The sequence below is a fragment of the Leucopleurus acutus genome (genome assembly GCF_964270905.1).
Source record: "Leucopleurus acutus genome assembly, chromosome: 2".
NCBI classification, from domain to species: Eukaryota; Metazoa; Chordata; class Mammalia; order Artiodactyla; family Delphinidae; genus Leucopleurus; species Leucopleurus acutus.
Window position 1 is genome coordinate 170608208 of NC_139143.1, and position 243793 is coordinate 170852000.

General features: G+C 48.9%; 3 protein-coding genes across 6 annotated transcripts; 2 read left to right on the top strand and 1 right to left on the bottom strand.

The window, feature by feature from the left end:
• Nucleotides 1-80620: 80620 nt before the first annotated feature.
• On the bottom strand, nucleotides 80621-162809 carry PTPRU (protein tyrosine phosphatase receptor type U). Of its 2 annotated transcripts, XM_082863758.1 has the most exons (30): nucleotides 162655-162809; nucleotides 144751-144882; nucleotides 142937-143208; nucleotides 142351-142432; nucleotides 142131-142246; nucleotides 141548-141722; nucleotides 140654-140947; nucleotides 129629-129937; nucleotides 124784-124893; nucleotides 124234-124435; nucleotides 123777-123879; nucleotides 120978-121251; nucleotides 120158-120194; nucleotides 119227-119365; nucleotides 112012-112169; nucleotides 101528-101718; nucleotides 100750-100825; nucleotides 100195-100271; nucleotides 94478-94514; nucleotides 93787-93884; nucleotides 93589-93705; nucleotides 92631-92785; nucleotides 91080-91215; nucleotides 90415-90564; nucleotides 88648-88821; nucleotides 85910-86050; nucleotides 83660-83785; nucleotides 83369-83526; nucleotides 82100-82235; nucleotides 80621-81846 (listed from the first exon to the last, which is right to left on the bottom strand). In XM_082863758.1, exons 1-30 carry the CDS (start codon nucleotides 162725-162727, stop codon nucleotides 81784-81786), a joined length of 4311 nt encoding a protein of 1436 aa, XP_082719884.1. In that variant the 5' UTR covers nucleotides 162728-162809; the 3' UTR covers nucleotides 80621-81783. The 2 variants fall into 2 exon arrangements, with proteins under 2 accessions (XP_082719884.1, XP_082719883.1); XM_082863757.1 differs by having other exon boundaries at nucleotides 93589-93884.
• On the top strand, nucleotides 160608-198905 carry MECR (mitochondrial trans-2-enoyl-CoA reductase). Of its 2 annotated transcripts, none has more exons than XM_082864157.1 (10): nucleotides 160608-160862; nucleotides 182457-182554; nucleotides 183010-183141; nucleotides 189613-189756; nucleotides 192407-192509; nucleotides 193550-193652; nucleotides 194633-194706; nucleotides 196778-196838; nucleotides 197003-197075; nucleotides 198520-198905. In XM_082864157.1, the coding sequence occupies exons 2-10, from the start codon at nucleotides 182509-182511 to the stop codon at nucleotides 198675-198677; spliced, it is 894 nt and encodes a 297-aa protein (XP_082720283.1). In that variant the 5' UTR covers nucleotides 160608-160862; nucleotides 182457-182508; the 3' UTR covers nucleotides 198678-198905. The 2 variants fall into 2 exon arrangements, with proteins under 2 accessions (XP_082720283.1, XP_082720282.1); XM_082864156.1 differs by lacking the exon at nucleotides 160608-160862 and adding an exon at nucleotides 168343-168871.
• Nucleotides 198906-205760: 6855 nt separating this feature from the next.
• On the top strand, nucleotides 205761-231361 carry SRSF4 (serine and arginine rich splicing factor 4). Of its 2 annotated transcripts, XM_082833698.1 has the most exons (6): nucleotides 205761-205970; nucleotides 221485-221627; nucleotides 222522-222634; nucleotides 225584-225798; nucleotides 229562-229651; nucleotides 229912-231361. In XM_082833698.1, exons 1-6 carry the CDS (start codon nucleotides 205864-205866, stop codon nucleotides 230717-230719), a joined length of 1476 nt encoding a protein of 491 aa, XP_082689824.1. In that variant the 5' UTR covers nucleotides 205761-205863; the 3' UTR covers nucleotides 230720-231361. The 2 variants fall into 2 exon arrangements, with proteins under 2 accessions (XP_082689824.1, XP_082689825.1); XM_082833699.1 differs by lacking the exons at nucleotides 205761-205970; nucleotides 221485-221627 and adding an exon at nucleotides 221754-222101.
• The last annotated feature ends 12432 nt before the right edge of the window (nucleotides 231362-243793 follow it).

Sequence of the window (243793 nt, forward strand, 5' to 3'; positions counted from 1 at the left end):
CTGAGTAGCCCTCTGTCTATTAAGAAATTAAATTTATAGTTAGAAAACCTTCCAAAAAAGAAAATTCAAAGCACAGATGGTCTCACTGTCAAATTCTATCAACATCTAAGGGACATAATAATACCAACTCTACACAATCTCTTCCAGAACGTAGAAAAGGAGGGAACACTTCCCAACACACTTTATGAGGTCAGGATTACCATGATAACAAAACCAGACAAAGACCATATAGGAAAAGAAAACTAAAGATTAATATTCCTTTGTGAATATAGATGCAAAAATCCTCGATAAAATATTAGCATGTCAAATCCAAGAATATATAATAAGAATAATACATCATGGCCAATTTTGTTTATTCCAGGAATGAAGATGATTGAAATTTAAGAATCGATCCATGTTATCCACCATGTCAACAGACTACAGAAGAAAAAATATACATACACGTATATATATATACACATATACATATATATATGATCATATTAACAGATGCAGAAGACATTTTGACATTTGACAAAATTCAATATACGCTCATGATTTTTTAAAAATCTCTCAACAAACAAGGAATAAAAATGAATTTCCCTAACCTGGTAAAGGGCATCTACAGAAAATTTACAGCTAACATCATACTTCTTTTTAAATTTTTTTTAATTGAGGTACAGTTGATTTACAATGTCACGTTAGTTTCAGGTGTACAGCACAGTGATTCCGATATGTATATATATATATATATATTCTTTTTCAGATTCTTTTCCCTTATACGTTATTACAAAATATTGCATATAGTTCCCTGTGCTGTACAATAGGTCCTTGTTGGTTATCTATTTTATATATAGTAGTATGTATATGTTAATCCCAACCTCCTAATTTATCCCTGCCCCCTCCTTTCCCCTTTGGTAACCAGAAGTTTGTTTTCTATATCTGTGGGTTAAATGTTTTGATGTCATTAAAATTATTAAAGTAAGAAAACTGGAAAAATACTTATGCATCTCTATTTACATTTGGGGGGAAATGTAAATATTTAGGGGGAAAACATGGAAGAATAGACTAGAGCAATGGCTGGCAAAGGATGTCCTGAAGGCTAAATCTGGCCCGCCATGTGTCTTTATATGAGCCACAAGCTGTGAATGGTTTTTATATTTTTAAATAGTAAGGGTAAATCAAAAGAAGGATAATATTTCATAATATATAAAATTATATGAAATTCAAATTTCAGTGTTGATAAATAAAGTTTTATTGGAACCCAGCTATGCCCATTTATTATGTATTGTCCACGTCGGCTTTCGCACTATAATGGCAAGGTAGAGCAGTTAACATCATACCTGATAGTGAAACATGGAAGGCATTTCTGCTAAAATAGGGAACAAGACAAGAATGTCAGCTCTCACTATTCTTATTCATCTTTGTACTAAAAGCCCTAGGCAGTTGAATAAGGGGAAAAAGACACACAGATTGAATGATTTCACAATATATGTATACATATATCAAAACTTCAAGTAGCCCACTTTAAAATACACACATTTTGTCAGTTATACCTCAATAAAGCTGAAAAAAATAAGTAAAACTGTCCCTATTCACAGGTGACACGACTGTCCATGTAGAAAACCCCAAGGAATCTATTGAAAAAGATTTCCTAGAACTGAGAAGTTCTAGCAAGGCCATAGTATACAAAGTTAACATATGAAAATCTCTATGTACTACAATGAACAGCTAGAAATCAAAAATTTTAAAACAATACCATTTACAATTGCTCCAAAAAATTAGAAATACTTAGGTATAAATGTAACAAAATATATACAGGATCTATATGCTGAAAACTACAAAAAAAAAAAAAACTGATGAAAGAAACCAAAGACCTAAATAAATGGAGAGACATATCACATTCATGGATTGGAAGACTCACTACTGTTAATATGTCAATTCTCCCCAAATTATTCTATAGATTTTACATAACCACAATCAGAATTTTAACAACATATTTTGTCAGATATAGACAAGCTAATTCCAAAATTTATATGAAAATACAAAGGAACTGAGTCCAAACAATTTTGTAAAATAAGAACAAAATTCTTAAGACTCAACTGTCCCAACTTTAAGACTTACTGTAAAGTTATAGTAATTAAGACAGTGTGATATCAGTGAGAGGATAAACATATAGATGAGCGGAATGGAACAGAGACCCCAAAAATGACCCACAAGAATATGGCCAATTGATGTTTGGCAAAGGTGCAGAGGCAATTCAATAGATAAGGGATCATCCTTTTTTTTTTTTTTTCAGAGGGATCATCTTTTCAACAAGTGATGGTGGAATCTGTGTGCAAAAAAACTGAACCTCAAAACATACTTCACACTTTACACAAAAATTAATTCAAAATGGATCATAGACTTAAATATAAAGTGTAAACCTATAAACTGTAGAAGAAAACATAGGAGAAAATCCTTGTGAACTTGAGTTAGGCAGAACTCTCAGATGTGACATCAAAAATATGATCCATCGGGCTTCCCTGGTGGTGCAGTTGTTGAGAGTCTGCCTGCTAATGAAGGGGACATGGGTTCGAGACCTGGACTGGGAAGATCCCACACGCCACGGAGCAACTAGGCCCGTGAGCCACAACTATTGAGCCTGCGCGTCTGGAGCCTGTGCTCTGCAACAAGAGAGGCGGCAATTGTGAGAGGCCCGCGCACCGCCATGAAGAGTGACCCCCACTTGCCACAACTAGAGGAAGCCCTCACACAGAAACGAAGACCCAACACAGCCAAAAATAAATAAATAAATAAATAAATAAATAAATAAATTACATCTTCCCTCCATATTAAAATATATATATGATCCATCAAAGAAAAAATGGATAAATTGGACTTCATCAAAATTAAAAACTTACTCTGTGAAAGACACTGGTAATAGAAAGAAAAGACAAGGGACAGATTAGAGGAAAATATTACAAATCACATATCCAGCAAAGAACTTGTGTTCAGAATCTATAAAGAACTCTCAAAACACAATATAAAAATGAACAACCCATTGAAAAAACAGACAAGAGATTTGAAGACAAAAGATTTTTCACCAAAGAAGGCATTTGAATGGAAAATAAGCACATGAAAAGACATTCACCATCACTAGCCATTCGGGAAACATGAAATAAAACTATAATAAGATACCACCACACATCTACTAGAATGGCTATTAATTTATTTCAAATTGGCAATACTTAGTGCTGATAAGGATGTCAGCACTTCTCAATGCAGTGCTGGTCAGCATGCAAAATGGTACAGTCCTTCTGGGAAACAGTTTTGCAGTTTCTTATGTTGTTGAGCATGCACTTACCACATGACCCAGCCATACCGTTACTATGTATTTGCACTAGAGAAATAAAAACTTACCTTCACACAAAAGCCTGTATATGAATGTTTAGAGCAGCGTTATTTACCATCGCCCCAAACTGAGAACAACCCAAATGTTCTTCAACAGGTCAATGAATGAAAACCCCGGTAGAGTTAGCCCTCCAGATAGATCCCCGGACTCCACATCCATGGACTCAACACAGATCAAAAATATTAGGGGGCTTCCCTGGTGGCACAGTGGTTGAGAGTCCGCCTGCCGATGCAGGGGACACGGGTTCATGCCCCGGTCCGGGAAGATCCCACATGCCGTGGAGCGGCTAGGCCCGTGAGCCATGGCCGCTGAGCCTGTGCGTCCAGAGCCTGTGCTCCGCAACAGGAGAGGCCATAACAGTGAGAAGTCCACGTACCGCAAAAAAAAAAAAAAAAAAAAAAAATTATATTTTTATATATATATATATATATATATATATATATATATATATATATATATATTAGGAAAAAATTTTTCTAGGACGTTCCAATAAGCAAAACTTGAATTTGCTGCACACCAGCAAGTTTTTACATAGCATTTACGCTGTATTAGGTATTATAAGTAATCTAGAGATGAAAAAGTATATGGGAGGATGTACATAGGTTCCAGGAAAATACTATACCATTTTATGTAAGGGACTTGAGCATCCTCAGATTTTGGTATCCACAGGGATCCTGGACCAATCCTCCTCAGATACCAAGGGAAGCCTTTACGTCCATTCAGTGGAACACTACTCGGCAGTAAAGAGGGCCGAACAACTGACACACACAACATGGATAGATGTCAAAATAATTATGCCAAGTGGAAGAAGCCAGACTCAAAAGGCTACATGCTATGTGTTTCCATTTGTATGACATTCTGGAAAAGGCATAACTATAGGCATGAGGAACAGACCAGGGGTTACCAGGCTTAGAGGTGGGGAAATAGTGTGACCACAAGGGAATTTGGAGGTGATGGACTGTTCTGTGTCCTGATAGTGGTGGTTGTGACACTAATCCACGCATGTGTTAAAACTCAGAGACCTGTACACCACCAAAGGGTGGATTTTACTGTTTGTAAATTTTTTTTAATGTTTAAGACAGAATATTTGAAAAAGAGTCGAATGTTCCTGCTCACCCCTCCTTTGCTCTCTTCGTTCGTCACTGAAAAGCCTGCCCAGGGGAGCTGCTGGCTCACGAAGGACCTGAGGACAGACCGGAGCCCACCTACGCCCTGAAGAAGAGCTTCTCACCTGCCGTGAGCAAGAAAATACGTTTGCTATTGTAACCCACTGAGATTTCCAGATGACTAATTACGTAGCAAAAAACTGGCTAATACAGTTATACAAACTGATCTGAGCATAGAAAACACCTGCTGGCATCTCTCAGCACTCTGTGTCCCTCCGAACCTGCTGCTCTGGGAAAGGTAGACTATTCTTGTAATCAGAATGTCTCGGAGCAAGAAATAAAGGGGCCACCTTAACATCAGACAACTGCCCTGCACCTACCCGAGGACCATAGAACCTCACTTGCCTCTTGGATCTCCCGTTAGCTCTGAGCATCCACGGTGGGCGGGGACACATGCTTAGGGCTCCGATCACACTCATCGTCCCCTCTGCCCTCCTCCTGGACTGCTGACCCCTGCAAGCCGTCAGCGGGGCCTCCCACCTCTGCCACCAGTGCTGGTGTCTCTGGGAGCCTGCGCCTCTGCTGAGGGCTGAGGTCTCTCCCGGCTCCAACAAGCAGTGACCCCAGAAGGCCCAGGAGGTGCTGGGCGGGTGGCCTGCTCTGGGGAGAATGCCCCATCTATTCTCTCTGGATGTTACCTGGTCCCTGAGCCGCACTGCTCAGAAGCTGAGGCTCACACAACGTGTCATGAATACAGCCATGCTCTGGCCTTTACCTGTCTCCCCATGGAATTGGAGAACTGTCCCTGTGGCCAGAAAGAGAAAGAGCACAATGCAGGCAGCTGTTTCTCCCCTCCCCACCCCCACCAACCATCGCTTCCCTCTTTACCCACAGGCACCTGCCTCCAGAAATAAATTCTTCTCTTCTCCTTTAATCTAATGTATTTGAATAATGAAGAAAATATATTTATGGAAGGGATGATGCCTAAGTCTACCTGCCAGGAGAACATGGGCCCCAGTTCCGATTCATCCAAAGCATCTCTGCCCATTTAACAGATGAAGAAACTGAGGCCCAGGGAGGCAACACAAGTTGCCCAAGGTTGCACAGCTGCTAAGGGGTAACGATGGGGATAAGCCCACAGCCCTGTGCTTCCAAAGATCTTTTCCATGTAGAAGGTTCAGGGGGTAAGGTTGGGGGTTGGGGGGTCAGAGGCGAATGAGTCGGGGGCGAGTGGAAAGTCCTTTGAACTCATGTTTATCTGTAAAATTCATGTGACTCCAGATAGATGTATCTATCTTGGTTTTAATAAAAAGTGTTTCATGTTTGCCCTGGAGGGTAGTATAGGGTTTTATCTCTTTATTAAGGTCCCTCTGTCATGGAGCAGATCCCCAGGGCTGAGCCTGCCCTGGGTTGAGAATTCCAGAAGTACACACCCAGCTGTCTCTGGGGATGGGGGGAGAATGTGCCAGGGGTGGGGGTGAGCCTGATTGACCTGCTATTAGAGGCTCAGGAGAATTAGGCTAAGGGGGAAGGAGGAGTGTCTGGGTGTCATCTGCCAGCACCAGGGCCAGAAACCAGGGACTTCAACCTGGAAAACTGATGAACAGTCCTGGACACTGATGTCTCCATTTTAGAGATGGGGAAATTGAGGCCCAGCGAGGGAAGGCGACCTGCACAAAATCACCCAGAGAAGTGGGAGCTGAATCCGGGCCAGAATCGGGTCTCCTCAAGCCCACTCCGTGGAGTCCAGAGTATGGGGGCCGCCCTCCCGCGTGCCCCAGGCCCTGCAGTGGTCCCTGGTGGCCTCACTGGTGTTGGTGCTGACCGGAGGTGGGAGGTTATGGGCTCTGTCCTCCAGGAGGTCACAGGTCAGGGGTAGGAGGGAGGGGAGTAGGCCACCTCCCCAGGTCCTGCACAAGCACCTCCCAGCTGTGTGACCTTGGGCAGTGACAGCCTCTCTGAGCCTGGGTCTCCTCAGCTCTGAAACAGGGAAGTGATGGCTGTGTACCGAGTGACGTGAGATAAGGGGCGCTGACGAGGGCCCGGCAGAGTGACCGCTCTGCACAGATCACCTGTTATTTTCCTTATGATTTTGACAGTTGTCATCACGGTCACTCCTACAGGCAGATTCAGGCTGAGGGAGGGTCTGGACGGCGCTTCAGAGCCAGACCAGGCTTTGTCTGGTTGGGGTCCGGGAGGGTTTTAAGGAGACTGCCTCTGAGCCAGGCAGGGAGCACATTGGGTAGGGAATGACATCTTAGTGCCGAGGGCAGAAGAGCCCAGCAGGCAGGGAAAGCCCTGCTTTGAGCTTGGAAGCGGTGGGAGGGGACACATCCGGGGAACAGATGAAGATACCAGCGTGACCTGATGTGGGTTCAGGGCTTGTCACATGCAAACCACGATCTCCACTGCTCAGAGCAGCCGCATGGGGCAAATGTCACGTCGGGGCTCAGGGCAGGCCACCCCCAAATATGCTGAAGTGGCATATTCATTAGTGTGAATTAAAGCTCCTTGAGGAGCAGGCAGTGCAAGAAGAACACTCTGAACCTCCTCTTTGTCTCCTGAAGGCAGAAAATAAACCTCCCGTGTGAAGGGTGCCCTCCCCGTGCCAGGAGGTAGAGAGGCATCCTTATCGCCAGAGATCGGGAATTTGGGGCTGAGAAGGCTGTGTAAACAAACTGTGCTTAGATAATCCACTAATTAGTACCCAAGCCCAAGTTTCTTTGTCTTGTCTGTTCTTCACAAATATATTGTTTCTATGTCTAAAAGGTATAAAGCTGCCTGCTTTGGTCATTGCTATGAGTCTCACATTTCTATAAACTCCCGTACGCACAAAATTAAAATTTGATTTTCTCCTGTGAATCTGTCTCATGTCAATCTAACGACTAGACCAGCCAGAAGAACCTAGAAGGCTAGAGGAACATTTTTTCCTCCCCAACATTTGGTGTAGTCAGCAGGATAAATTTTCCTGGCTAGATGCTGAGAGATCCTGGGACCTCTGACAAGTATGGGCAGAAGGTTAGAACTCTTACCACGTCAGCCTCCTGGATCTCTCTGCCTACAGGGTCTGTTGCACGCAGGAGTGGTGAGAGTCCTTTTCTTTTTCTAAATTTTGATTATCAGGAGAAAATATTTGTGGAACTAGTTCCTTGTGACATAGCGACTTGGTAACAAGGACTCTTGATTTCTCTTGATCCTTTCCTTCCCAGAGATGGTTACTGGTTTTCTTTGTCTTTGTTGTGTCATTTGTCATCAGGAGGAAAAACCACAGAGCAGAACACAGGCATAGACCCTACAAGCTACTCACAGACTGGTAAGCTCCCAATTCTCATCAGACCAGAGTTTGTTTAGACAAACTTTTCTGTGTTTCTAAAACATCCCCGATGTAAAAACTGGATGAGGTTTTTCCTTTCTTCTTGTTTCATTTCCTGAGAACTTGCTCTGTGGCCAATGAGAATATTTTCTCTGGTCTCTGCCATCCGAATAGACTGAGATTTCAAGACAGGAAGTCACAAGCAGCCCTCCATTTGTCCAGCTGTTCCAGCTGGCAGGGGGGTTTTTCATGAGGGGTCCCAGTCCCCCCAGGAGCCTTTGTCATCTCAATTTTCATTACTTTGTTAGTGCTGGAAAAATCGCATTCCAGTAGCACTTGCCTGGTGTCACAGATTAGCAAGTTTGTAACTGGAGGTGTCTCATGCGCCCATGAGAGACAAGAGACACCATTTTCACTACACCATCTTCACGCCTGTGCAATGAGGACCTTTGATTTCTTAGACTATCTTTGAGAGTGAACTTTCTGGATCTTTTGAGGGCTGCACTCTCTTATGGGACACCCTTTGCATCCTTCCTTAACCTAAAAAGGCTTGTTGGTTTGAGTCGCTAACAAGATTCTATTGGTCAATGGCCAGACGATGAATCCTTTAAATTGAAATTTTAAATTGAAAAAAAAAAAAATTTAGACAATTGTCTTATCTGTATCTATGGAAAGACAAAATTAAAAAGTATAATGACTAAAATATATACATAGTGGCTAGCCTTAAGGACTCCCTAACAAGATGAAAGAAGAGGAATTAAATTAAAACAAAACTAAAGTCCACATCCAACATAAATTCCCCTTCTCAAACTCCAGCCCCATCTCCTTAGCCCTTAACTCCCAAAACTCCACCTTCCCCAGAAAATCCCTTCAACACCCAGCTGTTTGTTTTAACTTCCCTTTCCCTACAAGATTTACAAAGAGCACTCCAGCCAACTCTCTAGGCCTAGAGTATACAGGTTACCCATGTAAATGCTAAAATCCAAGAAAAAAATTTAACAGAAGCATCTAGAACAGACCAAAATGTTTGTTTTGTTGGTCTCTGTAATCAGGCTTTGCCAGTTTCAGACTTTCTTTCCTATGCAATGTTCTTTGCAGGTATAATCCTAGAACCCCACCCAAAAAATTCATGTCCCCTGGGCCACAGAATTTAGAAATCCTTTTATTTCCATCTAAGTGGAAATTTTCTCCCCATATAAAAAGGAAAATTCAAATAGTGTGGTGGAATGGGCAAACCAACTTCTAAGCATTATAACGGAAATGGCTACCCAATTCTTTGAAGATAACCTAAATGAATGCAAATGAAAATAGAGTTAAAAATCAACAATTTTTAATTTACAACTTGACTCTAGAAAAACAAAAGTATAACTCTGAAAACAACTCAAAATCCACTCAGACCTTTTCCTGTTTGCCTTCAGACATTTGCAGATATGGTGAAAATCAGGAGATTGAAAGTACAATTGTCCTGCACCTAAGGAAAAAAAAGGAAATTTTTAATAATAATTACCTTAGGCTAATAATAATAGGCAAATATACTCCAAAACTCCTAGGGAAAAAAACTTGCATTCTTTCTCTGTCCCTTGAAGTTATACATCTTATCCTGTCTTTGAAATGTGAACACAGCCCACAATTGCCTGAGACTAAAGGGAAGAAAAATAAAAGAGAAAGAAATCTTTTTAAAATACAAACTGCAAAAAAGCTCTCTTGCCAAACTCTAGACCACAGCCTCCTTAAGATTACTTCCAGAGACAAATACAATTCTTAAAAGTCTTCTCCACAAATAGTAAAAGCCTTTAGCCATCTGAGCAAGTAAACTTAATTTATTCCAACTTGTTGACTGAAAAAGAATGCGCAACCTAAAAACTGAGAGTTATGTTTTATTCGCGGACAAAACTGAGGACTTAAGCCTGGGACACAACATCTCAGATAACTCAGAGGCTGCTCTGAAGAGGCAAGTGGGGAGAGCCAGGATATATAGGAGTTTTTGCAACAAAGACCAGGTAGTGGGAACATCAAAAGATTACGGTTAATTAAAGAAAACCAGTTGTCTCAAGTTAAGGAACTTAGCATTTTTCTATGTATGGGAAGATGCAAAGTCTGGGCTCATTGAAATCATTCCTTTGATCTGCACCTCAGCTGTCTGGGGCTGGTATCTGGTGCTTTCCCATCCTGAGTACCCTCAGAGTGCACCACTGTGTGTGGCTGCAGCGGCTGACTGCTAGATGGGGGGCAAATCCTGCCTCCACCCTGAGATCCTTCAGGGCTCACCATTGGGCAGCCGTAATGTGATGGCTTGATGGCTGCAACTCCTTTGTTTACTAATATGGCAGGTGGCATTTTTAGTTTACAAAACTGTTATTTATAAACTAGTGAGTTTTATATTGTTTTAGAACAGAAGCTATAAGATCTCTGTTCGTATGTATGTATATACATCATAAATATGGTATTTTTCTACCTTTAGATGGAATTGCCAACATTAATTTGTAAAAGAGCTCTACTGAACTGACTTAAAAATAAGCACTCATATAAATTCAGTATTTGTAAACTGTCAGAAATATAGACACTAACCCACATGCTTTCAAGTTCACGTGATCTGAGAAAAATCTTTGGTAAATAAAAACTTGTTTAAATGTGTTGGTTTAATTAATACAGGCATGTTTTTAGAGTTATCAACATTAAATACTCTTATTCTACCTAGATTTACTAAAAGTCAAATAAGCTTATGTTATCTGTTACAAAATTTGTCATCAGGAAAAATAGTTCAGAATAATGGTTGACGTTGTCTAATGTCTCATGACGTTTTCATGAGTAGTCTAAACATAAATTCTAGGAGCAAATAATATATAGAATGATATATATAATTATATACATATATATATCTAATGTAGATGGGATAAGAGTTTATAGTTGAACTTTTTAATGATAATTTTGTGTTATGGTATGTATATATCTTCCAAAATATTTTTGGTAGCTTAAAACTTTAAAGCTTTGCTGAATTAAATGACAGGATTTCACTGAGTGTCTAGATCATTTCCAAATAAGATAAAATACTGAAACATTAATTGCTAAACAAGTTTAAGTTTACCTACTTTTGACACCTTATTACAGAGACTATAGACGTTTGGGGTCTATTAATAAACATTAATAAACATGTTTTGTGCCACATTGAAAAAATGTGCTATGAGGAAATATATCTTTCTAGAAATTATTAAATGAATTCATGAATTTGCCAATCTAAAAAATGCTGATGTAACAGTTCACAATTGATTACTTCTTAGTCTTCAATAGAAACTAAAATCTCTAAGGGTTAGGAATTCTAGTTAATATACGTAATTAAAGCTACTAAAGTAATAAGGGTAAAAGGAAATGACTGTATATGAAAAGTAAGATGTATATTTTCAGTAAAAGAAGGTATGCAGAAAGGAAATACGTTTTTACTGAGGAAAATGAATGTAATTTTGTCCTAAAGTAAAATGATTGTTCCAGAACAGAAAAAAAGAAGAAGGTAAGGGCTTCCCTGGTGGCGCAGTGGTTGAGAGTCTGCCTGCCGATGCAGGGGACACGGGATCGTGCCCCAGTCCGGGAGGATCCCACATGCCGCGGAGCGGCTGGGCCCATGAGCCATGGCCGCTGAGCCTGCGCGTCCAGAGCCTGTGCTCCGCAACGGGAGAGGCCACAGCAGTGAGAGGCCCGCATACTGCAAAAAAAAAAAAAAAAAGAACACCTGGATAATCTCCATCATCCCCCACAAGCCTCCTTAAATAAAAGTATTGCCTAGGGTGAATGCAGCTTTAAGGCGAGAGCTCTGCCCACCCCCCAGAGCCCCGTTCCATGTCAGAATCCTGGAGCAGGGGTACCATCTCAGGGGTGCTCCAAAGCCCAGGTGCTCCCTCCTCTCCAGAAGGTTTTCAGATTCAACCTTCACAGGCAGAGCCCCAGAACCTGGCCATCCAGGGCTCACTCCTGCTTAGATGAGGCTGGGGAGAGCGGAGGGGACAGCTGGCTGGTCGGTAAGCCTACAGTGTGTCTCCAGCCATGGCCTCTCTGAGTTGTTCCCTCTTTGTGCTTCCAAAGACGCTCTTGGGGGAAAGAAGGCAGCACACCTCAGTCATCTCTCTTGTTTCCATCCTGGAGAGCAGAGCTGGGGTCCTGGCACTTGCAGTGAACTCTATCTCCACCCCCTCTCCACGGCCTGTGATCAGGGAACATGGGAGCACAGACCACCAGACTCCCAGTCTTCAGGGCTGGGGTCAGGCCGAGGGGAGGTGTGGAGCAGAGGGGATGGGTTTCCGCCTTCACTTCACCATGGGACACAGGTTGAAAATGAGACCGAGTGCAGCTCACTCAGGTGCTGGGCCACCGTGATCAAATCAGAGGTGCTCTTTCTGTTCAGCTGTGGTTTCTGCCCTGCCTGCACCTGGATGGGTCTTCAGCTCCCCACCCTGCTCTGACTTGGGAGAAAGGAGAGACAAGATCCCATCCTGACTCAATCGAAGCCTCTGCAGAAACTCTAGAGTGAGAGTTGCCTGTGGGTCTTGGCTGTTCCTGGAGATTTTAGAAACTAGGGCAGATAAAATGCATAATAATTTCTATGTATGGAGGGCCGGGGGATTTATCTTACCTGCACTCTTGTACCTGCTGTCTCATTAAACCTCATCATAACTAGGGTGGAGAAGGGATTATTATCTCACTATCTCCCCTTTAAGGATGAGGAACGGAGGCTCAGAAGGGACAGAACCGTGTCAGGTCACATCAACAGCAGCAGAGCCGGCATTAGACCAGGGTCAGAGTGACTCTAGTGCCTGCCTTGTTACCAAAGGCCATCTGCAGTCACTGTCACCTTCATGCTCTCATGTGTTGCAAGAGGTGGGCAGCGTGGGGACCAGGATCCCCATTATACAGAAAGGAAAACTGAGATAAGACCGCATGGGTGACCTGGGCAAGGTCCTGCAGTTTGTTTGCTGCTGGGCTTATTCCAGGGCCCAGAACTGCAGCTCTTCAGATGAAGATGCTTGCAATGAAGATGGAATCGACAGTATTCACTCATCGTCCCTGGCTCTCAGTCTTCAGACTGCTGAAGAACCACCGAGGGGTGGGTGTGTCTGTTAAAATGCACGATCCCAGGCCTGACCCAAAGACTCTGACTTAGTCGAGATGGAGATGGAGCCAGGAAATCTGTATTTTATACACAGCATACCCCCTCACCCAGGTGCTTCTAGCAGGTCAAGTGCATGCAGACCACCCTTGGAGAAACACTGGTTTAGGGTGTTCCAGACCCCATGCTTAGTTCTAGATGGACATTTTATAGCCTAGTGTTTAAGATCTAAGATTCTAGATTCATCCAATTTGGACTCAAGGACCAGCTCTTCCACTCACCAGCTTGAACCCAGGGAAAGTCATCTAACTGCTCTATGTCCAGTGTCCCTACCTGAAAGTGGGGATAGTAATAGTACCTCCCTCATAAGGTCCTTGCAAGGAAGGCTGAGCACTTAGAACAGTGCCTGCTCAGAGCGAAGCTTGATGATGGTAATCCTCAAACGGCCCTGCAGTGTAGATATCCTAGGCCCACTCTACAGACGAGGAGCTATGGGCACAGAGATGAAGTAAGTTGTATAAGGGCACACAGCCAGTGAGTGACAGAACTGGGACTCAAGGAACACAGTGCTCCTAACTGCTATGTGACCCTGCCCTGATAGCACAAACTCCCTGACCCTGCCCTTTGCACCCGCACCCACAGGGCACTGACACACAAGAGGGAGTCAGGAGAGGCCCCCCCAGTGCTAGGCAGGGATTTGCTACAAAGGGCTAGGGATCTGCACTGTGATTCTCCAATTGGTGCTGTCCAGAGCCTCCAAATTGCATTTCTTTTTGCCACAGATACTTTAAATATTACTGGATCTGTTGTATCATAAGGCCAAAGGGATAGAGCAACATGCACTGTAGCCTAGAATTACTGCAGAGACTTCTCTTCCTAGGTTCCCACTCAAAAGTGGCAGCTTTATAGATGATCTTGCTGTTAGATAGAAATGAATCCGTGTGATGCTTTGTGGAATGTCAAGACAGCCAAAACTACATTATGAGCCACAGTAGACTTGCCATACCCCTTAGGCAATATTCTGACAGTATACTGTTGGCCCAGCCAGGTCAAAGAAAACTGCTTCTGGTGGACCTTACAAAACTGGTATAGAGAAAAAGCCATCAGCAAAGCCAATAGTTGTATTCTAATTGCCAGGGGCCATGTCGATTTGCTGTAGCAAAAATAATACATCTGGGAAAACAGCTGCAATTGGAAAAACTACCTGAGTACGTTTACAATAATCCACAGTCATTTTCCAGGATCCATCTAACTTCTGAACAAGTTGATCAGATTAGTTAACACGCCTATTTAAAAGCACCCCTGTTTCTTTCAAGTTTTTTTAAAGTTCTTGTGAGAAGAGTTTTGGGGGTTTGTTTGTTTGTTTGCTTGTTTATTTTTTATACAATTTTGAAAAGTTACTTTCCGTTTAGTTATTACAAAATATTGGCTATATTTCCCGTGTTGCACGATACATCCTTGAGCCTATCTTGCACCCGATAGTTTGTACCTCCCACTCCCCCACCCCATATTGCCCCTCCCCCCACTGGTAACCACTAGTTTGTTCTCTGTCTATGAGCCTGCTTCTTTCTTTGTTATGTTCACTAGTTTGTTGTATTTTTTGATTCCACATATAAGTGATATCATACAGTATTTGTCTTTCTCTGTCGGACTTATTTCACTTAGCATAATGCCCTCCAAGTCCATCCATGTTGCTGTAGATGGCAAAACTTCATTCTCTTTTGAGGCTGACTAGTATTCCGTTGTATATATAGTATATACTGCAACTTCTTTACCCCTTCATCTGTTGATGGGTACTCAGGCTGTTTACCTATCTTGGCAATTGTAAATAATGCTTCTATGAATGTTGGGGTTCATGTGTCTTTTTGAATTAGTGTTTTGTTTTTGATGGTGGCATTAATCTGCAATCTGCACCACCACCGCCTCCTACAGGAAACATTATTGCTTTGGGTTTACTACCTTTCTAGGGAGGGAAAGTTCCAGAACTTCTTCTTAACCCGTCCTGGGCCAGAGAACCAAAGTGGGAATTCTACCAGTTGTTATGTATGTCTATTCCAATTATACTTTTGGAAACTAGGGAAATAACAGACTTGGCCCACTGTGAGATGAACTTGAAATAAGACCCCATCTATCACCTGGAGGTTGTAAATCCCCACTTTGACTGGTGGAGCACAGTGACATGTTGGGTCCCCAGGATTTAGCATCAATTCATAGCCAGTATCTGAAATTCCTAAAAGGCCTGAGTCTTTCCTTTTCTCCAGTGGACAGTCACTCTAGTACAGGGATTGGCAAGCCATGTCCTGTGTGTCAAGTCTGGCCCATGGCCTATCTTTGTATGGCCCATGAGCTAAAAATAGTTTTACATTTGTAAAGGGTTGTTTAAAAAAATAGCATCTTTGCTGGTCCATATCCTGAGACCTGTTCCAGTACCGATTCTATATCAATCAGGACCTAGACAGAAAATAGGATCACAGAATTTTATCAGGAAAATTTAATGTAAAGAATGAATGGCTAGTAATGGGATGAACTGCTAAGAAGTGAAGAGAACTCTAACAGAAATAGCTGATCTATGGAGTTGAGGCAGGGTACTCAAGGAGTAAACTAATTTGAAAGAACCACTCCTCCTGCACCCCCCAGTGCTGTGGTTCAGACTTCATTGGAGAGGGTGTGGCTGGAGCCACTGAAGTTTGGTGAAGAGTTTGCTGAGGCCCCACAGGCTGAGGCTGGCAGAAAACAGCCCACAGCAGGACCAAACCAAGTCGCCAGGCATCTGCTCCCTGCGGCACCAGTGAACCTCGCTGGGAAACCCACACCCTCTGCAAGATGGAGACAATGATGGTGCCAGACACCGTTGTTGTGAGGATTCAGCAATTCAAAACATGTGAAAGGCTTAGAACGAATGGTGTTTCTCTCAGTGTGGGTAAGCCCTCCGTAAATGTTTGCTATCACTATTTTTGTCATCACCCTTATTACCACTCTCCCCAGGGGGAGGAAACTCAGCCTGCTGAAGGCCACGGCAGGACACTGGACTCCAAGCCCCAGCCCATCTGGTGTCAAAGACCATGTTCTTTTCACTTGCACCAAGTAAGAAGCTCCTGGTCCAGTCTCAGTATTATATAGATAAACGGGGAATCTGAGGTCCAGAGAGTGGAAGGCACATGCCTGAAGTCACAGAGCGAGAGGGGCCCGATCCGGCCCAGGCCCCCCTCTCAGCCATCTCTGGGCAGAATCCTGGAGACAACAGCAATCCCAGTCACCTGTGTGAATGTGACCCCACGCTGCTAACTTCCCCTCCCCCTCCTCATCTAATATTGATTTAACCTGTGGTTTTATGGTTAATCAGCTCGTAGTAAATCTCTGCTTTAATCTCCCACCGGGCCAGCCAGGCTGTCTTTTTATTAGGAAATAAATAGTGCAGGTACTTTGTGCCACACCGCAGCCAATACAGGGAGCTTGCTGGTGGGAGGAGAGGCCGTGGAGCCTGGAGGAGCCTTGAGGCCCTGTAGACAAAAATAGGTGTGAGAATAATTCCAAGACGATGGGTGTGTGGGCATGGTTTATGCAAGACACAAAAGCTGAGATAAAATTGGCTTCTGCTCCAAAGCTCTAGGTAAGATTTTAAATGAAAGGATCAGCTGAGGGATAAGTTCCCACACTGCTGCTTCCATGCTGTGCCTTCTGAGGCCAGCCTGGCCCTCTCTGGGCCCCCGGGAACCCGAGGAGGGGGTTTGGGAACTGTCACTCAGGGGTAATCCACCCACTCGGCGTGGTGAGAGTGAGCCGACAAGGGCCAGCTCAGAAGGGAGCTCCCCCCACAGACCTCTGAGGAGCCCTGGGGTCAGCCCTGCCCCACCCAGCTTCCTGTTTCTCTGATGCTCTGAACAGAAAGAGCACTGGACAGGAAGTCGGAAGCCTGAGACCTGGTAACCAAAAAAAGCAGGAGGCTGCAAGTAAGAAAAGAGCTTAGGAATTCCCTGGTGGTGCAGTGGTTAAGAATCTGTCTGCCAAGGCAGGCGAGCCACAACTACTGAAGCCCGTGCGCCACAACTACTGAAGCCCACGTGCCTAGAGCCCGTGCTCCGCAACAAGAGAAGCCACCGCGATGAGACGCCCGTGCTCCGCAACGAAGGGTAGCCCCTGCTTGCTGCAACTAGAGAAAGCCCACGCGCAGCAACGAAGACCCAACGCAGCTAATAATTAATTAATTAATTTATATATATATATATATATATATATTAACCATCTAAAAAAAAAAAGAAAAGAAAAGAGTTTATTTAGGGTCTTAAGAACTGCAAATTGGGAGGCAGAGATTGAGTTAAAACCGAAAGAATGTTCTGGGGAAGAGAGAGAGTCAAGGGCTTATTAAGGAAAATGCCACAAGGCTGTACTCTGACACAAGAAAAGAAATATTTGTCCTTAAGTGAGGGCTGTCACGAGTTGTTTTAGGGTAAGGGTCCCCTAATTTTCTTGAGTTTCTGGATGCCTTCGTTAGGAGGATAAGTGGTCAAAAGGTCAGATTCCCTCCAGACTGAGCCGTGCATAGGTCACACTTCCTCAATGGTCTCCTGGCTTCATTTTAGAGAATTCTCTTAGCAATACTAACTCCATTTTTATTTTTCTTTCACAGGTCTCAGCCCAGCCTGTATGACGATTTGCTGTGAAACCTCGGACAAGGGTCTTCCTCTTTGGAGCCTGAGATACTGTGATTTATAAGAAATATATATTTAGCCTTCATGCACTGTTTCTGGCACAGAGCTCCTAAAACTCTTGGAATTTCCTAAGCTTTGAGATCAATAAAGGTGCCTTTTGTTGTATGAAGGAGGTGACTTTTGGAAAGCACCTAGGTTAACCTCAGAATGAGGACTGGTTGCCAGGGGAACCAACCAGGCGATTGGAGGGTTAGAATTTTCAGTCCCTCCCCTCCCCCAGCCCCCACCAACCTCTAGGGAGGGGAAAGGGGCTAGACTTTCAGTTCAATCACCAATGGCCAATGATGTAATCCACCGTTCCTATGTAATGAAGTCTCTTCCCACGCACCTTGCCCTGTGTATCTCTTCTATCTGGCCATTCCTGAGTTGTATCTGTTTACAATAATCGGGTAATCTAGTGAATAAAATGTTTCTCTGGGTCCTGTGAGCTGCTCTAACAAATTAATTAAATCTGAGGTGGGGGTCTTGGCTCCCATCTATAGGCGGTTGGTCAGAAGCACAGGTGACAACCTGGACTTGCAATTGGCATCTGAAGTGAGGTGGGCAGGGAGTCGTAAGCACGAACCCTTCACCTGTGGGATCTGATGCTATTTCCAAGGAGATAGTGTCGGAACTGAGTTAATTGCTTGGTGGTGTGGAAAAAAGCACTCACATCGGATATCTCGTCTGTAAAACGAGGGACATGCTGGACCCCAGTGTTCTTTCCAGTGACCCAGCCACTGGAAAGCCGCTGGGAGCCGCTGCAGGCTGGTCCACTCGATGGGAGGAAGGTGTGTGGACTGGACGGGGCCCCTCTGCCCGGCTACCTGCCGCCTCTTCTCTGTGCCCCTCCGCCTCCCTCCCTCATCCCTGGGGGCCCCATCTGGCACCATCCTCATCCCTGCTCCCCAGATGCAATGGGAACATTTCAGCAAGGCTCAGTAGGATGCAGAGAACTGAGTCTGTCCCTCCAGATGGTGATGTCCTCTCCTGCTCCAAGCCCTAAACTTAGACGTGTTAGAGATGAAAACCAGAAGCTCTAGCTGCTTCTTCCTGTAGCTGTCATCCCACAACCTGTGCTTCAGAAAGCGGTGCCACAGAAGAATTAGAAGCAGGGTCTGGAAGAGCTCTCTGCACTCCCACGGCAGCTTTACACACAACAGCCCAAACGCAGCCCGACTGGCCACTGGCCGGCGAATGGATGAGCAAAACGTGGTCTATCCCTACGGTGGAATATCATTCAGCCTTAAAAAGGAAGGAAAACCTGACACATGCTACAACACGGATGAAACTTGAGGACATTATGCTGAGAAAGATAAGCCAGTCGCAGAAAGACAAACACTGTATGATTCCACTTAGATGAGATACTTCAAGTAGTCAAATCATAGAGACAGAAAGTAGAATGGGGTCACCAGCGGCTGCGGGGAGGGAGGAATGGGGAGATGTCGTTTAATGGGGATGGAGTTTCAGTTTTACAAGATAGAGTTGTGGGGATGGATGGTGGTAAGGGGTGCACAACATTAAGAATGCATTTAATACCACTGAACTATACACTTAAAATGATTAATACGGTAAATTCTACATTATGTGTATTTTGCAACAATAAAAAATTTCAAAGATAAAAAAACAGTGCCAAATAATAATAACAACAACTGTTGATTAGTGGGCATTTACCACCTAAGTACCGGGCACTGCTTTAAGTAATTCACAAGCAGGAATTTATATACTGCTCCCAACAAGCCTGTGAAAAAGAAACCACTACCCCCATTTTACAGATGAGGAAACTGAGGCAGAAAGAAACTAGGTAACTTGTCCAAGGTCATAGGGCTAGTAATGGCCAAGCCAGACCTGGACCAGACACTCTGGCTCTCGACTCCTCATGGTGACACATGTGATAGCCCTTATTAGCCCTGATCTGGGTTTTCTGTGCATTTGCCCGGTCAGACCCTAGAAGGAGGCTCAGGGGAAGCTGGGGGGAATCAGCTGTGGATTCCACAGGAGGACGAGGACTGTCCCCCATCAGCCACTTCCCCACAGTCCCCAGAGCCACCCAGAGCATCCCTATGGAGAGTGAACCACACTCAGCCCGGCCTCTGGAGCCCCCAGTCCTGCGGCATGTGGAGCAGCAAGCACCTGGCACTGGGGAGTCTGATGACTGCTGGCTCATGCATGGGTGGGGAAGCAGGTTCTGCATCAGGCGGTGCTGTACCAGGAGCAGCTTGAAGACTCCATGAGCCTGAGAAGGAAAGTCACTGAGGGATTCAGAGATTTCCTGCTCTTAGTAAAGGGAGTGAGCAGGGCTTTCTGGATAAGAGAAAGTTCCAGAGTTTGGTCACCTTCCAGGAGGCTGGAGGCAGCTCTGGCTGAGCCCAGGGAAGTCAGATGTCAATGCTTCATCTTGCCTCTTGTCCTCAGGAAGGTTATCAGCCCCGGAGCTGGTCACCATTGCCTTCAGGAAGTAACCACAGCAGGGACCGGCTTCCTTCCATGTGCTGGCCAGTACCTCCCTGCTTCCCACCCAGACCTTCCCAACGCGCTTTGCAGATTATCACCGTCTTAAAAAATCAAAAAGACAGAGTTTATTTCAGAGCTGTCACGGGACAGAAGGGAAAGAGGAAGGCCTGGGGTCAGGCAAGTCTAGGTCACTTTCTAGTGGAATGAACCTGTGAACTCAAACAATTCACATCCCACCTCTGAGCCTTCTTTTCTTTGGCTGCAAATGGGAACAAGGACCCGACCTCACTGGCCACGTGAGGATGAAACGCGATCACTGCCAGTGGGGGTTGATACACTCTTCCATCACCTCTTTGCTCTTGACGGAATGTCTTTTCATGACCTGGGAAGGGAGGAGGTACCAGCCAGTGGAAAGGAAGAAGAAAACATTTAAAATTAAAACATTCAGCATGCCTAATCTTTGAAAACCAAACCTTTCCGCCAGGTTCAGGCGGGGACCCTCCTGCTGGGTCCTGGCTCTCTGCCCCCTTCTCCCCACACTCAGGGGTTCCAGCTTTGCTTCTGTGCCTGGACCGGAGCCAGATACCGGAGCACTACCAGCCACTGAGCCGCTGCGCAGAGAAGGGCCAGGCGCCCAGGCAGCGGGAAGGAGCCGGGAGAGAGGCCAGAAGCCAGCGGGGAAGAGTGTGAGTGCGTGAGACAGAGACAGAAAGATGAAAGAGAGAGTGAGAGAGAAGACAGCACACAGAGACGGAGACAGAATGAGAAAGAGACAAAGAAGGAAAATTAACTGTGAATCCCTGTCTTTGCCTGGCGCCCTCCCTCCTCCCCGACCCATTTTCTGCCCCATCGTCACTCCACCACCACCCTAACCGCCCCCCAGCTCTGGTAACTCAGCCCCCCTTCTGTAAGTAGGGGTGATCACAGCACCGCCCCTGCGGTCCCGTGAACCATCGCACAATGGGTGTTCAGTAAACGTGGCTCTTACAATGCCCCTCGTTCAGGGAAAGGTTTATCGGTTAGAATCTGGGCTGTGCTTCCAAGGGAAGCATCCAGAGGAAGCAGGACCCTTCGAATGCAGCCATCGCCTCATCCAGAAAGCCAGGGCTGCTTTCAATTGTTTACTTCCTGTAAACGTGTTGATGTTTCATTCATGAAATATGGTTTTCCTGAGGCCTCTTGAAATACAGAGGCTGGAGTGAAGAATTTAATGAGAACTCGGGGCTGTGCTCCCTGAACAGCACTAAGGACACCACTCCCAGGGAGCTGTGTCTGCTCTCAGAGCACGAGTCCTCATCCTAATTCTGCAGATTAAGTGGGGGGAAGGCTGGGGGACAACCTTCAGCTACAGGATGGAGCAGGGGTCATGGACCCATTGCACAGGGAGGCAAAGTGGAGTCACCTCAGCATACATAAACACACACAGTAGCTGGAATGGGGATGATAGTTCAGACTTTTCAAAGCACATAGTAGGTGCACAACGAAGATTGACGGAATGAATGAAGGACATCCCATTCGCAGGTTTGACTTGGGTCCCAGAATGCCCCTGCGGATGGGGGAGGGCAACTGCCATTATCTCATCTTTCTTGACAAAGAAGCAAAGGGTCAGAAAGGTCAAGCTGCCTGCCCAGGGGCACACAGCAGCAGCTGGTCCTCTTGGCTCCTGGGGAGGACTGAATCCACCTCTCCTTTGACAGACAGGGGAGCTCAGGCTGAAAGAGTGACAGTGGTGAGTGCAAGGGCAGCAGCAAGGGGAGTGCCAGGGCTGGTCAGGACTCATACCCAGAATTTCTCTGACCCAGCTCCCACCCAGAGGCTGCGATGGCCCTCGGCCCCGCCCCTCCCCGACCTCAGCCTTGGGAGCCAAATGTCTGGCGCTCACCAGGCCACTGGAGCTATGCACCCCATTCAGCTCTCTACAGCCTCCAGGGAGATGTTCCCCTGTGTCCTCCCTACCAGAAGGTCAGGGGAAAGGGGACCTCCCCATAGATGTTCTGCATCATCCCGGGAAGTGGGCTGTGGTTGCCAAGTCCGGTACTGAAATACCTCTCAGGGCACTGCCACCCGGCCTCACGACCGGGCCTTGCTTACACACCTCCTGTGATGGGACACTCACGCTCCTAAGTCACCCACCACAGGGAGGCAGCCCTGACTGTTAGAAAGCCTTTCCCTAGACTAACCTGAAAGCTGTCCCTGTAGCCTTACTCCTCCATCCCAGGCACAACTGCTGGGCCACCCGGCCTGAATCCCCTTTTCCCATGGCAGCGCTCTAAATATTTGAAGGAATGATCATGGCGGTTCCTTCATTCATGAAATATTTACTGGAAGATAGCCATGGTGGCTTTTATCACCCATCCACTCATTCATTCATCCTACCCTGGGCTGGCTTCCAAGGGTGCAGCTGTGACACAGCCACGGTCTCTGCCCCCAGCATAGTGGGCGAGGCAGGTGAATGGACCAGCAGTGACACAAAATGTCTAAGTGCTATGATGGGGGGCGGTGAGGCAAATGGCTGTGGAGCCCAGAGAAGGCGCCTTTGGGGAGGGAGGTGGAGGTGAAGGGAGCAGGAAGTTCCGAAGTGGAGAGAGACTCCACAGCACGCCGGGGACTGAAAAAGAGAAGGGAGAAGGCCGGGGGCAAGGCAGGGGCGGGGCGACCAGCACAGCACCAAAACCACGCTGCCCACAGCACCCTGCACCCCTGCTCCCTACCTCAGTTACCCCCATGTCCTGGATGGCCCAAGAGGCCAGAGTCCACCTCACCTTGGTGCTCAGGTAAACATGAAACTCAAGGAGCCAGGAGCAAAGTAGAGAAAAGGCCACGAGGGTCTCCCTAGCCTGGGCCCAGGGTAGGGACCCAGGCCAGGCAAGAGGACAGAGTGACCCACTTTGTTACCCCGGAGTAAGAGCCAGGCCCTGGCCAGGTTCCCCACGTGCAGCATGGGATCTGGACCTCACTACAGTCCAGCAGAGCGGAATCACTAACCCACCTGCCGAGGAGTTCGGTGAGACACGTTCATTCACATCCCACAATCCCATGGGGAGGGGCTTACTGGCCCTGCATGGGGGCTCCGTGACTCGTCCAGGCTCACACAGGTCTCTGGCCCCAGTGCTCAGCCTGTGCCCAGCCCCCTCTGGGGCGGTAAAAAGGAGGCCAAGATGGGAGCGACAGGACAGCCCCGTCCAGGTAAAGGTCCCTGTGGTCAGACAGGAGGCAGCCTTGGCTCTGCCCTGGTCTCAGGCTCAGGCCCAGGCCCTGGTCAGGCCTGCCCAAGGCTTGATCTCTGGGGGCTGGGGTCACTGGGGTTAAGGTCTCTGCCCAGGGTCAGACAGACCCAGGTTAGAGTCCTGCCCCAGGGACTCAATGGCTGATCCTCTACTGCCTGTGGTCTCCAGGGTGCTGGGAGTTTGGGGGGGGGGGGGGCGGGGGGTGGTGCTTGCTGTGGGATGGTTGCTCCCTGGAGGCCTAGAGGGGTAGACGGGCTCTGGAGTCAGATGCACCGGTTCACAACTTGGCTCTGACCCTGAGCAGCCATGTCCTGGGCAAGCCACGTAACCTCTTGAGCCTCAGTGTCCTCACCTGTAAAATGGGGAGATAACGGTACCCCTCATAGGCTGGTTGTGAGGGGTCAGTTACCCACGGGACGGGCATTCAGCAGAGTCAGAGCCCCATCGATGTCAGATGTGATTCCCTGGCAGCCGTGAGGATGTCATCAACAGAGAAAGCCCTGGGGTGACAAATCTGGGAGTGAAGCTCTGACATTCACTCCCTTCCACACTATGTGATCCTCCCCATGGCTTTGACCCTTTATATGTAAAAGGAAGATTGTGACGCCCATTTCATAGGACTGTGGTGGGGATGAAATGGCAGTGTGAGAGCCCCTCCCCCACCCCAATGCCTGGCACCAGGGAGGGCCCAGGGAATGAGGTTGCCCCCCCTGCCCATGGAACTTGCCCCAGGCATTGCTGCTTGAGGGGCCTGGAGCTAGGCCAGTTTGGAAGGTATCTGGTGGGTTGGCTGGTTGATAATCCTATAAGCTGACACCCAGCTCACTACCTGTACCAGGTAGAGAGCAAAGTGCTTCGCACAGCTATTATCCCCCTGAACCCTCCTGATACAACTGCTGATGCCCCCATTTTACAGATGAGCAGGTCAGAGGTGAGCAGTGACTTGTCCAAGGCCCCACAGTTGGCAAATTGTGGAGCCCAATTAGAACCCAGCCAGCCTCCCCGAAGAGCCTGTTCTCTCAGCCACCCACCCTCCCCACCAGCAGTAGCAGAGATGAACAACCAGAAGGTGACAGTCCTGTCTGTGATGATGGTGCCTGAGGGGGCAGAACCCTCTGCTTTCCCTGCAGGAGACCCCATGACTCAGCAGGAGGGGGCTCGCCATCTGGCCCCGCACACGGATTCACTGTCTAGGGCAGATCTGCCCGGGACACCGTCTCCCACTGTTTTATTTTAGCTATTGAGCTGAGCAGGCCTGCAGAACAGAAGGTGGGCACAGCATTGCTAGCATCCCTACGAGACGGGGATGGAGGAGGGACGGAGGAGGGACGCGCTCCGCAGTCAGCGCTGGATGTTGAGGACGCCCACCTGGTATCAACTGAAGAAAACATACAACGTGAGAGCTGTTAGCTTCAGTTTTATTCAGGGATCTTACTGGGGACTACAGCCTGGGAGACGGCCTCTCAGAGAGCTCTGAGGAACCGCCCCAAAGAAGCAGGGGGAGAGGCCAGTATATATGTGATTTTAGCTAAGGAGTAAGTGCAATCCAGCATACATCTCGGTAGAAGGTCACTGCTAGTCATGAGGAACAGATATCTCAGCTAAGGATTTTAGTGCTTTTCTTAGTATGGGAAGATGCAAGAATCTGGGTTCATAAAAAATGCTTCCTGAAATGTGTCTATCTAAGGGCCTGTCTTGACTATTTTTCCAAAACACAGAGCACCTCATCCTGTTCTTTGTCTTGAATTCCCTTCAGGGTGTCCTGTTGAGTTGAGCCTTGTAGAACTGGGTGGCGGGTAATTTTGTTTTACACCAGGCCCCCTCCTTTGGTGACTTCCCCCGCCCCTTGGCAGCTCAGTGACCTTGTTCCTTCTCCCACTCATGCTCTGCACCCAGGAACAAATCCACTCTCAGTGTGAATGTGGACAGAGGGGAGATGACCATTATTAGGGCTCACAGAGAGTTCTCCCACTTCATGGGAAGGGGCTTGTGGTGACAAAGAGACAAGCTTTGGGGGATATTGGTCTCAAGTCACTTAACCATCTGGGATCAGTGTTCTTGTCTATAAAATGGGATGATATGTATTGATAATTCTTGAAGCTAATTGAGGGATTCATGGGGATTTATTCCACTACTCCTTCCACTTTGTGTATGTTTGAAATTTTCCATAATAAAAAAGTATTTTAAAAATGGGATGTTAAATCACACCTTTGCAAGAGGAAGTAGGATAATACCACATGCAGAGAGCTCAGTGCTGGGCAAGCCTATAGCAAATGCTCAGTGAGTACCAGCTGCTACTGTTATCATTAAAATAAAAACCATCCAGTCCAAGCCCCTGTAACTGTATGGAGAGAGAAACTGAGGCCCAGAGAAAACAAGAGATGGGCTCCAGGTTCCAAAGTTGTGAACGGGGGCAGCCAGAAGGAAGACCCAGGTCCTCAAGGCCTGCATCCCTCACCCTGATAAGTCTCAGCTCTGCTGGGGATTTCTGGGTGTCCTCAGAGAAGCCAGCAAACCTCCGGCTTCAAAGGGTAATTTTCAAAGAGAGGAAACACTCCCTGTCTCTGATATTAAACATAGAACCAGGTCAGTGCCCTAAAGGGGCCCCTGGATTGGGAAGAGGCTTTTGGGGAGGGAGCTCAGACACCCATTGAGCACCTACTGCATGCCAGGCATGGTGCCAGGCACTTAAGTCAGACAAGGCTGTGCTCAGATCCCAGCTCTGCTGCTGATTTGCTATGGCCTTGAGCAATTCCTTTACCACTCTGAGCCTCAGTTTTCTCATCTGTGATATGGGAAAATAAGAGCCACTCTCTGGGAGGGTGAGAGGAATAAATGTAATAATTTACATGGGGCACCTGGCACACAGTGGGAGCTCACACACTCTAGCTCTCTTCCCCTCAGCACTGACTAGACTGGTGACCTGGTTGACCCCTGCCCCCCTGGCTCCACCCCCTCCTCTGCTGGAAACAGCCTCAGAGCTTTACACTCCTCCCCTGCACAGCAGCCCAGGGTCCAGAACACCACGTTTTCTCTGTCTGCTCCTTACAGACCAACAAAGGCTCATCCTGAGGGCCAGGCTAGGGGCACAGTGGGTGCGGAGGCAGGAAGGGGGAGGGGGGGTTGCTCTTTGAGAAACAGTCAGAGGAGGGGCCAGTAAGCATGACGGGGAACAAAGAAAATCTACCCTTCACTGATTCAAGACCGGATGATGGTGGTGAGGATGATGGTGATGGTGGTGAGGATGATGGTGAGGATGGTGAGGATGATGATGGTGGTGGTGAGGATGGTGATGGTAGTGGTGATGGTGGTTGTGGTGAGGGTGATGGTGATGATGATGGTAGTGGTGGTGGTGAGGATGCTGATGGTGATGGTAGTGGTGATGGTGGTTGTGGTGAGGGTGATGGTGATGATGGTAGTGGTGATGGTGGTGAGATGATGATGGTGATGGTGGTGAGGATGATGGCAGTGGTGAGGTGATGATGGTGATGGTGGTTGTGGTGAGGGTGATGGTGATGATGCGGGTAGTGGTGGTGGTGAGGATGCTGATGGTGATGGTAGTGGTGAGGGTGGTTGTGGTGAGGATGGTGGTGATGATGGTAGTGGTGGTGGTGGTGGTGAGGATGTTGATGGTGATGGTAGTGGTGATGGTGGTTGTGGTGAGGGTGATGGTGAGGATGGTGAGGTGCTGATGGTGATGGTAGTGGTGATGGTGGTTGTGGTGAAGGTGATGGTGATGCGGGTAGTGGTGGTGGTGGTGCTGAGGTGGTGATGGTGATGGTGGTGAGGATGATGGCGGTGGTGAGGTGCTGATGGTGATGGTAGTGGTGATGGTGGTTGTGGTGAGGGTGATGGTGAGGATGGTGGTGGTGGTGGTGCTGAGGTGATGATGGTGATTCTTACAGTGCAGATAATAGTGAGGATGTGACTGTATCAGGCAGTTATATGGCACCACTATGTGCCAGGCAGTGTTTCAAGTATTTTACATATATTAATGCATTTACTCTTTCCAACAACTCTAAAAAGTTGATATCAATATTATCCCCATTTTGTAGGTGAGAAAACTGAGGCATAGAGAGGTTAAGTAACTTGCCCAAGGTCATGTAGTTGGTAAGTGACAGTATTGGGATTCAAACCAATCTGGCTCCAGAGCCTACATTTTTAACCACAGTGCTATGATAATAATGACAGTAAAACTATGGACACAAATAAAAAGAGCAACCAAGCATCATTAAATGTTGATGACATGCCAGGAGCTGTTCCAAGCACTTTATATTATCTCATTTAATTTTCACTATATTCCTTTGAAGAAGGTAATAATTCCCCTCATTTTACTGATGGGAAACTGAGACTCAGAGTAATTGGTCCAATGGCTCTGTGATGAAGCTAGGATTTGAACTTGGCTCTGTCACACTCCAGAGCCTGTTCTCTTCACAGCTTTAGATGGTACAGGATGCAGTCTGGAGTCTGGAAACTCAGGATCAGGCTTGGCTCAGTTCCTCACTCACTGTGTGACCTTCGGCAAGCTGCTCACCCTCTCTGGTCCCTTCTAGTCCTCAGAGTGCATTCCACCCCATCCAATGTGGCAGCTGCTGCCCTCCCCCGACAGCACCTGCCACCTGTGCCCCGCAGCCTGTCTCGGCACTGCCTTCAGGAAGCCTCCACGGCTCCTTCATAACCACCAGCGGCTCCTCCATCCAGCGTACACCTGTGGGCCTTAGGCCACGCCCGGGCAGCCTTTGAGTCCTGACTCCTCCTCTATTTGTTGTGCCCCTCAGGCACATTTTACTAATGAGGGAACCGAGGATCAGAGAGGCTGAGCGACTTGCCCAAGGTCACACAGGAAGTGGAAGAGGCAGGACTTGAGCTCTGATTCTCTGGCCCTGAGTCCAGTGCGTTTTCCACCGCATCTGGACAAGGTGACTCAGGAGCCCCCTGGGATTTGCAACATGTTCCTTCCCCAAGGATCAGCCGAGAGCTGCCGCTGCCGAAAACTGATTTCTGCTGCCTCAGAACTTGAGGCCCTCAGGTCTCCATGTTAATATTAGCAGCAAATATGAGGTGGAAGGAGCGAGCAAGTCAGACAGAGAGAGAGAAATTAAATGGCTCATTGAGAAACAGAGACAGAAATATCGAGCAGCCTTTATGAAACACAGACACCAGGTTCACAAACACATAAACACACACACATTCACACATAAACACATTCACATGGAAGGAAGGAGAGAAACACACACACAAGGTGAGAGATGGGATGTGTGGAAATGAGATAATAAAGAGAAAGAGGAGGGAGAGAAAGAGGAAAAAGCAGACTCAGACAAGGAAGGAAAAACAAAGAATAAGAAGTAGCCACAAGAAGATCAAGATAGAAATATACAGAAACGGGTTGAAAGGTACAAAAGCCCACAACACATTTACAAAGGCACAGTTACAGACACCCTCACATGAAGAGAGAATGTGAAACCCAGAAAGAAACAGAGGCTGGGCGCGAGAGAGACTTAGAGATGCACAGCCAGGCAGAGATGGACAGTCAGACAGACAGCCATATGGAGAGACAGAGGCGAGTTACAATAGACACAGGCAGAGGGAAAGAGGACCGGGTCAGGGAGATAGAAAAGGCCGTAGTGAGTGAGAAAGAAGAGAGAATGAGAAGAGGATAATAGAGAGAGAGAGTGATGGGGAGAGGTCATGAGAGAAGCTGGCGGGGAGGGAGCTGGAAGGAGGCAGGAGCCAGCAGCGCCCAGAGCATCAGATGCTCAGAGCTCACGCCTCTCCTCCACTGCCTGCAGCCCTCTTTCTTCCACCACCTCCTGACTCAGCTCACAGGAGCCTGAACTGTCAGCGGAGTGGAGACAGTCACCCTCCCAGATCCAGCCCTCCCAGACACGTTTGGCCTCCATCCAGGTGCTCTGGGCGCATCTGCATTGAGCAAGGCTTTCTCCTCCAGTCTTCACCCTTTTTTTTTTTTTTTTTTTTTGACTGCGCCACACGGCATGTGAAATCCTAACTCCCTGACCAGGGATCAAACCAGTGTCCCTGCAATGGAAGCTCAGAGTCTTAACCACTGGACCGCCAAGGAAGTCCCTCCTGTCTTCACCTTGAACCAGACTCCCTGATAGAAGGACAGAGACCTGCCCAGCATTTGCACCCCAAGCCCTGGCCTCAGAGCTGCTTGGTTCTACTGCTGGTTTCTGAGTCACAAGGACTAGGGGTGGGTACAACCCGCATCCCCTCAGCAAACCTCTGCGGGCACCCACCATGGGCAAGACACAGCCCCTGCCCCAGGGACCCCCAAGTGGGAGGCAGGCAGCCCCCCTCACTGCTGCATGACGATGGTGTCACCTGACCTCTCAAAGCCTCAACCTCCACCTCTGTGAAATGGGGATAATGGGGCTTCCCTCTCAGGTTGATGAGAAAATCAGAAGTGGACGCTGATGAAGCGCCTGACACAAAATCTGGCACAGAGCAGGTGCTCACTAAGCACTAACTTTCTCTCATTAAGAAAGTCTGAAAAATACAGCAATAAAGGCAGAAAGTGAAACATGGCCAATAAGAGTGAGGGGGTCCTGGGAAGGGAGAGGTAGGTCATTCTAACTGGGTCAGGAGAGGCACTGGTGACATTTGAACCAGACCTTGGAGTATTTAAAAGTGAGAGACAGGGGTTTCCCTGGTGGCGCAGTGGTTGAGAGTCTGCCTGCCGATGCAGGGGACACGAGTTCGTGCCCCGGTCCGGGAGGATCCCACATGCCGCGGAGCGGCTGGGCCCGTGAGCCATGGCCACTGAGCCTGCGCGTCCGGAGCCTGTGCTCCGCAACGGGAGAGGCCACAACAGTGAGAGGCCCGCGTACCGCAAAAAAAAAAAAAAGTGAGAGACAGAGATGGGGGGATGGTGAGCACTCACCTTCTCAGGAGGGTAGATGCTGATAAGATTCACTCTCCTGGCCACTTGGATAAGTTTGAACCCACATAAGTCGGGTAGGAGCAGAGAGCTGGATGGCTCTGCATGAGTAAGAGAGAAGAGCTTGGAGTTCCCAAAGGCCATCAGTTAAGCGGGGTGGGAAAAGGAGCAGTGAAAGGAGGGGAATGCCACCATTGTCACAAGTCAGGTCAGAGTATGAAATTGTCAGGGACTTGAGCCAATTATTCCTAGAGCTGAAGAAGACAAAGGGACCCCAAGAAGCTAGCTTAGACTTTATGACTATATATAAATGCATATTTTCCTAGAGAAAAGATCCATAGTTTCTATCAGGTTCTCAAAGGGGTCTGTGTTAGTCAGGACAGGCCAGAATTATGCTTAGTAACAAACAGCCCCAAAGCTCCCTGACTAGGAGTTTATCTCTTTGTCTGTCATGAACTACACTGTGGGGCAGGTGACTCTCCAGGGTCCCACATGGGTTGACTCAGCAATCCAGGCTGCTCTGAGCTTATACCTCAACTGTCTCAACATGCTGCCTCCATGATCTCCAACAAAGAAGAAAGAGCTGGCCCACCTCCCAGGGGCCTCTTTCTGCTGCAGCCCACATGACACACATCACTTCCACTCACTATTCCTTAGTCACAACTAGTCGCATGGTGCACCTCACTGCAAGGGAAACTGGGAAGACTTCCATGTGCCCAGGAAGGGGAGGAGAGCTGGGTATTGATGAGCACCAGTTATGTCAGGGACCCCCCCCCCAAAAGTTAGGAGCACTAGCGTTAGAGGAGTGAGTCCCAAACTCTGATTTATAGACCACCTGACTCAGACAGTATCCTGAAAGCTTTGGGGAAATGCAGATCCCAGGCTATGATCTTAGAGAGTTATGTGCTAAGGTCCAGGAATCTGTATTTTTAACAAGTTCACAGGCGAATGTACAGAAATGGTTTGGCAACCCCTGGAGTGGAAGGTCCTTTGATCACAGCTAGGGGTTGCCTCAGAGGTCATCCCAGGTTAGAATCTTAAACTGCCTCCAAACTGGCTTGCTCTCCACTCTCTGTATCTTCATGCTGCTGGGGTGAAATTACAAAGCCCTCTGTCAAGGCTGATGCCTGCCATCACCCAGAATTCCAGAACCCAGGCCTGTGCTTCTCATGCCAACGCTAAGATTGGGCCCATTTTGCTGATGTGATACCCCTTCCCCAGTAGATACTGTTCTCTGGTATTTTCCAGGACAAGTGGGCCTTTAAGACACAGGGTGCTCAAAAGTGCTCAAACACCTGCATTATGGTCAGTTCTCTCTTGGCCTCTGTTGTTTGATTCCTCCCAGAGAACAAGATTGCAAAGACAGTGCTAATTTAATTTGTCAGAATGAATAAAGATAAGATAGTAACCCAGGGTGATAAAGTGCTGGGAGCACATAATTCACATCCACAAAAGCTGGGCTCCTCCCATCACGACAGCCTTCCCGCACTGGAGCTGATTAAGCTGGAATGATGACAGTTAATTATCTTCCTCTGCGGCTGAGGAAGGCCGGCTTCCCCCAGCCAGGCCGTGGGCGTGAGAGGGTTTACAAACGGGCAAATGAGATCAAGGGGAGGAAGGAAGGAGCAGAGGCTTGTGGACCCCTCTGGGGTCAGCATTATTGTGGGCGAGGAGGGCACTTGGAGAAGGTGTTCATTAGTTAGCGGTCCACCAATCAGCCCCCCGGGCTTGGAGTCCGGTGCTCCTGGAAGCTGTTTCCGGGGCTACCTGAAAGCAGGTTCATCACTGAGCCTAACGACCTGCTGGATCCAGAACATGGGCAGCGACACCCGTTGTGTTCACAGAGAGCATCACTAGTGCTCACGGGACATTCACCTCCCTGTGCACAAGGAGGCTTTTCATCGGTGCACACGGGGATGTTGCCCATCAGCGAAGGAACAAGTATTTTCCTGGTACACGTTGAGGTGTGCATTGGTGTAAGGGCACGTGGGGATTCCAGGGGGCTGGTTCAGCACTGCCCACATGGTGTGATGTAGAAGCGCCCATATTCAGACAGCCCTGGGGATAATTCCCTGCCCAACTGCTAACTAGTTGCGTGACCTTGGCAAAGATTTTTCTCTAAGCCTCAGTGTCTTCATCTGAGGAATGGGGACAGTCGTAGCACTCACTTTATAGAGTTCCAGGGAGGACCAAGAGATGGTGCCTGGAAAAAACCTGGCTCGGCCCCCAGCCCACAGGAAGGACTCCATGATCACGAGTTACCATGTGTCATTACCGTGAGGATCACATGGCTCCTTTCCGGGTGAACATGGGGCACATGTTTATCTGTGAACATGGGGGGAGGGGGCCTGATGCGCTGATTCATGGACCTCGTGGGCAGAGACATTTATGGCCACAGGGAGAGACCTTTCTTTCACCTCCAAGGTGCCATGCCACCCTTCCTCTGTGGTTCAGACAGTGAGGACTCAGTGCCCAGCCGGAAGGGAGGGAAAGCAGGTGGAAAGCCATCCCTGCAAAGTGCGAGACCTACTTTGCTGGAACTGGAAACAATTTGCGGCAACACAAAAGGGGGCATTAGAGAGAGAGGCAGGAGCTGCAAAGAAAGGGAAGAACTGATTGTGGGAGAGCAATTGAACTGCAACCACAGCCTGGAATGAAGGGGTCCGCATGCAGGTGCCCTGCCCTGATGGGGGGAGGGGAGGAGCAAACCCCACACTATTGCAGAGATTCCGTGGCCAAGCTTTAGTCTCCTTTTGTGTGGAGCCTAAAATGAAGACAGCTGATCTTGGGGCCTGGGATGGGGAGACCCTTGCACCTGGGTCAGATAAGGCTGGAATTATGGGGGCGGTGAGGGAAAGGGCAGAGTCACAGTCAAAGATGAAAGGGATTTGGAGCTGAGAAGGCTGTACCAGGCACGGGTTCAAGGAGTGACCCTGGCTGTGAGGGGGTGTTCAGGGAGCAGGACCAGGTGGGACTGAGCGGAGCCGGGAGGCTCAGAGGGAAAGGCTCAGATAAGACTGTGAACAGGGGGACGGCAGGAGGCGGTGCCAGGTGTGTGGGGAGCCCAAGGGCTGAGCGAAACAGCAGCCTGGCTCTTAGACCCGCACCCGAGCCCCAGCTCACGACGACGGGGCTCTGCGACCCCTTGGGAGATTGGGCGGCCTGGACTGAGGAAATGTAACAAACCCCACTCTTGTGGGGTGTCAACCAAGAAGACGCAGAAGGCTACAAATAAGAAAAAGCTTATCTGTGGGTCTTAGGAGCCGCAGTTCGGGAGACACACATTCAGGTAAAACCTGAAGTGTTCCCGGGGAAGAGAAAGAGTCAGGGGCTTACAGAGGCAATGCCACGAGGTTAAGTTGTCTGGAAAGAATTATGATCGACCCTGACACAAGAAAGGAAATACTTGTCCTCAAGGGATCAGCTGTCATGAGTTATTTTAGGGTAAGTGTCCGATAAGTATCCTGAGTTTCTGGAACCTTGGGCGGATGTTCTGGGTGCCTTCGATAAGACAATAAGTGGTCAAAAGGTCAGATTCCATCCGAACTGGGACGTCCATAAGTCTCACTCCCTCCATGGCCTCCTGGCTCTATTTAGAGAGCTCTCTTAGCAATGCCAGCTCCATTTAGATTTTCCTTTCACAGAGAATTGGGGATAGAAAAGCTTGTGGACATAACCCAACTCCATAACTAGACAGAAGGGAGTCCCAGGTCTAGGGGTGGGGAGTGATTGTTCAAAGTGTCTGCAGCCGTTTGGATCTTTTCAGCAAATAGTCACGGCCTTCTGCCCTACTGGTGCAGAGCTTGGCCCTGTGACCTGTTTGGGCCGAGAGAGTGTCAGTGGATGTGACAGGTGGCAATTCTGAGCCAAGTCCTTAAGGAACATCCCGTGTTTCTACTCAGCCTCTTGTGTCTGTGCCATTTTCCATGAGCAGAGCACGCCGTCAGGAGCCACTGACCCACAGGGGTTTGTCCCAGGGCCCAGCAGGAAGGGCACGTGACAATCACAGGACTGGAGATACACAACACAGTAGCCAATATTCTATTCATGAATCACTCGGTTTACTGCACACAATTAGCACGCAACATGGGTGAATCAAAGTAGGGATAAAAGGGGTAACAAACCACTTCCAGGAGAAGTCCTGGATGAAGGTATTTCAGCACGAGCAGCGATCTCCAGTCCAGCAATGGGTCTCGCAACAAGTGGGAGTGGGAAGCCTCCTTCTGCTCCGACAGGGCCTCTGGCAGCATCAGTCTGGCAGCATCTCTCAGCAGCGTGGAGTCAGGTCCTCCCGCGAAGAGCCTTCCAGTCACTCAGCTTAGCGGTCTCTTTTTAAGGAGGGACGGTCACCCCAGGAGAGGTCTTGATTCTATCAGCTTCTCCTTCTGTTTGAGTGATGTACGTGATCCATCAAACGTCTTGTCTAAAGCAATACTCTTAGCTCATCACTCGAAGACACTCGCAGTCCCACAGGGAGCATTTAAGACGTCCAATATGGCGTTCACGTTGGCCACGGTGACTCCATTTTGAACTACTTATCGTACCTTAAGTCCTATAAGTTTCACACAAGATGAGTAGGAGTCAAAACAACAGAGGACGAGAGGCTCATGGAGCAAGCCAAAACCCAGCCCGAGGTCTGCAGCCAAGTGCATCCAACTCAGAACCCAGGACAGGCTGCCCAGCCAGTCCACAGACCCATGAACAAGAAGAGCAGGCGCCCAGTGCTGGAACCTACACCCTTCAGGGGGTGTTTCACACAGCATTATGATGACAGTGTCTGTGTGATACTGTGATTTATAATGATAAATACCTATTTGGTCTTCATCCCCATTCCTGGCACAGAGCTCCTAAAACCTTTGGAATTTTGTAAGTGATGAGAGTAATAAGGGTGTCTTTATTATGCTAATGAGGCAACTTTTGGACCCCACCTAAACATGGGTGCTGGTTGCCAGGAGAACCAGCCATGTAATTAGAGGGTTAGAGTCCCATCCAGCCTCCCTGGAGGGGAGAAGGGCTGGAAATTGAATCAATCAACAGTGGTCAGTGATTTAATCAATCATGCCTACATAATGAGGCCTCCATAAAAACCCGAAAGGACAGGGTTCAGAGAGTTTCCAGGTTGGTGAACGCGTGGACGTGCAGGAAGGGTGGTGCGCCTGGAGAGGGCATGGAAGCTCTGTGCCCCTTCCTACCTACCTTGTCCTATGCACCTCATCCATCTGGCTGTTCCTGAGTTATATCCTTTTACAATAAACGAGTAATCTAGTGAGTAAACTGGTTTCTGAGTTCTGTGAACCGCTTTAGCAAATTAATCAAACCCAAGGAGGATGCTGTGGAGACCTCTGATTTATAGCCAGTAGGTCAGAAGCACAGGAGACAGCCTAGACTTTCCACTGAAGTCTGAAGTGTGTGCGGGGTGGCCGGCAAAGGGGACCCAGCCTCGTGGGACTGAGCCTTTACTCTGTAGGATCTGAGACTATCTCTAGGTAGATAGTGTCAGAACCGAGTTGAATTGTAGGACGCTGAGCTAGTGCTGGGAAATTGCTTGATGTGGGAAAAACTACACCCACGTAGGAATCGGGAGCAGAAGTACAGGCTGACAGAGCGCCACACAGCAAGTCAGGGGCTGAGCTGGACCAAATCCCACAGAGAATAAAGGACTCTTTCTCTACCACCTCTGTACCCACTAGGTCATCACGCCTCTGACATGCTAGCTAAGGTCTCACTCTTAAGAGGCTGTGTTTGGACACTCCCCCGGGTATGCCGTTTCCCGGGAGACCCCTGTGAAGGCTCAGGCTGCCTGGAAGGGATGTGCCAGTCCCCCTCCCTCTCCCCACAGCAGGGTCCCTCTCAGACCAGGCAGCGACACTGCGGTGACGTGGCGGGGTCAGCAGGCGGCTGTGAGGCAGAGCAAGCCCGGGAGGAGGGCTGGGCAGCAGCAGAGGAGGTGGTACCCAGGGCTGGGGGGGTCACAGGAGGGAGGATGTGCAGGGCGCCGGGTGGGCGCTGCACCCGGGGGACCACTCTCCCGCCAGGATGAGCTCTTGTGTGCAGAGCAGACTGCACACAGGAACGGGCCCTGCTCCACACGCGCTTCTCTGTGACCCTGGGCCACTGGCCTCGCTGCTCTGAGCAGGGCAATGGGGATAATAACACCCCCCAGGACTGCGGCTCAGAGTAATAGACCCTGAAATATGCAACAGGCCCAGCCCAGAGCCTGGCAGGTGGACGGTCCCTGCCAGAGCAGGCTCCCTCCCCACCCAAACCTGTCCAGGACGCCCCAGTCAGGGACATGGCTCCTGGGACTTGTGTCCTGCTCCCCTGCCTCTTGGCTGTGAGACACTGGGCAAGCCCCGCCCCTTCCCTGAGTCTCAGTTTCCTCATCTGCAAAATGGAGATAATGATAGCATCTCCCTGCAAGTCGAGCTGAGGACTCAGTGAGACAATCCTCGTAAAGTGCTGGCACAGGGTCTGCACAGAAGGCACCCTCCATCAAAGGCAGCTGGCGTCACCCCGAACTGCGGGCTCCGCAGGGGCCTCTTATGAAGCCCTGGACCCACAGGAGGGTTGTTCCCAAAGTTATCATTCACTCCCGGTGTCCCTTCCAGAATCCCACGTGGGAGGTTTGTGGCTGTCCCTCTCCTGCCCCTGACACCTCCTCTCTCCATCCCCATCCAGCTTTGACGAAGTGGGTCTGGCTCTATGTGGAGAAGGATTCCCGGTTCACATGAAAATTTCACAGAAAACAACAATATCTTCTACCCGACCGATGACAAGAGCAAAAACATACCAGCATCCTTGCATTTTGCCTTTATGAACAAACAAGCTTTCCCCACGTGTGAGGGACTCGGTAAAAACTATTCAGGGACACATGGCTCCTCCTTTCAAGCCACAGTATGTTAAAAGCAGTTTCCTCAAAAAAAAAAAAAAGCAGTTTCCTCTCCACTACACGTTACCTTTTCTCCTTTTTCTTTTCTTTTATATGCAGGTAACCCTTGTTCATTACTATGGACTTAATTAACTCCTGCCCAAAATTCGTGTGTTGATGCCCTGACCCCCAGTGTGCTGGTATTAGGAGATGGGGCCTTTGGGAGGTGATTAGGGTCAGATGAGGTCATGAAGACGGGGCGCCCAGGATGGGATTAGTGTCCCTTTAAGAAGAGACCTCAGATTGCTTGGTCACACTCTCTCTTTCCCCACATCCTGTGAGGACACAGCAAGAAGGCAGGTTTCTACAAGTGCCGTCACCAGAACCCAACCATGCTAGCACCCCCATCTCAGACCTCCAGCCTCCAGAACTGTGAGAAATAAATTACTGTTGTTTAAGCCCCCTTTTGTTATAGCAGGGGAGCTAAGACGTTCATTCTTTTTTTTTTTTTTTTTTTGCGGTACGCGGGCCTCTCACTGTTGTGGACTCTCCCGTTGCAGAGCACAGGCTCCGGATGCACAGGCTCAGCAGCCATGGCTCACGGGCCCAGCCGCTCCACAGCATGTGGGATCTTCCCAGACTGGGGCACGAACCCATGTCCCCTGCATCGGCAGGCAGACTCTCAACCACTGCGCCACCAGGGAAGCCCCAAGATGTTCATTCTTATGAATGATCTGTTAAGGGAGATGAATCTAGGAAATTCATATACTGTTAGAAAGATATAGCTCTTTAAAAAAGCATTCATTTATGGTGTAAAATACAGCTGAGTGAGAGTGTCTAAACCCAGGCAAGGTCGATGGGCCATTACGGTGCAGGTTGAATAGCTTTGCTGTAGAGCTGTCTGTAATTACCTGTTCCTAACTGGTGCTCAGGGCTTCTGTTTCTGTTCATGACCTGCAGGGAAATGGTAGAGGTCTGGCGGGGTCTGTCACCACCTTAAGGCCCCAGCTGCACCCTCAAACCTGTACAGCTCCATAGAGCCCAGGTCCTTTCTCTGGTTGACTCCATCCTTGGGGCTCCAGGCCCAAATGGTCCTGTCTCTGGACCTCTGTCCGTGGCCTTGGCATGGAGTCTGTGAGTTTCCCTCTCCCTAATGACTTGGTCCAGCCTCTTGGTTCCTTCCCACTGTAGAACCAGGCAGACAGTCTGGCAGGTGGAGCAGGACTTGATTTCATACCATCCTCAGACCGGGGGCAAGACAGGCCCCTACCCTGAACCCCAGACATTAAAGGACCCTGCTCTGTCCCTCCTCTAGCCATGCCTCTTCTCACAGGATGACACACATGTGTAGCCAAAAGGATGTGCTCATTGGAGACTAGCCCCTGATTTAGACAACAGTTTGGATACCTAGGACCCCAGAAATCCCCATCCAAGTGGCCTGCAGCCCACTTCCTGACCCAGGTGGGCCTCTTCCCTGGGCCTGTGCTGCTGAAGGTGGACACACTGGGCTGGGGGTTGAGCACTCCAGGCCTGAAGGGCGCCAAGGGGCAGCTGCTCGTGGGGGTCGTGAAAGGAGTTTGAACACGTGCGCTGGGGAATCCACACCCTTGTGCTGTGGGGCGGACCTGGGGAGAGGAAGAGAAGAGGATGGGCCCAGGGGGGCCAAGGCAGGTTCTCCCTGCACCTCCACATCTGGGCTGGAACCCCAAGAACTTCAAATCAAACCTGGTCTCCCAGGTTGTTATAGAGTTGTCTTTGTCAAGGTAGCAAATAGAATATATACTATTTCCACTTCACTGATTTGATTTATCATTTTAAATATTTAGGAACGAGGGCCTCCATGAGGTGTGGTTTCCGTCCCTCTAATATCAGGGGCAACCTGGAGCACCTACAGCACACAAACAATATGCTAGGCCCTGGGGTCGGCGGGGAAGAAGCCCACCTCCCGCAGGTAATGCCGGCCACCTCGCCCTTAAGTGTAGGAGTCTGATCTGACTGAGGGGCAGACCGGGCCCTCACCGGGTCGCATGCTCCCGCTGTGGGCCCTGTGCGCGGCTCAGCCATCCATGGGGATGGTTTTATGGCGCTGTGTGAGGAGTCACACTCTGCTTCAGGGCGCCTTCAGTGCTGTTCCAGAGAATAGCAGGGCCCTGTAACAGGAGGAGAGGCTGAACAAGGTGGCAGCGGCCCCGTAGCTGGGCTTATGGCCCCATCCTCTTCCCGCTCTGTCTAATTATTCCTCACAACCAGACCGCAAGGGGGTACGATCACCTTCCCATCTGCAGGTGAAGTCACCTGTCCCCAGTGGCGTGCTCAGCGTAAGCACCCCCATCCTCTGACTGTCAGACCAGGGCCCCTTCAGGGGTCAGCTGAGTGTCAAGAGCAAAGCGCCCAGAGCAGGGTCAGGGGCTGCAGTGGGCAGAAGCTGGGAGCAGCTGAGAGAGGCCCCAGCCACTCCTGTTTCCCCCCCAGGGCCTTTAGTGCCCAGCCCGGTCGTGGCACAGAGACAACATGCCCTGAGACACGTGGCTGGTGAAGGGACGACAGCTGTGGGACCCAGGCGGGAAGGCTCCCCCAGACACCCTCAGCCAGGTCTCTCCTGTTTCCCCAGCCTCCTTCTATGTCTGGCTTCCCCACTCTGTTCCCTCTGCCCTCCAGCATTAAGGGCCTCCGCTCAGTCTCCCAGAATACACCAGCTCCCGCCCACCACAGGGCCTTTACAGGTGCCCTTCTCTCTGCCTAGATCACCCTCCTGGTCCCGGTGGCTCTTCCTCCCCTTCCCTGCGCAGGGCAGGTCAAGTCCATATTATCACGTCTCTTTCAGAGCATCAAAGCCCTCTGCTCAGGGCTTCCCTAGTGGTGCAGTGGTTGAGAGTCCGCCTGCCGATGCAGGGGACACGGGTTCGTGCCCCGGTCCGGGAGGATCCCACGTGCCGCGGAGCGGCTGGACACGTGAGCCGTGGCCGCTGAGCCTGCGCGTCTGGAGCCTGTGCTCCGCAGCGGGAGAGGCCACAGCAGTGAGAGGCCCGCGCACCCACACACACACAAAAAAAGCCCTCTGCTGTCTGGCAGTTGCCCCACGTGTGATGAATTAAAGATGTGGGCAGTGATCCATCCAGTGCAACTCTCCTCCGCTGGCTGCAAACTCCACGAGAGCAGCCACTGGGTCCTGGTCCCCTGTCTCTCCAGCATCATAGTTCATGCACGAGAAATACAGAATGGATGATTGAGGGAATGAGATCTGAGCTGAGCCTGTGACTGCAGCCTAGAACCTCCCCCAGCCCCACCCATCAACCTCTCCCATCCCCAGACCCAACCTGACGTCCTCCTCTGGGTTCCCGTCCCAAGTTCATGCCTCTGGAGTCCTTATCATTCTAGGTGGTCTGTGTAGATGGTCTGTGTCTCCGCCTGCCTCCCCATCCAGACCGGAGACTGTGAAGGTGGGATTCCCTCTAGGGCCCCAGTGTCCACCCCAGGGCAGGACCGGGGTGGACAGTAAGCGTGTGTTGAATGAATAAAAGAGGGGCTTTTGAGAGAAGGGAGGCATCTGGCTCTACTCAGAGGCAATGGCTCTGGCCCTTTGCTCTGCAGGCTGAGCTGTGGTGCCTATTCTCCCCAACACACACACACACACACACACACACACACACACACACACACACACGTCTATGGCACAGATTTGGCTGCAGCCTTCAGAGGTCCTGGGGGAAGATACAGGAAACAAGGTGGCACCTGGGAGCTGAGGAGCTGGGAGTAGGGCTGTCAGGGTAAGAGCATCAGTGAACTGGGTCCTCCTCTCTCCTCTGAGAAGGAGCAGGCAGTGGCACACCTGAGACTGCTGTCTGGTGGTCTGACTTCTATCGTGGCTGTGGAGTTGGTAGTATCTTAGAGGCACTGGTGGAGTGATGGCTTCTAACTCATCCCCACCTCCTTGAGGTCTGACATCTTAAAACTCATGGAACCACAGCACCTCGGGGAGGCAGGGGCTCTCCTAGGCACTTACTGATAACCTGCTGTGGCAGGAACAGGGTTTATTATTGTGTACATACTTATTTGCAACCATTTACACACATACACACACACACACACACACACACACACACACACACACACACACGAGAATTTTATCTTTACCCACCCAGCTTCCCCCCTTCCCTGTCCTCTAAACGAGAATGTATCTCTGCAAGATGGTTTCTGATGTGCCTGTGAGCCGCTTACAAAGCAGAGCCAGGAGAACTGACAACAGGGAGAAAACCAATGGTGAAACCGAGACTGAGGGGATGGTTCTACACGATGCAAGCGGGGAAGCGGGGGAAAGGAGACAGAACAGCTCTGCAAGCTGCGGGCTGGAGAGATCTGCAAGCTTCAGCTTGTGAGAGGCTCTGCCATTCCCCGAAAGTGAGGCATGGGGCCTTGAGAAATTGTGGGAGCACAAACCACCTCCCCGGAGTCTTCTTCAGGAAATGGGAGTAAAATAGGAATTCCTTTTTAAATGACTGTTGGTCACCAGACTGTTTCTTTGGGTACAACACTGAATGGAGACTGGGCCCCATGGAACTCCAGTTACAATCAGGTCACGGCGTCATGAAGGATGCAGATGTTTCTCAAGGGCAGAGGTGGGGCTCTGGGTGTCATCCCCGGGGCCCAGGACCTGGCCTGTGCAGGGGAGACACTTCATAAATAAATGCTGAACCAAAGAAGAGTCTTTACTTGTAGGAGTTCATTTTATCGTCAGAGAGATTGCAGAACAAAAGTAATGAACAAAGACTATCTTATTTTTTTTAAGGTTTTCACATTTTTTTAAAATTTTTATTGGAGTATAGTTGCTTTACAACGTTGTGTGAGTTTCTACTGTACAGCAAAGTGAATCAGCTATACGTATACATATATCCCCTCTTTTTTGGATTTCCTTCCCATATAGGTCACCACAGAGCACTGAGCAGAGTTCCCTGTTCTATACAGTAGGTTCTCAGCAGTTATCTATTTCATACATAGTATCAGTAGTGTATATATGTCAGTCCCGATCTCCCAATTCATCCCACTCTGCCCTTACCCCCTTGGTATCCATACATTTGTTCTCTACGTCTGTGTCTCTATTTCTGCTTTGTAAGTAAGCATCTGTACCAATTTTTTCAGATTCCACACATATGGATTACTATACAATATTTTTTTTTCTCTTTCTGACTTACTTCACTCTGTATGACAGTCTCTAGGTCCATCCACGTCTCTACAAATGACCCAATTTCATTCCTTTTTGTGGCTGAGTAATATTCCATTGTATATATACACCACATCTTCTTTATCCATTCCTCTGTTGCTGGACATTTAGGTTGTTTCCACGTCCTGGCTATTGTAAATAGTGCTGCAATGAACATTGGGGTTCATGGAGAGATATACCATGTTCTTGGATTGGAAGAATTAATATTGTGAAAATGACTATACTACTCAAAGCAATCTACAGATTCAATGCAATCCCTACCAAATTACCAATGGGGTTTTTCACAGAACTAGAACAAAAAAATTTACAATTTGTATGGAAACACAAAAGACCTCGAATAGCAAAAAAATCTTGAGGGGGAAAAAAAAAAACGGAGCTGGAGGAATCAGCCTCCCTGACTTCAGACTATACTACAAAGCTACAGTAATCAAGACAGTATGGCACTGGCACAAAAACAGAAATATAGATCAATGGGACAGGATAGAAAGCCCAGAGATAAACCCACCCACCTATGGTCACCTAGTCTATGACAAAGGAAACCAGAATATACAATGGAGCAAAGACAGCCTCTTCAATAAGTGGTGCTGGGAAAACTGGACAGCTACATGTAGAAGAATGAAATTAGAATGCTCCCCAACACCATACACAAAAATAAGCTCAAAATGGATTAAAGACCTAAATGGAAGGCCAGACACTATAAAACTCTTAGAGGAAAACATAGGCAGAACACTCTTTGACATAAATTGCAGGAAGATCTTTTTTGACCCACCTCCTAGAGTAATGAGAATAAAAACAAAAATAAACAAATGGGAACTAATGAAACTTAAACTTTCCTTGCACAACAAAGGAAACCATAAACAAGACGAAACGACAACCCTCAGAATGGGAGAAAATATTTGCAAATGAAGCAACTGACAAAGGATTAATCTCCAGAATATACAAGCAGCTCATGCAGCTCAATATCAAAAAAACAAACAACCCAATCAAAAAATGGGCAGAAGACCTAAATAGACATTTCTCCAAAGAAGACATACAGGTGGACAACAAAAACATGAAAAAATGCTCAACATCACTAATTATTGGAGAAATACAAATCAAAACTACAATGAGATATCACCTCACACCGGTCAGATGGGCCATCATCAAAAAATCTACAAACAACAAATGCTGGAGAGGGTGTGGAGAAAAGGGAACCCTCTTGCACTGTTGGTGGGAATGTAAATTGATACAGCCACTATGGAGAACAGTATGGAACTAAAAATAGAATTACCATATGACCCAGCAATTCCACGCCTGGACATTTATCCAGAGAAAACCATAATTCAAAAAGACTATCTTAAGGAGAGTGATCAAGTTAGCATTTATTGGGTGCCTCACCGAGAGTCAGGCAACAGTCTGGTCAGTGGGCGTCACCTCCCCCATCCCACAGAGGAGGAAATAGACTCAGAGAGGGGAAGAGACTCACCCAAGTTCACACATCTGGGCAGTGAGGAGCTGGGTGCAAACCCCACCTGCCTGGCTCCCCCTGCATGCTCTTTCCACTCACCCCCCTGAGCAGAGGAGAGGGAGGCAATGTGCAGCTATGGGGGACCTGGGCAAGAGTCGGGGCGGGGCAGGGGGAGGTCACATGTGAGCTGGAGTTTGAAGGAGGCTAAGCATTCCGACGGACAGAGGGGACAGGACACTGGTGTAGGCGAGGGAGTGATGTTCCAGGTGAAAGAAGCAGCATTAGGAACAACCAGGAAGTGGGGAAGCCCAGAGCATCTTTGGAGCATAGAGAAAATGGGGGTTTGGTAGGATCAGTAAGGGGAGATAGAACAGGAAGGGCAGGGTGGTCCTTGGCCAGAAAGTGCCTCCAAGGTCACAGCTTTGCACAAACCTTCCAGCCCCCTGGAGTCAACTGCGTGAACTCAGTTTGGACGTGAATGCTTAGGCCTGTTTTTTTCAGCCCTTCTGACGGGTTATTTCCCTGCCCTATCACTAGCCATCCGCCAGCCCTCCCTTGGGGCCCTGACCTCTCCCATAGGCCCAGCTCTGCGCATCCAGGTTCAGCAGGCCCTGCAGACTCCATCTGCCCGCGCTGAGCCCGTCACCCAGCCTCCTCAGGCTGCGCCCCATGGACGGCTCTGAGCCGAGTCACGGCTGGGGTCAGTGACGAGAGGGGCTATTTGAAGTACCCACCCCTCCTGCCTATTGTCCAGATTAAAGCCACATCTCCCCAAAGCACCAGCAGAACAAGTCACTCCCCTGCTACAGCCCACCAATGGCTTGCCATCCCGACGTCCATGGCCTTTAAAGCCACGCGTGCTCCCCCGCCTCCCAACATTGCCACTTCAACCCTGTTATTCTCACCGTGGGAGGAAATCAGTTTTCGGGCTGTGCAGCTGTTGGTTTAGCGCTCACTCCTAAGCCACCCACCAGCCATCGGGCACGGGCCAAGGCTGAAACACTGCTTCCACCTGACCACACCCCAAGGCTCCCCATCATCTATTGCCCCCCAGACACATCCCCAGTGTCCCTGTGTTTGTCTGTGGCCTGGGCTCTCTCCTAGGAGTCAGGCCTTGTGCTTTCCTTTAGAGCATCTGCCAGGCATAGCCGTCTCTCTCTCTCTGGGAACCCAGCCCAGGGCTCTCCGTCTCTGTCTGCCAATTGGGGAGAGTGTCACCATCAGCTCAGGGGCCACACTCAGCATCTCTGTGAGGGGGAAGGTTTCTGGCTGGCTGGTAGCCACCACCTGCCAGACGCCTGGGTCTCTACCATGAGCGTGGGGAACCATGGGGGAAGCATTGCTGCTGCCAGAGAAGCCCTTCTGAAATGCAGATTCCCCGTGAAAGGAAGCACATAACACACTCAGCATTCTCCGGCCTCCCTCCCAATCACCTGGATGCTGAGTCCTGGAGTCAGGACTTGTCACTGGGGTCAGGTGCTCATGTCACCGACAGCACAGGCTCTGGATTCAGCCGGGCCTGAGCTCGAGTCCTGTCTCTACCTCTTGCGCCCTGGGTGACCTGGAACATGTCCCTTGATCGCTCTGGACCTCAGCCTCCCATCTGTTCTTGGGGCAAAAGATGCGAAGGAAAAGATGGGGTGAAAATGGCCACCTTGGAGGGTGGAGGAGAGGATTGGATGAGATGAGTCTTTAAGTGCTTGGCCCCGTGCCTGTGTGTAGGAGATCTCGGCACGTAGCTGTCACTGTCATAGAAGCAGCAGGGCAGGGTGGTGACAGGCTCGGTGCCAGGAGTCAGCCTGGCTGGGTGTGAATCTGGGCTCTGCCCCTCCCCGGTGTGTGACTGGGAAAGCTTCTTAACTGTGCTGGGCCTCAGTTTCTGCATCTGTAAGATGGGGAGGCTGGGGGTGCCTTCCTCGTAGGGTTGCTGTGAGGATTCAGTGAGTTCCTGTGGGTAAAGCACTTGCTCACAGTGCCTCCATGTGAGCCCTTCCCACCGTGTTCACAGTGGCTGCTTCTGGGTCTGTCAGTTCACCCCACCCAAGCTCACCAAAGGCAGGGTCAGTGTCTCCATTCGGATGACCAGCTCATCCCGTTTTACCTGGGACTGTCCCAGTTTCAGCACTGAAAGTTCTGCATCTCAGGAAGCCCTCAGGACCCAGCAAACCAGGACAGTTGGCCACCGTAGTCTCCACCTGTGCATCCCCTGACCCCCAGCTTTGTCCATCGATTTCAGCTCACCTTCACCTCCTCAGAGAGGCTGGGCCTGACCCCAGACATATGTCCCCCACCTGGTCCCTCTGTCACTTGTCACATTAATGTCTCCATTTTTTCCCCAACCTCCCCCCGAGCCTCCGGAGGGGAAGTTCTCTGGAACCAGGGGTCCTGTTCTCCCTCCTCCACAGGATCCCCAGCACCCAGTTAAGGTCTGGCATGTAACTGGTACTCAATACGTAAGTAAACGTCATTCATTTATTAAGCGCCTGCTGTATGCTAGGCCCTGTCCTAGGCACTGGGGACACTCCTCTGAGCAGGACAGATTCAACGCCCTGGGAAGGGGGCATGGGCAGTGGGCAGAGCAGGGCAGACAGTCCAGTGTGGGTGCATCAGGGGCCCTCCCAGAGGAAGTGGTGTCTCCGCTGGGGTCAGGAGGACGAGCAGGGGTACGCGGGCCACAGGACGGGGAGAGGCTCCTGGCAGAGCCACGGGCGGAGCAAAGGCTGGGAGGACAGAGGAAGTAAAAGGGCCCAGCAGTCAGTGTCCCTGAAAATCCAGAAACAGAGCCGCCCAGAGGCCGCGCACGGCCAGAGCCATCTCACCAGGAGGGAGCCAGGCCTGGAGAGGGCGACGGGCCTGCCCGGGTCAGCCAGGGGTCAGCGATAGCATCGCTGGTCTGGGAGCCCACTGCCCCGGACCCTGGCCGGCCTCCTCAGCCCTGGGGCTTTCTCTGCATCCCGGTCCACCCAGCCGCTGTCACGCTGATCTTTTTCCTCTTCTCCAGCAATTCCTCTTTCACCTTCCACTTGGTGACTGAGACAATTTCTCAATATCCAGCCAAAGGGATAATACTTATTGGATTTGATTTAAGTAATAAAACACTTGCTGGCCCAGCCATTCGGGTGGGAGAGCTGCTGGGAACACTGGGGCCGGCTGCAGACACACGCATCAGTCTTGCTGCTGTCCCAGCATGAGACCCCAGAGGTGCTGACTGGGGGCTTGGGGCCAGCGGCCCTGCGGGTGGACCCTCTACTTCCAGGCTGTGTGAGCCTGGGGACGTCTCTTCACCCTGGGAGCCTCAGCTTGTTTCCGTGTAAAGTGGGGTACCACCATGTACCCCGCAGGGGTTGTTGTGAGGGCTGGAGATGCTGAGAAGCCTGAGAATGGTGTGTGAATTGTCATCTTCCCAGAGCCCCTGGGGTTCCGAGGCCTGACAGGCAGGGGCACTGTGGCCGCAGCTGTCTTGGTCCTGCCCCCTTCACAGACAGGGCCCTCACCACCTCCCGAGCCAAACAGCACACCTCAGGGTGGTTCTGTGTGGAAAGAAATGGATCAACACACCCATCCAAGTTCTCCAGGCCCCAGGACAGGCCCTGCCCATCCTCTGAGCCCCTGCCCTGCTTGTCGGGCACTGGGCGGAGACCGAGCTTCGAAGTCCTGGCCATGCATCCCCGTCCCACCCCCCAGAGCTGCTTCCCCCTCAGGTCTCACCCTCCTCATTGTACAGTGGGTCATTGCCCCTGCATCTCGGGCTTGTTGGGGGACTCAGACATAAAGGATGCCCGCTGTGCTGCCCCATATTCTGCGATTGCCGTCATCCTTGTTAGCTTTTTCCCCACTCCTCCTCTGCAGGTTCTCTCGGAGCTGGGAGCTCATCCTTAGGGAGCAGGTCCCTGTTCTTATCTTCCTCCCGTCTGGACTCTGAGTCCCCCTCAACAGGGTTTAATCCCCTTTTCCAGCCTGAGGTTCGTTCTTGTCTGTTATGCAATCTAGAGCACTACCGTAGAGATCATCTGGTCCCATTCCATCATTGGCAGGTGGGGAAACAGAGTCCTAGCAGGTCACTCAGAGACTCCGAGCTGAGATTAGAGCCAGGGAAACCCAGCTGAGCCCAGGGCTGTCCACCTCTCCAGGCGACCCGCTTTGGATGCGCCCTCCTCTGAGACCCACCACTGGGGACTCCACACGCAGCCTCTCCCAGTTCAGGAGAGGACAGGTCCGCTCTGCAGCCTCCGGGTTTCTCCATCTGTGAATCCGTCACAATAATCCCTGCCTCTCAGAGGTGCTGGGAGGGGAGCCTTGCTTGGAATTGTCCCAGTCAAGGAACACTGCCTGGCTAGATACGGAAAATTCAGGAATGGGTTGAGGGGTCAGGCGTGGTGTCTTCGAGGGAGCTAATGAATAAATCACAAGTCATTCAGAGGTGTCTGAAGCTCATCCACCTTCACTGGACTGACCTTCCTCTCTCATGCTCTCCATCCCTCCAGCAGAGTGCAGGTGAGGAATAAATAACAGCAGCTTCCCCACGCCACCACCCGACACACACATCAGCTTCCGTGCAGACCTCACTCACCGGGCTGGCAGGGCCAGAAGCGGGAACCCCAGCCAGCCTCCCCTCTGGGACTGACCACAATCCTAATACCAACAGCTACTGCTTACTGAGCACCTACTATGTTCCGTGCATCATCTTGTTTCTGTCTCACAAGAAGAAGTGAGTTAAGCACTGTAATTAGCCTCAATTTACAGAATTGTAAGAGGTCCAGACAGTGGCACAGAGGAGCAAAGACAGACTCTGAGTCAAACTGGCATGAGTTTGAATTCCAGCTCTAGCCCTTGACCATTGTGAGGCCTTGAGCAAGTTATTTTAGCCTCAGTTTCCCCATCTCTAAGACGGGGAGTAACAGTCTCACCGGGCTCTTTTGAGGATCCCATGAACAAGTGGGTCAGGGTCTGGCGTGTAGTAATTATTCAGCACATGGTGGCCTTGTTTATTCATATTATCGTTGTTGCATTACTCCTGTGTTCTTTCTTTCCCCTGTGCCACCCTGGCTGCCTGTGCTGGGAGAACTGGGAAGCTGAAACCAACCAGAAAAAGAGCATGAACTTCAAGTGGCTACAGAGAGTTAAGACTTCCCTGCTGGGGGTCAACACACACAAACACACACACACGCACGCGCGCACACGCGCACGCGCACATGCACACCTGCGCTATTCCTCCAGCAAGAAAAGGTAGGGTGAGGACTCCTTCCTGGTGGCAGCTCCTGGGCACTCTGCAGTTCCCAATGGTTGCAGGCTCCTGGTGTGTTGCCCTGTCTGGGCGGGGTCCCTATTTGCTGGCACTAAGCAGAAGGTAGATGAACCCTGGGCAGGCAGGAGGCTTGAGCGAGGCTCTTCCTCTTGAGATTCTGATTCCACTCCTGCTTTAAGAATCTATTCTCGACCTGCAGAATTGTCTCAGCGCCCAGCACAGAGCCTGGCACAAAGGGGACATTCAGAAAATATTTATTAAATAAGTGAACAAATTCTAAGATTCTACAGTCCTAGGTACCTGAGACCCTGCTTCTAACACTCTGTTGTTCTGTGGTTCAAGAATCTTAAACTGCCAGTACTTTTCACCAAGGATCCCAGGCTCAAATGCCAAGAAGAGGCAGGCAGAGAATGTGTGTGAGTGAAACGGGCCAGATATGAGTGCCAACACACACACTGTGTGAGGGGCAGCCTGGGAGGGTCTGGGGAGCCCAGTCCCATCATAGCTAGGACCAGTATGAGCCCAGTGTGGCCAGATCTTCTGATTTTTCAGGGCAAGGCAGACAGCTGGATTTTTTTGCCTTTTCTCTTTCTACCTTTTTGTTGCTGTTGTTGTTGAATAGTCTCATTTTTTTTAACTGCCATGTTGTTAAAGATAATAATAGGAGAAACCGTGTGTGGGGTTTATGGGAACTCTCTGGACCATCTTTGCAACTTTTCTGCAAATCTAAATCTGTTCTAAAAGAAAAAATTTTATTAAAGAGAACAAAAACACCACGAGGGCCAAAAGAAATAGAACTGTGAGCTGAATCAGCCCCCCGGGCAACTGTTTGCAAACTCTGTGCTCGACAGCAGTGAAACTAGGCACTAAGCTTGACGTCAAGGCCCAGGGTCTGAACAGCTTACACACTTCCACCTCCTGGCCAGGCCAGGGAGGCAAAGCCCACACCTAGAGACAGAGGCTGGAGAAGTGGGGGGAGAGGCAGAGAAGAGCAGGTGAGGGGCAGCATGGGGCTGGAGCGGGGGATTCTGGGTAGATACATTAAGTTGAGAGGCCTGGAGGATGTGGAGAAAAGGGGACCCTTGTGTACTGTTACTGGGAATGTCAACTAGTACAGCCATTATAGAAAACGGTATGGCACTTCCTCAGAAAGTTGAAAATAGAGCTACCGTATGATCCAGCAATCCTACTTCTGGGCGTGGATCCCGGTCCAAATCCGGACTCTGCTCCCTACTCGCTGAGTGGCCTCAGGAAAGTCACTTCGCCTCTTCAGGCCTCAATTTCCTGATCTGTAATGTGGAGATAATGATTGCTTGGCCTCAGCTCATGACCCCAGAAGCTACCTGGTCCACCACGTCAGGGCAGAAGGCACAGTTCCTCAGGCCCAGTGCAGCAGGGCTCCCACAGGCAGGCCTGGCCGGCGCCGCAGCCTGGCACGGCCGAGCCTCTGCGTCCAGCCCTGCTGACAGCTGGCCACTCTCACTGGTGACACGGCCCATCGTTCCTGGCATCTCAGCCCTGAGGCTTCTCTCCTTCTCTCTTCTGGGCCTTGCTTCCCTTTCAGAGTCGGGTTCTGCTCCTTGATTACAGCTTGTTTTAGGCAGAAACTTTTGTTGCAAGGGGCAGAGCACGACGAGTTAAAGCAACAGGTATAGGACTTGTTGGCCCACAGAACTGGAACACACAGTGCGCGGAACTGGTTTCACAGGGTCGGCTGGAGGCCAAAGCTTTACCTGCTTCCTCCCTTCTCTTCGCTCTGCTTCCCTCTGTGTCGACGTCCTTCTCAGACAGGCCTTCTCCCCACTGAGGGGAAAATGGCCACCAGCGATTCCAGGCTTAGATGGTCCTTACAGCTTGTGACCCCAGAGGAAGAGGGCCCATCTCCCTCCCAGAGTCCATATCAGAGGATCCTGTTAATAAGAGAGAAGGGAAGGGTCTGGACAAACCCCTCAGAGCTCCTCGCCATGAGCTGATGCACCCTTCACTTCACAGGACCCGGGGAGAATGAGGGTCTGTCTCCCTGATAGGACTGTAGCCCCCACTCCCCAGCCCAAGAAGGTGAACTGTGAGGTCCATGGGGTCAGCAGAGGCGGGGTGGGCTAGATCAAAGGGCTCAGAAGACAGCAGAACGTTTAGAAAGGTAGAATCTGCTCCCAGGCTCTCTGATCAAAAACTGGAAGCAGGGCTTCCCTGGTGGCGCAGTAGTTGAGAGTCCGCCTGCCAATGCAGGGGACACGGGTTCGTGCCCTGGTCCGGGAAGATCCCACATGCCGCGGAGCGGCTGGGCCCATGAGCCGTGGCCGCTAAGCCTGCGCGTCTGGAGCCTGTGCTCCGCAACGGGAGAGGCCACAGCAGTGAGAGGCCCGCATACCGCAAAAAAAAAAAAAAAAAAACTGGAAGCAAGGGCATGACTGGAGGGACTGGAGGACTCAACCTCCCATCACAGTCCTCAGGGCCCCTGGAAGAGGTAATGTCCCTGGCCTTCTCCTGGGCTCTGGGCCTGGCCAAGCTGCCTTCTGCATCTGGGGGTGAATGAGTAAACAACAGGAAGGCGGATGCCTTAGAATAACCCAGGATTTGGGGAAGAAAACATCAGCAAGCAAATCACAAGAGGAGCCAATCAGCAGGGACCTCCAGTCAGCTGGACCAATGAATTCACCCAGTCAGATGAATTCATTTGTTCGGCCAATCACGTGTTGAGTTCTGCCATGAGCTACTATTAAGACACAGTTGGGTTGGCATTGGTGCTGCTTCCAGATTCCCAATGACCGTGGGCCTCTAGGAGTCTCCCCACGTCCCCCACCAGGGGGCACATCCTTCCCAATACGCAAAGGACAAAACGGCCTTGCATTGGATGGGAGCCTTTCAAGGTGTGCAGGGAGCAGGGGACCACGCCTGACATGTCAGTGGTGCATTGAGACACTCGTGTCTCCAGGCCCCTGATGATGTCAAAATGTTATGACTTCCCTGGAAGAAATGATGAGTGGAACTGAGTGGAATTAAATATCGACCTGACTGGAGAGGCTGCTGCTGAGTGTGTAGCCATGGTGACAGCATCCCTGCTGACTCCCCACTCACCAAAGGGGACAGGGGCAGCCGGGAGAGAAGGAGCCTGTTGGACCCTCCTGGGGACACCCCTGAATTTCTGTCTCATTCAGGTTACTGAGGACCCAACTTTGTTCACTCGTTCCCTCACTCATTCCATATATTTCCCTACCATCTATTTTGTTCTGAACACCACGACGTGTTCCCTGTCCTCAGAGACCCTATCGTCTAGCTGAGGAAGGAGACGTAAATAGATAAACAAATGCATGTAGTCAGAAACTGGTATGCTTATTATGAAGTGAGAGGATAAAACAACATGACGGAGAAGAAAATGGCGGCTTAATCTAGGGGGTCCAGGGAGGGCCTCCCTGAGGGAATATTTGAACTGAGACCAGAAGGGTCAGGAGTCAGACAAAAAGGGAAGAGGAAGAGCTTTCCTGGTGGCAGGAACTGCCAAGTGAAGGCCCTGAGGCAGGAAGGAGCGTGGGGCTTCCCAGGAACACGTGCTGCTAGTGTGGTTAGAATGAGGCTGGAAACGGACAATGACAGGCCAGGAGGGCCTACATGTTCCAGCAGTGGCTTATCCCAGGGCGGTAGGGGCCGTGGGAGAGCTTCAAGCTGGTGATGCCACCAGGCCGGTGTTTTTACAGCTCTTTTGTCTGCACTGTGGAGCGTGGACTAGGGGAGGAGAGGGAAGGGAGAAGAGCGTTCCACGAAGAGGGAGCAGCGCGCAGGCAGGTCAGGCCTGAAGCAGCAGGACGTGTTCCAGGAACTGCCGGAGCCAGTGGGAGCATGGAGGGAGGGGAGGTGCTTGAGCTGAGGGTGGGGTTGGGTGGGGCCCTGCCACAGAGGGCTTCACAGGTGTCTGTTCAAAGTATGGCTTTTAAATGGGGGGAAGTGACATGATTCAATTTTTTTAAGTTCCCCTTAAACTCAGCCTTACTATGTCCAACAGCCACTGCTGCCCAAGGTTTTAGGAGGCTGAGCTCCTGTTGGATGGGAAGGGGGCGTGGCGGGAATCCTCAGAAAGAGAGGGGTGTTAGGGCCCTGGCTCTGTCCTTCTCAGCTGTGTGACCTTGGGTGAGCTCCTGAACCTCTCTGAGCCTCATATCCCTCCTCAGGAAACAGGGTTGAGACCCCTCACCCCCCAGGGCTTCCCTGAGGGCCTGACGAGCTCCTGTGTGTGGCTCAGTCCTCAGCGCTGTCACCCGTGGCATCATGAAGCCATCTCCTCCCTGGTGAAGGGGCATCACAATATCGCTGGGAGGAGAAGGGCCAGGGGTGTCTCTTCCATTTTTGAGATGAGAAAAACGAGGTCCAGGGATAGGAAATGACTTGCCCAAGGGTGGCGAGTGGCACGCAGCGCCCAGGAGACAGAGGCTGAGGATGGTGGGCGGTTAGAGTTGGCGCCCTCTGGAGCCCCATGGGCGTGGGTTCAAATCCCGTCTCCTAGTCACCAGCTCAGTGCCTTGATCAGGTAGCCCAACCCCTCTGGGTCTCAGTCACGTCATCCCCAGCCTGTCAGAGGCTCAGAGTGACTGAGGTCACCCCATGTGTGGAGGCTGGCACAGGGAAGAAGCTGCTTAAACTGACAAAAAGGAAGAGCATCAGGGCGAGACGGAGACACTGCCTGGGAGAATCACTCTCCCCTCCTAGGGAGCAGGTGCCCCAAATCCCCCCACTTCTCTTCACCCACTTGGCTCCTGGCAGGATCCACTGTCATTTCTACACAGAGGTAACAGTAACAATAATTATACTGATCCCAATTCGCAGACCCTCCCTCCCAGCGGTGCTTTGCCAGCACCGGTTGCACTCCACCCACCTCCCCAGAAAGAGGGGCACTAAAGGCAGTCTTAGGGCAGGACATCCAACACCAACATGCTATGTGACCCTGAGCAGGGTCTTTCTCATCCTGGGCCTCAGTTTCCCCATCTGCACAAAGCAGGTATGGAAATAGATACCTTAGAGAGGTAAGAAGTGTCAGTCATACTGGGCCACTAACCTCTGAGGCTGTTCAGAGGATGTGTGTGTGTGTGTTGGCCCCTCTGACCTTATCCCTCTCCCTCTCCCCAGGTCACAAAGCGACAGCCTCCATGACCTCCTGCCATTCCTCAAACAGGCTTTGCCTCTTCCAGCCTCAGGGCCTTTGCACTTGCTGTTTCTTCTGCTTCTGCTTCCCTCAGGTGTCACCAGGTTTGTCCCTTCATTTCATTCAGGTCTCAACTCAGACATCCCTTAGAGTATCACCCACCCCAGCCTATCACTCCTTGACCCCCTGAATTTGTCCCCCACAAACTCCATGTGTTCAAATCCTAACCCCCAGTACCATAGTATGTGACTGTACTTAGAGATAGCACCTCTAAAGAGGTGATTCAGTTAAAATGAAGCCCTTAGGCGGGGCCCTAATCCAATCCAAGAAGAGATTAGGACACACAGAGAGACACCAGGGATGTGTGTACACAGAGGAAGACACAGCAAGAAGGTGGCTGTCTGCAAGCCAAGGAGAGAGGCCTCGAAGAAACTAGATCTGCCAACACCCTGATTTTAGACTTCTAGCCTCTATAACTGTAAGAAAACAGATTTCTGTTGCTTAAGCCACCCAGTCTGTGGTATTTTGCAAACTAATACAGCCCTCAACCCAATTTTATTTTTCTGTGTAGCACTTATCAGGTCTGACATTATTTATATATACATATTTCTTTATTGTTTGTCCCCTCCTCACCCCATACAATAGGAACTCCACGAGGTCAGACACTTGGCTGGTTCTGTTTCCAGGAATCGTAGGCACATAGTAGGTCCTCAGTAAATGAAGAAGTTGGAGCCGGACACCCCTGAGTTCCAGCTCTAGCCCCGTCACTCCCTTACACTGTAACCTTGGACTGGATCCTTGACCTCTCCTCCTTTACAGAGGAGCCCAAGGTGTCTCCTCTGTAAAATGGACCTAATAATCGTGCCAGACTCAGAAGCGGGTGTGACACTATGGAGGACTGATGCAGGCAAGTTGCCTAGTGCAGCGCCTGGTGCGTAATATATGCTCCAGAAATAAGAGATAAGTTGTTGCTGTTCTCTTAACAGTAGCAAGTCCATTCACTCATTCATTCATTCCATAAACACATACTGACACTTTTTCTGCTGCCAGATGCTGGGGACATGGAAAATCAGGCTTGGCTTCTGACTTAGAGGTGCTCCCAGGTTAGTGGGGGAGACAGACCGGGGGATCGGTAATGAGGGTCCATGAGCAGAGACAGAAATAGGCTCCTCAGGGAAGGTTCACAGAGAAGAGGGTGCTGGGATTGGGTCTTGAGGAGTGAGTAAGAGCTCGCCAGGCCAATAGGGAGGAGAAGGGCATCCAGGCAGAAGAAAGGGCAGGGCCAGGTCCTTGCCTGGTGTGTACCTGTGCCTCTGCGTGCCTGGTGCAGGGCCAAGGAGTTTGGAACGTGATCCAAGGACACCATGGAGCCTGGGAAGGATTGATAGCAGGAGGGAACCAGTCAATTTTGTGCTGTGGAGGATCATTGCAGGGCAGAGTAGAGGGCAGGCTGGAGTGGAGGTACTGGAGGGCAGAGAAGGTGTCAGTGCATAGAGCTGGAGCATGGCGGTGGGGGGTGGGGGCAGTCAGCCAGAAGACCAGAGAGGAGCCCAGTGGTGAAGATGGGCCCCAGGTCAGCTCTGGAGAAGCACCCAGGCCAAGGGGCTTGATGTGGAAGTGCCTGAGCTGCAGGATGGGTCTCCCGGCTAAGCAGAGCTGGACTGACAGGTAGGGCTCCATGGCTTTGGGGTCAGAGAGCTGAGGTGGGTCAATCAGGATGTCACCTTCATAGTTCACAGGGAGTCAGGAAGGAACATTCTGTCAACCAGAACAGGAAACTTGACAGGACTAGAGAAGTTTCTTTCCACAAGAAAGCCAAAGGGAAATTTGTTTCCATGACACATGTTTTCAGGAGCCCATGTGATTGTTTTTGCACTGGAAAGCCATGAATGGAAAATTCCACCTGCTGAGACAGCCACTTCCTCCTCCAGGCACTAAACAATGGAGGAAGCTTCTGTCCTGAGTTTACTGGTGCCTGAAACCCTACCATTTGAGCTTCATTCCTAAGGCTCGAGGCTTTGTCCTTTGTTAAAACGCAAACAACTTCACAGAAGTCGTGTCTTCCACACAGACTTATTTTCATTAATTCAACAAATATTTATTGACTTCTTGCTCTTAACCAGGCAGTACCTAGAGGCTGGGAACAAAGAGATTAGTTAAGACTTGTCCAGGTCCATACCTTTGTTTTTAAATGATTTAAGAAGACAATGTAGGTGATACAAACAAACTTTAACACTTCATGAAGCAGGAAGTCTTCGTTCCCAAGGGTCCAGAGAACTGCAAAATTGGGCAGAAGGCAGGAGGCATTTATAAGATAAAGAAAAAGGAACAAGGAAGAGAAAACCAGAAAATGAATATAGAACAAGGACGAGAAAAGGAGAAAATAAATAAGGAACAAGGAAAAAGCATAAAGCCCAAAGCTGGCTTGGCCTCTGAGGATTGGCGTACTAGGTATACTGCATTTCTGGTCAAGTGAAGCATTTATAGGGACACAAAAGTTATCTGGGTTTCGTTATGCTGATGTGGCACCTTGGGCAGGAGCGGCTCCATCTTGGGCCTAGAGACTTATTTCAGCACCTTCAAGGAACTGGCAAGCTCTGTGTGTAGGGGGTGGGCAGGGGACAATAGAAAACTTGATCACAATGGTGCAGCAAATGGTGGTGGGAGCACCCAGCAGAGGTGACTCATTTCGTAGTTGCAAAAGGTGAAGCTTGAGCTGCAATCTAAAGGGTGAAGGGGGGTGGAGTGGGGATAGAGAATCCCAGCTCGGGGCACAGCCAGGGAGATGGATGGAGTCATGAGCCACGATGGTGGGGACGCCATGCCTCTCAGCAGCCTTGGACATGAGGCAGGACATTGGAGATGGGGCTGGAGCAGCAAAGAAGACTTCTCATTGATTGGATGTTATTACCCATCTCAGGTGGTGGCATCTGTCACAACCTTTGCTGGCCCCCACCCCCCAACTTCCATCTCACCTCTGTCCAACAAGCCCACCACACTCTCCTTGAGGGAGCTGCCTCTTCCCACCCTCCGTCATGTGGTATGAATGACTCGCCCTCAGCTCCCGAGGTGGGATCTGATTGGCTTAAGCCATCAGCCTACGTCATCCTGCTGGTACATGATTGGTTCAGGGCAGGGCACATGACCCAGCTCAGGCCAATGAGAGGCAAGATGTTTGCTGGAGTTTCTGGGGAAAGGATCGCTCGCTCTCCTCTGGGGGAACTCCCAGAAGGGACCCGCGCTTTTCTTCTGGCTCCAGGGAGTGAGGGGCACGAGGGGCCAGGGGTGAAGGCAACACTGGAGGAGAGAATGTCAGAGAGGTGGAGCCTGGCTGGACCTACCTTTGCTGGTTCACTGAGCCAGCAAATGCCCACATTTGTTTAACCCGTTTATTGTTACCTTCAAGTGAAAAGTTCCTAACTGGGGCAGGGCATTTCGGAAGACAGAATTGGATAGAGCTTGAAAAGAAGCAGGCAGGGGTGCTCCGACCAGGGGTGGGGTGGGGGTGGTCTAATCCCCTTTCTTTTTTATTCCATCTCCATGTACAGTACTTATGAGTCAAGATCTTTCCCCAGAAAATATTCCCTGACCCCTATCACTGCCCTAGCTCCTCGTTGGAAAGCCAAGGTGTCAGGAATCCTAGGTTCTATCCTAACCCAGCCAGTTGCCTGACTGTAGGGCTCAGGGTGACTCATACCCCCTCTCTGGTCCTCCATTTGTGATTCGCCCACCAGCCCCCAGACTGAGCTCTAGGGCAATGTCCAAGCAGCCCCAGAGCCCAGGACAGGCCTGGCACAGAGCAGATGTCAGTTGGGTTGTTGACCAATTAATGTGCGAGCTGTACCTTCCTGCTCTAACCTCCTATGTCAGGGACCAGCTGCTGCTCCTCTGTTCACCCAGAATGCCTCCTGGAGACCAGCCCCATGTTAGAGCAGCAGGAAGAGATTTAGCATGCAACCTGCATGGTTCAGCTCACACAGAACCTCTAGTGCTGTTGAAGGCTCACTGAACCACAATTGGAGGAAGAAAAAATTCACCAAAACCTCAACCCTTTAGTTTCCATTTGCAGCTGACCTGGGCAGTCAAGCTCTAAGACTCTCTCCTCAGTCTGCTCATTGCAAGCAATGATGAAGAGCCCATGCCTGGCGACAAGATTCAAAGACTGAAATAAATCAATGGGGGTCAGCCTAGGTTTATTCCTTTAAAACAGCAGAGCCACAGCTCTGCTTTGCTGGGTGGCATGGATTGCATCTCAGAGTGCAGGACATGTGTCTGTATTCACAGGCAGGATCAGAGAAGGAAGGAGTGGAGGGACCCACCTTCTTCCATGAGAAAGGATACAACCCCAAGGGCACTGAAGGGTGAGTCAGGGGTTCAATGGGACCCTATATATGTGTGACATGTGTGTGTGTGGTATGTAGCTCTTGTGTGAGATGGGAGGGTGCGGCATCAGTGAAAGTGGTAGAGGAAAAGGAGGAAGTAGCAGAAGATGATGTGAATTCCAAGGTAAGTATCTTGAACTTCATCCTGTGAGCACTGTACCCCACCACACACACACACACACACACACACACACGCACACGTGCGCGCGCGCACACACACACACACACACACACACACACACGCCAGAGGAATTTTTAAGGTGTGCCCGGCAGTACAAAAAGACATTACTTAGGCATAGGACATCCTCCCTCTGTTCCAGTTTTACTCTAATACACGGAAATATCCATTGCTTTGTATTTTATATTAAAACAATCATGGGTATAATATAGAAAGCAAAATGTGCATATTTTTGAAATATTAAATTGGAGAGTTCAAAGAACGTGTGAGCTTGTGGTTAGGGGTCTAGATGAAGCACTGTCTACATTCAGACCTTTTGGTAATCTGGGTGTTCCCATCTCATGACGCCATTAGCAAGAAACCCCCAGTTTCTCCTCCGGGGTGGGGGGTGGGGGTGGGGGGGGAGGGGGGACGCGGCGGGTGGGGCTCTGTCCGCGGTGCTGAAGCAGGATTAAATCATTCCAACGGGTGAGTTCAGACCTTAAAGCTTCTGGTCTATTTCTATCTCTTGGAAGGGGATGAAGGGGGAAGGCTCAGAGAAGACTCTCAAGAAGTTGAGCAACCCTGAAGGCTAGGGAGTGAATATTCCTTACTACTTACCCTTCAGTTCAGGGGACAGAATCCTCAGAGCAAGGTAGAGATGGAGGTTAATGAGGAAAGCTGGAGGAACAAGATTAGAGCAATTGTGTGTAGCATTCACAGACTTCACGGAAAATATTTTCTTGAGTTTGGAGACTTTTTTTCACTTCTTAAGAACGATCCAGTGTTCTTGAAGAAGGAAAGATCCCCAATGACCTTCTCTTTGTGTGTGTGTGTGTGTGTGTACACATGGGTATGTATCTGACTGACTGCATGTAATAGATTCTCTGTGCGATGATACATCTCTCATATTAAACAATCGGCATCTCACAATTCAGTTACTCAAAAGGGAGAATCTAGGACAAATCTTTAGCTTGCATTTTATCCTAGTTCAAAAATGTGTGCATTCGGGCTTCCCTGGTGGTGCAGCGGTTGAGAGTCCGCCTGCCGATGCAGGGGACACGGGTTCGTGCCCCGGTCCGGGAGGATCCCACATGCCGCGGAGCGGCTAGGCCCGTGAGCCATGGCCGCTGAGCCTGCGCGTCCGGAGTCTGTGTTCCGCAACGGGAGAGGCCACAGCAGTGAGAGGCCCGCGTACCGCAAAAAAAAAAAAAAGTGTGCATTCCATGATCATTTTGAAATATATAGAAATATCGAATCACTATGCTTATAACAGGAACTAATATAGTGATATAGTGTTGTAGGTCAATTATACTTCAAAAACAAACAAACAAACAAACAAACTCATAGCAAAAGAGATCAGGTTTGTGTTACCAGAGGCAGCGGGTGGGGTGAGGGGAAATTGGATGAAGTCAGTCAAAAGGTAGAAACTTCCAGTTACAAGATGCATAAGTACTAGGGATGTAATGTACAACATGATAAATATAATTAACACGGCTGTATGTTATATACTAAAGTTATTAAGAGAGTAAATCCTAAGTTCTCATCACAAGGAAACTTTTTTTTTCTATTTCTTTAATTCTGTATCATATGAGATGATCAATGTTCACTAAACTTATTGTGATAATCATTTCATGATGTATATAAGTCAAGTCATTATGCTGTACACCTTAAACTTATACACTGCTGTATGTCAATTATATCTCAATAAAATTGGAAGAAAAAAATTAATAAAAAATAAAAATTAATCAATTTTTAAATGTGTGCCTCCTAGGTTTTTTCAACTCCACCCATAGTTTTGTGGTCATAGCAACCACGTAGATCTGCTAAGAAGAGCAAGCTCTGGCATCCCTGAGGGAAGAGTTCCCCTCTTGGTGGGTGCTGAAGGGAAAGCCTAAAAGGATTTCATAATCCCAGGGAGCTGGAAAGCCCACAGCTCAGTTCATCCATCCTTCTGGCAGACAGGGTCCCTGGTTATACTTCATGACCAGCCCATCAAGACTGTAGGGAAGGTCCCCTCACCCCAGCCCCTCAGTCCTCAACTGCTCTGTCCCCCAATCTTGCTGGGCCTGCGAGGCCTGGGAAACTCCAGCCTGAAGATGATGTGGCGCTGGCCAACTCTGATGGGTGGTCAGAGCCTCGGCTTCAGGCATCTGGGTTGGAATCTGGGCTCCACTCACCCACGGTGGGATTTGGGGAGTGTTGCTTCATTTGATGTCGTTGCTGATCCCGGTGAGTGCCCCATCACCCCCTCTCCCATCTCTCTAACATCATACCTATTGTTTATACATGTGACAGTCATTTGATCATGGCTGGCATTGGCATTTCTTCCTGATGGATGGAATGACTTTAAATTTGCCTTCTTGTTATTTTAATCTGTTTAGCTACCATTAGCACATGTATTGCTGTACTCACTAATAGAATTGCTGTTAGCCAAATAAGAATAATTCCTGCTATAGTCAACACAACAAAAATGTGTTATCTATATTTCTTTGCATGTGTTATCTGGGTTTCTGTGCTTCTTCAGGTTTCTGTCAACTTGGACAAACCCACCTGCTCCTCTACTTGAACAAGCTCTCTTGTCTTCCTGTAGCCACAGTCACTGGGATGGATCCTACATCCCCTCCTGAAGAACACACTAATTGGTAGATTTACAGCTACTTATTCTGTTTATGTGGCCACTCTAGTTACTGTGTATTGAGAACTTACTCTGGGCCAGACATGGCACTAAGCACTTTGCCAAGATTATCCCTGAGACAAAGGCACCATTCTTATCCCCATTTAACTGATGTGGAAACAGGTTTACAATGGTTGAATGATTAGCCCAAAGGCCCCCATATGATGAATAGATAAGCTGGCCTTTGATCTTGGGTCTTTCTGATTCTAGAGCCCACACTTCCTGCTTGCATTTTACACCATTGAACAGAGATGTCATCCCCCTCCAGATGTTCCTTCTCTCTTTGCCCTCCTCTTCCCCTCACCCCCTATTCTTCCTCCCCACCCCTTTATAAATCACCACTTTCTCCCTTTCCCTTCCTTCAGCTCTTGCCCACAGCCAGCACTGCCAAGGTCCCTTTGGGCAGGCACCCTGAGATTTGACGTTCCATGTCACTTGCTGGGACAGCAAGAGGGAAATGGCTTCAGAGACAACCTCACCTTATGGGGAGAAAATCCAGATATAAACCCACCCTGAAACCCCTTTGCTGCTCCAGGGCCTCTTGTCTAGGAGATGATACATTGGTTTCCCTTCACTCCTTCTAGCAGCTCAGATGTGGAACTAGCTCTACCCTCAGCATCACCTTGCTGCAGATGTGTGCGTGATGATGACACTGTCCCTGAGGTTACTTTCACACAATTGTGTCAAGGAACTTCTTATGGACATCACGTGATTCTCACATCACCCTAGGAAGTAGAGCATTATACCCCTTAAGTGGGGAAACTGAGGCTCGAAGTGATTTTTTTTTTTTTTTTTTTGGAAGCTGAAGAATTCTAGAGGTCATTAGTCTTCTAGTTCACAGATAAAGAAACTGAAACCCAGAGAGGGGTCTCCAGCAAGAGAGGCAGAACAAGCATCTGATCCCAGGGTCTCTCATTTTCAGGCCAGTGTCTGTAACAAAATGGCAGGTACAACCTGTGAGTCAGTCCAGGGTGTTGGTTGTTTTTTGTTTGGGTTTGGTTTTAGTTTCAGTATGACTCCCATTTTGCCTGGTCTTCTGAGAAGTTGGGGACTGTTGGGGGCAGACCTGTTTGGATTTAGACTTGAGTCGCAGGTTTGCCACTGACTCACTGTGCATGACCTTGGGCAGCCTCTCCTCAGCCTCTACACACCTCAGTTTTCTTATGTGTATAGCGATCTTTCACAGGACCAGGTCGCTGAGTTTGAGTTCCCCATCATTCTGGATGTACTCAGAGTGCCCCATTCCCCCCAAGTGTTTCAAAACTGGACATGGTCTCCATGACCTCTTGGCTTGGGAACATCTGCTCCACTTCCCCAGCAATGATTTTATTTCCTCCTGCTGGAAACTCTGCTCCATGTACTTGGGCTGAATAAGTTGATTTCTAGAAATTACCGTTTCATGGGGCTGCTCACATCAGAAGCAGGTAGTTGTTCTGAGTGCTTCTGCACGAGCCCCAGAGTCCATCTGGGACAAATCCAGCCCTCCAAAGCAACATCTGCTGGCTGGTGGCATTGCATTATGTCACACTATAATAGCATCTCCCTGGGCTCCTGTAACCTTTATTTAACTGAAGTTGGAATCTCCCACCAAGAGACCCACTTCCCTGTCTGGGGACTTTTCCTGGCAGGAGGCATCCTGGGAGCCAACTGCGATGGTGTTATAGAGGGCAGAACAGGTATCGATGGCAGAGGGAGGTACCTCAGGACCTGGCAGGGGGGTCAGGAATAGGCCCCCCGATAGGAGAGGAGGAGGCAGGGGTTCAGAGGGCCACACAGATGGGATAATTCAGTTCACAGGGTCTGTCACCCAACGTAGGTGCCCTGGAGATTCATGTCATCATTTACCCATTTACTTTCTCACTCCCTCACTCAGCAAACACTTCTTGGCCGGTGATGGGCTGGGTAATGTGCCAGGTGAAGGGGACACAGGGGTGATGAAGAGCTTGCCTTTACCCTTGAGGGGCTCACCGTCTGGAACAGGAGACAGAGGCTCTGCCTCAAGAAGTGCAAGAAGAGACACCAGGAGCAGGTGGAGGGAGCGCGGAACTGCCTCAGGGGCAGGTGGGGCGGGCATGGGCCTTAGGGTGGGGCCCCCAAAGCGGACCCTGAGACAAGGGCTCTGGTGCCGGTAGTTCATCTGGGGGCTGAGCCCAGGGAGCACGAGTGAGGACATGGAGAGACTGAGCAGGGCAGGGAGGAGAGCCAGCGAAGCCTGGGCTCATGAGTGGGTTACAGCGGTGGGCACTGGGGCTCAGTCCTGCTGGGGACGCTCTGAGGAAAGAATAAAATAAATGCAGGCACTTGAGGTGGGAAGATGTCAGTACGCCCAGAACTTTCTGTGGCTGCAGGAGAACTCAGAAAGTCGAGGGGGGATGAGGTGGGGGATCAACAGCACCTGCTATGGCGTCTTAGAGAAGCTGACATTTGAGCTGGGTTTGAAGCGTGACTCGGAGTTTTGCAGCTGGAGCAGGCGTGGGGAGCAGCTCATCCAGGCAGCATGAAGAGTATATGGATGGGAGGGGAAGAAATAAAAGTGGCTCAGAGGAGTTCAAGAAAATAACATTTTTTTTTTTTTTTTTTGCAGTATGCGGGCCTCTCACTGCTGTGGCCTCTCCCGTTGCGGAGCACAGGCTCCGCATGCACAGGCTCAGCGGCCATGGCTCACGGGCCCAGCCGCCCCGCGGCATGTGGGATCCTCCCGGACCGGGGCACGAACCTGTGTCCCCTGCATCGGCAGGCAGACTCTCAACCACTGCACCGCCAGGGAAGCCCTAAGAAAATAACTTATTTTAAAATTAATCATGGAGGAGATTTAAACAGTCTTTTTGCAGGGAAACCTTAGGTAGTGGAGTTGGGGGAGTTGACAAATGAGAGAGAGAGACAGAGACAGACAGAGACAGGGAGAGAATACTCAGTAGGGATAGACTTTGGCAAAGTTAGAAAGGAATAGATCCAGAGGACAGAAGAGTTGTCTTCCACCAGAAGAGAAATTTTCTCTTCCTGAGCTGGCTGAGAACAGGCTTAGCCGTAGGAGAGAAGGGAGCATTCGGGAAAGTCAGTTACCTGTTGGGAGTGAAGGAGTTGATGGGTGGGATGGGAGAGGGCTTGTGAAGGTGGAGGGCTTGAATAGCCCTTGAAGGCAGGTAGGGGAGTGGAGCAAATTACAGGAAGGCCGGAAGGATGGGCGGTGCTGGTGCCAGCTTACGTTGGCACTGACTCCCTGGCGGTGTACTCATTGAGGACAGTTTTCCTGATGGCTTCCTGGCAGCTCAGAACAGGAGTTGAGAAAGCAGATGGTTGCATTGGAAAATGGCTGGGGGTTGGCACGGCAGGGTGGCAAGAGGAGAATGCCAGTCCCCTGCAGGCACAGGATTCATGAGGGTAGGCCTTACTGGCTTCCCATCTCCTCTATCCTTGCCCCAGGAAGAAGAATGGGTGATAGTGAGGCCCTGGACTGTCATTCAAGTTCTGCTGCCCACTTTCTGTGTGACCCTAGGCAAGTCATTTCCCCTCTCTGGACCTCCATTTCTATATGTTAACTCAGGACTTCTCAACCTCAGCACCGTCGGCATTTGGGGCCAGATTATTCCTTACTGTGGAGAGCTGTCCTGTGCATTATAGGATGTTTAGCAGCATCCCAGGCCTCTGTCCACTAGGTGCCAGTAGCACAAACACACACCCTGGTTACAACCAAACGTCTTCTAAGAAGCAAAACTGCCGCAATTGAGAACCACTGTACTAATTGGAATAAGAAGAGGAAGACCTATCCAGCCAGACCATGTGAAAATGGTTCTTATGTGGAACACATAAAATAATGGGAACTGAGACTGGGAGAAAATCTTTGACAGTGATTAGAGAAGTATGAGTAGTTATTTATCACAACTTCTGCTCCATTTCCCACCTGTAAAATACATGGTTCAGAGGCTGAGCTGGGTCTAAAATCCAGGCACCCTGTTTCCAAGGTCCAGGCTTTTTCCATACTACCAGTTTTGTGAAATTCCACCTTTTCCCAAGGCACCCTTGGAGGATGCCACATCCTTGTCTTTGCACCGTGACAAGAGGGACCTGAAATAGGCAGAGGTGAGGAGAAAGGCAAAGATGGTAAGAACAAAAGAGAGCCCAAGTCTTCCAAGGGTTGACATGGAGATAGCAAAGGAAACCAGGGTGGAGAGTATTTGAGTCAGGGTCCGTTCAGGAGGCAGAGAAGCACATCAGTAATCCGAACATGGAAAATTTACTGTAAACAAGTGTTAATTAGGAAAAGAGGGTTAAGGACTAAAAGGAGTAAAAAGGATACTAAAGAAGAGATGAATGGCAAATGTAGGGAAATTTTACTACCTCTAGGAATGACTGAGGGCGTGGCTGGAGCTGGTCCCTCCAGGGCCCCCTATTGACAGATATTAGCATTGCACCAGCTGGCCGAGAAGAAATGTTCACGGGGTCCAGCTCCAGTATCACAAAGCAGGGCAAAGAAGGGTAGACTTGGAGCTGAGAGAAAATAAAGTGACAACAGCCACAATCCTTACCTTGGGCTAATCAGCTTCCACATCACCCTCCATGCACTTTGGAACTTCATTCACAACACAGCAACTCCGTTTCCACCTAACAGGGCACAGTTATCTTTTGTACAAATAAAGAAGTTCTCACACTTGCCTCAAAATAAGGAGATGCGCAGTTGAACATCTTTTTATCCATTGCTGGCTGTATGAATGACTCCTCAAATTCAGTACAGCCACCCTGAATATTCTGTTCCCTAAAGACTAAATTCTAAAGTTAACTTCCAAGAACTTATAGAGAGATAATAATGGGAAGAAGGAGAGAGGAGAAGAAAATGGTTAGCATACAGATATAAGTTTATAAACATAACAAGCAAAGCTACTACAGTCCTCATTTCTGTAATTGGTCAAAGTCATAATTTATATTTATTGCTTCCTTCTTCCACTACCTGTTTCGCATTTCCCCCACCCTCAACCAGAACCTCAGCTGGTTGGAATTTTTTACCAGGAAGCGTGAACCAAAACTTCATTCCTGAATGGCATGAATCCTCAATTATTCTGTTTTTGGGGGTTGCTGAAGTTTTTCAGTAATATTTACAATTGGACACGGAAGTATTAAGGGGTGCCCCAGAGAATACCCTGAGTTCCATACACAGTCCTCTGTACTCTCATTGTGTCGCAGCAACCCAATTTCCCCTTATTAATCAGGATCAATCCTTCTATGCAGTTAGAGTAACGCTTTTTTTGGCTTCAGTGTTTGTTCAGTGACATAAGGATCTCAAACGGCTACACAGCAGTCTCACCCTTCTGCTCACTGGAACCACTGTTGCATCCTCTGGTATGCCCCCTCAGGAACAGAGATCTCCAAGCCAGTAGAGCTCAAATTTGCTACGACAAGAAGGAACAATTCTGCAAGTGGGTGATTAAGAATGATAGTGAGAAGTACTAGTTGTCATTTATTGCTTCTTGGCTCCAAATCCACCCTTCAAGACCTGCCTGTGGAACTAGAACATTTTTCCTTACAAGGATGATGTTAATCTCTGTCCATAGGTGGCACCGGCAGGGCACAGGACATGCTACCTGAGGCCAGTCACCTCTGCTTCTTGCTCCTGCAGCATCTGGTCGTGTGCAGGACACTCAGCAGAGCACGCCCCTCATGGCATCAGTGGCAAGCCCACAGCTGGCTTCTGAAAGGCAAGGTTGACGGGAGCCCCAGCTCACTTCCAAGAATATCCCCAGTCTCCCTATACCCTAACCCTGACCCTAACCCCAACTCTGTGAGGAACTTCTTAGCAGCCAGTTCCCAAGCTGGCTTCTCAGCATGTTCAACAGCAATTCCCATAGCCAATTTCTGAATGGCATCAGCACCTCAGCAGGCCATTCTCTGCCCACTAAACTTGGCCCACCATTAGACTACCTCTGGCCTGGACAACCCGGTGACATTTTCTGCCATCCAGTGGGCTGTATCCATGCTCTGTCCAATGGCCTGAATTCCACCCATGGGGAGGATCCTCCCTCCCTCCCAAGTTTTATTCCTTGCATACTCTCCTTCCATCTTAGTGGAATTCTTTAGAGTTCTTTTTGTTCCCCTTTAGTTAATTTAATGTAGTTTCTGTCTCCTGCTTGGACCTTGGCTGACACAGAACACTCCCATTTCCACACCTTGATTAATGGACCCATGTATTCTAATCATGAGGGAGGCAGCCTCATACAATTGTGTCTGATTCAAAGCATATACTGCATTCTTTCAGGATTTGTCTGCCAACTAGTGCCATACCTGAGCCTTCAGGATGCCATTCCAACTTTCAGTGAGGCCATCCACTTCCAGGGGATGCGTTATATTGTAAAACTAATGAATTCCATGGGGATGAGCCTACTGCTGCACCTCCTTTGTTATGAAATGAATTCCTTGAGAAGAGACATTCTGGGCAGAATACCATGATGGTGGCATTCTGTATGTATGCACATGGTAGTGTGGATAAAGGCATTACAGGCAGGGACAGCAAATTTATAGCCAGAAAAAAAATTCTATTCTAGTAAGGAAGTATCTCTGCCCCATACGTGACGGAAGAGATACAATGAAATCAACCTGCCACCAGGTAAGCGGCTGGTCTCTCCAGGGAATGGTGCCGTATCATGGGCACATGTTGGTCTTTTCTGTCGAAAGATTGAGCACCCAGAAGTGGCAGTGTCCTTAGTAAGGGGAAATTCATGTTTTTGAGCCCATGCATATCGTCCATCCCTGCCACTATGGGCACTTTATTCACAGTACTATTGGACAAGAACAGGGGCCACTGGATAAACAAGGTAACTGATACCACAAAGCATGACATGTTGTTCATCTGATAATTGAAAGCCCCCAGGGCAGCAGATTCCCATTAGTGAGCATTCACATGGGACACAGATCTTCACAGTCTATGCCCATCTTGAAGAGTCCATCCTCATACCTCTTCCCCAGAATTCCTTATCGCCAATCTTCCAAACCCATTCTTTCCAAGTCCCTTACCATCCAGCCAAACCATACCATTAACAACTGCTCATGGGGACTTCCACTGGTGGTCCAGTGGTTAAGAATCCGTCTTGCAATGCAGGGGATGCCGGTTCTATCCCTGCTCAGGGAATTAGGACCCCACATGCCATGGGGCAACTAAGCCCGCGTGCCACAGCTACAGAGAAGCCCACGCACTGCAACTAAGAGCCTGGGCGACACAACGAAATATCCCGCATGCCGCAACTAAGACCCAAAGCAACCAAAAAATAAATTAATTAATTTTAAAAAAACTGCTCATAAATCAGTGTAGATTCATACTTCATATCCAATTCCAAAACGGACGACCAAATACACTGCTTAAAGTTCTACCCACTGGAAAGATTTTCCTTCACCGCTGTCCTTCAGGGTCACCCCCTGATGATGTTATAGTGCTGCAGTCTTCTACTCTGGGGTGGTACTCACATATCATGTAGCAGCAGCATCTGTAAACCAGGCTTGAGTTTGTATTCCTCAGCTAACTGGCCATAAGGAACTGCCCACAAAGCCATCGGCATGATATGAGGAAGAAGAGGCAATGAAGCGGGAGTCTGAATCATTGAATCATACAACTTACTCATATCTTCCAGACTTGCCCAAGCGTGGTCTCTTTTTTTTTTTTTTTTTTTTTGCAGTATGCGGGCCTCTCACTGTTGTGGCCTCTCCCGTTGTGGACCACAGGCTCCGGACGCGCAGGCTCAGCAGCCATGGCTCACCGGCCCAGCCACTCCGCGGCATGTGGGATCTTCCCAGACCAGGGCACGAACCTGTGTCCCCTGCATCGGCAGGCGGACCCTCAACCACTGCACCACCAGGGAAGCCCAAGCGTTGTCTCTTTTATACCACTTCCATCTGACTGTAGATTGCTGCTACACAAAGTTACATTTATGGCTAGCTGTGTTAGAGGGATCCTAAATGGGGGCCAGGCAGCGTGGTCACCTGCTGTAGTCTCTTACCACAGACCAGTAGAAAGCTAGAAGCTGTTTCTCAGAAGAAGAAGTGTTATCTGCATAAGTGGGAAAGATTTACTCTACAATCCTGGAAGTCGCCACTGTGATCCTCAGGCCTTGCCTGAGACTATACAGCATTCCTATTTGCTATAAAATCTTTGATAATCATCAGATCTAATGGATTATAAGAGCCAAGTGGTAGAAGGACGTGTACTAAAGCCTTAACTTGCTCTTTTTCTTTGGTGCACACTCAAAACTGGCAGCCTTGCAGGGATTTTGCCAATGGGTCAAAGAAACACACACAGATGTGTTTCTCCAAAATCCAAAAAGCCTACCACGTGCCGTGCCTCCTCTTTTGAGGTAAGTCGTATGAAGTGCAGCAGCTTGACTTTCACCTCAGAGAGGATGTCTCAGTGTGTTCCATACTATTGAGCCCTCAGAAACTTTACTGAGATAGTGACCTTTGAAATGTTGTGGTATTTATTTCCCACCCTTTCATTCACATATGCTGTTCTTGCTACCTCCTGTTCACCAAAAGCGATAAGCTTATCATCAGTGTGGTGTACCAGTGTGATGCTTTGTGGAATGTCAAGATGATCACGTTATCTGTGGACCATATAATGGCAGAAAAGCAAGAGAACTGACGTAGCTCTGAAGCAAGACTGTGAACGTGTATTTTTGGCCTTTCCAGGTAAAGAAAAACTGGCTTGGCGGTCCTCACAAGTTGGTCTGGAGAAAAAGGCAGTATCTAGGTCAATGGCTACATACTAAGTACTATACTGAGTTGCTCCCATAAACATACTATATCTGGGACAGCAGCTGCAGTTGGAGTCACCACCCGATGAAATAGATGAATAATCTAGTCATTCTCCAAAACTCATCAAATGTCTGCACAGGCCAAACAGGAAAGTTAAATAGGAATGGGATGGGAATCACCACCTCTGTGTATTTCAGCCTTCACCAGTCTCTGAACTTTCCCCAGGAATAGAGAATTGCTTCCTGTTCACTATCACGGTTAAAAAGGAACTTCCGGTGAGCCCTTGCGTCCACAAGTGCCCTCACTTCATGAGTCAGAGACCCAAAGTGGGGATTCTTCCAGTTGCCAAGCATGTCTACTTCAATTATACAATTCAGGAAATGGGGAAGTGACCCACCGGACACACCTGAGCTGAGTATCTATCATCCGACTACCTAAGTTTTCACTTTGACCGGTAACCTCAGTGGCATTTTGCATTCCCAGGAATTATCATAAATTCAGAGCAGTGTCTAGTAATCTCCAAAGATCTGAGTACCTTCCTTTCCCAAGTGTAGTCATCTAGTAAACGGCCAAAGCTCCCTCTGGTGAAGGCTTGGAGGAAGATTTATGGTACATACTCATAGCACTGCTGCAGGAATCTTCTTCAAGGGGCCTGGCCTCCTCTTCAATAAAGGGGCTCTAACCTGTCTCAAAACGAAGAGAGGCCACCACTCACCAATGTGTGAGTCAGCGCAGGTTTAGGCTGGTTGGTTGGTTGATTTTTTTTCTGTTATGTAAATCAAACAGTACTCTAGTAGGCTGTCCACCTAGTTCCTTCCTCGGGATGCACTGATCCATTAGTCACTACCAAAGATCTCTGTTGGCCAAGGCATTCTGATTACTGGTACATCCCTGCTGCCATTTATGGTAAATGCACTCACCTTGTCTTTGGCTATTAAGTACTGCCACTTAGCCTCTACCACTCCAGGATCCTACCATCCCCATGAAATCAGGGAGCCTGTCTGAACGACAGCATTATAATATCTGGTCTGCAAAGGTGAACATCCACAGAGTATCTTAAGGATGTAGGTTCTCAACTCACTAATATGTTTTTCAAAGCCTTGTTTGTGAAGGTGTCTTCTTGGAATTTTATGGAACATAGTTTAGGGGTGGCTGTGCAGGTCACACATGATAAATCCAGTCCAAAATCCTCTATCCTTAAGCCTTTGGATCAGAGGAAAACATAGGCAGAGCACCCTTTGACATAAATTGCAGCAATATCTTTTTCAATCAGTCTCCTGGAGTAATGGAAATAAAAACAAAAACAAACAAATGGGACCTAATTAAACTCAAAAGCTTTTGGACAGCAAAGGAAACCAAAAACAAAACGAAAAGACAACCCACAGAATGGCAGAAAATATTCACAAACGATGCAACCAACAAGGGATTAGTCTCCAAAATTTACAAACAGCTCATGTGGCTCAATATTCAAAAAATAAACAACCCAATCCAAAAATGGGCAGAAGACCTAAATAGACATGTCTTCAAAGAAGACATACAGATGGCCAAGAGGCACATGAAAGGATGCTCAACATCACTAATTATTAGAGAAATGCAAATCAAAACTACAATGAGATATCACCTCACACCAGTCAGAATGGCCATCATCAAAAAATCCACAAACAATAAATACTGGAGAGGGTGTGGAGAAAAGGGAACCCTCCTGCACTGTTGGTGGGAATGTAAATTGGTACAGCCACTATGGAGAACAGTATGGAGCTTCCTTAAAAGACTAAAAATAGAACTACCCTATGATCTAGCAATCCCAGTCCTGGGCATATATCCAGAGAAAAACATGGTTCAAAAGGATACCTGCACCCCAGTGTTCACTGAGCACTGTTTACAATAGCCAAGACACAGAAGCAACCTAAGTGGCCATCGCCTGATGAATGGATAAAGAAGATGTGGTACATGTATACAATGGAATATTACTCAGCCATAAAAAAGAACAAAATAATGCCATTTGCAGTGACATGGCTGGACCTAGAGATTGCCGTACTGAGTGAAGTAAGTCAGACAGAGAAAGACCAATATCATATGATATCACTTATATGCAGAATCTTTTTTGAAAAATGATACAAATGAACTTATTTACAAAACAAAAACAGACTCACAGACTTAGAGAATAAACTTATGGTTACCAGGGGGAAGGGCAGGGCGTGGATAGATTGGGAGTTTGAGATTGACATATACACACTGCTATATTTAAAACAGATAACCAACAGGGACCTACTGTAAAAATAAAAAATAAAAATAAAATAGATTATCCTTCAAAAAAAGAAGACTTTGGAATCCTTCTTCCACATTATTCCATGGAAACTCTAGCATCTCCACTCATTGAATGTAAGTCATTTTCAAGTCCAAGTTTCAGTCAACCAACTAAAATGTTAGAGCCACCTTCAGCTGTACAAGCTGACACTTTAAATCCTGACTCTACGTCTATGAATTCAGAATGATTTAGTATACTCTTCCACCCTTAGAATCAAGTCCATATATATTCCCCAGGATTATGTCAAAGCTTGCCATTCTTCTACTGTATAAACTATCTCCTCCTGGGTCCCAGTATGTACCTGACCCCTTGGAGCACGTTGAGATTTGACCTTCATTACGGATCTAATGGCAACAAAGGATGCTTGTGTTATGTCTTGAGGAGAATGGCCATCCCTTTTCAGGGTATATGCCCCGTATCACAGGGTTTTCAAACAAAGGAAAACTAGTCTCTTTAGATACAAGAGGGAGAGTTCTTTCTTTCTTATTTATTTATTTTTGGCTGCGTTGGGTCTTCGTTGCTGCGCGCGGGCTTCCTCTAGTTGCGGAGAGCGGGAGCTACTCTTCGTTGCAGTGCACGGGCTTCTCATTGCGGTGGCTTCTCTTGTTGCGGAGGACGGGCTCTAGGCATGCGGGCTTCAGTAGTTGTGGCTCGCGGGCTCTAGGGCGCAGGCTCAGTGGTTGTGGTGCACGGGCTTAGTTGCTCCGCGGCATGTGTGATCTTCCCAGACCAGGACTCGAACCCATGTCCCCTGCATTGGCAGGCGGATTCTTAACCACTGGGCCACCAGGGAAGCCAGGGAGAGTTCTTTCCATTGGTAAAGTGAGCCTCAGAGTGGCTTTCCATTTCATCTGAGTCCAACCAGATGTCTCTACCAGACGTTTCAGGATCCCTTTCTTTCCTAACTTATTTCCAAACTCTCATGTGAGAAACTTGGCAATGATGTAAAGTTAACTGACGTTTAAATTCTGTGACCCACACCATTAAATTTTATATTTTCTTTTCAGCAATATCAGCCCTGTAGCTACATGAAATAAGTTTCTTTTAAAGATGCCATGGAAGCTCTGTGGTTCTCAAATCATGGTTTGAGCTGAGAATTAAATGACCTGAACTTATGATTTTCTTTCGAGTGAGTGCTCCAGTACATTCAGGAATCCATGTCTCTGGAAGCAACCTAAGTTTTCACTGACAGATGAATGGATAAAGAAGATGTGGCACATACATACAATGGAATGTTACTCAGCCATAAAAGGAAACGAAATTGAGTTATTTGTAGTGAGGTGGATGGACCTAGAGTTTGTCATACAGAGTGAAGTAAGTCAGAAAGAGAAAAACAAATACCGTATGCTAACACATATATATGGAATCTAAAAAAACAAAAGAAAAAAATGGTTCTGAAGAACCTAGGGGCAGGATGGGAATAAAGATGCAGACGTGGGGAATGGACTTGAGGACACGGGGAGGGGGAAGTGTAAGCTGGGACTAAGTGAGAGAATGGCATGGACATATATACACTACCAAATGTAAAATAGATAGCTAGTGGGAAGCAGCCGCATAGCACAGGGAGATCAGCTCAGTGCTTTGTGTCCACCTAGAGGGATGGGGTAGGGAGGGTGGGAGGGTGACACAAGAGGGAGGGGATATGGGGATATATGTATATGTATAACTGATTCACTTTGTTATGCAGCAGAAACTAACACACCATTGTAAAGCAATTATACTCCAATAAAGATGTTTAAAAAAAATCCATGTCACACCACAGTCTTTGCAGTCGTAATTACTGACACGATGGTCAAGTGCACTAATCACTTGGGCTCCCCAGACACTTGCTTCAATTAGCACTGCATCAAAATCCATCACAGGTGATAGCATAATTACGATGCCACTATGCTGTTGATTAGTAGCATCCCATGTCCCATCGGCAAGGAGCACAGCACTGTGCTCAAGCCCAAGGGCACAACGAAACCAATCAAAATCCCACCTTTGAAGGTCTGTTCCAGGGTCCACCCCTGCTCCCCATTCTATATCGATTAGAGTCCAGTCAAAAGACAGAGTTCAGAACCCATAAACTGAGCATGGAAATTTTTAATATAAAGAATTGTTAACTAGCAAAGGTGGTGAATTACTAACAGGGGTTGAAAGAGGATTCTAAGGAACATGGAAGCAGCAAGAAAGAAACACCCAGAAGAAACAGTGGTCTGCAAAAAAAAGCAGCTAATAGGGCTTCCCTGGTGGCGCAGTCGTTGAGAGTCCACCTGCCGATGCAGGGGACACGGGTTCGTGCCCCGGTCCGGGAGGATCCCACATGCCGCGGAGCGGCTGGGCCCGTGAGCCATGGCCGCTGAGCCTGCGCGTCCGGAGCCTGTGCTCCGCAACAGGAGGGGCCACGGCAGTGAGAGGCCCGCGTACCGCAAAAAAAAAAAAAAAAAAAAAAAGCAGCTAATATGTCTAGGCTGAGGGAGAGCGAATAATGATGGAACTAAAAGACTGAGGAGAAAGTCTTCCCCCAAGACTGAGATTCAGACCTCTTCAGGGAGGGTTTGAGGACCATAAGAACATGCAGCGTCCAGTGGCTAAGAAACATGCCAGGGAATATGGGCTATAGCACTTGTCTGTAGAAAAGGCCCTTTGGAGAGTGAAGCTTGAGGATACATCCAGAGCTGGTCCACAAGGGCCACTGAGGTCATGGCTCCCGTACTGAGAAAAAAAAAAAAAAAAAAAGATGGGTGGAGGATGAGAAGCTGGAATGGCGGTGCACTCCTGCTATCACCTACGGTGTCCCTCTAGTGCCCCCTATTGACAAAGCCTAACATTGCTCCAGCTAGCAAAAGAGAACTGTTTACAGGGTCCAGCTCCAGTATCTCAAAGCAGGGCAAAGAAGGATGTATTTGAATCTCAGAGATAAAAAAAAATAGATAACTGGTATGTGGGAGAGACAGAAATGGAAGGGAGCAACGAGTCCGTCAGGGGAAGAGGCTAGAGGCACAAGGGTTTCTCTGCCTTTAGCAGAGGGTGGGGCAGGCAGGGGCTGTAGCCCTAGGGAGTGAACTCTGCCCCCCAGTGCTCTCCAGAAAGAGAATGCAGTCCCATAATAAACACAGCTCAAGAAAGCCACATTGTTCAGCTTTCAAATGAACAGAAAATAAAATTCCTGGACAGGTCCCCTCTCCCCACCCCTGGGAGTAAGTAGGAAGTGAGTTGAGATGCATTTCATTTTTTTTGAAGAGGCTTTCTCAGCTCCCCGGCTCCCGCTGACTCAGGCCAGCCCCACCATCTTCAGATTCAACGGACATTCAAATGTTCATCCAACAGCATTATCAGCAGGCCTACTAGGTGACAAGCACTGAGTCTGGGAGGCTCTTCGACTGTGGGCCTCAGCTAAGCCGATCTACAGCTGTCTGTGGCTGAGCCTGGCTTGAGCAAGTGTCGAGAGGGAAGATTGATCCATGGACAAGAGAAACTGCAAGTAGTTAATGTGGTTCAGGTTCAGATTCTCCAGAATTCTGTGAGGATTACAAGAGCAAGGACTTCGGAGTCAAGTGACATGGGTTCGAATTCTGACTTGGTTCTTTAGCGGCTGTGTGACCTTAAGCAATTCGCCTCACCTCTCTGAGCCTGCTTCCTCATATATCAAATGGTTTTGGCTGTATCTACCTCAGGGTTGCTGGGAAGATTAGGGATGATGTCTGTATTAAATATAATCCAAGGACCTGCTAGGGTAGGTGCCCAGACCCATCAGACCAAAGCCCAAACCACACCCAAGGTTTCACTAGACTCAGAGAGCAGATGCTCAGGCCAGTGGCCTGGCACCACCACCAAACAATGCCAGCCCCATTGTCACTAATACTGAACCATCGGTGCCCTACCTGATTCCACCTCCTCACTGGACAGATCAGAGCCCCAGAGAGGGCAGGTGATTACCCAAGGCAACACAGCATGGTGGTGGCCAAGCCAGCACTGGAACAAGGCCTCAAATGGCATCAGGCCATTTGACCATCTGGAAGACTAAAATAATGTGTTTCAGAGTATGGGTTCTGCAGCAAGGCAGGCCTGAGTTCGTGTCCTCCCTCTGCAACTTTCATTTATTCAGCAAATATTCATTGAGTGTCTGGCACGTGCCAGGCACCCGCGCTCAGTGTTGGGGACACAGGGGGACCAGATTCACATGGCCCCCACCATCTCACAGTCTGGAGGGCGAGACAGTGAACAAATAACCAATGAATAAATAAGCTCATCACCCACTGCGGGAGAGCAAGGAGGGACATACAAGGGGTGAGGCCCTGAGACAGGACAGTGGGGCAGGGGGTCCCCTCAGGGCAGTCAGGGAGGGCCTCTCTAGGGGGCATCTGAGCTGAGACCTGGACACCAAGAAGGACCAGCCACACAGAGGCTGCTGCAGGGCGTCCAGGCCGAAAGCTCAGGGCAGTGAGGAGAAGTGATGCCCGAGTGAGAAAAGGAGCAGGAGAGACACGCAGAGAGAAGGGAGAGCCCGTCAGGCAGGGCCTCGGAGGTCACGGCCAGGAACTCATCTCCGCCCACCGAGCAGTGGGAGGTCACTGAGGGTCTGAGCCGGGAACTCAGCTCCGCCCACCGAGCAGTGGGCGGTCACTGAGGGTCTGAGCGGCTGGTGCTGGGACCTGGCGCACTTTTTCAAGCGATCGCTCTGGCTGCTGCTATATGTCAGGCACTCGATGGCTCTGTGACCTTGGACAGGTCGCTTAAGCTCGTGGAGCCCCGATCTCCTCACCTATAAAGTGGGGGTGACAAAGATTCCTGCCTCACCGGCCTCCTTGGAGGATGACAGGGCAATCCACAAGGAGCACTTGGCAACTCGCCCTGTGCCATCTAAGTGCCGAATAGAGCTTCTTTTTTTTTTTTTAATAGATCTTTATTGGCGTATAATTGCTTCACAATACTGTGTTAGTTTCTGTTGTACAACAAAGTGAATCAGCCATATGCATACATATACCCCCATCTCCCCTCCCTCTTGAGCCTCCCCCCCACCCTCCCTATCCCACCCCTCTGGGTCATCGCAAAGCACCGAGCTCATCTCCCTGTGCTATGCTGCTGCTTTCCACTAGCTAACTACTCTACATTTGGGTAGTGTATAAATGTCGATGCTACTCTCACTTCACCCCAGCTTCCCCCTCCCCCCAACCATGTCCTCAAGTCCATTCTCTATGTCTACGTCTTTATTCTTGCCCTGCCACTACGTTCATCAGTACCTTTTTTTTTGATTCCATATATGTGTTAGCACACGGTATTTGTTTTTCCCTTTCTGACTTACTTCACTCTGTATGACAGACTCTAGGTCCATCCACCTCACTACAAATAACTCAGTTCCGTTTCTCTTTATGGCTGAGTAGCATTCCATCGTATGTATGTGCCACATCTTCTTTATCCATTCATCTGTCGATGGGCGCTTAGGTTGCTCAGTGCAGCACTATTTACAATAGCCAGGACGTGGAGCTTTGCTTTTTCACATCACCGCGTCCAAGGCTCTCGTCCTTCACCAGCAGGACGTCGCTCGGCCTGAACCTGTTGAAACCATAGGTCCCTCCAATTCCATCAACACCACCCAGCCTCCCACTGCCCTGGGAGCACCACAGCCTCTGGTTCTTTCTTCTCCCATGTCTTGGATGAGGCCCCCGAGGCTCACTGAAGGTCAGGACCCGTCTCAGTGCCCCTGAGAGTAGGAGGCCCGCGGACCAAGAGCCTTGGACGCCATCGTCCCCGCTCATGTCACCACATCACAAGGTAGGTTCTGCCCACATGAAGACACCGTTATTTCTGCACTGGCCTCAGCCCTGGGGGTGTCTATTAAGCCCCTGTCCAGCAGAGGCCGCTGGGAGAGGCCGGCGGGAGCCCAGTGACAGGGAGCAGCCAGGCCCCGCTCTCAATTAGGGCTTTGCAAATGGCCTTAGCGTCTGTCAAAGTCACGGCTCCATCTCCTGGGTGCCCGGGATATATAACATGTCCCAATCAGGGCCAATGGGCAGCCGGGCCCTCGGTATTTGTGGAAATCCTATTTACTGGAGTGGGGCGGGCGGGGGCTTCTACCGCACATCTGCTCTGCCCGTGACCCTGGGCAGAGTCAGGCTGGACCATTCATCTTCTTGTGCTCCAGGCAGCCTTGTCTGAGAGGCCACTGCCTCTGACACATTTCACAGCATTTGAAAATCAGCGCCCAGGCCACAGATCACCCATTTGGTGTTGTATCAAGGGATCGTCTGGCTTTCAACACCACCCGGACAGGCACAGAGCAGAGCAGTTAAAGGCCCGGGCTTTGGAGTCAGCCCGGCGTGTGTTCAAGTTCAAGTCCGGGCTCTGCCGTGCAATGGCTGTGACTTTAGGTGAGGAAATGCCTCCCTCAGCCTCCGTCTCCTCACCTCTAAAATGAAGGGGTAGTGGCCCCTACTTTGAAAAGCTGTTGTGTGGATTAAGCAAGAGACAAAGCCTACAGGTGCTCAGCGACAGGTAATGGTGATCACATTTACTATCCAGAGACTTCAGTATTATGGTAAGAGATGGCATTTACTAAGGGCCAGTAATGTCATCAGGGACTCTGCTAGTTCTTTTTAAACAATTTTATCTCCAGACTTCACAACCAATCCTGCAAGTAGGTAACGCTATATCCATTCTCTAGATTAAGAAACTGAACCTGGGGTGGTTCGGGAACTTGAGCAAGGTCACCAGCTGGGGGGACGTGGGAGCTTGGCTTGTTGATTCTGGAGCTGGTTCTTCTCCTAATACACAACCCACCCTCCCAGCTCCTCTGAAAGGTCAAGTAAGGCCAGACAGACAGGCAGAACCACACCACCCTCCCTCCCTCCCTCACACCAACATTTCCTGAGCATCAGCTCCAAGTCCAGTGCTTTGTTGAGAAGTGGATACACTCAGATGGACACAGAAACACTTCCTGCCCTTAAGGAACTCAGCACCTGATGAAGGGAGAAGCAGGGCCGCTGACCCACTGCACAGAACACATATGTATCAGTTAGCTTTTGCTGCATAACAAACAATCCACAAACTTACTGGCTTAAAAGAAAGAACAATTATCTCTTCCAGTTCTGGGAGTTGGTTGGGCAGTTTCTGCTACATTTAATCATATAAGTACACTCACCTGACAGGTCAGCCAGGCTGGAGGGCCCAAGATGGCCTCATTCACCACATGTTGGTTCTTCTCCACATGCCCTCAAATCTCCCAGTAGGCAAGACAGGTTTCATTACGTGGCAGAGTGCCAAGAGGGCAAAATCCAAAGCTGCAATGCCCCTCGAGGTCTAGAAGCCAGAGCTCACTTGATGTCAATTCTGCCACATTCTGTTGGTCAAAGCAAGTTATACTCTATTGCTTGGCCAGTACCTATGACATACATTTGCGGCCCATCAGGTAAGGCTTAGTGATCAGTTCAGAATGAGTGTGAGGGTGTTAGTTTGTGCCTTAGGTAAATGGGATCATAACTGTCTAAAAATTGTTTAATTCAGATTAAAGGATGTTGAATTACGAGGTCATTAGAATGGGTCATATCCTTTAACCAATGGAGAAACCGAGGCAGAGTCAGCCAGTGTGTGAACAGAATCAGTACATCACAGAGCCAGTCTTCATATGAAGAAACTGAGACCCAGAAACAGGAATTGTCTTCACCACATCCTACAGCAAGTCTGTGACAGAGCCAGGAGTGACTCAGGGCCCTGCCAGCCAGGGCACTCCTCCTCCCACTGCACCCCCTGAGGAAGCCAGAGACTGGGAATGGGCTGGACTCAGGCAGCTGGACAATCATCCCCACGAGATATGTGTCTGCTCTGTCCTATCTCTGTGGTGTTTTAAATGGAGCTCTTTCTGCACACCTGGCACCACACAGGCACTTAACCACTACCTCATCTCATCATGATAGAATTGTCCCCATTTTACAGATGAGAAACCGAGGCCAGGAGAGGCAGCTGATTTGCCCAGGGTCTCACAGATGGTGGGGACCATCTGCCTGACACTGAAGCCTGAGCTTCCCATGCTGGATGCGAAGGAGCTCAACCTAGATCCAGGCCCCCAGGGGTTCTGTGGCCCTCGGAGGTCTCAGGATAAAGCCCCCCATCTCAGTAAGTGCTTCAGAGGCTTGGGTGGAGACAGCAACAGCCAAGGTCCCTTGGAACCAGCGCTGCAAGTGGAAGGCCCCTGAACGATGCTCTGGTCCACGCCCCTCCCCCTATTTTATGGATGGACAATTCGAGGCCAGACCAGGGCCCTCCCGCCGCACTGGGAGGCTGGGGGCAGGTGTGCAGGGCCCCAGTCGGGCTGGCCAGACACACATAAGGCTGCTCTGTGGCATTCAGAGAGCACGTTTATTTACAAAGCGCTTTACAAACATCAGCTTATGCCTCCCCACAGCCCCCTGCGAGGTAGGTCAGTAGTCATATCTACAGTTTACAGATGGGGAAATTGAGGCACGGAATGGGGGTGTGGCTTGCCCCATATTAAAGAGACCTTCCCACCCCCCCATCAAAAAATAAAATAAACAACAAAAGCATAGATCCTCCATCCCAAAATATACCTTCTTTCTCCAAACTCTAGAGGTGCTGAGCACCCCTGATTTAATAGCGTCCCAGTGGCCAGCCTGACCAGAAGCCACAGGGACCTCAACCCCAGGGGCTGTCATTCAGCCTTGCAGATTGTCACTGACCCAGGACCCAGCCAGTGAGGCCTGAAAGTTATAGGCAGTGGGGGCTGAGGTGACTTCATTCTGCAGACATTGGGTCAAGCAGGGAAGGGACCCCACACGGGACAGGGTAGGGATGGGCAGATCCCGGTTCAGGGAAGCTCAGCGCACATTCAGGGAAGCAGAAATGGAGGGTGGGTAGGGGTCATGAGCAAAATATCCCCGGGGCTGCAGGGAGGCAGCGGGTGGAGGAGGGAGCTGACGTTCCCCCTGGGAGGACAAGTCTGAAGTGCCCACTGGCAAATCAGGGCAGAGTCCAGTCTCCCCAGGACCCTCAGGGGCTGGGCCAGATGCGATGCTAGAGGCCAAGCCCCAGTGTACTCTCTACGCATGTCCAGCCAAGCTGGGTGGAAACGCTGGCCTAGCACTTGCTCCTCAGGGCTTCACTCATCTCTGCCTAGGGCTGGGATGCAATCCAGGGGCCTGAGCCTGGGTCTCCCAGAGCCGGCAGTTCTGAGCCCATCACTCTGCCGGGCAGCGCCAGGCCTCTCAGAAGGCCTGCAGGACCCCGCGGAGGTGGGCTGGGCTGCAGTCTTGCTAAGCTCCTCCTTGGCCCGCAGCGTACCCACGGAGGTGCTGAAAGACCCTGCCCACAGTGGAAGGGGGCACCAGGATGGCCCAGCGCCCACTCCAGTAATTTCCCTGTGAGGGCTACAGCTGAGCAGAGTTGGGGGTGCAGGTCTTCCATGTCAGTCCGGGATGGTGGGCCTGGCCCTGAGTGCGCAGTGGGTGCCCCAGGCCAGGGGTCCCTGCTATCTTGACTCCAGTCCCTCCAGGTACTCCAGGGCCACGTCATAGCAGAAGTGGTACTGATCCTGGGAGAGGGAGAGAAGGAATCACCAGCCTGGTCCCTCCCTAGTACCCTAGTACTGGGGCAAAGGGGCAAGCATGAGCCCTGTCCCATCGATGGGGAGAAGGGGAGAAATGGGGGTAACATTTTGGCACCAGAGGACTAGAACCCAAGGCCCAACTGTGGGGGCCAGATAAAGGAGAGGGGCGCTGAGGGGCCTGGCCGGGTGTGGACCGGGAAGTTGGAAGTGGCTGGACAAGGGGTACATGGCGCCTCACCAGGGTCTCCACCATATTGGGTTTGTAGTTTCTAAGCATTTTGGCAGCAAAGAAAACGTCTACCAGGTTGTGGCAGCGGATCATCTCCAGGACCGTGGCGCAGGCGCAGAAGGTGCCGCTGCGGCCGCCCCCATTTCTAAAGGAGAGACACGAAAGATTTGGGGCTGGGCTTGGTGGGTAGGGCGAACTCAAGGGTGAAGGGCAGGGCAGGGCCAGGGAATCCAGAAGGGAGGGGCGGGGCAGGGAACCCAGATGGGAGGAGTCAGGGAGCCCAAAGGCAGCAGCAGGAAGAGAAGGTTAAGGGGATACCAGACTAGCATCCCAAGTGGAAGGTATCTAGGAAGGCAGAACTTCCAAGAGAAACAGAGCAGATTCGAGAGAAAGGAGGCCAGACACACTCCAAGAGAAAGACACTGAGACAAAGCCAGCGACAGAAGAGGACTGCAAGGCAGCAAGCAAAAAACCAGAGAGCTGGAGAGAAAACAAACACTGGGAACACCAGCCACCCCTAGGAACACAGATACACTCCCAGTCAGACCCATGGAGACCCCATTTCTAAAGGAGAGACATGAAAGACTCTCACACGGAGACTCTCCCATTCCCCCAGTCCCCAGCCCTCTCCCTCCACTGTTCCCTGTGACCTGGGGTGTGGGGTTCCTCTTGGGAGATGGGGGACGGACTAGGCCCTCTGTCCCCTTCTCAAGGGGTCTCCCACTAGAACCAAAAGCCCTCGAGGGTCACGCCCTGCCTGACTCAGCTCCCTGCCCCTGCCCCCCATGTGCCCAGCCTGACACAGGGAAGGGTAAGTGCTGAAAGCATGAAAAAGTGGGAGGCAAAGAAGTGACTGCACCCAGATGTGAGTGAATAAACGAATCTGTGAATGAGGCATGTGAATGAATGAATGAAAAAAGCTACAGACAGACAGACATGAAAAAGACCAGAATTCCGTTGATTTGGAAAGTATATTACCGTATCATGGGCTAAACTAACTATTCTGACAAGACTCTTTCTAATTAAATTGGCAAAGTCAAACATCACACAGAGGGTACTGGGCGGGCGTTCAGGATTGAGTCCACACCCTGGAAAGTGACTGGGCTCCTCCATGGAAGGCAGGGCCAGCCTCGCCTGGCTGGGCAGAGTCCAGGCCGCGCTGTCTGGGAGCTCAGGGTTTTGGTGCCACAGCCCCGAGGCCCTCTCTCACACTGGCCTCTGCCCTGGTCCCGTGGGGCCCTGACCCCTCCTCCCAGCCGAGGGAGGGCCGGCACTCACAGGCAGTGCACGATGGTGCGCCCGTCCCCGCTCTCTGCCTGCCACTTGTCCAGCTCGGCCAACAGGCGCAGGAAGGCCTTCTTGGAGTCCGGCGTGTCCCGGTACGCAGACCAGCGCAGGAACTGGAAGTGTCGCACCAGCAGGTGCCCCTCCTGCAGCTGGCGGTGCGGGCAATCAGCCAGGGGACATGAGTGCCAAGGGTTGCACGGCCCCCTGGGGACCTCAAGAGGGTCATTCAAAGCCACTCAGCCCCCACCCAGGTTCTCATCCTGGAGCTCCCAGATCACTCACCCGAGAGATGTTCTGCACCCGGAAAACGCGGGTCACCAAGTCCTCGTCCGCTGCACCTGACACGAACTCCACCTCCATGAGGCCATACTGCTGCCGGCCAGGCTCAGGCCAGTACTGCAGGCATGGCTGGGAGCGTGGGCAGAGGGGGCGGAGCGGAGCTGAGCTGAGCCGGCTGGGCAGCTGCCACCCACGCCCACCCCCAGACTTGCACGTTTGCCCGGGGCCCACCATTCACTCCAGACTCACCTTCAGTTCCCCCCACATCCCACCGCTCACCCATCAGACCGCAGTGCATGCCCGCCCCAGTGCGTTTGTACTGACACACTCCGGTCAGCTTAGGCAAACCCTTATAGTGGTACACGGACACTCACTGCCGTGCCACGAGACAGGTACACCCAACACACTCGCCAGCACACACATCTGCATGAAGTTGCCTTCTTCCAGGGACAGGCCTCAGATCACCCCCACCCACACCAGCACCCCTGCCCCACGGCCCTCCAGCATCAGCTCACAGACGTGAGGTGTCCCTGTGCTGCAACACAGCTCAGCACCCCGACTCCTGCCCCAAGATCCTCCGTGCAGTCAGGGTCCTAAATGTACCCCCTCCAGGCCACAGACTCAAGACAGTGGAGGGACACAGGAGAAGCAGCCCCCACACACGTACATACACGGGTCCTCTGGGCAGCTGGTCCAAGGCCCCAGCTTCTAGCAGCCTTCTAGCAAGGCTCTTCCTTTCTCTGGGCCCCAGTTTCTCCATCTGTGAAATGGTCCCTAGGCTCCTCCCAGACAACACCATGCTCCATCTGCCTCCCTCTCTGACCACGAAGAGAGGACACTACCTTCCTCCTTTGCCTGGGGCCTGGCAACTCCTTGCATTCAGGCCTTTACACGTGCTGCTCCCTCTCCATGGATCACTCATCTCCCACCTCTTCACCTAGTTAACTCTACCCTTCCTACACATCTCAGCTCAGATATTACCTCCTCCAGGAAGCCCTCCCTGATCAATCATCCCCCCAGGCTCTTGTGTGTCCCTGTGCCAGCTCCATGATAGCCCTCTCCCTCTGCTGTCATGATCAGTTTTTGTACCTGCTTACCCCTGGACCGCGAGATCTGGGAGGGGCCGTGTGTTCTTCTGTCTCCCCACCAGGCTGACAGGGAGTGGCCCGTGAGGAAAGGTGGTTGAATGAATGAGCAAATGGGTGACCAGTGAATGACATCTGTGTGAGACTCCCTATGGGCCCCTCGCCTCCATCTGAGCAAGGGCAGGTCCTTGCCACATGGGATTCCCTGTCCAGGTGCTGGAGCCCATTACCCTGCAGTTCTAGGTCATTTATACCAAGCGCCTGACTTGCAAAGAACCCAGTTAATCATCTTCCCCAGGCAGCCATTAAGAGGCTGTCATGCTCATTTTACAGCAAATCTTCCTGGGCCTCCTGGGATGGGGACCTGGGGAGAGCGGGGGCCCAGAGATCTAGAGGAGATGGTCATGCAGGGTGGGAGGCTGGGCGTCTGTACCTTCCAGGAGTTCCAGCTTTGGGAGCCTTAAAAGGAAATGAGGGTAGCTGCCCCTAGGCTGAAATCACTGACCAGTGTCTGGACCAACCTCAGAAGCGACTGTCACCCTCATCATCTTCATCCCTGCCATGTACCGAGCACCTGCTATGTGCCGGGCATGACACAGTGCTAAGCATACATCTCACATGGTCCTGACAATAACCCCCGAGAGAACAGGTGCTGTGATAGTCCCCATTTCACAGAGAAGGAAGCTGAGGCTCAGAGAGGTAGATTAACTTACCCTAGATCAAACAGTCGGAAGGTAAGGAGGCTGGAATTTTACTCTGCCTCAAAGGCCCCCATCATGAGCAGTTTCGCTGAGTGACTGAAAAAGCAGAGGCTCTGGGAGGAGGCAGCCCAGGGTAGGGGGCACAGCTCTGCCACTGCCCAGCTATGTGACCTTGGAGAAGTCACTTCACCTCTCTGGGTCTTAATTTTCTCACCTGAAGCCCGTAAGCAGAGTCCCTGGCATACATCAGATGCTCCCTAAAGAACAGCTATTTTTCTCTAGTCTGAGCCTCGTTTCACAGACAAGGAAACTGAGGCTCTGGGAGGAAGTAGGACACATCTAAGGTCCCCACTCAGCAAGTAGGTGGCAGAGCTGGGTTCCAACCACTGACTTTTGAGATGTGCCCTTGAATACACTGAGGTCCTAGGCTGCAGGTAGCCAGCCTGCCCGGCCAGCAGGGCCCTCACCCAGGCGGAGTTGGACTGGTGCAGCTGGTTGAGCATGACGATGGAGGTGCACCCGTAGTCGTAGACCAGCCGCCAGAAGTCAGGCGTGGTGCTTTGCAGCGGGTGCAGGGTCACGATGAAGGCTGCGCTCCGTGTGTAGCTCTGCAGGGAAACCAGAACTCAGTGCCCCGACATTGCCAAGCCTCTGCAACAGACTGTCCTCCTGCCCTGCCCACCACAGCTCTGCCCCCAAAGGACCAGGCTGCCTCCAAGGGCCCAATTTGGAGGCTGGCCAGCAACTGAGGCCTGAGTTGATGGGGTGAGTCCCAGACCTCTAATGCCCAAGCCCATGGCCCCCAGGAGCTAAACGGCAAAAGGTTCCCAATGGGTGGCAATGGGAGCTTGGGCATGGTAGGCAGAGGCTGGCCAAGCTTGCTCCCTGCCTCAGTGCCTTTGCACCTGCTATTCCTGTTGCCAGGAACAAATTTCCCAAGTGTATACATGGCTCTCTCCCTCACTTCTTTCTGGTCTTTGCTTAACTTCACCTCTTCAAAGTGGCTCTCCTTACGAACTCATTAAAAATTGCCACACACATACCCCAAGACCCACATTAAATACTTCTTCTGCCTGGTTGTTTTTGTAGAAATTACCAGCGACTGACATTCCACTGCATATTTGTTTGTTGACTGTCTCAACCCATTCCCCAAATACAAGGTTCAGGAGGGCAGAGATTTCAGGGTGTGGCCTGTGCCCAGAACTTTGTAGGGGTTTAATAAATATTTTTGAATAAATAAATAGCTAGGTCCCTTCCAACTCCACGGATCAAAGGTCTGACACCCCAACCCAGGACCCCAGACCAGTGACCGGTACTGACTCTTCCCTGCTCCCAACCTGGCCCCTCCAGGTGGGCTGGCACCAGCCTTCCCCCCTTTCAGTGCCCCAGCCCCAAGTCTCCTCCTGGTGCCCTGCCTTGACCCACCTGTGCCATGTCCCCCTTCCTCTCCTGATGCTCTTCTCTTCCGACCCCCTCCCCAGGGCTCACTGAAGGCTCCCTGATTGCCAGCTCCTGAAGGCCAGGCCCAGCCAGGCTCCAAACCTCAGGCCTGGGCACCCAGTGGAGCTCCCTGCAGACTTAACCACCCACAACAGACCCCAGCTGGCCCCGAGATTAGCTCACTCAACCCAAGCATCAGGGCCTCCTGGCTCCTGGGACTCATGGTTCACGAGGCAAAAGGCTTTGCATGGCTGGGATCAAGTGTGTGAGATATCACGGCCCCAGGGAAGCTTCGCCACCTTACTCGCCCATTCCCATCAAGGCCAGGGAGCCAGTGTGACCTTCTCCAGCTCAGAGACTCTCAGGACCTCAGAGAGCCTCCTTTCCATCCCCGCATGTACAGATGGGCATGCTGAGGCCAAAGAGCAAGCTGAGAGGGAGGCCACAGATTCCTACGTCCCCATCCAAAGCTCGCCAGCACCCTCTGCCACCTCTCCAGGGCCCCGGCCCCCTCTCCCTTCACTCCCTGCAGTGGCTGGGGCCACTCCCCCACTTGCCTTCAGCTCGCTCCAGGAAGCCGCTGGGAAGCAAGTGTGGGAGCTTTCCCTCCTTAGAGAAACCCCACTGTCCCCTGCACCTGCGTGCCAAGGGGCCCTGGCCAGGAACTGGGCCAAGAAAGGCCCATCTCCCTCGTCCCTGCTGTAGGGGAACCTCCCTCCCCTCAGCTCTCATTTCCACGTGGAGGGACGTCCAGTGGTGACACACCTGGCCTCGGCCCACCTTCATGCACTCCTCCCATGGGCAAGTTTGGGATGAGGATGGAGCGTGCTGAGCTCGGCCCCTTCCCTGCTTTTTCCAGGCCAGCCCGTCCTCAGAAGGTGTGCATTCAACTGCTGCTGCGCCCTGCCGCAGGAAAGGCCTATCCCCAATATAGGGGGCATGTGTGGGGCTGTGGCTGGACAGCTGTGGCCGGGAGGACCAGTCTGCCTGACTGAGGGATGAAGGAGCAGCCAGTCCACTTAGCCACATCGCTGAAGTCACATTCTCCAGTGTCACTGGCTTTCTTAAAATGGTAACATTTTACCTCCACCTCTCTGGCCCCTACACCTCTCTCTCAACTGGGTCCAGTTGGGGAAGGAGTGAGGGGACACTCCCAGACTCACCCCCCTCAGGTAGCAGCACCTGGGAGTTATTCACTGGACCCTAAAGCCCCTGCTCTGCTTGCAATGCCCAGTAAAGGCGGTGGAGCCCCCTGAGCTGGGAGCAAGGGAAGGGGCTCCTAAACAGCTCCTGAGCCCTCAGACCAATACCAGGCTTGGCCAGGGAACAAGTCACTACTCCAGGCCAGGTCCTGGGCAGGCTCTAGCTCGACCACCCCAAGACAAGCTCCCCTGGCTCCAGATATCAAATCTCAAGCCCCAACCCCAAACCCTGCCAGCCTCCCCAGTCAAAGCCCTCGAATCACTCATCCTACCCCAGGCTCTGCTGGGCCTGACCCTGGAGACAGCCCTGTCTAAACTCCACCACCCAGACCTCTATTCAGGCCAGGGGTAATACCTGAAGGTGGCACTGGCTTAAGTGCCCTGAATGGAAGGTCCTTGGGGGAAGGAGGACCACACAATGGGCCTGGTCCCAAGAAAGGCAGAGGGTCCCCCTAATCAGAGCCCTCAGCTCTGTCCCCCTGGCTCCTGGACCTTCCCAGATGCTGCTGGGTGGGCGAGTCCCAGAGCCCACCCCACCCCCGTGGGCACCCCCGTGCCCTCACATCTGTCAGGGCTGCGTTGATGTAGTTGTTGGGGTCCCCGTCGGTGGAGATGAGGAAGGGCAGGCAGCGGTCAGGCGGCAGGACATCCATGCTGCGGTTCTTGTCCCGGTTCCGGGGCAGCAGGGCGATGCTGCACTCCTCCACATCCAGCGGTGGCGTGACCGAGTTCAACGTCTACAAGGAGTGGGGAGAGGAAAGGGAGGTGACTCCTGTGTTTGTGGGGCCTCCTCCCAGCCCCATGAAGGAGATGGGGCTGGGTTATTAGGCCCATTTAATGGATGGAGAAACTGAGGTGCAGGGGGAAGGGAGAGAGGGAGGGACACAGGCTCCCTGTCTCCAGGATGCACAAGGCCTGGACAGAGCTCTGGGGACTGGAGTCTGCCTGCTCAGCACCTATGTAACTTTAGACAAGCTACTGTATCTCTCAGCCTCATTTTCCCTCAACTGTAAAGTGGGATAATAATATGCCAACCTCACGGGGCTGCTGGGAGGATAAGTGAGATAATATCAAGCCTGGCACAGGCACAGCTTTCAATACACAGATGGAGCCATGAGGGTCATTACCAGGTGCTTGCAAGGAGCTAAGCCCGGAAACCCCATATCTTCCACAAAGTAGACTCCAGGGACTGACACAGGTGGTCACCTTCCTCCATCATGGCCCTGTCAAGGGACACCTGGCACAATAGCAAGCCAGGGACTCTGGGTCACCTCCCCTACCCTCCCGCCTTCATGCCTCATGCATCCTGATTCGCCGGGTCTCCATTTCTTCTCTTATTCTTGGGGCTCCCTACCAGGGAACCCAGTCTCTCATGGTCCTCAGGGCTCAACATCCTTCTCCAGGAATCACAGAGAACATTTCCTGTGACATCACTCTATGCCCGTCCTAGAGCGCCAGGCACCCGGCATGTACCACCAAACCCTCACGGGAACCTTGGAGTAGAAAGGACATCTGGGGTCTCTCCGTACCCAGTGACCATGCTCAAACTTCTCTGGCGAACCAGCCTTCTCCCACCTCAGTCATGTGACATGGTGAGACTGGCCCTGCCCCGAGAACCAGGCCTAGGCCGATCTGTGTGCTCCATCTCTCTGGTCCCAGTGATCAGCTCAGAAATGGGCACATGAGAGTCTGGTTGGGACTTTTACTGGGGCTGTTGGGAGCATGAACTGCCCTCTTCCAGAGTCTTCTGACAGCAAAGATAACGTAAGCCTGACACCGTGAGGGGCCAGAGTGTGGGTCTGAGAATGAAGCCAAAAACAGGAGAACGCAGAACCGAAAATGGACACAGACTAAATCTTGGCATCATTTGAACCCCTGGATCCAGCCATAACTAAAGCTGCACCACCCTCAGACTTTTCAGTTACAAGAGCCACTGAGCTGGACTTTTATCACCTGCAACCAAAAGAACCCTAATGACTACAAAGACTGCAAGGACAATATTAACTATCTTTCTTTTCTGGGTAAGAGAACTGTGGTTTAGAGAGGTCAAGTGATTCATTCAAGGTTATTCACAGCTCTTAACTAGGTAAGCCAGGATTTGAACCCAGGTTTACCTGACTTCAAAGCCTGTGGATACACCACCTCCTCCACTGTCTCTAAGTCCTTCCTAGTAACGCAGCTCTGTGCATCCTGCTTGGCCCTCGGTGACTCCTACAGCACTGAGGACCTCCCAATACTACACACACACACACACACACACACACACACACACACACACACACACACATATACTCATAAACCACACCTATACACATACACTCATGCCCCACCTGGAACTCCTCCCGCAGCTGGGAGGAATTACTCTGAGGGTCAATGCGGATCATCTCCTTATAGGTGGCCTTGAATTCGCTGACAGGGATGGTGGTCTCCCCACACAGGCAGGCCTCCAGGATTGCATCATGGATAAAGATGTACTGCTCCTGGAGCAGGAGACGAGAATATGAGGAACCAGGAGAGGAGCAGAAGTTAGAGATTTTAGGGTTGAGGGGGGAGGCAAGCTCATGTTTGAGGCCGGGTTGCTCTGAGGTGGAGTCCAACCACCTGTTACTACAGGTTGGACCCACTGTACCTGAAACAACCTTCAGGGATGTTTGCTCACTTATCTCATATTTCATCCCCATAATAACCCTGTGAGAAGCTCTGAAGGTGAGGGGACAGCCCAGGGTCACACGTCTAGTGAGGAGACAAACCCAGTAAGCATTATGTCTTGACTGTAGAACCTATGACCTTGGCGCAGTGCTGTCTGGCCTCACCCAACTGAACACAGTGGAGCTGAGTTTGGGAAGACCCTAAGAGGCTGGCCGACCAAGTTCAGGGATGGGAAAGAACAAGGGGACATCCTAGGACACCCTTCTGACACACTCCACCGGCTTCAAGCTCCTGAACGAGGGACACTCCTGCTGGAGGGGAAGCGGGGAGAGGGCTGCAACCCCACCTCAGTCTGGATCATGTTGACGCGCCGGGAGCAGAGGGTCTTCACGCAGTTGTAAATGTCCACGACCCCCTCACACTCCGCCATGTCCAGCATCACATCCAGAACGATGTAGCAACCTGTGCGGCCAGTGCCCGCGCTGGGGAGAGAGCGGCCCAGGCCAGGTCAGGACCTTGGGGAGGAAGCCCGGGACCAAGCAGAAGAAGAGAAGAGGGTGCCTGGGGCCCCTGGCCATATCTACACCACACAGGGGATGGGGGATACAGGAGGAGCCAGACACAAGGCTGCTTGGAAGAGTTCCGGTGAAATGTGATAGAGGACAGAGTGGGGGCTGGGCCTTGGGGAAGGAGAGGAAAGAAAGGGTAGGGAGAATGCAGATGTGAAACCAGCCCAACTTAGCAGCTGTGACTGGGGGAGAGGAACAAAGGTGCTGCTCAGAGAACATTAATCCAAGAATGTTCTGGTCTCCTGGATGTCCCCAAATCTCCTGCACATCCTTCAAAGCCCTACGCACTCAAACCCACTCACATACTCAGTGGATCCTCCAGCAGATGTCATGCTTTTGAGCTCCCAGAGCAATCTGGGTGGACTTTTATCAAAACCTTCCTTCCTGCTCCGTGGTCACTGTTTATGTGGCTGTCTCCCTCACCAACTGGGAGCTCCGTGAGAGCTGGGCTGGGTCGGGCCCAATTCTGGGATCCTCACGTTCAGCACCAGGTTGAGCAGAGTCGAGAGGAGGGGGGAGGACAAAGATGACACCAAGATCTCACGCTTGAAAACGGCAGCAGCAAAGTGTCAGCCACAAAGACACACAGCCACCGGGTCTCCCGTACACCGCTGCTGGGGGCTTGAATTCGTGCAACGACTTTGGAAAACTGTTTGTAGTACCTAGTAAGGCTGAACATTCGCACAGAGCAATTCCACTCCTACGAACATACCTCCCTGGAGGGTGTGTGTGTGTCGGCCAAAAGACATGTAACAGAATGTCCTTAGTAGCACTATTCATGACAGCTCAAAGCCGGAAATGCCTATCCATGGCAGAGTGGATAAACACATTGGGGTTCATTGACCCAGTGGAACAGGATACAATGTGGATGAACCAAGGTTAAGGGAAAGTCAGATTCCGAAGTGCACCTGATGCATGGTTCCATTTATACAAAGTTCAAGAGCCTGCAAAATGAATCTATGGTTTAGAAGTCAGGACAGTGATTGCTCTGGAAGGGAGGACGGGGATACAGACCAGAAGGGGGCCCCAGGGGCACACTTGCTCAAAGGAAGCAAATGGATCTCAGTCCTGCCTGGTGCCTCGCCAGCCCCTCGCCCCCTCCATGTCTCCAGCGCCCCCTCGGCATCTGAGAGAAGGGCCTCCCAGGTCTTGGGGAGCACACGAGGGTGCCAACCCCAGAGCCAAAGCTCAAAGGGCAAAGGGCCCCTGGGGGTCATTCTCCCCGTCCTCTGTCTCGGAGCGGGAAGGACCCAAGTCCAGTCTCGTTTAGGGACCTCCAACAGCCCCATTCCCCGCCCCTCTTCTCCCTGGGCTTCCCGGCACCCCACCTGCAGTGGATGACAATGGGCCCAGCATCAGGGGGCGTGGAGGCCTTCACGCGCCGGATGAAAGCCAGCAGCCCTGTGGCGTGGTAGGGGACGCCGTGCTCCGGCCACGCCGTGAAGTGGAACTGGCGGACCTCGTGGCGAGCAGAGTAGCCTCTCTGGGGAGACAAGAGTATTAACAGTCAGAGTCCCTGCTGGCGTCTATCAGACGCTTGCTGTGTGCTGGGCACTGGGGTGAGCATCTCACCGCAAGAACTCAGTTCACCCCAATGACACTCAAGAGGTGGGTGTTAATGATTCATTGTACAGGTGAGAAAACTAAGGCTCGAAAGAGGAGAAATCACCTGCCCGAAGTTAGACGAGACAGATGTTATGCAGGAGTTGGGCTGGGATCTTCCTGATGCCAAACCTGCGTTAGTAGTCACCCCCCTCTACCGCCTGGATTACACAACAGCCCTAGGAGATCATTTTGACTCTCCGGGTCTTAGTTCAAAGGGGGAAAACTACCTTTCTTCTGAGGATTTTACAGACGATCAAGTGGGACCATGATTAGGACAATCTGGTCATCCTGACCCTGTGGCTTTTCATGAGTGATGTAACCACTCTGAGCCTCACTTTCCTTAACTGTAAAATGGGTCTAAGGGCAAAGGCCTAATCCCACAGAGCTTTCCAGGGCTGAAACAATACGTGCAACGGGCTTAGCACAGAGCCTAGCACAGAACAGGACCGGCACCTGGGCTGCGACCCGCATCATCCTCATCGCCTCGACTTCCTCTCGGAGTCGCCAGCAAAGACGGCCACCTTTCCACCCGTCCGCGGTGCTCTCAGCAGTTACCGAGTAGCTGCCTTGCTGGGCAGGCAGCGGGGCCCTTCCCACCCTCCACTCCTGGGCTGGGGGAGGTGGGCTCTGCCCCACCTCGCAGGCAGCCTGGGAAGGGCCCCGTGACGACAGGAGACTCACCCGCTCCAGGGCAAAGCTGCGCACAACATACTCCGCTAGGATCTCCGTCTTCACCAGCGTGATCTTGATGTCCCCATACATGTCCGAGTCCTCTGGCCAGTACCGCGAGCATTTCACCTGGAGTCCCCACGGGGCAGGTTCAGCGGGCTCTTCACTGCCCCCTGGCCCACCACACCCGTCCCCCACGGCCCCACTTACCCTGCCCACCTCCACCAGCTTGGTGATCATGACGATGCTGGAACAGTGCTCCTGCCACACCATGCGCCAGAAGTCGTAGACCATCTCGGGCTTCGGCCCTGGGGGCACAGAGGATGCTTGTCCCTGAGGCCAGGTCTCCACCCAGGCCCAGCACACGGCTGCCCCGCACCACCACCCCAGGCCAGGAGACTCCTGAGCCCCAAATGGGGGCTTCGTGCTCACCCCACACACACCCCACCAACTGCCAACTCATGCCTGTTGGGCCCTGGGGGTGGGCATTATCAGGGAGGGCCTGCCTGGAGACACCCCTCGTCCCGAGCGCAACCCAAGAAGCAGAGCTAGAGGTCCACGGCACAAGTCTCCAGGCAGGATGGACAGAGGAACAGCTGGGCGGGAAGACGCAGCCAGAGGACCCAGGCGGCCCCCAGACCAAGAGGCACAACCCACACCTGTGAGGACCGAGTCTGGCCCTTTTGCATGCAGACAGACAGCTGGACCAGGAGCTACAAACGGATGGTGCACATCAGGGAAACAAAAACACAAAGAGGGGGCGGAGACGGATGGCCAGATTCCAGACACCCAGTCAGAGAGTGGGGCTCAGACAGAGAGACAGATGGGAGGCAGGCAGATAAGCAGGGAAGGCAGGAAGGCAGGCACACTGAGGGGCACATGGCGGGGGGGTGCCAGGTACCTTGAGTGGCTATGAAGTGGTTTGACCTGTGGTAACCCTGGAACAGGAGAAGAGGGTGTGGTAAGACCCCAGGGAGCAGCCCCTCACTTGCTCAGGCCCCCTCTGCCCTCCTCTCCCAGAAGCTGCACACACCCCCCAGGGGACTGCCCCACCCTCCTGACCAGGGTGACCCTGTCCTCCCAGTCCCCAAGTAAGGAAGGAAGTACAGCTCAGACACCAGTGTCTTAGGTTTAAACCCATCTTTGCTATGTGACCCTAGGGAGGACACAACTCCTTTATGGGCCTAGAGGGTCTCCCCATTCATAAATTGGGGATAATTATCTGCAATCTGCTTACAACCCGGCTGCTGTTTGAAGACAAATAAATTGCGGGGTGACCCTGCCCTGTTCCTAAAGCCCCAGAGACCCTAAGCAACCCCAGATCCTAGGCTGGGTCTCGTCAGCTATCCCAGGCCCCCTCAGGGCAACCAGAATGGGCAATGCCCCTCCCGACTACCCCAGTCACCCAGAGCTTGGGCGGCCAGATGAAGGCTTCAGGTTAGGAGCAAATGAGCACAGGAGCTGCTCATGGACTTCAGATAAAACGTGTTTTAAAATCTTTGAAATCAATAATAAAAACAATAACAAATAATTAAAATAATTCTTTATTAAAATAATAATACATTTTTGAGGTCCTATTATGGTCACATACTGTGCTAAGCACTTTACCTACATTATCTCCCACAAAAGAGAGGCCAAGAGCTACTTCGTCCTCCATCCCCAGAGCCCTCAGGCAGAGAAGTGGAACCAGCCAGACTCCATCCCCACCCTGGGGCCTTAGCCACCCATGAGGTCCTGCCCACAGGAGACACCCAGGGAATCAATGTAGGCAACACGGGATAGGTAAGAAGTACTGCAAGGCCGGTGCAAGAGAAACAACCAAGCTCGGCCACTTGCCTCAAGTTCACACCCTCAATACAGCTCCCAGCAAATCCTCTGGCCCCGTGGGCTTCCCAGGCCCAAGGGGCCCTGGAGTCAGACTGCCAGAGTTCAAATCCCTGCTCTGCATAGCTCTTGCTAAGTATGTGCCCTTGGGCAAATCCCTTTACTTCTCTATGCCTGTATTTTCACATCTATAAAATGGGAATATTGGGCTTCCCTGGTGGCGCAGCGGTTGAGAGTCCGCCTGCCGATGTAGGGGACACGGGTTCGTGCCCCGGTCCGAGAGGATCCCACGTGCCGCGGAGCGGCTGGGCCTGTGAGCCATGGCCGCTGAGCCTGCGCGTCCGGAGCCTGTGCTCCACAACGGGAGAGGCCACAACAGTGAGAGGCCCGCATACCGCAAAAAATAAATAAATAAAATGGGAATATTTATAGCATTTACTTCCTTGGACTCTTGTGAGGAGTAGATAAAGTTACATATGCCAAGGGCTTGGCACCATGGCAAGCACTAAGCCAGTACTTAATCAATAACAGCCATTACTATTACTACTGCTTTAAAGGCCAACGAGTACCCCTGAAGATCTAAATGGTGTGAATGTCAAGAATTCCTGGAGACCTAAATGGTGTCAAGAATTCCTGGGCAGACAGTGGTTTACAACAGGGGTTAAGAATCTGAGTCTTGGGTCGAGTTGACCTGGGTCTCTGTTGCAACTCTACCAAGGAGCAGCTGTGTGACTCCAGGCACTAAGTGGGCTCTTCTCAGCCTTTACTGTGCACATGAATCTCCTGGAGATCTTGTTAAAAGGCAGGTTCAGATTCAGAAGGTCTGGGGCAGATCCCAGGTGGTGCCAAGGCTGGGCTTCAAAACACACTCTGAGTAGCCAGGCTCTCTAAGCCTCTGTTCTCCTCCGGAATATGAGGATAATAGCAAGACATGCACGTGTTGTATACCTACACGTTCCCATGAAAATGACCAAAACATAGTCAACGTTACCAATAACGAAAAGCCTCCCAGAGTCATTCAGCCCTCACTACTGGAAACTCTCTGGGTCTAGCCTAATTCCCTCCTGCCATCTCCCCAGCCACTGCCTGTGCTTCAAGTCCTCAGGGGAGCTGCTGGGCATCTGGGGTCAGAGGGGTGCTGCCTCTGTGCTGCCCTCCACCCCCAGCCTTAGTCAAGCTGGGAACAAGCTACTCCACCTAAAACCGGTCTGCCTGAGAATCTCACGTCAGAGAGCCAGGGTCTCTTCTGATTCATCCATCTCTGTCCCTCCAGTGCCCAGCACACTGCCAGTGCCCAATTGCTAGTCAGTATACAGCAAACAACTGAACAAGGTTTTAGACAGATGGCCTTCAATACCTGCATATTAACTTTTGAATTGCATACATGTATTACACAATTATATCACACAGAGGACAGTGAAATGGAAAGTTTTAAATGATCAGATGTTAAAGGAAGATAAGGAGACACCTTGAGCACACCCATTTTAGAGACCAGGATTAGCGAGCAGAGGTCTTCACACTCCGGGCCATCAGCATGTCCTAGGGGCCTGCTCCCACCCCTCCCTGGCGCCTCTGAGTGGCAGACACCCACCCTTCCCCGGTGTCTCTGAGTGGGTGGAGCTGGGAGACTGACGACTTGCACGGTGGGCAAGACCCCAGGGCACCCCGATGCCCCCGAAGGGAGAGATCCAGGGTCTCGTGTCAGGGTGGAGGGCTCAGGATGGGTTTGAGCTGATCCAGAGCCGTGGGGCCATGAGTCAGCCACTCAACATTTCTAAGCCTCCATTTTCTCGTCTGCCAAATGCAGGTCCCAACCTTGCAGAGTGTGGTAAGGACGGCATGATGTGCCTGGCACAGAGCAGGTGCTCAGCCAATGACACTCTTGTTAATGGAAATTTGAAGATTAATTAAGCCAAGTCTCCTCGGCGCATTTCATAACAGTCTGACAATAACTAAATGAGTAGTGTGTTTTGTGGAGATCGAGATGTAAAGTATTGATACAACGCCCTATATTCATCACCTCCTAAGGGGGGGCGCTAGGGCTGAGTACGTCCACTGCCTTCTGTGGGCCTAATATTCCACTTAAGTTTAGGAACTTTACAAATGAACTGTTTAAACAAACTCAAAACCAGGCAGAGGGTGTCTAGAAGCACATCTGGGACAACTGTCATCTCCAGCAGGTGCGACAGCCGGGACCTTACACTTTATATATTAGGTATCTCCGTGCTGTCTGAAAGTCTAATGATGAATTGTATTTTTGCAATCATAAAAAAAGCAAGAAATATATTTGTAAAAGAAAAAAGGAGATAAAACAGACGAAGTACCCAAAAAAGAAAACAATCCCGTCGGGCATCAACTATTACGAAAATAATATGTATTAAAAGACAAATCAGAGGATTGCTAGATGAATTGGGGTTTTTTTAATTCTTAAAAGGCCCAAACACAGCACAATTTTTGAAAATAAAATACCCATACTGCTCCCCCAAAAAAAAACATTCAAATTAGGGCTACATTGAGGGCAAAGTAGCGAGGGTTGAGTTTCAAGCAAACTGATCACAAAGGGATTTGAACACCAGGGAAACTAGTATTAAGGGGACTGCCCAGGGCCATCCTTGCTTCCTGGAAGGCCCTGACCCCCAAGCAGCGGAAACGCGGTACCCAGGGCAGCTCCTCCCATCGCACCCCTCCCAGGCCTGCAAAAGGTGCGGCTAGTGAGGATTCATCAGCCATGGGGAGCCTGGGACAAGGGTGACAGAGGTGATAGCCGGTGAAGAACAGAGCCTGGGGAGGCACCCAGAGGCACCCCAACACTGCTGGCCCATCTCAGGGCAGAGGAGATGAAGGGAATGGTTTAAACAGGGATCGTGTCGAATCTTCAGCCCTGGGCGGTCCCTGAAGTGGACGGTTGGTGTTGGGCGCACGGTGGAGGGGAAGGAGGACAGAGACAGAGAGAGAGACAGCCAGAGACTGTGAGAGAGTCTGAGACATAGCCAGTCGGACAGACAGGAGGAGGAGGAGATGGGGAGAGAGGTACTTACTTCACGGTTTATCCGAATCTTAATGATTCCAGTGAGGGAACGGTACAAAGCAAAAGAGACAGATATTAGGCCAGAGGCAGATGGAGGTGGACGGAGCACAGGAGTGGCCAGAATGGGTGATGCCAGCAGGGGCGGCAGAGCAGAGATGCGAGGGCTGGGCAAGAGAGGGGGAGGGGCAGGTCCCTGCCGGGGCCCAAGGTGAAGCCGAGGAGGACCTTGAGGAGACCGAGGCAAGGCCCCTGTCACCAAAACTGCCCAAGTCTGAGAGGCGAGGCCAGGCCCGGCCCCACAGCCCAGCCAGGGGAAAGGATGGGAGGTGGGGGAGAAGGCAAGGAATTCTGGGAAATACGGGGTAGCGCATCTGGCCACCAGGAGGGAATGAAGACAAAGGAAAGGACAGGTCACCTCCAGAGTCCCTGACTCCCCCGCTCCCAGATACATGCCTCCTCCACCTCCAGCCGGTCATGCCGCTCCTACCTGGGCCACCCTTCCCTTCCCTCTCCAGCCACCCAGGGCCAGCACAAGCCCTCTGCTTCCATGCAGCCGGCCACAGCTAACCCTGGCACTACCACCACCTTGCTGTGTGACGCTGAGGAAGTCATGCCTCTTTTCTGGCCTGTGCTTTTCCATCCAGTCTGAATATTTCACTTGCACACTCATGTGTCTCCCCACTCGAACCTGTACGTTCACGGGAAGCAGGGACTGCGTCTGCTTGCTCACTGCTGTGTCCCTGGCGCCCAGCACAATGCCCGGCACACAGTAGGTGCTCAAAACATAGCTAACAAGTGAATCAATGACTCTCTACCAAACCTGGCTCGCTGCAGGTCAGGGAGTCCGATCAGGGTCCGACGCCGGGGCCCGTCCTTTCTCACCCTCCTCCACACTTGGGGAGCAGACTCATCACCTCTCCTTCGCACTCAAGCTCAGGCCCCCTGGCTGCCTGCCCTGTCTCTGGCCCCTCCCTCTGGTCCAGCCCGAGCAGTTGCTGCTATGGCTGGCAGGACAGTCTCATGGTTAGCAGCAAAGGCTTTGGAGACCCTGACAGGCTGAGATATGAATCCCTTCTTTACCACTCCCTAGCTGTGTGACCTGGGAAAAGTAGCTTCACCTCTCTGAGCCCCAGTTTCCTCACCTGTTAAGTGAGGCCACACAATGCTAACTACTGCATAGGGGGGTTGTAGGGATTATATAAAGTTAATTACTTGGTATAAAGTGCTTAGCACAGTGCTTGGCACACAGTACATGATCAATAAACCTGAGTTATTATTCTTACAGTACCGCTCTGATCATGGGTAAACACTTTTAATGACTCCCTGGTGCCCCTAGGGAAAAGGCCAAATTCCTCACCTTGCCATTCGTGGCCTTCAGCGCAGCGCCTGTCTGCCCTCAGCCTCGCTGTGTATCACCAGAATCCCACCCCCAGGCTCTTGGCCCCTCACCAAGAGGGGATCCTTCCTCATATCTAGGCCTAGCTGTCTGCCCTCCTCCCTCCATGCTGCCTCACTGACACTCCCCTCCACCATCCCCATCCCCCGTCTCTCAGGCCAACTCTGGCCTGCAGGAAGCCCTCCCGACAGCTGCCGCCCACCCTCTCCTCCCCTCGGCTGAGCTCCGTGGCACTGACTGCAGGAGGTGGGGGCACTCAGAACCCAGCCACATGAACCCCCCTTTGTTCCCTGACAGGTCCCGCCCTGCCTGGACCGTGAGCCTGGAGCGGGCAGGGCCGGTCCCAGAGGTGACGGGGCGAGGCACTCACGTCTATGTAGTTGGCATTAATGTAGTCGGCATCAGGGTCTCCCAGCATCGGGTGCAGCTTCACTCGGTGCCGATCATCTGGAAACACAGAGCAGGTGGCCATGGGGTGGGCGGGGGCTGAACTGGGGAGCCCAGAGCTGAGGCAGTGGGGGAAGCTTCCTGGAGGCCAGAGGTGGGGCACAGGCAGGTCAGCCAGGGAACCTAGAGGCTCAGGCCCTTGGTACTGCTGGAGGCAGGGCAGGCCAGTGGTTAGTGTCTGCACTGCAGCATCAAGAAGGCCTGAGGTCCTGTGCTGCTCACACAAGTGTATGAGCTGTGTGACCTTGGGCAGGGGGCTTAACCTCCCAAGCCTCAGTTTCCTTATCTGTAAAGTGGGCGTTCTACCACATCCACTTCACAGGGTTACTGAGAGGACGAAGTGAGGTAACAAGTGAGGTAACAAGCACACAGCTTGGCATGAGACAGGCCCTCACTAAATGGCTCACGCTTCTGTTCTGCTGCTTCCTGTTCCATCCCACCCACGGCCCCAGACCCCAGGCCCTCCCCCAGGACTCACAGGCAGGCATGGGCTCCTGCCGGCCACCCTTGACCTTGTCTTTCTTCTTTGTAGCATCCCAGCCTTCAAAAAAGCTCTGCCAGAAGGGAAAGTGGTAGTTAGTGAGGGAGGGAAGCCCCTCTCTCATAAGAGCCCTATCCCCTCAAGAGGATGGGAGTGGGACCACGACAAGGGCCAGGTTCAGGGTTAAACTTGGGGCCTGAAATAAAGTCACTGTAAATTCCTTTGTAAGTGAGGGACTAAGTTCAATACCAAGCTGTGTAGGGGGAAGAGAGAAAAGAGGGGAAAAGAGGGTTAGAGTTCAGAGACATTTTAGAATGAGGGTCAGGTTTAAGGCAAATCCAGGTTTGAGCTGGGAAGAAGGTAAAGGTGAGGGTCAAATGAAGTCCAGATGGAGGTAGGATGGGATTCAAGTCAGAGTCCAAACGGAGCTTAGGATGACAGTCAGGGTCAAAGTCAGACTGGGATTTAGGTTGGAGGTCAGGGTCAGTGTTGGTGGTCAGGTTCATATCAGGAATAGAATAAGGATCCCGGCAGGGTCCAGATGGAGACTGAGATAAGATTCAAGATCAGTTTTCAAGTCAGGGTTAGGATGAGAGTTAGAAACCAGGTCAGTCTGAGGTTAGGATCAAGGTCAAGGTCAAAACATTAGGTTGAATTTGGGGACTGTCAGAGCATGGGTCCATCCAGGGCTGGGCTGAGGGCTGCCAGGGTCCACAGGGAGGAGCAACCAGGCAAGGCCTTGGCGAGGGGTCCTGGCTGGACTGGGGCCGTGCACCTCATACTCCTGCTTGAAGCCGTAGCCCTCGGCCGTCTTCATCTGGTTGATGTGCTGCAAGAGGTCGGCCACACGCACCGCGGGATGCAGCTGCCCCGTGTGGTACGGGGAGCCCTTCCGGCCACACGGACGCCGCGGTGAGCCCCCCAGGAGGCTGCTGGCTTCAGTGACCCCACCACTGCGCTGGTCTCCTGTAGTCAGAGAAAGGGAAAGGGGTTTCTGATACACACGGGCCCCAGCCTGGGGAACCCCAGATGGACTCAGGGGGCCGAGGGAGGGAAGGGAGCACGGCCAGCGTGGAGGACGCCTGGGCTGTTTGCTGGAGCCAAGCAGCTGGCTGGGCCCACCCTGGTGTGACCCTGGGTGGCCCCTTCCCTGCTGCATCTCAGTTTTCCCATCTGTAAACTGAGGGGATTGGTTCATATGAGCTCGCAGGGCCCTTCTGGTTCGGCCCTGCCTGCTGTGATCCCGTGGTCCCCTCACCCTCCTGGGCTCCCCTGCAGGGCCCACCCCTCTGTGACTTCACGTGCTGCCTGCAGGGGGAAGTGCTCAGCAGAGCCCATGACATCCCTCCTTCCTTCCCCTCTTCCAGGGAACAATCTGGAACATTGACAACTCCCAGCAATTACCCCCATTCAAAGACAAGCAAGTCCCGAAACTAGCTGCTGCTGCCACCCCTTCTGCAGATTAACGGGAAGCACCTGAATAGAGGCGTTTCTCCTGCGTAAGCATTTCCATTGTCAGCCCGAGGTGGAGAGGTTCACAGTGCTCCACGTGCCCCAGGAAACTATCCTCTCCCTCCAGACCACCCACTTCCTGGCTCTCCTGGTCAGCATCCCCAAGGACATCCCACCCTGGTCCTTAGATCAGGTCCTGGGATTGAGAAAACAGTCCTGCCCAGCCACACCCACCTTCCAACACTCACTCCCACACACTCATTCCCTTCTCCTGGCCTGGGAGAGGTGCAGGGGCTCATTCTCTGCGTGTCTCACCGCTAATCTCTGCCCAGCAGGGCCTAGATGCCAGCCCTGTCCCTGCCCTGTGCCTTCACACATGCTTTTTCTCTGCTTCAAACACTCCCCCCTTTATGCCTGGTGAACTCATACTCATCCTTCAGGTCTCAGCTAAAATGACCCTCCTTGGGGAGCCTTCTCTGGCTGATGCCTGGCCTCTAATTCCTAGTCATGACTAACAGACAGAAAGAATGCAGCACCGGGACGGACACCACCACCCCCCTCCTCTGTGCAGCTCCACTTCCCCGAAGTCCAATCTCTGCCTCTTCAAATCAGGGAGACTGCAGGCCCAGCTTGGGTTCCCCTGCCTGTGCTGAGGTTTGAAAACTACCTCCAAGTAGAAAGGTGATGCCAGGCAAGGCTCACCTCGTGTGTTTCTCTTCTCTCGGGAATCACAGTCATGAGATGCCTGGTACCCGATGTCTGAAAACAACTGTTTCACGTATTTTATCCAGATTTCTAGCTGCTTACAGCTGGAGGGCAAGTCATGTGCCAGTTACACATTCGTGGTCCAATGCGCCAAACCCTTAGTTTTTCAGATAGGGAAACTGAGATCCAAAGAGGAGAGATTTGCCTAATGAAGTGGTTGTCCAGGTGTGTTCCAGAAAATACTGGTTGTGCCAGATGACTCAACGGTATTCCATTAAAAAGAAGAGAAGGAGGATGAGGAGGGGTTCTACGTTTTAAAGGAGTCTGTGAAATTGTTTTAAACAAAAATAAGTAGGTGTTTTTTTCCCTGTTAAACCTCTCAGGGCTTCCAACAAGTTAGTGTGCATTTTAAATCTCCAAGAGATGGAGGAAAATAGCAATGTTTCACCTCCCTCTTTCACCACGGAAAGCTTGTTTCATGAAACATCCTCAGGGGAACACAGTGTAATATGGTGATTAAGAGACACACTCTGAAGTCAGACAGGCCTCAGATCAAATCCCAACTCTGCATGTGACCTTGGGGACGTTAATTACTCTCCAGAAATTTCCCTTTTCATATGACAAATGAAGATTAAAACTGTTACTCTCCAAGATGATGATGTAAATATTCAGTAAGATAATGTGTATGAAGCGCCCAGCCCAGTGCCTGGCACACGGGCACCTGCAGATGGCACTGTTGACATGATCAGGAGCTTCCAGGAAAGGCAGGAACCTCTGGAGTCCCAGAAAGCCAGGGCAGCTGTCTGACAAGAGGTGGCCTTTCTGTCTTGGTCCTTCTCCACGGTAGGATCTTGGTCCAGGACGTGACAATCCTAAAGACCATCTACCACAAACACACAAGACAAGCACAAAGGTTTCAAGAAAAGAAGATTTCTGCTGGCTCAAAGAACTCAGAGACGAAGGGGTCCTAAGTGTTCTTCATGGAAACCATGCCAACGGCTCCATAGAGAGCTCTCCGGGTGCAGAATCCAACAGCTCATCCCAGAGATCTTGAAGGGTTGGAAGCCCTGATACAGCCTCACAAGTAGGCATGGAACCATCTTGCGATGGGTGAAGACAAGCAAAAAATCCCACTTGCTTGGGGTCCAGACAGGAAGCCAAAACCAAAGCTGGGCGGCTTCCAGCTGAGCCCGAGAGCAACACAAGATGTTCTACAAATAAGAGCACCCGAAGACAAAGGACGATGAACAATGATGCTGCCAAGAAGACCCTCCATTTCCTGGGGCCCAGAGAAGACAGGTCCTTGCTCTTCTCATCCATGAATTACCATGGGATTTCACTCACACTCACACACACACACACACACACACACACTCCGCCCCCCCCACCCCGCCTCTCCCATACACACACATACCCCGAGAACCAGCTTGCCCACAGCTGGAAGCCCCTGAAAGGGAGGAAGAGAGGAAGGAAGGTAAGAGCCAGCCATCAGCTTCAAGGTCACCACTCAGGGGCTCTCCCAGCCTCTCTCCAGCTCCATTATGATTGTCGGACAATTTGGGGGAGTAACCACTGGACAGTTGATGTTTTGCGGCGAGGGCTGAGGCCCAGAGGAAAGAACACTGGGTGTGCAGTCGGAAAAGCCTGAATTTGATTTCTGACTCAAGCCGCTTGACCTCTCTGGACCTCAGTTTCCTCATTTGAAAATGGAGATCCTCAGACTTTCCTCAAAGATGGGCACTTTCCCCGATTCCCATCCACCCTCAGATGAAGACAGGCCACTGGTTATACAATCTAGCAGCATATTATATTTTTCCTTCACTATCTGCAATTAGCAAATAACTTTAAAGAAACACAGTCTGTAATAATAGCTAACAATATCTAACATACCGAGTGCTTTCATATGCCTAGCATGATTCTTAAGTCATTCAATCCTTAGAATATCCCTATGAAGTAGGTGCTATTGTTATCCCCCCTAATAAACAGGAAACTGAGGCCCAGAAGGGTTAAGTCACCTGCTCCTTAAGTGGAAGCATCAGGATTCAAACCCAGGCCCAACTGACTCTGGGATCCTGTTGTCTTTCTCTGTTTTCCTCTCCCTGATAAAGGGGCATTTGTGGTGTCAAATAAGGGGCACTTATTTGACGAACCATTTGGCCGGAACCCACTGGTCCCCACACTGGTCAAGAGCTCCGGATGGACAGGGCCCAGAGGGTTTGAGGGTTTTCATAGGCAAGGTCAGAGTCGAAGGGGGCACGTTCCAACATCTTGGGAACATCCCAGCTCAACATTTACTCAGCATGGGAAGTCCCTATTTAAAACTTCCATATTGAGGATACATCAAAATCAACATGGCTTTCTGTTCTAAACCACAAAACTCTGGCCTCCACTGTTTGGAAAGAAAAGAAGGAAGTGGCGGCTAGACCAGCATGGGGCATAAAGAAAGAGAGAGAAGCCTTGAGACTGGGCTCCAGTCTCCTGAATACACCTTGAGCTTCCCAGCCGTCACACCTTCCCCGTGTCCTGCATCCTGCCTTCAGGGGCCCCACCCTCCTCACCGTCAGTCAAATCTTATCCATCTCAGCCGAAACCCTGACCTCCCCTGCCCAAAGGTGTATCTTCTCAAGACTATGGCAGCACTCACTGTCCCCACTACCCCCTGGCAATTAGCCTAGTGTGGACTTCCCTGGGTCAATCTCATCTCCCCAACTAGTCAGTGAGTTCCTTGGGAGCAGAACCCGTGTTTCCTGGCTCACTGCATCTCTCCATAAGACTCAGCAGCAAGGCATGTGCCCACACCACCTTCACCTCCCACTCCCCCCAGCACCCACTTGAGTTTTCAGCCCAGGCACACCTCTCCACGTCGTCCTCTGTGCCCGCCTCCATGCATTCACACATGCTGTTCTTCATGCACATTTGCCTTTTCCTTCCCATCTCTGCCGGTCCAAATCCCACCCGGTCCTCTAGGCCCAGCATGATACAGCAGAAACAGCAATTTGCAATTCAGAAAGACCTGAATTTAAATCCTGACTCTGCCACCTTCTGCTTGATCTGGACAAGTGATTCTCCTCTCGGGGTCTCTGTTTCCTCATTTGTAAAATGAAGGGTTGATAACAGCTACTACTGTGTGTGTAAATTTAATGAGGGAGGTCACAAAGAGAACGTGATGCATAAATGCATGTCAATGAATTTGAAAACATAAATGAAATGGACACATTCCTAGACAACTATAACTTACTAAAAGTGTCTTGAAGAAAACAGAAAGCTTGAATAGTCCTTTACTCCTTTAAATAGATTGAATTAAAAGTTTAAAATGTTTCCATAAAGAAAAAAAAAAAAAAAAGATTATTTCACAGGTGAATTCCACCAAACTTTCAAGGAGTCAATTACTCCAATCTCCCATGATAAGGAAAAAAGAGAAGAGCCCTCAATGCTTTTTTTTTTTTTTCTCGGTACGCGGGCCTCCCACCGCTGCGGCCTCTCCCGCTGCGGAGCACAGGCTCCGGACGCGCAGGCCCCAGACACGCAGGCCCAGCAGCCACGACCCACGGGCCCAGCCACCCCGCGGCATGTGGGATCCTCCCGGACCGGGGCACAAACCCACATCCCCTGCATCGGCAGGCAGACTCCCAACCACTGCACCACCAGGGAAGCCCTCAATGCATTTTATAAGACAAACAGAATCTTGATACCAGAAACCAGACAAAGACAGTATAAAAAAAGAAAAATTATAGGCCAATCCCATTCAGGAATACAACTTTAGAATCTTGAACAATATTATAATTATACTGAATCCAATAATTCATTAAAAAAAATTATGCATGATGACCAAGTTGAATTTACCCCAGGAATTGAAGGTTATTTTAACATTAGAAAATCTAAAAATGTCACTCACCTCACTAACAAACTAAAGGAAAAAAATACGGCATCATAGTAAATCCAGAAAAAAAAGCATTTGCTAAGTTTAATGCCCATTTAAAATAAAATCTCTTAGCGAACTAAAAACTGAAAGGAATTTTGTTAATCTGATAAGGCATTTCCTCCAAAAACCTATGGCAAACTTCATTCTCGCTGTTTTAATGTTAGAAGCATTTCTTTTAAAACCAGGAAAACAAGACAATGATTTCTGCTATAACCACTTCCGTTTGAGGTTCCAGCCAGTGCCATGCAGAAAGATAAGGAAAAAAAGGATAAGAAATGAGAAATAAGAAACAGAACTGTCAATATTCACAGATCCTTTGTACTCAGGAAATCTGAATGATTCTACAGACAAATTAGAATTAATCAGAAAGTTTAGACCCTGAATAGCCAAAGAAATTTGAGAAAGAAGAACAAAGCTGGAGGTATCAAGCACCCTGACTTCAAACTATACTACAAAGCTACAGTAATCAAAACAGTATGGTACTGGCACAAAAGCAGACATATAGCTCAATGGAACAGAATAGAGAGTCCAGAAATAAACCTACATACATATGGTTTATTAATCTATGACAAAGAGGCAAGAATATACAATGGGGAAAAGACAGTCTCTTCAACAAGTGGTACTGGGAAAAGTGGACAACTACAAGTAAAATAATGAAACTAGACCATTTTCTCATACCATATTTAAAAATAAACTCAAAATGCCTTAAAGACTTAGGCATTTTTCCAAAGAAGACATGCAGATGGCCAACAGGCACATGAAAAGATGTTCAACATCACTAATCATCAGGGAAATGCAAATCAAAACCACAGTGAGATATCATCTCACACCCATCAGGATGGCCATCCTCAAAAAGGCAAGAAATAACAAATGTTGGTGAGGATGTGGAGAAAAGGGAAGCCTCCTGCACTGTTGGTAGGAATGTAAATTGGTGTAGTCACTATAGAAAACAGTGCAGAGGTTCTGCAAAAACTTTAAAATAGAACTACCGTATGACCCAACAATTCCACTTCTGAATATTTACCCAAAGAAAATGAAAACACTAGTTCAAAACGAGATATGCACCTCAATGTTCTTTGCAGCACTATTTATAATAGCCAAGATATGGAAGCAACCTAAGTGTCCAATGACAGATGAATAGGTAAAGAAGATGTGTGTATATACACACACACACACACACACACACACACACACACACACAATGGAATATTACTCAGCCATAAAAAAGAATGAAATCTTGCCATTTGTGACAACATGGATGGACCTGGAGGGTATTATGCTTAGTGAAATAAATCAGACAGAGAAAGACAAATATTGTATGTTTTCACTTATGTGTAGAATCTAAAAAGCCAAACAAATAGACAAATATAACAAAACAGAAACAGACTCACAGATATGGAGAACAAATTAGTGGCTGCCCGAGGGGAGACGGGTGGGAGGATGGGCAAAACAGATGAAGAGGATTAAGAGGTACAAGCTACCAGTGATAAAATAAAGTAGTCACAGAGATATAATATACAGCACAGGGAATATAGTCAATAATATTGTAATAACTTTGTATGGTGTATAATCTATAAAAATATCAAATCACTATATTATATACCTGAAACTAAACCAACTATACTTCAATAAAAAAAAGAGTTTATCAAGGTGTATGTTTATAAGATCAACATCTATACATATAAAAATCAACTGCATTTCTCTATATGACCAATACTTAGAAATATGATATTCTAAAAATGTATCAATACCATTTATGCTGGGAAAACTGGACATCCATATGCAAAAGAATGAAGTTGGACCCTTATCTAACACCATACATAAAACTTAACTCAAAAAAGACTAAAGACCTAAATGTAAGACCCAAAACTATAAAACTCTTAGAAGAAAACATAGGGCAAACGTTTCATGACATCAGATTTGGCAAGGATTTCTGGGCTATGACACCAAAGGCATAAGCAACAAAAGAGAAAAAAAGACAAAATGGACTACAACAAAACGTAAACATTTGTTCATCAAAAGACACTATCTGCAGAGTAAAAAGGCAACCCACACTATGAGATAAAGTATTTGTAAATTGTTCATCTGATAAGGATTAATATCCAGAATATATACAGAACTCCTAAAACTCAACAACAAAAGGACAAACAACCCAATTCAAAAATTCTCCAGATAAAATACACAAATGGCCAATAAACACATGAAAAGATGCCTAACATCACATCATTCAGCATTAGGGAAATGCAAATCAGAACTATGAGATACCATCTCACATCCATTACGATGGCTGCTATAAAAAAAACTGTCTTGAACAGAAAACAAGTGCTGGCAAGGATGTGGGGAAACCTGGAACCCTTGTACACTATTGGTGGGAATGTAAAATGGTGCATCCACTGTGGAAAACAGTATGGCAGTTCCTCGAAAAATTAAAAATAGAACTACTATGTGATCCAGCAATTCCATTTCTGGGTATAGACCCAAAAATATTGAAAGCAGGGCCCCAAAGAGATATTTGTATACACCCATGTTCATAGTAGCATTATTCACAAGAGCTAAAACATGGAAGCAACCCAAGTGTCCATCAACAGACAAACAGATAAGAAAAGTATGTGTATACATACAATGAAATATTATTCAGCCTTAAAAAGAAAGGCAATTCTGGGAATTCCCCGGCGGTCCAGTGGTTAAGACTCTGTGCTTCCACTGCAGGGGGTACAGATTCGATCCCTGGTTGGGGGATCCCACATGCTGTGTGGCGTGGCCCCAAAATTTTTTTTAATAAATAAATAAAATATTTTGTAAAAAGCAATTTTAAAAAACACTTAAGAAAACAAAGGCAATTCTGAAAGACGCTACAACATGGATGAACCTTGAGTACATTATGCTAATGGAAATAAGCCAGTCCCTAAAGACAAGTACCGTATGATTCCACTTAATATGAGATAGAGTAATCAAAGTCATAGAGACAGAAAGTAGAATGGCGGTTGCCAGGGGCTGAGAAGGTAGGGAAAGGGGCGTTTAATGGATACAGAGTTTCAGTTTTACAAAATGAAAACTGATCCAAAGAGTCAAAGCAAATTCATCCAACAAGGTTTTCCAAGGAACTTGCAAAGATGATTCTAAAATCTGTAAGAAAGAGAATGAGCGCAAATAGAGCCAAGACACCCTTGATGAAGAACTAAGTTGGGAGGGCTTGATGTGTCAAAAATCAAGACCTAGATAGCTAGTTTGCTATTGGTACAGGAATCACCAAACGGGCCGATGAAAGAGAACAGGGAGCCAAAACACAATCCGTATATGTATGGGAATGTGATAGATGATAAGGGTGGCACTGCAAATCAGTGGTGAAAATAGGAACCATAATATCCCATTCTGGGACAGTTGGTTTTCCCTATAGAAAAAATAAAATCCTTAATTCATATCACATACAAAAATCAACTACAGATGGATAAAGATTTAAATGTGAAATGCAAAATATTAAAAGTTTTAGAAAAAAGTAAAAAATATCTTACGACCTTACATAAGGAAGAATTCTTTAAGCAAGCACAAAAAATAGAAATCAAAAAGGAAAAGATTGATGAACTTGACTGAATTGAAATAAAAATCTGTTCATCCAAAGATACTATAAATAACCTGCAAAGATGAGCCACAAATTGGGAGAAGATATTTGCAATTCATAAGGGACAAATGAGTCTCATCCCAAATATATAAAGAACTCCTAAAAACCACTAAGATAGCAACAGAAAACCGAACAGAAAATTAGGTAAAAGACATGAACAGGCATTTTATGGAAGAAGAAACCTGAATGGCCAATGATGATTTGCAAATATATTCAACCTCGCTAGTAATCAGAGAAATGTAAATTAAGACTATAGAGAATTACCATCTTATACAAACTAGTTTGACAAAAGTGAAGAAGCCTGGCAAATTTTGATCTTGATGTGGAGCAATGGAAACTTACACCCTGCTGCTCGGAGTGAACACAGGCAAAGACACTTTGGAAAACAATTTGACGCTGTTTTATAAAGCAGAACAAGTACACACTTTATAATCCAGCAGTTCTACTTCCAGAATCTGCTGTGCAGGTGCATCTGGAGATCCATTTAAGAATGTTCACAGCAGCCTCGTTTGTAATAACAAGAAAACTAGGAACAAATCAAATGCCTATGGATGCCAGAATGAAGAAATAAATTGTGATATATTCATACAGTGGAAAGCTATACATCAGAGAAAATAAATGAACTACAGCAAAACTTCCACCTGGGTAAATACTGGAAACATGGTGTTGTGTTGAAAAATAGAGAGCAATTTCATTTCTATCAAGCTCGAAAACGAGCAAAATTATATAATGCACTGTTTGGGGACACATGCACATATGGTAAAATTACTCCCAAAAAAGGCAAGAAAGTTATAAACATAAATTTCAGGGGAATATTTACACGTAAGAGGGAGGTAGGGGATATGGAAGGGGCACCCAGATGACGTTCAAATTCACCAGCGGGGTTCACTGGTGTTTGGTGTATTATTATGACTTTATGATTTTCATAAATGTTATTTTTTGTACAAATCAGCACTAAGTAGAATAAAAAGATATGTGATGAAGCAATTTATGACGAGTTCCTAGCATATACAGCTGACTCACTATACTCTCCCTGCAGGCCAGGTCCAGCACTAAATGAGGTACACACATTCTCTTATTTAGTCTTCCAGCAGCCCTACCAGCAGAGATTATCTTTACCCTCATTTTATACATGAGGAAGCAGACATCCAGAGAGATTAAGCCACTTGCCCCAGGTCATGCACCTAAGGGGATATGAGATGCAAACTGAGGTCTGACTCCCAAGCACTTCCTCTCACACAGCAGGAAAGAGACTGTTCTGATCCCACAGCAGCGCTCCCTCCTCTGAGTCCCCAGAACTCTTCCCACAATTAACTTGTGAACTCGCACTCCTCTTGGATGAATCTGTGTCTAAGTCCTCAATTTTCCTAAAGCTCCTCCAGTACAAAGATAATACCTGTGCCTTCTCTGTGTTCCCAGGGCTGGTGCTGGTACCCAGCAGGATGCTTAGTACTGTTGGTTCGGGGTGTTACAGAATCATCTGATGTGGGGCTCTGGGCTGTTGGCTCAGAAGTCTGGGGGAGGAGTGCCTGGGAGCCACGAGGAAGGGCCGGGCACTCACCCCGGGGGCTGTAGCCATGGCCGTCCATGAAGGAGAGGCCCAGCCGCTCATCCTCCTGCAAGGTGCTCTGGTCTGTGAAGCTCCGGTCCACGGCACTCATCATGTGGGTCTTCTCCTGGCGGTAGTTGACCGTGGCCTTGGTCATGTTCACTGGCTTCCTGCAGAGGAAGGTTGATGGGAGACATGGGTGCTCACCTGGGCAGGACAGCAGCCAGAGGTGGATGGGGAAGTCTGGCAGTCAGGGGGCCTTGAGGCCAGGAGCCAGTCTAGAAGCATCTCTGGATGCTGAGGGGGCTCTGCCTCCATCCTTTGCCCACCAGACCCAGTGAGCTGCTGCCTCCCCCAAGAGGGACTGGGCAGGGTCCCTGTCCTGGGGACCTCTGCTGACAGCAAGGGATGGAACACCAGTGGCCTCAGGCTGGGATCTGCCTCCTAACTCTCACTGGCCCCGAGAGCTCGGGAAAGGGGAGGAAAGTCACTCCGGGTGACTATTCTGGTGGCACGGCAGACAGTCACTGCACCCCAAACAAGGGAGACGCCTGCCCCAGCTCCAGCCCCAGCAAGGCCCGTAGGTAACCTTCCTTCCTCCGTCCTCACCACACAGCTGCCCTAGGAACTCTTCCTCCTGCAGTGGGGTTGGACTACACTCCTTCATGGCAGAGTCTGGCTAGTACTCGGTCAGTCTCATAAGTTTTCACTGGGCACAGAATGACTCCAACCATGACTTCTTCTTACCCCCCAGAACCCCCAGGATGGTTGCACCACAGGCCACACCAGACTTGTAAAGAAATCCACGCAGGGTCCCTATTCCCGTCACTGCCCACCAGTCCATCCAGCCACCAGAAGCAGCAGAGAGAGAAGGCGAGAGGCCCCGGCCCCTCCCGAGAGGGCAGAGCTTCTGGAGAGCCCCTGGGCAGGGGCCACACACAGCCCAGGCCTGCAGCCCAGCTTTACAGATGAGGATGGCCGTTTGTGGCCCCAGGGAACTCGGAGGAAAGTGGGAGGGAGGACGGGGTGGGGAGGCAAGGGCCACAGCTCCAAGACCGAGGGACTGCGCAGTGGGCAAAGGGAAAGGACTTGGGACCTGCGCTGAGACTGGAGAAGAGCCAGGGCCCAATCACAGGGAAGGCTCAGGACGAGAGAGCCGTTCACCTCTAGGCCCTACAGCGTGCAGGGTGTGGGGCAGACCTGAGAGAGGACTTCCGGGTCACGCGGGCTCAGGGACACTGGCCATCCATGGAGATGAAGAGGCCAGTGCAGGGATCCCCCAGACAAACAGGCAAACTCCACTCAGCCCCTCCTGGCTCAAGAGCCGCCTGGGGCCCAAGGGGGACAGGATGACCTCTGGGTGCCCCTCCTGCCAGGACCTTGACGTCCTTCCTGTGCTAAGATGGCTCTGTGTCCACGCTGGGGACCAGTGCTGCCGTGCACTGCGGTGGGTGCGGCCTTCCCAGTCTGGACAAGAGATGGCTCAGCAGGCCCAGGCCTCCAGCTCCCAGCCCCACCTGCGGGCTCTGGGCATCACCCTTACTGTGGCCCAGGGCAGAGCCAAAGACCCCTTTGGGGGCAGGTGAGAAGAAGCCTCTGTGGCTGTGACCTTGACCATCAACAGAAGAGAGAAGGTGGAGGAGGAAGGGAGGTGAGGAGGGAGAAGGGGCAAGAGGACTGACAGAGGAGAAGGCGAGTAAAGGGCCAATGACAAGGGGAGAGAGAGAGGGAAGGAGACGGAGGGAGGGAGGGGCAGGCCAGACACCAGCACCACAGGGAAGACGGACAGAGGACAGCCCGTCAAGCTGGCTGAACAATGGTGCCCACGGAGGGCCTGTCACCGTGGATACCGGCCTAGAGGGTCTGCAGGGGTGTACCCCAGGGCTCTGGTCCCACCCAGGCCTCCTGGTCCACTTGGAAGAAGAACCTGGAACACCAACCAACCAGCTCCACAGACACAGCCAGGAGGGACACCTCGCACTGAGGCCTCCAGCCCATCTCAGGGTGAGATCAAGCAGATGCCACGTAACATGGGCACTTGGAAAAGTTCTGCATTAGGTTCAAAATTAGCTGCACAGTAGAGAGGGAGGGCGAGCTGCCTTGTCAGCAGCTCCTGCAAAAGCCGAGCTGGAGACTCCACGTGAGTTGACGGGGGTGTGGTTGCTGGAAAAGCCAGTGTGATGGTGGGTGACTTCGATGCAAGAAGAGGGTCCAGGGAGGAGGTGAGAGACCACCGTCCTCTGGGCTGGCCCTGGGCCACCTGAGCCTGCTGTGCAAGGCAGGGACAAGCACAGGTAAGGGGAATGTTCTGGAAGGCTTGCAGGGTCAGCAATCAGAGGCAGGAAACAGAGCAGCATGGACAGACCGTGGAGTCTGACGGGGCCTGGGTTGTAACCCCAGCTCTGCCTGTCCTGTGGCCTCTGAGGAGTCCCTTAACCTCCCTGAGCCTCAGTTTCCTCATCAGTAAAATGGGGTGATCACAGTGCCTCTTCTCAGGGTTGTTGTGCGAATTCTGTGTGAAGAACTGAGCCCAGAGGAGGTGCCCAGGAAATGGTGGGTCTGAGGAGCTGGGGTCACCAGCTGGAGAAGGGCTGGTGGCACCCTGGGAGCGGCGTGCACCGTGTGGAGAGCTGCCATCTGTCTGCCCCACACACACGCACACAGAGCTGTGGAACCAGAGCGGGACCTGGGTGAGGACCTTCCTGGACGAGGACTGCGGTCTGACATCAGGAGGTCCCACCCAGCAGGAGTGGCTCAAGACACAAGGGGCTGCCTCGGGGGCGAGAGGACACAGAGGCTCAGGGAGGCCGAGTGACTTGCCTGGGGTGGCTCAGCAGAGCCAGGTCTGAACCTGAAACTCTGACCACAAAGTCAGCTCTCCTGACCTCCACGCAGAAGGACAACAGGGAGAGGAGAGACAGAGCAGAGGAAGGAAGCTCAGAGACAGGGTGACCGTGGAGGAGGGGCTGATGCCAGGCCAGGCCGGGTTGGGGGCAGGGGCTCCCCAGGAGGGGCGGGGCTCTGAGGCAGGTACGCTACTTACGGGTAGTAGGAGTAGGCATAGTGGTCTCTCCTGGCAGCGTGCAAAGAGAACAGCACAGGTGGGCCACGGTCCTTCCCCAGGCCGGGCCCAGGGCAGCACCCCCAGCAGGGAGGGGCCTGGTGCTTTCCGTGCCAGGGACGGGGTTGGCCGGGAACCGACAGGTCAGAAGGGCCTTCGTTCGTTGACCCAAGGGCTGGCCGGGCTCAGTCTCTGAGGACCAGGACCCAAAGCCCCTTCTAGAACCTTCCCCAAGCCCACTGCTGGAGTGAGAAGGAGGTGGGGAAAGGGCCTGGGGGGAAGCAGAGCTTTCACACAGTCACACACACATGCGTTCACAGAGAGACGCACTGCACGCTCACGTATGCAGACACACTCATGTGGACACACACGCTCATACACAGAAACACAATGACACACTCATGCACTTACAAACACAGACATTCACACACATGCAGACACTCGTACACATGTATTCAAACACACACACTGACACACAGGTGCATACACAAACACACATTCACAAACACACGCTCACACACACACGCCTGCGCTCACACACACGGACACCCCCACTCACACACTCAAGGTAACTGCCGCACTCTCCCCTGCAGACAGTCCCCACTGCGGTCCCCGTGCCGCCCACCCCTGCAGGCCCCTCTGCCCCTGACGGGACAGCCCTCTGCACGCACCTGTGCCTGGGAGGGAACAAGTGGCCAGGGCAGGGGACACCGCGGCTTCGTCACCCACCCAGACTGCCCCTGGGTGTGGGGTCCATGAAAGGAGCCGGGTCACCCCCTCACGGGCACCCAGAGCACAGGGGGCTCAAGAGCCCTGACCTGACCGCCAGGTACCAGCAGCGAGGAGTGGGGGCAGGTCTGATTCCCAGCTCCCAGGTAGGGAAGCCGGTCCCGGAGAGTCACGGTCTGCCTGGGGCTCTTGGGGGTCAGCGAGAGTCCAGAGCAGGCCCAGGACCCTGCCCTCAGAGCCAGCTCCCCCTGCGGCCCCGTCCAGGCCCCCTCCAGGGTCCTCCACTCACCTGCCCCACATCAACCATCGGGGGGAGGGAAGGGATGGAGAGCGGAGGGGAAGACTGAGGCCCAGCCAGGGCAGGAGAATGGCTCGAGGTCACACAGCATGTCACCCACCCCAGGGACAGAGGGTGACGTCCAGGGCCCTGAGCTGTTCACAGAGGCCCTGAGAGGAGGGGGGAGGGGCTGAAGGAGTAGTGTTCTTCTGGTATCAGCTGAAATATCATGACTTTAAAAGAGCCTTCCCTAAGGAGTCCCCCACAGTCGCCAACTACATTATGTCCCCCTTTACCCTCTCTCTGCCCCCCACCCCGACACCCTGGTCTTTTCACAATTTGTAATTACGCATTTGTGCTTTTTCTAGTTTAATGCCAGGCCCCCCGCTTATAACCACAAAGCACAGGAGGACAGCATCTTGGTCGCTTTTGCCACCACTGGATCCCCAGGGCCCAGGACAGTGCCCAGCACGTTATATTCCCTAGATATTTTATTGAATTGAGTAATCAGTAAATGAGGAAAACTAAATAAAAGAACTCCACCTTTATGAGCTTCCATTTCCTCCTCTAAACAAGTGAGGTTAATAATAATCTCCCCACGGCAAGCACGCACTCAGCCCTTCCCTGCCCCTCCTCCTGCTTGGTTGGCGGGGGCGGTTCAGGAGGACCCAAGTCCCCTGGGCCAGACCCTGGGGACACACAGCAACAAGACAGAACTTCCTCCACCCCCATGAAAGCTCTCAGTCCAGCAGGGAAGAGAAATACTGAGCAAAGCGCTGCAAGCCGTGAATGAAGTGCCGGGGTTGGGGGGGGGGGGCGGGGCGGGGAGGGCTGCAAAGGGATGTGGGGAGGGTCTCTGGAAGCAGAACCAAGGGATCCAACCGGCCAGGGGCACCCCCGAGTTCCCCAGGGCAGGTGCATCCAGCCTCACTGTCCGCAGGGCGGACCAGGGTACACGGGGGCTAATTGGGAGCTGCCCTCCCTCCGCAACCTCCTAATCTGTCCATTACATCTGAACACCCCCATCCCTGCCAGAGCTGCTCTGTCCTATGGCACCCCACAATGCAGACTAGGGGAGCCCTCAGGAGCACAGTGGACCCTGAAGGTCGGGCAGGAGTCGGGGGATGCAGCGAGGTGCCACAGAATGGGACCGAATGGCTTTTAGAGGACCTAAGGAGGGGCAGGGGGGTGGTGGGTGGCGTGGATCCTAGAGGCTTCCAGTAGCAGCTGCATAAAGTGGAGGGTTTCCTAGTGAGGCTCTGGCAGCATCTCTGACCCATCCTCTCCTGAGCCTGGCGCTCTCTCTGCAGGGGTGGGTAACATCCCCTACATTGCCAATCTTCCCTTGAGGGTAAATTTCTAGAGCCTCAAATACCACCTGCAACCCCCAAGATCTGACCCCTCCCTTACAGCCCTCTCTATCTGCACCACTACCCAGCCCCCAGGGCCTTGCCACTTACAGGAACCTACTGTGTGCCAGTTGCGGTGAGGCCCTTCACGTGCCCAGCCGTGAGGAGGATGGGCTTTGCAGTCAGGCCTGGGTTCAGTCAGGACCTGCCACTTAGCCAAGTGACATGGGCAAGTCACTGAATGATAGTTTCCTGACCTGTCTAAGGGACTTAGACCTGCTTCGTGGGCCAGGATCCAAGAAGGAAAAATTCTCTGATATATTCTGAGTCCCAGAGGTGCCCAGTAACTCCCGTTCTAATGGCTGATGTGTATAGAACTCCTGGCACAGAGTAATATTCATTAAATGATACTTTCAAATATTTTGTCTCAGGAATCTGTACAGGGACCACGGGAAGGGAAAAATCAGAGCCCAGCATTCTGGACTGGACACCCCCAGGCCACCCCATCGGCGGCATGCCCCAACCCCAGACTCTCTAGGAGAGTTTTTCTCCTATCATTGCCTGGCCTCAGGCAAGGGGGCCCTGGCCGGTTCTCCCTCATCTCCCTGGATCCCGCTTATCTGCTCCTGGCATCCCAGAGACCCAGAGCCAACACACCCATGTGTGCCCAGCCTGGCAGCAGCAAGGGCTACAGAAGGCAGAGCCCAGGCGGGGAGAAGGTGGAGCAGGCTCTGCCTCTGGCTCCCTGGGTGACCTTGGGCAGGTCCATGCCCCTTCTGGGCCTCAGCATCTCCATCCCTCAATTAGGGGCTTGGACCACAGTGTCCTGGGGCTGCCTGGCGGGGAATGCGGTGGGGTGGGGAGGGAGAGCGAAGGGGTCTCAGAAGTCCCCACTCGGCTCCAACCCGAGGCTCAGCCTCCAGCTGCTCCATATACTGAGCTCCCAGGAGAGGTTTATTTGGTGTTTTGAAGATGGGTTCTGCTGCTTTTGAAAGACTGGAAAACCACTAGACTAGACGTCCTTGAGCTACATGGCAGCCCTCAGTTTCTGGGCTCTGAGCCTCTGTAATTCTAAATTCTGAGATTCTCAGAATCTCAAATCCTGGATTTCTAAAACTCCAAGATTGTAAATTCTGGATTCTAAGATATGCTGGGATTCACTCTGACCACTGCAAAATGCACTGGGAAAATGCATGCCTCACAAACACAGGGACTGGACCTTTGAGGCCCAGGAGATGGCACAGGCAGGAAGGAGGTCTCCTCTGAGTCATGGGCCCAGGAGGACTCCTCAAGGATCAACAGTAACAGAGTCCAGGGCAAGCAGAGCCCAAGAGGAGGTGGGGCCTGGGAAGCGCAGAGGGTCCTTGCTTTGAAGTGGAGTGAGCCCTGCCCCCACCTCAGGATCGACACCACAACCCCGTGCTTAGGGCAGACAAGAGAGCCGAAGACCTTCGGGGGGCTGAGGTTACCTCCACACCAACCCCATCAGAACAGCCCAGCAGGCACAGGAGGGCGGTGCCCACGCCCAGCACTGCTCCTTGGCAGCCGGCAGTGAGTGCCCTTGCCTGGACAGTGGCACCCGGCACCAGCTAGAACTGGGCTCCAGCCAAGCCACTCTAGGGCAGCTCCATTTGCAGAGTCTCGGGCTTCCCCCAACCCGGCTTGGGTCCATCCACAGGCCTGATGCCCAGGCTGGCAGCCCTCCACACACCCGCCAGGCGACTGCCTGACCAGCCCCCAGCCTCCTCTCTGCTCACCAGGCCTCTGACGGAGAGAAGCCTAGGGTGGGCCAGGGCACCGGCCTCACTCACCCCTTTCGGATGATAATAATAATGGCCCCCAGGAGGAGGATGAGGACGGCAAGTCCCCCTGCACAGATGCCCAGGATGAGCCCCATCTCCTCCGACCTCTGGGACACCTCCAGGGGCTGTTTGCTTTCCTTGCAGGCAGCTGGGAAGAACAAAGCAGAACAAAGGATCAGAGGGGAGATCAGGACCACCTTAAGCCCCAAGGAATAAACCCGGACCACCTTAAGCCCCAAGGAATAAACATCTGCCCCTCATCCTCAGCACATGTCCCACCTTTCAATCAAACCCATCTCCTCATCATCCCTCACACCTTCCGCATTCCCATGGCAGAGGCTTTACCGTGCCCTGTGCCCCTATCAGGGATATTAGCTCCCTTCACCTCTCTGCCTCCTCAAATCCTCCCCGTCCTTCAGTGGACGGGAGATGGAGGATGTGTGGGGCCTTCAGACCCCACCCTTTTGCCCTCCTGGGAGGCAATGGGGGGAGAGAATTATGTACCCAGGGCATGGTTAGGGCATCTCAGGATGGGGAACCAACCACATTCCCCATCTGGGAGCAGGGACAATCCCTACACCACAGGGTCCACGTTGTCCCCACTTCTCCCCACCATAGGAAAGGGGGAAGATACAGACCTCAGTGTCCAGTACCCACCACCCCCGTGGCCCGACCATAATGGCTCACCCTCCTCCAGGCCCCTGCCAAGGCCCCTTCTGTGACCATGGCAGGATGAGGGTTTGTCCCTACTGCCCAGTCTGGAAGAAGGAGACCTTGAGGTGGGGCACATAGGGAGCAAGAAAGGGAGATGTTTCCTGACCCCCAAGCCTGCCGGACCACCCTCCTCTGCTCCCACAGGCCTGGGAACCCAGGGTCCACCTCCCCAGAGCCCAGCAAGTAAGAAACCCGCTACTGAAGGACTGAACCCAGGGGCACTTACCTTTCCTGGCAATGCGGATGCAATTCAGCCGGGTCTCCTGGAGGCACAGATGGGGGTCTCAGCACCGCTGAAGTCAAGACCTGACCCTCCCCAGAGGGAATCTTAGACAGCGTGTCTTGGGCCTGGTCAGGGCTTTTCTGGCGTGGACTGTTACTAAAGACACCCGACCTGGCAAGAGGGTCTGGGGGGAATCAGGGAGGGAGGGGCCAAGAGGGAAGGAGCCTGCAATAGGGTAATGCCTTAGGAAAGGGGGATGAGATGGGTGGAAACAGAAAGAAACAGCATGGGAAGAGGGCTGGTTGGGGGAGGCGCTCAGAAATGAGGGTGGGGCCTAGATCCAGGGGTCTGCTTAGGAGGGGGGCGGCCTGGGTAGGAGAGACCCGAGGAGGGAGGAGCCTGGAGAAGGGCGGGGCTTCAGGGAGGAGGCGGGTCCCAGGTCTCCTCAAGGTCTGGTGAAAGTGGGAACCAGAGATGGACCCCCTCTGGAGAGAGAGGAGCCTGAGATAGAAGACCAGGGCCTCAGGGGGCAGCAGGGACCAGGCTGGGAGCTTGGATAGAAAAGAGTGTGGGGAAAAACGGTTCAAGAAGGGGGTACTGCTGGAGAGAAGCTGGCTGGGGTTAGGAGGGAGGGGCTCAGGTGAGTGGGCGGGGCTGGGAGTGGGAGGAGCTATCGGAGGGCAAGGCTAATCAGCGGGGGCGGGATCAGGACGGGGGTAGGGCCTGGTGGGGGTGGGTCTCTGGCCTCTGTAGCAGCGTGCTCCAAGGTGTCACCAATCCTGCCCCCCAGCCGGCCCCGCCACCACCCCGGCCGGCCCCTCACCCCCTTCAGGTGGCTTGTTGCCTGGAAGTAGATGAGGTAGGCCTTCCTGGGCTCAAGCGGTGGGTTCCAGAAGCCACGATAGGTATGGTTGTCACCCACGGTGAAGGGCATGGCCTCAGGCAGACTGCTGGCCGCCAGTTCGGCCCCGAAGTAGTGCACCAGGCCTCGGGCCAGCGCCGCATCGAAGGTCAGCGGCACTGGGAAGCAGTCCTGGCCGCCTGGCTCCCGCCGGAGTCTCCGCGGCCGCTCCTCCTCCACAATAACCTGGTACACACTGGCCATGGGGGGGGGGGGGGGGAAGCGCAGTGGTCACGGTTGCCAGAGAACAGGGAGAGCCATCTGGTGGCTAAGGGCGTGGGCTTTGGGGTCAGGCCCAGGAGAGGGCTCATCTCAGCTCTGCCTCTTACTAGCTGGGCAAGTCACTTAAGCTCCCTGGGCCTCAGTTTCCTCCTCTGTAAAATGGGAGTGATTACAGGACTGTTACATAAGGTAGAGGTGAGGAAGGAGGCAAGTTTAGCAAGCAGCCAGTGCCTGTCAGCTGTTATTACTGTAACTAAGGCTGAAAGAATGTGAGCCCTGCTTAAGGGAACCAAGCCCTAAAGCCCCACCCTGACTCCTCAATGAGTCCTCCAGGGCCTGGGAACCCCAAGCCTCAGGCTCCAACCAGGTTCCCGACAGGTCCCTCTAGGCCACAATAAATTCGAGTAAGACATGATGCATTCACTCATCCAGAAAGTGTTTACTAAGCTCAGACATGGGCCCTGTGCCGGGCACTTGGGGGATGTAGGCTTCCTGGAACTGCCCTCCAGTGGGGGAGCTGGTCACTTAGCAGGCAAACGAGGTCACACTAACCCTACATCTCGAGTACCCTCCCAACCCGGAGGCAGCCTCGAGACTGCAACTCTGAGCCTGCCATCTCCCGGTCCTGATGGCTGATTTGTGTTCCCTGGTCTGTATTCCCTCTGATTTGTGTCTCCTGATCCCGACTTGTGTGTTTCTATTTATTTTCATCACTTTACTGAATGGCCTTGCTGTGAACTCCTCCAAATCCTCTGTGGAACAGAGCCAAGAGTAAATAAATGAATGCTGACAAATTTAAATATTTCCAGTCCCGGCCTCGGTCACGTCTTGGCACGGGATACCCCATACTGACAGCCTGCACTCTGGCAAAGCAGAAATGCCTTTTTCTTGCTCTCCAGCTATTTCTTTTGAGCTTCCAAGTTGGGAGGGAATCACCCCAGCACCCTGGGATTTGGGCCAGACAGGTTCATTCCATCACTAACCAGCCCAGGCCCTTCTCAACCCTCCATTTCCCAGGCTGATGTGAGGCCTCTCCTGGCCCGAAGTCCCACCAGGAGATGACGATGATCATTAGCCATGAACGAAGCACACCTTGATCTGGGATGATCCCCAAGATGCACCTAAGGGAGGCTCAGAGGGGTGAAGGGACGTGCCCGAGGCTGCACAGCCAGCAGGCCTCTCCCCCTCACACGGTCCACCCCTCGCCCAGACCCAGCCCTGCCATCATCATCCCCGAGAGACGCCGACCAGGCCTGCTCACAGGATCCCCCAAGGGAAAAGGAAAGGAGAAGGTGATGCTGGTTTCCCAACTCCTCCCAGATTCAGAGGCAACAGGGCCCTGAGGCTCCTGCAAAATGCCAAATGCCCCTGAGATGCCCAGACTTTTTCCTGGGGTCTGGGAATCAGCCCAGGGCAGGCTTTGCAGTGGCAAATACAGGGGAGCCAAAGCAGGAGAAAAGAGTGGAAGGGGGGGAGGAGTGAGGAAATGAGGGGGTGTCAAGGGCACCTGGGAAACCCACTGCCTTCTTGGGGGGCTTAAGAGGACACTCCCATGCCCAAATGCAGGCTGTCACCCTCTCCCAGTGCATGAAACTTTATGGTAGGAGGAGGTGGACCAGAGGGGCAGGGAGGCTCTGTGACTTCAAGGAAAGGTACAGGCTTTGCAGACAAACCTGGCTTCCAAATCCCAGCGCTATCGTTTACCAGCTCTGTGGCCATGGGGGCTCATTATTCAGGCTCTCTGAGCCTGTTTCCTGATATGTAAAATAAGGGTACTAATACCCACTCCACAGGCTGCCACGAGGATAACATGACTCATGCAGGTAAAGTCCCTAACACGATGTCTGGCTGACAAGAAGTATGTGCACACATTCCACAAACACGCTCACTCTCTTTCACATATACACTCACACATCACACACACGTCACGTGTCTTCACTACACGTGCACACACGCACGCACACACACACACACACACACACACACATCTTGTCTCCAGCACCTTCTCCCCAACAGAAACAGCCACTATGGCATCAGCTTTCTCTGCAAAGAAGTGAGGAGGCCAAGCTCTTGGCCACTCCAGAGAGATGGCCCCATCTGGCTGGCTGCACTAGCCTTCCAGAAAGCCCATCTCTGTGTCTCCCTGGATGGGATCCTCCAGGGAAAATGCTGGGAAAAATAAGGCCCCCAGAGTTCACTTCTCCAAAGTGTCAGAAGGAGGCCCTCTGGAGAGGCCTGAACAGTCCCCTCTCCAGGCTGGATGTTGTCCACAGATCTCATGACAGTCACCACCAGGCACCCTGCGGTCTCAGAGGGGAGTGGCTGCAGGCGTCCTGCCTGCCCGGGATCACAGAATGTCCTCCTCCTGACACTCTGAACCCTTAGTGTGAGACTGAGGAAGGACAAGGGTGAGTTGGCCTGGGTGGGGACTCTGGGTCAGAGGAGGGGCCTCTTCCCTATGGCCCTGACCCCCCCGCCCCTCCGTGCAGGCGTCCCCACCTGATGGGCGCCCCGCGGCCCTGCGCCGGCCTCAGCAGCACGGTGATGGTGTTCTCAGACTCCCCCAGCGGCGACGGCATGTCGGCATAATCAAAGCTGGGAGCTGGGGAAGGGGACAGGACATAAGCACAGAGCCCGGCCACTGGACCAGGAAGGTCAGGCCTCCAGCCTCCTTGACCCCTGTCCTCAGATCTCTTCCCCTTCAGCCTTCGCCTCCTTATTCCCTCTGACCTGAGCTTCCCTGACCCCTGACCTCAGCCCTTGGATTCCACCGATCATAGTCTCTAGACTCCTCTGATTTAATCCTCCCTGACTCCTGACCTCAACCTCTAAATGGTACATTTATCTCAGCAGGAGCCCTCCATCACCACCCCCAGGAAGCCTCACCCCCTACCCATGGAACCCTGAGACTCTGTGCCTCCTCCAAAGGGGCCAGGGCGGGTCGGGTGGGGCTCACCTGAGATATTGGTGGTGATCTCGGTGAGCGCCGCCTGGCCGAAGCCTTTGCCCGTGCGGGCCCGCACGGAGAACAGGTAGGTGGTGCCCGGGTGCAGGTTGGAGAAGACGTGGTAGGTCTCATTGCGGAGCTTGGAGATGGTACGCCGTGGGCCCGGCACATTCACCGCCGGGTCTGACGACTCGATGCTCTGGTAGCTGATCTGGGGGCAGGATGGGCAGGTAGGCGGGCACAGGGATGGGGAAGGGCATCACTAGTCCCATAGCCTCCCACCCATCATGGTTCAGGTGAGCTAGGGATAAGGTTGGACAAAGGGGAGAGGCTTGGTGGGGGGGACCGTGGATGCCCCTTAGTCCAGGCCTCTGGGCACCTTCGCCTCTCTCTTCTGCCTTCAGGGCCTCTGTCCCCATAACACATGGGGCACAGACCGCAGCCACAGTGGAAGGAATCCCGATCATCACCTGTGTTCCTCCGCCCCATACACTTCCCTCTCCAACCTGTGGGCCCACCTTGCACCAGGGGCCCCAGCTGTAATAGGGTCCAAACCCACCTCATACTGAGTGATGAGGCCATTGGGCTCCTGGGGCTCCTCCCACTTGAGGAAGATCATGTCCTCCAGTGGAGTGAAGGTCAGGGACTCAGCCGCAATCCCGCCAGGCACTGCAAGGGAAAGGCGACATGGGGCAGGGAAAAGCAAGTTTTGGAAACAGATTCCTGAGTTCAGATTCCAGCTTTGCTATTTCCTAGCTGGAATGCTTGGACCACTCAGCCTCTCTAAGCCTCAGCTTCCTCATCTGTGAAATGGGGATGATAATAACACCTCCCTCACCAGAATTAAATGATGTGATGTACATAAAGCCCCAAGGCAAATAAATATCAGCATCTCATATGGTTCCGCCTACGCCCGAGCGCTCGAAAAGGGCAGCTGGCACTTTGGCCACTGTGCAGGATGCATTGGGCAGAGGAGAATGAATGCTCCTATTTTGTTCCAGTTGAGTGGTTTTCAGAAAATATAGATATTTGCCAGAAAAATGAAAACAACCGCATTAGAGTGGCAGGATTATGGGTGGAGCTGTTTTCTTGTCTAAAAATTACTAATTACACAAACAATATGTTCAATGTAGAAAATCAAAATAGGCATAAAGAAAATTAATGGCACCTACAGTTCCATCACCCAGAGATAAATACTGTCAACATTTCAGCAGAAGCCCTTTCAGGTATGGTTTTGTTTTTGTTTTGTTTTGTTTTAAGGTATCATCTTAACAGCAGGCTCAAGGAATTTCTTCTAGGAAGAGAACGGCCTTTGTTTGGGAAAACACCTTGATAAAATGTTGTGGGGAAGCTGAACTCCTAAGATAGGGGAAAGCAGAAACCCAGATAACAATCAGGGACAGCTCAAGTGCCTTGTGTTAAAATGAACAGTTAACAAGGCGACACCACTATCCACCCACCAAAACGATAAACGGAAAAAGACAATTCCAAGTGTTGGTGAGGATGCAGAGCAACCGAAATGTTCACACACTGCTAGTGGGAGTATAAATTGATACAACCACCTGGGAAAACTGGATATATCTACTTATTATGAACACATATCCTATAACCTAGCCATTCTACTCCTAGGCATAAACCCACCAGAAATGTGTATATCTACCAAAAAAAAAAAATCTACAAGAATTTTATTTGCAGCACAATTTAAAATAGTTGAAAACAACCCAAATGCCCAACAACAGTAAGTAAGAAAAATAAATGTGGCATAGTCACATAATGGACCATTCAGCATTGAGAATGAATTCTCTAGAACTGTACACACAACGTGGCTGAATCGCTCAAGCATAAAGCTGAGAGGAAGAAGCCAGTCATAAAAAGAGTACACACTGTATGATCCCACTGATGTAATGTTCAAACCCAAGCAGAAATTAATCTGTGGCATTACAGGTCAGGATAATGCTTACCTTTGGAAGGTTGTGAGGGGGAGGGTGCATAAAGGGGGGCTTCTGGGCTGCTGGTAATGATTTTTCTTGGTCTGGGTGTGGTTATCCTGATGTGTACCATCTTTGAGAATGCTTTGAGCTGACCACTTAAGATAAGCACACTTCCCGTAAGTATGATACTAATACTTCAGTGAAAAGTAAAAAATATTAAATAATGAGCAGTTATCAGAGGGAAGGGGGAGAAGAGGGACAGAGAAAGAAGAAAGAAAACTAAGTAAACCAAGTGAGGCCTGGCCAGGGTTGGGGGAGGGGGTGTGAAGCAGCCACAACAACGTACCTAGCGGGGGGGAGGGGAAAGGTCAACAGATTTTAAGAATGGAGCAGTCTGATATTCAGTTTGAGGTTACTTAAGAAGCGTATCAGTATATGCTACCCAAAATATGACACTTGGTATAAGGATGATTTTGAGCTGAATTGAGAAGGCAATGTAGGAGCATACATGAGAAAAAATTCTCTGCCCTCCCCCTATTTGCCTAAAAGTAGGACATAAATTTGTAAAGGTGCCCCCTTCCCCTCTCTACCAGAAAGGACAGAAGTTAATCACTGAGAAAACTAGACCCTTATCAGCCTGGAGGAATCTACCTAAAAAACTTTCAAGACTACCATTAGTTTCCCCATATATTTGACTTCCCCTAATTTGCTGCCCCTAGAAGCTCAAAGCCCTTTTCCTTTGTCTTGTCACTTCTCTAAAAATTCATTGTTCTTTTGTTAGGACACTATATAAGTCCCAGTTCTCACCACCCCTCTGAGTTACTCATCACTGAGTACTCCCCTGTTATGGGTGATGCATGTGTTCATAAACTACTATTTCCTAGAATGGAAAATAATCCGAAAAAATATGTATATGTATATATATATCTTATATCTGAATCACTTTGCTGTACACCTGAAACTAACACAATATTGTAAATCAATTATACCTCAATTTAAAACTTTTTAATAAGATAAATAAATAAAAATAAACTCCTGTTTGTTTTTCTCTTGTTAATCTGTCTCTTCTCCATCTAATTTACAAGGCCCCAACCAATGAACCTAACATGAGTAGAAGAAAAAAGTTGTTCTTCCTTTCCTACATTTGCAGTGATTCAGGGTAAACTCCTCCAGTCCTTACTCCCATCCCCAGCAAATCCTCAGCACATCAGTGCAGGGCATAGAGGATACACGCTGCCTCAAGTGAGTGGGGTTTTCTGGAAATCAAGGAAGGAGTTGAATTTTATATCTGGGATGCTGCTGTGAAGAACAGAAAACTGCATATGTGAGGAAGCAAAAAACAAAACAAAACAAAAAACTATTAACCAAGGAGCTCGGGGTTACCTGGGATTTTACAGCAATCTGGAGAACGCTTTTGCTGGCATTAGAGTGTAGCTGTTAAGAAAAACAACTCTCAAACAGATGGCCAGGTTTGAAACCCAGCTCTGCCACCCATCTACTAGTTATGTGCCCTCATCTGTAAAATGGGAATGGTAATAGAAAATAACCAAATAGGGTTGCCATGAGGATCATATGCATTAATACATGAAAAGCATTCAGAATAGTGCTTGACATATAGTAAATGCTTAATAAATATTAGCTTGACATAAGTAGAACATTGCACCCAACAAGGACAGAACACCTATTTTTTTCAAGTAGATATGGAACATTTATCAAAATTTAACCATATGTTAGGCCATAAAGCAAGGATCAAATTTCAAAAGGCCAAAACTAGAGTATATACACTCACCATAGTGGAAGTAAGCTAAAAATCAATAACAAAAAGATAATTAGAAAAATCCCAATTGCTTAGAAATCAAGCAATGTATTCTAAATAACTCTTGGGTCAAAGAAGAAATCATAACAGAAATTAGAAAATATTTTAAACTGAATGATACTGAAGGTAGGATATATCAGAACCTGTGGGATGCAGCTAAAGCAGGGCCTAGAGGGAATTTTATAGCTTTACATGTATATATTAGAAATAAAGAAATGCTCAAAATCAATGATCTAATAAGTTTCTATCTCAAAAAGCTAAAAGAGGGCTTCCCTGGTGGCACAGTGGTTGAGAGTCTGCCTGCCGATGCAGGGGACACGGGTTTGTGCCCCGGTCCGCGAAGATCCCACATGCTGCAGAGCGGCTAGGCCCGTGAGCCATGGCCGCTGAGCCTGCGCGGCCAGAGCCTGTGCTCCGCAATGGGAGAGGCCACAACAGTGAGAGGCCCGCGTAACGCAAAAAAAAGGTAAAAGAAAAGCCGATCAAATCCAAAGAAAGTATTTTTTTAAAAAAAAGAAATAAAGAATAGAAAATATTCAATAAAGAAAATAAACTAGGAGCTTCTCTGGTGGCGCAGTGGTTAAGAATCCGCCTGCCAATGCAGGGGTCACGGGTTTGAGCCCTGGTCCGGGAATATCCCACATGCCGTGGAAGCAACTGAGCCCGTGTGCCACAACTGCTGAGCCTGCGCTCTAGAGACGGCGAGCCTAGAGCCTGTGCTCCACAAGAGAGGCCACCGCAATGAGAGGCCCATGAACCACAACGAAGAGTAGCCCCTGCTCGCTCCAACTAGAGAAAGCCCGCGCACAGCAATGAAGACCCAACGCAGTCAAAAACACATAAATAAAATAAACAAATTTAAAAAAAGAAAGAAAGAAAGAAAAGAAACTAGGCCAAAAGTTGGCTCTTCGGGAAGATTAATAAAATTTATACACCCTTACCATGAGAAACATGAGAATAAGAGAGAAGACACAAATTACCAATATCAGGAATGAAAAAGGGAATAGCACTATAGATCCTACCGATGTTCAATAAATATAATAAGATAGCATTATAGGGCTTCCCTGGTGGCGCAGTGGTTGAGAGTCCGCCTGCCGATGCAGGGGACACGGGTTCGTGCCCCGGTCCGGGAAGATCCCACATGCCGCAGAGCGGCTGGGCCCGTGAGCCATGGCCGCTGAGCCTGTGCGTCCAGAGCCTGTACTCCGCAACGGGAGAGGCCACAACAGTGAGAGGCCCGCGTACCGCAAAAAAAAAAAAAAAAAATAGTATTATAACCAACTTTGTGGCAAGAAATTTGACAGTCTAGGTGAAATGATCAAACTCCTTAAAAACGCAGTATACCAAAACTGATACAAGAGTAGAAAACCTGAATATTCCAATATCTGTTTTGAAAATTAAAACTACTATTAAAAAACCCTGCCACAAGGAAAACTCCAGGCCCAAATGACTTCACTGCTAAATGTTCCCAAACAATTAAGGAAGAAATATACCATTTTAACCCAAAGTCTTCAGGGGAACAGATATCAGTATCATTACTTTATTGTTATACAGTCGGTTTAATCCTAAGCAAATAATTTCCTATAGCAATTTCAGTCTCAGACATGCAGCATCTGTGGGAGGCACTGAGGACACTGGGAATAAGGGGGCCTCTTACCATCCTCATCCGTCTGGAACGTGACCTCCTTGCCCTCCTTGCGCCCCTCGGGGTTAGTGAGGATGAGCCGCACGTGGACATTCCGGTAGGGCAGTAGGTTCTTGATGGTGTAGTGGCTGACACCCCGCTCTATCTTCACACATTCCCGGATGGTCTGGTTGTGGCTGCTGCCCAGGGTGTAGTGATAGCACAGGGACACAGTGTAGGTGTGGCAACGTGTCACGTTGTAGCCCAGTGGTTCCCACTGCAGGGTCAGCTGGCGGGCCTGGATCTCAGCAAAAGCCAGGCCTTTGGGGGCCCTCATGGGCTCTGGGCAACCCAGGAAGCAGAGAGAAAAGGTAGGAGAAATGGGAAAAGAAGAGTAGATGGGAGAGAAAACATCATTCAGCTGACTGATATCAACCTTCCTTTGCCCCCAAGAGTCCAAGAGACCCCCTAGAAGAGCAAACAGTGAGTAAAAGTGTGTTTGGAGTCAGGCGGGGCCACATCTGAATCCTGGCTCTGCCACTTGCAGCTGGCAACCACTGGCTAAGCTGCTTCACCTCTCTGAGCTTTACTTTTCTCAACTGCAAAATGGAATAATAGGCCCTACCTCATAGGATGGCTGTGAGGTTTAAGGTAATACATGCAAAACATGTGCAATAATGGCTAATACACAACAGGCCCTCGAAAATGTTAGCTATAATTTTTTTTAATAGTACAGTTCACCTCCTATTTCAAGATCGTGCTGGAGGACGTCAAGACAGTCTGAATCAACCAACTGCTGTATTTTCCTTAATTTATTAATTCCAAACTTGTTCTAAAACAGCTTATAGTAATATATACGATACAATAGTATAGAGAAGTCAGGATGATGGGGGAAATGAGAGGCAAATAGTTAAATAATGCCAGAGAATGTTAGGAAAATAGAAATGCATGTCATTAGGTTCTATGTGGAGCTAAAGATAAGATTCAAATTAGACAGTGAGTTTCCTGGCTGCCAAAGCAAAAAGGGAAATACAATCTGTTAGATGATGATAATGATGATGATGATGATGATGATGATGGCTGTTAACATTTATTAGAGGCTTTGTATGTGCTAGGCATTGTTCAGAGGCTTTAAAATGCTTTATCTCATTCAATCCTCTCTGTAATCCAATAGACAGGTGCAATTATTAGCCCTGTTACACACATGTAGAAATGGAGGCACACAGGAGAGATAAGTAACTTGCCCACAGTCGCACAGACAGTAAGTGGTAAAGCTGGGATCCAAACCTGGACAGGCTGGCTTCAGAATCCACACTCTTAACCACCACTACCCTGCCTCCCCATGAGGAATTCACTGTCCAAAAAATAAAAATAAATCACACCAATGCCTCTGGAGAGGCAGCTATCCCAACACAAGAGAGGTGTATATTACTCTGCTTTACAGCCTCTTGATGATTCCATAAAACCAGAAAGTTATCCTCATTTTATAAGTAAAGAAATCAAGGCTTCTGAAGCAAAGCCAGGATGGAGCCCAGGGGGCTCAGACCCATCCTGCATCTGCATTGACCAGCTGTGTGATCCTAAGCAAATCTCTGGGCCTCAGTTTCCTCATCTATAAAATGATGGAAGAAGCCAAGATTACTAATGATCCTCTTCTCTCTTGCCCCCTGACTGTGCAGGTTCTGTGACACCTGCAAAGTTTCCCCAGTTAGAGGACCTCAGGACACACCTTAATGAACAGGAAAGAAAGCACTACTGCTTGCCCTCTTAAGATCATTAAGTATGACCCTGTTATCATTTTTATACGATTAATTTGCTCAGGATGCTCTTTACAAAGATGATGCAAAGAGAAACATCAGGCTGCTCTTTACTTGGGAACGCCTGGGCAGGTGGCACAGCTTTAGACACTGGTCCCAAGGACAGCACAATGCAAGTCTGTTTCCGCCCAGGAGCTTTCCTTCCTTCCCTGGACCACAGGCAAGTGGCAGTCTCCAGTCATACATCAGACCACCAAAGAGAGATTTCAGCACATGCTAAGAGCAAGGCCCACCTCTTGACTTCTTCCAGAGAGCCTGGCTCTCTTCTCCCCACAAACGAGGCAGACCCGATCCCCACCCGACAAAAACGTTAAAGGGCTGGCTCCCTGCTCACTGCAACCTGAGGGTTGCTGGCTGCAAGCCCACTTACCACACTTGTGTTTTCTCTCCCGTTCCTGGCGCACAGAGGTTTTCCTAATGGTTTTCTATGTAGTTTTGTTTTAACCCATCGTTCTTACGTGTTTGGACAGGAGTGGGAGGATTTGGTGAGTGCTCCCTCTGCCGTCTTGTTCAGATCCTTGCTTTATTCCTTGACGTTCTGGCTCTGGTCCTGGCTGCCCGGTGTGTCCTGTCCCAAAGTGTGTATGTCTATGTCAGTGTCTACGTCTATGTCTATGTCTGTGTCTACTAAAGCCAAGGACCATGGCTTTATTTGCACTCGTGAGAGTGGATCTCGTTTCCCTGCAGCTCTGCTCACACCATCCCCACCCCCGGGAACACCTGCTCCACATCCTTTGCCATCCTTCCAGGTTTGGCCAAAGTGTACTGCTTCCTTCACCATCTGGCAGCATTTAGAGAAGGACATGAAACGTTAAATATAAACCGGTAACACAGGCTGGGTTGGGACCATGACCAACAAGACTGTAAGTGTCCCATCCAAAAGGGGCAGCTGCCACTCAGTTCCAGGAGATATCGCCATGCAGGACTACAGGCTCAGGGTTGCCAGATCCTCCCATTTCTTAAGAGAAGCCAGCAATTCCGATTTGTGTGTGTGAAATCTCCGGATTTTTAAATACTGGCAACCTACTCAGGTTTCTTAAAACCACTTTGCAGGGCACAAAATGGTAACCTCTAACTTGGAGGATGAAACTTTCACCCTCGTGCTTGGGTATCTCATTCTCCAACAGCTGTGTTAGCCCCCATCCGCCTCGCTAGAAGAAGGGGTCTTTGAAAAGAAAGCTCAGATTTCTTTCTCTCCCCACCCTGAACAAATCTGGGCAGATCCAGGGGCTCAAATAGTTTGTTGACTAAAGGCTGATATGTTGATTGAGGGGTGTGAATTCATGAGTCTCTCTGTGTTTCCAAAAACCATCTGGCACCCAGACACACTCTCTTCAGCTGCCAGCACACACTGGCAAAACAGAACTTGGGGACCTCAAAGCCCCGTCTCTCTAAATTCCATATGGCTGTAGGTTACTCAGAGATCAAAGGTCAAAATGCACATTAAAACAAGAAGGCTAACAGTTAACATCTGTTAAATTAGGCCAAAATGTGTTGATTTTAATGATGTTAAGGAGGATTCAATAACCCTGCAACGTTCTGTTTCTTGAGGAAGGGGCTTTGGAGTGGGGTCGGGTGCTCCAGAGTTCAAATCCTATCATCTCCACCTCTCATTAGTTCTGTGACTTCAGGCAAGTGATTTAACCCCCTTTTGAACATCAAGTTCCTTGACTAAAAAATGGAGATACAGTAACATCTACTTTGAAAAGCAAGTGTGAGAGTTACATGAGATGGTCTAACTTATAGTAGTTGATTAATTAATATGTGCACTCTAAGGGTGAGATACACCCTTATATACAGCAGCACCCTTTATAGTAACAGTATAAATTAGTGCGACCATTTTTAAAGCAATATGTCAAAGTCCTTTCTTAAACCACCCCTGACTACTTATCTCAAAGAAATAACTCAAGGAGGAAACAAAGCACGATAAGCACTAAATTTTTCAATATGGTATTATTCACAATAACAGGAATCTAGAGACAAATAGCCCAGCCATATGGAGACACTCAGTGGACTCCTACAGCCAATAAACATAATTATAAACAACATAACACATGTAACACCACCAAGAAAAGGAAGCAGAATACAGAATGCTTTCTACATCCCAGTGACAAGGGTGTGAAATGTGTACTGTAGGCATGTGGGCAGAGATTTGAAGAAGGCAGGAAAACTAAAACAGCTGTTGGGCTAGGATGGTGAGATTTAGAGTGATTTCTTTTGAATGCCTTCTACTGATGTTATATTATTGTTTTTACATTAAATAATATTGTGGGAGCAGAGTTTCATGGGGACCAGGGAGATGACAACACAGCTGGCCAACAGCAAAACAACTATGGGCCAAGGCGTCTAAGCAAGGAGGGGTGGTGATGCCAACGAAGAGAAGGCAGGGTGAGTTGTCCGGATCCTGTCTGCTTGGTTCCTGCCCCAGGTCCCATCCCGGCCAGCCTGTGTAAAGTGTTTAGCAGTGCTGGCACAAAGTGGGCACTCAGCCCACAATGGCATCTGCTGTTGCTGTTCCTGATGGTGTGGTCGTGACAGTAGTGGTAGTTTCAAACACTAGACTGGAAGGCAGGACATTCCAACTTTGGTTCTGACTCTGCTACAGACTCACTGCGTAGATCTGGGCAAGTGACTACATCTCAGTTTTCTCATCTGTGAAATGGAAACGAACAACAGCTGTCACCATGAAACATGGGTTCTTAACCCACTGTATGATCACAGGCAAGTGCCTTCCTCTCTCTGGGTTTCATCTGTACATTAAGGAGTGTAGAAGAGAGATTCTCTGTGGATCCCCAGCTCTGATTTCTTTTATTCTAAGTACCTGACCAGAACTGGCTTTGAAGAGTTAAAAACACCATAGCAACAATAGTTGTCATTTACTGAGTGCTTACTGTGTGTTAGGCACTATACTTCACAGGCATTTAATGCATTTGCATGCCATCACCTGCATTTAACCCAAAACACTGGAGGGTCCCACGGTTCAGGCTTCACTGCTTTTCTCTTTTCCACCTACACTTATTCCCTAAAATCTGAGGACTAAATCAGGGGTTCTCAACCTCAGCATTATTGACGTTTCAGACTAGATAATTCTTTGTTGAAGAGGCTGTTTATACACTGTAGGATGTTTATCAGCTTCTCTGGCTTCCTCTACCCCTTAGATGCCATTAGCACCCCACCCCCCGTTGTTACAACCAATATGTCTCCAGACCCTGCAGATGTCTCCTGGGAGAAAAAATCATCCCCCAATTGAGAACCACCATGATAAGAGACCTCATCCTGTGTCATGGATGTAAATATCATCTATACCATATCTATACTGATGACTTTCATATTTATATCTGCAGCCCGAACCTCTTCCCTGAACTCCATACTCGTAAATCCATCCACCTGATAGATATCTCCACTTGAACATCTAATAGGCATCTCAAAGTCAACATTTCCAGCACAGAACTCCTTATCTATGGCACCCCGTCTACTACACCTGCTCCTCCCACAGTCTGCTCCCTCGCAGTAAATGATACCTCCATCCTTCTTGCTGCTCAAGCAAAACACCTTGGAGCCATCCTTGACTTCTATTTCCTTCTCTCACTGCACATCCAATCCATGAACAAATGCAGTTAGCTCTACCTTCAAAACAAACCCAGAAAATAAACCACTTTTCACCACCACCACCACTACTTCCTCCCAGCTCCCAGCCTCCACCATGTCCCAGCTGAATTGTGGCAGTAGCCTCCTCACTGGTCTCTCCTCTGGTCCCCTTGCCCTCCTGGAATCTATTCTCCACAAAAGGACCAAAGTGATCCTTTTAAACATAGTAAGTGATGTCATTCCTGCTCTCCAAACCCGCAATGGCTCCCCAGCCCACCCAGCGTAAAATGGCTCTGAGTCCCACATCCCCAGCATGACTCTGACCTTCTCTCCTGCCAGCTCCCCCTCAGTCACTAGACCACAGTTCTACTGGTCTCCTTGCTGCTCCTCACACACGCCAAGCACGCTATACAGACTTCCTTGCTATTACGTCTGCCTGGAATGCCCCTTCCCCCAGCAATTCCTCCAGCTTCCTGCGTGGCACTGTCCCTCACCTCCTTCAGGTCTCTGCTCAAATGTCACCTTCTCAGCAAAACGATCCCTGAACCTTTTTGAAATGACAATTCTCCTGCCCCCACACCCCATCCCCCTTCCTGCTTTAACCTTCACAGCCCTGGTCATCATCTGACCATTCGTATATTTCACTTGTTTACTGTCTCCTCAGCCAGAATGTGAGTTCCATGCAGAGCTCCGGCACGAGGAACTCACTCACTAGTGGCTTTTGTCTGTCTTGGTCGCAGTCTTATATCCCTAGCAACTAAACAGTATGTGACACATAATAGGCATTCAATAAACATGTGTTGAATGAATCTTCACACTTACCCTGTACGGTAAGGATTATTATCATTCCCATGTTATAAAACAAGGGGACTAAAGCTTGGGGAGGTTAAGTAACCTGACTCAGATTCCTCAGCTAGAAAGTAACTTCCACTGGAATACTCTTACCCAACACCCAAGGGTCTCTCTAAATATGGCATTAAACTATTTTAGATGGTTCCCGGATCAGCTTTTTAAAACACTTAAGAATACTGGCTGGCAAAAAATAAATAAACCTCGACCTAAGCATGTAGCTTATCCAAAAATTAACTCAAAATGGATCACGGACTTGCATGTAAAACTATAACACTTTTCTTTCTTTTTTTTTTTTTTAAAGGAGAAAATTTTGGGGATCTAGGGCTAGGCAAGGAGTTCTTAAATTTGACATCAAAAGCACAATTCATAAAAGAAAATTTTGATAAATTGGCCCTCATCAAAATTAAAAATGGTTGCTCTGTGAAAGCTCAGGTGAAGAGGATAAAAAGACAAGCTAAAAGCCAGGGGAAAACATTTACAAACCACACACCCAAAAAAGGACTAGTATCTAGAATGTGTAAAGAGCTCTCAAAGCTCAACAATATAAAGTGAATAATCCAATTAGAAAATGGGCAAGGACAGGGACTTCCCTGGTGGCACAGTGGTTAAGAATCTGCCTGCCGTACATACAATGGAATGTTACTTAGCCACAAAAAGAAACAAAATTGAGTTATTTGTAGTGAGGTGGAGGGAACTAGAGTCTGTCATACAGAGTGAACTAAGTCAGAAAGAGAAAACAAATACCATATGCTAACACATATATATGGAATCTAAAAATTAAAAAATGGTACTGATGAACCTAGTTGCAGGGCAGGAATAAAGATGTAGACATAGACAATGGACCTGAGGACACGGGGTGGGAGGGGGAAGCTGGGGTGAAGTGAGAGTAGCATCGACATATATACACTACTGAATGTAAAATAGTTAGCTAGTGGGAAGCAGCTGCGTAGCACAGGGAGATCAGCTTGGTGCTTTACGATGACCTACAGGGGTGGGATAGGGAGGATGGGAGGGAGGCTCAAGAGGGAGGGGATATAGGGATATATGTATACATATGGCTGATTCACTCTGGTATACAACAGAAACTAACACAGTATTGTGAAGCAATTATACTCCAATAAAGATCAATTAAAAAAAGAGAAAAAAAGAAATCCGCTTGCCAAGGCAGGGGACATGGGTTGAAGCCCTGATCCGGGAAGATCCCACATGCCACGGAGTAACTAAGCCTGTGCGTCACAACTACTGAGCCTGTGCTCTAGAGCCCACGAGCCACAACTACTGAGCCCGAGTGCCACAACTACTGAAGCCCGCAAGCCTAGAGCCCGTGCCCCACAACAAGAGAAGCCACTGCAATGAGAAGCCTGTGCACCACAACAAAGAGTAGCCCCTGCTCGCCACAACTAGAGAAAAGCCCACGTGCAGCAACGAAGACCCAATGCAGCCAAAAATTAATTAATTATTTATTTATTTTTAAATGGGCAAGGACATGAATAATTCACCAAAGAGGATATACAGATGGCAAACAGCACATGAAAAGATGTTTAACATCACAAGGCATTAAAGAAATGCAAATTAAGACCAGGATAGGATATTACTACACACCTCTCAGAATGGCTAAAATTTTTTTAAAAAATAATAATAATGACAGCACCAAATGCTGGCAAGGATGTAGAAAACTGGATCACTCATATATTGCTGGTGAGAATGTAAAACAATACAGCCTCTCTGACAGTTCCCAATAAAACTAAATATTCAATTACCATATGATCCATTAATTGTACCCTCAGGCATCTATCCCAGAAAACTATGAAAAATTATGTTCATGAAAAACTTGCAAATGAATGTTCATAGCAGCTCTACTTGTAATAACCAAAAACTGGGACCAGTTCAAGTGTCATTCAACAGATAAATGGTTAAACAAACTCTGGTATATCCACACCATGGAGTACTACTCAGCATTAAAAAGGAATGAACTATTGATTTACACAACTTGGATGAATCTCCAGGAAATTACAATAAGCAAAAAAGCAAATCTCAGTGCCAAGACAATTCAATGGGAAAAGAATAGTCTTTTCAATAAATGGTGCTGGAACAAGTGGACATCTGCAAGCAAAAGAATGAGATTGGACTCCTACCTCACACCATATACAAAAATTCACTCAAAATGGATCAAGGACCTAAATGTAAGAGCCAAAACTATAAAACTCTTAGAAAAAAATAAGGGTAAATCTTCGTGACTTTGGATTAGGCAATGTTTTTTTAGATATGACATTGAAAGCACAAACAAAAGAAAAAACAGATAAATTGTACTTCATCAAAATGAAAAACCTTTGTGCTTCAAAGGACACCATCAAGAAAACTAAAAGACAACCCACAGAATGGAAGAAAACACTTGCAAATATATCTGATAAGGGTTTAGTATCCAGAACATATAAAGAAGTTTTACAACTCAATAATAAAAAACTGAACTTAAAAACGAGTAAAGGATCTGAATAGACATTTCTACAGAGAAGACATATAAATGGCCAATAAGCACATGAAAAAAGTTCAATATCATTAACCATCAGGGAAATGCAACACCACAATGAGACACCACTTCATACCCACTAGGACGGTTATAATCAGAAGACAGATAATAACAAGTGTTAGTGAGAATGTAGAGAAACTGGAACCCCCATACACTGCTGATGAGAATGTAAAGTGGAGTGGTTGCTTTGGAAAACAGTCCAGCAGTTCCCTAAATGGTTAAACATAGTTACCATACTATATATATATATACACCCAGGAGAAATGAAAACATATGTCCATACCAAACCCTGTACTTTAATATTCATAAGAATACTGTTCATAACAACCAACAAGTATAAAAAACGCAAATGCCTACCAACTGATGAATGGATAAGTAAATTATGGTATGTCTACAAAACAAAATATTATTCAACAATAAAAAGTACTGGGACTTCCCTGGTGCCGGGATTTCCCTGGAGGCACAGTGGTTAAGAATACGCCTGCCAATGCAGGGGACGCAGGTTCGAGCCCTGGTCCAGGAAGATCCCACATGCCGCGGAGCAACTAAGCCTGTGCGTCACAACTATTGAGCCTGCGCTCTAGAGCCCACGAGCCACAACTACTGAAGCCCGCGTGGCCTAGAGCCCATGCTCCGCAACAAAAGAAGCCACCACAATGAGAAGCCTGTGCACCACAAGAAGAGTAGCCCTCGTTTGCCGCAACTAGAGAAAGCCCATGTGCAGCAACAAAGACCCAACGCAGCCAAAAATAAAATAAATAAATTTATTTTTAAAAAATACTAATGCATGCCACAACATGGATAAACCTTGAAAAATTGTGCTAAGTGAAAGAAGCCAATCACTAAAGACTACATATTGTATGATTCCATTTATATGCAATGTCCACAAAGAGGCAAATCTATAGAGACAAAAAGTAAATTAGTGGCTGCCTTGAGCCGAAGGAATTAGGGGGAAATGAGGGGAGGGGTGGACTGCAAAAGAATACAAGGTTTCCTTTGGGGGAGATGAAAAATGTTCTAAAATTGATTGTGGTGATGGTTGCACAACTTTGTGAATATACTAAAAACCATTGAATTATACACTCTAATGAATGAAATGTATGAGGTGTGAATTATATCTCATAAAGCTGCTACCAAATTAAAAAGCCGATTCCAAAGGTTACACACTGTATGATTTCTTTATCTATATAACATTTCTAAAACGACAAAATTTTAGAAATGAAGGACAAATTAGTGGTAACCAGGGGTTGGGGGTGGAGGAAGGGACAGAAATGATATAAAAGAGCAACGAAGGATCCTTAAGCTGATTGAACTGTTCACTATCTTGACTGTGGTGGTAAATACACAAAGCAACCAACACATGTGATAAACTGTATAGAACTAAATATACACAGATACACACAAATCAGGACAAATGAAACTGGGGAAGTCTGAATAAGATCTGTGGATTTTAACAATGTCAGTATCTTGAGTGTGATTTATACTACAGTTTTGCAAAATGCAGGAAACAGGGTAAAGTGTATAAGGAAATTTCTCTTATATTTTTTCTTACAACCGCATATGAATCTTTTATATCTCAATAAAAATTCAACAACAACAAAAACGCTGAAATCACAGAGTAAGAAAATTGTTCTGTTGTCAATTTCTCTTCTGATTAAACAATAAAGTCTCCCCTGGTGCAGGTGTGCCACTGCTCGTAACAGCTGCATTACCCTTTGAAACAAGCAAAAGCAGACATCAGGCTCAATTGCCCAGACAAGAGAATCCAGCTAGAATTTAATAACACTTTTATTTTATGGTGTTTAGTTGTTTATTTTATCTAGATGATATAATGTAGAATTAAGAACACAGATTCTGAAGACAGCCGGTCAAGGGTGCCAATCCCTTACTGCTCTGCTGCTTACTAGCTGTGTGACTTTGAGCCAGTCACTTAACATCTCTGTTAATAATAATCTGTACAGAGGTTACAGATTTTACACCTCATCTGTACAATGGGTATGACAAGAGTACCTAGATCATGGTGTTGTTCTGAGTTTTAAATCAATAAATGATACACACACAATATATGTATAAATGTCCATCACAAAGTGAAATGTTAGCTATCATTATTTTCTTTACCATAACTAGGATTGAGGGAAGGTCACGATGTTTTAGAAGGTTTTAGAAGCACAGATCGAGGCCATACTACCGCTCGGAATGTACCCTTCGCCCCTCGGTTGCCCTGAGTCCATACCCGGGTATCTGGAGGAGGGAGTGGAGCCAGGAGGCACCCACCTGCGCACTTGGTGCGGCTGACGAGGGGCGGCCCGGGGCGGCCTGTGCCGCCGTCACCGGGGCGCGTGAGCAGGACGCTGATCTCGTACTCCGTGTCGGGGTCGAGGTGCCACAGCTTGTAGGTCTGCAGGCTGACCGCGTGAACCTCCGCCCACGGGCCGCGCGCCATGCGGTACTCAATCTCCTTACGCACGATCGGCCCGTCGCCTATGATGGAGTTGGTGTTGAGCTGGATGATGAGGTAGGTGGGACCAGCGCGCAGTAGCTGCGGGGGCGCAATGGGGGTAGGGGGCTCTGCAAGGAGATGGGAGAGAGACGGAGCCCGCGGATGCCGCTATGAATCCCTGGCCCTCAGCTCCTCACCCCACCACACCCAAAAACCCAAGAGCCCTCCTGTCCCCCCAGGCTCCTCACGCAGCCCCCAAGCCCTAGATTAGACTGCCTCCCTCCACTAAATCCCCAGGGCCTAAGAAGCTCCCCACTCCAAAAGCTGACCCCGTCCTCACTCCTCAGCCTACACCCTCTCCCTCACTCCCTTCTGAATCCCCAAGTCCTCGCGTCCAAGGACTGATCGCTTGCCCGCTCCGGTCAACCCTAGGGCCCAATAGCCAGATCCCGCCTCGCCGGGCTCACACCTTGACCCAGCCTCCACGCGGGCCCACCTCTCAGTCACATCCCCTCACCTCCAGTCCGACCTGATCGCAGGTGAGATTGTGCCCCTCCGCAAGCCCCGCCCCGCGGTCAGACCACGCCCCTGGTCAAACCCTTCCTTCCCTACCCGTCCATGGGCCACGCCCCCTGACAAGACTCCGCCCCCTGGTAGAACCTGCGCCCCCACCCTCCGCTCGCCCCGCCCCTCGGAGGCCCGCCCTCCGCAAGCGTCCCAGAGCTCACCTTTGACGATTAGCTCTGCGAAGTTGGAGACGCCCACGCCACGCTGGGCCTGGGACACGCAGCGGTACAGGTCCTGCTCCGCGCGGCGCACGGCGGCCAGCGGGAAGGTGGCCAGGAAGCGCCGGTGGCTGATGTGCCTCACGCCGGCCGCGGGCACCAGTGCCCCGCTCTGTCGCTGAGCGGGGAGAGGGGCCAATGGGTCATGGGCGCCGGGGAAGAAAGGTCCAGATCTCGCTGTGACCCGGGCGAGGGAGTAAATGTCCCGGCCCCATTTAGCCATCCCTACTACACAGGGGCATTTGGGGTTCCTGGAACCAGCTCTGCCACAGGAAGGTGTGGGTCTGATTAAGGGAATGTGGTCGCTCTGCCTTTGATGGAAGGTGTGGTTGGAGGATCCTGGAGCCGCTCTCTGTCCTCGGGGGATGGGGCACCCAAGAGGGCAGAGCAGAGCCTAGGGAGAGCCAGGACGCATGTGTATGGGTGCTGGAGAATAACGGAAGGACTCAGCATTCCGCAGAGGAGCCAGAACTTTTCATAAGAAGTTGGCCAAGGTCCCCCCACACTCCCACCCCACCCACCTCACCTGCAGAAGGAAGCGCTCGGCCTCTGCTGCTCTGCCAGCAGCCATGCACTGGAACGAGGCGTTCTGGCCCGCATTGACCTCCACGTCGCCCAGGCGGGAGAAGTGTGGGGCCTTTGCTGCCGGAACAGAGCCTTGGTGTGAGCTGGGCTCGTGCCCCCTGTCAGCAGGAGCCGCATCCACCCGTAACCCTCACCCTGCACCCCAGTGGGCTGGGACTCACCGCAGGGGTAGCTGAGAAGCAGGATGTCATCTAGGCCCATGTAGCCCCTGCGGTCTGAGGAGATGAGGGCCTCAAACAGCACCTGGGGGAGGTGGGAGGGTCCCTGTCATGCTGACATCCCTCCAGCCCTGCCTGGGGAGATGCCCACAAGAGCCCCCTTTCAGCTGTGCTCCAGCCCCATCCTCCTCAACAAGCAGCCCAGCTCACAGTTACTCTCCATACCAAGCCAGCTTGTTGTGGAAAGGGGTGTCAGCACCCAGAGCTAACAAGGTCAAGGCCAGAGGTTCCATCCCAATCCTGGACTGTTACCTTCAAGCCACAAAACTTCCCAGCCAGACAGGGTTTCCAAGTCAGCACTATTCCAACTCACCTCGACCCCAGCCATAAACTACTCCTAATAACAATGACCTCTGATACTGAACCAGACTGAACCATCACTGAAGAACCCAATGCTGACCACAGACTGACTCCTGATGCTGACACAAACTAATTCCAACCTAGGCCACTTGCTTACTCTGATCTCATGCTGACACCCCTCTACCCACACCCCCAAGCACAGACTGACCGCAGACTGAACCCAGCCCACCTGATATTCATTGGGCCAGAAGGTGCTGACAGCCAGCTCAGCCTGGTGCCACTGGCGGCCGTGGGATCCAGTCATATTCCAGACAGCACTGCCCAGGGGACCCCCATTGACACGCACATAGATGCCCAAAGTGCCCGGGCTGTGCCCATCCCGACTGTACAGGAAATAGCTGAACTGCACACAGTGGGTGTCATTCTCACTCAGACTCTGGAAGATGACATGGGCCCTCTGGCCTGGAGCATGCTGGGAAGCATTGACCATCAAGTAGGAGCCTGGAAAGAGAGGAGGAAGAGGCAGGAGCTGAGAACTCAGGGGAGGACCAGGGTCAGGTGGGCACAGAGGAGGAGGCAGAAACAAAGGACTCCAGGCATTTGGAGCCATCTGGAGTCAGCGGCCTGAGTTCTGGTCCCAGCTCTGACTCACTGGGTAAGTCCCTTCATTTCCCTGCATCTGTTTCCCAAAGTAAAGACTTGGAGCAGCAAAAAAACACACAAATCTGGCTGTGCCAAAACCCCTTCCTGGCTCCTCACCTCGCCCTTTATGACCCCAGTCCAAGCTTGTGCTAATCCACAGCTTTCCCCACATTCCGAGCTGTCCTGGGAGGCAAGGACTAGGACACTCATCTCAGGAGTCAAGAGTCCAGCACATGACAGGCCCTCAAAGTCCACCTCTTCTGAAGCCCTCCCTCTCCATCCCTCTATGGGTGTCTCTCCTGGCCCCTGGATCATTAATAAAGTATGTACCGCTCTCCCCACCAGCCTGTGATGCCTCAGGGCTCCACTGTGTCCCCAGCACAGGTCTGCAAGCTGAATGAACTTACAGAACAGAGATGGAATGAAAGGGCTCTAACTTCCCTTCCAGCCCTCAGCCCCTCAGTCTAAACTCCTGGGATACAACTCTCTTGATTTCAAACCTGGAGAAAGGCAGCCCTGCCCCTGCCCCAGAGATCCAAGCTGTATGCTGGGAGTGGGGGAGAGGGGTGGCGGGGGAAAGGGGGCTGGACTCCTCAGGACCTGGCTGGGGGATTATGGCTTCCCTTCTGTGGGGAGAAGGTCCCAGCAGCTGCTAACGGGAAATGGAAGCTCAGAGAAGGAAATGGAAGCTCAGAGAAGTTAGGTGACTTGCCCAAAGTCACACAGATGGTAAAGTGATGAAGCAAAGATCTGAAGCCCAGCCTTCATGACTCTGGAACCAGTGCACTAAAGGCCATCATCAGGGTAGAAGGCCGGGACTAGAATCTACATAATTAGTCTCCTCTCAGTCCAGTGTTCACGCCGCCAAATATTCCCCATCCTGAAACAGGGGCAGGGCAGGGCAGCAGTCGGGAAAGATCCAGGAAGAAAGGGGCAGAGGCAGAAAGGTTTTACACACATGCAGCCCCCAAGGTTACTGCTCTGTCAGCATCTTCAAGCCTGGGAGACCAGGACTCAGAGGCTCACAGGGAGAAGAGAGCCTCCCTGAAGGTGGAGGATTTAGGAAGACCTGGCAGGAGTAAGGTGGATCCTGAACTAAGCTGCCATACGAGTAATGGGAGGTGGGCTTTATCTTACAGTTTGTAAGGGTCTTTATCTTACAGTTTGTAAGGGTCTTTGATTACTTGAACCTGCACCCATTTTACAGGTAAAACTACCTGAGGTACACAATTGGTCAGGGTCCAGAGAGCTCCATATTCACAGTGTCATCTGTGTCATTACAGATGCCAAAGCAGATGGAGGCCCAGAAAGATTAGGCAGTGCACCCAAGGTAACACAGCAGGTGGGTAGCATGCCCCTGGAAGGAGATGAAGGGGGAATGGTGACTGAGAGTAGGCTCACCATGAGGCAGGTCCGCAGGAGCCCGGGTGCCGGGGTGGATCCTCACTTGCTCCCACTGGAAGTCGTCATACTGGGCCTGGCTGTACTCACAGGGCACTGCTGGGTCACTCGCCTCCTCGAAGGTGCAGCCGGCTGTGAGGGAAGGGCCTACTTAGCCCAGGCTAGAGCCGGGCTGCTGGCCAGAAGGGCTCCTGGGGCTACCCTCTAGGTGCCCCGCACTGTCCCTTCCTACCCAGGCCCACCCTCATCCCCTCCGTCTCCTCAAGCCCTCCCCCCACTGCTCCCTCCCTCTAACCAAACACTCCCTCCCCCACCCTCTCCTTCTTTTCATTGTCTCCTCCCAATGCCAAGACCTCCCCACATTGCCCACCCCCGCAGTACTCCCCAGGACCTCCCACTGCTCAACCACCAATCAAAGACCCTCCTCAACAAAAGCCAGTTATCATTACTATCCATTAAAGCCTCTCAACAACTCATGAAATCAAAGCTAGAATTATCCCCACTTTACAGATGAGGAAACTGAGGCCCAAAGAGGCTGTGACCTCCTTAAGGTCACACAGCAGGTTAATGACAGAGGTGGGGTTTGGACCAAGATCTGCTGACTGCTGGTCAGTGTTCCATCACCTGCCCCTCCATCTTTGCAGAGAGGACAGACAGTGGGCCCCAGGACTGGCAGGGTCATGAATGCCCTAAGTCAGCCCTGATGGTATCTCCTTAAAAATAAGAACAATGTCCACTGATGACATCAGGCTTCCGACAAGCCCTGCACAGTGCTAAATGCTTTAAGCGTGGATTCCCATTTAGGCCTCGCCTTCTAAGGAGGTACCACTACTGTATTTATTCCTACTTGACAGATAGGCTTAAGCGATGCACATTACCCAAAGTCACCTAACTGAGGTCTCTGCCTGCAGGAATGTGGCAGGCAAAACAGTCATGTGTGGACTGAGGACACATATGACTAGAGGAAGCAAATTCCCATGATTTGGAACCAATATACATAGTTTAAATATGGCGGGGATTGAAATGGATGTGAGTCCTTTGGTTGGTAATGAGGTTCACATATCTTAGCTGGCTCATCAACGCCCTGAGTTGGACGTAATACACTTGAGAACACCACTGGTTCAGAAAGTAACTGCAAACAGGTCCCTGCACTCACTCCTGAACCTTAGTGTTTGGAGCCCCATCAGGGGTAAATGAAGGCATGTGAGACCCGGGCAAATGCATGGACAAGTGGCGAGGAAGCAGGCACAAATCGTGCCAGGCCCTGTCCTGGGTACCTATCAGCCACTGGTACTTCTCCCCACTTGACAGATGAGGTGACTGAGGCTCTGAGGGGTGAAGGAATTCACCCACAGTATGCGGTGGTAGATAAGCAAGTGGGCTTTGGCATCAGACAGACTCGGGATTGAACCTTGACTCTGCACTTCGCCAGCCCTGTGGTGGTGATCCTTTCTCATCTTCAGTTTCCCCACCCACAAGTGGAGTTGTTGAGGTTTCAGTGCGGGGGTCCACTCAGCACAATGCCTAGCGCATGCAAGCACTCAGGAGAGAGCAGCTCTGCACCTGAGCCACCTGAGCCACCTGAGTAACAGAAGCAGGATTTGAATCCATGGCGGTCAGAGGCCAAAGTCCACATTTCTCACCAGAAAAGCCTTCACTAGGAGAAGGAGCAAGTTTTAGCTGCTTCCCAGCCTCAAGAAGAGGAGGGCAAGAAACAGAGAGTAACTGGGGAGTGAGTGCCACGCGCCAGGCACTACGGTGGGCATCTGCACGCACTGCTGGTGGCCTCACTTTCAGGAGGCTCTGCTGTTTCATCTGCAGCAGGGACTTCTCCAGGTTTTCGCGGATCATGTGAAGCAGCATCTCGAAATGCACAGCCAGGCACAAGGGGCTTGCCACTGTTGCGAGCGGGGGAGTCTCCCTTTCCTCTTTATGGACCCCGTCAGAGTGTAAAACAGTAAAAGGTGGGCAAAAGGCTGGCACCAGGTGGATGGGATGAAATAACAGCAGCCTCTCTCCAGAGCTGGGGCAGGATGTTGGCTGAGCTCTTTGCCTCATTGTGTGAAGACCCCTGGTCAGCATGTGCCCTATGACCTGTGGAGGTGGGTTTTAACCCCATCTGTGCTGGGGAGGCCTCAGCTCTCCCCTTAGAAAATGATCCATAGCACAGCACGAAGAGAGAACATAGCTAGTAGGGATGATCAGGGAGGGCTTCCTGGAGGAGGGGACAGCTGACTTCATTCAGCCTGAGCTGAGTCTGTGCCTGAGGGTCTTAGCCAAGGCCTCCCTGAGCCTCCAAATTACCAGAAAGGGAACCCCAGGATCTAGAGTCTCGCTGGGGCTCAGGTCCTTCCTGTTCCTTCTCAAGTAACAAGGCAGCTGCCCCAGATGTCTCACGCATGGCCCTGCGGCGAGCCTGGGAATGCCAGCTCCTTGGCTTCCTCCCGTCCATTCTGAGCCAAGCCAAGTGAGCTTCCAGGACTCCCAGCCTGACTGACGTGGTCAGAGGGACCCCCAGACCGTCTGACCTTGGCCAGAGTAACCCTGAGACTGCCTGATGCAGGTCAGTTGACCCCCAGACAGATAGACCTGAGCCAGAGTGGCCCCATCATCATCCAGATGACCACCAGACCATCTGACTTTGACCAGAATGACCACCAGACTGACTGACTGAGCCCAGACCAGCTGACCATGTCCAGAGTGACCCCTGACTTCCATCAAAATGGAAGTCCTGCACCTGTCCCAAGCCAGGGTGATCTCCCCGGGTGACCATTCCCATCCAGAGTACCCCCTTCTGGAGGTAGAATGATTCCCTCTCCCTGATCCATGCCCATCCCCAGCCCTGTGTTTCTGGGCCAGGCCCATTCCAGCCACAGCCTTCAGGGGGTAACATCTCTGGGGCCAGGTTCTCCAAGGTGAGCCCCACCCTCACCTGCTCCCCAGCTCACCCTGGGATGGGAACAATCAGCCCTCCTGGATCCTGGGAAAAGCCCCATCACCTCCAGTCTGGATGGCTCAGGAGCTAGGAGTCCCAACGCCAAGTCCCCACTTCTACTAGAGACTCAACCCCTGCTAGGGCCGTCAGCCCAGGGGAGAAAAAAATAGACCAGACTTTGTATTGAGAGCAAGAACGGTCAGAGAATACCTCTCGACTCCATCAACACAGACGTGGGCACAGACATGCACACACACATCAACGCCATCACAAGAGCACTGCCACTTACCACCATGACCCCCTGTGCCACTGATTCCTCATAATAACTCACAAGCTCAGTACTATTATTATTCCCATTTTACAGATGGACACCGAGGCACAGAGAGATGAGGTGGCTTGCTCAAGGCCACATCTTAAGTCCCAGAAGCTGGGATTTATACCACCTATCTTTTTTTTTTTTCATCTTTATTGGAGTATAATTGCTTTACAATGGTATGTTAGTTTCTGCTTTATAACAAAGTGAATCAGTTATACATATACATATGTTCCCATATCTCTTCCCTTGCGTCTCCCTCCCTCCCACCCTCCCTATCCCACCCCTCTAGGTGGTCACAAAGCACCGAGCTGATCTACCTGTGCTATGCGGCTGCTTCCCACTAGCTATCTATTTTACGTTTGGTAGTGTATATATGTCCATGCCACTCTCTCACTTTGTCACAGTTTACCCTTCCCCCTCCCCATATCCTCAAGTCTATTCTCTAGTAGGTCTGTGTCTTTATTCCCGTCTTACCCCTAGGTTCTTCATGACATCTTTTTTTCTTAGATTCCATATATATGTGTTAGCATATGGTATTTGTCTTTCTCTTTCTGACTTACTTCACTCTGAATGACAGACTCTAGGTCCATTCACCTCACTACAAATAACTCAGTTTCGTTTCTTTTTATGGCTGAGTAATATTGCATTGTATATATGTGCCACATCTTCTTTATCCATTCATCCGATGATGGACACTTAGGTTGCTTCCATCTCCTGGCTATTGTAAATAGAGCTGCCATGAACATTTTGGTACATGACTCTTTTTGAATTTTGGTTTTCTCAGGGTATATGCCCAGTAGTGGGATTGCTGGGTCATATGGTAGTTCTATTTGCAGTTTTTTAAGGAACCTCCATACTGTTCTCCATAGTGGCTGTACCAATTCACATTCCCACCAGTAGTGCAATAGTGTTCCCTTTTCTCCACACCCTCGCCAGCATTTATTGTTTCTAGATTTTTTGATGATGGCCATTCTGACCGGTGTGAGATGATATCTCATTGTAGTTTTGATTTGCATTTCTCTAATGATTAATGATGTTGAGTATTCTTTCATGTGTTTGTTGGCAATCTGTATATCTTCTTTGGAGAACTGTCTATTTAGGTCTTCTGCCCATTTTTGGATTGGGTTGTTTGTTTATTTGTTATTGAGCTGCATGAGCTGCTTGTAAATTTTGGAGATTAATCCTTTGTCAGTTGCTTCATTTGCAAATATTTTCTCCCATTCTGAGGGTTGTCTTTTCGTCTTGTTTATGGTTTCCTTCGCTGTGCAAAAGCTTTTAAGTTTCATTAGGTCCCATTTGTTTATTTTTGTTTTTATTTCCATTTCTCTAGGAGGTGGATCAAAAAGGATCTTGCTGTCATTTATGTCATAGAGTGTTCTGCCTATGTTTTCCTCTAACAGTTTGATAGTTTCTGGCCTTACATTTAGGTCTTTAATCCATTTTGAGCTTATTTTTGTGTATGGTGTTAGGGAGTGTTCTAATCGCGTACTTTTACATGTACCTGTCCAGTTTTCCCAGCGCCACTTATTGAATAGGCTGTCCTTTCTCCACTGTACATTCCTGCCTCCTTTATCAAAGATAAGGTGACCATATGTGTGTGGCTTTATCTCTGGGCTTTCTATCCTGTTCCATTGATCTATATTTCTGTTTTTGTGCCAGTACCATACTGTCTTGATTACTGTAGCTTTGTACTATAGTCTGAAGTCAGGGAGCCTGATTCCTCCAGCTCTGTTTTTCGTTCTCAAGATTGCTTTGGTTATTTGGGGTCTTTTGTGTTTCCATACAAATTGTGAAATTTTTTTGTTCTAGTTCTGTGAAAAATGCCAGTGGTAGTTTGATAGGGATTGCATTGAATCTGTAGATTGCTTTGGGTAGTAGAGTCATTTTCACAATGTTGATTCTTCCAATCCAAGAACATGGTATATCTCTCCACCTATTTGTATCATCTTTAATTTCTTTCATCAGCGTCTTATAATTTTCTGCAAACAGGTCTTTTGTCTCCTTGGGTAGGTTTATTCCTAGATATTTTATTCTTTTTGTTGCAATGGTAAATGGGAGTGTTTTCTTAATTTCACTTTCAGATTTTTCATCATTAGTGTATAGGCATGCCAGAGATTTCTGTGCATTAATTTTGTATCCTGCTACTTTACCAAATTCATTGATTAGCTCTAGTAGTTTTCTGGTAGCGTCTTTAGGATTCTCTATGTATAGTATCATGTCATCTGCAAACAGTGACAGCTTTACTTCTTCTTTTCCGATTTGGATTCCTTTTATTTCCTTTTCTTCTCTGATTGCTGTGGCTATAACTTCCAAAACTATGTTGAATAAGACTGGTGAGAGTGGGCAACCTTGTCTTGTTCCTGATCTTAGTGGAAATTACACCACCTATCTTTATTCAAGGAGACTAGGCACAAACAAAGCAAGGCCCTGGTATTCTGTTGGCCACATGTACAAATTCGGTTCCACTCATTGGACATTCATTCACTGACAGTACAAAGCAGGCCCCAGGTTGGCACTAGTAGAGGCACAAGAATGGTTAAGACTCTGCTCTGCCCTCAAGGACCTCCTAGTCTGAGTGGAGGTAAGGGAATGAGACAAAGCAGAGAAGGGTCAAGGCCACAAGGGGAGTCCGGGGAGGAGGGTGGGTACAGGGGGAAGGCTTCCTGGAGGTGGGTGCATCTGAGCAGAGGGATGGAAGGATAGGTACCATTCTGGCCAGTAAAGATGGAGAGAGGGGCATCTGAGGTAAAGGGCCCAGCAGGAGCGAAGGAAGGTAGTGAGTAACACAGTTGGTCCAGGGCCCAGAGAGGAGCCCAGACTGGCCAAACAATGGTAGATAAGATGGGAGGGAAGGAGGCTGAGGCCAGATCACAGACAGCCAAGTGCCAGGGTGAGAAGTCCAGCCTCATTTTAAGGGGGGAAACCATATTAGGTATTTGAGCAGAGAAGCACCTGGATTCAGATGAGACAAGTGACACATCCTATAAGCCATGAGGAGGGCAGGTGGCTTCTCCAGACAGCACTGTAGGATCAGAAGTGGGACAAGTCATCAAGGGGTCTGGAGTCAGATGTCAGGAACTGGTGAGGAAGGGGCCTCAAGTCCCCATCCTGGATGCAAATGGCACGCGCTCCAATCACACCGACAGAGATGCACAACACACACAGACACACACAGAGTGTTCACATACACACTCTCCCCCCAGCCTCGTCTAAGCCTTGGGGACACAGTCAGCTGGGCTGGGGACAGGGAGAAAATCAGACCCCTCCGTGGGTACGCCATCTCTGCCAGGGCCTCCCTGAGAGGGTAGGCTGAATCAACCCAGGACCCCCAGCAGCTCCCCCAGACTCGGCTCAAACTGGCCCAGCTACATTCCTCAGCTAATCTTCACAATCTGGCAGGCGGTTGCCTGAGCAACCGTCAGCCACAATTTGGGAAGGCAGGATGATGGTTTATCCACATCCGGCTGGGCTCCGGATGGGGTGATGTAAGGGGCAAAGCAACCTCTGCAGGAGGAGCCAGAGTGCGGGAGGGGGTCTCCCTGGAGTGAGGGTCTCCACCCCTCCATATGCTTGTACTTCCATATGCAGACCTGTGTGCATGTGTGTGTGTGTGTGTGTGTGCGTGCACGCGCACACGCGTGCATACACATGTACATGGCTGTGAGACTGATAGCCTGGTACTGACTTATGAGTACTCGACTGGGAGGCAGAAGGCCTGGATCTAATTCCTGCTGAGCCTCTAACTTCCTGTGTGACCCTGGGCAGGTGGCTTGTCCTCTCCGAAGCCCTGCTTCCTCACCTATGAAATGAGAATGGGGACCTTGGTGACCTCTAAGCTGTTCCACCTCTAGAATTCTGATCCCATTCGTGTGAGCATGTATGTGGGCAAGAATAACTTGAAGGCAGAGAGAGATACTATAGGGAAGAGGTGAGGGTGAGTGTGGCTCTCACAGTGTAGGTCCCTCAGGCACTGTGCTGTGAAGTTGTGGGTGTGTGGCTGTACGTTTATCTGCAGAGATATATGGGCACATTCAGCAGGAAGCATGTGCCTAAGGGGGAGGTGAGTGTACATGGCAGGTAGAGGGGAGTCGTGCGTGCGTGTGTGCGTGAGCGTGCACGCGTGTGCACGTGGGCACCACAAGCATGGAAGCACCAGACTTCCTCGCCACCAGACAGGGAATGGTGCTCTGTGCCAAGTGTGGCTGCCAGCCACCATCAGTGTTTTCCGAAGACCCTAGGTAAACAGAGGCTGTTTGCAATGAGATTTTTGTTCCCTTTGGTTTGTCAACAGAACATTCAGTTCCCAAGGGACGGCCCCAGGAGAAACAAAACTCCTCCCAACAGATTACAAATTTAGGGGCTGGCATCATACCTAACCCCTGGCATAGCCCCAACCCTTGCCTGGGGAACCCAAATACAACCCCAAGGATAACACTGGTCTATTTCATCATCTGAAGCCACACTCCCTTTCTAGGTAGCCCAACCCAACCCTAGAACCAACACAGGCTCACCCTTGGACATTCCTGCCCAACCCAGCCCCATCCCATGTTCTCCACCACAATACCAGCTCCATCTCAGGCCTGTCTAACCCCTACCTCCTCCCTTCTTGAGATCAGAGACTGTCTCTTAATGCCTTTGAGCCCCACCCCCAAGCCCCGTGTATAGTAGAACGCCAACAGTGGCTGGACTGATCAACCCCATGATCCCAGCTAGTCTGATCCAGGCTCAAGGACCATGACTCCAGCCCAGAGACCTGGCCCAGCCCACTTCACTGCTCTCCTGGCCCAGATCAACACAACCAGACCTTGGCTAGGGCTCCCCCGAGCTGCCCTCCAGAGCCCTGAATAATTGATGTGCAATTAACAAGGGCAGGGCTGGCAGCAGTATGCCCACCTTTTAATCACCCCACATTCAGCAGAGCTGCAACCACGAACACCCAGGGCCAGGCCACAGGGAGAGAAAGCTGAGCTGATATCCCCTACAGGAGCCAATACAGAATCCAGCGATGCCAACATCCCTCCATCTCTACTGAGAACAGAAGGAAGCCGACTACAGCAGGGGAAACTTCGGCCAGGCTCACTCCCCATCTCCCGGATCAATATGCCCAGCAAATCCCCAAGTTAGCAGCAGGGCTGCCATGTTGTTAGTGTAAGGGGAAGGCACAGGGCGGGGCCAGACTCCATACAGAGGCAATGGGCTGAACGGAGGGTTGTTCTTTGCAGAGGTACAGCGGGCAAAGGGTACACAGACCCCTGTAGTGCAGACACCGTGTGTCATATAAAAACACAGTGCAGCGTAGAGAGGCAGAGGGCTGTGAGCGAACACATACAGTGCAAAGATCTGGACTTTCTAACGGTCCCGTGGCAAGAGAGGGCTACGTGGCTGCGGTGTGGTGTGTTTCGGGTGCAATGCAGCAGCTCCACTGTACAGAGGCGGAACGCAGTTATACAATGCAGGGGAGCAGAGAAGTGTACACAGACCCCCACACAACACCTGGCACAGCATGGCAGGACTGGTCGGTGCCATGATGCAGTGGAGAGGTGCCCCATCCATCGCGGCCACGACCCAGAGCTGCACAGAGGCACAGTGCAGCAGTGAGCACTTAGTGGTACATTGGGCTGGCGCTCAGCACCAAGGGATAGGTGTACGCAGGAACACCGAGGGGGTATGTCCAAGCCTCACTAGGCTTGGCACATGGTTGGCGCTCCATGAATTCTCACTGAAAGGATGTCTAGTGGAGGCATGCAGAACATGCAGAGATATAGGGAAGAGAAAGACGTGGTGCAGTGCAGAAGGAATTGCTGGGTGCTCGATACAGTCCCAAGGAGTACAGTAAGCATAGACTGGAGAGCAGGGGTAGAAAGTGGCAACAAAATGAAATGTAGTAAAGACACCATGTGGAACAGGGAATTCAGTGCAAGAGCTCTGCATCTTGAAATCCAGTAGAACGCACACAACCCAACAGTGAACAGGTATAGTGCAGGGTAGAGGCCCAGGACAGTGACCGTGTACAGTGCACAGACGCAACACTGGCTACTTGCAAAGGTAATGCCGGCAAAAACCCACGCCAGTCCCGAGCCCAACAGAATGGCCTCAAGCTGCAGTGTAGCTACCGACTCCTCGGGCAGTGAGCAGTGGGGGCCAGAGGAACACTGTAGTGAGGCCACTTGAAGCAAAGATGCTGCTCAACTGGGGCTGCCAACAGAAACCTGGGGAAGGACACCAGCTGACACCTCAGTGGCCGTGCAGGGTGAGATAACCTAGAGGGTGGCGTTACAGCGGCAATGGTACAGTATGACGGGCTGGGCCAGGAGATGCACATCTCCAGTGCAGTGCAGTGAAGCGGTGGGACAGAAGTGCTGTGCCGGGCAAAGGGGCACTGTGTTTGTACAGCGCGACAGTGGACTGCAGACAGGCTGTGCCCGGCCATGCCCGATGCAGTGCAGATGCCCACTACAACAATGCAGTGCAGTACAGAGAGACCATGTGACGCAGATGCAGTGTCGTGGTAGCACGGCATCTGTTGGCACAGTGCAGTGGTGCGTTGCCAGGGACTATGCACAGTCCCAGGAGGGTCCACAAGCCCAACACAACATCATCATCCAGTAGAGTCACACAGCACAGAAGAGCCGCAAACACACAAATGGCAGCACAACTGCAGAACAGAGGCACAGCACAACGGGACAATGCGGGTGGAGCATACAGACACGCGGGAGAGTCCACACAGCCAATGTAATGTGGAATCTCACACAGCGCAGCCATGCAGCATAGGGCTGAGATGCAGTGCAGTGCAAGGATGCAATGCAGTGGCCCAGTCCTGAGATGATGGGTCCAGGACTCCCCAGAGAGCACACACCCAGAGCAGGCCGAGGCTTTGATGCAGAGCAGTTCTTAGTGTGAGGTGAAGACGTGGCACACTTCTCCCTATGATGCACTGGAGAGCAGGGGAGCCGGGACCGCCAGAAACCCTTGTGCCTACAGCTCTGCCTGGCTGGGCTGGCTACCCCATGGGTTGGGGGTGAGGCCTCATCTGCCCTGGGGGCTTCCCCCCACCTCACCTCCCACTCCCAGCATCTTCCACCCCAGGGACTCTCCAAGGGCACAGGATGAAGCCACTTCCACCCGTGGGGCAGACAGCCAGAACTGAGCACATTGTCCAGGTATTTCTATCTGAGCAGGGCCCCAGTACGCAGGCAGGGGAACAATGAATTCAGATTCTGCTGAAAAGCTTTTGGACAATTAAAGCACATCCCCTGGCCCCCAGCCCAGGGACAGGCAGTGTGGGGCAGGACAAGAGAGAGACGCAGAGGGAGACCTATTGGATTAGGCCCTGGCACAGGGTGGGCGGGAAGTGGACTGAACGGAGGGGAGGGGGGGAGAGGCGAGCCAGACCCAATGACCTGGATGGTCACTCCAGCGCTCCCAGCCACCATCACGCCTCCCAGGCCTCGGTTTCATCAGAAGCCAAGAGCAAACTTTTCTGAGCACACAGGGTGCTGCACACACACACACACCTTTAATAATAGTTTAGCAGATACAGTGCTTACTACAGGCCAGAACCTGTTCTAAACGATACACGTATGTATATAAAATATATCCTCATAGCAACCCCGTGCAGTGGGTTATCATCCCCATCCCCCATTATCATCCCCATCTCACAGATGAGAACACTAAAGGCCCAGAGAGGTCAAGTAACTTGCCCAAGGGTTACATGGCTAGCAGTGGTAGAGTGAGGATTTGAACCCAGATGGTGTGGCTCCCAAGTCCATGCTCTTCACCACCACACTCTAGGTACAAACACACAGGCACACACGCACAACCACATGGGTGTACACATACACACGTGCAAACACACACATAGACACATCCTGAGCAATGTATTTCCCAATCTCTCAGCTGAGACCCACCTGTCCTGTCCAGATAGGTTTCTGATACCTCCCAGTTGTCACCTCTTATCCCCCGTCAGCTGTCCCATATCCCCCTTCTATCCATCCCTCACCTGTCCCCCAACCCTCAGTTGTTCCCCCAACACCACCTGTCCCCTCATTCCCAGCTGTTCCCACCCCCCAGATATATCTTTATTGCAAGTAATCTCCCATCCCCCCCGTTGTCCCCCACCCCCAAGTTGTCACTCCACCCCCGCTGTGATCCTGCTCATCAAATATCTCCAACACCCCTTCCCAACTTCCCTATCCCAATCCTTCATCCTCTCCACCTATACTCAGCTCCCAAACCTCAGGGACCCCTCTAAGCCCCCCTTTTCTTCATCCCTTCAGATTCACCACCAGGTCCTGGGGGCTGCACCCTGGGAATCCACTCAAGACCTCCTGAGTCATCCAGTAACAGCTGCCTTCTGGGTTGTCAACCCCAGGGGTCCTCCCCAGCCATTCTTCAGGCAATGGCAGCCCCACCCAGGGCCAGCCAAGGGGGGACACCGGCCCCCAACCATGACTGCCCTCTGGAGCCCCAGCTCCACTCCCACTCCGAGCCTTCCCTGTGTACCCAGGGGTCCACATCGATGCAAACACTGAGTAGGCACATGCCATGTACAAGGCCCTGGCGACGGGAGATGACAATGACCCAGCCCAGCCCTTCCTCCCAGCCTAGTGGGGAAGGAGACGGAAAACACTGCCGCCCACTGACACATGTGCATGGTGGGAGAAACCTGGCCAGCCGTGTCGGTTGGCGTCTGGGAAGGCTTTCCTGGGGAAGTGACATCAGAGCTGGACTTCTGAAGGCTGAGCGAGTAGCCAGGCCTCCAGGAAGCAAGACGGGTGGGAGTGGTGTTCTCGGCAGAAGGCACAGCACATGCAAAGGCAGAGAGGCGTGAAAGGGCCTGGCAGGTTCTGGGACCAACATTGGCCTGGTGAGCCTGGATCATAAGGTGGACGTGGGGAGTGGGGTCAGGGGAGGAGAGGCATAAACATGAAGCTGTCATGGAAAGCAGAGGCGGGGTCATACGGGGCCTTATCTGCCATGTTAGGCTTTGGTCCCAGCGTGCTGGAGAGTCTGCAGCTTAGCACAAGGGAGGGGCAGGATCCTAGGCCTGCCTGTGAGGTCATTCAGATCCCGGGGTGGGAGAAGCACTAATGGCAGAATGGAGACCAAGGAGGGGGCTGCTGCAATCGTCCAGGCAAGAAATGATGCGGCTGGAGAGAAGGGGACATGGATTCAGCAAAACCTTCTTCAGGGGCCACTGAGAGGCCATCCACTCCTTGAGGTGTCCGGGCCTCACTAAAGATGCTGTAGGCCTTGCACCTCTAGACCATCACTGTCTATAGAATTTTTTGCTGTGATGGAAACGCTCTCTACCTTCACAGACTGACCAATTCCATAGCTACTAGCAACAGGCGACTCTCGAGGACTTGAAATCTGGCTGGTGAGACTGAGGGACCAAATGTTTATTTTAATGAACTGTAGCTAAGTGGCCACATGTAAGTGGCCACCATACTGAAGAGAGCAGGTAGAGAACATTTCCATCATTTTAGAAAGTTCTATTGGATAACACAGCTCTAGAATGACGAACCATAGAGAAGCAGAACCACTGGGGTCTCCTCCAGTGGCAGCACCCTGTGGCAGCTGTAGGGAGGTGAGAAGGCAAGCCCCAGGGAAGGCAGTGTCACAGGCTGAGCTGGTACAGCCCCAGTCCCTGGTCCATAGCTGCGCACGGTCACCGGGACACTCCCCACCCAAACATGCATATCCCTTTCCAGGAGACGCAGACACCTAAATATACAAATAGACACACAGACCACAGGGCACCCCACAGCCAAACTCACAAACACCTGGGTACTCCAATGCATGCGCACCCCACTGCTGGATACATAGATACCCCACACCCGGACACTTGGGTACCCACACCCAGACACCCAGGCAGCCTGGGCAGCCCCACAGCTGGACACAACACGGCTACACTCCCACACACCCATTAACCTGAGGACTCCCAGACACCTGGATACACCCACCTCCAGATCCAGAGACACTGGGATATCCTTATGTTGACACAACCAGTTCCTCCCACATCCTGGCACTGGGACACCCACACCCAGAACCTGAGACACCACCCACCCAAATAGCTCCACCCCCAAACTCCTGGAATCTGACGCTTGGATACCCAGACACCCCAGCATCAGGCTCCGCAGGTTCAGACCAGCTTGTCGCCTCCTTACTCCAAGTTCAGATCCTGCCACACAGGGTAACCAGATGGCTAGACTCCCTGAGAAGCCACACATGTGTCCTGTGCCCCAGGCTGCAATCATACCATCAGAACCACACACACACACACACACACACACACTCTGACTGCCCAGATGTCAGAATCACACCTGCACACACCTCAGCCTCCTCCCTGAACCCCACCTGCAGGGGTCAACACAGGGGGCAGCTCTCCTCCCTTCCTGGGCTCACAGGCAGCCAGGACAGAGGCTGAGACAGAGGACAGAGTCTGCCCTCCTGCCGCAGGGCCCTCCCCTCCTCCCCAGACGCTCAGACTGACAGTTGGGACTCGATGCCTCTCACCAACTGCCGAACCTCCAGCACAAAGAGCTGAGACCAGGGGCCGGACAGGCCCTGCCAGCTGCTGGGGGGCAAGGGCAGTGGGGGTGGGGCTCGGAGGACGGTGGCTGGGGGGAGGGGCTGGCAGGCAGAGAGTTGACCTCTCCAACTCACAGCTCCCAGACAACACTCTCTGCATGGCCTTTTCACACACACCATCCCCCAGCAGAATTTTCCAGATTCCTGGAGGGAAACCTATTATCTGTAATCTCTACTTTCAGTGGAGTCAGTGCGCCCCCATCTGGCATCTCCGGCTCAGAACCTGACCCACGGGACATCACTCATTCTTTCATGCTGGGTGTATTTACTCAGCAGGAGTGGGCCAGGCCTTGTACCTGGCACTAAAGATTCAGAAGGAAACTAAATACCCAGTCCCTGTCCCCACAGAGCTCATGTAAGGGGGAAACGACAAATAAACTGTAATTCCAATAATTACGGTGTTATGGAAAACCCTAATCAACCCCCACCCTCCCTTTTTGGGCTAGAAGGGGGAGTAACCAAGGAAGACTTCCGAGAGGAGGTGATGTCTAACCTAAAATCCTAAGGAGGAGCAGGAGATCACCCAGCAAAGAGGTGGAGTTAGAGAGTTCTGGGGAGAAAATATAGCTTGTGCAAAGGCCCAGAGAGGAGACGGCAGGAGTGGACATTTAGTGGGTATTAGTAAGTGGGTTAGACTGGCCACAGCATAGGATGCAAGGCAAGTAGTGCAAAGCTGATGGGACTGGACAGGCAGGCAAGGGTTAGAGCAGGCAAGAGGACATAGCGGGAGGGACTTAACCCAGGAGGTAATGGGGAGCCTTCAAAGGGTTTCAAACCAAGGTTTCAAACATGTGTTTTAGGAAGATCCCTTACACTATGGAGGGAGGGGTGGAGGAAGAGGCTGGAGCCTTCCTGCCTGTGAAAGATGGATGAGGATGGAGAGAAGGGGACAGATGAGAGAGATCCTGAGATGGCATAAAGGTAGGATGCATCAGGATGTAGGGAGAGCAGCTTGGAGGAGGGAGAGGGTTAAAAGACGAAGGAGGGCACAAGGTACCCCAGCAACTCTAACTAACCCAGCCCTGCATGAAAAGCCACCACCCACCCCATTCTAGCTTAGCTGATGAAGGCATGGAAGGATGGCAGCATGCCTGGAGCAAGCAGGGTGTCCCCTGGATCTTCCCTGACACCAGAGCTAGGACGGAGGCCGTCCAGGAGCTCAGCACCCACCCCCGGCTCTGGCCACTCACACATCTTCCTGCTGTGTCCCTCCCTCACCCCCAGGGAGAAGGGCCAGCTGCCCAGACAAGCCTTTATTGCCCAACCTGAAACCACTGGGCAGCCTCTCCCTCATTCCTGCTGTCCACAACTCCAGCAACCAAAAGGACAAAATGAGCTAGAACGCAGCAGAATAAATTACTGCCAGATTTGCATGGCTCAGAGATATCACCACCCACCCTTTGGGGGGAGGGAGACTCAGGAGGCCTTCAGGGAGCTGGGCTGACTCTAACCAACGTGGGGACAAGGGGAGATCACACCCCTTCTACTAAGGGCTTCTAAATTAAGCTCAACAGTAATAGCTACAGGTGCCAGGAACTGTAGAAGTGAAGTGACTTGCCCAAGGTCACAGGGACAGCATGTGGCAGAGACAGACTTGCACCCAGGTCCCTCTGGCTTCAAATCACAGTCTCTGGCTCTGTAGCAGTCCTCAAAACCATCTTTTGTTCCCTGGCACTCACAAACAGAGCTTTAGTTTACAATCTACCAAGTACCATACACCTTCATTATGAAGCCCATGGGGCAGATGAGGAAACGGCGGCCCCAAGAATGGAAGTAACCCACTCAAGACCTCACTCCCAAACCTCAGTCCTTGACAGTCTCCCCTACTGGCAGGAGCTAGGGCACCTGAGGGTTCTTGGAATCAAGATGATGGTGGCAGGGATGGGGGAGCATGTACCCTTGGTTTGATCTCAGGGTGGGGGAGGGGGACAAAGTTGCTGCAGGACAGGGGGAGGGATTGGGGGAGGATAAGGAGGGAGGCCGCCTTAGGCGTCCTCTCAGGCACCGAGCGGTCAAAGCTAAAGCTGTGCGCGATGGCCTGGGACCGCTGGGCCCGGCAGAGCTCAGAGCCAGTGGCCGGGGCGGCTGCAGGTGCCCAGGGAGCTCCGCCCGAGAGGCCGGAGGGAGCAGCGGGGCAGCGAACGCGATCGGGAGAGGCCAGTTCTCGGAGACCGGCCGCCTGAAGGAGTCTCTGGGGCCGACGTGCTTCTGCCCGTGTCTTGGCTCGGGTACCCGTCTGGGGCGTCTCCCCGTTACTCAGCGCCCCAGGTACCAGGCTGAAGCCGCCCAACTGGAGGGGCTAGGGGTGCTGAGGCCACCACCGGTAAGGGACCGGCCACCCCCGCCCCAGGGGAGGAATCGGGCGCAGCTCAGCAGAAGAGGGCCGCAGTCTGGGATCCCAGGCCTCAGGGTAGGATGGGGGGTTGGGAAGGGGGTGGACAGACACACCAACACACACACAGACTACACACGGTCCACAGCACACACGGGTACACAGACACAGCTTTAGATACACACATTCAGAAACGCTATCACACGTACAATTACACACACACACACACACACACACAACACAACCCAAAACACTCCAGACTCCAAAACACACCCAGAGACAGCGCGGTCATACAGCACACAGAAGCCCGGAGACACACGCTCACACACGTACACTCACTCACGGCCGTCCTGCCCGGCGGGGAGGCCGCACAAAGTTGCGGAGTCGACTGAGGGGGTGTCCCGGGAGACCCCTGCGTTCGCGGCGCCCCCAGCGCGCTACGGGAGGGGGCGCCGTCCGGCCGCCCAGAGCCAGGCCCGGCCCGCCCGGACTCACCCCCATCCAGCTGCCCTGGAGCAGCCACGGCCCGGCCCCACCCTCCCGCCGGCCTCGGCGCGCCCCGCGGCCCCCCGCGTCCGCCACCCCCCCGCGCCGGGCCCTCCCCAGTCCCGGGCCGGGCGCCCCGCAGCCCCGGCGCCGCCTCGGATCTGCCGCCAGCCAGCGCCGCGCCGAACTTGCGAAACAACAAACAGCCCGAAATGTCGGAGTCGGCGGCCGCCGGGCCCCCATCCCTCCCTGGCGAGCCTCAGGCCCGGCCCGACCCGGGAGGGGAGGGGAGGAAAAGGGAGGGGGCGCCGCCACGACAACTTGTTCCGGGCCCGCGCGCCCCACACGCACACCCGAGGGACACACACACACACACACACACACACACACCCTGTCACCGCCCCCTCGGGCGGCCCCGGGCCCCGTGCACACACTCAGCCACGGCCCAGGCGCGCACCACACTCGCAACATTCCCGGACACGCAGCCAGCACGCACGAACACACTCACATCCGTTCCAGACACGCTCCTACACACGCATTCCCGGCACATTTGGCATTCACTCGGACCCGCGCAGCCCCCCGGCGGCGCACACCACCAACCCCAGACACTCCCACACGTACACATTGCGCACACGGCGCACGGACACACACGTTCCGGACCCGTTCCCACGCCTTCACACACGTACACGGATCTCACAAGCACACACACCGCACACGCGTTCCCTGCTCCACACGCGGGCAGAATCCACAGACCACTCTTCGCCACACGCAGAACACAAACACACAAGCCATTCTCGGACACACAGCAAGAAACACTCCGGGCTAGGGCACACAAAATGCCCACAAATGCAGCACATTAACAGACACAACTCCTGCCACACAACCAAACTCAAAGGTACAAACAACAGGCACACAGTCCTACTTGGCCCCACACACACTACACAGTGGCAGAGACACAAGACACTCAGCGCACACCCCATGCCTCCTCGATGCACACAACATTCACCTCAACATACTCGTGGACACACAACACACACAGCACCTCTTCTTGCACATAACTCAGGACACACACCATTCGCAGGCACACAACACCCTGAGCACACGATCGCACATCCCACACTCAGACACACAGGGAGCAGGCTCGCAACGTCCGGTCACCCAACACTCCCACTTTCTTTCGAGCTACGCCACGGGCGCCGGGGGCTCCGCGGGGCAAGCTGGGTCCGACCGACTCGCGCTTACCTGCCGGAGTCTCGGTCTCGGGCGCGCAAAGCTGGAAGGTGAGCGCCAGGACGAGAGCCTGGGCGCGGGCCATGGTGCGCCGCAGCCTGCCCCGGGGGCCCGGCGCGGGGGGCGCAGCCGCCGGAGCCCGAGCCGGGCCCGAGGAGAGCCAGAGCCGGAGCGAAGCGGCGCGGCGCGGAGCGGGACTGGCGCCGAGTCCAGAGCGGGAGCCCAAGCAAGCGGGGCGCTGACGTCAGGCTCGGCCGCGCGTTCCTCGGTCTCGAGGCGCCCCCTGCTGGCAGCCGCGCGCGCCGCTGCCCGGTTCGGTGGCCCGCGGCCCTGATGCGCCCCTCCCCCACTCCAGGACCCCCTGGAGATCCCGGGCTGGGCCCGGACGCCCATCAGCCTCTGCACCCACCGGGCACCGACATTCTTAGGTGAGCAGGTCCACGCCTCTGCTCACTGCCCGCGCCTAGCTCCCACACAGCTCTCCAGGACAGAGACCAGGGACACCCGGCCTCTCAGTCCCATCCAACGCTTGAATCCCCTCTACCTAGATCCCGTCAAATGCGCATCCATACATACCTCCAAGGACAGGGAGCTCATCACCTACCAAAAGCGGTGGTGGGGTCTTTGGGAAAGCTAGCTTTTAACGTCGTTCATAGTATTGCTTTACCATCCTTTTAAAGTTCATGAGATCCGTAGTGATGTCCCCCTTTCATTTCTGATATTAGTAATTTGTGTCCTCTCTTTTCTTCGTCTGGCTAGAGGCTTATCGATGTATTGATCTTTTCAAAGAACCAGCTTCTGGTTTGGCTGATTTTTCTCTATTGATTTTCCATTTCACTGATTTCAGCTCCAATTTTTGTTGTTTTCCTGCTTCCTTGGCATTCAATTTGCTCTTCCTTTTCTAGTTTCCTAAGGCAGAAGCTAGTTTAGACGATCGATTGCAGATCTTTCTTCTTTCCTCATATATGCATTCAGTGCTATAAATTTCCCTCTGTGCACTGCTTTCCCCACATCCCACAAATTTTGATAAGTCGTGTTTTCATTTTCATTCAGTTTTCATTTAGTTTGAAATTTTAAAATTCCTCTTGAGATTTCTCCTTTGACCCATGTGTTATTTAGAAGTGTGTTAAAAAAAAAAAAAGAAGTGTGTTAATCTCCAAGTATTTGGGGATTTTTCAACTCTCTTTCTGTTATTGAATTCTAGTTAATTCCACTATGGTCTGAGAGCAATCACTGTATGATTCTTTTCTTTTAAATTTGTTAAGGTGTGTTTTATGGCCCAGTAGGTGGTCTATCTTGGTGAAAACTCCATGTGATCTTGGAAACAATGTGTATTCTGCTGTTGTTGGATGAAGTAGTCTTTAGATGACCTCTATATTTAGTTGATTGATGGTGTTGTGGAGTTCAACTATGTCCTTTCTGATTTTCTGCCTGCTGGATATGTTCATTTCTTTTTATTTAGTTATTTAGTTATTTACTTATTTATTTCTGGCTGCGTTGGGCTTCGTTGCTGTTCATGGGCTTCTCTAGTTGTGGCGAGTGGGGGCTACTCTTCGTTGCGGTGCACGGGCTTCGCCTTGCGGTGGCTTCTCTTGTTGCGGAGCATGGGCTCTAGGCATGCAGGCTTCAGTAGCTGTGGCATGTGGGCTTCAGTAGTTGTGGCATGAGAGCTTCAGTAGTTGTGGCTCATGGGCTGTAGAGCGCAGGCTCAGTAGTTGTGGCGCATGGGCTTAGTTGCTCCACAGCACGTGGGATCCTCCCAGACCAGGGCTCAAACCCATGTCCCCTGCATCAGCAGGTGGATTCTCAACCACTGCGCCACCAGGGAAGTCCTATGTTCATTTCTGACAGAGAGATGTTGAAGTATCCAACTGTAATAGTGGATTCAGCTATTTCTCCTTGCAATGCTGGCTTTTAAAAAGTTCTTCCTCTTTATGCCGTGAAATCTGCCCCCCTCACTGACTCTCATTGATTCTAGTCTATCCCCTGGATACACAGCTTAAGTCCATTTGGGCATCTGCCCAGTATAAGCTCTTGTACAATGACCACAAACTAGTTGTCCATTAGTACATAAGACCAGGCACCTTCTATGTGCTTCACCCACATAGACTCATTTAATCCCCACCACTATTATTCTCATTACACAGTTGAGAAAATTAAGGTCCAGAGAAAGAAAGTGACTTTTCCAAGGTTATGCATAGTATGCAGCAGCACCAAGATTTGAATCAAGGCCATCTGGCTTGAATTGAATAGAAGCTGAGACCTGTCTTCCATATGGAACAAATCAACGAACACTGGATACTGATTCATCTGTTCAACACTTACTCTAAGCCGAAGTGGAGACGTAAAACAGACAAAAATCCCTACCCTCACGGAGCTTATATTCCAATGGAAAGACAAGAACAATAAACAACCAAAAAAAGCAAATTCTCTGGTATGTGAGACAGTAATATACTAGAGAAATGGGGGAGAGAAACAGTAAGGGGGAAGGGAATTCTTGTAGTTTTAAACAGAGCACCTACTGTATGACGTATTCATTATGTGTCTGCACCTCTACATGAGCCCCCTAAGGGCAAGGACTCTGTCTTATATCCCACTGCTTGGTATCTGGCATGTAGTCAGCACTCAATAAATATTGAATGGATGATTAGATAAATGAATGAATGTAGACATGGTTCTTGCCTTCATGAAGCCTACCTTTTGGGGGGAGAGACCAATAGCAAACATGCAGAGAAGAGACAGAAAGGATCATCCAGAAAAGGAAACTCAAGGAGAAACATCTGATGAAAAAAAGAAACAACCAAGGATGCTGCTGTTTCCAGAGGACTCTTGCAGGAGCCTCATGGCAGGAGTTTACCATTGGTCCTATTTGGGGGGATGTGGAAACTGAGGCTCAGAAAGCATAAGGCACTTCCCCAAGGTCACACAGCTAGTAAATGGTGGGCTCAGAGCTCAGACCTAGATCAGACTGATTCCACAGCCCTCTGCTCTTTGTGCAGGGGAAGACTATGGGCAGAGACTGTGATGGAGGGAGAAAAGGAACACAAGTAACAGATGGACAGATGAAAAGAGAACATTCTGCTCCACTTGAAAAAGACCACAAGCTTCTAAAATCCTTGAGAGAAGAAGGAAGGGAAACAGAAAGTCTTGGCCTGGAGCCACTGGCCCAAATCTAGGGAAAAGGAGATGGCACCATAGACAGGGCCAGGCCATGAGGAAATTCAATCACTTTCAACTCATGGAATATTCATGACACCTACCCTGTGCCAGGCCCCATATTGGATGCTGGTGTCATGGAGATGTGCTAAACATGGCCCCACTCTTGCCTGGAGGAGGAAATGGCACATAAATAAATAAGAGACTATGTCCTAAAGGTCATAACACCAGTCCAAAGAAAACACAAAGGCAGCAGGGGTTAACTCAGGCTGAGGGAGTGGAAAACAACATCAAAGAAGGGATATCTGAACCTGGAGTTTCCTAGACAGGCAAGGCAGGGAAGAGCATTTCAGGCAGAAGGAGCAGACTGAATAAAGGCACACGACATGGAAGTACTGGGAAAGGTGGGTGTCAGGTATGGTTGCATCATAGTCTCTACATGGCCCAATAGCAGGAGATAAAGACAGTATGGAAGTTGGGGTACAAAGGGTCTTAAATGCAAGGCCAGGACAATTGGGCCTGAACCTTTCACTCAGTGGTTCTCAAACTGTGCCCCTGCAGAAACCCTGGTGTTCCTCAAGCCCAGCTGAGGCATCCTACTGTTGAATTAAAACCACAGCCATATTTTTCTAATTTGCAAGAAGGTAGATTAATTACAACGAGTAGAAAAGTTTTTGTTGTCATTTTAAGGTGTTTTTCCTCCATATATTTTTCTGAAGAATTTAGAATGTGTTAGTAGTGTGAGAGAATGTTAGAATTAGCATAGAATCATAGTTTTATTTACAAGTTTAATATATCAACAGTTCACAGTGTTCTACAAAGAACTGTAGTTTATGGTTCTCCCTGAGTATTAAGGAATCATGGAAGGACTTTAAGCAAGGGAAAGACAACATGTGGTCTTTCTGTTAGGAAAAAAAAGTCATTCTGGAAGCCTGAGAAAGAAGGAAGTGGGGAGGGAAAAATAAGGCAGAGAATCTCAGGAAGAAGGTTGTTGACACAGTTCGACCCAAGAGCTGATGTCCTGGGCCTATCAGGATGGACAGGGGACTAAGTCCCGTCCCCAAAGAGGAAGACCTGCTGGTTAATTCTCCACGCTTCCTGGCTAAGATGACCAGGATATTCAGAGGAAACGATTTAGTATAGAAGATAATGTCAACAGCTCAATGTCACCTAGGGAGTCTTGCAACAGAAGTAGAACTGTGGGTCACTGTGAAAACAGAAGATAGGCAAGACTGGGTATTTGTGTGTGTGTGTGTGTGTGTGTGTGTGTGTGTGTGTGTGTGTGTGTGTGTGTGTGTATTGTGGGACCAAGTCTTTCTCCCACCATGGAACATCAACTTTCTCTAATAATAAAAATAACTACAGACACTTTTTAAGCATGTACTATGAGCCAGTCTAGATGTTTTACATATGATGTTTCTCATTTAATCTTTATAATAACCCCCAGGAACATTTATCAAATGCTTTCATGTGCCAAACATTGAGCTAAATGCTTCAAGTGAATGATATCTCACAACAGCCTTGAATCAGATACTATTATTTCCTTCCTTTTACAGGTAAGGAAGTGGAAACACAGAGAGGCCAGGTGATTTGTCCAAGATCAAATGGACTTGTCCAAGTCCAGTGGCAGAGCCAGGACTCAAAGCCAAGTTGGCTAGAATGCGGCACGTGCACTCTTCATCATGACATTTTCTTTTCTTCCTCAGAGGAAAGGCTCTAAGTTGGCAAGTTTGGGGTCAATAAAATCCAATGAAAGGAATTCTTCCTTGTCCTTTGAAGTCCTGATTCAGTGTTTCTCAAGTTTGTTCCCCAGGCCACCTCCATCAGAATATTCTTGAGAGCTTCTAAGAAATGTAGATTCCTGGACCCTTCCCCAAGATTCTAACTCAGTAGGTCTGAGATGAGACCTCAGGTGAGTTTCATGCATATTGAAGATTTTGAGTCACAGGACCGGCTCCAACAGCACTCCCTCCAAGGGTGCCCACCCCCACCCCAATCCCCAAACACCTCTCTCCTTCAGACTCCAGCAGTGCCCTCTGTCATGTCCTAATATTCAACTGGGGTGTTGGTTACGCTCATGTCTTCCTTCCACTAATAATATGATCTAGCATCTTTCTTGGGCTACACCTTTTTACCCATTGTCCCATTCAATCCTACTGCACCCTGAGCATTCTGAGAGGGGGCTCTCCTTCTTATGATTCCTCCCTTGTAATCTGAGCACACTTGGCATTTTACAATGTGCTATCCGGTCCACGACAACATTATTCTGTTGTTCTATCCAATCCTTACAACAATCTTGAAAGAAGTATATTAGCCCCAATGAGAAAACTGACTCAGTTTCAGTCACTTGCCCGAGATGGCCAAGGTAAGAAGTGGAGGGTCTAGGATGTGAACCTGAATCTTCTAACTCCAAACCCAGTACTCTTGCCTCTATATCAGCTTACATCCATCTCCTCTACTTGGTGTAGGGAAGTAAGCTTTGCCACCCTATGCTAGCAGAAGACTGCGGGGATTAAATGAGATAATGCCTTAAAGGGCCTGGCAGAGTGAACGCTCAAATGGTGGGGAGGAGGAGAAACTGAGGCCAGAGAAGGTGAAATGTCTTCCCCCCCAAGTCAAACACCAATCGCAGCCCATAGACACAGCCTTAGGCCAGTATCAGACGCTCCTTGTTAGGAGTTCAACTCTGGCAGGCTCAGAATCTCCGAGACTCCCTTAAGTCCCTCCACCGACCAGGCCTCGCTCCCCAGTCAGTCTCACCAAGCGCCACCGCGCGGACCGCGGAGGAAGGGGACGGCCTTCTAAAAGGAGCAAAGGGCGTGGTCACGCGACGGGGCGGGGCGCAGGCGCGAGGTCGCTGGAAGATGACGTATCTCAGAGCGTCCGGCTCTGAGTTAACAGGAGGGAGCATGTGGGTCTGCGGGGCGCGAACCCCGACTCAGCTGCGGCGGCGGCTGTTCCTCGCGTTCCGCCGCCGGCGGCCTGCTGCCGCCGCCTTCTCCGCATCTGCCGAGCCCTCCCGGGTCCGGGCGCTGGTCTATGGGCACCACGGGGACCCAGCCAAGGTCGTCGAGTAAGACACCGCGCCGAAATGGGGCAAGGGAGCTCGGGTTCCTGGAGGGTTTTAAGATGGGCTGTGGAAAATGGGGACTGGAAAGGGAGGGACAAGTCCCGAGGAGGAAGGCAGCGAATAGGACCGAAACTGTAGCCCAGGGCGTGTGTGGTAGCTCAGAAAGTCGTTGCTTGGAAGTTGAAAACCCGAGAGGCACAGTTATAATTGTAGTAATGGCTGACGTTCATTGATCCTGTACTGTGTGTCGGGCAATCCCTGTGTAAATGGATGCTCTCATTTAATCGTCACAACAACCTTTTGGAGGAGGTACTTGATTTAGCCCCGTTTTGCAGATGAGAAAATGGAAGCATGGGAAGTAAAATCACTTGTCCAAGGTCACACAAGCCAGTAAGTGGCAGAGTCGGAATTTTTGAACCCAGGTCTGTCTGACTGGCCTACGTGAGTTCCTACGCTCTATTATATTACGGAAGGAATTTTCAGAATACTTTTTCGTCCATTTGGATCTTCACATCTCAGAAAGTAGGTCAGAGATCATTGTTTCCATTTTACAGAAGGCAGGGGACTTGTCCAAAGTGATATAGCTAATAAAGATTGGAACAGAGACAGGGATCCATGGCTTCTGAGTCCTGTCTCGTGTGATTTCCTCTCCACTGCGCATGTGCCTTTAGTTAAAAAGAGATCCTATTTTGGAGCCATACAGACCTAAGGTCAAATACAGGCTCAGCCTCTTAGTAGCTGTTTGATCTTGGACAAGTCCAGCCCTTGTTACTTTTATGATTATGTCCTAAAATTCTGTTGGATCTTAACCCATGATTTTCACATGTGGCTCATAAAAACAGTATGTGAATTTTCAACGATTATAAATCTGCACATAAGCGATTATAGTCATTCAAAAGAGCTAGTAGGGTCACTCGTGGTGCTAGGGCAAAAGCATGGGTCTGGAGTCAGAAGACCCGGGGTCAAATCCTTGCCTCCCTGTCCTAGCTGTGTGTGTTTGGCAAGTTACTGAGATTCTCTAAGCCTCGGTTTCATCACATTTAAAAATGGAGACAATGTAGTCATAGCTCATAGTGCTAATCAGCTGCAATAAAAGGAATGCTCTTTACCAGAAAGCACCTGCATACTCTCTTGCAGTCCCTTATTTCCAACTCTTCGATTCCCAGCAAATGGTTTGATTGTTTTCCAAAGGTCAGGCCAACAAGGAGTTATTTTCATGATTAAAATACAGGCTAGAGGGCTTCCCTGGTGGCGCAGTGGTTAAGAATCCGCCTGCCAATGCAGGGGACACGGGTTTGAGCCCTGGTCCGGGAAGATCCCATATGCCGCTGAGCAACTAAGCCCATGCGCCACAACTACTGAGCCTGCGCTCTAGAGCCTGTGCACCACAACTACTGAGCCCGCGTGCCACAACTACTGAAGTCCATGCTCTACAACAAGAGAAGCCACCACAATGAGGAGCCCGCACACATCAAAGAAGACCCAACACAGCCATAAATAAATAAATTTATTTTTTAAAAACAATACAGGCCAGAGTGCTGGCTTCAGCAGCACATATACTAAAATTGGAACGATACAGAGATTAGCATGGTCCCTGTGCAAGGATGACATGCAAATTTGTGAAGTGTTCCATATTTTTACTTAAAAAAAAAATACAAGCTAGGTGTTTTGACAGCTAAAGGGGTTAAGCCTCAGATAATTTCACAGTCATGCACTCAGCCTAGCCACATCCACCATTAGAGCAATTGAAAAGAATGTTGAGAAGACACGTCAGTCAATAAACCCCAATTTGTATGTTGATCATAGGTAATAAATCACCATGTTGGGAAGACAACTCCCTGAGGATTGCTGTAATGAGTTGGTAAAGTTCTGATGAACTCTTTTTCCGAGAGTGCACCCCAAACAGGAACGATGTAGTGCCTCTCTCACAGGCTTGTCATTTATGCGTCTGGTGCAGGACCTGCCACAAAATAGGAGCTGCAAAAACGTTTGTTGAATCTGAATCTAATTGCTGTAATAAGTGCACCTTTTATTGAGTTCTGTGGTGATGAGGAAGGCGTCTCCAATGTGCAGGGACCCTGAGAAAAGGCCTGGGAAGGTTAGGCAGCTGAGTGCAGCTGCCTCCTGATTGATTCCCTCCCCTTGGAGAGTCAGGGAAGCTAGAACAGACCGGTCTGGTTGCAGATGCCACTTAGGGAAGAAAGACAGCTTGTCTCCTTGTGTGGGACCCTGATAATTTCCGGGAAGTTCAAGACATGATACTTCCACGAAGCATTGTATTCAAGCTTGGCCTCACATCTCAGTCACCTGTGGCACTTATGGAAACTATGTATTCCCAGGTGCCACTCCCGAGGTACGTAGCAGGTCTAGAACAGCCCTAAACATCTGAGTTTTTAGAGCTCTCCAGGTGACTCTGATGCCTAGGCCAGGGTTGAAAACCATTGCCCTGTGGATACGGATTGTCAGGCACGCAGTAATTCTCTCCGCCCCTGAAGGGCAGCTTTCCCTCCTGACCCAGATTCAGGTGACCTGACTTGATCGTGTGTGGACTGAGGCCAGAGGCTGGGATTCTCTTCTTTGTAGTCATGTCTTAGGTGGTTTAGGGTAACCACGCTGTCACAGAAAGAATCAGGTGTCCTTTAAACATCCTGGTGACTGGATGTGTCAGGTTACACCAGGTGGGGTCATGGTGTCTGAGCAGAGTCTGAGCAGAGTATTCCCCGACCTGCGATACTTGCACTGTGGGCGGAGCTCTGGGAACAGCAGGGAGGGAAGGAGAAAGAGTCTGCTCAGATCTGAGAGGTTGCAGAACTCCTCAGAATGAGGCCTCCAGGGACCTCCTGTTCTTGTGTCAACATTCCGAATGTCCCTCTCTTCATTCCTCTTGGCCCCAAACATTCCAGCTGTTCTCTACTAAGGCCTTTTCCTTTGGTCTCTTAGAGTTTCTTTCTTTTATGCCCAAAATGAATCCCTTAAATAAGCACTTGGGCCTTTTTCATGTAAAGAATTGAACTGCTGACCTAAATGAAGCAAGACTGCAGGAGAAAATTACAAAGATGGGAGAATTACAAACATTCCAGAACTTTCAGAGGTCCCCATGACCATCAGCCCTCATGCAGAGTTCTGGATTCTCTATGACATAATTCCAAGAAACTCCAATGTCCTCTTTCCTTTTGTTCCTGGAAGTCCCATTTTAGAACTTGATGTTCTCTGGATCTTATAGTAAAAACAGCTCTCATTTATTGTGTACATACCATGAGGCAGGCATTGGGCTAAGTTCTCCACGTATATTATGGATTTTAAGAATCACAGTAGGGGCTTCCCTGGTAGCGCAGTGGTTAAGAATCTGCCTGCCAATGCAGAGGACACGGGTTCAAGCCCTGATCCGGGAAGATCCCACATGCCACAGAGCAACTAAGCCCGTGTGCCACAACTACTGAGCCCGTGAGCCACAACTACTGAAGCCCATGCACCTAGAGCCTGTGCTCTGCAACAAGAGAAGCCCGCGCACCACAACGAAGAGTAGCCCCCACTCACCACAACTACAGAAAGCCCGCTCGCAGCAATGAAGACCCAACGCAGCCAAAAATAAATAAATAGAATAAATAAATTTATTTTTTAAAATTAAATTTTAAAAATAAATAAAAATCACAGTAACCCAGTTTGCTCATTGCTATCACCATTTTACAGATAAGAGAACTGAGGCTCAAGACACTTGAAAGTCACTCGCCCAAGATCGTACAACTCGGATGTCCCTTCTCTACTAAAGGTCCATGATATAGACATAGGCCTGAAGAAACAATGACAGTCATTGCAAATGTTTTTTGAGCATGAGATGGAGTATAATACTGGGAAGAAGATAGGTCAGAAGAGAAGGCGAAATTCTAGGTCATTCAGGTGACCCCAAGTCTCTGCTCTTCATAGGACGCACAGCCCCCTCCCCACCCCCAGGGAAGATGGTAGGAGTGCTATCCTCTGTCTCGTCCCCTTTTCAGGATCCTGACACTTTCATAAAACAGCATCCTAGTCATCATGGCTTTCTCACCTGCCTGCTGCTAGCACAGAATGAAATGAAGCTGTGAAGCCTTTGGACAAATACCCTTTCTGTCTTAGCCAGATGGAATTTGGGGGAGCATGTGGTGGGGACCCAGGTTGTATAGGTGGTGAGTTCTCACTGTAGGGCACTGTTTACTCTCAGGGGATTTCTTCTTTTTTACAGTTGATGTCAGTGTTTAAAACCAAAACTCTGTGCAAATGACTTGGTTTTTAAACCAGAATTACAGTACTTTGAAAAAAAATTTAGCATTCTGGTTTGGCACCCTAAGAACTGGGATTTGTTTGCTTGTTTGTCTCCTGGAGCTATTTTCTGTGGTCATGAATGGAGGAGAGGACAGAACTCATTGTGCACCTACCATGTGAACCAGCATTTATTCTTCGAGGGCCTACTGAGCGCTAGGTGCTGAAGGCGCAGAGATTGATAATCTGTGGCCTTTTCCCTCAAGGAGCTCACATTCTAGTCCAGGAGATGATCCAGGGGGTAAGTGCTAGGATATCTATGTTCAGAGTCTGTGGACACCCAGAAGATGAGCACCCGACCCTACCCCCTCGGGGTGGTCAGAATGCTTTCTCTGAAGACATGAGATCTAAGTTGTGTCCCCCAGAAGATCAGGTGAGCCATATACAAGGAGGGAAAGTAGAAGAACCTGCATGGGCAGAAGCCCAGAGGGAAGAGAAAATGTGGTGTGTCTGACTAAGGAATATTTGTTGGGCGCCCTCATATGTGATCTTTGAGGGAGGAATCTGTGGAAACAGGCTCAGAAGGGACGAGCCTGAAGTCGCAGGAGTCAGACTCAAGCTGGATTTCACATCCTGTGACACCGTTACATTACCTTCCCTCTTGACTTAACATGACGCGGCCGGGTTTGGGGCCCAGCCCTTCTACCCTCTTTTCCTCATTCTTTCCTCTGAGGGTGAAACTTGGCAGCACACCTCTGAGGGATTGCACCGTAGACCAGGGCTTTCCAACGTGCAGAGTGTCTGGGAGGAAGTTCTTATCATCCGGCCCTCTCCTAGCAGCTCCTGCAAGCACGCTGGTGTGATTCCAGGTCTTTCCCACCCTGGATGGCGTGGGAAGGGTCTTCATTTTAGAGAAGGAAAAGCAAAGATAACATGAGGCTAATCTGTGGCTCAAGGGGTGTCATTGGGGACCACCTGCAAGAGCACTGGCCTGGCTTGTAGTCCCACCCACGCCACTCATTGTTAGATTGAGGACATCACTCCAGTCTACATTCTTTTCAGTTTTTTGTTGTTGTTGTTTTGTTTTGTTTTGTTTGGGGGGGTTATTGAAGTATAGTTGATTTACAATGTTGTGTTAGTTTCTGGTATACAGCAAAGTGATTCGGTTATATATATATATTCTTTTTCATATTCTTTTTCATTATAGATTATTACAGGATACTGAATATAGTTCCCTGTGCTATTCCATTCTTTTCATTTGTTTTTTGATAAAAGAAAGGGGTTGACCAAGGTCAGCAGCGGGAAACATGGGAATGCGTGCCATCCCCCCGCCCTGTCTTCTGTGCCAGTGACAAATCTTCACAGCTCCCTTTTCTATGTACCTCAAAACCTACACACCTCTTTGCCTCATTCTCCCCAAACAACACTCTTTCCTGCCAAGACAATGAGGCCTCAGCACCCTTCTCAACATTATCCTGCAGCCGTGGAAATGGTTCTGAGGCTTGAGTCCTCTGATCCAACAATCGTCCAGCTCCGACAAGTTTGTGAAGCTGAAGCAGGTGTTGGACTGCCTGCTCGCCAGTGTTTGCTCCAGGGAGCAACGATGTGACTTGAAATAAGTGGTCCTGGGCACAAGATTTCACCAAGGGCCCCCGTTGCCATTGGTTAGTTACACAATCAGAGGCCCAGCAGGCAGGGGCTGCATGGTCATCGTCCTACCCATCAAAGAGAAAAGCAGCTGCAGGCGGGGCCTCTGCCCCCTGCTGTGGCCCAGTCATGCTCTCTGAGGCAGCAAGGAGAGTTAGGCCTCAGCAGACTAAGCAGCAGACTCTCTGCAGCTCCCTTCACGCAAGTTTCCTGATGTTAGCAGATGTAGAATGTTATGGGGCTCGCAACCTTCCTGGTAATCTTAGTTGAGGGAAGTAGGAGGTTGAGAGGGTAGGGAGAGGGTTTCTTTGCCAACCCTGGGTAGAAACTTGCAGAAGTTGCCATCTGTCTCTGATTCCCTTGCATTCAAAGCGATTGTGCTACAGAACAAAAAGTCCTGAATGGTGGGAAGGCAAGATGACTTGGAGGCAGAGAACCCGGAAGAGGCGCAGGGAGGAAATCGGGAGTGTCCGCACACCACGAAGAAACACAGAACCCGTGAGCTTTGCCCGGGAGAGGCAGAGCGCCCAGGACTCCATGAGAAGCCCCCCAGCTGTGGCCATCAGCATCCCCTGCTTCCTCCACAGTTGCCTGGTTGTGCCCTGCTTATTAACGATTAATCAAATGCCCAGCACTTCACTAAATCACAGAAGGCGGCTTGTTTGTGACCACGGGGACTGCAGACAGACCCGGGAGAGCCACGTAAGACATCAGCTACCTTCCCCCAGTGCTCTGTGATGGAACGCACATTCTTGGCTCTCTGTAATGAGCAGAGGAGAAAGTCTCCGTGGCCCATGACAACTCTTCCTGCGCAAAATGACGAGGGACCACTTTGAGGTGATTGAGTGGAAGATGCAAGATAAGTACAAATGGTTGCTAATTAAATGCGGAAGGCAAGAAAGATACCTTAGCAGAGCTGGCTGATGCCCGCCTTACACGGCCAGCATAACTGAGCCAGGCCCCAGAGTACTGGCCTCTTTTTCCCCCTCTCAAAAGGCTCTTTCTTCTGCCTGCTTTTGTCTCCCTTGTAGTTCATATGGCATCACAGGTGTACAGCCTTTGCCTCAAAGGAGCCATTGTGACCTTATCCAGTGTGGGATCTGTCGAATGAAGGCAGAGGCATCCCTCCGAGTCGCGTGGCGCCACTACTCACACGGGAAGGGACTGAACAGTCTTGGGAAAGTGTCTTGAGATCCAGCCAGGCTGTGTTTGGGTGCCTCCTTTGCACTCCGTAACACAGCCACCAGTTCCTTCGGTGAGTTTAAAGCAAAAAAAAAACAAGGAAGAAATTGCTATCATTACACCCGAGGTCCAACTCTGGAATTCAGACTCGGCCCGGTTTTCCTTCCTGTCTCGGCAGAATGGTATCCTTGACGACGCTGTTAGAACTGTCTGCAGGAACAGCAGTGTCTAGTATTGATGGCATTCCGTGGGGCAGGCTGGGGCTGGTCTTCCTGGTGAGACGCAGCTGGACCAACACACCTCCCCCTGCGCAAGCAGCCTGTGTCAGGCCTGTCCCCGCCCTCACCCACCTCTGTCTGCAGCTTCAACTTTCCGTCTCCTGCCCCACTCCCCTTCCCTCCCACTTCTGTGAATTTCAACTGGTGCAGAGCAGCTAGGCTCCCAGAAGACAAAGAAGAGAACTGGGAGCAGGCTGCAGCCCAGTGCAGCACTTTTCAAACTGCTGTCTGGGGTACTCAGTGTGCTGTGAGGGTAGTGTTCTCAGCTGAGTTAACTCTGGAAACTCTGGGTTACACAAAGCCACGGGGGTTTCTTTACTGGAGGACTTCTCAGAGCCTTTATGACTCTAATGTGCAGTTTGAATCTTATAAAGGGAGTTTAGTAGGCAGCATTTCCCAAAAGTATTGGACCCCAGGGAATACCTATTAATATCTCCCAGGACAGAGATTCCACACACACAGTGTAGGGGATGCCGGCTTAGTGTTCGACAGTCTGAGCTTTGGAGTCAAGCTTAAGATCAAGTCTTGCCACTTACTAACAGCTTAACCTTGGGCAAGTTACTTAACTTCTCTGAGCTTCAGTTCCCATCTGAAAATTGGGGTGACAACACCCTCCAGACAACTTGAGGACTCAACAGCATCTTGTATATGAACGCTAAGCACAGTGTCCGGAGCTTTAATTGTCCAGCCAGATCACCCAGAATAAGTTTATCTACTATCCTAGACTCCAGCTACACGCAGCTGACTCACCTCTGTGTGTCCAGTGCAGAGCACCCTCTGCTCCATTCTGTACTGCAGGCCACCTGCTTCAGGCTCCAGATGTAACACCTTCCTCCCCACTCCAAGCCACTCTTCTTTCCTCCTATCTCAACATCCAGCTGCCCAAGCCTGGGAGCCATCAAAGACTCCCCAGCCACCCCCATGGAGTCAGTCGCCAAGTGATATCAATGCCACTTTTTATTTAAGAGATTCCAGGTTATCAGATCCTTCTCTCCATTCCCACAACTCCAACCTAGACTGCACCTGTGCCTGGCCTACCATCAGGTCAGATTCTTTACCATTCCCTCTGGCAGGAAATCCTTCGTTTCTCTCAGTCCACCCCATAAGCTCCTGTTTATCCTTCAAGCTTCAGCTAAGATATCACACCTTCCAAAGTCCCTTTGGTAACCCTTTGCTATTCCTCCGGCTGGTCACACACTCAGTTGGCTTTAGCACTACAAGCGCCCTCCCAGTGTTTCCACATGTGAGTCCCCACGCCATCAATCTCCTGGGCAGGAGATACTATTTTTTTCATCTTTAAAGCCCTTGGCACAGTCCCTGGCACTTAGTAGGACTGTTGATAAATATTTGTTTAATTAAATTTACTTGAATTTTCCGAAAAGTTGCCGTCTTCCTTTGAGTGATTCATTGATTTTTTTCAGAGGTATAGCCAGCTGTTTCAGAGGTTTCCTTGGATATTCCCACCTCTGACAACAGCTAACATTTCTTCAGCATCTACTGTGTATCAGGTACTCTAGCAAGTGCTTTATGTCCATTAACTCACCTAATCCATGAGCTGACTTCTAGTGTTCTCCCATTCCACAGATGAGTACTGTGAGGTTCAGCTAGCTGGTCAATGACTGAGGTAGGATTCACACCCAGGACTACCTGTTTCACTCCAAATCCATGTTCTACCCTTCATCTATGAACTGAGAGCTACCTGTATTCTTATCCTGACCACGGTCATCTAGATTTTTAAGAATTACAAACGTACTGCAAATTTGATCTGCACTCTCCTGCGAGGAAAAGAGGCATGGGTTTTTGCTTAGATTGAACTCCCTTAAGGATAATCTCCGTTTTTATTTGTACCCATCGTTCAGCGGTATTTTCCTAAACAGCCCAGGACCAGGGAGAGCAAGTACCAGCCTCAGTAGCTAAGTCCTTGGGGTGTGAGCCCCTCCCCTGACGCCCTGACTGTCGCTTTTGCACCACATTTTCTCACTAAAGAGGAAAATGGGACAATTTCTTTAAGAAGCATTCTCCAGCACTGTTGTGGTCCCAGATGCTGTGCTGAACACTGAGTTAAGACTAAAAGTTCTCTGCCCTCCGTGAGCTTACAGCCTAGTAGGAAGACAGCACACATTCTGACCTTAAAACTCAGTGATAAGTAAAAAGTACCCTGAACTGAGTCTGAAAGACCTGGATTCAAATCCGAAGTCATATCTGCACTCCAAAATCCAGAAAGCTCTGAAAACTAGCAGTTTTGTTTTTTCATAACTCATTTGGAGGCAAAACCTAATCTGGAGTGAAGTTTTTATATGGTCACTGTTCAACCCACTTAGTGTGAATATTCCTACTTTTTGCTTCAGGAACAATGTGTCTGATGGGAGTGCTGCCTGTCCCCTAGGGAGAGGTGCAGCTAACACACGGGCCTGAACTCTGGAGGACATCCGGCCCCAGGAGTTGGAAAAGGAATGTGAATTTATGCTTTGTGATCAGTTGAAGAAAATGTATGAAAAGACTTCATAAACTAGATGGTCTTAAATGGCATAGTCACCCCCATCTGTGTAATGGGAGCACTGAGGGTGGAGCAAGTGATTTTTTTCAGGACCAAGAAGAGGGTCAAAAGATGCTTCAGGGGACAAAAAAACAAACAACCCAATCCAAAAATGGGCAGAAGACCTAAATAGACATTTCTCCAAAGAAGATATACAGACTGCCAACAAACACATGAAAGAATGCTCAACATCATTAATCATTAGAGAAATGCAAATCAAAACTACAATGAGATATCATCTCACACCAGTCAGAATGGCCATCATCAAAAAATCCACAAACAATAAATGCTGGAGATGGTGTGGAGAAAAGGGAACACTCTTGCACTGCTGGTGGGAATGTGAATTGGTTCAGCCACTATGGAGAACAGTATGGAGGTTCCTTAAAAAACTACAAATAGAACTACCATATGACCCAGCAATCCCACTACTGGGCATATACCCTGAGAAAACCAAAATTCAAAAAGAGTCATGTACCAAAATGTTCATTGCAGCTCTATTTACAATAGCCCGGAGATGGAAACAACCTAAGTGTCCATCATCGGATGAATGAATAAAGAAGATGTGGCACATATATACAATGGAATATTACTCAGCCATAAAAAGAAACGAAATTGAGCTATTTGTAATGAAGTGGATAGACCTAGAGTCTGTCATGCAGAGTGAAGTAAGTCAGAAAGAAAAAGACAAATACCGTATGCTAACACATATATATGGAATTTAAGAAGAAAAAAAATGTCATGAAGAACCTAGGGGTAAGACAGGAATAAAGACACAGACCTACTGGAGAATGGACTTGAGGATATGGGGAGGGGTAAGGGTGAGCTGTGACAGGGCGAGAGAGAGTCATGGCCATGTACACACTAACAAACGTAAGGTAGATAGCTAGTGGGAAGCAGCCGCATGGCACAGGGATATCGGCTCAGTGCTTTGTGACCACCTGGAGGGGTGGGATAGGGAGGGTGGGAGGGAGGGAGACGCAAGAGGGAAGAGAGATGGGAACATATGTATATGTATAACTGATCCACTTTGTTATAAAGCAGAAACTAACACACCATTGTAAAGCAATTATACCCCAATAAAGGTGTTAAAAAAATAATAATATATCATGACAAAAAAAAAAAAAAAGATGCTTTAGGGGAAGTAAAATTTCAGCCAGGTCCTAAAGGGTGAGTTCATTTTCTCACTTTGCAGAGGAGCTGTGGAAAAGGAATTCTGGGCTAAGGGAAGAGCGTGTAGAAAATGTGCAGGAAAAAAATGTCTTTAAGTAGCTTGAGCACGTGGACTCTGTCAGCTTACAGAAAAACTCTGATTATCTGTCAAACTGCAAGAGAGAAGCAGTACAGATGATATAAAGGGGCAGCTAGTCCACAATCCATTTGCTCTGGGCAGGATTTTTCTCTGGAGGGCAGACTTACATATGTGTTCACAGAGAAACAGTGCCGTCTGGGCTGACGCCTCCCTCCTCATCCTGGTGGAGAGGCTTTGGAGCCCTCCCCCTGGCCCCCAGCTCCCCAAGCAGGCCCAGCAATGGTCAAGGCTGCCCACTACTCCAGGCTTCTCTTGCAGCCCTCTGCGTGGTGTGGGGTCAGCCCTTCACCAGCCGGCTTCTCTAGCGTCAGACGGCCAGGTTCAAACCGTATCAGCCACTTACGACTTTTGGTGGCCTGAAACAAGTTCTTTATTGCGCCTTTGTTCCTCGGCTGTAAAATCAGAATAATATGAAAGCTCACACGGAAAGCACTCAGCTGCGTGCCTGACTGGTACATACTCAAACAGTAGTTGTTATTATTACGAGGACTCTCCCTCCTCCAGCTATGTATAAATACATACATTCCGGGCTTCCCTGGTGGCGCAGTGGTTGAGAGTCCACCTGCCGGTGCAGGGGACACGGCTTCGTGCCCCCGCCCAGGAGGATCCCACATGCCGCGCAGCGGCTGGTCCCGTGAGCCATGGCCGCTGAGCCTGCGCGTCCGGAGCCTGTGCTCCGCAACGGAAGAGGCCACAACAGTGAGAGGCCTGCATACCGCAAAAAACAAAAACATACATTCCTTAATACTTAACCTAAAAGGGAAAAAAAAGCCCTTTCTGTATCCTCTCTGCCCTGGTCATCAACTCCTTCCTAGTTAACCATTTTCTGTAGAGAGTGTTTTTATTTTGATTTTTTGCAGCTGTTTCTCAATCATGGTAAAGCATGGCCTCCCTTACTTTGGTCATAATCCAGTACAGGGATTCCCAGGTTGGGTCCCCAGGGGTCCTCGTAGGCAGTCAGAGGGATTCCCATGCTCATTTCAGGTACTGGTTTAGAGCAAGGTAAGTAAGAGAGCCAACTCTTAAAGTGGATAAGCCCCACCCTGACCAATTCTCTTACACTGCGTAAGTTTCGTCATCTCCAGGAGCCTTCATTTCCTGCTTGATAGAATGGGAATAGTCATACTTTCATCACAGGGGTGTTACATCTTAGATTATGTGTTTAAAGCCCTTAGCACAGGTGTGTTATACCTGGTGTGTGATAAACACCTCACAAATGCCTGCCACAATTATTACTACTTAGTACGAGCGATTTCTTAGAAATCACACTTTTACCCCAAGTGGAGCCTCAGGTATAATTAAAAGATCAGATTTCAGCAGGAAGTGGGTGGAATTACATCAGCTTAGTGCAGTGACACTGTTGCCTAATGCTAAGAACCTCTGGTTGGCTTTTATATCTGCCTTTGGTGAGTAAAAATAAGGAGAATTATTAACAAGTACATTTGGGCAGAGAAAAGCACTGCAAACATGAAGTCTCAGAGGTATGGAGAGAGACAGAAAAGGAATCTCTGATAATTAAAAGTCATGAGGATCCATTGGTCTAATACACTGATCAGTCCTTTCTGGTTGGAAGGTCTCCTTTTATTAAAAAAAAAAAAAAAGCAGCACATGGGCATTGCCACTGGGCAGGTTTTACCCATTAACCAACATTCCAGTGGATAAAGACGTTAGTCCCCTGATGTCTACAGCACACCCACTGTGAGTACTCTGAGTTACCACACAGGCTTGAAATGGGAAGAGCTCTTGGAAGTGATCAAATGCAAGTGGGGGTGAGGGTGGCATCACCCCCATTTTACAAATGGAGAAACGAAGGCTTAGAGGAGGGAAGAAACCTGCCTGCGGTGATGCAGCCATCCTGTGATGGAGTTTCACACCTGAGGCCCGCAGCTCTCCATCCAGCATCCTTTCTGACAGACCAGATCCTCATCCAGAAGGGACATCCTTCCAGGGGGTGAACCACAGTCACCCAGGGAGTTCTTTCCCAACTCCATGGGCCGTCTCTATTTCCCTCACCACTTGGGGTGCCCCTTATCTAGAGATTCTGATTCAGTAGGTCAGCCCTGGGGCCTGGGAAGCCATAATATTAGTATACCAGGTGATTCTTAGCGTCGCTAACCACTACTAAACAATGCCCAAAGGAGTTTTAGCTATTTTCTGCGCTAGAGTGGGTGGTGGAGTGGAAAGGTCGCTAGGGACTTTCCATTTGCAGTTAATGAGCATTACTCTGTGTCCTGTACTAATTCCTTATAGCTTCTCTCTTTCTTAACAACCCTAATTCCTGGGCACACAATGGCAGCTCAAAAATGTTGCTGCCTGACCTACTTTGGGGAGATGATTTGAGCAAAAGACTCCCTGGCTAGCCTGGCTGACATGAACATCTCTCTCTGGCTTTGTGCTTAGACTGAAGAACCTGGAGCTGGCTGCTGTGGGTGGATCAGACGTCCATGTGAAGATGCTGGCAGCCCCTGTCAATCCATCTGACATTAATATGATCCAAGGTAACCTTGGTTTCTGTGGCTTATGTTAATTGGCTTTTTGCTTAGCCGCCACCTCGTTCCTCCCCAGGTGTGGGTGTGAAATTCCTGTGATTAGCAGCAGCTGTTCTCCAGATGAGCCGTCTACAGGCCGTGTGAGCCCTCTCTGGCCTCCCCTCCCTGGGATGTGAGGCTTTTTGAGTTAGGAAGATTGCAGCGGGGAGCACACCAACCCTTGTGAAGTGTGCGATATGCTGGGCTCATTTCCTACATTATCTTATCTAATCTTCATAATAACCATGAAGCTGAGGAGTATTATCCCCCTTTACAGATGAAGCAGCTCGGGCTCAGAGAGGTTGGTTGGTTACACAGCTGGTCAGGGGCAGAGGCCAGAACAGGCTGAGGTCTGTCTGACTCCGAAGTCCATGCTCTTTCACTGCCCAAGCTTCACTGGATGATGCTGTGCTCTTCTCCCTTAGGAAATTATGGCCTCCTTCCCAAGCTGCCTGCTGTTGGAGGGAATGAAGGTGTTGGACAGGTCGTAGCAGTGGGCAGCAGTGTGACCAGGGTGAAGCCAGGAGACTGGGTGATTCCAGCGAATGCTGGTTTGGGTGAGTTTCTCCAGGTGTCTGCAGCTTTTTGTTGTTTCAGATCCTATTTCACCCGCGAGATACACGTCCGTTCGTTGTCTCTGTAAGTAAGCAGCACAGGGTTTATTATTAAGTCCATATACCCACCTCCAGTGGGGATGGAAGCCGGACCAGGAGAGCGGCAGTTCTGTTTCTTTTGCTCAGGAGGTGACACACCTGCTCTCATCACTGTGGGCGCATGTTGATCGGAGCTATGAGTCTCTGAATCCCTACATCCCTAGGGAATGTAGGGCGCAATGGGGAATTAAATAAGACAGCCCCTTCCCTCCAGGAGGTTAAAACCTAATTGAAGAAATCTCCAAACCAGCAACCCCCATAAAGGGAGTGCTGCAAGTTCACAGGAAGCAGAGGGCACTTCTGGCGACTCTGTGTGAGAGAGACACGGTCTTAAGGAAGGATCAGGGCTTCATGGAGGAGGCTTCATTGGAAGGGACCTTTGATGGATGAATTTTGGTAGGTAGAGATGCACTCCAAATTGTGGCATTTAGAGGAAACGAAATGAGCAAAGACACAAGGGTGAGTTTGGGAAGTGGAGGAGAACCCAGTGTAGCCACAGCAGAGGATGAGCATGTGAGAGAGGACTGCAAAAGTGAAGGGGAGGTTACAGAGCAGGTGGGGCCGCCTGGGGAAGGCCCTGCGAAAGCCATGCTGAGAGTTAGGGTTTTCTGTGACATGTGGTAAAGAGTCTTTGGTGAGATTTGTGTTTTCGTACTTGGTCGTTTTTGAGGCACAAACATTATACAAATGGATCCTGACAGGAGCCACAAGAGGGAAGCAGGGCTGACATCCACCCCATTGGACATACGAGGAACTGAAACCTAAGAAGAAGCCCTTGTCCAAATGCAAACAGCTAACTAAAAGGAGAGCCCCTTGGACTCTTGTCTCCTCCTTTTTTCCCCGCTACACTCCAATGGGAGGACCCTTTGGATTATAAGTTGCAGAGAGTCAACTCAAACTTGTTTTATCAGAAAAGAAGTTAATTGGTTTGTGGAACTGGGAAGTGCAAGAGATGGAAGGCTTCAGGCACAGCTGGATCCAGAAACACCAATGCTATGAGACCTCTTTCTCTTATTCTCATTAGCTCTCCAATGGGATCTCCCCACACAGTGATATAGGAATAGCAACAAATATTGACCACTCCCTTTGTACCAGGCACTGTTGTAAGCACTTTACCTATATTTACTCAGTCATTCCCACAACATGATGTAGATACTGTTATCACTCCCATTATGCAGATGAGACTATAGTAAATGTAAAGGATTAAGCAATTTGTCCAAGGTCACCCAGCCAATAAGTGGTGGAGGTAAGATTCAGACCCACTCTGATATATACCTTTCATAGATGGCCACCAGCAGCCTGAGGTTTACATCATCCTGAGAGCAAACGAAGAAGCATGTCCTCTACAATGTGTCCAATACAACCATATCCATCCCCCAGAAGGGCTCTGACCAGCCCTGTCTGGATCCTTGCCCATCCATGAACCTATCACTAGCGGGTGGGCTTAGGCCACTCCAATTGCCCTGGTTGAGTCTCTTGCCAACCTCTGTGGTACAGAGAGTGAGGCCTTGTGGTCGACAGCCCCAGAGGTTAGGAAGGAGCAGTTCTAGAAAGAAAAATGTACCAGGCGAAAGAAGACAGCACCAGGAGTCTACTAGAAGTTCTTTCCTTCTCTGAGATCAGGGAAGTGCCAAGAACGGCCCCACCCTCTCCGAAAGTCCCCTGGCAGTGAACGAGCACAGCCAGGTGAGCAAATTGAGATGTGTAAGGATTCACTGGATACTGACTGGTGCTTCGGGCCAGCCCCCGTGCAGAGTGAAGGGCACACAACGTGGGTCAGACACAGTCTCTGCCCTCAAAGTGCTCTTGGCTGGGAGTGGGAAAAGAGCACTTAACACAGTGCAGTGTAATGAGTGGTGTAATCACAGCATGAACACAAAGGCAAGAGTTCCCTATCTTGGGAAGCATTAGGAAAGGCTCCTCAGAGAAGTGATGCTTGAACTGGGTCTGGAAGACAGTAGAAGGACAGCCAGGGCAGGAAGGGCTTCCCAGGCAGGGAATGTGGCCTGGGCAAAGGTGTGGTGATGGAGAAGGCAGGGCATCATCACACTGCAGGTAGCTCAGTATGGCTGGGTCATGGGTGGATAGGGAGAAGAGGCCGGAGGGGTCGGCTGGGACCTGGTCGTGCAGGGCTCGCATCCACAGTCACTGGGGGCCTGATGAAGAGTGAACATGAGGAATGATTTGATCAGATCTGTGCAGTGCAGAGAATGCTCTGGAAGGGCAGCGGGTGGAGGCAGGAAGCCAGCGAGGAGGTAGCTGAGCAATCCACGCTTCAGGCGATGAGGGCCTGAGCCAGTGGTGCTGTAGGACTGGAGAGACGGGGTGGGCCCAGAAGCGTGGTGAGGTTGGAGAGAATAAAGGACATGTGCCAGGTGTGTGCGTAATTGCACGTGTGTGTGGGGGGGTGATAGCCAGAGCAGGGATTTCTCCCAGGAGGAAAGGTGATTCTTTTAAAGCAGTCGGAGAGGATGGGGGTGAGGATTTTATCATTGTCAGGATGCTAATTAACTCAGTTTATTCAGTAAACATTTTGTGAGCATCTGAGGGTGCCAGGCTCTAACATACAGCAGTGAACAGGCATGGTCTTTCTTCTAGTGAAGACTGCCGTTTAGTAGAGTAGCAGTCATTAAAGAGATAAGTCCTCAACTGGCCAGATCTTGGGCATTTTTCATGCACTGAGCTACTCAGCTGTTGCTGCGCCTGTAGCCAGCTTTTTCCCACATGCAACCAATCCCAAGGGAGACAGAGCCAGCTAATGTGTGAACTGGCTTTCGCATTGGAAACACTCAAAGCCCCCTGAGGCAGCATGGGGCATAGCAAGCACTGGCCTGGGAATGAGATACAGGCCCTCCTTCCACCACCACCACCCCACCACCCCATGACCTTGTTTAAATCACAACTACTTTGAGCCTCAGTTTCCTCATCTCTAAAATGGAGCTAATAGGCGTTGCCTTGTCTGTGTCAACTGAGGGAATACATACAATGATCTTTGCAAACACTAAATTTGCGGCAAACTTTTTTCTTAAAGGGCGAATTAGTAAATATTTTAGGCTTTGCAGGCCATTCCACTTCTACTCAACCTTGCCAATGTAAATAGCCATGAATGATACCTAAAAAGCGGGCTGTGCTCCAATGAAGCTTTATTTACTAAAGCAGGTGGTGAGCCAAGTTTGGCCCATGGGCCATAGGTTAGGGACCCCTGCGTTAGATGACAGAGATGGTTAAGGGTCAGGTGCACGTGAGTGTGGCATGGGAGTCCTCAGAACTCGGGCCTGGGAATTCAGATCAGAAAAGGAGACCAAGGCATGTTCCACACCTGCTGTGTACCCGGCACAATGACAGGCTGTACAATGTCATCACTTAATCTTCACACTACAGTGGGAGTGTTATTCTCTGTATTTCATAGATTAGAAAAACTACAACTCAAAAAGGGTGAAGTGATCATTCAAAGTCAACACAACTAGTGAGTGGCAGAGCCAGGGCTTTTAAGCAGATCTCTCCAACTCCAAAGTCTAAGCATTTCTACTTTAAAGCCCTGGAGGCTGACGTGGGTGCTGCCCCCACCCCATCCCACCCAGGTCCTCTTAAGAAGAGGATTAGGGACTGCCAAGCCCCAGAAATCCGTGTCAAGGGTTGGATTTCCATTGTCCTGCCACTAAGGGGAAGTAGAAAACACCTTTGATTTCATGCACAGAAAGCCATTCACTAAGCGTCTGGCACAGAGCAGAGTACAGTAAACGTTGACTAAGATGAATGAGGGTGATAGTTATGAAGATGACGCTGAAGATCTGGAAACCAGGCTGCACCAAGCCCAGAGACAGACAAGGCGCCTCCAGGACTCCAAAGCAGTCCTTCAGTTTTTCAACCTCTTATTTTCTCAGCCAGAAATCTACTCTGGGATTGACACAGCCTTTAATAGAGTGTTCCTGCCTCCTATCGCCAGTTCCTGGCCCCTAAAGCCCACCTTGGCTCTCCCCTCCTGCAGCACAGCTAGCGGTCTAGGCTGGCCCCTGCTCCCCACACTGGACCACGTAGAGCCAGGGCGCTGTCAGAACCCCAGCCACTGGGTCATGAGTCACACTCGAGAGCTTTGGAAGGGTAGGCCGAGGGCCCCTGAGACATCACAGCCACCAGACGCCAAGCTAGCAAGGCTCCGAGTCGTCTCCCTGAGGTGCTTCGCAAGTGCGCGGCAAGCCAGGGCTTGAACCTGCATCTGTCTGACTCTCTGCTTTATACAGGATCCCGCCTGCACAGGTGAGGACCTGTCACCCAGTGCTCATCAAATCCTGTTGATTCTATCTTCAAAACATAACTCGAATCCATCTACTTTTCCTCATCCCCACTGCCAAAGTCTAGGCAACCATCACCTCACATCTGGGCCCCTCCAGAAGCCCCCTGATCGGCCTCCCTGTTCCTACTCTGCCCGCCCCTCCGCTCCCCCGCCACCGTCTTTTTCACGCAGCAACAAAGTGATCTTAAAGCATAAATCCAATCACCTCAGACTTCTCTAAAATTAGAAGCTTCCTGGAAGCTTCCTGGGACTTCCCTGCCAGTCCAGTGGTTAAGACTCTGCGTTTCCACCGCAGGGAGCACAGGTTCGATCCCTGGTTGGGGAATTAAGATCCCGCATGCCGTGCAGTGTGGCCAAAAAATAAATAAATAAATAAAAAAGAAAATTAAAGCTTCCTATTCACTAAAATAAAATCCGTTCTTTATGCCATGACCCTGAGCCCTTATGTTTTTCAGACTGCAGGCTGTGACCCACTAGCAAAATCAATCCAGTGGGTTGCAAACAGAATTTTTCTTTTGTTAAAGTTGGTCAGAATAGAACAGAAAATAACAGTACATCACATAGAGTAGGGTAAGTATTGTTCCATGAAACTTTGGCTTCTGTTATGAATCTGTATGTGTACGTGTATTTACGTATGTACATGTACAGAGTTAGACTGTAACACACGGTTACTGTGAGTCAAGATCATGAAAGCCTGTATGACGTCCGTCCAGCCTGTGCCACGTCAGCCGTGTCTCCAGCCACTCTTCCCACCATTCTCTCCCCTCCGGTGTGCATTCTTCCTGCTCCATTCCTATGTCTGTCCTGCCTCAGAGTCTCTGCACATGCTTCTTCCTCCACTGGAATGTTCTTTGTGGATTCTGAGAGGCTGCATCTCTATCCTTCAACTCTTAGCCTGTTGCCTTCTCAGAGAAGCTGTCCCTGACTCCCATCTAAAGTAATTCTCTCCTCTCCCTCCCTCCCTCCCTCCCTCCCTCTCTCTCTCTCTCTCTCTCTCTCTCTCTCTGTATAACTTAGGATTCTTGTACTTGCTTGTTCATGTCTCACCTATTCTGCTCCACTGGAGTGAGCTCACTGCGAACGTAAGGACTGTGTCGTTGTTGAAGGGGCCTGGCTCACAGCCGGTGCCCGATGGGTATCTGCAGACGGAAGGGGGCAGCCCGGGGAGCTGGGTGACAGGGCAAGTCACAGCCTCAGTTCCTGCCCTGTTGAGTGAGGACTTTTTTTTTTTTTTTTTTTTGCGGTACGTGGGCCTCTCACTGTTGTGGCCCCTCCCGGAGCACAGGCTCCGAACTCTCAGGCTCAGCGGCCATGGCTCACGGGCCCAGCCGCTCCGCGGCATGTGGGATCTTCCCGGACCGGGGCGCGAACCCGTGTCCCCTGCATCGGCAGGCAGACTCTCAACCACTGCAGCACCAGGGAAGCCCGAGTGAGGACTTTAAACTGGACATTTTATTATTCTTTTGTCTAGAACTGGAATGTGGTCTGGGGGTTAATGAGCATTTTTTTTCCAGTTTACAGGATTGTTTCATTTCCCATATCTCATTTGATCTGTGCAACAGTTCTTGGGGGAGGCCAGTCAAGGCTCTTCTTGCCAGTGTCATCTACATATTAGAATAACCAAATCTCAGTGACTTAGTGCTGTGCTCAGACTAGCAGACCAGCACAGCCAGGTCCCACACCCCGGCCTTTGCCTTTGGCTTTCATGCTTTTTTCCATAATACCACCCGAGTCACCCTGCCTTAGGTGAGAATGAGGGCCGAGTGGGAAATGGGGCTTTCTCAACTTCTCTTGCCCTGGTAATGATGTTGCTGTCTCACCCTCAGAGTCCAGTAGTTTGAGATCCTCAGCCACCTGCTGTGTGACACTAGCTAACTCTGCTGGTAACTGACGTGGGAATAACACAGTGTCCCTAACGTAATTATCACGAGGACTCAGACATTCAAAAATGCTTTGGGATTTTCCTTTTTCTGCAAGTATTACTGAAGTCCGCTGTCCTCGATGCCCGTCCACTGAGGAGGGGGAGTGGGGTTGGGCATGGAGGGGGTCCTTCCTTACTCCCCTGGCCTCCCCCCACTTAGGAACCTGGCGAACCGAGGCTGTGTTCAGCGAGCCAGCGCTCATCTCGGTTCCGAGTGACATCCCTCTTCAGAGCGCCGCCACCCTGGGCGTCAATCCCTGTACGGCCTACCGGATGCTGATGGACTTCGAGCAGCTGCGGCCAGGTAGGAACCGCAGTGGGTGGGCAGGCCGGGTACTCCTGACTGGGGTGTGACCCGTGTCCCAACCCTGAGGCCTGGGAACTTACCTGCAAGGAAAATGGCCCCAACCTGGGTGGTGGTGTTGCTTTACATGGAAAGGTGTTAGCTTGGATCCTGGAAAACATGCTGAAACCTCATGAGGAGTACACCCTAGAAAACTGCTGAAGGGTCACATTCCCTAGAGCTTGGGATGGAATTCTGTCATTCAGCAAAATCGTATGGAGCTGTGCTGAGCTCTGGGGCTACAAAGCCAGACAACATAGACACAATCCCTGTGTTTTCAATAAAATGCTGAACTTAGTGTTAGTCTTTCCACTCAGCACTGCCAGAGCACTTTCCAGTCCACATACGTGCCTTTCCATGCATTGCCCCGTCAAACGCACTGGACGTCAGAGCGGTGCAATGAGGTCCACAGCACGGGTCTGAACCCCAGCTTCGCCTCACTAACTGGGAACTGACCTCTCAAATCATCAGACTTTTCATCCGTAAAATGGAGAGTAAGGGATTCTGAGGACTCACTGAAACATGCCGTGTGACACTTTGCACAGGGCCTGGCATACAGCACAGTAAAGGTGCACTGCTGTTATCATTCTCCCTTTTTATAAATGAGGAAACTGAGGTCCAGAGAGGTGAGTTATTTGTATGAGATCACTCAGCAAGGAAATGACAAAGCCAGGTGTTTTATTCCAGGTTCCCCTGACAGAGCCTAAGAAAAGAACTGGGGGTCGACCGTTCGCTGGGGAGGTGACCCCAGGAAGCAAGAGTGAGGGCCTGGGGACAGGGACAGGGAAGGAGGAAGAGCCAGCGAAAGCTGATTCCTGCCGTGGGCAGCCGGGGCCCAGTCCTGCTGGGGACCCTCCACAGACCCTCACAGAACCCTCCTCAGAACTAACCTCCAAGTGACAGGAGGCTGGGCCACTTACCCACCAGCTCCCGTCCCCCGTGGTTGGAGGGTTACCCCACACACCACGCATATCCGGGAGCTGGCAGGGGCCCTAGAGATCACCCAGTCCAGCTGTGTCATGCCGACAAGGAAACTGAGATGGAGAGATACCGGAGTGTGATCACCTTCGGTGGCAGCTCTGCGTAAGTCTGGCTGAAAACCAGTCCCAGCTTCCTGCAGAGACAAATGCCGGTTCTCCCAGCTGTGGCAGAGCAGCCCTAGGTCTCTTGAAGTGCAGAAAGCCAGCAGGTGTGATCAGGGACCTTTGCTGAAGTCCCAGTGCAGCAGATGTTTTGGTCGCCTGCATCCTCTCCCCTCAGACCCCCTCTGATGTGGGCTGCAGCTGTGGTCGTCACATCAGGCTATTGTGACACCACCCACCTTTTGTGGCCTATTGTGCCCATGGTGTATCTCTCCACCTTCCTGCCCCAGGGCTGGTGTGAAACGTGTGATTTTGACCCAGAGTAAGAATTACACTTTAAATTGTCATCCAGTATATAGACGTATATGAATATATATGTACTGAAAACCAAAGTTTCATGGAATAATATTTACCCTCACTATGTGTGATGCACTCCACTATTTTTTTATTCTATTTTCCTTGATTTTAACTTTAAAAAAAAAGCTTGCAACCCACTAGGTTGGTTTCATAACCCACTGATGGGTGACAATCTGTAGGCTGACCCTAAGGAGGATGGGCCTTCTTCCAGAAACTCCTCTGTCTCTAGCACAAGATCCCTGCTGCCTCTCAAAACCCAGATAGCATTTCAGGGGAACAGAGCCCCTTCCCGGCCACAACAGCACTGGGCTCTAATGAGGAGCACCCCGGTGGGTGCTTCTAGGACTCCTGTTTCATGGGGGAGAAACTGAAGTTCAAAGAGGTCAGGACTCATCCCGCCCCGTTCACTTTCCGTTACAGTCAGTGGAGAAGCTGGGACTCACACCCCAGTATGTCTCGTTCCAGAGCCCATGCTTTTCCCAGCATGGCCCGTGGCCTCCCCCGTTGGCTAAGTCCAAAGTTAGGCCTCGGCTTTGACCACAGACTATCCGGAGGTCCCTGTTTCAGGGGCTGCCAGTTTCTCCAGTGCAGCTCTAATCCCATTTTGAGGCAGTGCATCTACCCCTCAAGAAGCCGCAGCCTGCTGATAGAAATGGACTGAGATAACAACCAAGTATAAGTCAGGGCTGACCGTGACCATTAACAGAGACGGCCACAGAGTGCTGTGGGAGTGCATGGGGCAAGAATCTGGGAAGGCTTCATGTAGGAAGCCACACTCGATCAGTCCTTCGAAGGATATATAGGATTTGAAAATGAAGGGAGATGGAAAGAGGAAGACGTTGCAAGCCAAAGAAATAACCTAAGCAGAGACTTGTGGACATAAAAATTGGGAGGATGATGAAGGATGCAAAATCATTTACACAGCAGGGTTTAAGTTGCATCCAGTGTGAACTCTTGAGTTGCTGAACCCTGGCAGGCTTCATGGGTGTTGTAGAGGTTTGGGGGGCACGGGAGAAGAGTGAGCAACAGTCCAAGGACTGAGAAGGCTCAGCAGCAGGTCCTGGGTACTTTCAGAGTCTGAGGACTCCACCTCCGGCCCTATAATAGGATTCTAGGCTGGAAGCGCTTGACCTGTTACAGGTCTCAACTTGAGTCTCTTCCTGGCTCCACAGGGGATTCTGTCATCCAGAATGCATCCAACAGTGGAGTGGGGCAAGCAGTCATCCAGATCGCCGCGGCCCTGGGCCTGAGGACCATCAACGTGGTCCGAGACAGGTGCGTGGGAAGGCCTGACCCCAGCACACCACTTGGGCCTTTCCACCTGGCACCCGCGGGTGCCCACGTTTCCACCAGGTGGCGCCCTTGCGTAAGCGGTCTTCCTTTCCTGCGGGCAGGAGCTGGCTTATAGCTGAGTCAGCCACCAGCACTGAAGTCCAGTGGCTTTTGGCTACAGGATGAATGAATCTGAAATGTAAAGGGAGGGCAGGAAGGAGAAGGCCCTTAGTGAACAGCTAAGAGTTTCTGAGACTCTTGACTTGTGATAAACCTCATGTTTTTAAAACCACCGTTCACATTTGGGAATGTTTTAAGCTGTGTTATTCTTTCTGTGAACCAACTAACCCAGAGCCCTTGTTTCCCTTGCATTTGTGTGATACTTTGAAGTGCACTAAATACAGATGTAAAGGAGATGGGGCAGGTTTGTCATCAGAAGGAGGAAGCCACTTGCTCAGGAAGACACAGCAAACCAATGACAAACTTAGTTTCCCAATTTGTTCTCTCTCCATCATATCCTCCAACTTCCTTAAGCCTCACCATCCACGCACGTGGTTGTGTCTCTTCAGGGAAGCCCAGCCTTGGCAGGAGAACTGATACTCGCTTCAGTTCCCCATCCCCTCCGTTGTGCTGACAAAAAAATTGTTCTGTTTGCCTTGGTAAAGAGGCTCAGAGCCACTCCTGGACCGGAGTGTGTTTGCACAACACTCTGAAAAGCCCCTTGAAAAGAGGGGGAAAGGAAGCAGAGTTTGTCGTTTCAGTAGAAGAAATCAGGAAGTGAAATGACTCCTCCCCGAGCCCAGATGGTTTCTAGCGTCCTTGAGCTGACAGGAGCAGTAGAAACCACCCAGTGCTCTCTCACGCCAGTGAGGAAACTGAGGTCAAGAGATGCTGGCATGTGATGAGACTGGTGGCCAGGCCCAGCTTAGCTTCCCACAAAGAGAAACTCAGGTTCTCACAGCTGTGGCAGAGGGGTCCTGGGAGCCTTCCGTGGAGAAAGTGAGCAGATATGACGAGGACCTTGGATTGTGTTTGGTTTCCAGACCTGACATCCAGAAGCTGACCGACAGACTGAAGAATCTGGGGGCCCATCATGTTGTCACAGAAGAGGAACTGAGAAAGCATGAGATGAAAAACTTCTTTAAGGTACCCGTGATGAGGGACATTGCACCTCCATTCCAGGCCCAACTCCCTGAAGAAAGAAATTCACTTGAATTAGAAAAGCTGGCACTGGCCCCATGTCTCCAAAATCCTCCCTTTGTCTCTTTTCGTGGAAGGATAAAGCCCATTCCCTCAGCCAGGGGAAAGCATGCATTAAGTGCCCGGGGCTGTGAGGGGGCAGGAGAGACAGACAAGGTTTAGGAAACCCTGTGTGATTGGTAGTTTTGAATGTTAGTGGTGAACTACGTCAGCCCACACAGCTGAAGTAAATCTCGGAGCTGGGAGAGAGCTGAGGAAACTGAGGTACAGGAGGGAAGAGAAAGAAAAGGAGTCACATTTCCAAAGCATCTGCCTTATATTTTATCTGATAATCCCCACAAAAGCTCTACAAAGTAGGTGCTATCTATTTTATAGGTGAGAAAACGAAGACTTGGAAAAAAAGAAAGGACTTTACTGAGACCACACAATCATAAGTGGTGGAGTCGGGCTGGTTCCAGGCCTCTCTGAAATCAAAGCCCCTTAACCCTGCCCAGCACACCTAGTAAGTGACCGAACCACATCTCAGCCTCTTATCACTGAACCCTGGAGGGACCGGACACACATTTACTTGAGAACACACGCCTCTTGAGAACATTTCTGAAGCAGTAGGTCAGCACATCTAATATAAACTGAGTTGTAAGTGCTGAGAAGAGGGGGAAATGAAGTCCGTCAAAACAGAACATAGGTGCCCTTTGTCTGTTCTTTCCCAGAGGAGGTGAGTTTTGAACAAAATCCTAAAACAGATAACAGGATTAAGCTGGTAAAGAAAAGGCCCTTCCCAGACGGAGTTGGAAGGCATGACTGTCCCACTTTTTTCCGCTCCTTCCTGACACAGCCCTTGGGCCAGGGAAGTGCTGTTTGTTTAGCAAGCTTCAAACCCCACCACAGAGGGGTAGCTCGCTCACTGCAGGTCCCTTCTTTTCCAGGACGTGCCCCAGCCTCAGCTTGCTCTCAACTGTGTCGGCGGGAAAAGCTCCACGGAGCTGCTGCGGCACTTGGCGTAAGTCCCTCGGCCCCGTGGGTCCAGTGCACGAAGGCTCCCTCCCGGGATTTAGCCAGGAGGACCACCGAGTGACCAAGTCCCAGTGGCCAGTGCAGGCCAAGGCCAGGTCAGCACGACCCTGAGTAGGAAGATGGGACCCACGTCACGTCCTAGTTACTCGGGCCCTCCCTCTCTCAGCCTCCTCCTTTACAGATGACCATCCAGCTCTGTTCTCCTAGGGACCCCAGAAGTAGACTCCTGGGCGCTCTGTGATAGGGGAACGGGTAAGGATTCATAACCTAGGGGCATCTGAAAAAGTCACTTAGTCCTAGCTTATTAGCTTTTAAGTTTTTTATTAGCTTTTAAAAATAGATTCTGATTTTAAAGGTAACATCATGCTGTTACAAAACATCTTGAAAGCATGTAAAAGTACAAAGGAAAAGTTAAGCACAGAGCTCACCTATCATCCCACCACAGGGGGATGACGTTGACAGTGTTGACAGCACATGTCCTTTCCTTCTTTTTTTCCATTAATATAATCTTGTCGAATTGAAGGGCACCTGAAAGGACACTTCCCAACTAGAGCACCAACATTTGTTAACACATATTTGCTAGCACTCAGTAGCCACAGGGTACCTAGATGGCTGAGACACTGAGGGAACCCTCTAGAACTCAGGCTGGATGGGAATTTGGGTCATGTGACCAGAGAGCTGTAGTCACAATCACAGAGTGTTTACCACACACCAGGCTGTGCAGAGTGCGCGATGTACCCCCTCCACAATCGCCTAGGTGAGGGGCACTGCTCCCATCCCCGTCCAGACGAGGCCCAGAGAGGGTAGGCAGCTGCCCGAGTCGCTGTGGCTCCGAGCTTACCTCTTCAGCCCTCCTCTGGGCAGCCTCCGAGGCCCGCTGCCATCCCCCGTGGCTCACGCTCACTAGCTGTGGACCTATGAAAAGTTAGGCAATATGTGAAAAACGATCCAGGTCTCAGTCCCTTCATCAGTGAAATGGGGGGGACATAAACCCTTTCTGCCTCAGAAGGTGAGTCCAAGGGGCTCTGGGGTCTGTACACAGCGCTCTACAAATGAGAGGTGGGCCCCAGTTTTCTCGTCTGTGAAATGGGGTTACCGTGAGGATTCACTGGCCAGCACATGTGAAGGGCTCAGACCTGTGCCTGGCACATAGTAAACACCCAGTATACGGTAGCCATTCTGATTAGATCAAGTGTAATGCGGGTCCACAGAGGGAGAGCTCGCCCCCCCACCATGCAGGAGCTGCTTTCCAGAGGAGGTGGCAGTTGAAGGGAACTTAAGACCCGACTGGCCCCCGGCCTCAGGCACAGAGAGTTACCTGCCTCTCTCAGCAGCTTCTTCCACCCTGGAGTTCACAGAGCCTCCCTCGTGTTGTCCCAAAATGTATCTCGGGTCTTCCTTGATCAACCAGCTCCTAAAAGAGCCAGGGGAGTGGCGAGGGGAGCACAGGTTAAGTCAGGCATGTGAAGTCCTAGCTTACGTTTTAAAAATTATATGAGCCCCTCTCCTGTTTGACCACTGGGGCGGGTGTGGGTGTCAGACAGCAGGTCCTGACAATTGCCATTGTCTTCTGCACTGTCCGCACCATTCCTTAGCTGCGTCGTCTCACTGGAGCGTGTACAGGAGAGGCAGTGTGGCCCGCTGTGGACACGTTGCCCAGCGTCATACACTGACAGTGGAGCAGAGCCCGGCCCGATCTGCTTCCGGCTCCACTCCCGACTCGGGTGGTGAGCTTTGCACAGGGGAGTATTCTTCTCTGCAGCTCTTCCTCAAAGCCTGACTGGGAGCTTAACTCTGGGCTCCCAACCCTGGCTAGACATCGAGGTCATCTGCAAGGGGTGTTTGCTTGCTTGTTTGTTTTCTGTCGTTTTTAATGTAGAGCTTTGCTTCCCAATTCATTAGGTCTGGGTCGGGCCTAGGGACCTGTATTTTTGAACCCTTCCCAGGGATTCTGAGAACGAAGTTTAGGAACCAGGGTTGGAATAGATGCATTGTAACTGGTTCAAGAAGGGCTCTGTCTCTCCCTGCGACCACTCTCTTCTCTCTGGACCCTTCAGGCCTGGAGGAACCATGGTGACCTATGGGGGGATGGCCAAGCAGCCTGTCATCGCCTCTGTGGTAAGCTGGTGGGGTGGGGCGGGGGAGTGCCTGGAGACAGGGGCCTGGACACCACCATTGTCTATACTCAGGCAGTGCCCCCCGCCCCTGGGGGAATCCATACCTTAAGCAGTGCCTGAAGTTCTTGCCCTCAGAGCCCCAGTATGTCCTTCCTGTGTCCACAGAGCCTGCTCATTTTTAAGGATCTCAAACTTCGGGGCTTTTGGTTATCCCAGTGGAAGAAGGACCACAGTCCAGGTAAGTGGATGATGGCCCCATTACCAAGGGTCACATGAGGGCAGTGCCTACTGCAGAAGTGAGCAGCCACTCTGAGCCCTGGAGAGGTGATTGGACCCCCAGGCCCACAACGGGATAAAGGAAAACAGTCTCTAAATACAGCTACAGTCAGCAAATAATTATTGGACTAAAGTGGGCTAGTCCTTGGGGCACCATATTGAACAAGGCACCCCCTGCCACCCTCCTGAGGAGCTGACAGTGGGGAAGACTGCCATGGAAGACAGCCAAGGAAAGAACAGACTCTGGAACCAGCCTGCCCAGGCCCAAAGGCCCAAATCCTGCCTCCACCATTACTGGCTGTGGGTTCTGCTGAGTGAGCTGTGGGACATTGGGCAAGTTACTTCACCTCTGCCTCAGTTTAAATGTCATAATTGTTTAAACTACTGTCAGCTCTGTTTGACACAGGAGGAAACAGAGGCTCAGAGTAGTGAAGTAGCTTGCCCCAAGTCATCCCCACCTAAGGGGTGTGCAGCCAGGATGTGAACAGCCAGTCTCTCTGACTCCAGAACCTGAGCCAGCACACTATTCTTCCTCTCCTGGAGGACTGGCTCCCCAGACTGGGACCACCACTGGCCCCAGGCTGAGCTGAGGAATGGCGTGGAGTTATCCCAGTGATGGGGAGGGAAGTGGTCGTCTGAGGGGCTGTTCCAAGCAGAGAAAATAGCATGTGTTAAAGCCCAGTAGAGAGTGGGAAGCCGGACAGATGGGTTGTGGCCAGATTACGAAAGGCCTTATAATCCTCTTCAAGGAGCTCAGGCTCGATCTTAAAGGGAAATGGGAAGCACTGAAGTGTTTTAAGCAGGGGATACGATTCCATTTGAATGTTGAATGAATTGATGTCTATGAAAAAGTACTTCTCAGCCAAGGCCTTCCCTTCTCATCTTCCTCTACCATATGGGGTCCTTAGTGGGAGGCAAGCCCGGGAGGGGACGTTGGTGGCTTCTGCTGGTGCGGTTCTGAGGGAGCCTGGGCTCTCAGGGAAGGCTCTTTTCCCTGAGCAGAGCTCCTCTGTTCCACATCTGTTGGTGTGCCAGGCACCCCCCACCCCCTCCCCATGCCTCTTCTGGCTTCTGCCCCTCTGAGTGATTCCGCCCTCCCACCATTCAGGACTCCCCGCTACACCCAGTCAGGTCCTGTGGGTCTGAGCCATCACAGCACCACTCTGCTGCCCGTCAGCTCCTGGGGCTGCTCCCCGTGCTTCTGTCCCCACCCTGGCCCTGACTGTCCTGGGCACAGGCGGGCCCCAGGCCACCTCCACAGCGGCCGCCGTGTCCCTGGCTGAGCCCCGGGCTCTCGAGGCTTCCCTGGAGCCCAGCACCAGCTCCTACCAGCAGGGGAAGCCCGCGTGTCCCCTCACCGAGCCCTGCGGTTGCTCCCCCATCTGACACCCTCCAACCTCCCACAGACCAGTTCAAGGAGCTGATCCTCACGCTGTGCGATCTCATCCACCGAGGCCAGCTCACGGCCCCTGCCTGCTCCGAGGTCCCACTGCAGGACTACCAGCGTGCCTTAGAAGCGTCCATGCAGCCTTTCGTGTCTTCCAAGCAGATCCTCACCATGTGATGTGATAACCCCAGAGGAGCCGGAGCCAAGTGGGAGGGGAGACGGACCAGCAGGACTGGTTTTGAGCCCCCCACTTGGGGCCCCTCCGCCTTACGCAGGCTGCTCCTCTCCCCACTGTCACTTCTGAGGCGGAGAATTGGGAGGCCAGCCAAGGCTTTCCCTGGGGCCAGCCTCCGGGTATCTAATAAAGTCCGAACTTCTTAAAAAAACAAACAAAAACCAATAGAAGTCACCCCTAATAAGAAGGACCATCCCTTGCCAGCTCCCAGCACTAGAAGCCCCCCTCGCCCACCCTCCACCTGTCCTCCAGCCACCGCTTCCTGACCGCCCTGAAAGCAAAGCCTTGGCGGGGCTGGCAGGTACAAAAGCCAGTAAAACAGATCTCTGCCCTCAAGCTCTCCAAGCCCACAGAGGAGAATCTTCTAAAAAGGAAGGTTTGACTCATTCTCAGTTGGCCTTCGGCTCAAGCTGGGACGGGGAGGATCAGCTCCACAGAGGAGTGAATGCCAGGCTGAGAAACCAAGGAAACGGGGTCTCAGGTGCCTGGACCATCCTCATGGAACTTCCATTCTAACTGGGGAGACAGATGTTACACCAATGGTTCTCAGCCTGAGCTCATTTTGCTCCCAGGGGACACTGCGGTTATCATAATTGGGGGGGGGGGTGCTACTAGTGCCTAGTGAGTAGAGGTCAGTGATGCTGCTACAGCATCTTACTGTGCACAGCACAGCCTCCCTCAGCAAGGGCTTATCCAGCCCAAATGTCCACAGTGCCGCTGTTGAGAAACCCCACATCGAACCACTGGTCCCACGACAGTTACCGTAGTGATGAGTGTGCAAAAGAAGACATGCGTGAAGTGCTGTGAGCGCCTAACCAAGGTCCTGTCCTAGGCCTCCCTGAGGTGAAGCTTGAAAGTGGGCTCTGAAAAATGAGTAGCTTTATTCAGACAAAGAGAAGGGTTTGACACTATGTGAGTTTTTGGTGTTTGCTTCATGATCCACTCACTCAAAGCAAAGAACCAGAGGCTTTGGGGTGTCTCCCTCATCACCTGGCACTCTGTCCCTGAGCTCTAGAGCCTCACTGCGGGGGGACATACTGAGAGCCTAGCATGTGCCTGAGGCCAGGGCTGCCCGTGAGTGACGTGGGGCTGGCCCGCAAGTAGCTAAGCCTAGTTAGTACACAGCATACTCATGAGGCCGCTGATACAGAGGTGTTCGGAGGGCCGTGGGGACACAGAAGCTCTGCCTGAGGGTTTAAGGAAGGCCTCCCAGAGGAAGTATGGTCACAGCCAATCTTAAGGCCCAGCAGGAGAAGGTGTACCAAGCAAAGCCAACAGCACTCGTGAGAGTCTGGCAGACCTGGAGAGCCTAGCAGTCGGGGAACTGCCCACAGGCAAGTAGAGCTGCTGCCTAGGACGTGGGGGGAGTATGAAAGACTGAGATGGGAGCAGTGGGCAGCAGTCAGAGCAGGAAGGCTCAGGACTTGCCCCCAAGACATGGGGGAGGCACTGAGGGATTTTAGGCAGTGGAGTGATGTGGAAAACAGGCTCTGAAGGCTAGTTACATGCCAGCACATACCTGGGCCCTGGCATCATCCTCTTGTCTTCGGCAGCATCTTGTGTGTCCTCTGGAGAAAAGGACTCAGCTTCATCCTGGGGCTGGGAAAGGTCTACAGGTGCCCTCTGGGTAAGATTTGCCACCTTGTACACCTGGGCTCAGAATCAGCCGCAGCTCACCCAAGTCCCTCCCGTTCTGTATCCTCAAGGTTAGTGGGATGGATGATTTGTGCAGTTGGTCAATGGGGGAAAGTGCAGAAAGTCTGAGAGGGAGTGGGAGGCTGCCCAAAGCCTACAGGAGTGCAAGTTAGGATTAGGTTCTGCAGGGGGACTCCACAAGGTTGGGCTTAGGGGATGTGATGAGCCTGCAGCCATGGAGAAGGATTGGGCCCCTGGTAGAGACTCAGAGTGGGCAGACAGGTGGGAGGAAGGTTCATAGCACCACATCATGGTTAGAGACCTCGGGGGTGTGCAGAGTGTCCCGGGAATAGTACCTCTGGGGGTCTGGAGCTGATTTTTTTTTTTTTTCTTTTTTTGTCTGCTCCGTTTGGCATGAGGGATCTTAGTTCCCTGACCAGGGATCGAAATCATGGCGCCTGCATTGGGAGCACGGAGTCTTAACCGCTGGACCGCCAGGGAAGTCCCTGGAGCTGGAGCTGACGTTGGGCTTTAAAGGATGATAATATTTTCTCAGGCAGGGGAGGGAGACAAGCATTACAGACTAAGGGACTAGGCTAAGTGATAGAGGCAGAACATTTATGTCAGAAGCTGCTCGTTTTCCCCAAATACCATTCTATTGCTAAGAATTAAAACTGATGGGGCTTCCCTGGTGACACAGTGGTTGAGAGTCCACCTGCCGATGCAGGGGACACAGGTTCGTGCCCCGGTCCGGGAAGATCCCACGTGCCGCGGAGCGGCTGGGCCCGTGAGCCATGGCCGCTGAGCCTGCGCGTCTGGAGCCTGTGCTCTGCAACGGGAGAGGCCACAGCAGTGAGAGGCCCGCGTACGGCAAAAAAAAAAAGAAAACTGATGACTCTTAGGCGGGCACATGGTGGGCTGGAATAAACAGTGTTTCCCTGCCTCCCTTGCAGCTGACAAGATCTGGCCCATGTGATGTAAGCAGAGGTGCTAGGTGTCCATTTCTTAGGAACCTCTTTAAAATATAGTTGGCATCCATCCTGTACCATTTCCTTCCCCTTTCACCTTCCTCCTGGCTGGGATACAAACATGGAATTTGCACAGCCATCTTTGACCATGATGAGAATAGGACAGCAACAAGATCAAAGGAGCCTGGGTCCCTGAGACCCAGAAACGGTGACTGCCCACCTGAGGACTTGAGAAATAAGCTTCTGTGTTATTTAAGCCCCTAGTGTTTGGGCTTTCTCTGAACCTAATCATAAATGATACATATTCTATGATTTAATTTATATTGAAATCCTATCAATCCATCTGAAGCTGAAAATTTCACAAAATCACAGTCTGAATTGTGGCAGTGTGTGATTCCCAGCTAAGGAATTTGGACTTCACCCTACTGGCGGTAGGGAACAAAAGATTTCTGAGCCAGAAGATGAGAACTGTGCTTCAGAAAAATCCCTCTGGCAGCAATCTGGGGGGACTGCCCACAGGCAAGTAGATTTGGAGAAGGGAGGCGCTAAAGAAAGAGAGAATCAGAAATTCCCAGATAAGTGAAGTCTCCCTAAATTTTGAAGACCACATAGGGATTATCAACATTTAATGAGGCCAGCAGAGGAAAGGAGCCTGAGGCAAAACAATGTCAAAAGGGAATCTGACTTAAGATGGATCATCGCTTCCCTACTTAACAAGTACAGGAGATTGTTTTTAATTTTCAGGCTGAATAATCTCTCTGTGGAGTTGGGACAGCTCTTCGGGCCCACTAAGTAAACAATATACTTTTTAAGTGGCTGAAGGAGGAACTCTGGCCCCAGGAGACCAAAGGAGGACGAACAGGCATGACCTCCTAAACCAAAGCTTGGGTGCACCTGAAGCCCTGAGGCTTCATGACTGGCTCTCCCTGGTGTCTTCTGGAATCATCCACCTTTCAACTGCCTACAGCCACTGTCATAATATTGATGACTGTCTGGTGTCTTGGGACACCAATTAACCCTGCTTTCCTCAGGGAAAAAACCGATACCCAGAAGAAAGAGGTTCTTACATTAACCTGTGTGTGCCAGGCACCTCTGCCCTGGTACCCGGAAGCTGTCAGCAGCTCCCGCCAGCCCCATGCTTATTGGCAGGTACCATGCCCTGGGTAGGACGCTGGGCCCAGCTTGGGCAGCTGGAGGAAATGGTGGAAGAAGAGAAACTCAGTCCTGGCACAGCATCTGCCTGCATCTGAAGGCAGGAAGATCCTGGGATGACAGAGGGCCCACCCGCAGGTGAGTTAGCACCCTCTGAGAGGGAAGAAAGCTTGCCCTATGTCCCTGACCCTTTACAGTGTACGGGCACTTTCACACCTACCTGCATTTGATTTTTACAACTTCCCTGTGTCATTGAAGTTTTAATATCACCACTTTTCAGAAGAGGAAGATGCTGAGAGAGGAAGTGAGCTGCTCAAGGTCACATACCAGGAAGCAAGCTGGCACCAGAAGCCAGGTCCCCTGACCCTGTCTGGTCAGCATGCCAGTCAACCCCAGTTCCTCTGGCCCCACAGCTGGCCTTTGAGCTCCCTCTTTTCTCAGGACTCCTTGATTTTGTTCAGTAATAATTGACATGTCACTCAGAATTTCCCTGAGTCTCTGTCTCACGGGGAAGCATGAAAAAAAGAAGCAGGAGGCCACTGAAGTAATCCAGGTGAGAACTCATTCACTTATTAATTTGGTAAATAGTTTGAACACCCCATATGTGAAAAGCCTGTCAGAAGTGCCAGGGATACAGCAGAAGCCAAAAATCGTGGCCCATGATACCAGGAAGCTTACATTCTAGTGGAGGAGAAAGACAGTGAGCAAGTGAATAAATGAAGTAATTACAGAGTGTAGCGAGTGCTGTGAAAGAAAAAATAAAGTGATATCATAGTGATGGGGGTACTTGAGAGAAGGTGGGCAGGGAAGGTCTGAGTCCTGAATAAGAAGTCAGCCATGTTCCAGGCAGGGGGAGCAGCATGTTAAAGCCCTGTTGAGTGAACAATATGACAAGGCCTGAACTGGCTTAGTTAGGTGGGAGTGAAGCGAATGGATTCGTGAATCTTTAGGAGGAAGAATCAACAAGACAGAGCGAATGAGGCGTGTGAAGGTGGGACTTTGGCACCTTCCTGGAGGGAGGCGCCACTCCCTGAGTTGGCAAGCTCCGGGAGAGGAGCAGGTTTTGGAGACGGGTATTTCGGTGGGTAGGGTTCTTTCCCATCTGTACAATGGGTTGAGCAGGTTATTTAACAGCCAAGTTTAGCACTGGTTCTTCATAATACAGGGACTATGATCCTCACACTTTACAAAATACCAAACGGATCAGGACTGCAGCATAAAAATCAGTTCTTAAAGCAACAGAATAAACCATGGGAGGTTTTGTTTGTTTGGCTACGCCCGGTTTTATTTGCAGCACGAGGGATCATTTTCTAGTTGCAGCATGCGGGATCTTCCTTGCAGCGTGGATTTATTTATCTATCTATCTGCACCACATCTTAGCTGCGGCATGCGGAATCTTTAGTTGTGGCATGCAAACTCTTAGTTGCGGCATGCATGTGGGATCTAGTTCCCTGACCAGGGATCGAACCTGGGCCCCCTGCATTGGGAGCGCAGAGTCTTAGCCACTGGACCACCGGGAAGTGTCCAGGGGAGGGTTTTTTAAAAAAAAAAATTTTTTTTAACCTCAGAGTGAGGAAGGCCTTTCAAACTACAACACATAATCCAGAATCAAAGAAAAATAAAGGATAAATTTGATCCCATAAACATACAATGTTTTTGCATGACACACTGGGAAAAAATATTTGCAACTCATTTGACAAAGAGCTAATTTTCCTAATACATAGATAGCGCCTATGAATAAGAAAAATGGGCAAAAAATATAAACAGACAAAGGAAAATATGTGTCTTAAACATACGAGGCTCACTCCACTCAACATAACTGCAAGTTAAATTATCCCAAGATACCATTTTTCAGCTATCAGATTGACAACGATCATAAAGTTTCATAACGTGTTGATGAGGAGATGGAAAAACAGGTGCTTGTGGAAAATTGAGCAATATCTATCAGAACTATGTTTGCCCACACCCTTTGACCCAGCTATTCTACTTCTAGGAATAGATCCTACATATATGCATATATACAAAGTTACTCAGTGAAGCTGTTAAAACAAAAGGTTTCAATCTATCTCAACGTCCTTTCCTAGGGCAATGATTAAAGAAATTACTGTGTATAAAATGGCATATTATGAGCCATAAAACAGTCCTGAGGAAGCTCCTTTTGTACTCTAATGGAATGATTTTCAAATTATACTTAGTGCAGAACTGTATGTATAGTACACCACCACCATTTGCTTTACATGTGTAAAACCTCTGAAAGGACATTTAAGAAATAGATTATATTGTGCCTCTAGGCCACCAGAGGACAGAGATGGGAAGACGTTTCACTGTATATCATTTAAACCAGTTAATGAATTATCCGTTCAACATATAATTTTCAAAGTAAAAACAGCAAAGAAACAAAACTCCTTTGTGGTTCCAGGTAAACTGGGTTAGTGAGAAGGGAACCAATATTTATTGAGCTCCTACCATGTTCCAGATACTGTTTCAAACCCTTCCACATATACTTTTAGTTACCCTGTAGTCCATTGAGATGGGATAAATTATTCTAATTTTACAAGTTAGAAAAGAGATTTAAAAGAAAATAGGTTAAGTTGGTCCAGTTAATTTAGCCAGTGCCAAGCCTAATCTAGCTCCAAAGTTCCAGCCTTCTCCACTTTCCACACCGCTTCCACTGAAGCAAGTCATCCTATTTTTAAAGTAATATTGGCGTTACTTTATTGGGCACTTAAGATGCGCTGAGGACAGTACGCCTATAATTCTCAAAACAACGCTGGAAGGCTGGAATTACTATCCCCCTTTTACAGAGAAGATAAACGAGGCTCAAAAGGGAGGCGCATAACGACACCAAGGTCAGATACTTAGACGGTTAGAAGCCAGGTTCATTCCAAATCTACTCTAAAGCCGAAACCACTCCCGGATCAAAGGACAAAAGCAGAAATATTCGAAGAGCTATGGGAGAGCTGCGGACACTTCCGGGGGGAAGGAGGAAAGCCAACGGGCTACGGAAGGCGGCGCAGGCGCTGCGCGCCAAGCTCGCGAGAGAACGTGCCCGGAGACTGAAGGCCCCCGCACCGCCCGTGCCGCCTGTCGATCACCTGGCCCCGCCCCGCGCCGGCGCGCCCCCCGGCAAGCCCCGGCCGGGCGGGAAGCGAACGCGCGCTCCCTTCCGTTACCCTCCTCTTGCGGGAAGGGCGGGGGAGGCTGGAGGCGCGTGCTCGCGAGCTGCGTGCTCGCGTACGTCGCCGGGTTCGGCTGCGTCCGTCCCGCCGCCCGCCCGTTGCCGCCGCCGCCGTCGCCGCGCTTTCGCTTCGCCGGCCGCCGCCTAGGGGGGCTGGGGCCAGGCCAAGCCGCCGCCGCCGAAGCTGTTGCCGGGATGCCACGGGTGTACATCGGCCGCCTGAGCTACCAGGCCCGGGAGCGCGATGTGGAGCGCTTCTTTAAGGGCTACGGGAAGATCCTGGAGGTGGATCTGAAGAACGGGTGAGGAGGACGGAAGAGGGGCCTGCCGGGTGGGGACGGGGCCCCGGCGGTGGCGGAGAGGCCGCGGGGACGGGAGTGGGACGCCTATCCCGCGCGGAGCTGCCGGCCTGCTCCGGCTCCGCCATAGTCGCGGCGCCTCGGGGGCGCGGGTAGGCCCCAGTTCCCACTGCGCCTGCGCGGGTGGGGGTGGTGGAGGGATAATGGGAGCGATGGTGAGGCTCTGAGTGGGACGGGAAGAAGGAAAACCTGAGTGGGATTGGGGCGCTGGGAGGGAGGGCACAGCTCCAGGGCTCCGGGGAGGCCTGGGTTTTTCCTTCCCAGGCGCTGGAGCCGGAGCCTGGTTCATCTTCAGTAGAGACCGACCTTTCCCGCTCTGAGGGCTGCTGGAAACAAACAGATTTCCTCCTCCCTTTTCACCTCTTCCCCAGTCTAATGGATCAGATGGTCACAACGCATCTCTCCCGGGGACTGGAGCTCTGAAGGGACGCCCTTTTTAGACTTGCCATGTGCTACACTTTTTTGGGCGGGAGACTCTAGTTTGAGTAGTCTAGGGACGGTTTCGAAAGTATCGGCTTGCGGTGCTGAAAGCCTTCACCGTTCCCTCTACAAGGGTAAATTAAAGTCTTAGCCTGCTATCTTCAAGACTGCGTACAGAGTTTCCATGCTGGGGTTTCCGTTCTCCAACTTGCCAAAAAATTGTTTTGTCGTTGTAGAATTTGTTAGAGAATAGTGGCCACCGTGACTAGTCAACTAGTTGATGTAGACGGAGACCTACAGTTTAGGAAATTGCTAACTTACTACCCACCCGGGTATGGTCTGTTATTTGTATTCCTAATCTACTTTGGTAGAGCAGGGCCCGCAGGGGCTACAAGTTTCAGGGGAAGCATGAGGAGTCAGCCCTGGAGAAGATATTCTACGGGGAAAACTGTGAGAACCGGGAAATGTTAGGTAGGACTTCAAAGACATGGATATAAAAAAATAAAAGGAGTGGGGGAAGCATTTTAGGGTACTAAACCTTGGCTGTTAGAAGAACTCTTGGCTTTCTTTTTTTTTTTTTAAGATCTACTTTGCAACAGGTCTGATACAGCTAGAATTTACTCCCCAATGTAATACTAGCAACTAACACTTGAGAAGTTATAAAAGATACCTAAGTTGAGCATTTGAGAAAAATTGGAAGCTACAATGTACTCAAACTCTTGGCTGAGTTTAAAATTTTAACAAGTCATTTCAAATTGATTGTTAGGAAGGATCACCTTCTTACTAAGGAAAATGTCCTCCATCAAGTGTTTATTATGAATGCTGATTTCTTTTAGAGTAGAAGGTTTAGGAAGTTACTCATTTTGTTCAATAGAGCTTTCAGTTCTTAAACATACTAGATAAAGTGGGCAAGGGATTGTTCTTGTGATACATATCATATGTCTGAACAATCAAGTTCAAACTCCCAGTTTTCTTCAGACCCCAATTAAGTTGATAGTAAATTGTGTGGGGAAAGCATGGGTTTTGAAAGCAAACAGGCCTGGGTCAGATTGTAGCTTCACCACTTACTACCTATGGGCAAGTTACTTCTCTGATTCTGTTTCCTCATCCACCAGGAAAAGGAAGATTAGAGATAATAGTTGTAAAGCATTTGGCTCATAGCTGTAAATGGTAGCTATAATCAAAGGGATTTGACCTTGATCATAAGGAGACATCTTAGCTTAAGTGTTTAGTAACATGAAGCGTATTTGGTGAAGTCTGTTCTCTAAGGTTACTCAAGTGATAGTGAGCAGGAAATGATGTTGATGTTAATAGGAAAGCTAATTAATGGAACAAATATGTTGATAACCGACAAGATACCTCTACTGTGCTAAATGAAGGGAGGAGGCAGAAAACCAGTTCTGCCCTTGAGTGAATTAAGTGCTTGTGGTTATAACATACACTTTGAGTTAAGCAATGCTTGCTCTCAATTTAAACTCACGAAGTGAAACTTGGAATGGTTTGTCTGAAATAGGCTTTGAAGTGTGGATTGACTGGGGCTTGAAGTGTCTGGGAATAGTGTATGTCATAACTGGTGATGGTAGAATAAGGAAGAATTTTGAGATATAATAAACAGTCTAGCTTGGATTGAGTCTCATGAATGATCTAGAAGTTTAACAACATAAATCAGAAACAACTGTAAGATTTTACACTAGACATTCAAAATCGTGGATAGTAGTTCAAATGCTCTGGAGGGAATAATTGAGCAGCCTGAGAAATGGTGATCTAAGAGGAAGAATCGATCGATCCTTCCAGGACCCTAAATACGTGGGTCTCTTGGGGAACTATTCATTTTTACAGTTGTGCTGCTAAACCATGGTATGCATGAAATCTGTGATTGAAAGTCAAGGGAATGAAGAATGGGGAGTCATTTTAGGGATTTGAAGGCAGGTGTGACAGTCACCAAACAGGTGCACCTCCTGGTAGCATTCAGGAATCATTGCAGAGGAAAATGACTTCTGAACAAAGGACCAGTGGTATATAGATGTATTTCAAGCAATTGACTGGATTAGATGGCATTAGCACAGAGGAGTTTGAAAGGATGGCATAATTTAGCAACATGTGTAAGCTTATAGTCCTGGAAACATAGGAAGGATAGTAGAGCCCCTTGAGAAGCCTTTTTAACATATCTGGATTGTGATTATTAGTAACTGAAACTCAAAAGATTTTGGATGGTTAGGGCTTTGAAGAATTGCTGAAGAGTTCAAATTTGTAGAAGTGAGATTTATCAGTAGACAGTAGCTATATTGAGCTGAAGGGTTGTAGGTAAAGTTCTGAATTAATTAATTAGGCATAAAGCAGTGGTATAATAGAAAGTTGACCAAATGAGGCAGCAGATGAGCTCTCCAAAGGAGATTTAGTATCCAGGAGAACATTTTATGGACCCTCTTGGGATTAGGAGAAGGGAGATGTATGCAGTAGTGTATTGCCTGCTTTTATTGTACCAGGTAACCCTAATCTAGATTGCTTTAGTTTTAGAGAACTCCTGGAAGGATGGTTTAGTTTGGGACCACGAACATGACATAAATCCCCCACCACAACATAGGCCACTCCAGATCCCCTCTGGTCTCCTCCATTTGTATGTGCCACACTAACGCCAGCAAGAGCCGCGGTGGGCCAGGGGTCAAGGAAGCAATGTTATTAGCAGCTGTTTACAGCCTTCCAACTCTGTGGTAACTTTTGCTGTCTTTGATTATTTGTGAATTCTGTGAGCTTTCTTTTTTATTAGTAAATCACTTTTTTCATGTAAAATGTAGATTTTTTTTTAAGTACAGTAATTTTGCCACAAAATATTGTGGTTTTGGTCTCAGATCTTTATATTTTAATTTTGCCGTATTTTAGTCAATGAATGAAACATATTACATCCTAAGATTATTTTTGCCTAGTAGCTGGACAGGTAAACCCCCAAACCATTGAGGGTTTGGGGGGGTTTTGGTTTTTTGTTTTAGTTGGTTAAATGTGTGAATTAAAGCTCTCCAGGAAAACTTGGCTATAAATTTCAGAACCTTTGTTTCATATTACAGACAGTGAAATTGTGAACAGCCAGAATTTTCAGGGATGTCCTGGTCTGTGTAGTTGGATTTTCATGATATCTAAGTATTACCAAGAAGTTTTTTGTTTTCACCCTGTTTTAAATTCCTTCAAGTAGAAGATACCCCTTAGTTAATATTTTAAATATGTTATGGCTTTCAGTGAGTCAAGTCGTTGTTCTTTTTGTCCCTGAGCACTGTAGGGCACTGTTAGGCCTGAGATACTGGGATGAATCTCTGCCAACCCCAGAACCTACAAAGAGATTTTCTCTTTTGACTGAATCCTTGATGAGAGCTTGTTTTTCTTGTCTTTTAAAGAGGCAATAAGGAAAATATAATTGATGTTCCAGGTTATTGGTTTCTGGTTAATTGAACTGGTAGTTTAGTATTAAAAACCCATTCTTGGGAACTCCCTGACAGTCCAGTGATTAGGACTCTGTGCTTTCACTGCTGAGGACCCGGGTTCAATCCCGGGTCAGGGAACTAAGATCCTGCAAGCTGCATGGTGTGGCCAAAAAAAAAAGGAAAACAGCCCATACTTAATCTGTGTAACATTTCAAAATAGTATGTATTTATTTCTGATTATAAACATTTTACATATTTATTGTACATTTTTTTAAATATAGAGGACAAAAAATGAAAGATGACAGTATCGGCACTTTGAGACTTTGTCTTTTTCCGCACACAGGTGTATGCACTTCTTAAGCCTCCCCGCCTCCCTTTTTCACATTGGATTCGTACTGTACGTTCTGTTTTGTAACCAGCTTCTACCTAACAGCCTGATCCTTTTGTCGTTAAGTGTTCTCCCACAACCTAATTCTTAAGGGCTACATAGTATTCCCACATATAAATACTATTTAATGTACATAAGCAAAACCATGTTGCAAGACATTGCGGTTGTCTTTGGTTTTCCACTATTTTACACGTATATAACGCTGTGGCAAATATCCTTTATGTAAATCTTAGGGCAGATTCCTGAAAATGGACTTTGGAGTCAGAGTGTATATAGCTGTCCCTCAGTATAATCACAGGATTGGTTCCAGGACCCACTGCAGGTACCCAAGTCTACGGATGCCCAACTCCCATAGTCGTCCCTCCACACCCACGGGTTCAGCCAACCCAGGATATGGAGAGCTGAGTGTACACATTTTTAACTTTTGCTACCTTTTGGTTTCCATGGTATTTGTTTATATTTTCACCTGCCGTATTTCAGAGTTCCTATTTTTCTGAATTCTCAACTACTCTTGATCATAATTTTTTAATATTATGACTTTTTAATTAGAATGTCTAAAAATATATATTAGGAAGTTGTCTTGCAGCCTTTAAGCCTTATCTGTTTAGCCTACCAAGCATAACAGGTTCACGAACTTTTTTTAGAAAATAACTTTTTGACTGATTAGAAAATAAATACAGGTGCATTGTAGATAATTTAGACAATACCAACAGCAGAAAGTAGAAAAGAGGTATCATTAAGAATCCTTTTAACATAGACAAGGTCTTATGTGCAATTTTATGTCCCACTTTTTCTGCTTAATTTTTCTCATATATTTTTTCTGTTACATTAAAATCTTTCTCATAAACATCATTTAGGGCTGCATAAAATCCATTGTATGGCTATATCATGATTTACCCAACCATTCCTCCTAGGCTGTCTCTCAATTCTTGCTGTTCTGTATAACCTTGTGATGGATATCACGTGCAAAAAACTTTGCATTTTAGTCATTCCTTAGGACGGATTCTATGAAGTAAAATTCATGTGTCACAGTAGGAGTGAACACTTTGAAAGCTCTTGATGCGTATAGCCAAATGTCCTGCCAAGCTGTGCCAGTTACACTTATACCAGCAGTGCGTGAGCACGCCCGTCATGGCAGCCTCGCCACCACTGCGCCGGCCGTACTGTTTAGAGTCTTTGCTAATTTAACAGGTGAAATGGTTTCAGGTGTTTTAACCAAGAGCTTTTTCTTAAACAAATAAGAAATCATGAGAAACAGGGCTGTGGATTAAGTAGCATTCTGTCATTGTTTTATTCATAGTATCGAATGTAACTTACAAATGTGACCAAGTTGTTTTTGTACTGAAGTCTCTTGCTGAGGTCAACATACCTCGCCCCCAAAATATATTAGGTATGTTACTTTTTTTCTTAAGCCATGGGTAATTTTTAAATTTCTGTCATTTTGAAAAGTCATTGCCAAGAAACCATACCGTGCTGCGGTTTGACCAAATGTTACCACCTTAAACTGCCCTGGCTTGAGACTTCCACTCCTTGTTCCTGGTTTCCCAGTCAGTTTGTGATAAGACTTAAACATCGTCTGTAATTACTTGGCCATGTCATTTAAAATCCCTATTCCTCAGTTTAATAGCTTGCTCCTCCCTTCCTTATTGATGTATCATGAATAAAAAGGCCATGTGAAGTATTTTTCCCTTCTTAAAAGGTAGGCACAGGATGTAGACTAGATAAAATGTGGTTTGGGTTTACGGTATTTTTGGATACATCGAAGTAACCTAAACAGCAAATTGGTTTTTTGTTGTTGTTTTTTTTGCGGTACACAGGCCTCTCACTGCTGTGGCCTCTCCCGTTGCGGAGCACAGGCTCCGGACGCGCAGGCTCAGCAGCCATGGCTCACGGACCCAGCCGCTCCGTGGCATGTGGGATCTTCCCGGACCGGGGCGCGAACCCGTGTCCCCTGCATTGGCAGGTGGACTCTCAACCACTGCGCCACCAGAGAAGCCCGCAAATTGTATTTTGAGATCCTCAGAAGAAAGGTGCTCCAAGCATCTGAGAGAATACTATTGGGGGTGGTATTTATAAGTTTGTAAGCTAACACTGAAATTTTAAAATAAGTGTTGTCTCTAGTTTGTACTGACGGGGAAACTGAGGCACCGGGGATTAAATGACAGGGCCAAGGTTACAAAATGAGTTATTGACAACTCCGGAAACTGAAGATCTTTCTTATTCACATACCAGATAGAGCATGGGTGGTGTCAGCCAAAGTTGCTCTCGTGCTGTTTCCTTCCAGACGATTCATTCCTGTCCTTTGGGGCTTGCCTCCAAGGGTGAGAAGGTAGTTCAGGTTCCACAGCCTGAAGTCCTTAGTCTCTCTGCAGAGGCTTCCAACAAGCTGCCAAGTTACTGCCAAAAGTGAAGCAGGTGCTATTTTTTTTATGACGTTGGCCCCAGACAGAGACTGCTACTGATTCTCCTCAGGCTACTCTTTGCAGAGCTGAAGGGTGGTATCAGCTTTGTGATGGCTGACCAGGGTAGGATCTATGCAAGTAAATGCAGTGAACAGTCTCTGTCCTGTTGTCATAGCTAGGGCTGTGTGGTCTTGGAGTATCCTGAAGGTGAGGGATGGATTGTGCCCTGGATTTGCACACCTGTATTTTGAGGAAATGCCCTCCATGACCTTTCCTGTGTGTTGAGATGAAAGTCTAGAGGTCCTGGAACTGCACATGATGCCTGAAGAGCCACTTAAAGGGCCCTCCGCCAGGGCCCCAACCATGTCTTGTTCCTGGGTGCCAGATGGGGGCCTCCATGAACACAGACCTCCAAGGCCTAGAGAGGGGGAAACTGGAGGAGGGAGGTTTGAATTCAGCCGTCAGGAGTGAAAGAGGTGAGCAGGAGGCTTGGGTGAGGGGTCAGGAACCACAGACCAGATGAACTGACTTTGAGAAAAGTTATTTCATGTGGATGAAATGAAACTATTGATCCATTAATGTTTAAGGAATTTGAAACATCCATTAAAATATAAAGTGAATTAAATGACTGATTTTCAAGGGAAGGGCATCCCCAAGAAATAGCATGGGGAGTGGCATCTTTAACCAAAAAGAAAAAGAAACAGGGACTGTGGGGTGGTTATGAGGGACATGGAAACAGCCAAGATGGTCCCAAGAGGCATAATTTCTAAGAGGCTTTAACACCTGTTACCCTGCCTATAGTGTGGTTTTAGAGGTAAGTACAAACTGGTTTTGTTTGTAGCTTTGGTGTGGAATCAGGTAGTGTTGTCTGCTGAGTGTACACCTTTACTTCATTAACTACAAGTAACAGTGATTCTGTCTTACGTTCTAGGAGTTTTATTCTAAATTAGCAATATGACTTTCATCTCTTGAGTTTTTAAATTGTTTTTAATTCGTGATTGAGTCTTCCTGAGCTTTAGTGTGTCATCAGGGAATAGTTGATCTCTTTTCTTGTGAGACCTGTTAATTTCATTTACCCTTAGTGTGGATAAGTGTCAGAAAATTGAAATGTACACGGGTATGATTATGTTTGCTCCCCTTTAAGGAAAGCAGCCCTGTTGACTTTAAAAGGTCACAGTGAAACACTTCATTATGACAGAGGGGTTATGGTTGTGATAGTTTGATCCACAAACTATTTGCAAGTATGTTGCTTCCTGCAGGTAGTCCCATTTTATAGGGTAGAAATATGGTAGCAGCCTAGTAAAAGTGAATTTGCTTAGTTCATTTTTGAAAGGCTTTTGGATAGTTGAAACAAAATGGCAAATATGCCCATAGACCAGTTACAAAGTAAGACTAGATTTGAAATTGGGTACAGATTCCTCTCTTCCTCCTGCTTTCTGAAGGAATTTTGTATTATCACTTAGTTTTTAGAATAATGATTGTTTCTGTTCTCTTTTCCTCACTACAGTATGTGAATATTCCTTCAGAGATGGGCTGGTATTTTCTTAATGATTTGTTATCTTTCTCTATTTTCCTAGACTGGTGTTAAAATTTTGATAACTGACATACAGGTTTGGTTCCACTATTAGCTTAGAGGATGTTCACAACTTATTGATTAGTACACATCAGATGCAGAAATGGTATTTCTTGCCATTTAATATTTCTCATAAGATGCTAATATTCATGTGGGCATTTGTCTTCCACAGCATATAATTTGATGTAACTGATTTTCTGTGCTAGAGCTTGTGTTTCTTAAACTGTTTGCTCTATGGACCACTTCCTTCCACTGGTGTGGAGATAGTAGAACATGGTGATGGAGTGTTGATTTTAGGTTAGGACCTAGGGTTGAAGAATCCCAGGTGTTGGGTAGCCTTTACTTAACGCTGTAAGCGTTCATTTCTTCATCTATGAGATTATCAGTAAATCTCAGAGTTGTGAACATTATTATAAAGGATTTTGACAAGGGAAAGAGTCCTGGTGGGCTAGAGTAGTCATGTTAATAGTGGTTTGGAGTTAAATCAGATCATAGATGGCTGTCATCTGCAAAGTACTTTTCTGGTTGCTGCCATAATCTTTGTATAATTGGAAGTCTGTAAACTTTATAGCATTCTTTGATTTCTCATCCATTTTTTTCCCACACCATTCATGCTTATATTTTTTGGTCCCGGTCACCATTCCTTACAAAACTAATTAAATGCATTCTTAAATACATAATACTGTCAATATCCATTCACATCTACCACCTCTAGGCCAAACCTTCCATCATCTCTATGCTGGTCTAATTTTTGCTGAGCCTTAAAACCAAAGACAGATTCCAGGGGTTAATATGGGGCCTCCAGAATGGGGATTGCACAGAATAATCTTATTTTTCCTCTATTCTTCTAGTCTGTTATGTTCTGAACCCACACATGTTTTCGGAAGGACCAGATGGCTGACACTGGCTAATGGGAACCAAAAGACGAGTGAAAGTAACCTGGTTGTCACATACTCCAAGCTTAGGGGTTCTTCACCTGCCCCAAGATCAATTTCTTTTTTCCTCTGGAGAATTGACCCAGCTGTATCAAAAAACGTTAATACAGCCTGGCTTATCTAAGGTTAGATTATCAAGTCAAGCAGCAGCATTTGTTGAATTTCAAAGGATTGTGCTCAGGACTGTGGGAGAAAAGAAACAGCTGCCTTTACAAAGGCACTGTGACCTTGTGGTTAAGAGCTTGGGTTTTGGAGTCAGATGGACCTGGGTTCTAATCCAGCTATACCGCTTAGGAGCGCCTTGACTACAAGCCAGTTGCTTAGCCTCTCCCAGTCTCATTTTTCTCATTGTAAAATGGGAGTAATAGTAGTAGTAGTAGTGCATTCTTCGCATATGATATGAGGAACGAATGAAATATTATAGATGAATTATTTACTGTGTGCCAGGCACTGTTCTAAATATTAGCCTTTGTTAATATTAAAGAGCTCATAATCAAATGAGAGGATAAGCACAAACGAAAAAGAACAAGGCTTGAAAGGTCACCAAAACATTATCATGTAAAACATAAAATTGAATAGAAGTGCTAATGCTAAAGACAGTGCTAAAATGCTTAGAGTCCGGCAAGTTTCTGAGACTTCATGAAAGAGAATTCTCAAGTCTATGGAAGATGGTTGCTGTGATTCACCTTGCGTAATCAAGGCATTCCAGGTTTAGAGAATGGCATCAACAAAGATCTTTAGGAGTCAGTATAGACCTCTGAGCAAAAGAATGATAAAGCAGCTGACGTTCCCCACTACATTGAAAGAGACAAGTTGACTAAGTAAAAATAGCCATATTCTTGAACGAAGGAAGGTGATCACGCAGGAAGAGACCGCCCTGGGGGCCCAGCAGAAAGAGCACACTGTAAAACTAGGCAGTGCACTAAGTGGGCAACCAGAGAAGAACAGCCAAAGGCAATGACAGTGTTTGTAGGAGTGAATCAGGTGGTCAGGGGACCGAGAAGAGAGGAATCATGAGGTAGGTTTTCTTCTTTGAAGGTGGGGAAAGATCAAGTGCAGACTGAGCTGTGGCCAACGTTTGCAGACCAGGAGTCCACACTAGCTCTAAGCAGAGAGCCCTTGGTGTGCGGGAACTGCCAGTTTGCCGACGCGAAAAGAGCCCCAGACTGGGTACTGGTGAGCCCTGAAGCCGCACCCCAGCTCTGCCACTCAGTGAGCACGGGTAAGTCATCCACCTTCCACGGGTGGCCGTGATGGCCCTCCCTCCTGAGGCTAAAGAGAGGGAGGCCGGAATGCCCAGAGCAGCCTCCTTCCTGTCTCAGGATAAAAAGGATCTCAGGAACCCACTTCGTGTGGTAGGAGCTCCTAGTGGTGGGTTATAAACAACCCTCGGTTACTGGGATAGTCAAATTGCAACCATAATCCGTGACTCAGAGCAGTGAATGTGACATTGGTTAATTCTACTTTGAGGGCCTGACCACTGCTTCCCTGGAATTTTGCAGACCTTTGGAATTGGGGGCACTTACATGGTTGTCACTCACAAGCTTTCTCTGAGTTGGCCTCACCTGAGCACTAGAGAGTTGGTTGCAGAAGTGTCTTTCTGCAGTTTACCAAGCACTTTATGCAGAGAGCGAGAACTTCCGTTTTTTATTACTATCCTGTTAGTGTGCCCTAACTTTTTTCACCTCATAACACAAGCTGGCTGAAGCCTAGGATCAACACTGAGTGCTTTGAAAGAGAGCTGTTTGATTCCTGTTCACTGAATGCCGTTTCTTTCAGGGTAGATTTAAGGGCTCTGCCCTTAAAGTACATTGCTGTTGACCCTAGTTTCAGGGTTCAAGCCACCCCATGGGTTAACTTCAACAGATGAAAATTTTTCCTTGGCTACAGCAACATCCCTAATCCTGACCAGCCATGGAGAGGTTCGGTTCTTGCAAGGAAAATGAGTGAATGTGGGAATGGCTCACCACATTGGGAAAACAAAACTCACATCCTGCTGATGGTTGGCTGAGGACTGTCATGTCCACATACAAAGAAAAGCATGTGGCACAGTTTTAGGACAAAGGTGAGCAGAGATCCACCGTGGAAAGGGGCAAATTTTTCTTATAGAGAGAACATCCAAGGCGTGCCCCGGCGGTAAGCAGTACTGGCGGGTGACAGCAGGCACACGCATGGAGGCTTGCTTTCCCTCGCTCCTCGTCCCCACGCCCCGTCAGTCAGCTGGTGGTGCGCACCCCGTTAGTCATGCCCTGTTCAGTGAAGATGTTTGGAAGACGGAGATGGCCCTAAGCCATTTCTGGAGGGGTGAGATAGACTCCCCAGCCTCTTTAGTAGGACATAGAGCGTGGTATTTGGGACCATTGGTGTAGGTTATTAGATCAGGGGAAGACTGTTCAGCAACAACACAACCTCAGGTGGTAATTTTTCTTGAGTGAAAAAGTGTGATTAACATTTTGAAAATTGAAGTCTTGGAGTACTTTAGTTTTAAAAACATGTCATTCCAGTTCTAGAATTTCAGAGTTCTGACTGATAGTCTGAGCAGTAGTACATCAGCTGTTGAATGAGGAAGACCAGCACATTGGCAGTGGTTTAAGAATGGACTAAAGTTTAGAACAGCCCACGTAATTCAACGTGGCTTTTGTTTGTGGTATCCAGAATACCTATCTATAGTTGGTAAGAATCATGGTGCCCACTTTTCTTAGAAAATGGCAGTAATTCCTCGGCCATCATTTTTTGACTAAATTTTTGTTGGGATTAAATGTGATCTAGAGGAAAAGAGTGGGAAAAGGCAATAGCAGAGAAACATTGAAGAAAGGAGTTTTTCTTTTCATTGAAAAAATTTACATTTAATAGTTAGGCCATGCTTTTTGTTCTTTCACATAGGTGTAGAGAGAAAGGTCGAAAGATACAACATCTGGGAGTCAAGCCAGAGGAGGCATATTGGTGGGGTTTTGGTTTGGTTTGGTTTTTATCAGTCCCTACCTTAGAGGGATTTATTAATTTGTCGTAGATTCATTCTCCTGAATTCCTTCATCTTCTTCATTCTCATACTAGAATTACTGAAAGATGGTTGTTTTTAATAGAGAAGAGGAGGGGTGTCTGCAGCTAGAATTGAGAGATTTATCTGCTGGGTTATGTTTGTAAGGCTTATCTACAGGTCACACCAGAGATATGTCTACATAAATACACACATGCCGACACATAGTGTGTGCACACATGAATGCGTGTATTTTATATCCCTCCTTTGACAAATGATTCAAAAGGAGAGTACTTTTTGGGAGAGGAGATTAAAGCACAAAGGGATGTTAAGATCGATTTAGAAAGATTCTCCCATGTTACCAGGAAGAGCTTTGCTTTCTTAAAGGCACTAGAATTTAATTCAGAGACAGTTAAACTATTTAAATGAAACTAAAATTTCATCCCATTGTTAAGCCAGAGGAAGACTAATTTTCATTTTAACTGTCATACTTTTGATGTTAGGAGAAACCTCAGAGATACATAGTATAGCTCCCTCATTTCACGGATAAACTAGGATCCAGAGAAATAAAATGATTTAAATGTGCTTTTCAGAGTTGGTTTATTGCAGAACCAGGACTAGAACCCAGGCCAGTTCCTGCTGCTCCAGTCTTAGGTAGAGTTCTGGAGTCATGCCACAGGCTTTGAATGTCAGCTTTGCTGTTTTATTATGCACATTGTTTAATGCGATGTGCCTCAGTTTCCTCATCTGTAAAACAGATAACAGTACCTGGCTCTTGGGTATTGTGATTATTAAATAAGATAACATTGTTTAGTACATAGAGATTACTTAATAAATATTAAGTACCTTTTTATTGTTGCTATCTAGTCTTCCTGCCTTAATTGGGGAACCCATTCACTCCACTTACTTACCAATTACTCCAGTTACTTACCGAGTGAAGTGATTCTTGCAGTAAAACTGATCTAAATAAACAGTGATGTGGTAGAAACAACCACACACTGATCTGGTCTTTACTTTGCTCTCAGAACAGGAATCCTATCAGGTATGGTTTATGGTGCAGGAGTATATTTGGTTTAGTCTTCCAGGCCCACCCAGCATGTCAGTGACAGAGAGAAGTGACAGTCAGGTTCCTGATTTAATCCTTGGACTGGACTTTGACACTAAAATGTTCCAAATAGATGTTGTGGCTTTTCACAGAGTAGTAGCCAAGATTTTTCTGTGAAATAAATTTGATCTTAAGTCAGCTGTTTTAATAAGTTACTAGGATATCCCCAAAATGTGGCTAAGTAACTTGCTTGTTGAAGAAAACAGGGTGTTCTGTGACTTCTTTATTTAATCCTCGGGAGTCAGCGTTGTCCTTATGACATCACATCAGATGAGTTAGGGGCATTGAATGGTGCCAAGCCAGTGTGAACTCTTAGAGGGGCATGGAGGCCATTTTATCATGCCCGTGTTGGATGTTTTCTCTCATCCCTCTATACTTGGCATCTGGGCAGGTGGACAAAGCAGACCTGTAACCAATCTTGACAACTAAATTGAGGAAGGTACTCTTGGGGGCAGGAGGTATTTTATGATCTATTTAGGAATAAACCAAAGCAGAAAGTAGTTAGATTTGATTTTTTTATTAGCTCTTTTTTATTTATTTTGTCTCTAAAAATGATAGTATAGCTTTCCTGATGACTCACTCTATTTAGGAAAGAAAAAAGTAGCTGCAATATATTTTAATCTATTGAAGATTTTTAATGATCATAAAGCACTTTTTAACATAGGAAGGTATTGATTTGGAGAGGCTTTACTTTGCCAAATATGACAATCATGGTCAGAATCATTCTTATTACGCTGCTCGGCAATTCCAGCTTATGGAAGTGTGAAACCATGTTTTAAAGATTTCATAACCCATAAGTTGAGCCAGGTGTCTTCTGAATTGTGTTATTGCAGAACATTTCCCATTAAACACTGGGTGTTTCTGTGTTACTTTTCTTTAATGGAGTTGAGATTCAGTGCCTCTTAAAGTTTGAACGCCACTCATAGACATTTCAGCATAAAGAACCCTCCAAAGTTTTTAGCTGTACATTGTCACCTTGAGAGACTCTTGTTTGATAGAAACTCTTTAATCTTTAGTAAAGGAGGAATTCCTCAATTCTGAGTTCTCTCACTTAACATGTTGCTGAGTACAGCATTACATGCTAAAGAAACTGGAATAATTTTGGTCAGGCTGGATAAACTTCTGGCGAGTCTTGTAACCTGTTTTTAGTTCCAGTAGGTGTAAACCCGGAGGGAAACGGTAGTCAGTATCTGCCTATATACATAGCTCTGTTAGAGTTTAAAGATGTTGCTTGTAACTTGTATGATTAAGATGGTTTTAGTTTTTAGGTATAGGCAGTGCTCACAAAGCTAGACTTTTCACAGCCACATCAGAGCAAACTAAAAGTTTCTTGATAACAGTTGGTAGGGCATTTGTTTAACCTTGCTTATAAATATCTTGCAAATTTTGCCTTTTAGTTTTATAAGTTGTACTCTTCAGCAGGCATTAATAGGATTGGGGTAGGGGGTTGTTTTCTTTTGGATATATGTTAAACCACCAAACCTGTTTGCTGGGAAATTCCTAGCACTACTGTGTAAAAGAAGTTTGCACAGTTGTTTATAGATTTTAGAGAATTCCAGCCTACCTAAAACCTCATGGAAATGAATTTGGAATATCATGAGGAAAAGAATAGCTCCAGATTTTTTTCACTGGTAGTTTCTAGAATAGTTAATGCACTTGTGACTTATTTGTTTAGGTAGAGAAATGGGAACTTTAAAAAAATTTTTTTCTTTCACTGAGGAGAGTCAAGGTCCTGTGATTTTTTTTTTTTTTTTAAACCTGGTTTGTTATTCCAAACATGATTTAACAGTTAAGACACAGTGCCTAAATGTAGGTCTAATTGTTCTCTAAGATACCACTTTGGGGCTAAAGCTAAAAAAAAAAAAAATGAGTTTTTATGTAACTTGAAAGAGCAAATATTCAATCTTGTAGAATTATGTATTTTAATACCTTATACCAGGTATCCCTGTGGAGGTCTTTGCAGTTGCCACCAGCTACCTGGGGAACAGAAGAAGTGGTCTCTGTATATTTAGCCAGCCTCCTATTAGAAAGACAGGAGTCAGCCTTCAAAAGTCTCCCTGCCCTCTTGCAGTGCCTGTGGGCACAGAGCTGAGTGGTTTCTGCTTAAGGGAAGAGAAAGCTGGTCCGTAGTTTGCAAAACCCACCTAACCTTTGCTAAGCATGAACCTCATTGCTTTCTCTTTAATGTTAGTGAAGCTGGGTGTCAGAAGGGTGCCAACCAGGATTTTGTTTGCTTTCTTCTAGATATGGGTTTGTGGAGTTTGATGATCTGCGAGATGCAGATGATGCTGTTTATGAACTGAATGGCAAAGACCTTTGTGGTGAGCGAGTAATTGTTGAGCATGCCCGCGGCCCGCGACGAGATGGCAGTTACGGTTCTGGACGCAGTAAGCATTTAAAGGGCATTTGTATCAGTGACATGCCTCCGTTATTAAATGTTAATTTTTAAAGTAATTAATTAATTAATGTTACATTGAAATGTATTGATATTTAAGCCATTTGTTTTATAAATTTATGTATCTTTTTAAATGTAAAATTGCAAATAAACATCTTTAATAATGTTTAATTGTAATTAAATTAATGACATAAATTTCTTGTTTTAATACTTTATAATTATGTTTAATGATGTGTGTTTGTGTTGTTGTTTTTTTTTCTCTGTAATGCAATTGTTTAACATAGATTTAACAAAGACCTCAATGTTTTAATTAAAAGAATCCTTTGAGGCTAAGATGACTGCCTGTTCCATTTGCTGACCTTGGGTTACCTTTCCATGCGTGGCTCTTTGAACCATTGTGGCCCTTGGCTGACCAAAAACAGGAAGCCATGTGACGACCGCAACCTTTCCCCATTAGACCTGGGTGGTGAGGATCCCAAGGGTTAGACACAGATGAGATTAAACTGAAATAGGTGCCTGAAAATCTTTTTTTCGTATAAAATGTTCACAAAAACTTTAATCACTGTGAGTAACACCAGTAACTGATTTAGTAATTTGGTTAGTTATTTCTAAATTGTTAAATTGTTGATAGTTTTTAATTTATGCATGTTAATTTTAAATATAAATATTAATGAATATACATACTTACAACTTTGTAAATTAAATTAAATTTTCATGTTAGCTGATTGTTCCTTTTTAAATCTAGATTAGAATTAAGGGTGGGGGTAGAGTTAAAATATATACTCTTTGGGGTGGGGGTAGATGGTATATTTAAGGGGAATATGTGCTGTATCATTTTTTCTTTTTCCTCCACTGAAGTAATCTCATCTATTTGAACCTTCCAAAGGTGGATATGGTTATAGAAGAAGTGGCCGAGATAAATATGGCCCTCCTACCCGCACAGAATACAGACTTATTGTGGAGAATTTGTCAAGTCGGTGCAGCTGGCAAGACCTAAAGGTTTGGGCCCTGTTAACCTTCTGGGTTACAGTTGGGCAGGAGTTAAAGTTGAGTTAAGGAAAGACGTTATTTTATGCAGGCCCAGGCACACAGAGAAAACTTTCCCAAAGCATTTGGAGATTTTCCAATTAAAGTTTCCATAGGAACACAAAAGACACTGGAATCTCACTGCTACTGTATGTTATGGGGCCAGCATGCTAAGGACAACCTATGTTATGTGAAATTTTCCTCTGTAGAGAATGTTACAGAGAGATAACAATGTAGTTTCTCCCTAATAAAAGAAAAAACTGCAGCCAGCAGTTTCCTGCAGTATTAGTGCAAGTTTGTGTCAGCTTCCATTGTAGAGCCGCATTGGTGAAAATGACTGTCTGACCCATGTTCTTTTCTAAGATTTGTTTTTCATTGAATATTTGTCCTGAAAGAGTTTTAATGTCAAAAAGTACAGTCCAGTGGTGTACTGGCCATGCAGTGTACTGATCACAGCTCGTTTTTTGAAAATGGTGTTGGTTTTTAATCTCAAAAGAGAAAAAACCTTATTGAGCGTGCCTTAACCTGGATGGTCTTAGGAGGGCAAATGTAAAGGTTGCTCAGAGTTTCCTATCTCACTTCTCATTTTTAGTCCATCATTAAACAAGTCATCTCTAGCAAAATGAGTGAGTATGTTTAGGTTCAGCAAAAAGTAGTAACTTATCAAAGCACTTTTACATCCTTTTTTTCTTTTTTTTTACATCTTTATTGGAGTACAATTGCTTTACAATGGTGTGTTAGTTTCTGCTTTATAACAAAGTAAATCTTTTTTCTTTTTTTCCTGTGCTGTCAACAGTCTTTAGCGAACAAAGATAAGATCCAGAAAACGTTAATTCGCACAGTTGGTCTTAGCAGAAGAGCTGAGACTAAAACATATGCTGGTATTTTTTCTAGTACACTGTGTTGGTTGTCAGTATTACAGCAGGCCCTTACTGAGTGTCTGCCAACAGGACTGTCCTCTCTGAAGGAATGACTCCAGTATTCTGAGAGTTAGGATTGAACATTATGGGTAGAAACTAGAAAGACTTTCAAACTTGGGGTTAAAATGGAGCCCAGCCAACGCCCTCAGTTGGTTTTATACTTCTGTGTGCTTGGCAGTTTCCCTCTCAGCAAAGGAGAGGAGTCGAGCCAATTTCCCAGGAAGTCAAGGGAGCCTTCAGAGCAGGACTTTGGAGCTCACCTGCCTGGATGGAATCCCAGCTCTGCCACTTATCAGTTATTTTACTCCAGCAACTTACTTTCCTCTTGCACTTCATATTCCTCAACTATAAAATGGGAGAAATATTCATTTCTACTCAGAGTTATTGTGAGAAATGAATGCATTTTTATATAAAAAGCCTAGAATTGTTCCAGGCACAAATGCTAGCTATTAATCACAGAAATGCAAAAATAAAACTAATGTAAGGTGGTATATTGTTAGTTTTCAAAATGTATAAATTCATAATACCCAGTGGTGGCGTTGAGTTGAAATTTATAGAGTAGTGGCATTGAGAATTGGTCGTTTTACCCACGGTGCGGGTGGTGCTAAGAATTTAGGTCCTGAAGTCTGGCTGCTTATGTTCAGACCCCAGCTCCTTCACTTACTACCTGAACGACCTTGAGCAGTTTGCTTAAATCTCTTGTATTTCACTTCCCTGTAAAATAGGGATAATGATTGTATCTACCTCATGTGGCTGTAAATAGGACTAAGTTAATTAAATCCTACCTATCATCCAGTGAACACTCAATATGTTAGCAGCTGTTATTATTAATTTGGAAGTATGGCAATATCTCAACTTGCCCAGGACAGTCCCAGGTGTGGCATAACTTAATAGCATCTTCCTTTACTCTTAGATGTATCCCAGTTTGGATGATAAATTATATGGGCTCCCTGCCTTTTTCCCAGAGCGCCCATTCCTGCAAATAATTCAGCTGAAGTAAAGAAATTTTTGCATGAAGATGGTCATTGCTAGATTATGAATAATGGCCAAGGACTATATATAAAACCCAGAAGTCCCAGCAATTGGGAAACCCTCAGAAAAAGTATTGGACACACTAATTATGAAGAATGTAATGTATGTTAAGACATGTAAACATTTTATGATGCAGTGAGTAGAGGAATAGTATCAAATGGCATATAGTCAGTGTTTGTAACTTTGCAAATAGGGAGAGGAAAGCAATAACAAAAATGAACTGCTATTGAATATTCATGTATTCATTCCACAACTGTTTATTATTGAGTATATATTATATATAAACAACATGGGGAAATTGGCCACAAGACCCCAGATTTCATTTTCTTTTTAAACACTAATCACATCTTCTCTTATTTATATATCACTTCAGTATTTATCTGTCATGTTAGTTGTATTCTCTCATTGGGTTATATTAAGTCCTCAAAGAGAATGAGGAAAGAGGCTTACAGTAGTGAAGGGACATGGGTGGTCATTCCACTTCAAAGCCAGAGGTGGAAAATATTGTTCTGTTGTCTTTTTGTCTTTCGTAATCCATTTCTGAATTTGTTTACCTTTTACCTTAGATATTTATCCACAGCTATACATGTTTTCAATAAGGATTTATGATGAAATGCAAAAGACCAGAGTTAAATGTAGTAACTTGAGCTTCTAAAGCTTCTGTAAACAAAGAACTTGCCACTATAAAATTTGGGAAATGATAGTTAACTAAAAAATTTTATATTCAAACAAAACTATTTAAAGAAACAGTTAAATTATTTATTTATTATCTCTACTACCCACCTAATGCCTAACACTTCAGAGAACCTCAGTAAATGGTCGGTGTGTAGTTGGAAATACTTAAGAGTCAACTTCATTCTGAGGAAAGCTAGCATTTCTTCTAAAGGAAAGGGAAAACTTTCATTGTGATGATGTTAGATATTTTCACAAAATGTGTCTTAACCTATTGGGGGATTTTGTTTTTCTTCAGGATTATATGCGTCAGGCGGGAGAAGTGACCTATGCAGATGCTCACAAGGGACGCAAAAATGAAGGGGTGATTGAATTTGTGTCTTACTCTGATATGAAAAGAGCTTTGGAAAAGTTAGATGGAACTGAAGTCAATGGCAGAAAAATCAGATTAGTTGAAGACAAGCCTGGTTCTAGACGACGCCGGTCCTACTCCAGGAGCCGGAGTCACTCAAGGTACTACTGATGTGTTGGCGCTTGCTGTAAATTCATTAATGAGCACGTAGATAATCCATTTTCATTCTTCTGTTGAAGTCTCAGTACCGTGGTTCCGTCTGGTCCAGTTACTCAGAACTTTGAACTGAACATTTATTTGTAAAACTCTTGAACTCTTTTGTCATGAGTACAAATAGAAGTAAAGTCCTTTCTCTGACGCAGGTATCAGTGACCTTCTCTCACGTTTCTTCTTGGGTCCCCTAAATCATACCATTACTGGGGGTGAACATGACAACTCACCCCTTGTTACTCTCCCAGATACTCCAGCTACTCAGGAGTGGAGACTTTGTCTTATTTGGCGGCTGTTCTGCAGATGGGTGAGGCATTTGTGAACAAGACACACATGCTCTGTGCCCTCATGAAACTCAATCTAGTGGAGAAGATGGGCATTGAGCAAATAATTACCATTGTGATAAGTATGTCCAAGGGAAAGTACGCGGCCCAACTCGTCCAGAGAGCTGGCAGAGGCTTCCCTAAGGACATGTCATAGAAGCTGAGACCTAAAGGATGAGTTGGACATGGTAGGCAGAGAGGGGGGATAGTGCCTTTTTAGCAGAGAGAGCAGCGTATTTTGAAGGCCCTGTCGTGGGGAAGGAGGAAGCAGAGGAGCGTGGCTTGAGATGAGGCGGAGAAGAGCGAGGTCCTGCTGAGCCACAGGCCAGGTTAAGGGTTTAAGAGTAGCGGGAAGTCATTAGTCTAAGCTTTTCAGGTTTTGTTGTTTAACTCTTTATTATGGAAAACAATACACAAAGCATTAGAGAAAATATGAACCTTGAGTCCCTTACACTTATCACCCATCCAGCTTCAGTATCTTTTATTTTGCCAGTCTTATTTCATCACCCCCTCCTGCTTCATTGTTTGAAGGCAAATCTAGACATCCTGTCATTCTGCCTATAAAGTGGATATCTCTAACCTTTTATTTTATAAATTTATTTATTTTATAAATTGATTGATTGATTTTTGGCTGCATTGGGTCTTCGTTGCTGTGCCTGGGCTTTCTTTAGTTGTATCATACAGGGGTTACTCTTCATTGCAGTGCACGGGCTTCTCATTTCGGTGGCTTCTCCTGTTGCGCAGCACGGGCTCTAGGCGCTTGGCCTTCAGTAGTTGAAGCATGCGGGCTCAGTAGTTGTGGCTTGTGGGCTCTAGAGCACGAGCTCAGCAGTTGTGGTACACAGGCTTCGTTGCTCTGCGGCATGTGGGATCTTCCCAGACCAGGGCTCGAACCCGTGTTCCCTGCATTGGCAGGTGGATTCTTAACCACTGCGCCACCAGGGAAGCCCTAACCTTTTAAATAAAATCATGAGGCCATACCACAGCAACACATCTGTATTCAGCTTTCCCCAATTGCCTCAAATATGTATGTATTTTTGTAGTTGGTTTGTTCATATTAGAATCCCAACTAGGTGTACACATTGCAGTCAGATGACATGTGTCTTAATTCTCTTTTTAATCATGGCTGCATCCTCCTTCACCCTCTTTTTATTTTCCATCCATTTAGTTGTGGAAGAAACGGTTTTCTGTTTTGAAGGTTTTTCCATAGTTGAGATTTTGCAGATGGTGCTCTTCTGGTGATGTTTAACACATCCCTTTATCCTGTCCCTCATATTTTCCTATAAAGTCATAGTTAGGTCTTGCGGGCATTTAGAGTAAGGCCAGTATTTTAGCAGGTGCTTTGTACTTCCTGTTGCAGCACTTGTGTGGTGTCTGGATGCCCCGCTTTGAATGGTGATAGCATGCATCCGTGTGAGCCGTCCATTATCCAGTTCTGCACCAGCTTCCACCTAATAGTGAATTATTAACATCTGCTGATAATCGTTACCTCGAGCCATTCAGCTGCGGTTGTAACATTCTGACTGTCTAGTTTTCTGTTCTTTGTGCATTTAAAGGCTGTAGTTCTATGAAGGATGATTTCCCTCTTCCACCCTTTTGCTACCACCCTAAAATAAATTTTTTATAAGAAATGGAAAATAAAAATTGATACCTTTATTTACCAATTTCCAGTATATTGAATGTGCCCAGCAACACCCAAAGGTGGTGGTGAGGTTGCTTGTTTAGTATTATTTTGAATGAGTTCTTGGATCTTTGCATATTTAATGTTTGGTCCATTGCAGTCAATTTGTTTTTGCTCAAATTGTTCTGTCTTTGGTCATTGGGAGCCCTTCAGGTTGGCTTCTCTGTCTTTTGGTTTTGTTTGATTTTTCTGTGACTGTGCTTTACTAAATATTTCCGCAAATTTTTTATTGCAGCATTTTCAAACATAAAATGTTGAAAGAATAGTTCATAAACACTCATATGCTCTCCTTATAGCTTCAACAGTTACTAAAATTCTGCCTTTCTCTCAGTATATTTATAGACACGCCCTATACATAAATAAATGTAGCATTTGAAGGGAGATTGTGCAGAGTGACACTTCACCCCCAAATACTTCAGCATGTATCTCCAAGAATGCGGATAAGCACAATTCTGTCTTCCAACCTAAGAACATTAGCAGTGATCCCGTGAAGTCATCTAGTGTCCAGGCCGTATTCAGATTTCCCCAGTTGTTCATGGCTGTCCTTAGAGCTGTGTTTTCTCCTGGCCAGGATCCATCCAGTCATGTATTGCAAGGGGTTATTGGGTCTCTTCAGTCTGAAGCAGTCCCCCGCCTCATCCCCCCGCCCCACCCCATGACAGTTACTTTTCTTAGCTTTTTTTTTTTAAATACTGTCCCACATTCTGAATTTATGTTTCCTCTTTGTATTGTTGTACTTTATCCCCTGAGCTTCTATAAACTGGAAGTTAGGTCTAGAGAGGTGTGATTGAGACACAGATTAAACATTCTGAGCAAGAGTTCTTTCATAGATGATAGTGCCCAGGAAGGAGTCTTTGAAAGTCTCTTTCCATCATGATGAGAGGTTCCGTCTTTGCCTTTCCTGCCCTGCACCTGGAATTGGTCGTTTTCCCCAAGGGTTGCTTTTGGAAGGAAACGACAGAGTCCACAGTCTCGGCTTATTAGAGACTCTTTAATCTTGGCGGGTACAGTGGACCCTTGAACAAGCGGGGTTGGGGCGCCAGCCCTTCACATCCGCAGTGCCCACACCTGTGGATTCAGCCAGCCACAGATCGTGAGGTACTGTAGTGCGTATCTATTGAAAAAACCCTGTGTGTAAGTGGCCCCAGGCAGTTCAGACCCATGTTGTTCAAGAGTCAGCTGTATTTTTAAAACAGCTCTCTGGTCTCAGTTGAATAAATAAGTGAAGGGCAAACGTGTATGCAGGAAGACTGGTTAGGGGGCTGCTGCGGAACCAGGGAGAGTGGTGGTGGCTTGCTGGGGGGCAGCCGAGGTGGATGAACTGGAGAAGGTTGAGAGGAGATTCAGTAGTGCAGAAGAGGGTGAGGCAGAGAGGGGAGTCGAGGGTGGCTGTGGCTCCTCGTGTGAGGAACTGGTGAATAACAGCGGCAGCGGTGGGAATAAAGAAGGAACCCAGCAAACAGAACAGGTCTGGGGGGCAGTGGGTTCAGGAATGGAGGCACTACAAGTTTCAGGCAGGTCATCCAGGCGGAGTGTTTGCGGGTGACTGGATCTCTGGGCCCAGAGCACAGGAGAGAGTTCTCTTTCAACTTTGTGCCTGGACACAGCCAGGGCCATGCATATTTTTTGATAGAAAGGATGTCTGAATTGACTCTTTTCAGCCAGGGTTTTGTCAGCAGGTATTAAAAACAAAAAATCTTTCTCCCCTAGATCTCGCTCTCGAAGCAGACATTCTCGTAAGAGCAGAAGCCGAAGCGGCAGCAGCAAAAGCAGTCATTCTAAGAGTAGATCCCGATCCAGGTAGGTCTTCCTGGTATTCACGCAGGGCCCCCGTGTACCGTTTCCCACTTTGGTGTTAATGGTGTTCCCAGTCTTCCCTCACCCCAGGATTCCCAGCTCTGGACTGGAGTCTCGGGGGTTCAGAAAGCAGTCCTTGGCCAGCACAAGCCGGGCTTTGTATTGTGGGGCACAGCTCCACACATAGCTTTAGTCTGTTCTTCTCATGAGCAGCCTGAAAGTACGAAGTCACATGCGGCTTCGCCGTCCCCGTGTCTCCCCAGATCAGGCTCCCGTTCCCGGAGCAAGAGCCGCAGCCGCAGCCAGAGCCGCAGCCGCAGCAAGAAGGACAAGAGCCGGAGCCCCAGCAAGGACCAGAGCCGCAGCCGCAGCCGCAGCGCCGACAAGCGCCGCAGCAAGAGCAAGGACCAGGCCGAGGAGAAGGTCCAGAACAGCGACAGCACCGGCAAGTCCAAGAGCCGCAGCCCCAGCAGGCAGAAGAGCAAGAGCAAAAGCAGAAGCCGCAGTCAGGAGAGGGGCGCGCAGGAGAAGCGGGGCAGCGTGAGCAGGAGCCGGAGCCAGGAGAAGAGCCTGCGCAAGAGCCGCAGCCGCAGCAAAGGAGGCAGCCGCAGCCGCAGCCGCAGCAAAAGCAAGGACAAGAGGAAGGGGAGGAAGAGAAGCAGGGAGGAGAGCCGCAGCCGCAGCCGCAGCCGCAGCCGCAGCAAGAGCGAGAGGAGCAGGAAGCGAGGCGGCAAGCGAGACAGCAAGTCGGGCAGCAGCAAGAAGAAGAAGAAGGAAGACGCCGACCGCTCCCAGTCCAGATCGCGATCCCGCTCGGGCTCGAAGGAGCGGGAACACGCCAAGTCTGAGTCTGGCCAGAGGGAAGGCCGAGGGGAGAGTGAGGATGCTGGCGCCAATCAGGAGACCCGGTCCAGGTCGAGGTCCAATTCCAAATCAAAACCAAACCTCCCGTCAGAATCACGCTCCAGATCAAAGTCCGCGTCAAAAACCCGATCCCGGTCCAAGTCTAGATCCAGGTCTGCGTCCAGATCGCGCTCCCGGTCTAGATCCAGGTCCCACTCACGGTCCTAACTGGCTACGACCACAGCTGGAACTACCCGAGAAGTCTTTTGTACATGTTTGGTAGCCGTAGCACAAGTGATTGAAGTAGAACATATGTCACTGCTGTACATTTTTAACTCCCCTAATGGTGTGTCTACAATTGTTAAGTCTAAGCGCTTCCTCTCCGTAAAGCCTCCTGGCGTCAGGCCTTCCTGCTTGACTGAAAGCAGTCTTCTCTTTGAAAACCCCCTTTACTCATGGCCCACAGTAGAATATCCAAAATGCCTTGGCTTTGAGGCCTGGCCTTTCCTACAGGGAGCTCAGTACCTGGATGTCTTTAAGGCTGGAATGATGACGTAGGTAGGTATGGTGAGTTCAACCATTTTGCCCTTGAATTGATGCCCTTTGATGTATGCCATTTAGTGAAAGTGCTAAGTCTTAAGTTTCCTACCACTTTGGTTTCATATTTTTGGACTTAACAAAGTTGTGAATAGCACAGTCGAGGAAAATTGATACCTGCAGTAACCCATAGGAAATGAACTGTAGAGTTCCATATTCTGGTATTGTGATTATATTGTTTTATATTAAAAAAGAAAAGAAAAGAATTTTTTTTAATTTTATTTTTCCCCGTCTTGCAAAGTATAGTGACCCCTGTTTCCATTAAATTTGAATAAAGACTATTTTTGCTTGACAAAATTTCATGGTGCTTGAATTGATGTTGCATTTCCTGATCTATCTTGCTATCTTTTTCTTAGCATAAAAAGTTCATGGTGTAATGGCTGTTTTGTTCCTTGAGCTCACCCATGGGTAGGTAGCCAACACTTTTCCTGAAGGGTTTTTCTCACCCAACAGAAAAAAGTCGAGTTTCTTAGGGGTTTATAAATCCTTCCTATCAAGACTCCTATGGCCAAGCTGATAAGTGAATCAATTTGGCAACTCAGAGCATCACCAGATGAGCTCTTCATGAACAGAGTTCTTTCTTCTGTGCTGATTGTTGAATGTCTTGCCATGATGAATCTGAAGTGTAGGATACCTCATCGCCTTAGAATTTGGATTAATCAAAACCAGGAAGAAAAACCATTCAGGATTACCCTTGTCCCACTCACTCTCTGTGTTACTTGTCTGACCTGTCTCTATAGGAGGTTCCAGAGAGAGATAGAGTGGTTCTGAGCTGGTCTCCACCGTTGAGGGACTGTAGAGAGGCATCGATCAGAGCAGGAGGGAAGCTGGAGGGCCTGTGTGGCAGGCTGTGACAAGCTTGGGAGGAGAGAGAGCCCCTTTCCAGACTGCTGCCTGTGGACGTACTGGGGGCTGTTCCTAGATTTAAAATGCTGTCCTGTTGCCTTCTATGGACCATACCCTGTACAACATGCTGGGAAGACAGTCAGTGTTTCTTGCCCTCCTGGAGTTTGTGATCTGGTTGCAAATGATAAACACCCCTGGGGTAAAGCGGGCATTCAGAGAAGGGAGTTGGAACTTCATCTGGGTTTAGAGACATCTCGGAGGAGACAACACTTAGGCTGACCCTTTGGAGATGTTGGGGTGGGAGGCCTTCCTGTTGAAAGAAGCATCTGCGGAGCAAAGCCACGGAGCTGGGAAAGCACCGGGCATGGGCGCTCAAGGAACGTGGACTTTGATAATGGGGAATGAGAAGCAAGTTTGGCCAAGTGGATCACGTTAGAGGACTTTAAATACTAGGAGGAGGAATTTGGCCCTTGAGTTACGGAGAAGATACTTGACTAGAGGATCGGGTTGTAGAGCTGTGCTGTGGAAAGTGGACTGACGGTAAGTGATGTGCGAGATCGGATGCAGGGAGACCAGCAGTAAGTGCAGGTGCTCTGGGGCCTGAACAGAGGCAGCAACAGGAGGGAACAAGAAAGATCAGCAGGTGACCTGGGGGAAAGGAACTCTCAGAGGTGATCAAGATGGTGACACCTTTCTGAGGAATGGGGAAGATGAGGGAGAGGGGGTTCAGTTGGGGAAACTTGGCATTTAAGGAACAGACAGAAGCCAGACCAAGAAACCTCACTTCACCTCCCTGGAGCTTCCCTGCGTTCTTGTGTCATGGTGATAAGGTGATAACTCCAACCAGTAGAATTCCCATGGCCTCAGATCTTAGGTTGGTCTCCAGTAGGTGACAAGAATTCAACGTTCCCTAATTTTATCCCTGTAAGGATGGGAACGTTTCTTGGTTTTGTTTTTTCCAAGTTTAAAATTTTTCAGCCTTTTTTTTTTTTTTTTTAATCTTGGCTGTGCCACATGACTTGCAGGGATCTCAGTTCCCCAACCAGGGATTGAATCTGGGCCACGTCAGTGAAAGTGCCGAATCCTAACCACTAGGCCACCGGGAACTCCCTTAAGCCTAGTTTTTAAAAATTCACCTTAATTTCACACAACTTTATTTTCCCAAATTCTCTTCCAAGCATTGTTCCTATTCATTCATATTTTAGACAATTGTGTTTATATAATTTAATAAACTTTGTCAATATCACAAGCATTGGAAAGTTCTCATTAAATGTTTAAGGCACATTAATTCTAACTGATGAACTTATTATTAGCAAACGTCATCCCTAAGTATAATGGTATAGAAGTTCCAATGTGTACATAGAATGCATTTGCATTTTTTTCCCAGGAATTTTAAAATTCATTTATATTTACTTAAATTCTGAGTGAAAAGAGATAAAAACAAGAGAGATGAAAACTCATCTGTTGAGTTCCAAACATGCACCAGGGATTAGAACTTCCAGAATCACTTTGCATCTTGTTCTCAGCACCATCCTGGGATCAGTATTGTTAGGCTCAGTCACAGATGAAGAGACTCTGGCGTGATGTCCACCCACCCCCAACAGCGTTAGGTTAACATTAGTGCCTTCTGTGGGCCAAGCAATGTTCTAAGGCACTGAGAATAGAATATGAACAAGACAGAGAAGGCCCCCCTTCTCAAGAAACATACATTGCTTTTAAGACTGGGATCGTAGGGCTTGGCCCATGATGGTCTCAGTACTGAGTGTCTTCTGTGGGCCAGTGTTCACTGTCTTTGGCAAATCACTGCAAACAGACTCTCCTGCCACCCCTTAGGAAAAGTTTTCTAAATGCAGCGTGTTCTTGACTGCATTGTTTCCCCATGACAACAAACTGAGCCGAGGGTAGCAGTAACGTTTGAGACTAAAGTTGGGTAATGCCTGTCTCTCCCCTCCCACCCACCCGTGGTCCAGTGGAAGAGAGATCTTGGGAAGCTGAAAGAGGAAGACCCTAAGTTTGATTAATTCACCTACCAGCATCTATGAGCTAGGTGTTTTAAAGTAAACTATGTAATAATGCACATAAAAGCTGAAGACAAAAGTTCAGGGAGGAGAAGGGGTTCGCCCAAAGTAGCACATTAGTGCGAAAATGCATCTCTAGATTTCTCTTTCTTTTTGTAAATTTTTATCATTTGTGATACAGTTACAAGAAGACATTTGCTTGAAGTCGCAACAGGCAGGATTTGAGCTCAGGTTCAAGTCGAGCAGGGTTTCTACAAGAATCTGCTTTCCTTAAAAATTTCTAAGTTGCTGCAGGACAATGCCACTAGCCCACTGCTGTGATTAAATTTTAATTGCTTTGTCATTTCATCAGTACTCAAAGGCCTGCCAGGGAGTGCCCACTTGGCTAAGCCCAGGTCATCATCCCAGATTCTAGATGCCAAAGAGCGATGAGAAGGAGGATGGCTCATTTTAGCTTCTACAGTGGGAAACAGTGCATTAATGCCCACAAAAATGCACTCAATAAGGAATTTCCCCCAAAATAGGAAGCAGCCAAAGAAATACAAATGCCCACTATAATTCAACAGGATGCTCAAAATTCACAAGTACCCTTCTTTCCATACGTAACCTTCCTCACCTCCCCCCCAAAAAGAGTGAAAGACAAAATAGGAACAGAGAACAAGGTAACAGAAAACAGTAACAAATGTAGATAAACTACATCAGTAATCACTTCAAATGTCAATGTTCTAAATAAAGGACTGGCTGTTGGTAGATTTAAAAACAAGACCCAACTATATGTTGTCTTTATATTTAAAATGGGTTTCTTGGGAATTCCCTGGCAGTCCAGTGGTTAGGACTTGGCACTTTCACTGCAAGGGCCCAGGTTCAATCCCTGATTGGGGAACTAAGATCCCACAAGCTGTGCAGTGTGGCCAAAAAAAAAAAAGGCGGTGGGGGTGGGGGGGAGGGTACTTGCAGACATAGTAAAAGTAAAGGTATAGAGGAAGATATCATGGTAACACTAATCAAAAGAAAGCTGGAGTAGCTACATTTCAGACAAAGCAGACCTAAGAGCAAGGAAAATTATCAAGGATAAAGAAAGGCACTACATAACGATAAAGAGGTCAGTTCTCCAAGAAGATATGACTAACGTGTATGCACCTAACAACAAAGTATCGAATATATGAGGCAAAAACAGAACTGTGAGGAGAAAGAGACAAATCCCCTTTACAGTTGAAGATGTCAATATCTCTATCAGCAACCGACAGGTCCAGCAGGCAGAAAAATCAGGAAGGACATCGTTGAACTGAACGGTGCCATCAAGACTGGATCTCATTGACCGTGCTAACATCATGCTAAGTATGCTCTCAGACGACAATGGAGTTAATCTAGAAAGATCAGCAGAAAGCTGGAAAATCCCAAAGTACTTGGAGATTAAACAACACACTTCTAAATGACACACGGATCAAAGAAGTCTCAAGAGAAATATTTTTGAGCTAAATGAGACTATAACTTATCAAAATTTGTGGGATGCAGCAAAAGCAGTCCTTAGAGGGAAATTTATAGCATTAAATGCATCTATTAGAAAAGAAGAACTGAAATCAATAATCTAAACTTCTGCTTCAGGGAACTAGAAAAAGCAAAATTAAGTCTAAAGTAAGCAGAGGAAAGAAAAATTAGAGCAGAAATCAATGAAATTAAAAGCAGGAAATCAACAGGAAACAAAAAGGTAAAGCAGGAAACAAAATCAACAAAACCGGGCTTCCCTGGTGGCGCAGTGGTCGGGGGTTTGCCTGCTGATGCAGGGGACGCAGGTTCGTGCCCCGGTCTGGGAGGATCCCGCGTGCCGCAGAGCGGCTGGGCCCGTGAGCCATGGCCACTGGGGCTGCACGTCCGGAGCCTGTGCTCTGCAGCGGGAGAGGCCACAACAGTGAGAGGCCCGTGTGCCGCAACAACAACAACAAAAATCAACAAAACCAAAAGCTGAGTCTTTGAGAAAGCTGATAAAACTTCTACCTAGGCTAGCCAATTAAAAAATAAGACACAATTATGAATATCAGAAACACGGATTTGATCAGCTTGAGATGGGGGACTAGGAGGACATGGAGCTCACCTCTCCCCGCGAACACATCAAATAAATATCTACATGTGGAACAATTCTCACTGAAAACTGACCAGAGAACTCCTATACAAGCGAAGTTGCAAGAAAGATTTCCACGTAACCAGGTAGGACAGACAGAAGGCATAGGTTCAGGACCTCCAGCCCTCGGAGGGATCTGAAAGGAAGAGAAGTCCACAAGGGTGGACCCTCATCCTGGGGAGAAAGCAGGCCGAGTCACAGACTGGATAGCCCAGTCTGGAGTCCTACAGGGAGGAGACAAGCCCCCTTGGCTACTGGGAGGACTGCAAGGACAGAAGGGCTAGAGAAGCCTAGACTCTACTCATGAAGAGTGCATGGGTGCTGGCTTGCCAACAGTCAGAACAGACAGACTCTGCACTGGCAGCTGCCACCTTGCCATATTCCCCAATCCAAGCAGGGCAAACACTCCAGCCCTGCTCACTCCACACCACAGTTTGGTGCACGATCTGAGCCAGCTGGACCCTGGGAAAGGATGCAGAGACAGCTTGGGGGCCTGGGGTGTGGTCTGGGTGGGGTGACATAGGCCACAGTCAGTGCTTATTCCTGTGACAGCACCACAGGAGACCCTGCAACCAGCATGCCACATTCAGTCTCCCAACCTAGTGAACCCTGCTCACTCCACACCACAGCTTGGTGCTGGATCTAGGGCAGACAGGTCCTGGGAAAGGACCGCCACAGAGGCAACCGAGCTCTCTGGCAGCAGCATGAACACCTTGATTCCTACAACCACAATGCCCTGACTGCCAGCCTAGCTAACACTCCGGCCCTGCCCACTCCACGCCACAGCCTTGCACTAGATCTGGAACAACAACGACAGGGGAAGGAAAGGGCAGCAACAGCCATGGAGCAGAGAGGAAGTCCTGCCTCTCACCCTGCACAGGCTTTAGATCCTCCAACACCAAACACACCCCCTATCAGCCAGCAAACCTGAGGAAAGACGTGGCTGGCATCCATATCAAAACCAGCCCTCGGGGCTTCCCTGGTGGCGCAGTGGTTGAGAGTCCGCCTGCCAATGCAGCAGACACGGGTTTGTGCCCTGGTCTGGGAGGATCCCACATGCCACAGAGCGGCTGGGCCCGTGAGCCATGGCTGCTGAGCCTGTGCGTCCGGAGCCTGTGCTCCGCAACGGGAGAGGCCACAACAGTGAGAGCCCCATGTACCGCAAAAAAAAAAACAAAAAACAAAAAAAAAACAGCCCTTGCACCAAAGATATTGGACACACACAGTCCACACAGGGACATTCCCACACAAAAACACCCCTTCAAGACCACACTAGATATCTTGTTTCTCCTAAATTCATGAAGACAGAGAAAGTTAAGTAAAAGAAAAGGCAGAAGAACTATTCCCAATTAAAAGAACAAAAGAAATACCCTGAAAGAACAAACAGTGGAATAAAGCTCACCAGTCTACTAGACCCTGAGTTCAAAAAGGTGGTAATAAAAGTGTTAACTGAATGAAGAAAGATTATTGATATCAATGCAGAGCACTGTATCAAGGAACTAGAACTACAAAGATGAACCAATCAAAACATAATCCAATTTCTGAGATAAAAAGCAATCTAGAAGTAATGAATAGCCAATAAATGACAAAGAAAAATAAATATGTGACCTGGAAGACAGAATAATAGAAATCACCCAATCAAAACAGCAGACAGAAAGATAAATGGGGAAAACTAAATGAAAGCAACATACAAGATCTATGGAATAATAGAAAACATGCCAACCTATGCATAATAGGGGTTCTAGAAGAAGAGAGAGAAAAGGGGGTCATAAAGGTATTTGAAGAAATTATGGCTGAAAACTTCCCAAACCCAAAGAAGGAAACAGATATCCAGGTACAGGAAGCAGGGAGGGTCCCAAACAAGATGAACCCAAACAGTCCCACACCAAGACATATAATTAAAATGGCAAAAGTTAAAGAGAGAATTCTAAAGGCAGCAAGAGAAAGAGTCATTTACAAAGGAACCCTCATAAGGCTATCATCTGATTTCTCTGCAGAAATTTTGAAGGCAAGAAGGGAGGGGCATGATATATTTAAGTCCTAAAAGGGAAAAACCTGCAATCTAGGATACTCAGCAAGATTATCATTTAGAATAGAAGGAGAGAAAGAATTTCTCAGACAAGCAAAATCTAAAAGAACTCAGCAATACTAAACCTACCCTAAAAGGAATATTGAAGGGTCTTCTCTAGATGGAAAAGAAACAAGAATCTGTAGGAAAAATCCCAATAGGGAAGGCAAATATATAGTAAGGATTGAAGGTCACTTAATAAGCCAGTAGGTAGATTAAAAAAAAATTATAAAACTTCAATAAACAGTAAAAATATAAGCATGAAGATGTAAATATAGGACATCAAAGATCACAAAATGTGGAGGAGGGGAATTAAAAATGTATATCTTTTAGAATATGTTTGATCTTGAATGACTATCAGTTTAAAGCAAGTAGACATAGTTATGCATCAACATACATGAACCCCATGGTAATCACAAATCAAAAACAAATAATAGATTCACAAAAACCAAAAAGAAAGGAAGTCAAGCATACTACAAAAGAAAATCATCAACCCACAAAAGGAAAAAAAAAAGGAAGAAATGAACAAAGAAGAACTACAAAAACAACTGAAAAACAAGGAAATAAGATGGCAATAAGTACATACATATCAATAATACTTCAAAGGTCAATGGACTAAATGCTCCTATCAAAAGACATAGAGTGGCTGATTGGATTTAAAAGAAAGAAAAAAAAAACAACTCAAGAACCTGCAATATGTTGCCTGTGAGACACTCACTTCAGGGCAAAAGACACACAGGACTGAAAGTGAGGAGATGGAAAAAGACATTTTATGCAAATGGAAATGACAAGAAAGTGGAGGTAGCAACACTCATATCAGAAAAAATATACTTTTTTTTTGGTGGGGGAGGTACACAGGTCTTTCACTGTGTGGCCTCTCCCGCTGCGGAGCACAGGCTCCAGACGCGCAGGCTCAGCGGCCATGGCTCACGGGCCTAGCTGCTCCGCGGCATGTGGGATCTTCCCGGACTGGGGCACGAACCCATGTCCCCTGCATCGGCAGGCAGACTCTCAACCACTGCGCCACCAGGGAAGCCCCAAAATATACTTTTTAAAAAGGCCATAATGAAAGACAAAGAAGGGCACTATATTATGATAACGGGATCAATACAAGAAAAGTATATTACACTCATTAACATATACACTCCAGATATAGCAGCACCTAAATATATAAAGCAAATACTAACAGACATATAGGGAGAAATTGACAATACAATAATAGTAGGAGATTTTAATACCCCACTGACATCAATGGACAAGTCATCCAGACAAAAAATCAATAAGGCAACAGATATCTTAAATGACACAACAGACCAGTTGGACTTAACTGACATCTACAGGACACTACATCCAAAAAAGCAGAATACACATTCTTTTCAAGCATGCATGGAACATTCTAGAATACATTCTAGAAAACATTCTAGAATAGACCACATACTAGGTCACAAAGCAATCCTCAACAAACTTAAGAAGATAGAAATTATATCAAGCATCTTTTCCAACCACAATGGTATGTAATTAGAACTCAACTACAGAAAGAAAAAACTGGGAAAAGAACAATGTGCTACTTTTAAAAACGAGTGGGTCAATGATAAAATCAAAGAAGAAATCATAAAATGCCTCAAAACAAATGAAAATGAAAACACAACTTTACAAAATCTATGGGATGCAACAAAAGCAGTTCCAAGAGGGAAGCTCATACCAATACAGGCCTTCCTCAAGAAACAAGAAAAATCTCAAATAAACAACCTAACCTACCACCTAAAAGAATCAGAAAAAGAAGAACAAGCAAAGTCAGCAGAAGAAAGGGAATAATAAAAATCAGAGAGAGGACTTCCCTGGTGTCACAGTGGTTAAGAATCCACCTGCCAATGCAGGGGACACAGGTTCAATCCCTGGTCCAGGAAGATCCCACATGCCATGGACCAACTAAGCCCATGCACCACAACTACTGAGCCTGCACTCTAGAGCCCACAAGCCAAACTACTGAGCTCTCATGCCACAACTACTGAAGCCTGTGCACCTAGAGCCTGTGCTCCGCAACAAGAGAAGGAGCCACAATGAGAAGCCCGCTCACCACAACGAAGACTAGCCCCCACTCGCTGCAACTAGAGAAAGCCCGCATGCAGCAATGAAGACCCAACACAGCCAAAAATAGATAAATAAATATTTTTAAAAATTAAAAATCAGAGAGAAAATAAATAAAAGAGAGATTAAAGAATAGAAAATATCAATAAAACCAAGAGCTGATTTTTTGAAAAACTAAACAAAATATAAACAAATCTCTAGCCAGATTCACCAATAAGAAAAGAGAAAGGAGAAATAAGAACTGATACCACAGAAATACAAAAAAATCATAAGTGAATACTAGGAACAGTTATATGCCAACAAATTTGACAACCTAGAAGAAATGGACAAATTTCTAGAAACATACAGTCTGCTGAGACTGAGTCAAGAAGAAACAGACAATTTGAACTGACTGATCACTAGAAGTGAAATAGAATCTCAATAAAAATACTCCCTGCAAACAAAAGTCCAGGACTGGACAGGTTCACTGGGGAGTTCTACCAAACATATAATGAAGAAAGTATACCTATCCTTCTCAACTTATTACCAAAAACTGAAGAGAAAGGAACACCCAAATTTATTCTGCAAGGCCACTATTACCCTGATACCAATACCCAGACAAAGACACTACCAAAAAGAGAAAATTATAAGCCAATATCTTTGGTGAATATAGGTACAAAAATCCTCAATAAACTATTAGCAAACCAAATCCAACATTACAGAAAATGGATCATGCACCATGATCACATTGAATTCATTCCAGGGTCACAAGGATGATTCAACATATACAAATCAGTGTGATACACCATATTAACAAAAAGAAAGGCAAAAACCACAGGTTCATCTAAATAGACATAGAAAAAGCACTTCACAAAATTCAACATCCATTCATGATATAAAAGTCTCATCAAAATGGGTATAGATGGAATATATCTCAACATAATAAAGGACATTTGCGACAAACCCACATTGAGCCAACATAGTACTCAACAGTGAAAAGCTGAAACCCTTCCAGCTAAATTAAGGAACAGGAAAAGGATGCCCACTCTCACCACTTCTATTTAACATAGTATTGGAAGTCTTGTCTGATAGCCATAGCAATCAGACAAGAAAAAATAAAAGTTATCCAAAATGTAAAGGAAGAGGTAAAACTGTCACTTTTTGCAGATGACATGATACTCTAGAGAACCCTAAAATCTCCATATAAAAACTATTAAAACTAATAAATGATTTCAGCAAGGTAGCAGGATACAAGATTAATATACAGAAATATGTTGCATTTCTATACAATAATAATGAAATATCAGAAAGAAAGAGTAGATTAGATTTTAATTTTTTTTAATCCCATTTAAAATTGCATCAAAAAATACCTAGGAATAAATTTAACTAAGGAGGGGGAAAGCTATATACTAAAAACTGTAAAACATTGATAAAGGAAACTGAAGATGATTCAAAGAAATGGAAAGCTATCCCATGCTCTTGGATTAGAAGAAATAGTATTGTTAAAGTGGCCACATACTACCCAAAGCAATCTACAGATTTAAGGCAATCCCTATCAAAATACCTGTGACATTTTTCACAGCACTAGAAAAAATAATCCTAAAATTTATATGGAACCATGAAAGACCCAGAATTGCCAAAGCAATCCTGAGAAAAAAGAATAAATCTGGAGATATAACCCTTCCAGACTTTAGTCTATATTACAAAACTACAATAATCAAAACAGCATGGTATTGACACAGAAACAGACATATAAATCAATGGAACAGAATAGAAAGCCCAGAAATAAACCCACGCACCTATGGGCAATTAACCTACAACAAAGGAGGCAAGAATGTACAATGGAGAAAAGACAGTCTTTTAAACAAGTGGTGCTGGGAAAGCTGGACAGCTACATTTAAAACAATGGAATTAGAACATTCCTTCACACCATATACACAAACTCAAAATGGTTTAAAGACCTAAATGTAAGACATAATACCATAAAACTCCTAGAAGAGAACAAAGGCAAAATATTCACTGACATAAATTGTAGCAATATTTTCTTAGATCAGTCTCCCAAGGCAAAAGAAATAAAAGCAAAAATAAACAAATGGCAAATGGGACCTAATCAAACTTAAGAGCATTTTTACAGCAAAGGAAACCACTGACAAAATGAAAAGACAACCTATGGACTGGGAGAAAATATTTGCAAACAATGAGACTAACAAGGGGTTAAAATCCAAAATATACAAACAGCTCATACAACTCAACATCAAAAAAAGAAACAACACAATCGAAAAATGGATAGAAGACCTAAAAAGACATTTTTCCAAAGAAGACATACAGATGACTAACAAGCACAGGAAAAGATGCTCAATTTGCTTGGTCAATTTGAGATGCAAATCAAAACCACAGGAGGTATCACCTCACACCTGTCAGAACGGTTATCATCAAAAAGTCTACAAATAATAAATGGTGGAGAGGATTCTCACTGTTGGTGGGAATGTAAATTGGTGCAGCCATTATGTAAAACATTATGAAGGTTCCTTAAAAAATAAAAATAGAACTTCCACATGATCCAGCAATTCCACTCCTGGGTACCTATCTGGAAAACTCTAATTCTAAAAGATACATGCACCCCAATGTTCATAGCAGCACTATTTACAATAGCCAAGACATTGAAGACAAAACATTGAACCCAAGTGCCCATCAACAGATGATTGGCTTAAGAAGATGTGAAAAAATATATATATGTATATATAAGATGTGAAAAAATATATATATGTGTAGGTATATATATATATCTATATATATATAATGGAATATTACTCAGCCATAAAAAAGAATGAAATATTGCCATCTGCAGCAATGAGAATAGAACTAGAAAATATGCTTAGTGAAATAAGTCAGAGAGAGACAAATACTGTATGATATCACTTATACGTGGAATCTAAAAACTAATACAAATGAATCTACATACAAAACAGAAACAGACTCAGAGACATAGAAAACAAACTTAATGGCTACCAAAGGGAAGAAGGAGGTAGGAGAGGGACAAATTAGCAGTATGGGATTAACTGACATAAACTACTATACATAAAATAGATAAACAACAAAGATGTACTATATAGCACAGAAAATTATATCCAATATCTTATAATAACCTATAATGGGATATAATTTGAAAAAAAAAGAATCACTATGCTGTACATCTGAAACTAACACAGTATTGTAAATCAACTATACTTCAATTTTTTTAAACTATACTTCAATTTAAAAAAAAAGAAAGAAATGAAAGGGGCCATTACTGCTGATCCCATGAGCATTAGAAGGATAATAAAGGAATATTATAAATAAATCTGTCCCCACAAATGTGATAATCTACATGAAATGGAACAATTTCTTGAAAAACACAATCTACCAAAACTAACAGGAATAGATAATCAAACAGGCCTATATCTATTAAAGAAACTGAATCTGGGAATTCCCTTGTGGTCCAGCGGTTAGGACTCGGCACTCTCACTGCTGGTGCCCGGGTTGGATCCCTGGTCGGGGAACTAAGATCCCGCAAGCCTCGTGGTGTGGCCAAAACATAAAATAAAAAT

What these genes read in the sequence shown, in the direction of transcription:
- PTPRU (XM_082863757.1), bottom strand. Translation starts at nt 162,727, where the DNA reads ATGGCCCGCGCCCAGGCTCTCGTCCTGGCGCTCACCTTCCAGCTTTGC. An exon ending in CGCAGAGCTAATCGTCAAAG is followed by an intron (nt 140,948 to 141,547) that starts GTGAGCTCTGGG and finishes ATCTCCTTGCAG; the next exon opens with AGCCCCCTACCCCCATTGCG. An exon ending in GATCACCACCAATATCTCAG is followed by an intron (nt 123,880 to 124,233) that starts GTGAGCCCCACC and finishes CCCCTTCCCCAG; the next exon opens with CTCCCAGCTTTGATTATGCC.
- MECR (XM_082864156.1), top strand. Translation starts at nt 168,663, where the DNA reads ATGACGTATCTCAGAGCGTCCGGCTCTGAGTTAACAGGAGGGAGCATG. An exon ending in AGATGAAAAACTTCTTTAAG is followed by an intron (nt 193,653 to 194,632) that starts GTACCCGTGATG and finishes CTTCTTTTCCAG; the next exon opens with GACGTGCCCCAGCCTCAGCT. An exon ending in GAGCTGCTGCGGCACTTGGC is followed by an intron (nt 194,707 to 196,777) that starts GTAAGTCCCTCG and finishes TGGACCCTTCAG; the next exon opens with GCCTGGAGGAACCATGGTGA.
- SRSF4 (XM_082833698.1), top strand. Translation starts at nt 205,864, where the DNA reads ATGCCACGGGTGTACATCGGCCGCCTGAGCTACCAGGCCCGGGAGCGC. An exon ending in AGGAGCCGGAGTCACTCAAG is followed by an intron (nt 225,799 to 229,561) that starts GTACTACTGATG and finishes TTTCTCCCCTAG; the next exon opens with ATCTCGCTCTCGAAGCAGAC. An exon ending in AAGAGTAGATCCCGATCCAG is followed by an intron (nt 229,652 to 229,911) that starts GTAGGTCTTCCT and finishes GTGTCTCCCCAG; the next exon opens with ATCAGGCTCCCGTTCCCGGA.